This window comes from Abramis brama (genome assembly GCF_963993115.1).
Source record: "Abramis brama genome assembly, chromosome: 15".
Classification (NCBI taxonomy): Eukaryota; Metazoa; Chordata; class Actinopteri; order Cypriniformes; family Leuciscidae; genus Abramis; species Abramis brama.
In genome coordinates this window covers 21,629,441-21,917,798 of record NC_139977.1, presented here as the reverse complement: position 1 = coordinate 21,917,798, position 288,358 = coordinate 21,629,441, and the positions used below count along the sequence as shown (strand labels likewise).

The window sequence follows — 288,358 nt, the reverse complement described above, 5'->3', positions numbered from 1 at the left end:
TAATTATTTTCCCTCATTTGTCCAAAGAAAGGGAGAACTCAAAACTGACTGTTGCATTTACATAAAACCAGGCTGGCAGAAGTGTAATATTTGACATTGCTTTATGTTTCCCATTACATTTGGCCTGCTGTTATTAGTAATTTTGTTGGCATTGTCTCTGCACTTTTGATTTATGAGTCCCTCTTTTACACATAAAGTTTTTACATTTATTTACTTGGCAAACAGTTTAGAAAAAGTCCTGTTTATTACCTGTTAAATAAACTCAGCCCTCACCATTAGAGTTGCAGGTTTCAAATTAATGCATTTAGGGTCAAGCAAAAAAATCAAAAGGAGGAAAAAAAGTGAAGTCTTAAATATCCAGTATGATTAAATATGAGCAGATGATACCACACAGGAGAAATAAACAGAGGGAATTATCAGGTCCATTGGACCACGCTCATAATTGAACATGCGAGACACCGCAAAAAACACTCTAACGTCTGAGATCTTGTTCAGCTGAGACCGCAAGCAGAAGTGGAGCTTGGATGTGATGTCTGTTGCAGAAACTCAAGAAGAAGAGAAGTCAAAGCAAGATGACTAATCTGTGGGCCCTGGATGTTTCTGTGCAAAGATAAATCAAGTGAAGCAACGTCAAGTCTCGTTAGTAAATGATGAATCAGGTCGAATATTTTGCAAATACAACCCAGAGTGGTTTCCTGGAAAGTCTTGACATCATTTACACAGCTGCTCATGTAAACGGATCATCCTGAGCCTTTATTACACTTGAGAGCCCTGCGGTGGAGTTTCCTACAAGTGGTCAGGCTTTACCTTAGGATCTGTCAGGGAGGTGAAGACCTCCCACTGGTGTCTGGGTAGAAACGGACCAAAGATAGACAGGACTAAATGTAAGGTGATGTTTTAATGGCATTTCTTAATGTTTTTAACTGCTATGCGTGTTTTTCTCATTAGAATTTAGACAAAGTATGTTTTATTTTACTATTAGACGTCTTAAATTCCACCGTGAGGTTTGTCCATTAGATCTTTCTCATTTGCAAAGTCTATTTGCTTAAGTCTAGAATGTTGACAAGTTGACAAAGAGAGAACTTGGATTAAAACAAGAATGTTTTTGAGCGATCCCAGAGCTCACCGTTGACTTATACCTTAACCTGACAACATATCTCTCTTAGAAAACTGATACGGATGACTCTTCTAACTCTTCTTGCATATTTCACACCCTTCCACTCCACAGCATTAGAGTGTCATGGTCACGACTGACATGGAAAACTTTGACTTTTAAACAATTAAATACCTTCTGAAGGAAGTGTCTAGCAGTGAAGTGATCTGGATGACAGTGGGCGCTACTGACGTCTCATTGTAGGTTATGGGAAGTGAGATAAGTCGAAGGGAAGAATATGGACTGAAGACTTCAAAGCAGAACATGCCCACTATGTCATTGTAAATGAGTATACGGACAAACTATGGGGTGAAGAAGATAATGCTTCAAAAGAATTTGAAAGTTGGAGATAAGGATCTCATCAGTGCCAAATAAATAACCTTCTGTGGTGTCTGTTCACAGTAAGATGTCACGGATGTAGCATGCAGCTTTGAAGCATTAAAACAAGAGAAGGGTATCACAGTTTACTTGGTTCAGATATCTAGCCCTGGTTTCACATAGAAGATTTAAGACTAGTCCCAGATTAAAATGCATGTTTGACTTAAAAGGAACTTGCACTGACATATTGTCTTAAAATATGTTAGCGCCATTGTTTTGTCTCAAGATGCACACCAGTAATGTTTTTTTTCTAAGGCACATTTATAAAAGCTATTAAATGTCCTAATTGAAATAAAGCCTAATCCTGGCTTAATCTAAGCCCTGTCTGTGAAACCAGGCCATAATGTCAGAAAATAATGACACTTTGTTTTACTTTCCTTATTTTCCTTATCCAGATTTCATTAATTTGAATATTTTTCCAAACTAATATGTAGCAGTGTAAAAGAAGTAAAATATGTTATTAATTATAATGGAATAAGAATGTAAAAAAAACAAAACAATAAAAACATGATATTTAGTTGTGTTCCCTTAGCAAAAATTTTGAAAACTTACATTTGATTTCAAAGGACTATACATGCATTTTTTGAAGTAATATGTATAAAATAACCTTATAATTTAAAATTATAATTTATATTGTATTTAACAAGGCAGTACATGTAGATACTGTATATATTAAGAGTAAAAAGTGTGCTAAAATTATGCTTTTTGTAAATACAAGTTCATTAATTTACAGTGAAAACAGGACATCCCTGTATAACACATTTAATTGTTATTTAAATACATGTATTTCATTTTTGTCCCTATCACTTATGCATATTGTGGTGGTTTATGTGACATTTTATGTTGTTTATAGTTCATGTTTATTAGGTCATGTTTAAGTCATGTGCATTGCCCTGGTGGTGTTTAGTAATTGTATGGGTAACACAAACTATTTACGTTCATTAGTCATAGGTCAAGGAAAGGCTAGTTTTGAAAAACTTTAAGTCATCGTTTGGCCTTCTTTTACCATTTATTTGTTTTATGGCTTCTAGGTTAGTAACATTATATAGGTTAATTAACTATCCCATAATGCCTGAAATATGGCCATATATAATGCAAATGTCCACTGCTTGCTGGGTTAGCTGTTATTTATTGGAATGATCTGTCTTACAGGCTGTGCTCAGTTAATGTTTTCTGACTGCACATCCAGACTGATGAAATCCAACCTTTATGGCTCTAAAATATTCATGCCGATGCTCAATGTCTTTCCACTCTGTAAGTATGACATGCTTTGTTCATCTTGTTCCAATTTCCTTTAGTGAACGGCCTGTCAGTTCTTAAGATAATCAGGCAGTTCGTCACTCCTTTCATGCTTTTGGACTATTGGTCATTTTTGTACTTTCAGCTCTGTCCAGGGGTTTGTAAATCATCACATTAAACTGTATTATCTGCTGATCAGTTTTTTTCCCCCTGTTACAAAATGATTACTGTCATTTTGAAATGAGTATCTGGTTGGACATCTGATTATGGAATTACCCACAATCAGGTGTCCAACCAAATACTTGTTTCAAAATGACAGTAATCTTGGTTTGTTCTTCACTGAGTGGGTTTGAGTTTGCTGGTTTCTTGTTTGTGTTTCTCACAGCATGCAGAAGAACCTCACTTTTACGGGGACAACATATTTATTGTGTGAGAAATCAACTTCACATGAGTGATGTGACATTTAGTTTAATTTGAAGCAACTGTTAGATTCCACATGTCAAACTGTTGCATATTAAGTTCACCCAAAAATTAGGATTCTTTAATTATTTACATACCCTCATGTTATTCCAAATAAACAGATTGAGATTTAAGTTGTTCACTGAATATCTTGGTGGAAGATATTCTTATTTTTTGGGTGAAATGTGTGTATATGTGACCCTGGATCACAAAACCAGTCACATGTCGCACTGGTATATTTGTGGCAGTAGCCAACAATACATTGTATGGGTCAAAATTATTGATTTTTCTTTTATGCCAAAAATCATTAGGATATTAAGTAAAGATCATGTTCCATGAGGATATTTTGTAAATTTCCTACCGTAAATATATAAAACATATATTTTTGTGATTGAATGCAGCACAATTGCGAACATAAATGGACAACTTTAAAGGCGATTTTCTCAATGTTTAGATTTTTTTGCACCCTCAGATTCCAGATTTTTTAGTTGTATCTCAGCCAAATACTATAGTACTATCCTAACAGACCATACATCAATGGGAAGCTTATCTATCTATCTATCTATCTATCTATCTATCTATCTATCTATCTATCTATCTATCTATCTATATATATAAATGGAATTGATAGGGACAAATGGAGCAAATTAAAAAAACTACAAATATGTCATAAACGCTTTAAACTGAGAATAAAGTCATTTTTTGTGAGAAATTATATAAATGACTATACATGTGGGGTTATTATATATTATGCTATTATAATATTTATTCATATTTTGAATTGCCTTTTTTATTTTAGTTATTTTAGTCATTTTGTTATGTGCTTTTGTCATTTTTCTTCTTTTTTTGTTGTTCTATTTCGGTTTTAGTTTGAGTAATTTTAGTACTTCAACTTTTTCATTTCAAATTTTTCAAATTTATTTCATAATTAATAAAGTTTTTCATAAAATATTTATATTTTATATTTATATCTTTTTTTTTTTCAATTAATTAAAAAATGTATTATTTTAATATGTTTAATAGATTAACAATCATTCATTAGTTAACATTGGTAAACTACATTAGATAACATGAACTAACAATGAACAATAATTCTGCAGTATTTATTAATCTTAGTTAATGTTCATTTTTAACATGTACTATTAGGCCTACATTATTAAAATCAAAATTTGTGTCTCTTGAGATTAGTTAATGCACCGCGTACTAACATGAACAAACAAATAAACAATTGTATTTTTATTAACAAAAGTTAAAAAAGATGAATAAATGATAACGACACCAGTGTAGTCGCCCACCAGAGAATCTGTGGGGATTTATGGAATTGATGGCTACAGGTCACAGGTCATGCTGTAGGCTCTTCTTTAACAGTACCAGGCAGAGAATGTCAACACTGGGGCAGGATGAGATTCAGGGAGCCTCTTTAGAGTAATGTTCACAGAGCTAGAGGAGTAGAGGCCTGTCTGGATGAGTAACAGTCCTGTCTGTCTGAAACAGTCCAGCAGTCCCTCTATCAACAGCCAGAATGCTGTTTTCTTCCAAAAATAAAGGTCTGTGCTTCACGGATTCTGTGTAGGTGAAAGCAGCTGGCACTCTCGCCATTTATAGGTCTGAAACCAGCTCTGGCTGTGGTTATGATTACTGATCTTTACAAGTGTGCTGTAATGTAGTTTGTCATAACATCAGACCTTCTCTGGTTTACTGTCAGTTCCTGTCCCATGGCTTTAGATCATGTACTCCAAGGGGGTGATTGAACATGAATGGGGGGGTGATTGAACATGAATGGGGGGAAAGTCTTTCTGGCTTGTTGGTTAAATAAAAGTGAGAGCACTCCACCACACTATGATTGGTTATTATTGGCTATGATTGGTTCATGCGATAAATCACACTTTTCACAGTTTTCATGCTTGGTTCGCAAATCAGTCTGAATGAACAAAATGATTGCATTCATGGGAAGACTAATTAAAAAGTACGTAAACAGCTCAGCCACTAATATCACCGCTTTATGCCTGAAAACATGTGTTTTTTTAGTGGCAAACAGCCCGGTGAAATTAAAGGTACATCTTTGTGTTTATGACCAGTGTGTACCAAGCATTACTGATGATCCGAAAATTAGTTGACTATTAAAAAGAACAACTGAACATCAGTTCACAAATAAAATAAAATATATTATAGAATTGTATTTGGTTTCTTTTTTCTTTTCTTTTCTTTTTTTTTTTTTTTTATGTAAAGTAATGTTTATTTAACCAGGAAAATGTGACAACAATAAGTGTAACTGGGACATGAATTTACATTTGATTTATGTATTTATTTCCAATAGAGGCCATTTACTTTTGATCTTACTATTGATCAAAGAATCCTAAAATATTAAGCTGCTGCTCTTATAATAGTATAATAGTGCTCTTTGATGAATAGAAAATAGATAGTATTTTTTATTATTATTAAATAAAACAAACTTTTGAACTGATATATTCCAATTGTGCAGCAATGCTTTAGACATATTAAAATAGAAAAAGAAAACCAAAGGTATATAGCAATACTACTACTACTAATAATAATAATAATATAGCAGGTATGTTTGGGGGATTTTCTGCTATTGGTTGTGATTATCTGGTACAGTTCTTGATCTATTTTTTGTTCATCACTATTTTCTACTAATGTTTTTTTATGTAGTGATGAATAACGGCAGACTTTTTTTCCACATATTTTATTATTACAAATATTTTTCATTAATATTTTGCGTGTAAAGGTGAACTTCGTGATCTAACTATTGTGAAAAATGCTTATGGAGAGTTTTTGCTTTTTATTATTCCAGACAAAAGCAAATCTCCTGAATGCACTGTAAAAGAAACACAGCAGGCATGAGAGGAATCCAGAACAATACTTTGAAATTAATGGTGTGACCAAAGCCAGGAGACATACCCGAGATGATTTCCTTCACTTCTGCTGAATCTGGGACAGGATTGTTGTAACATTGCATAGTTCACTCAAAAATGACACTTCTGTCACTGTCATGTCATTGCAAACTTGAATGATTTTCTTTCTAAAAATTAGAAATTTTGTAGACTTTGCAATTACAATACACAGACAGAATTTCCTCTTTTGTGTTTCTTGAAAGAACAAAGTCGTACAAGTTTGGAACAACTTGAGGCGTGAGTAATTGATGGCAGAATTTTCATTTTGGATATAGCTTGTTATACACTGTAGGTATTTATCTGAAATCTATGTGTAAGAGATTAGCTGTAAGAGTCACATGGTGTTGGAATCGTGCTGCACTCGGTGAGAATCATAAAACTTTACAGCTGCTTTCATCTTTGTTCACATTCTTTAAGAGTCAAGACATGCTTTGATTCTGGTGACCAGTAAATGCTTATTTCAGACTGTACTACCTGGATGAGAACATATGACTAAGACTAACCAAACCAAGACATGAGCAAACAGGTTAATTACAGTTTATTAGCAGAATAGTGAGTGTGCTTGCAAGCATTTCCCCGTTGGTTAGGAAGGTTTTTTTTGTGTTTGAGAAATCAGCAGGATGCCTCTTGACTCAAGTTTTTGATTTCAGTTGTCACAATCACTCATCGAAATCAATAGATGTGTAGCATCATAAACATCTGATATCAGATGTACTTGAGTCATTGCATAATTAGAGTCATGAGGAAGTTATAATGACAAATTAATTAGGAGTTTATGAACTTTATGACTTGGTCTTATTGTTTTTTTGGTGGCTTGGCAGGATCAACCCCCTTCCCACATTACAGATGAGGAACTTGCTTTAGTATTAACACGCGTTGATGTCTCCTTCACGCTCATTATGGTTTCATAGAACCGGCCCGCGTTCCCCTCTCAGCTTCAGCCCTGCATGGCTTGTGTCGGTTGGTTTATTCCATAGAAGAGTGACATGTGGCATACGCATGACCATCAAAGGATATTTGCGCCATATGGAGAGCTTGTCCTCTTCTTATCTCGCTCATCACGAGAAGATATATTTAGTGGATGATATGTGTGGTATGGTCTAAATCAATATCAAAATATAGCTGCAAGCGATAATCATTAAGGTCCAAACAGATTGGTAAAATCTGAAGCCACATTTCAATGCTGCAGTTGTTTTGATGGTAAATTTCAACTTCCTTGATTTCAGCTGCTTAGTTTTAAGGATACAATTATAGCATACAGCACTATATTTTTACACAAATGTCATGCAAATTTGATGAACAGGTTGAATGTTTTCCAGAATTTTCAAAATGACAGAATTTTGGGTAACACTTTATGGGGCTAAATGTAGAATTCAGAAACCCTTGTTATTAGCGATACCGGTGGCCGTTAAGTGAACTGCAGCCAGCAACGTACAATATATGTACATGTAACGTACAAGAGACTGTACATGATTCAAAACTCAAAGCATAGTTATTTTTAGTTCTTTGCTTAGAAGTAAAAAGAAGTTGGAAATACCTTTTTTTGCGATATACTGATAACAAACATCCTGACGCCATCCACGCTGCTGAGGGTGACGTTTATGAATAAGTAAATATGTGCTGCACGCTTTCCTCTCAATACCAAAATAGACACACCACAAAAATGTGAGAAAACAGCAGTTAAGTAAGCATCTGATCACATATAGATATGTTTGCACAAGCCCTGCAATTCACCAGCATCATGTCAACAAATAAGGTCATTGAAAGTACACTGTTATGTTTGATTATAAAGTAAGCGTCACATCCTTTCCATTTTCCTGGCAAAAAAATGACCAGTGTCCTTCACATTAAAATACATTTTTTAGTTGTTTTTTATTTTGATTTAACTTATTTTTATTTGAGTTTTAGTCATTTCAGTACTTCACCTTAAACCTATTTTATTTCAGTTAGTTGGCAAGGCAACATTTCTAATTTTTGTTTTTAAGTTATCTAATATTTATGTTTTAGTCAACAATAATGACACAGGTACACACACTCCGAACCACGGTCACCTGGACTCCTCAGCATTTAAGAGTAATTGAAAAAAGAATGCCATTGTAACAGAATATACAGAGTATTGCGTTTCACTTCGACCGCAGGGTAAACTGGACACACGTTTTCCCTCTGTTGTGCTCTCTGCATGATTACAATGTTCCAGAGCATCTTTCTCTTTCTTTTTGCCTCAATGGACACAGAAACTACTGGGAGACATGTGGTCTGTTCACATCATTGCAATGTAATTGCTGATCAAGAGGGGGTTGAGAGTTCAAATTGGTGCAACAGATGGATGGCACACTTTGATATATTAAGGGGGAAAAACTGAATATACGTGTATTTTATATATATTTATATATATATATATATATATATATATATATATATATATATATATATATATATATATATATATACACAGTGGGGAGAACAAGTATTTGATACACTGCCGATTTTGCAGGTTTTCCCACTTACAAAGCATGTAGAAGTCTGTAATTTTAATCATAGGTACTCTTCAACTGTGAGTCTAAAACAAAAATCCAGAAAATCACATTGTATGATTTTTAAGCAATTAATTAGCATTTTATTGCATGACATAAGTATTTGATACATCAGAAAAGCAGAACTTAATATTTGGTACAGAAACCTTTGTTTGCAATTACAGAGATCATACGTTTCCTGTAGTTCTTGACCAGGTTTGCACACACTGCAGCAGGGATTTTGGCCCACTCCTCCATACAGACCTTTTCCAGATCCTTCAGGTTTCGGGGCTGTCGCTGGGCAATATGGACTTTCAGCTCCCTCCAAAGATTTTCTATTGGGTTCAGGTCTGGAGACTGGCTAGGCCACTCCAGGACCTTGAGATGCTTCTTACGGAGCCACTCCTTAGTTGCCCTGGCTGTGTGTTTCGGGTTGTTGTCATGCTGGAAGACCCAGCCATGACCCATCTTCAATGCTCTTGCTGAGGGAAGGAGGTTGTTGGCCAAGATATTGCGATACATGGCCCCATCCATCCTCCCCTCAATACGGTGCAGTCGTCCTGTCCCCTTTGCAGAAAAGCATCCCCAAAGAATGATGTTTCCACCTCCATGCTTCACGTTGGGATGGTGTTCTTGGGGTTGTACTCATCCTCCTTCTTCCTCCAAACACGGCGAGTGGAGTTTAGACCAAAAAGCTCTATTTTTGTCTCATCAGACCACATGACCTTCTCCCATTCCTCCTCTGGATCATCCAGATGGTCATTGGCAAACTTCAGACGGGCCTGGACATACGCTGGCTTGAGCAGGGGGACCTTGCATGCGCTGCAGGATTTTAATCCATGACGGTGTAGTGTGTTACTAATGGTTTTCTTTGAGACTGTGGTCCCAGCTCTCTTCAGGTCATTGACCAGGTCCTGCCGTGTAGTTCTGGGCTGATCCCTCACCTTCCTCATGATCGTTGATGCCCCACGAGGTGAGATCTTGCATGGTGCCCCAGACCAAGGGAGATTGACCGTCATCTTGAACTTCTTCCATTTTCTAATAGTAGGTGATCAAATACTTTTGTCATGCAATAAAATGCAAATTAATTATTTAAAAATCATACAATGTGATTTTCTGGATTTTTGTTTTAGATTCCGTCTCTCACAGTTGAAGAGTACCTATGATAAAAATTACAGACCTCTACATGCTTTGTAAGTAGGAAAACCTGCAAAATCGGCAGTGTATCAAATACTTGTTCTCCCCACTGTGTATATATATATTGTTGGACTCGTCTGGTATGAAAACAGTGGAATGTCTGATATTTTGTATGTGGTTTCAGCAGGTGCTTTTGTGAGAGACTCATGTTTTAGGTCATGCAGTGTTATGGCAACTATTACTGCTTGAAAATGTCAAGATTAAAATGTACGTTTATGCATGTGGTAACTTATAGTGTATTTAAGGTAGGCATTTAACTGTGTGTTACTTGGGCATCAAACCCATGACCCAGAAAATAAAACTCATTGCCATTTCTAGTGCAGTTAACCAATTAAGTTATAATAGCTCAAAATTGAGAAAAGATAGTTGATTATACAGAGAGTAAATTTAAAGTGGTTTAATCAAAGCTTCTGGGAATTATTTGTTTTAGGAAAAAGAGGGAACCCTCACCCTCATTAAACTCATCTGTACATTGTTTATATTTTGGACATTTATAGATATTTAGAATAACAAGCTGAACAGGAAAAAGAACTGTGAACTTTATTACGTTTACGCCTCAATTGCTTTATTTTCTTAGGCGACTGACAACATTATATGAAAGCAAATTGACCAACAGTGTCTCTTGCATCTGCTCTGGTCCCTATTAATTTATTTTAATTTAATAATTTAATTTAAAACAATAGTAATAATAACTACAATATTTAATAATAAATATAATATTACATTTAAATTTAAAAATATATTATGAATAAAAAGAATAATAATAATAATAATATAATACAAATAAGATGTTTTACTTAATATGTATTTTCATATTTATTCATATTAATCAATATTTTCATTATTAATTCTATTATTCTTATTATTCATTGTCATTTTCAACACCTGATGCACAAGTTAAACTTAAGTTTTTTGTGTTTGGTTTAGTACAAGGGGTAGAACATATGTTTCTGTCTGTAGCAACGCTCAGTAACCTGAGGCAGTCATTGATAGAGTGATCCTGCACACACTGACTCCAGTTCAAGTGTGACATTCAACCTCCACCTCCTGCTTAGGGAGGGCAAAGGTACTTCTGGTGTCATCCTGTCGATTAGCCAGCCGTGTCATTAATTGGCTCTACTTTTTGTGACCTCTGGATGACTGTAGTTTGCTCACCGTCCTCCATACAACTCCTAACAGAATTTTATAAATATCGGTTTTAACTTTTATTCATTGGCTATACGTGCTAGAAGCAAAACACCCTTTGCAAGAATCTAAATTCACTTACACACTCTACTGAGTTTATCAGTCTCGGTTAGGTTTGACTGGAGGGAGATTGCTTTGTCCTAAAGGGCCTGGGAATGTTTTCGTCTCCAGTCTCCTCCCACTTAAAGCCACCTGGGCCTCATTTCCTCACTTCCTCTCCTTACACTTCATATCTTTCACTGAGAGTTAAAACACCTGATAAAACGCCCTGCTGACACCTGAGGCCAACTAAAAGATTCATTTCTGAATGATAAAAACCCTGGGGGGCTTTATGAGAGTATGACTTTTTTTGTTGTTTGTTCAAGAGAGATTATCATTTCAATCTTTATTACCTAATTCAGTAATTATTTGTTTACACTTTTTGGAAATAATAAGTTTTGTATGATCTGATTGAGCTAGAACACAACCACTGACCTGTGTTTCTTTTCTGTACTAATTTCAAATATTGTACATTCCTTTTTTCCTCAGCGCGACATTTTCTTAAACATTGCATTGTTCCGCATTGAGGAACTTACACCCATGAGCTGCCGCTTGACAGATCCAGTTAGATTGTGTTATCATTTATTCATTCCGCTTCGCTTTCCCTGAAACTAGAACTAATCTAACCAATGTATTATTTACCATTAGTGAATACTTACCTAATGCATATTTCAACACCAGGCAGCTGCGTCTTTGTCTTGGAGGTGCTGATCACTTAGTGTTATTGAATGAGCTTGGAGATTGTGACAGGTCAAAGGTTCAAATGACCAGAGGTCAATGTCACACACATATAAGCACAATGACAATTAAGGGTTTGTCTTGATCCACCCTGTTATAGCCTTTGCAGCAACTTTAACGGTCACTGACCTGGGTATTTTCTGGTTGGAAATTATACCAATATATATATATATATATATATATATATACTGACATTCAAATTAATGTATTATGTAAAACCAAATGCATACTGTTAAGAATAATAAATCTTACAGAGTCACTGGTTTAATCAAATCTGCTGCACATTTCTGATATGGATTCTGTGGCATAGCACCCAAAATATGTCTTGCTGCTTTTTGTTTTGAAACTGGGAAACGGTTAGGAAATTGGTGCAAATTACCCTCAAATTGAAGGTTGTCAGAGGTGTCAAACAGTTCACATTGTAGCGTCACTTGTGATAGATGTGAATTGCATGAACTGTGTTGCACAAATAGTGAATTTTTGTAGTGCACACTGTTTAGAAGCAATATACTGTATTAGCTTATTGGTACTAAGCTTAGGGGCCCAGTGCCATTCCTGCATAGAAATGCAGGAACGGTATTGGAGTTTCCTCTTAAATATTGTGGTTGGCTTGTAAATTAATCATTAAGAAAATCTTGGATTAAATGAGAGCAAGATAAATGTAGGCTTTGAAACTGGTCAGTATATTTACCCATATTTAGCTTTCAACATAGAACTTAGGAACAAACAGTCCTTTGGAAGTTCGCTGCCTGAAACCCTCTCTTTTAGCTTGCACAGTGACACACCTGAGAGAGAGAGCCCAGGCAAAGGTCCTCGCTGCAAGAAAGGTAGAATTTCACCCCCTTTGAAGTAACAGAGAAGGATTCAGGCCCCTTATTAGCCAGATAGAATCTACACTCAGACATGTAAGTTAGCGATTCAAATCTATTGGGACAGATTGAATTCCGTTAAATAGTGCTGTTTTTTAGTTTTCTCAGGCTCTCTTGGCTATCTCTTATGAGGCAGCAAACAATGAGAAACACTGCAGGACATTCAGTGGCAGAGGCTGGCTGGGAAAAATCCTCTGGCTGTCTCATATTCGCTCCTTTCACAAATCCCTCCATAGATAGGTTATCTGCGTAAATGGCAGTCTGTACCCCAGAGTACTTTAATATGATAATGATTATTTTTAAAGCTTTTTTTGGTCAGCAGAATTTTTTTTATCAAAATTTTTATTTTATTTTAGTTGGCCAATTAAAATAAGTGAAATATTCATGGAATAACTGTGAAAATGCACTTAAGCAGACAACATGCAAAAGTAATTGCTTTAAGCTTTTAAACTGTACTTGTTGTTCTAAATTGTCGTGAATTATCTAGGATTTATCCAGTGTTACATGCGCATATGTTCTCTCTCCTTTATTTCTGTTAAATATAAGTTTAATTAAATGTAATTGTTTCTCTATATATTTTTTTTTCCAAATAGGTTAAATCTAGTAAGAAGCACTGCTAAACGTGATTATTGAACATGATTTAATTTATTATTTATAAATGTACTGTATACTCTAAATAGGCAATGTATCCCAGGAGATACTTAACTGTTACATTTAAAATAAAGGCATTAGAAAAGTGTCAGAAAAGACATGAAAACGTTATTTCGGTGTAATAGAAAATAGCTAATAATGATAATTGTGGAAAATTAAAAGCATTCAAACCATTAAACAGGTTAATCGGCAAATATTAGAATTGGTCAAAAGTCGCAATGTCGTCCGTGCACTTTTATCTTCCATCGGCTAGGGTGGTCCAATATTCACTAGAAACCAAAAGAACATTCAGTTCCTCTTTAAAAATCAATTAAGTGTGTCGCAATAATCAGAGTTCTTTGAGTTCCCATTATTTTGATTGGTTCCTTGTCCTTAGTGTTGGCAGGAAATGTCTGACAGAGGAAGTGTGTGATAAGACCAAGGTGTTTGCAGGGAGATGTGAAATTAAGTGCTGGACCAACATTTCTGAGGACCCCGGCCACCGGCTTAGACAAGTAATAGGTAGATGGAGCTCTTGGGGGTTACGGGGAAAGGAAAGACACCTTTGATTGAAAACAGCCATTTATCCTCAAACATGAGCTTTTGAGAGGATTAGTCTAGGGTTTTGGGTTTTCTCCTGTTGTTAAAGTTTGTCTCACTAGAGGGACCCAGTGCCAGTACAGTTTTGTTTTAACTCCAGACTCAAGAACAAGAACAGCACCCCACATCTTTGCCATTTCAATGACAATATGCAGATAAGAATGCGAGAAATATTACTTTGAAATTTGTGCTATAGAAAATGATGACAATGATTTGCCGGGCAATGTGTTTTGCAAAACAATATGCTCTACTAAGTAAATGATGAATGAAATTGGCAAAGGTATATCTGCTTCTGTGAACACAATGGAAACATTAGTTAATAAAACTTTGTATCTGAAGATAACTAGACTTCTTGACATAATATTGATAGAAAATCATACTGTTTTATGAATGCTTTCAAATGCACTAGGCACAGTTTAGTTGTACTAACACGTGTTTCTTTTCTCTCTTTTTTTTTGCAGCCCTTCCCCCCACCTGTAATGAGTAAACGTCTCCCCCCGGTTAGTGGTTGTCTTCCTTGCTTCTTTGCGACTCCAACAGATCTTTTGGCACAATATAAGCCTGGAATGAATGTGAGATGATTATGCAACATGAGAATTTCAATTAAATTCCCCCTCACAGAAATGTCTAGAAACACACATAATCCCTTAAAGATCTTCTCACACCTTGTTTAGTTAAAGTACTAACTGACTTGGTTCTCAGCTGCGCTACAGGTTGGAATTTAAGACTGAAGTTGTGCCCAAATATGATATAAATGATATCTACTTGGCAGAAGTTGAATCTGGCTTGGTTTTTCCACAGAAAAACAGCAAGGGATGTCGAACAAGAGGAGAATAAGCGGAGATACGGATTCTGTTGGGCAATATGAAAAGGAAATTAAACCACACACAAACCAGATTTGAAATAAAGATTGTTTTCAGGGTGAGTTCTGTCCCACAACAGCATTGATGTCTCATTTTATTGTAGGAAATGCCCTTTTTAAATGTAGTTCAATGGCTAAGACTTTTATATCACTATAAAAGTTTCCAAAAGTGTATTCAAGGTACAAACAGTGCAGGTACATCCGAGTCTTGTTTTTTTTTTTGTAATGTAGGAGAGAAGACTGATGAGGATGGCGGTAAATGAGGTAAAAGCAGCAATCAGCTCCAGGTGTCTCTGATACGGCTCACATGCCACGGGGGGGGGGGGGCTGCAGCAGTTTGCCGGAGGAGACCTGTACGGGCCGATGCATGGGGCTCCCAGCCCAGATGGGAGGGAACGGGGTGGGAGGGGCAGTAAGAGAGAGGGAGACACTGAGAGTGGGTGAGGCAATTGGGAGAAACAGAGTGAGACAGATAGGAGAGGGGCGAGGAAAAATGCCCCTCGTCGCCTCTCATTCTGACGCACACATACAAGCAAAACATGCACGCGCACACGTGGATCTTCAAAGCCGACTGCTTTCACAGTCTCCCTATTAGCTAAAAGAGATTACATCTGGGGCCCTGAACCAAATAAATAAGGTGAGAGGAGTGTCAGAGCTCAGTCTGCTCCACCTCAGGATCCTCTCAGCACTTCAGTGGTGAGCAGAAAGGAAACACACTCTAAATCAGAGGGACATTGAGAGAGCTGGACACAGCAGGGATTACACTTTTTTTCCTACTGTGGATTCCTCTCGTTTCATCAAGAACAGATTCGCTGGTCTGTTGCATTCGGGCCGTTTTGCCGTTCTTCTCCAGAACATTTTCGTTGTCTCTTGCTGTCCTTGTTTTTCCCCGTCCGACAGGGGTTCTTCAGTGGATTGTACGTGGGAGAGCAGGAGGAGGTGAAGCAGTTCCCCACGGAGGTGTTTTGAGTTATGGATGTTGACACATTCCTTCTGGACACAAGGGGAACCGGATCCAGCCTGAGCAGCACAAGCAGACGCAACCGCCACGGACGTTTCACGGGGCTGCACCTCCTGGTATCACCCTTTCTCCCGTCCAGTTCTTCAGCATGTACCTTTCTGTGAGGCTCTTCCCAGTCTTCCGAGCTCCAAGACAATGTGCAAATGGAAAGTGACTAAGGGTGCCTCAGCCTGGTTCCGTCTGTCCTGCCTTTCCCTGCCGCTGCTGCTCCTGCTCCTGTGTTCGGCTTTGCCTGTGGCCTGCCATGACTCCCACAGGGCCGTACGCGCCCCGAGGGGCGCCAACTCCTCGTCGTCTGCCGTGGTGGGGCGGCATGTGCGCAGCTACAACCACCTCACGGGGGATGTGCGCAAGAGGAAACTCTTCTCCTACCAGAAGTTCTTTCTCAGGATCGATAAGAACGGAAAAGTCAATGGCACCAAAAGCAAGGATGATCCGTACAGTAAGTAATGACCATTTTTCTCCTCTTTCTTTTCACATGTGGGTCCCATAGAAGAAATGTCACTGTTTATTTCCTGCCTCCTTTGATTTCGGAGTCAAACATCCAGCACATAATATAAACCTTACTTGATGTTGGTGGGCGCGAGCTGCTGTGCGTGGAGCTGGGCTTCGCATGCGTTGCTAAGAGGTAGTCAGCCCTAATGTTGGACCTTAGGTTTCAGTGCCCAGATTTATTCATAGCCAGTTTCCTGGAACCAATTTGAAAATAACAGGGTAGTCTTTATTCTGTAAAATATGTAAAATTTTGGAAGTTACTCCTGAACATCACGCAGTACATCAGTTATCTTTATTAGTGCTCCAGTAACTCCCTTGTTGCTGCAATAAATGGCTTTTTATTCATTTAAAGCTTATGTCAGGCTGTTTTATACTTTTTTCTGTGTTAAAAGTGTAATCACGTTCAATCATAAATAATCTTTAAATAATCAGTAGAATTTCAACTTCATTTCACTGTTTGTGGCATGTCCAGACACCCGGCAAGGAGCTTGAAGCACCTGGCCACCACACTCCGAAAACTCCCACTGCACTTTTTCGTTAGTAGGTTGCGCACACATTGCCACTAATAAAAAAAGCTTTGACATATGGGTCCCATGTGCGTGCTGCTTGGCTTTTTTAGACAAGGGTGTGCTGGAACTCCGCAAGACATGGCTGTGGGTATTTCAATTAGCTGAAATGCCTCTTAAATGTGTTGCACAGAAAGTCTCTTAATAAATCCAAGCCCAAGCTTGAAGAGTTTTGGAAAGCTTTCAACTACCATCAAAGAGTTTGTCCAGAAAGCTGGACAGTGTTAGATGTCCAGTGTTGTAGATGTTGAACACTCACATGATTATATTTTTGAACATAATTATAATTATATGATATGATTGCCAGCTATTTATTTAAATTAAACATAATACATAATACATTACATGATTTTGTACTAATACCTATGCCAGTGATCTCTGTACAAAAATTCTTGCCACTTGCTTACCACATGTGAAAATTGCACTGTCCTCGTTAGCTCCCACAGTGACCCTTAGGCATGAAACATACTGGTAATAATGTTCCGGCCAGATGCACTGGTCGGGATTCACATCTCGTTTCAGTGCTGATATATCTGAAGTGTGGATATGGCCTGGAATGTCTGCGGGAGGCATAGCAAAGGGGAACCACTTGTTGGTGAATGGATCATTTCTCCAAAACAGATTGGACCTCTTCCATCCCTCTGCTTTCCCTGCATTTTTTTGCGGACGCTGTAATTGAATTTGAAGGGCCTCTGGTGCCCACAAGGTAGCAGCAGTGCTCCCCGTGTCCCTCGCTTTAAAACAGCGGCGCAGTGCAATGTTAGTGCGCGGCGTTTACAACAGGCTTGTTTGCTTGATTTATTCTGTAATCAGAGACCATTGTTGTTGCCGCAAATGCCCGTAAAAAGGGCAGAAATGAGTGGCTTGCTATGTTATGTATCATCATGCACTTGAAACATCAAAACATCCTCAAATGATTTTACTCCAGTTGGAGCCACTGGCATTTTAAAAGGAACCAGTCCCTTTGTGGTGTAATATTTCTCTCAAGTTAACAAAAAGAATATTCCCATGAACAGCACGGCATGTTATTGTATATAGTCTGACGTCATGTCGACAATAATCTTTGTGTTTGAAGGCCCGGTGTTTGAATAGAGCTAAACTTTACGAAGAGGGAAAAGTCTGTGCACAATATATCTGTGCCTGTCAAACTCGTTTTAAAAAATATATATTTTATACTTCAACATTCAATGTTTATGAAAAGCACACTTTGCATTCTGTTGAAAGTAAGTATTTTTTCTGCATGAGCATAACTTCAACCAGAGTTACAGAATATAAGAAGTATAACATGTTACCTATTTTGTTTACCAAATTCTGCAGTTTTAATGAGACATTAATAGAGTCTATTTACCAGCAATGCACATATAAAATGTCACATCTTGATGTGAAATTTACATTTACACCACCGTAAATACTCGCAGTAAATCAAAAGCCCGTATTTTATGAGAGGGCCAATATTTGTTTTGCATATTTGATGTGGAAAAATATTTGCAGAGAGCCTAAGTATGATAGATTGTTACATTTCCCAGATTCAAACTCCCAGTCAGAGAGTCTCTTTGTCCATGTTTGAGGTTCTCAAGTCCAGCCTTCTTTAGTTTTCAAGTCCACAAAAGACCTGTCTATGTGCAGCTTGAAATCCTATCCCACCCATATTGTTTGATTTTCTTTCAGAATCCATCAGCTCAGTATCACTTTTGTCACATTGTGTCTCCCCCAAGACATTTTTGGAAATGGCACCCCGTGCTGGAACTCGGAGCTGTCCTCGGTGTATTGAGCGAGCCTAACAACAAGCTCACTGTGATGCAAAAGCTCTCACAAGGACCGACCCGAGTTGAATCTTTCTTTTCCTGTTTTGATCTTGTTTGCCGTCTCTTTCCTCTGCGCAATTGTTTTGTGTTTATCACACGGTCCTCGTGCTGAAGAAAACGTCAGAATCAACGCAAGTGCAAAACCTCTGGTGTTGTAGTTCAGCGGCATTGGCATGGCCGGAGGAAATTGTTAATGAGGATCATTAGGCCTTGACAGCTTTGATTGAGGGGATGTGTTCGATCAGAGTTCAACTACTGGTTGAATCTTAAGGTCTAAAGTGCAGGGGTCTTTCAAATCATCGTGTCAGCTCTTGGGCAGCAGATCAAACAAGGGTCAGGCCAGCGGTCATTATATGTCTCACTTCATTTGGGGGCAGTTTAATCTAATAGGGCTCAATTAAGAATACAGATTATTGCTGGTCTAATGAGGTGTTTCCAGGCCAAACTCCATTAGCTTTGCTCAGAGTGGTACTCTTGTTTTTCTTCATGATAGAACATTTATATAAATTGCTAGTTTTAATTCAGGTGTTAAGGTTCAGCCACATGCATACAAAGCAGCTCAACAACAAACCTCTTACTGGATTAAATAGCTTGTTTGCTAAATGATAGTTAACGCTCATAACCTGTCTTTCCGCCTACATTCAATCAGCTTCTGTCGGTTTACCTCATATAAAAGCTGTTTTGTCATTTTAATGAGAGAGAAAGACGAATAAGCGTATTCTGCCAAGTGTTTCTCAGAAACTAGAGTGCAGGGACACTGGCCTGCTGGGTAGTGTTGCACTGCATTGTTGTTATGACTTCAGAGGACCTCTCGCTGAGGCTGGTGTGATGTTAAATGCTTCATCAGGAACAGTAACCAGATAACTGCATGCTAGTTGATGCTAGTTAACTCTTTCCCTGTCATTGACAGAGTTTTCTAGCTTTCCGTGTTTTCACTATTATACGGTGGTGGTGGTGGGGGGGGGGGCGCTATTATGCGTAACAGAGTAGAGAAACTCCGGATCAAAGACAGAAAAAGGAGCAGAAACAAGCGATAAAAGCATTGCTTATGCATGTTGTAGCCGTATTTGTTGCCTATAATGCAGAAATAGATTTCAGATCTGGAAGAGAGGAGTGCAAGTTTTTTGTGTTGGCTACATTCGTTTTTTTGTGCATAAGTTCGTTTTCTCTGTATCATATATACGCACATTTGAGAAATGATCTTGGACCAAATGTAGGAGGGTTTCTACACAGCATTTTATAAATGAGGCCCCTGGATTCATTCTCTTATATATTATTTGCATCTAGCAAATCCCAACAACAACAAAAAAACGAAATTACCCACTTTAATACTGAACCTTCTTTATGAGCATTAGGTGATATTTGTTCAGCATCATTCTGCCACCATGATCAGAATTGAAGTATCCTCATGTAACGTAAAGAGCTGTGCAGGTAAAACATCGCTCCCCTGGCCTCAAGAGGCGCACTTGCGACTGACGCTAGCGGCTGCGTTTTTAGTGCCCTTGTTAGCGTGCTGATTCAAATCCCGCTCTGAGTGGGTGCGAGTAGGTCCAGTTATACTGATAGGCCTATATACAAATTTAAAAGGCTTGGTTAATGCACACAATGTAAATAACAGTGATTTGGTCATAGTGCTCAACCACTCCAAAAAGCATGTTGCAAACAAAACATTTTGACACAATGATTAATTGTGCAACCTTACTAGTTAGTGATCATGTATGTTGTACTGTATGTTTATCATGACATCAGTATATTCAGTCAGCTCCTGCTTCATAGCTCAAATGTAGCTGTAAAATGACTCACTGGTGAAAATGAACATATGCAATGTGTAAATTTAAATTACATGTTGCCAGCCCTGACCACATGGATGGCACTCTTCAGAAGTGTGTATGTGCTCTCTGTGGTTAAGGTGCCCGTTTATAGCTCCCGTGGGAAATCCCAACCACACAAGTAATAAAAGTGACTTATGAGGATTGAGCTGATGTGCAAAAGGTTAGTGCCAGTGTTTCATTCTCTTTGACCTTGATGTCTTCATATACTTTCTCCTTTCTGATTCATAAATAACAGAGCTGTTTTTACAAGACATCTCTACAAGATGAAAAAAAATCCAACTTGCTGATAACTTTGACATGTTTCCTTATAAGTTGTCTACTGTTCCATTACATTTTTTCCATCTACTGTATACTAATGTTCAAAAGTTTGGGGTCAGTAAGATTTTTTTTCTTTAGAAAAAAGAAAATATTAGGCAACACAACTGTTTTCAACATTGATGATAATAATAAGAAATGTTTCTTGAGCACCGAATCAGCATATTACAGTAGAATGAATTCTGAAGGATCATGTGACACTAAAGACTGTTGATGATGTTGGAAATTCAGCTTTGCCATAAATTACTGTACATTTTAATATAGTTCAGAGTATATAGTTCTAAAACAATGATATTGTAATAAAAAAATATTAAAATAGAAAAGTTATTTTAAATTATAATATTTTTTATTACAATATCATTGTTTTTACTGTATTTTTTACCATGATATTGAAAATGTATGTGCCACAATTTGTATTGTATAGTTTTACTGTGTAAACTTAGATAAAAGTAAATGTTAAAGTCTATTAAACCTACAGCACATGTGTAAATTCTGTAGTAGCAGCTCAACATCTTCATCTAGTTAATGCATCCATTTTTCCCATGCTGAAAGTTCAACCTGGAGGAGTGGAAGACCAGATGTATGCCTAACCTTTGACCCCATTACCTAAAACAGAGTGCCATTTGTGCCAAGGGGTGTGCTGGGGAGAAACACCACTGTCTCTTTTCTGCTATGGTCTATCTGATTGCCAACAGACAGTGACCAAAAGCACACTTGTCGACCGCTGGGACAACATTTTTTTACTTTCAGGAAACAATCACAGTACAATACTACTGATCATTGAGCAATTTATGGTGTAACACTGAGATGTAACATGTTTTAAGCCAGGTACAGGGACTCTTGATAACTGAGATATCTACTGTACAAATGCCCATTGTTCTCTTTATATTTATCGAGCCTTTAGCTAGGAAAGGCTGAGGGAACAGGACTTTGCAATGTCTTTCAGTGTCCTATTAATCTGTTAAGTGTTTGACATGCTACAATACTGGACAAATGTATAGCTGAAAGCAGGGTGAAGTTTTCCTCAAACAGATCTTCTCACAAGCTCCAAGGGGAATTCCTAAGCGATGTGTGCTTGAACAGATGGCGGTGGTTGGGGCATCAAAGCACTGAAGTGAGACCAGGGACAGTGTGAGCAGAGATGCATCTGGCCAGTCAAAAAAGTGAGCAGGAAGTTTGAGTGGTCTTGCTTTGGTCCCCATTAAGATGGGTGTCTGCTAGGAGGAGGCTGGAATCTGTTTGCAGCCACAGAAGGTCGTCTTGGGTGTTTGGTTATCTTATGTGTGTGTTTGGGGATGGTGCATGCATGGTTTCATGTGCTTGTGAGCGCGCAAAGTGTTTCAGTGGTTTCATTGCCTTGGCAGTGCAAACATTGAACAGATTTGTCGGTCATCAAAAATTGGTTGAGCAGTTTACATGGTGGTTAACAAATGCCTGGAGAAAGACATGATACTTAATATACTCTGATGGCCTGGAATATATATATATATATCCTTACCACTTGTTTCAGTATAATAATAATGAAAGTGAATGAGGCAAAAGTGACAAAAAAAAGAAGTCACAGAAGTCATAAAATCATAAACAAACCTTTTAAATAAATATTTTGAATCAGATCTTTTCAATGAATCAGTTGTTCCAGTTCACAAAATGGGTCTGAATCACAAATCAGACAGGTTATCAATGATGCATGATGCTGACAGAATTTTCATTTTTGGGTGAACTAACCGTGCAACAAATTAAACAAACAAACACATTTTGTGCTAAATAATTATGAATTATATATATATATAATATTAATTCGAATACATATCATTTATCTCAGTTCATATAATAATCCCAGTCCTCTCCTAAATAATTCTTAAAACAACCCATTATGGGGCACTGAGTATATGGAGCCTATATGCAACTGGAAGAGAGAAAGAAGAATTGTACTCATTTTCTGACTTTCTATTCTTTATGTGCTGTTTCAATGAGTCACATTTTAGCAGATTTATAGCAGGAAAACAGCACTACTATTTTCACTACTGACCCATTACGTAACATGAAATAACTTCATGTAACTATTTATTGTGTATTAAGCTCAGACCAAGACATGCACATTCAAACTGTATGCCCCTGGGAAACAATGTTATCATGTAGTCAAATACACATCATCCGTATTTGGATCACACATCAAGTCACGGGTCAGTGGCAAGTCATGTGTTCCTTTTATGTTTTTCTTTAGGCCAAGCACACACTACAAGACTGAAGGTTGCCTGTGCACATTTAAAGATTCACATTTTCTTCTACGCACTGTCACAGATTTTCAATTGCACTTCTAAACCAAAATACAATATTTGACTTCTGTTTCCCACTCTCACCTTCCTTTTGCCTTCAGTCTTGTAGTGTGTGCTTGGCTTGGCAGGTCATTATTTTTCGGCACAAGGTATAGATCTAGAGCCCTAAAGAGAGAGATTTAGAGGCAGATGTGCCGTGGTGTTACGTGCTATGAGTTCTCGGAAGATAACTGTTGGATGAGAGGGAGAATGGATTGCCAATAGGTTTGCATTGCATAGCAGGTTTCAGTAGGAAAATCAGCAACTAAAGCCTGTTTATGAGGTGCTGAAAAAATGAAGGAAAAAAATCATCAATCATCACAAAAAGATTTTAAGCTCTCAAAAAGTCGTGTCTGTCTGCAGAGTCCACATATGCTTTCTGTAAACGATCTTGTGCACTGCAGAAAGGCTAATTTAAAAACGAACGAAAATCCAGATATGCAAGGTTCATCGATTTCATTTTTAACATGACAGAGGATGCACAGACATGACCGAGAACATCAGTTTATCGTCATCTGATCTGATGCGTGGCTATTAGCATGACATTTTTTTGCATTTCTCCATACAATCCAGCACACTCTGCTAATGAAAAAAGGTGACAAAATCCAACATATCTTATGGCAATTCGTAATTATTTTATGTTTTTGTGAATTGGTGGCTAATTCGTTTGAATTCATATGATCTCATTCATACGTTTTCGTACGATCTGCTTACGCCCAAGTGTCAGGTTTGTTTAGGGGTGGGTTGAGGAGTTGACCTTCATGCTTCCTTCAAAAAAATAAAATAATAAATTGTCTGTTTTTGTACGATTCACACAATACAAATGAATACGAAATCGCCACCTTGTAACATAGTTACGTTTTCCCGTAAGATCAGGTTGTAAAATCTTCAAAAGGTCTACATACAAACACATTCACAGTCCTCCCGGCCAGAGTTCATTCAAAGTCACTCTATTTCAGCAGAACCAGGAGAGTAGGATAATGAGACCGGCCCCCCAGACCCGTCCACTGATCTCCCCGAGCCCAGGAACCAGGGGCCCGCAGAGCCCAGATCAAAGGTGCAAGTCACTGTCATCAGAAGCCAATGACGGGTCAGCTGCAAAGATGCCTTTTAATGGGGACCCTTTTTCCTTTACGGTCTGTGGAAGGGGGTTTAATTGAAAAGATGTGCGCATCAGAGGCGTGGCAGTCCAGGGTTCCCAGGACAATTAAGCACCCTGGTGTAATATATGACTTTACTTATACAGACTTTGCACCGGTGTGGAGAGCTGACAAGCAGTTAAGGGTTCCCAAGTGCAAGTATGATTCTTATTTTGACGTCTGGAAACGATCCAATCTGGAAACTGCTAGGGAAAGGTCCGTCTGCCTGATAAAAATTGTTGTTTTCAAACATGTTTGAAGTGGATGGGGGTCTCTTTCACTCTCTTGCAAGCTTTGGTAGTGATGCAGGTTGCACGAGGCTACAAATATAAGGCTGCGGGGTTTTTGTAATTACCACAAGATGCGATAACCTGAGTTCTGTCACTCTGCCAAGAAAACACTGAACGCCGTTAAGCTGGAAGGGGGGCGGCCACCTACAGAGCCTGGGGCAGAAGCCAAGTCTACTGAGGGAAGATCACGCTAGGCTACGGGTGGGACTCTCTGGACCACCGTTGGGCCACGGGCAGTGTAATGTCACAGACACATGGCCGGGTATGGGTAAGGTGGGGCCGGGCTTGTTAAAACGCTAAGGCTTATAAGTCTTTGTAATCTGAGCCCTAATGGGGAGTAAAACAAGAATACTTGGAGGATTAGGTTGCACCACGAAAGAAAATTCTCTCACATTTTTTTAAAAGAATGTCTTGGCTAGTGCTTTGAATAATGCAGGCGGTGAAATCGTGTTTGTCAGAATACCGGAGCACCATGATATAGATGTAACAAAACATTGGGTGTGCCAGGAAAACTGTTTAATAGTAATCACGCTCTTATGAGTCAAGGAATTGCTGTCTGTAGAGCAACGGTTTTCAAACTGTCCTGTGTGAGGGATTCCAAGTGGTTGGCGAGTTTACTGGCTGGAATAAAAATGTAAAAAAAAAAAAAAATTATAAAATAATGGCCGGCAAGTTGACTAGCTGATAATAAAATAATAAATATATAAAATATTTATAATTGACAAAAAACACCAAAATTAATTCAAAATGAATTACAATAGTAAAAAAAACTATATTATTTTAAATTTGTTATGGGCTTCTGCTACTTTGATAATGTAACTGATAGTTATCAGTTATAGGCTATTTTAAACACGAAGGACAATCTGTATGCCATTTAAATCTGTAGGTAATTGTTTTTAAGTAGTTTGAAGTTTCCCTCAGACTTGGGTGTTAGGTGGTCTGCCGGTAATGTTAAAGTGGTCCACCATCTGATTAAGTTTGAGAACCACAGACTGTTGTAGAGGTTTGCTGAGTTTTAACTCTTACATGACTGCGCAGACGCACTTTAATGAGCCAAATAAAACTGTAACAGACTTGTTGCACGCACAGCTGTTGTTCTTGGTAATGTCTTAAAAATGTTGATTAGATAATATGTGCTTGCGAGCTTACTGCGCTTCAGACGCTGGCCTTAAAACGTTTCTCTGTACTTTTAGGTCAAATCTCACATTAAATAACTGGTACTTGACAGAAATCTGAAATGAAAGAAAGGCAGATCTTAAATGTTTATGGTGTGGAAGAAGAAAGCATGAAGCGAGACCTGTTGCTTAGATGCCTCAGAGATGTTTTGGTTTTGTAAATCCAGTCCTTTGTTGCAGACCTGCATTTCAGCTTCAATGCAGACAGGGGAAACACTCTTGGAACGCGTGAGGTAGTCGTATAAAAAAAAAAAAAAAATTGGCGTGTTTTGGTTTGACAAACCACATCAAATAGCCGAAAGCAAACAGGTGCTTTCTGCCAGAAGATTCAGGCTTTATTTTGACATTGAAAGCTTTAAAGAGCAGTCACCAAATTTACTGTAGACATGACATGTTGTTTGCACACATGACATCACTCACACTGTGTCTTCATGTGTACACACAAATGTATGTGTCTGTATAACAGATGTTTGTTATATGCTTGGGATTTCTCGTAAAAATGTATATGCGCGTGTCATTTTGGGCAGCCGTTCCATTGCTTTTGTCCACTCTATCGCTCTTTGATCATGGATTATTCCCCCTTAATCCTACCAAGTCTGTGATCCCATCTCTGAGCCCCCTCCTTTTATTCTGTGGCTCTTGTTCATGAACCTGAGGCGAGGGAGGAGAGAGGATAGGAGATGAGGTCTCCTTACATCTTCTCTTGGTGACTGCAACCTGAGCCCATGTCGAAGAACTGCCTTCAAATCCACTTAATCCTCCTGTTGTAACAGCGCTTGTGTCCCTGATCCACAGGTGTGGGTTCAATCCCTCTGCGTCACAAAACTCAGGGGGTTTTACATAGTTCTGAAATATGTAATATATTGACTGCAATATTGCTGCAATAGATCATCTGACTGGTGTATAAAGCAACCGACCACGTTTTTTTTTTTTTTTTTTTTGCAGTTTTAAACTACTAACAATTGTTTGGTTAACTGAAATAAAGCTGATTTAAAATATAAATTTTAGTTGAAAAGTTGAAAACTATAGAGCTATATATATATATATATATATATGGGGGCCGATCTCGATATATAGATGCTAAAACGATATATCGTGCAGCCCTAATTTTTATACTGTACAAACTATATATTCTATCCCCTAACCCCAACTGATGTATTTTAATAAAGGGATCTCATGAGTATTTGTATGTACAGTATCTTTTCTACCACACGTACATTTATTTACATTTGCATACATTGCATACTGACAACACTGTTTAGTTTTGGGGATAAGGTTAAGTGACCATATATATATATACCGTGTGTGTTGTTAACAAAGCATTAAAAAACATTATCAAATGTTAATGTGATATTACATATGTTAATTACAGTGACAATGAATGAAGAACTCACTATTTGCCATATAGCTTATTAACAATCTAGAGACAACAAAATATAAACTATGCATTAACTATAAATATACAGTACTTTATTACTGTATAATTATTATAAAGTGTTAGAATTATTTTTTTACATTGCTTTAATAAATTCAATTATTTTTATTGCTTATTTATTTACTTGCTTTTGAGGCTTGGTTTTATGGTTTTGATGTCTAGTAGTTCACTTAAGCAGTGAGGTAAACTGAACAGCTCGTGTTCGTCAAAGGCCAGAAGCTGCAGGCAAAAGCTCTTTTAACCCCATACACAAACAACATAGGATCATATAGCCCTGTTTGCTACTAGGACATGCTTTGGTCTGGGACTAATCCCATCTAAAGCGTGATGGCTTTATGGGTTTACATAATTGCCTTTTAAAAAGCAAAACCATAATGATTACCACAACTTGGATCCCTAATGGCTGCAAAGCTTTGCCAGTATGCCTTTCAGCTCTGAAAACAATAACAACAAAGACAGCAAAATATGACTTTTCTGCTTTTGAAGATAAGTACATTCATTTTGCCTGGGAAGATGGAGAATTTTTGATTCTAGCATTGGGTTTATGAAGTGGATTGTGGGTAAAGTTTAAGAAGGTCTATTTACAGTGCATGTTGATATTTGTAACCTGTTCTATCAAAGCACAAATGTGCCTTCTTTCTATGTTATTATGCAATTACATGTTTCATGCGATACCAGCGGTGCACCATAAATATTCACATAATTCCAAAACTCTAAAAACTGCAATGCTTTTATTTGGACGTTATGTAAATGACATGTTTATGTTTGTTTTGTAGGTACACTCGAAATCAAGTCTGTGGATGTGGGCATCGTTGCCATCAAGGGGATTCAAAGCAATTACTACCTTGCAATTAACAAGAAAGGGGTGGTCTACGGGGCGGTGAGCATCATTTTCTCTTCATTTCTCTTTTAATTATAGTTAATGACTGGACTCTACAACAAATAATGATAACGTCTCACGATCCCGTCCAAACCGAAGTCGTCCTTCTTATCGGGAATTTTTAAACAACATTCAGAATTTCTAAACTATTTATAGAAATTCAGCTCTTTACAAGCTTCCAGAAAGATCTGTCAGCCCTCGGGTCCCTCTCAGAGGCTTTGATGTCAGAGAGCCTGCTCTATTTCTCATGTCTCGGGGCACTTAAAAAGCCCGGGGTTGTTTTAAAGGACAGTTCCACTTCATTGCCTGTAAATAATCCCCCGGCAAAAGTCGGCTTGGGCAAAAGAGTTCTGTTATCTTTGAAAAAGTAAGCTGAGAAGGCCCTCTTCCTTACACTGTAGTCTCTCCTCCAATACTGCTCCATGCATGCGTTCTCCTCCATTCACAATCCAGCCATACAATCCCCAGCTCCCTCTTTGTTCCGAGTTCTCTCCAGCCCCATCGCCTTTCATTCATCTGCTCTCGAGAATGGCAAATGTTACCTGAAACAGGGAAAAATAGTGCCAATAGTTTTCCCAAAAGTGAAATCAGCTGAGAGGAAGGGGAAAGTCCTAAAATATAATCGCCTACGCCTCAGGACTTTGTCCTCACTGCGGAAGTATCGATCAATATAGTGACGTACGCCACAATTTTTTCTATTTACGCTCGGAAAAAGGACAGGGTGATGAAGACCCCGATGTAAAGCGGATAACAACCGGCTGGATGTACATTATCCCTTACATAATACATGATATACAGTATTATATTCTTTTTATTCAAAAAAAAAAATTTCGGACAAGTGGGACAATAATATTGATATGGTTTGCATTCCAATTATTACATTTTAAATAACTAAACAAATTGAAAAATAGACTTTTACCACATGACCAAAGATAATATCTAGAACTCACTCACAAATCTTCTTCTTTCAGAGGGATTTCGGCATTGACTGCAAGCTGATAGAGCGGATCGAGGAGAACAGGTACAACACCTACGCCTCGGCAGAGTGGAGGAACAAGAAGAAGCCCATGTTCGTGGGCTTGAGCGCCAACGGGAGGCCGATGAGAGCCAAAAAGACCCGGAGAAAAAACACAGCCACACACTTTCTCCCCATTCCTATCGTGTAGCTACAACCCCACCAAAGGGAACATTTAACTGCACTGAGGAAAGACTTGGAATTTTTCGACAGTAGGCCTATAAAAGGGAACCGTTTGGAGAAAAGGGCACTATGTAAAGGAACTAAGAGAACACCTTTTCACTGAGTCAGACTGTTATCACATATTTTTTTAAGTTATTGGCACCAGGGAAAATGTGGGACATTTTTTATGCCAAACCCTTTTCTAGCGAAGGAAAGGTTGGACCAAAACCGACGGAGAGGAATCGAACATTGCAACCTCCCAGAATGAACTGAAGAGACCTTTCACAGAGTGTATTGCTTGTGTGTATTTGTGTGTGTGACCTTTGGATGCAGTTATTTATGCTGTACTAACTCATACGAAACACTCTAACAGACTCTCAAACTCTGTGACTCAGTGGACTGAAAGTTATGCAAACACTTACTGGAAGCACTTGCTCAAGGTGCAAGACTGAGAGGCCGAGACGGAGACCCCGCTTCCTACCATCCGAATTTAGTCAAGCTAGCACCATAGCGTAAAGAACTCTTAATATTATTAACATGCAAAAGCCACTGTATTTGATATCTCCATTCTTTACCTGACTGCTTTGGAATAAATTATTTATTTTATGTAATATTTAAAGAAAAACAAAGACAAAAAAACATGGAATGGACATTTTTTATCATTTATGCTCCTCTTTTAAAAAGCTATTCTATCGGTTACACATGAATAAATAAATATATTTCTCTTTACCTAGCAGAAGTTGCGTCCATGATGCTGAGAAAAGCTCATTTTCTTCTTTTATTCACTTTTCAAATGTGAAATGTATCTGTAAAACAAAATGAATTTGCTGCACTTGGGTTTTTCGGTTAATATATTTTTTTTATTTTCTCAGTCCCACAATTGAAAAAAACACTCTATTGTTTCCCAAAAAGAAAGAAAAAGATCCCAGTGATAACTATGAGCTCATCTCCAAAAGCATTCAAGAACTCAAAACACATATCTTAGGCTACTGCCACACTTATTGTCCTAGTATCATCAGTCATGGAAGGGACGGTATTTTAAGCTGAGTTCACTTGTGCCCAAACTGAATTGAAAACATTCATACTTGTTTATATATTTCAGCAGTTAACGAAAACCACATATAAATCTATATCCACCCACAATGCCCTTAGCCTCATTTTCAACTTTAAGCACAACTTTCAATCATCAAACTGCTTTATTAGCCTGCTCACTTCAAAAGAGTCAATATGAAGGGCATGTGGTGTGTGTGTGTAAATATTGGCAGTAGATTATGGGCTGATTCTGATTATCTCTTCTGTAGGTCTAACGCTTTCTCTCCCTCTCAAACCTTAGGAGCAGTTCCAGCAATTACTAAGTTAAAACTTTGGGTTCAAGTCTCACCTTTTATCATATCCCCTCTTGCGTTTTTGAGTTCACTTGGAAACAGTGACGTTGACTCATGGACTTTCCCAGGCAGTTCCCATTATTTCAATTCAGAGAATTGATGTGTTTGTTTAGAAGTTCTAGGTGGTTCGTAAACAACTTTTCATGTGCAATTACACCGTAATGCTTGTAACCGAAAACCGGTTTAATTTTTTGAGGGGTAGGCTACGACGTTCGGTTCGTTAACACACTTTTACGAAGCACCGAACTAAAAATAGTTATTCAGCGGCACCGCAAATGAATCAGTATATCGCGAGACAGACAACATGACCATTTAGTCAGATATTCCTCTCTTTTTTTAGTAAATCAGAAACAGCAGCGCATGTAGGCCTACTTTGATTCCAGAATGAGTTGGGAATTGAGGGTGCTGGGGTTCACAGGATTGTAAATGTAACGCAAATTTTTTGTTCATTTACATTTAAATTCATTTTAAGCATTTAGTAATTTATTTGTAATAAACACTTTAAGTAGGCTATTTAAAAATTGTTAGGACTATTTATGTTAGATAAATAAACGCGCAGCGTGTGACGTCATATTGTTAGAGCAAAGAATTCGTCCGCAGCCGCTCAAAGAAAACAAAAAAACAAGTTAGGCTACTCTATACTCCTGAGCGCAAGTGTTGTGTAAGTAGGCACTAGGCATGTTTTTTTGTGTTTAAATTTTTTTCATTTCTATTTGCTGTTGATGTGCAGGCTCTTTTATTGTAGCCTAGCCTATATGACAAACAGCCCAATAACCCTATTATTTAAAGGCTTAATTTATGTTCCGTAGACAAATCCGTTGCTTTACGAATGAAAGCAGTATCCTATCAATAATGTCAAAAATGTGATGTGCAGTCAAGTTCGGGTTTGTGTATGCTGTTTAAATGAGTGTTCTCACTTTGTTGTGATTCGCGGAGTTTTGACGGGTTTTATAGACTTGATATTGTTTCCTTTATTCAAAAGTGGTGATCGATTTTAGTGAATCGTAAGCAGTGTAGTCCGCTTGAGTTGAAGGACTCAAGTTTTGTGAATCAATTATTCGAACGCATTTATGTGGCCTTTAAAAAAACTGTGAACAGTCACCGAATTTTTTATGTATTTTTTATTTAAACTCCTTATTTGGCACTGGATCCATGTTTATTTTTTCCAAATACTTATTAAAATACACTTACCATTCTCATTATTTATGTAGCCTAAATAGGGCATGATAATTAAAGTATATAGAAAAATGGGCCATATTTTATGCTCAGAAGTAGGCCTAGGCCTACGTATAGATTTTCCTAAGCCAATAAGCAAATTACATTTAGACATGAATAAAGAAGTAAACAAGGAAGATAAATACAAATACCTGTTGTATAAGGCTGTAATCCCCTGTTGACTCATGAAAGAGCCAGAGTCATTTGGCTCTCGCAGGGAGAAGCTGATTCAGATGCATCATACATATTCAGTGTGCAGCGCTGAAGGAATTCCCATTTGTTGGTTTTAGCTGAAATATATATTGTGACCTTCACAGCTTCACAACTTCACTCTTTCCCCAAAGGAATCTGTGGCTTGTTGACCAAACCACAGGAGCAGCTGTGAATATTTCATTCCAGAAAGGTTGCTTGGAGAGCAGCAATAGACAGGGCTGATTTTAACAGCCCCGAGGGTAGCGGCACCACTGCATATTTTTGGATCTAGATGTGGTGATATTGAGCCAAGCCCAAGGAGTTCCAGTAACAGAGGTGCTCTTCTATCATTAGTGATCAACAGGTCTCTGAAACACGCTAACCTCATGTCAGCTAACACAAAAGAGCAAAAGTGCTAAATATAGTGGCTTTTCAGACTGCACTTACAGCACGTGTTAAACACAAGGCCAGTTCAGACTGAGATTTGGATCTGTTATGATCTCTCGAGGTTTCCAATTTCTGTTCAGCAGGTGTGTCAAACATTTGCCTTGGCTTTGGCTGAGATGAAGCATGTGTTTATCAATTCAGCTCGAGTGAGTGAGAGAAACAGAGAGACCGAGTGCCTGCCAACTCCAGACAACTCCGACCCTTCAGGAGAACAGAGAACTGAATTTACAAATTAATACGAAGCCATATTCTGCATTTGAATGTAAGTTAATACAACGTAAGCGGCGGCGTATTTTTCTTGCTTTTTTCATCTGTACCTGGATAAGACCAACATTACTTGTCAAATGTGATTTGAAAACATGAAAGTATCCAATTGAGATGGCAAGATAGCTCAAGATCTTTCACAGACGGGCCTTTCTTACCCGAACTAAAGCATGTGTAATGTTCATGTAACTTGGGTTTGGCAAACATGCTGCTAATAAAGTTGGTGTTTATTCGGTCCGTCAACCACATTAAAGCATTTATCCAGTAACATTGTTTTCTAAAACAGCAAATGAACTTGATTAAAGACAACTGCGATCTGTTTTTAGGGTCTGCTTTAGGCTTGAAAAACATGAGGTTTTATAGCGGCTGAGGCTTAGTGGTTGTAAGTACATATTGACCATTTCATCTTCTTTCAATATAATCACATTGTTCTAAAGCAAAAAATACATAAAATAATCTTGTGTTTCAATTTTATCTCTTCTAAAGTGTTGTGGCCTATAGAGAATTGAGCAGAACTATTCATTGACCTGTGAATCTGAAGTCATCAAACTTTGCCACTGTATGATCAACAGTCGCTTCAGAACCACGGACAGCTCTGGTTTAGTCTTTATGGAAAGTTGGGCTGATTTGAATTGACAGCTACAGTATGTACAGTAGACATTCCCCATCCAGCAAAAACTCGTCGAAAAGACGACATTGGCAGACGTCTAAACAACGTTAAAATTTGGTTGAAAAGTGAAAGGTGAAAAGCCGTCTTTTTCAGGTCGCTGTCTATAAAAGGACGTCCCACTCGCATCTAAATTAGGTTGTAAAGTGAAGTTGAAAAGACGTCTTTTTCAGGCCTAATTTCAACCTTGAATTCATGATTATATTCATATTTAATATTCATAATTACTGTCAAAATAAGACAATTCACAAAAGTGTATCTAAACATTTATTGACACATAAAATACATATTTCATCTTAAGCCTGCCTTTGATCAAACTTACCCTAAAAACAGTAACATAAATATAAATAAAATTAACTTATAAATTTATAAAGAGATATACATTTAAATAGATAGTAAAGTGTAATTTAATTTGTATTTTCAGCATCATTACTCCAGTCTTCAGTGTCACATGATCCTTCAGAAATCATTCTAATATAATGATTTTATTCTCAAGAAACATTTATGATTATTATCAGTTGTACTACTTCATATATTTGTGGAAACTATGATACAGTATTCTTATTTCATATTTATAACATATAACATATTTCAGTATTCTTTGAAAAGAGCAGCATTTATTTGAAACATAATTTTTTTTAAACAATTTAAAAATCTTTACTGTGACTTATGATCAAGTTAATCCATCTTTCATCATTTTTCAAAACAATAAATCTTTAAAATATTCAAAATGTTTATAAAACAGACCACATTAGAAAACATTTAATGGATAGTTCACACAAAAATGTAAATTCTGTCATTAATTACTTACTCTCATGTCGCTCCAAACCCATAAGACTTTTGTGCAGAACACAACTGAAGATATTTTTAACAGATGCGTTGCGTGCGCAAAAAAACAACAACAAAAAAAAACAATTACGTCTTTATTAACAAATTATGTATCGCCGACGCATGTTGCACCATGGCCGGCTCTCACGCCAACATAACACTGCTGAATCGTGGTGCTCCTTGAACATGTGTCAGAGATGTATATGTATGTGAAAAAATATGCAATGTTTTTTATTTTTTTTATTTGTCATTTTGATTATTTTTACCTTTCTGAAGCTTGAAAGTGGTAGTCCCTCGGCCTCGTCCTGCTCGCAACATGACACATTTAACAAAATGAGCACAGAAATGTCTTTGCCTCACTGATTAGCAATTGATTTATCAAATCTAAATCGTCTTCAGATGGTTCAAAATGCAGCTGCCAGATTTCTGACTGGCACCCTGTAATTTGATCATATCTCCCCTGTATTATGCTCTTTGCATATCTTTGGCTGCCAGTCTGTTATAGAATTGAGTTTAAAATTGAACTGTCTGTTTTTAAATCTCTGAGTGGATCGGCTCCTAAATATCTCTGTGATCTTTTCAATCCAAATTCATCCATTAGATCTCGGAGGTCTACTGAGCAAAGATTGTTGATGGTCCCGAGGTCTAGATTAAAGTTGAGGGATTGAGGGGTTGAGGGACTTTTTCTGTAGTTGGGCCAAAAGTGTGGAATAGTCTTACGGCTTAAAATATTTTTACCTATAACTGTCCCTAGAGTATAAGAATCCATCACGGTTCAGTGTTTTGATACTCTCCTCCTTCTCATTTCATTGCGGTCTAAATTGTTATATTCATTTTTTTAGCGAGGTTTTGTACAGCACAGTGGTCAACTACTGTTGTTTTTATTGTGCTTTATAAATATACTTTGATTTGATAGCAATGCAACCCCTTTACGCTTAGATATAGAACACTTTACCCAAATGAAGCATTTGCATCAGTCTAGGCAAAGTAACCAAATCAAGACCTTCAAAATAAACAGCCTCACAGATGCAGACGAATTGAATTAAAAAAGCAGTATGGGAAAAGTTTGGCTGTCTGTATGATTTTGATAATGACGGCAAGTTCTTCACCCGCTGGATGAAATTATGTCAGGATCATGAACCCTTTCCATTCGTGGTGAGGAATAATGCATAAAATGTGTGAGGCGTGATAGTTCGTAGAAACCCTGAGCCCACCTGCCCGTTCCTCTCCTTCACCGTCTGAAGGCATCCAAAAACATGCAATTGGATCAAACATGTCAAGAAGTGTTTAACCGAACAGACAGAAGGAACACAAACAGATCTGTGGTGTTTTGACACAAACGCTTTTCCTTTTGAGTTTGTTCAAGGAAAGTGAAAGTATAACACATTTTCCTTGCAATTTGCTTGATTTGATTGGGTTTTGCTGAAAAAGAGAAAGCAACTGGATACCTTGCGTAACTATTTGCCATTTCCAAAAAATTTCAGCGCTCCGTCCACAGCATTCCATCCACATGCATTATTTTGTTTTCCTGTGGGTAATATCTGGGTGGGCTGGCGTGTTGTCACACATGGTGTGTGTGTGTGTGTGTGATGAGAAACCTCAGGGATTCTGCCTGCAAGCTTTGGAGGACTCTCAGCGGTGAGAGGTCTGGGAGCTCTCGTCTTCAAGGCCGCATTGCGTCATTACCTAACACTAGCATCTCGCTGGACATCTGGCCTTGACATGAAACTTCCCCTTTATCACCTGCTTATTGGACGGAAAAACAAGTCTGGTTCCTCTCAAAAGGACACATGTCTTACCTTACTTCTTACTATGTGGAAGACTTTTTTGTTGTTGTTTGTATAAAATCAGAGACTGACGCCTTTTGAAGCATTTCAACACCTGTCCTCCCTTATGATGGACTATTCGTGGAGCTAGAGGTAGAATTTCAAAGGAATCAGCTAGAGTGGATGTCGAAAGAAGGTTTGTGGTGTGCAAAATGAAAATGTTTTAGGGGATAGAGGATAGTTGGAGTTGTTAGGAATACCACAAGTGATGAAAAAAGAATGGAAAAGAATATGAATTCTTTACTTTTGTTGGATCAGTCACTCATCTTTGGTATTTTGGGACAAGCATATTGTCTTTAGACCGCAAAATGTGAGACATCGCCGATCATTTTTATGGAGAATTTCAGTAATAAAGTGTGTTTAAGCTCGTGTTTCACAGGACAAACGGAACCACAGTCACCCTGTTACAATAAAACTTCTGTCACCGTGACTTTTATTCAGAAATCCTGATGTTCTATCAGTCTGCCTACTGAGGCGGATATTGAACAGAGATTCATGTAATTTGAACTTATTCCTGGAGTCTTTCCAGAGCTGTATGAATAAGACCTGACCTCCCTCAGACTACACACCAAATGCTAATAATCATGGTTTTGAAATGTCACAGTCAATTTAGCGGGTTAATCTGTGATAGTTCAACAATATCAGTTGGACTCGCACAGTCCCGTATAGCGTGACAGCGCAATATCCCAATCCTACGAAATGAAAAATCATTTTAATGACTGTGTCTGGCAAACGCTCTGATGCGTTCAGTGAAAAATAAAGCAGGCCCTCCAAACTGGGCGCATCGCTTGATTTCCTTCGAATTGCAGCTCGGCTAAAGCATGGCCATTACAGGGTTAATATTTCATTTTCATTTTAGGTGGCGTGACTGCCAAACGCCTAAAAATCTGCACCATATGTTGAATGTCCAACAGTTGAGGCTGAACCTATTGAAATTATGAAAACTGTGAAGAAAAATGAAAAAAGTGGTTTTGCTAGTATTTGGCAACATCTTTTAAGGGCTGAGAAATGATGAGGTCCATTAATGCAGCTGGAACACTGTGAATTTTTCATCTATGCCTGATGTGTGGGAAGATCAAACATGCGCTCAGAAAAGCATTCATATCCCGTTCAAATAAGATTTAAATAGCGCAGATCAGTCTGTCTTATAGATAAATATAAATTTCAAAGAAGAAAAACAAAACAGCAGGTGCTGCCTTTGCGATTTCATACGGCTATACACAAATTTCACATTCTGTAACACATGTATATATAAAGTCTGCGCTCTGTTGAATGTTTGCACATTACATACCCCATATGACATGTAGTGACGCCTTTAATATAATATTATGGTATTTTTTCTGCTGACTTCGGTGTGACATTTTATAAAGCAATCGCACAACCAGCTGCACATCCAAAATACACAAAATTTGTGTCAGACTTCTTTAACCTCTTGTCCTGAGACACTTCAGTGGTAAAATTACCCAGAAAGTACACATTTTAAAAGCCTTTTTAGAAAATGTAAAACACATGCTTCCCACATATGCAATCAATAAACATCCTCTGGCCCTTTGTCCCCAATTTCAGCCAGCACAAGTCTAGATAGCTAGGAGTGTCCAAAACATTTTTATTGAACTTAATTTTATTTATATTATTATATATTTTATTTATTGAAAATAACGATATTGCCGTAAAAGATACCACATTATATATTATTATATTATATAATATTATATATGCATAACATTTTATATGGACATTATATTAAAAGAAATTGCCACTTTAAATAGGTTTAATGTTGCTATTACACATCTTCTGAAAGAGTACTGAATCTCCTGATCAAAACACAGGCGAAAAGAAACAAGCGATATCATATGTAATATGCATTTGTAAAATAACGTGATCAACATTAAACGGCATGTAAATCAAAAGTACCTAATCTTACTGAATGAAATGTCGATCCAGGATGAGTTTTGATCATCTTTCTGAATCCGATCTGGATGTAGTCTTTGACAAAAAAGTGATTTTCTCAGCTTTTTGCTCAAAATGTTGCTTTTTTTCTGAAACACTCAAGTGTTGATAAAAAATAATAATGCATAAAGCTAAAATAAAACGTTTTTTTTTTTTTAAAGCAGAGGGTCTTTTGATATATTTCATGTTCAGATATTCATACAACAAAATATTCTGGGGGCCATGCCATTTTTGTGAAAATGATCAAAAAACGTAAAAAAAAAAAAAAAAAAAAAACGTGGCGGGAAAAGAATTAAAAGTAGTAACATGTAGTGTAACTTTTTTCATAAGAATAAGCTTAAAACTGTAGCTCACCGAGCTACAAACTACTTATACAGTAAAGTAGTTAAAGTAAAAAAGAGAAATTTTCAAGCTATCAATGTGTTGTTCAGTATAGTATTATTATTTTAACCGTAGTATACTATGCTAAATAAAAGTAAGAGGCACACTTTTGGTAGAGCACACTACAAGTGTACCACATAATTGAGAAAGATTGCATACACTACATAACACTACATTACATACACTAAGGTTCACTTTTTATTTGTCAGGCCTATAGGTTTATGTCCTCAAATCAACTAAATTAGAACTAAATTTCCAAAAAAGGCCTTGTTTCCCTTGTATAAAAAGTTCCTAACCGCAGTGTCACTCCCTCAGTTGTTCACTAGCAGTAGCATTCGTTTTGTGTGGTCATTCTGTGGGAGCCATATTTCAAGTGGCACGTATTGATCTCTTACGAGCAACTGCAAGCTATAACTCTTTCTTGTCTAGAAGCTTAAAAGGGTGGGCCGAATGACACAGCTTACTCTTATTGTTTCAACATTTTGAAAATCAACCCATCAGAACTAATTGTAAAAATGTTTTGTTTTTCCTGTCCGTCAGTGGGGTGGGAGAAAGGACAGTTTGATGAAAGGGATGTTTCATAAAGGCCTCCTATAGCCTGCAACATGGGTTTGTTTTGAAAGAAAACAAGTGACATGAGACAGAGGAAAAGACCGCTAAGCCGGCTCAGGTCTCTCTCATTGAGTTCAATTTCCTTATCTCTTCTCCTCTGGTTTCTTTCCAATATCCTTCTTCCATTTTTTATGGTGCCTCTCATGCAGGACACAAGCCATTGCAACAAGCACTTTAAAAACTAGCATACTGTCTGGCCAAGGTAACAAATCCCATATGTCTCAGAATTGTAGTTTTTTTGTTTTTTTAGATTGATCAGTGCAATGTGTCGTCCTGTACTTTTAAGCCTAAATATTTTAGACCCTCCAGCCGTCCATACTGTACAGTTTAGGCCAATCACATCCATCATGTGTGTTTCATTAAACATATACCGTAACAAATGTTCTGCCATATTTCGACACAGGTGACATCAAATGTGGAGCGTACAGAACTAATCATGCACAACTTGTATCTCAATCACAAATGTAGTGTTTTGCATTATTACCTTTAGGCCTTGATTATAATAAAGTAAGTCTCTTTCCTGCCCTGATATGTGATATATTTATCAAAACTTTAAATCAGATTGCCCACTTTAATGTATGATCATAAAATTGGCACTGAACTCAATAAACTGACAAGATCTGTGTTTGTTGACTTAATGCACCAGGAAGGGGATTTGATCTTTTTGCTCTTTGTCAACCAGTCTTGCGGGGTAGCACACTACAAATGCCACATAAAATAAAATAAATTACATACAAATAAAAATGTACAGTATAATATCACAAAAAAGCGTCGGTAAACTTAATGTCTGACTTTTTAAATTAGAAAGTAACCATTAGTTTCTTTTTATAAGGGGTTACTCAATATTGTAACCCGTTACTTTAAAATGTAACATTCCCCAGCACTCTTGTTCTATCACAGACTTTAAAAGCGTCTTCTATAGCAGGCGGCCCCCCCTCCCTCATCTCCTTGTGAAATGTGGACCTGTGAGCTCTGCTGGTCTGTCTTTTCTCACCTCCACTCATTTGGGCCTTGATAAGAGCTCTCCAGCTGGGGCTCAGCAGGGCTGCGGCGCTTCATCACACAATGTCTTAGTGCGCTGTTCTCATTTACACACGCTCCTATTGGCCCACGGCATCATGCTTGGTTTTTTACAAGAAAGGCACTTTTAACCATATGTACACAATACAAATTAAGTTTACCTTGGCCAGCAAGGCTTAAAAGCCAGTGTCCTCAACCCTGCTTTAAAATAGCTAAATAACTGTGGAGGGTCTGACATCAAACAAGAGAGGAACCCAGGGGGAACGGGAAAGGGGGAACATCTGACCAGACTCGAGCCTTCAATCCGAAAGGAACAGAAGCTGGGTGCCATGTCATTTAATTAGCAAGAGCGTCTACTCTGTAGTTTCCTTGTGAGTTTCAGTCACGGAAGAATTGCATCTCCAGGATGTTTTTCATGGTGTTGTTTGCAACTATGGCCCTGCAGGTTGAAATTAAAAGGACATCATTTGCTTATGTTTGTCCATTTAAGGGGCATAATTACCTTCACGCTTCAAATAAACTAACTGACACAAACTAGGGACACGGTTGATGATGTTGTTGTTGTTGAAGTGAGGTTGATCTTGGTTTTTTCTTTCTTTTTAGTTTTGATGTTTTTAATGCCAGTGCTTCAATTAGTATGCTGACACCACCTCTACAGATGGAAATATGGAAATCTTTAGTTGTTGTATACAATTTAGCGGATTTTTCAAGATTTTGAGTCTCGACATGAGCCTCCAGACGACATTAAAAACATCCCAAATCCCTAACTTCTGTTGGACAAAGAATTAATCTTAGGTAAACACAACCAAACAAAAGCATTCAATCAAACCAGTTTAAATTTCCTGGAAATATATTCAGCCCAGGCTCTTGGAAACATAACATAGTATTGTGCAAGGAACTGTGTGAAAATACTTTTTTATTAATTGATAATCTGTGCCTGTAATCATAATTTGTGTGAAAAGGAATAAAGGTTGTTGGTGTCATTTCAGATGGAAACTGCAGTGAGTTGTATGTATAAGTACGTTTTTGAAGTTAAGGCACATTTTCCCAATATTCGAGGTTGATAATAATAGTTAGGGAGCCCACAGACTAACTGGTTTTGAAAAGATGCCAATTTTCACATGACCAACACAAACCCAAATGAGTCCTAACCATTCTTAACAGCAGTAGAATAAAGTTCAGTATAATTTTCTCCACCGGAAAACATTGATATCTCTAATATATGCACTTGAGGGATGATGAAGGCCTCAGCGGTAATGACATCTTGCCCCAGACTAAGAAATCATATGTATCGTCTAGCAAATAGGCTGTATAAAGACTGGCATGTGGCAAATGGGGTTAGCATCCACCGGTTTTCCCATCTGCCCCGGCTGTAACCTGTGTGTGTGGGGGGCGGATGGCTGGTTGGTTATGGCATACTGAGTCAGCTGTCAGCCCCCCATTTACCGCTGACCCAAAAGCACTACTCTCAGTCCCGCCACAGGTCCTCAGGCAGTGGGTTATCTGAACTGCAGCAACTCCTGATCTCTTGTTCCCTAAATTCCCTGGCATTCTATGAAGAGATGAAATCATAATGAGAAAGAAAGAAATGAAAACAGCCAATAACAACAATCTAACCACACAATTACTGGAATACTCATGTGCTGAGAGAAGAGTATTACATAATGCATGGATTAGCTATTATTAACTATTATTAATTATACGTTAAAGTAAGTTATGTACGTTTTTGAAACATATTGATGACTCAAGTTTTAGGGGTAAATCTGTTTTTGGAGTGAACGATGCACCATGTATATTATAACATGATGAAAAATAATTTGAAAATGTCACATGAACTGGCTCCTATAGATAACCTAAAATGTACTAAATAATATTTTTATTAAATAGAGAATATATATATATATATATATATATATATATATATATATATATATATATATATATATATATATATATATATATATACACAGTATACAGTAAGGTATTGCATTTTATATAACTTTTTATAATTTTAAATTTTATATAACTTATTATAACTTATAATCATTATCATTATAAATAATTAACTATATCCTAAATACAGAAAATAAACTACACAAAAATCATCAAAATCATTATGGCATTTTATTCACCCATAAAACAATTATGAGTCATCAAAATGTTTCAATGATAAAATGTGAAAAGAAATATTTTTCACCACATGCACTAAAAAAATATAGAACTTTGTTTAAAATATTCTGCAGATGTTGTGGAAAAGCCTGGCAAGAGTGACAGCCATCTGACAGCGAAATCCTGTGTGCGCTTAGCGCATGAATGACAGACCACCAAACCACTGCCTTCATTAAGATGTTTTATCAGCGGCCTAAAGGCTTATTTCTTGATGATGAGTCTCCCAGACCAGGACACGCAGAAGATAGAGCCAGGATGTTCCTTTAATGCCAGATCATAAATGCCAGCACAGTGGTGCTTCTGGTCTGTATCCATTCCCTAGGTAAACCCACAATGCCACAAGAATCCACATGGCTGGAAGAGTTTAACTAGAAACTGACAGAGTGAAAGGGGAAGTCAACATTGAGCTAAGCTGAACTGTGAACTGGCTGGGGAGGTGTGGAACTCAGCCATAATGTCCCGGGTCAGGTTAAGTGTGTTTTCAGAGGAGGGTTTGTTAATAGCACGTGTTTCAACTCCCACTTATAAATGAAAGTGTCATTTACAAGCGGGAATACGCCAAGTAAACCTATGCTTATTCTTGTGACCTTCTATGAAAATTTTATTTTATTTACATTAAACAGAAACATAAAACGTCCATAAGATGCATTACTATCTGCATGTCAACTGCAAAATAAGAATCTGGCAACTGATAAACTAATAAAAAGGATCAGTGTTAATGGCAGTTTATTTATAAAGCAAAATTAGAAGCAACGGAAAGTTGACCAAAGCGTACCAAGTGTTTCCTTTTCAGCGGCACTGCTCTTGCTCTGCTGAAATCATATTTTATGAGTTGCAAATGTGACATCGCAGTCTGCATTGCATTTGATGAAATTAAAAAAGACTGTGTCCCTTGAATGAATAGAAAGAAATGTCTTTCTATTGTCCTTGTGGGCTGCACTAAAAAACAGCATGGAGTATTCCAACTACCAATTAGTAACAAAAGACAGTGGTTACTGAATCAACATCCAGCTCACTTACTGAACAGCAAGTTGTTAATATAATGTATCATGTATCACAATATATGATTTCTATATCACTATATATATAAATATATAGTAAATAATGGATATGGGAAAATAAAATAATGTAGGAAACACTGTGCTGTACATAAAATAGATAAGCATAAATTATATAAAACAGAATTTGATTTGATGTTTCACAAGCTTGTAAAATGTCTTGGAAAGGCAAACCTGTTTGTAGTTACAGGGTTTGTTGTGCTCCTCTGTTTTGTAGGTCAACATGTCCTCCCCCCCATTAATTGGTGGCTCGGTGTATCACGCAAGGAGAGTCGCAGCTGCTTCACATTATACAGGGAGAAATGCTGGTGGAAGATGGTCATCTCTGCTCGGAACAGGTTCCCTATAATGTACCTCTAATGTAGATTGACTTACTGAGCCCCATCATGGGCTCCTCTAACTGAAAACCACTATACTTCACCAACTGTGACCAAAGTACAGGTTTTATGTCTATACAAGCAAACAAACACCCTCTAATTTGTATACACAATGAGGTTGGGTACAGTTTTGTATGCTACCTCAGTCGCATGAGCGCGTGGGACTCCAGTGCAGACACATCGGGATGTGGGACAGGTTAATACTGCAGTATAGCTGGCCTCACATGATGAGTGACCTACACGCATTTTCCCTTTAATGCCAGGTGCTTTAGGCATAACAAAGACTAGAGCATAAACAGCACAATTACTGCACTGACAGATGTGCATTAGTACAAAACATGTGCATTTTGATTATTAATAAAATCAGCAACTTCTAATGAGAAGCTGTGGTACATAAGCAGCATCAGGAGAAAGAGAGTTCCAAACAAAGTCACAGCAGAACTGTGCATTTTCACACATTTATTTAATTAATGATTCAATGGCTCAGTCATAAAGACAATCACATGTTTCGTTCTTGAATAAATCAGTGTGATTGATGTGTAATCATTATGTAATGATTCAGTGACTCATGAATTGCTTTGTTCCTGATTGAATCAGAGTTTTGAATAATTTGGTTGGGTGAATAATTCAATGACTCGCTCATAACAACAGTGGCTATATCACAATCGCATACTCTCTGAGTAGCTGGGTGTTTTTCAATAAGCAATTACTTCATAACCAATGTAGAATAAATGTGTTTACAGTAGTATAAATGTATCCCGGACGTACTAGATTTGCCAAGTTGTCATTGTCATGTGACCTACCAGCATCAGCTTCAGAATCTCGCCGGAAGTAGTAGGTCATCCGGGTACTTTTTGTCTGTTGTTTTATAAATACCGTGAATTCGGACATAGTACTCTTTTGTACTCTTTAAGATGCAGTCAATCACTTGCTTTGTTCCTGAATGAATCACCATTGATGATATTCGATGATTCGTGAAGATGGTCATTTGTCATTCATGAAGACGGTCGCCACCTACAATATAACCTGCAGAATGAGTCAGTTAAAATCCACACCAATAGTGCACTGACTGTCTGGAACACAGAAACACAGACAAGCAGAATGCTGCTTCAACAAATCTCAAAAAAAAAAAAAAAAAAAAAGAAGAGGTCTGGTTTAATGTTTTCTTATGCTTTCTCTTAGTAACAGATTGCTGAAATAACACACACATTGTTAAAATGGCAGGGAAGAATTTACTACTCGCCTTAAGGGACAGGCTGTTTGAGGTATCCAAATAGTGTGAATCAGTGCAAGATCACAGGCACATTAAAATCATTAAACAATATTATGCAATAATAGCCACACAATGCGTCTTCAATAAAGTACACAGCCATCATAGGCCACCTAATACGTACATGTGTAGATCAGTATGTTCGTCTGGTACTGTGGCCCTGGTACTGTGGCCCTAACAAGCAACAGAACTCAAGGAGAAAACAGATCCAACATCATGGAAGCATCTCCTTTTTTTGTTTTGTTTCTTGAAATAGCTTGTGATTGACCTCACCCTCTCAGCCACCTGATCTTCTCCTTGTCCTGGGCCTCATATTGAGATTTAGCAAACAGAGAATCTTAGTAAACCCCCTCCTTGCTAGTTCTATGCTTAACCTCGGCCACCTACACTGCCACAGGGCGACTCTGGGGGGACCTCGTTCTCAAAAAGGAAATGGGGCAAAACTATCAATTCAAGACACATGTTAGGGAGCATAGCCTTTTCCCTCAAAATAGAATAAACAATTACCAATGCAGGAGTGGAAAATCTGAGGTGAAAAGGGCCAAGGAGAATGATGTGTTGTTGTTTTTTTTCATTGAAATGTATTGCCAGCGACAGGCGTTTTCGGCTAACTGACCTCCTCAGCTGTTATCTTAGTTTGCAACCAAAACAAGTCAAAATATTGTAGTGTATTGTAATGAATCAGAAATATACTACACAGCCAAAAGGTTGTAGGGTAAACTAGACTATAAGGAGACTAAAGAGATTACATGGGTGTATTCTTGATTTTATGCACCTGCTAGTAATGTGGTGTAGTCCCAAACTCTTCACTGGCAACTATACTGAGCTGTGACATTTTAGGCAGCAGACAGAGAAAATAAAAGTCTATTTCATGTAGATCTAAAAAAAAAAAAAAAAAAAAAAGGTCACTGATGAAACATCTACAATAATATAATATAATATTTGTGATTTATGTAATACTTGTTAAAAAAAGAATAAGAAGTATACGTATATGTATAAGTATATATAGTCCATAGAATGGTGAAGTTACATCATCTACTGTTAAAGGCTAAGTTTACCATGCTATAAAAACCCAAACCATTTCTAGAAGAAAAAATAAATAAATAAATTGGCCACATAAACAAAAAGGAAATCACATATTATTAACAGTCTCACAATGGAACTGCTGACTAACCACAGTAGCATTTGGGGAGAATTTTTTATTAATTTCAAAATTAATTTCAATATACTTTCAGTGACACAAATGGTAATGGATACATACACAAAACCAGAGCACTGGAATCTTTGATAACCTTACAGAATAACTTTTGTAAAATCTAACATGAACAGATTGTATGCCAGGGTCATAGGAGCTTTGCTTTTTGCTGGAGTTTTTGAGGAGGAATGAGAAAAATGGCCTCCCACAAGGTTGAATTTACCCGTTTCACCACAAATTAGTAGCATAACCAACAGAGAAGAAAATTCAGCGCTAAATCAACATCTCCACAGAAAGGGCCAAAAACACAAAGATGGAAAAAAACAATCAAATTCTTCTCAAAGAACGAGTAGCAAAAACAATCCAAGTGAGTGATATGTTGACTATAAGGTACTTTTCACACAATGAGCTTTTATAATGATCTAAACATTCCTAGAAATAGAAAGCAGTGGGGATCTATCTGGCAAGACAACATATCAAGGTTGCACCTAGAAAAACTAATAATAATAAAACAAAAACACAGATTAAGCATTTAGTGCCAATTTCATGGTGTTAAACCGCAAACTTAGTTTTAGTACACCTTTTACATTCCTTTCTCCCACTTAATCTTGTAATTTTATACAGGTATTCGAATGTGGAGTGGGATATGAAAGTTGCAAGAAAAGCTAAATGAGCCAACGTCAACCACATACAATGGAATTCTCACAATGCTGCTTCCATTCCAGTAACCTCAGGGGCACAACTGACAGAAATCAGCCGAGAAGAGGAGACGTGACCGCTCTATGAGCACTTACAAACACATTGAGAAGTTCAGACGAGCAGATACTGTGGGCAATGAGTTGTGGCCTTTTCCCGCCAAGCGAAGGGGGGTATGGCGTGGTGGTCCTGCTTTCCTCTCATTAGGATTCCTAATTATGGTGACTTGTAGGAGTAGGGCGCTCTCCAAACGGCCAGTAACTGGTTATTAGAATATTATTACAAACATGAGAGGTTGGCCCTGGGCGGCTGATTGCCTGCTCACGTGGGAGGTGTAATTTGGCTGGAATGTTCAAGGCAGGGGGGACTTGGAATTGGTTGCCTAGTAATGAGAGCACCATGGCACATTCAGTAATTACCTGGACCAAAGGAAAATGAAGCAGGAGCTCAGATTTTATCCCGAATTTGTTTTGATTTCTGTCTCCAATAAGGCGGGGAGAAATTAGCCAAATCCTTAGCCTTAATTTATCCCTCTGATCGCCTTGGTCCTCTAAAATTGTCCACTGCCTCCCACTAGGTCGTAACCTGCTCCCTCAGCGCAGTCTATAGAATAAAATAGATTTAAAAAAAATGAAATCAAATCAAATCAAAATGAAATGGGACAAGAGGAATGTGAGTTTAAAAAACTATTTCTTCTGTAATTTTTCTTTTATTGACCAAATATGTAACATGGGCGTGTGGTGGCCATCTGAAAAGGGGAAGATTAGTATAATGTTATGTTATGTTATGTTATGTTATGTTATGTTATGTTATGTTATGTTATGTTATGTTATGTTATGTTATGTGCATATTTGATATAACACAATTTGATACAATTAACTGTGGTCATTTAACTTTAATTTCTGATTTACGGAAGCTTCGAACACAAATTCATGGGATGGATGGATGGATGGATGGATGAATACAGACTGAACGAACGAATGAACGAACGACAGACAGACAGACAGACAGACAGACAGACAGATAGATAGATAGATAGATAGATAGATAGATAGATAGATAGATAGATAGATAGATAGATAGATGCAATCAAAAATATCATTATTGTGCCACAAGTCCCTCATTGAACCATCCGGTCCAAATTGTACAACCGCATAGTCCCAAGATATTAAAATCTGTGCAGAAAACAGACAGACAGATTCAAGGCTTCTAGACTCTAATCTGACTTTAATTTGCTGTTGTTTGTACATTTGTGGAACGTGTAAATGATGAAGAAAGCAGGTGGCCCCAATCATCTGGTCAGCAGCTGTGTCTTTCTGACTTACTTCTTATTATACCTTGACCAAGCAGGAGAACACGAACACACACTTAGACACACATATGGCACAGAGCACAGGATGAAATTGACAGCTGCTTTCTCTGTCTCACTGTAAAAGTTCGGCAAAGGAGCACCGTCTACGAGATTCCTGTCCACTGAGATTTAGTTAAAAAAAGGCCAAAAAGGGATTCTCCTTTTTTTCTGCATTACTGGAATCCTATTCGCTGCCATTTCTGACAAGACATTGAGCAATTGTTTGACTCACTTACATGCGCTGCAGTTAAATTAATAACAGCTGCAACAAACAATGCTAATTTCACCCAGAAACTGCTAGATCTTAATCTATTATGCTGAACAATAAAAACAAACAGTGCCGCAAATCTTTTGAATTCCTCCTTAGATAACTGTAAAATAAGACCATAAATGCAAATGAAAGCTCTAGCCTCACAGACAGGCCCGTAGCTTGAATTCTTCAACTTTTTTATGGATGGGCCCACACCCATACAGTCTGCAATGTAAAGTTTAGAGGGCCGGGATAATGCCAAAAGATCCTGCACAACAAGTTCTGGAACTGGCATATGGCAGCATCCATTTTTCATGCACTTAATTCAAAAAGAAAAACAGCAATGACATGACTGGGACACCTGATCATTTGCCAGCAACGTTTGATATTCTTTTCTAGACTTTTCTACCCATCATCCATCATAATTAATAGTGGGAAAGTACAGATAGTTTAACAAAAGTTTGCTAAGCACCCAGGAATAAAGTGAAAATGAATGGAAAGTCCTGGCCGATTAGGAAAGGTTATTGGTGTCACTTTATCTGCTGTGTACTACAGATTTGAACGTTATGTCAGGAGTTAAGCCTACATTCATGGGAAGAACTGAGTTACAAAATAGACTAAAACTTAGAATTATAAAGTTTAAAACTTATAAAGTGTATATTTAAACATTTGCTTCTATTCATATTTTGTGTAAGGATTCCTGAACTACGAAAAAACTAACTCTGAGCAATAAAAATGTTCCTTATGTGCAAGAGCGAAAGAAAAAAAACCCATTTGTTTGTGAAACTAACAGCTAAGATAACGGCTGCTTCATGAGAATCTCATCGCTGTCATCATCTGAATGTTTCAGATATTGTGACAGTGTTTCCCAACTCTTTACTCTTTACGGGAAAAAGGGGGCGTCAATAAAATGCACTATTAATCTTCCTGTGATGTCACTTCTCAGCCTTGTGCCTCTTGTACACATTTTCCTGTGTTTTCACTTCTCTGGGGTCTCAGTCTGTTCCATTTTTTGTTTCGGCCCTTTAAATTTAATTGCACATAAATTCATTCACAGTTCAAATTGCCACTTGTTTAGATGAGGCAGAACTGGCAGTGCCCTCTCACCACACTGAATAAACCAACATTTAGACTACAAAGTGCCACCAAAACAAACGTTTGCAATCGAAAATGGGCCTAGTCTCAAGCGCACCACATGATGAGTTGTTACTGAACATTTTTTGGTTTAAGCAGTTTGTTATATTTTTCAATTCTGCCACTTTAGACCAGTCTTTTCAACCACAGTAATCCTTTTGAAATAGATCTGTGGTAAACTTTCAATACAATTACAGAAAAGGAAATTAGGTTGAAGTGTATCTGAAATTAAATGCACTCTTAAATGTCTTTGATTTAACTGTAGACATCATATTGGAACATTTGCAATGTCTTAAGCCTATATCAAAAGTTAGGATGGACAAACTTTGCAGTGTGGAGGATTTCACATTTATTTTTGTTAGAAATGAACAAAACACCATTATCAGACTGTGACTGTGGATTAAAACCATATTCTCATTTTACCCGCAGTCACTACGGTAAGCCTACAATAGTGATTTAAATGCAGAGCTGTCAGATTTTATATGGTGGGAAATTTGAAGCTTCCGTCATTCATTCTTAAGTGTTTGACATAAATGTTATCTTTAAACCAGAGATGTCGATAGAGAGCCCAGAATTAGTGTGTCTTTAAAAAAAATATTTCTATAAAAAGGTTTACCAGACTCTAGTCAAGCTTGGGCACTTAAACTTTATTAATTATAACTTATTTTAAGAAGTTAGGAAAAAGAAAAGGATTCCTATCATGATGGACATAAAGGGCTAGATAGAGAATTAGCTTAAAGGGCGTTAACCATAAAGTTCGAAATTGTTCTCAAACGTTTTTTGAAATTTGGATATTATCATACTGATCTCTACAATTTTATCGAACACGTGAAAAGCTTTACAGTGAAACAAACCAGCTAATAACACAAAAAAAAAGCTAATACTCACTGATGTTTGTGTTGTTGTTTTCCCACCAAAGTGATGTCACTTCCTGGAGGATGATGTAATTAAGGAACTGGCTTTTATAAAGGGATATTGCAAAAGACAGGATGAAAAGTGATACTGAATTTTGGGTGGAACTATAAATTGATTTCCAAGAAATTCCGACAAAAACAATATTTCCAAAATAACATGTTTTGAAACACACTGATTAGAGAATAAATATGTCTGGATATTTCTTAATAAAAATATTTAAAAAAAATCATTGTAAAAGTTGAGGACGTGGCAAAAACAGCAACAATCAGTTAAATCAAAATGTAAATGTTATTTACAATTCACACCTTTCCAATTAATGCTGGTATTGTGATAAAAGAAAAATTATAAATTGTGAGTTTAATATTGTATTCAATATATTGCATACAAAAAAAAAATACTGCATACTAGGCATGACTAGTCAACAGTTGCGATGGTTACTTCAGCACGATCTATTAAAACAGTCATTATTTGAGATACCAAAATCAAAACTTCAGCACCTCAGTGAGTTGATGTTCAACATCAGCAGTGCGGTTGAGCTGGTCTGCATTCACTCTCTGTATCGACATAACGCTCACAATGATCTCACTGCAGCCTTTCCTGTGGAATACACCAGTGCCATCCATCACAGGGATAAACACCCATTAATACGCCATATCACTGGCTCTGTGGAATGTTGTATAAGTGACACAGTTTGGAAGAACTAAGTTCATGGAGTCATGCAATTTCTGGCAGTTTAAATGTGTCTTTATTTTGGAACATGAAGAAAAGCTATGTTTATAACAAAGACTATTTCCATACCATTCAAAATGGGCACTTGCCCTGAAAACCTGATTTACCACTAAATGTTAGGGTTAAGGTCTGTGGGTATCTTTTTGCATGACAAGATGTGCTATATTACCTTAAATTATCTATATTATCACTAAGTGCAATAGAATACTCTAAGACTTTTGCTGTAGCAGTTGACGGTAGCCTAGTGCTGAAAGTCATAGCCAGTCTGCAGATTTTTGAGCAGTCTAACAGATTTTATTGAAACTTTTTTTTTCTTAAATTATTCTGCTCCAGACTGTGATTTCATCTAGTTGGTGAATATCAAACACATTGTTTTCATTTGAAATGCATCTTCTAGCAACGAGGCATGTTTCTATGTGAGCTTGTTGTTTTCTTAAATGACTTAAACGTCCGGTGATCCTCAGTTGTTTATGATGGCGTTTTTCTCTGTAACGCTTCACTAAGTTTTGCACAATGCATTTCAGCCACCAGTGGTGTCCCCTCGAAAAAAAAAAGAAAAAAGAAAATAGGTGCAGGACACCAGCAAGCTAACTGTTGACCTGATGAGGTCTATACATCAGTGCATGGCTTATTGGAGACTCTCCATTCACTCTCTCATGCTAGAGCGCTGTAAACATCACTGATGGGATGATCCAGTGTGATTGTGCTGTAAGCTCTTCATGCTGCCTTAAAGGGATAGTTCGCCCAAAAATGATATTTAAGCCATGATTTACTCACCCTCAAGCCGTTCGAGATGCATATTTCAATCTTTTTTCAGACGAACACATTTTCAGTTATTTTAGAAAATGTCTTAGATCTTTCAGTGGTTATAATGTGAAGCAATGGGGTCCAGCAGATTCAAGTCGCAAAATGTGCATGCATCCTTCACAAAAATAATCCATCCGGCTCCAGGGGGATAAACGAAGGCCTTCTGAGGGTAATCCGTGCAGTTTTGTCGTAAAAATATACATATTTAAAACTTTATAAACGAAAATAACTGGCTTCCAGTGGCGGTCGGCGCGCGTTCATGGAGATGTATGACGTTGTGACGTAGAGCGAACGTAGAGTTTTGTTTTGCTCTGCTCTCTGGCTGCGCTGTCACGCTCGGTCTACGTCACGACGCTTCCTGCGCTACGTCCTACGTCATATGCCAGCAACCATCTCCATGAACGCGCACCGACCGCCACCGGAAGCCAGTGATTTTCGTTTATAAAGTTTTAAATATGTATATTTTTACGACAAAACCGCACGGATTACCCTCAGAAGGCCTTCGTTTATCCCCCTGGAGCCGGATGGATTATTTTTGTGAAGGATGCATGCACATTTTGCGACTTGAATCTGCTGGACCCCATTGCTTCACATTATAACCACTGAAAGATCTAAGACATTTTCTAAAATAACTGAAAATGTGTTCGTCTGAAAAAAGATTGACATATGCATCTCGAACGGCTTGAGGGTGAGTAAATCATGGCTTAAATATCATTTTTGGGCGAACTATCCCTTTAAACACTCTGATGTCCTCAGAACCTTTTAACAGCCTCATTGCTTCTCATTTTATATCTTCCAAAACCTTTGATATCATATTATATGATTAATCTACCCATATAACAAACAGCATAGATAAAAACGTAAACGAAGCATGATCTAGCGGCTAACGTGGACTTGTTATGCGTTTTAAACTCTTTCTTCCCCCTCACGAGTAGTAATCTATTGCTGAAATGTTAACTCAATTTGTCAGTGTTATCTTCATGTCAACAGTTTCCCTTAAATATTTATAATAGACTCAGAGCTCTGAGAACCAGCAAGCACAGGATGAATTTGAGAATGTTAACATGCAGTGCATTTTTTCCACAGACTCTCAAACTTGGGAAATGTGAAATGTCTCAAGCAACCTGGTGAAGAGAAAGCATAATCCCGAAGGTGAATCCATCAAGCCCTCTCTCATTAGTGCCTTTCCCCATGACTCATCCTAGCTTTTCCTCCCTTCATTGCTCAAGTGAGAATTCACTTTTCCAGACGTGAGGATATTAGGATATTTAGGATCAGCCACAAAACTGTAAGCACTTTATAAACTTAAAACACCAATTTAGGGTTGGCATTAAAGCTCGTCTGGCACATGATGCCCAACCCAAGAAATCTGCCATCTTCACTTCATGGGCAATCAGCTCTGTTCTGTTAGCTGAGCTGTAAATGACTAATCGTCGAAAACACATCATACTGGCGTGGGTACCACATTTACAGTAATGAATTATGGCGTACTGTATGTTGCTTGCAATAATATATTTCATAATACAGACTCATTTTAAAGTGCCATCAATGGAGAAATACGCTTTTTGAACCTAATGATGTAGCTACCGTCATGCTAACCATGATCATCTTGGTTGTTTCCAATGCTTTAAGAACAGCACAACTGTTAAACAGGAGTAGCGCTATGATAATTTTCTGTTTTATTTAGAGATGTCAGGATGTTTATGTTAGCATGTGGACTGTGTATGATAGGAAGAGTTTTGCTTTACTTTGCACTTTTGCAGATTTTCACCACTCTGGAATTTGAAATAATGTGAACTACCTCAATAAGTCACCATGAAATCAAAATAGATAATATAGATAACTTCTCGTTTTTTACTTAAATCAAGTCCCACCTTGCATTTTTTCTTTTTCGAGAAACTGAAAAGAAATTTCGAGAAATTTCACTATATATGTCACAATAGAGAATAAAAGACTATCTCAACTTCTGTTTGTGCCTACTTTAATGTTAATGTTTGATTGTTTCATGCACATGTTGGGATGTAGTACTGAGTGTTTGTATACAAAGCACATACAGTAGGTGTATGAAAATATTCAATATATTCAATGTTCGGTTATGTTGTGAGACGCAAAGCAGAGATTTGAGTGACTAAGTTATTGATTTTATGTATAGTATGCTTATTTCAGAAACCTTGCACTGGTCTACTACCAATACTTAAGCAATGAGCAAATACAAGCTCATACTGTATATTCAGAAACCACCAAAAAAAAAAAAAAGATGGGGTGTCCCGACCCAAATCTACATCTATGATGTATGATAGATCTAATCGGACGACCCAAAACTGTCTAAACATTAAGAATTGTGTTACAAGTGACCAGCACTCACCTGTCATATAATAGTCCAGCAGGCTGTGTCAACAATGACTCTAAGCTGGTAATCCCCATAACACTGGTGTGGTGTCTCAATGTACCTCTAATGCATGTCAAATGTATCTTTTATCTGCGAAGACCTTGAGCAGTAGCAGACAGCCCCAAGCTTTGGCCCAAAGAAGCCAGACGTGTAAACACAGTAGTGTTCTACTGCGGCAGTACATTCGCCATCATCCTATGACTCACCTTCGAGACATCTGACATATAAACAATTATCGGAATGTTAAGTTTATTTGATGGTTCTTTCGTCAATCTATGGGCTGCTTGTTGGAGTTTGAACTCAAATTGTGTTTGTTTTGGAATTTGGCTTTGATGTGTCACAGGAATATGTATTGCTTAACCATTTTTGGAAATGTCAGGTTTCACTTTTTCTTGTTGTGACCTTTAAGTGCATTTCCTGAAAAAATAAAGATAGAGGACCTCATAAAAAGCAGAAAGTTTTATGACTCAGACTCAACAACATGCATATAATTATGATTTAGGTTACATAATGAAATGCATTCAAGAAAATTTGTAGCCCAGTGTGTAAATAGAAATGTCACCCAGTTCTATTCATTTTTTCTTTTCAGATATTATTTACAGAGGTGGACAGTAACAAAGTACATTTACTTGAGTACTGTACTTAAGTACACTTTTTGAGTATCTGTATATATCTGTATATATAAAAAATTTTACTTTAACTTCACTACATTTTAAAGACAAATATCGAACTTTTTACTCCACTACATTTCTGTCAAGGTCCTTGAGTAGAAAGTAGTAATGTCAGTCAGGGGATGATTTGGCGTCAGAACCCATGTCAGATTGATGTCAACATCCAACGTCGGAGAGACGTTGGATTTTGGTCGGAAATGAAAGTCGGGTTGACGTCAGAACACGACTGATGTTGGCTGACGACTGTTAAAAAAATTCATTTTTAACCACAATACAACGTCTGTTCAGTGTTGGAGATTGACGTCAATCTGACGTTGGAATTTGACATCAACCTGATTTTCATTTTCAGCGTCGGGTTTGGTCTTCTAAATGCGAATTTTGTCATTTTTTTGGAGCACACTAGCTTATAGATAACAGTAAGGCTAGCATATTCATACTAAAAGCCAAAAAACTTTTCATAGAGACTTTAAATAGGGCACTATTTGAGGGAACAGCCATTTTGGGTGTTGGTTTGAGTGCACTCTCACATTCAATCCCACTACTGGAACTGTGTTCTAGAAATACATTTGATATTGATATGAGAGTATAGGGGCGATTTCGGACACAACCAATATCTGATTAACGTGAATATTATTACTAGTCTTATCGACAAGATGTCATCCTTTTTTTTTTTTTTTTTTTTACCTTGTAGGATGCTAACGGGGTCACTGGATTTATCCTATTTTAAAAGAACACACAAAGCATATATTAACATTCTTTAAAATAATATAACAGCAACAATAACACTGTATAGCGTCCCTATACTAACACAAACAAACTTGTATAAAAGTATGTGCAAAAGTATAAGCATAATATGAATATTAGGGTTTTGAGGCACCGATACATGGACATTTCATACCAATCTGATTACAGCAACCTGGAGTTCAGTTTTAGTCGTTATTCAATCTTAGCCTTTAGATCCATTTATGTTACCTGCACTGCTAATCATCGCCTCATAGACTTGGATTGCATTTCAAAACAGGATCAGGGCTGGGGTCAGTTCAAGGTATGAGCTGCCCATATATGGTCAACACAATGAACAGAGACATAAAATGAGCAAGATAGTTAAACTGAAAGAAGAACGAGAAAATGAGAATAGGAAGGGTGGTGATTTGGAATGAAGCGAAGTAATCTGTCTTGTCTGTTACCTAAGGTCATGATCCTTTTAATAATGCAGTTGTATAATAAAAATCAGAGACTAAAATACGCAAAAGTGGCAGCATATGACTGATGCAGCATATCCATTTTCATCCTCACTTTTTACCTTTTATCATTGTATTATTTTCCCCTTAGAGCAAATGCCTCATTCGCATTTCACTTTAGAGTATCTTAATGACACTCTTGATAAATTACCCATTTGCCCAGATAAAATCCTTAATGTTGCACCACTTGATGAGAAATAGGATCAATTTCAAAGGTAGTCCAGGTCATTAGCTTCACCTATGAAAGGAGACCTTAAGAGCACCACATGTTGAAATACTAACTTGCAGCACAGTTTGCCTTTCGTTTGATATGTCTATTGTGTTGCATGACAGAAATTGCGCTTGTGAGTGACATTCATATCAATCATCTGTATCAGTACAGAGGGGCCGCCCGCACAAAAATGATACATTCTAATGATACAATACATTAAACATGTTATAAAAAGTGGTTTGGGTTAGTCTCTGGAGCATCTCCATAATTCATACTGCAATGACGCCTCAGCTGTTGCGTGTGAGAAAAACGGCTCGAACGATTAGCTTTGATTGGAAACGTGAAACTAATTTTGCAACATTTGTGTTTGATTGATTCAAACGATGTTTGTGTGATTGTGATTGGTGCTGGTATTTCTGCTCATGTTACACACATTTGATTCAGCGATTAATCAAACAGAAATTTTAGATCAGTACAGGCTTCCAAGACACTGACACAATTAGCGAGTGAATCAGGTTGTTTAAGTAATAGCCTCATTTGGGGTTACTTATACATTAAACAGATCACATTAATCAGTCATTCGGTGTTTAGCTACTTACGACTGACAACATTAGGTCACAAACCCTTTAACCGCTGTATTTCCTATGTGAAATTAGAGTTTGTTTAGTAATCTGCTATACTGTAAAAAAAGGAAAGAAATGGGCGGATTAGAAACGAAAACATCTGCACTTTGAGAGAACTGACGTCGAAATAAATTTTTGGGACAAGTGGCAAACATAAATCTTCAGTGTTTTTGGCCACTGATGTTTGATTTGACTCAGTGCCTGTGAATACGAATTCCAAACTGTATAATCTGTCAGTCGGTCTGATTTAGGTAAGATCATAGACAGATCGCTTTTTGTATAAAATGCATGATGTTTTTAGCAATTTGTGATGTTGGAATGGATCCTTGGTCCCCGCAGTCTCCTCCCACAGCACAGCTGAGGAATATCTAACACTGTCTCCAGCCGTCAGGAATGCCGACCCTCTCGGGTTATGACCTGTAATTAATTGTTTTGAGGGTCTGGCTCCATGTTCTTGGCGTTTGGAGTTGCAGTATGGGAAGGGTATAGCGTTCTCTCAAATATCCAAATTAGATTTTCACTGTTGTTCCAGCGGACATGGGCAAATTGAGAGAATCCCCCTCCAGCCTTGAAACCGGTCGATAACTTAACGAGACGTCTAGCTATGACACGCAAACATCTGACATGCTTTTCAAGTGAATGTAAAACACACTGTCTGATGGACAGCCCAGGCTCATGAGTGATAAAGCACAGGCCGGGGGTTTTGGAGTTGTGTTTTTCTATTTATTTTCAAAGGTGGGCAGCCAAGACAAATGTTCTAAATGCAATTCAATCTTAAAAATTCAAGGGAGCTTTTGCTTGGACCATCCGAAGCAAACCGTAGAAGCCTCGGGCCAAAATGTAAATCTCTCTCTGACAAATGTTCAGTGAGTCATCGTTTCTCAGCACATAGTTAGCGAAGGTTTTGATTGGCAAACACATAATTGTAGTCATTTAAATGTTTCCTACTAACAGAAGGTTGAGAATTTGGCTTTCTGATTTAGTTTTTCTAAACGAAGATGGATGCATTACATCCATATACACATATTCTCCTCTTAGATTAGCACTCAAAATTGCATAATTCTATTTTCAAATCATATTTTAGCCCTGTGTCTGACTTATATGCTGGTATGGCATGACTTTCAGCAGAAACTGTCTGATTAGCTCTTGTGTTGTGGTTACAATCAGCCATTTGCAACAGAGCATCGTAAACAAACAAATTAGACCTATTATGATTCCCATTGGCGTGCATATGTGTTGTGTATATGTGTGTCTATGTTAATCCAGTCTTGGATGAGGTGGAGATCTCATTCCTTTGTGCTGTGTTCATGAACCAAGCCTTGCATGCTCAGGGAGGGACCCAGAATCCTACACTCCTCTTCTCATGGCACGAAAGCCTATTGTCTGTCCCCCACCTCTGAAAGAGGCAGACAGATAACCTCCCCGCACACAAAAGACATGCGTGATGAGGGCAACACAAGGCCGCCGTGATTCCAAGCTTGCCTCTGGGCTGCTTCAGACACCCGCGAACACAAAGGCGGCTCAGCTGTGATAAAAGCGTTGAGAAGTGTTGTTTTGGTTTTGTTTTTTGGTGGCCACCCTTACTGATTCATCCTTGACCCTTGACTCACCAAAAAACGTCCCTTTCAATTAAAAGTGACACAAACGGATCCAATCACTCACTATAGTGGCCGTTTCAGAGAATACCATCAGTGAAAATTCCTCTAGTGGTGTTGCACCATGACCCGCATAAGGGGGCTGAGTTCTTTCACCGCCTGTGAACAAAACAGACGGAGAATGATGTTTTCCTTTTCATGCCCAGGCTCTGAAACCCCATCCCTCTTTTCTGGTGTCAGTCGTTCTTTTGTGTCGGCCAGCGGTGGCTCCCTTTGACACGGCGGAGGTTATCCTCTTGATACCTGATTCCAAAGAGAGTCTGCTCACTCGGCCATTTGTTCTCCCATCACCTTTACTCCAGCCTGTATGATAGCCAGGCTCAGTGACCCCCATCTGCCTGCCTGTTGGAAAAATCAAGGTTAAGCTGGTTGCTGCTGGTTCAACATGATTACTACCTGGTCAGATTTTGGTCATTAACTGGCTCAAGCTTCTCATTAGCTTTTCCACAATAGTTATTAACTTGTCAAATTTGATCATAAGCTGGTCAAACTTGACCAACAGTAAGTTTAGACATTCTACCAACTATAAGTAACTTTGCAACTACATGTTAACTAATTAGAGTATTAGAGCAGAACTCTCATTAGAAAATTAGTAGACTGTTAAGGTGGCACAGTGGTTCAGTGAGAGGTCTCTAGTTCGAGTCCCGGCTGGGCCAAGAGTCCTTACTGTGTGGAGTCTGCATGTTCTCCCTGTTTCTGCGTGGGTTTCCTCTGGGTGCTCACCCACGATACAATTATTTATTTATTTTAAATGCAGTATTGTAATGGGGAAAGACCTGGCAACCTACCCCGGTAAAATAATTGCCAAGAAAATTCATGGTCAGTCTCTCGCGTATGGCAAGAGATGACTGGAATGACAAGAGACGACTGGAATGGTCGAGAGTAGAGTAGGTTAGGGTTAGGTGTTTGGGTTCCGGTTACTTTGGGGCAAAGTTACTTATGGTTAGTAGAATGTCTAAAGTGGACCATCAAAATAAAGTGTTACCTAAGTTTGTAGGTCATTAACTGGTCCAATCTGGTTATTAACTTGTCCAATTTGGTTAATAGCTAGATCAAACTGGTCATTACCTTGTTCAGTAAGCTGTTTCATAATGGTTAATTTTTTCAGTTTGGTCATTACCTGGTTTAAGCTGGACCAAACTGGTTATTAACATGTTCATTCTGGTCCTTAGCTGGTTAGGGCTGGTCATTATCTGGTACTAATTATTAACTGGTTCAGTTTGGTCATTAGCCATTTAAAAATGGTTATTAATTTGTTCAATTTGGTCAGTTACGTGTCTAAAATTGTTCAATTTGGTCATTAGCTGGTCAAGCTGATTTTTCCAACACGGTGGCCGTTTTACCAGCTAATAACTCACTTGCACCACTTTTACACATTCGGACCATCTAATAACTATCTTGGACCAACTAATAACCAGCTTAGACCAGCTAATGATCACCTTTGACCGCTTAAAAGTCAGCTAATGGTCAGTTTAGACCAATTAATAACCAGTGTAAACCACTTAAAATCAGTTTGGACCAGTTAATGGCTACCTTGGACCAACCAATAACCAGACTGGAGCTCTTTAAAACCAACTTGGACCAGCTAGAAACCAGCTGTTCCAAAAGACATCTACAGTACAAGTTTAAGATAGATTTCCCAGATGTTCCAGAAGTAAAAACAAGAAAGAGTGTATTTGTTGTTTGTGTTCAAAGCTCTCACCAACAACAAGACAGAATGGAGATCACGTCATCTGTTCCACTTTATTCTTCAAATCCACCGTCTCACACAGACATACCTGAAGAACAGACACAAAGGGTGCTCCCCAGGCCTCCCAGATACAGGATACCTCTGGCAGATAAATCCTCTGGGATTTCGACTCCATTCCAAGGCTTCTTTTCAAGCATTTCTTAAGGGATTCTCACGGAAATCTTCTGAACTCGGCAGATAAGAGGCACCTCTCCTGACAATCCAAAGTGGCTGCCATGTCACGGAATGAGATAAGGACAGTGGAGATGTTGCTGAGGGACAGTGTTGAGTGATGGCATTGACTGGAAAGAGCTAAACACTTCACAACTCTTTAAACCACAAGACCAGCATTTCGACTGATTTTCACAATGAGCACATTGTCAAAGAATGTCTATCATAATTCATCTCTCACAATGTACAACAAGCAAACTTTCAAGAATGTCAAAATTTTATATAACAACAAAAATTAGGGATGTTACCTATTGAGTTTCTCTGGAATTATCTGGAGACTCTACTATTAAACAAATCATATAAAAGGTAATAAAATTACATATATCAACATCTAAACCCAACCTAAACAGGACAAGGGCATGATGGAATTTTAACAGTATGTTTAAGACACTGTTACACTCGATTCTAAATAAAGCCATTCTCTACAAGCTGTGAAGAAACTCTCAGTTTATCTTGACCACATCTGGAGCAAGATGCTATCACAATACCAATGCCATGACATTCCTACAATTCACTATTGTTATTTCTGTTAATTTAGTCTTTGAGGCAACAAATCAAGCTTGCCAATTCCCGAAAAGATCCATTAATCCTTAATACACTTTTCGTATGAGTTGTTTTACGGAGTCTGGAGCTGGTTCAAACAGCTGTGTGGTTAGCTACGGACCGTGTAAAACACCCTGGCCAGAGTCGATCAACTCCTCACTACTGTACAGATCCAAAAATACAGGCCTGAATGTAAGGAAACAAACAATGTACTAAGAAAAACGAAGCAGCTTATGTCTCCTCACATCTCAGCCACACTTCAAAAAAGCCTTCAAATGCTGGGATGTAAAGCTGTCTTCATGAATTACCCCATTTGTTTCCCTCATGATGTACATTAGCTTCTTGTCTTCAACAAAAAACAGAGGGGTTTAACTATTGTCGAAAGACATGGATGTGTGTGTTCGTTCTTTCAACACAGACATTGTTGGATTGCATCATTGACAGTGTATCTGCCATATAAGGCAGAATATTCAAAGTCCTTCACTTGAGTCCAATTCGATTTTGAAGTCAAATATGGATCTACAAGACTTCTCATATACAATTTAAGTAACATTCGTGACTGATGTTTGATTCAAGACACTGTAGGAAGTCAATTATTTCTCTGGAAATGTGACTTATTTAAGAAGGTACTGAAGAAATTCTTTATGATCTACAATCTTAGTACCTTTATTTGCCATCCAGAAACATCTATAAGGATCTTCTATAACCATGACTCCAGCTATTCAAGATGCATCTACAGTTTCAGGGCAAGAAAAACTAAAAAGTAACTTGTTATAAAGCCATAATCTCAACAACAACAAAAAACAAGAATAGCTAATAATAATAATATTAATAATAATAATAATAATAATAATGCAGCAATCTGATTTTGTTACTAATAGAGCAAAAGCATGTAAAGAGGTAAAAGACACTGTCAATGAAAAAGTCATCTGAGGAGAAAAAGTTACAGCTCAGAAACAGCACTGCCTACTGGTAAAGACTCAAAATAACCACTTGCCTGTTCTCACAAAAGTGAGATCGTAAATTTAGTGACATTATCCTGCTATTCTTCAGAACAAAAAAATGCACGCTTTTATGGTAATGTGGCATAGATGTGTCTGAGATTTGTGTGAAGGTCAGTCAGGGATGCTCTCTGCACTATAAATGTGGCTCCAAGTTTAGAACAACTCTAACCATATTGGTGTAAATATTTTGTCCCTGGCTAATACTGCACAAACACTTTCAAGTCCAGGAGATTTGTAGCCTCGACATTATAGTCCTGATCCAAACTCTACACACAACAAAACACTTCAGCTGTGAACATCCGGCTATATGTAGCTACATAAACACAGCTATATATAATACACTACCATTCTAAAGTTTGGGGTCAGTTTTTTTTTTTTAAAAGAAATTAATACTTTTATTCAGCAAGGAAGCATAAATTGATCAAAAGCTACAAGCAAAGACTTTTATATTTTATACAAAAAATGCTGTTCGTTTGAACTTCCTATTTATCAAAAAACAAAAAAAATCACAATTTCCGCAAAAATGTTGATAATGTTTCTTGACCACCAAATCAGCATATTAGAATAATTTCTGAAGGATCATGTGACACTGAAGACTGGAGAATTGATGCTGAAAATTCAGCTTTGCCATAAATGACATTTTAAAATAGTGACTTTATATTTTAATTTGTATTTCACAATATTACCGTGGGGGTTTTTTTGTTTTGTTTTTTCATTAAAAAAAAAAATATACATGAATTTATATTTGGTTTGCCCCTTTTTCAAGCTGCAAGCTTGCCCTGTGCATGAACTCCACAAGTTTGTTTAAAACCTGATGGTCACGTGGTCCAATTAAAGAGCATTTTGAGCGTCAATGGAAGCAAGAAAATCTGACCTTTTGTTTAAAGGAATTCACTTAAACAACTTTACAATTTTGCTTATTTGATTAGTGACCTAGAAATAGTGCAGAATCTTCAATATTTCATATTTTACAGTACATTTTTGTTTAAAAATTTTCAAAATCCTAAAACTCAAAATACATTTAGACTCCCAGATTTTCAACAGCCTGTGGCTTGAAATTCAACAGCACCAACTAACTAAGTGGGTTAGTTCAAAGAGACTGTCCTTATAGCACCTTTGCATTTGTTATCTTTAGCTTACATACATACAGTATGGGATAAGTACAAAGCGTTTACATCAATAAAACGGTCTACAATTAAATGACGATCTGCTATCAGACAACATGCACTCATAGTAACATGTAATATCCTCTCCACCTCTAATATACAAACTCACGTACACCCTATTGCTGATAACAGCGCTGCCAAATCCATGTGCGCTGTTTACTAAAAGCTCCCTCTGTACAGCAGGCCAGAACTCCTCTGCAAAACCTCAAAAGAATTTAATAAAAAAAGCTCTACATCTTTGACATTAACCGCTCCATTTTAACCAAAGCTTCACATTCAGGGAATTTAGACAATAAAAGTATCTTAAAAGGACACTTGAACTGTTTGTGTTTCTTAAATGTCAGGCCTAATAGCCAGGATATGGTCCGATGAGGATTGTGCCTTGTCAACATTTATCTTTATTTTAAGAATGATATGGCTTGGATGAATGCTTTTAAGAGCATCTGCGCAGCAGCTTAGAAGAGGACTTTGGAGATACTGTTTGTGCACAGTTATCCCCTGTGTTTTAAATCAGAGTAATGTTCAGCCGGCCGAATGATGAAAGGGATTTGCATTCGCTGCATCTGGTGCTCTGTGTACTTAAACTGTTAAAAGAGCTGAACAGGTGGAACAGGTGGGCACGATTCAGGACATACAGAGAGATTATCAACTGTTAGACATCCCTTTTATCTGCAGTCGCAGCTTCCTTTGGGGATTAAGATAAGATGCCACCATACAAACTAATAGATTGTGTGCAGGCATGAAACTTTTTAGTAGTGCTTGCCAAGACAAGTGTCACTAGTTACTGCTCATATTTTAGGCTAAAGTTTGGAACAAGTATCACCCCATACATGAACAATACCTTAAGTTATGTGGCTTGTTGAGAAGAGATGTGCTTTTAACTTCACAGCCAAATTAAAATCCAATAGACCAATATTGACTTTTTGATTAGTATTGATATTTTGTTTTTAATTCTCCAATGATTTGTCAATTTTTGGGGGGGCCCTACACACCAAATGGAAGTAAATGGAGCACAAAGTCTAGCGTGCACAGTAATCTGACGGAACTGGATCCGATTCTATCTGGAATAGAGATGTAGGTTCATGGAAAGGAGCATCACTGATGATCTCCAGGAATGTAGATTGAGTAACAGAGGGGGGGGGGGGGGAAGAAGCCACATCCTTTGACATCACTGAGACAAACCACACAGTAATTTTCACATTTGCGGTTAAGGAACACATTGTGCCTAGCTAGTTCCAGTCATATTTCTTCTGGTGTTGTTCAGCACTTTCAGCACTGGAGATAACTTTTAGGGTAATGAAACAGTCATGAAGGCCCATTTAAACTGCTTTCAGAAAGTTGCAGAGAACGAGCGAGGAGAAACATCAGGCCAGAACTCTTCTGCAAAACCTATTAGCGTGGCCACAAACATCTACAAGGGCCTCCAGGACATTAAAAAAGGGCTGGAATTAAGATAGATAAAGCACATAAAATGCTGAAACTGATAGATGGACCAGACATGGAGAACCAAAATAAAAATGAATGAACTAGTAATGGCTGGAATGTGTTTTGCCCCCATGTCACAAATGTCCCATACCTTGACTCTAAATAAATAAATAAAAGCTTGTTTGAAGCTTTTTATCCTTGACTCAAAATAAATAAATAAAAGCTTGTTTGAAGCTTTTATAACTCTTTAAAGCACTTTCCCAAAAATCCCTCACCTCTTAAGAGAGAATAGCATGGAGATACTATCATGTCTGAGTACCACTTGTTGCAAAGGTGAAATAACCCACATGGAACTGATATCAGAGCAACCATCTCAACCCTTAATTCTAGACATAAACGGGAGGAAAAACCTCAGGTAACCATGATACTGACAATGGGTAATCACTGTCACTTGTGCACAGATATTCACTCATCAGAAGATGCAAGTGGCTTCTTCAACAGCCCAATCTAGGCATTGTGGTGCCCGCAACATTGAAGACATGCGATAGTGAGAAATGAATGATCGTTCGTGCCATCGGTTCTCTTATCAGGATGTTTATTAAGAGGGATGTTCTGTGATACAGTGAAGAGAGAAAAAAACATTTCACAGTATGACATTATTTCCTCACCATGGCACAATGAAACATCTGAAGACTGTCTTCCCTCCCATGTATTGCGTCAAAGTAGATTTATCAAAGCATCCTTTCTACGCAAGAACCTGTCTACACAAACATTTCCTGAAGAGGTGGGAGGGAATGCTAAACTCTGTATTAACCCAAATGATGTTCGATAAATACTTCCTTTCCCTTGCAGCAATTGATTCCCTTAATTTTCACGTATTCATTCCTGAATCAGATGATATTCAGCATCTAAGCTGCAGCTTATTTGCAAAGAATGATGTACCTTCCTACATCCACAAAATCTACATCGAAGAACAAACTACGTGCCCAATGCAGCCCAGCTAGAGGTGAACATTAGCGGAGGAGTGTGAGATCGGGAAGGTGAGGGATTGTTTTGGTCGAGTTGAAACTGTGGAGAGGTAGGGTCGTTGTAATGGTCTGGTTCCTGTATCTCATAGGATCTGTTCCATTAAATCCCAGTAGATAAATTACAGTACATCTGTTCAAATCCCTGTCAAATACTGCAGAGGATTACTGCTGGGAACAAATTTGCGAGGACAACAGGGCAGATATACAGTAACTACTCATAATAACATCACCACTACAGTGACATTCACTTGAATTAAGAGTGGTTGGGGAATACAAATCATGTTATGGATGAGCCATAGGTGTTTGGGATTCTGTGAATACATTTTTAGTGGTATTAGCTAGGACTTTACTTCATCTCAGCAGCGATCCTTCAAAGATTTGTGCGGGGAAATGTTGGGAAATGGTCCTCTGAAGCTGCATCTAAAAAGGTTGATTGCTTGGTTGGAACACCACCATATACCACCAGCTGGTCACTTAATGCACATGGTAAGTTCACAAGATAAACAATTAAGCAAGAAAAAGGGAAAAAAGCATACAGTTTGGAGTAGTCTATGGCTTTCAAACAAATTACTGTATGCCAACACATATGCATGTATGTAACCCCTGTTTCTAAAAACTGATTGCTATGCTATATAAAAATTGAACTATAATACATACAAAACCAGATGAGAACTGGTTGGCTTTATTTATTAATGCTAATTAATGTGATGCTGCAATGCTTTTCCCCCCTTTAAACAATTTAAATAAAAAAAAAAAAAAAAAAGAGAGACATTTAATGAAAATAAAAATAAACAGAAGTTCTGTAAATACAGAATAAACTACACATCTACAGTTTAATAATGAAAATGGGCAAAGAGCTTGATTCTATTAGTGCTAATTTATATCTAAGGGTTTATTGGGTTTGTTCGATCTCCTCATCTCTGTGACTCATCTGGTGCAAAGCAAGGTCAGATCTTCTCTTTTCTCTCTAGCCCTCACGGACCTTGGCAGACAGAGCATCACAAGTCTTCTTGGCATCTCCCAAAAGCATGGATGTGTTTGGTTTGTAGAAGATGGGGTTGTCCACAGCGGCATAGCCAACTCCCAGAGATCTTTTCATCACGATGATCTGGAGGGATGAAAACAGAGGTTGATGCATTTTGTCTTATTGGGGAACAAAGAATGGTACATTATGGAACAAGCGAAATTTCACATTAAATAAAATCCTGTATGTCGCTTTTAAGATTATTAATGGCATTTTCCTAGCTAATAGAATCTGTTTCAACATTATATCTGTGAAAATATTGGATGCACCTGCACATGAAGTGGCAGGGAGAATGGCTTTAGGATTTGTACAAGAGGGCGCAAAAAGAGTCCAAGCTTCCAACATGTAATGGCTATTTAAGTATCTGCCATTTGCAAAATTAAGAGTCATTAGCGTTTCAAACACCAGTTTTTAGGCTGAGCCGTTTCTGGGAAAATCGTCGAGAGCAGTGCTTTGATTGGGAGCATCTGTTTGGGAAGGAGGAACACTTGGTAATTGAATAAGTAAAACCAGAGAGGAGAGCCCTTGCCGCTGGTCTAGCTTTAGTGTTATTCAATACACAAAGATATTTGGAACGAATTGACCCTCATCTTGAGACTTCAAAATCAGCAGGCGGATCCTTGTAATATCATCATCTGTCCCTCAAAAGCCCTGCAGATGTTCGATGCCAGGCAGGTGATCGGGATGGCGTTCAAACAAACCCAACCGCTCTTCTCAAAAGAGTCATGTGACCACTTTACCCAGGCTCAGCATCCCCCAGGACAGGACAACATCCTTTTGTTAAATTATTCATAGGGCAGCTGGTTTCATTTGGGAATGAGGTTACACATGAAGGTCTCTAACAAGGCTGGGAGCAATCAGCAGGGTTGGATGTTGCACGAGATTGAGTATAACAAAACCAACATAGACAATCGACAGGGAAACTTCATATTCTACTGCGCCATCATGTCATCAAGAGCGTCACTAGGTTCTAAGTTGGTCGAGTGCTCTTGTTGAGACTACACATCCAAGTACAAATAAGGAAGGCTTTAGTTCAAAGCTCTAGTGTTTGTAAATTCCATACGGAATTATGGAACAGGTTAACAAGCTACACGCAATTACTCGTGGGAGAAGATCTACGTATTTACACATTTGCAAACGTCAAGCCCCAGTACTCCAAGTGATTTCCCCAGAGAAGGTCTGGCTACAATGGGCCTGTCATGTGGTGAGGCACACCAGCCCAGCATTTTAGGGAAAGTATTGGTCGGATGCTCTGAAATGTCATCATTCCAGAAAGAGCGAGTCAGTGCTAATGAAAGCAGCGTGAGCCTGTCTTGCTGAAGATACACCTGGACTGTAGCGCGGTTACAGTGGGAACCAGCTGTGGGGATGGGATGGAAATTTTCATATCGCTCTGGGTGGGAAAATGAGGGATGGTCTATATTACAAAACCTGAGGGCAATTCCTGCAATCTTGGCTTTTATTCCAGCTAGGCCGTAAAAGTAAAGCCTGATACAAATGGAGTATGAAGTAGATCATGTACACTTAAATTATTTTTTAAAGTCTCTTATGCTCACCAAGGCTCCATTTATTTGAGCAAATGCAGTAAAAACAGTAATATTGTGAAACATTCTAATTTAAAATCATTTTTAAATGTAATTTATTCCTGTGATGACAAAGCTGACTTTTCAACAGCCATTACTCCAGTCTTCAGTCACATGATCCTTCAGAAAACATTCTAAAATTCTGATTTGGTGATCAAGAAACATTTCTAATTATTATCCGTGTTGAAACCAGTTGTGCTGTTTATTCTTTGGATTCTTTGATAAATCGAAAGTTAAAAAGAACAGCATTTATTTAAAATTATTTAACAAAACTGCAAATAAATTCAATGCACCCTTGCTGGATAAAAGTATTAATTTCTTTCATCCCCAGGCTTTTTAAAGGTAGTGTATATCGTGTGAAATCAGCAAAAAATTGCCAGATTTGAACAACTAATAATATGCTCACCTGCTTGGACTTCCAGACCTCCAAAACTGGCATGCCAGCAATGATAGAGTTGGGGTCCTCCTGGGCTGCTGAGTTAACCGTGTCATTGGCTCCAATTACCAAAACCAGATCAGTTTCTGAAAAATAGATAATGAAAAGCAAGATGAATTTTACATCCCATCCAAAAAAAGGGCAAAAACCACCAAAAATGGATATTATACCAGGGAAGTCTTCATTGATTTCCTCCATCTCCAGCACAATATCATATGGCACACCAGCTTCAGCCAGCAGTACGTTCAGTTGGCCCGGCATACGACCAGCCACAGGGTGGATTCCAAACCTGAACACACAACAAACTCACGATATAGATCATGTGACCTTTTGGATCGCCTGATACACATATGGCATCCAAATTAAGCACTTTCTGGCAGTGCAGGTCAGGATGACTTTTCATACACCATGAGCAGGAGTCTTTGAACACAATTAAGTAGACGTACTTTGGGGTCAGGCTGTTTGCAAGAGGTTAACAGAGAAGGAAATAAGCAGTGGCTGATGGTATCTTTTTTTATGCCAAGTAGTAAAGTGCATGAGCTCAGGGGAAATGGCTTGAGGAAGATGAGTGGACCCTCAGGGCACGTGGGCAGCTTTACAACTTCACTGTAAAAACAGATCACAGCCAACAGGCTTAGGAGAGAGACAGGAAGTGATGTCCCTGCATTTGTTCCTGCTTTTTTAACGGATGTAAATTTGTGCTCCATTTCTATCTGATGTTTACACTGCAGTTACACATGCTTTTAAACCAAAAAGAAACCAATACTACTATTTTCATGTTTAACTTTAACATAGCCAAGTTACCTCAAAATCCTTTTTTTATATAAATAACCTTTTCACTGTTTCCAAAAGAAACAATAGGGTATTTATCCAAACAGCTTTGGACAGCACAGGTATGGTTAAGAAGTAAAAAAAAAGAAAAAGAAAAAAAAGATCAACCTCCAGACCCAAGTCTTGGGAGATTTTCGCTTTTAAATCGCTTACAGTGGCGTGGAGCAGAGCGAGCATTTTCAGTTCTTTCCTATGTAAGTTTTGCTTCACGTTCATTAATTGAAAACACAAACTCTGCTCCGCGCCAGTGGACACGCACCGCTATGAATGACTGTGTGCATTTTACATACAAACATATACACACACATACACATACATATACATACATATATATATATATATATATATATATACATATACATACATATATATATATATATATATATATATATATATATATATATATATATATATATATATATATATATATATATAAAAACATTCTATATAGAGATTGGCGTAACATCATTTAAAGGCAAGCATATTAAAATAAAATAAAAACATTTAAACCATAAAGAGAAAACTTGGAAAACAAATAATGAATTACATTTCATTAAAAACAGCCACACAGATATCATTAACATATTCAATAATTTTATAAAAAAATTAAGTAAAAAAAATAAAGTAATTGACCATTTAAAACATAAAAAGGAGGCTCGGACAATTATATTTCTAAAATAATTTCTTTGATATAAAACAACCACATGGATTCCTTTAAATAACTAAATAGTAGAATCATCACAAGGGTAACGATCGCAAGAATGAATGTGCACCTTTAACCAATTTACCTCACCAGTCACTAAAACTAGCTCACTTCACTTCTGACCTTGTTCAAATTAACATGTCTGAGTTGTTTACTTTGTAATTAGTCAATTTCCAGAGCATTCAGGCCAATTTGCACGACATATTTACACACTATTTGATCTCATATTAGTTTTATTTTACACTATTGTCAATTATTTTCTCTTCGAAATTAAGCCAGCACTACCTCATTGCAGAAAATGTTACTAAAAAGTGGTCTTGTTCAGATGAAGCTGGCTATTTTTCCAATAAGATGTGCCGTGACCACTCGCAAAACAAAGACCACATCATTCTTGCAGTTGCTTTCCATCAAATCCGACATCTGTTCATCCGTTTCCTTCAAGTAAACGCATTTATCAAATAGGAAATGAGGAAAAAAGGTTCAATAATAAACCAAACAGAAATATAATTCAGTGGACAGGCCTCAAAACTTTCGAGACATGGGGTTTGTCCGTCAGCTCTGACACTGGCTTACATAAGCTGCAGCTGCAGTGTGCGCGCAAAACAGTCTGGGCGGACCATGAGTCCAAGCTCAGCTATCCCATCCAAACCAGCCCGATTGTCCTGCTATTCCGATCACCGTTACGCAGTGTTTCACCACGCTGAACCAACACATGCTCTGAAAATATCTGCGATAGCTTGCGGCCCAAAGGAAATTTAGACTGCTGTGCTTTCCTGCCCAAACTTACGACTACTTTCAACCAAATCTTTCCAACTCTACACTGCAGCAAAAACAAATGTAATGATATTTATGGAGAGATAGACAGACACATAATGGGAATGATAAGGAGACAGTTTACACAGTGTCAGTTCTACCCAAAGTCCTCTCAACAGGGCGACACCCATAGCCAATTATCCTGAAGAAAGCGAGGGGGAGAGCGGCGGGTGCGCTACCTAATCTGTCCACTATTTGGCCACCCATCTCCACTTCTAATCAACTGCAAATGCTCTAATTGGCAGCAGCTGTTGGGCTCTCAGATCAAACAAATGAACGAAAATTACACAAGCTTCCGGTCTGCATCTCTCCTCCACAATCACACAGTGCCCGCAGCTCTAGAGAGAGAGAAAACAGGAATCTAGCATTTGTGACAATCAGTCAAGTTGAAATTGTCAATCTGTTTCATTCAGATACCACCTTGTCAGATCTAAGTATCCCATGAACTGCAAAATGGCAAGGAACAATAATCTGATGCAGAACGCAACAGTCTCCATCAACGGCAATGCACTTTTGAGCAAAACTGAACTGCTGACCACTTTGTGACCAGTACTTCATCTTTTAAGTCTACAAGATGGGTTGGCAGCACACCATGACATTCTGGTTAAAACGCGTTTGTGCGTATGAGTCCCTTCGTCAAAAAACCTTTAAGTCACAGATGATGCCATAATTGGCTCCTCTCACTGCCAAGAGTGTGGTGAAACCAGGCTAGTGCTGACAACCACTATCTAGTGGGAACAGGGCAACAAAAGCATTGACACCATCTAGTGAGAGACAAATAGAGAGAGAGCCACAGTGGTTAGCTGTAGCCATACAAAGAGTACATTCAAATCAGATGCCCATTCATAAAGTATTGGCCACATCTCTAATTTGGCCGTTTTGCTGCTTTTATGGAGAGAAGAGAGAATAGGAGAACATGGGGACAGAAAAAAAGAATGGTTTTGTGAAATGTCACAAGCCAGATTTTGAACTTGTGTTGTCCGTATGAGAACTACAGTTCAATCTGTGTTACTATATTTTATACTACGGGGCTGTTGAATGCTTGATTCTGACTGGTTTGATAAACATATCACTTCACCAAATTATTTCAGTTATTTCAAAGGTTCTTACAGCCTACAACAGCAAAAGAACCAAAACATATACATATATGAGCCAAACATGATCACCTTCCTCCACATGCTGCCAAAGCGACGCCAATTCGCCAAGGCATTGACTCCATGAAGGTGTCCTGTGGTATCTGACACCAAGACATTAGCAGCCAGTTTTGGAGGTTGTGGGGTGAAGACGCTGTGGTTCGAACTTTTTTGGTCCAGCACATCCCACAGATGCTCAATTGGATTAGTATTTCATCATCTCAAGGGATATTCCAATCCGAAGAAGGTGTGTTTGTAGATATGAAGTGAATTTTGGACTGCACTTCTGTACCTGAAGCTGAATGTCTTTCCCATGCATTGCATCAGTCATGGTCCCACAGCAGCTAAACTGTATTTTCACAGTGATTTTGCGTATTTATGAATGAACGGCTCATTTTAAAATCTTCCCGGTCTACTGACATTTGTTAAGACATCTGCTTTAAACATTACAATCCTCATGATAACTTTCGTTAACTTTACATTAAGTAAATCCACTTCAAAAGCTAATTACTCCTGGACAGCAGCGCCATAGAAAGAATCAGAACGACCGCAAAAACGGAAGTTCAAAGACAATATTCTAAAGATGGCTGCGCCCTTGTTTCTCTGGCGCATAAGGTCTATAGGTTGAGCTGGAAAGTGATTGACGGATCTGAGCGGACCGAACTAAATACTTTGATGGAATGGTATACTAACAATAGGGAATGGACAATAAACTGGGTTAAGAGAATTTACTTTAACATAAAAAAAAAATAATAATAATAAAAAAAAAAACTTACATACTTCCCCTTCAAAAAAATAAAATTTCAAAATAAATAGCAAACTTTCATTATAGTATGTGTGTGTCTTACCAGGCTCTTAAAATTGTGACTTGATGTACTACCATTGAAAACAAAAGTAAAGATAATGGATCTCTCTCCAGGTATTACAGACCAACTTGGTGGCGCTTAAGTGCGTCCGACCAAGGTTCGAATCTGGCTTGGGCCACTCCCCCATCCCACTTCCCTTTCCACCAATAATGTCCGGTCACTTCTTTACAGTCCCATCTTAGAAAAAAAAAAACTTGGTGAAACATCCTAGGGTCAGGCTCAGTCTTTCCACGCCCTGCAACCTGAGAGGCATCATCGGGACTGTGGAAAGTATTACGTAGCCCGCACCTATCGCTCTGCTCTTCACCGGCTCTTTCACAGCACTGGGAGGCCTGGGGTACACTGCGCTCTCAGATCACAGGGCATTACACATACACTGGAGAGGCAACAAAAGCCCCAGACAATAGAGCAACTGAATGACGATATTCAAAAGCACTCTTTGAAATGGAGGAGTCCGACATGCAGAGAGAAGGCTGCCGTTCAGAGGTTTACCCGACTGACCTGCAACTAGTAGTGAGCCATTTAAACACTCATCCAGCCGTACTGACAAGACTCAGACCCCCTCAGAGAGACTAAAACTCACAGAAAACACACACACAATATTTTTGTCTTGACTTTGGACTTAAAGAGACCGGGTAGAAAAACATCCGACAGAAAGAACATTAATAGAACATAAAAGAACATTAATAAATAACTATTATTATGGTTTATAATATATAATAATGGCTTTAAAATCTTTTACAGATAACGTGTGTTATGGATTATAAGTAAAACAAAGTTTTAAAATAACACTTTAAAGTTCCTCTATGAAAAAAAGCCTGGGAGAGTGAGGATTTGGACAAAGAAAGGAGAGATTCCAAATGTCATCCAAGTTCAATAATTCATAGGACATTATTTACTAATAAGGGGTGTACAGCAACTGCCACTGAGATCAATGGGAAATGTTAACGGATAGCTTTCTCCTGGTATCACAGATCTCGTGGTGCACACATGGCTTAATCATGGTGTCAAATCACAGTTAAACAGTAAAGATTTGAAAACGACTGAAGATGCCTGAATGTTTCTTACCTGACTTTCTTGCCCTGCTCAGACAGTGACTTGACAAGATCAGCAATAGGATACTGAGCTTTCGCTGCACACAGACCGTAACCTGAAGTAAAAGACACACCAATTAAATAAGGAACACACCTAAACATGCATGCATACATAGAAAAAAAGAAAAAAAACAGCCGCTACTATTATTTGAAGGTAGGAAACTCCCACTGGAAAACTAATGAACTCTGCATGATCCCTACAAATCATTTTTATACTTTTAGTAATCATACCTCATCTTTCACAATATGTCATGTGAATTGATTTTGGCCTAATAAATAATCCCAATTTATAAACAAAAGGACAAATCTGTTTTGAAAGTAAAGCAAGCAAGGGACCTGCTCCATTCAAAGATAAAGTAATTAAAACTTGGATGACCTGCAGGATTATAAACAAACAGAAAAGAGAAAATTGCTTCATGTTGAAATGCATCTTTGATGAATCTACAGCACCAGAATTCATAATAATATTTCACAAGTGTTTATTTGTACACCTTAAGTGCACTTTGAAAGCAACACAGAATAAGTTGAACTGGGATCAGAAAGAGTAATGTGCACTATGCAACAATTTAAAAAAGACTAATCAATCTTTCATCAATAAACAATTTAGCACCACGTCGAGGAAAACGAATATAAATTCCACACGTCAGTCAGTTTTAAGCCTTCTGATAGGCTTGTTACAACAACCTTCAAATCCTCCCATTTAAACAAGCATGTCACAGTGCATGTTGACTAACCCTCCTCACTCCTAATGATTTTTTGCAGCTTTTTTTTATTATTTTTAAATGAAAGACATTTCACCCTGGGAAAACAGCCATGGTTGGCAAACTTCAAGCTTAAACAGAAAAGTCTTAAATGTTTTCACAGCTGTCAATCATCAAAAGTGATTATGACTACTTAAATTATACAAAAATGTGGAAATGGAAACAAGGCCATTGCTTACTCAGTGTAAGGACTGAGCAGTGAAGGAAACCCCACTCAAAATATACCAAAAAAAGACAACGCAATGACGGCTGATGGATGGATTTAGCGGTCAATGAGGGGAGAAAACTTAAGTGGGTTCAATTATATGTTATTTAGCAACCCAGGGCTCAATAATAAGGATGGTCTGATCGGCCAGGGCCAGTGTAAGAGTGTAGTGTAGCAGCTACCATATTTAATCATTTGGGAAGGGCTACACAATACTGGAAAAACCTGACATTGCGATATTTAATTTTTCTGTGATATGTAAACCATTTTACCAGATGACTTGAATAGCTCTATTTGGAAAGAATTAATCATTCAAGGATGATTGGGGTGATTATGCTGGTTTTTAAAGCTACAAAAATTATTTTGTGTTTGTATTTTGTTGTTTGATTAACATTAAATGACAGACGGCAGCAGGAATATATTAGGCTGCTCACGGATCCAATATAATGATAACCATCCATTTTCTCCCTCTATTTATGTTCACGTAAGCCATAAGCGACTGTTTACGAGGATACTCACAGAAACGGGCATTTTGACATAATTTTGCGTGCATGTGTCCATTCAAGCTCAAATAGACGCGGAAGAGAACGGAATTTGGTGTTCCCTTGCTGTCCGTGATGCTTTGTGTACGTGCGTCTTCTTGCTCTCAAGTAGTTTAAAATTGCTTGACACGACCTAAAACACATGCAAGTGATAAACTTTTGCTCTGCGATGGTTAAACTATACAATTAATCTAAGAATGCGTTTCAAACCGTGGTGCCAGGTCCGTACAGATCAAACGATCCCTATACTTGACATCCTACATACTGCGAGATGACTATCGTGGATGTGCACATCGCGATATCGATATCTCGTGAGGCCCTAATTGGGATCCTTACATTTTTTTCTAATTCCAGGGTTTTAAAAGTCAAGTTAACATTATCTAGCCAACCAGAATCACTTTTAATGGTCTTCACGGTGGCTAGGTCAGTGTTGTCCATGAGCACAGGGCTTTCTCAGACATCTTGGCAGTGACTTAACAGGCAATGGTCAAGAGGGGAAAATTTGGATGCCTCAGAGCCCATTGGACGGCCATTTGTTTTAAATAAAAGGGTCCGTCTCTGTTGTGCTTGGCCCTGCAGTCTTGTTTACTCTGGACTGCACTGTTTATTATCATTTCTCCTTTTCTTTCGGTTCATATTCCCACATCTAATCGCTCCTCTTTTCCACTGTCCTGTCGCCTCCAAGGTCTTGATGTTCTCGACCTGCTGTCAGACCATAAAACGTGACTATAAAACAGTCTGTTGCGAAGAACAAAGCAGCGTGAGAGTCGCTGCCATTGCTGGAGGCGATTACGGAGGCCCCTGCTAAGGAACCAGTCACAGAAAAATATTCACTTCAGATATACGAGTCCAACTAAATTATTTGCCAACTGAACTTGTATCAAAGGAAAACACAGTTAAAGTTCATCTGACACATCTTGCTTGATCAGGCATCTCTAGCTGGGCAAAAGAAACGTGCCATAAGAGATAAACCTGACATCACCCACCACAGCTCAGCTCACACGAACAATGCCACAGGAGGCCAACCGCGCCGTTCCACAACACACACCAGAGAGTCGAACCCAAATAGAAAGATAAAAACTGGCCCCCAAAAAAACATGTATGAATTCAAGACCACCTCAAAACAAGTCCCAGCATGCCTCAGGGCACTCTCTAGGGGGGTTATCCCGCACAGGAGGGGTCAGAAAATTACCAGTGATGTAATGGAGGTGAACCAAGGTTGCTTTAACAGACATAACATAAAGGATCGTTTGAAGTCATTGACAGGACACTCCAGATCTAGTTTAAACCAAGGAGTTTCAGATGTGCAAGGCAACAAAGGGCCTCCATTACCTGGAACAATGATGATATTATTAGCCTCCTTGATCATCTCCACCGTCTGATCCACGTTGACCTCCGTGTGGGTACCGATGATCTCCATGGGCTTGCCCGTGCCAGTGGATGAGGTGCCGTAACCACCCAGAATAACGTTTGCCAGGGAGCGGTTCATGGCCTAGCAAGGAAAACACACCCAGAGATTGCAGAGTATTAAGTCCGCTTCTCAGCGAAAAAAAAGAAGAAAGATTGTGTCAAGAAAATGTGTGTCCATATGACATTTAGACATTATTAACAGGATATTAAGCAAAATACAAAATATGATATTTTAAAGAATGTTGGTAGTCAATGTTGACGGTAGCCATTGACTTCCATAGTAGTAAAAAAACAAAACACTATGAAGTCAATGGCTACCATCAACTGTCTGGTTACCAACATCCTTTAAAATATCTTCTCTTGTGTTCAACAGAAGAAAGAAACTCACACAGGTTTAGAACAACTTAAGGGGGAGTAAATGACAAAACTTTTATTTTTGGGTGAACTATCCCTTTAAGCAAGGATGCATTAAATTGATCAAAAGTGACAGCAAATGCATTTATATTGTTACTAAAGTTATTTATATTAAATAAACACTTTTTCAGGATTCTTTTGAATAGAATGTAAAAAAAAAAGAAAAAAAAAAGAAGGGAATATCAGTTTCCACATTTCCAAATGTAAGCATTTAACTGTTTTCAACAAACAGTAAAAATAATACATGTTACTTGAGCACAAAATCATCATATTAGAATGATTTCTGAAGGATCATGTGACACTGAAGAAATTAAGTATATATATATATATATATATATATATATATATATATATATATATATATATATATATATATATTTACATTTAAAATAATACATAACTGTAATAGATCTATACATATTTAAACATTTATATACAAATATTTTGTATTTTAAATACTTTGTGGCAATGTTTTCTCCAGTCCACAAGCTCTGTCACTTTCCACGAATAACAACAACCACAATGTCCATTCTGACAATCACATTAAGCCACAAACTACTTCATTAAAGAGGTGTGAACAAAATCAGTGAACTGAACTTACCACACACATGATGTAGGACAGGATGGCTCCAGAAGAGCCAATGAGGGCACCCACAATGGTCAGCAAGTTGTTGTTGAGCAGGAATCCTTCAGCGCACAGGGCCCAGCCAGAATAGCTGTTTAGCACAGTGATCACCACGGGCATGTCGGCCCCTCCGATGGCGGCTGTCAGGGTCAGGCCCTACAAGAACAAGAAAAGAGGGGTCAGGGAGAGGAAAAAGGGTGGAGATCAAAGGTTACGGTGATGACAAGTGAGCAAAGCACAACAGTAACTCGATTCCATCGTTTAAAACAAAAAGGAAGTCCACCAAAAGAAAAACCACAAGCCCGAGGTATGAGCATTGTACACGCGGTTCGTTTCTATAAACCAAGTCTGTTCATTTACACACTGGGTGATGATGCAAATAGGAAATGCGATATAGATCACACCAGAGAAACATATTTCACACAGATTTGGTTGCAATGGGCTTCAATTAAGGCATGAGGTGTTTGTCAAAACACAGTATTAATTTCTCTCGTCTATGATATCGACCTGTATTATCAAACAATGTACTTTCCTCAGGGAACAGGCTTGAACAAAGCCAGCTACCACACATCATGTAAAAAATATATTCAAACAAGCAAAAAGATGGAGACCTAAAGAATGACGCTGTAAAAAGAGCCAGACACCATAATGCAGGTGATTGATTCTCTTTACAGAGGTAAAAGGAACTGTATAAAAATGTCAGCTTCCTAATTATTGACAAATGATGAAAGCCTCACGATAATTAATTGTAGCTGTCATAATATGGTGGTGTGCTCTTATGGATTATATAAAACAAATAAAACTAAAGCCAAAGGGAGATGGGTTTCATGAGCTGAGAGGTTTACGTATGGCCCACCGTTCTGAAGCGCTGAACATAAGTTGTATATAGTGTACTCACTCAAAATCTTAATCTCTACATCCTCATATCATGACTAACCAAATGAGCAATTTTATAAATGACTGTCCCTACTTAAGCCAGCAGAAGGCCAATATATTGGCCAAAACAGATCAGGTTATATTTGGGCATTTTAACAGACTGATTTTCAGAATTCCCCCTTGTGTCTTCCAAAACCGACCGAAGTCTTGTCAATGGACAGAGCATATTTTCTGTTGTTTAGTGAATTTAGAGTAAATACTGTTAATTACGCACTAAATTTTGTGTACATTTTACTGGATACCATTAAATAAAAGAATAAAGAAATAAATGACATACATATACATACTGTATACATATACATACATACATACATATACAAAAATAAAACAAAAACCAAACATCCACATCTGAACTGCCTAGCAACACTCAAGAAATTATATTATATTTTTTTATAAAAGACAATTGTATAAAAGACAACCTGGCAAAAAGATTTTAGAAAGCTGTGAATCCCTTACCATGACGGCAGAGAGTGCAGACACGGAGCCCAGGCAGGTCAGGCCAGTGGTGTAGCTGGGATCAAGCATGTAGGGGATCATGCCGCCCACACTGGCAGCCATGAGGGTGGCGTTCAGCGCATGACGACCAGGAAGCATAAGGGGAGCGGAGTTCAGAAGACCTGCACGAGGAGGAAGTGAAGTGAGAAGAGCAAAACAATTTGAGTCTCAGCAAAAAGTGGGTTAGACGATGGACTTGATGTGCTGTTTGGGAATGTGATGCTTGTTGAGTTGAGCTTTAAACAAAGGTACACAACTGCATGTCATGTTGTTAAGTGCACTTTAAGCATCTGCTAGCGCTCTGTAAACTATAATAATATGTGCGAGACATATCATCAGTGCAAGATTAAGTATGTGAATGCAGGAAAAACTCAGTAGGAGCCGAATAAATTACACTTACCGAATCAGTTACACACGTAACAAGTTAGCAATACAATTGGATTGGGCGATTATGTACAGCATTCTACCCCCCTTTTACACTGAAAGAAAAACTCACAAGGATAAAAATGAGACTTCTAATCGATTTTATCAGTGCAAGCCTGTAGGCTTCAGAGTGGTGGAGGAATGGGAAAGCTCCTGAATATAATGCGTCCCAGCTTTGAGGGACAAGTGGAAAATGACTGGGGGGGCGGAGGGACTAATTAGTGCCAAATTTTGAGAGGTTCCGCCTGGCCAAGCTTTAAACATGAGGCATGTGTGTTGCACCGGTGGGATGGTGAGTTAACAAACAAAGCCGCACCAGACAATAAGGACTTGGACCCATGACAGCACGATTAATAAAAATAAAATGGAATTTCTATATAGTTTAGGGCGATAATCAAATCACAAAGGCTCTGATTTAATTAAGCAGCATGTTAAAGAGTAAAGCGTGGCACGGTAAATGCGAGCAGCTTATGATTCGGTGTTTTCATTGTCTTGGTTCGTAGTAAATGATGCTTGAAGAGTTTGAGTCACTTATAATGTGCATTTGGGAAGGTACTTGTAATGAGAACCGCTTATAAACAATGTTTACTAAATTTATTTATTTTTTTACTTTTTTTTCTCTTTATTAAAAAATGAATAAATAAATAATAATAATAATTATTATTATTATTATTAAAATTATAAATAAAATATTGGGGGGGACAGAACAGAAACGGGTCACCCACAAATGAAAAATCGGTCATCATTTACTCCCCCTTATGTCGTTCCAAACCTGAATGACTTTCTTTGAAAATTTCTGTGTGTTTGTTTTGGACCCCACTGATTCTCATTGTATGGATAAAAACTGTTCTTCAAAATCTTTTTCCACAGAAGAAAGTCATTCAGGTTTTGAAGGACATGAGGGCATCTGAATTATGACAAAATTGGTCACTTTTGGGTGAACTATCCCTTTAAGTTATATTATCTAACCAAACAAGCAGGACCTTGAAGTTTGCCGTAAGCCACCAGAGATCCACTGAAGGTGACTCCTCCAATGTAGGTCCCCAGGTAGGCCACAATCTTGGTGAGGTTGGCTGCAGGGTCAGTTGCGAAGTGGGGGTACTCCACCATGTACTCGGCCACGCAGGTGAGCACGGCTGCCAGACCCACCAGACTGTGGAAAGCGGCCACGAGCTGCGGCAGGTCCGAGATCTGGATCTTCTTAGCGATGGTCAAACCTGTAAAGGTGGAGCAAACAAGAAAAGGGAATTCAGGCCTGCTGGTACGCGGGTCACATCCGAAGAAGTGGTGTGTGTGTTGATGTGAATCTGGAGTGCAGGTTGGGGGAAGGGTGTGTAGAGGGCATGTTTTGGGCGGGCTGAGACCTCAGGAAGGAAGCATCTGGAATCAAGCAGACTTCTGGTTTGAGCTGGGGCTGGTCGGGACGGTTTAAACTACGTTCCAGCAGGTTTCCAGGAATAATTAGCAATTTAGATTAGACATGACTGGCTACAAAGAATGATACCGTGCTGTGTGACTCACATGACCTGATGACCATTACCTGGGGTTGCGGGGAAAAATCACAAGGCCACTTCCAATTTACTTACACACACTAGGTTCAAAGGCTGCTGACTAAAGAAGAAATGCACAGACACGAGCACACACACATACTCACCAGCAGTGCCACCCACCGCCATGGCCGCACTCATTTGAGCCATGAGCTCAGGGGAAGGTTTCAACGCTCCGAAAGTAGCAGCAATGCCACCGGCCACTCCGATCATGCCCAGGGCGTTACCGAGACGGGCTGTGGATTGTTTAGACAGACCCGCCAGAGCCCCCACGCAGCACAAGCCGGAGCCCAAGTACATCATCTGCACACAAGAAGGTTCACAGGAAGTGAGGATTCATATCCTCCAGAATCCATTTCTCTTTTGCATTACTACAACACATGACTAGATTTTCACTATATTAAGTTGTTTTATGTGGTGGCCAGGAAGTTGCTATTGTGTTCTGAGCAGAAATTTAGCATGTTGTTTAGCATATTTCTATTTAGCTTTATTCAACTTTTTTTTAAGTTAGTTGCCAAAACAACATTTCTAAAGCTTTTAAAATTTAATTTAAGTTTTCATCTAATATTTACATTATGTAATTTATATGTTATTTCAATTGAAATAATTTTTAATAGTTTGAACGTTTTATGCAACTTTGATAAGATGGTCACTAGATTGTGTACCCTTCCTTCAACCATTGTTATTTTAGTACTATTTATATACTATTACAGTATTTATAAATATACTGAATTAGATTTCATTTTTATAGTATCAAATTTTCGTTTAAGTTTTAGCAATTTTCTTATGTGCTTTTGTCATCTTTTTAAAATTTTCATTTTATTTCAGTTTTACTTTTTAGTACTTAAAGCAACACTATGGAACTTTTCCTCTGTGGTCCCCCTACAGGTTGGAAGCGGAATTGTCCATTAACGCTGTCATAAATCATTTAGCCCAGGGGTCCCCAACCATTTGGTACCGGGCCGCACAGAAATAATAAATAACTTACCGTATTTTCCGAACTATAAGTCGCATCAGTCAAAAAATGCGCCATGAAGAAGAAAAAACATATAGCCTAAGTCGCACTGGACTATAAGTCGCATTTATTTAGAAATTTATTTCACAAAAAAAAAAACAATGTTACAGACGGGACAGTTCTCCGTTACTGACGTGAGCGCTCTGAAAGCGGCACTGAAAGACTGCTTTAAAACTTTCACAGAGACCTCAAACAGAAAGCACAAAGCCTGTCTTTAAACTTAATTTCGTTTTGTATTAACTGTATCTTAATTTTAATCAATGTTTCATCAACCAATTGTCTGGATTTAATAAATAAGAAGTAAATATATTAAAAAATAGATAAATCACGACACGGAGGCGCCGGCGCGTGAGCTGGAGCTGGTCTCATAAATTAAGCTTGAAATGTCTACTTTTCAGCTTTTAAACAGAACAATTCAAAACAAAAGAAAACAGACTGCTCTCTGCTTATGTAATCCGTGTGAAGTGTGCATTTCTCTCTGGCGCGTTCACTACATGTGAAGATCGCGAGTCAGCATCGTCAACTTCATCTTTCCAGCCGACACTGACATAACAAAAACTATTAAAAATTAAAAAAATTTAATTAAAATGTCTCCTGCTATATTTTACATATTCATAATCATTAATTTTGCCAGTTCGTTGTGACAGCTTTTAGGTGCTTTATTGGCAGCGTCACCCTTACATGTTACATGAACGCATCAGCACCGAAAACATGGAGATTTTTTTCTTTTGGGGGCATTTTGTTTGTGTTCAGGCTTTCTCAGTTGTCTTTAGGCGTGATGTTACGAGGACGCTGCTAATAAAGTTGCGAGTAGGCCTACACATTGGATTCACGTTTATTATTATATTTAAAAAATACCCCAGTTTTTATGCCGGTCGTATAATTTTATTTTGTTGTAGTTATCCGCCACACCTTAAAGGCTGGTCCGTGAAAGCATTGTCTGATATTAAACCGGTCCGTGGCGCAAAAAAGGTTGGGGACCGCTGATTTAGCCTACCACAGCCTACGATATCGCACACATGCCCACTGTTTATCCAGCACCGGCTTTGGAATAAACGATGTCCACAGACAAGGTAAAGTATGATATATTGCAACATCAGAAACGAAGAAAAACAAAATAATGACTATTGTAACGCTTGCCGTAAAGCAAGTAAAATTTGTAGTTTTCTCATGTCTCATTAGAACTACAGAAACGCGACCCGATCTGGCAATCTTACATAGTGTGGTTATAGCAGATAAAGGACCGCAAAGCGGAGGCATAAGTGCCTTTCACCCTGTTATGACTTGATGAACCACTGAAACAATTTTGGAAATATTATTTTAAGGTAAAAAATGTTACATAGTGTTGCTTTGAACAAAAATCAGATATGTTGCCAACTAACTAGAATGTGTTTAAGTTGAAGTTTTTCCATCATTTTACTTTAACTTTTTCAATTGACAAATTATGTATAATAATTTCAGTTTTAGTTAACAATGCCTTCAACACAGACGTTTTCATTTTTTATCATCTGCCATGTTGAAAAGTGTAAGTTTGAACCCAAGTAACTCAACTGAAACTCTTCAAATCATGCAGCTTGTTAACTTTAAACAATACAGTCTTACCTGTTCAACATTGTAGCCACTTTGAAGAGCCACCCCATAACCTCCAACAAAAAAACCAGCAGGAAGAAGATACAAGTAGTTGTACTCTGGGGGATCAGTGGGCCGCTTGAACATGTCCAACATCCTCTGAGTAACCAAGAAACCACCTGATCAAACAAACAGATAGTAAGAACACAGTATATACACTGTACACAATCTTGAGTTGACTTCATCCTAAGCATGCATATTTATTTTTGTATTAATGATATAATACATTATATTTAATACATCAAATTATATTATACCATTATATAAATTTAAATAATATAAAATTTCACATAAAAAAAAAAGTTCTAATTGAGTTGCAGAAGGATGCCACGAAGACTGACGGCAGTCACTCATCTGCTGCTCATTAGTGAAGTATTTTTAAACTGCCATGTGATTGCATTTACATTCATTTTCCTGGCTTACGCTGCCCTAGCAAAGCAACTTACTAGGACGATTACCAAACCAAAGCTTTTCATTTTAAACTCAGACGGATATCCAGTTTCACTCAAACCTTAGTGACCCGTTCCTCTGAGGATCCCGGTAAAATATTTAAAAAGTAAATGCACTCAGACGGTTGAACACAATGTATATACAGCATTAGAAAGAACGTTCCGTTTTCCCACAATTAAATGTGAAGGATATCCAGACATTACAGTCGGGGCCAAAGAATAAAATATGTTTTCATTCCTGTCATTAATGGAGCAGGTTCACCATAAATTCCTTGTCTTTTATTGAAATTAAATTGGAAAGGGCAATTGTTATTTTTTCCCTGCATGCACTTGTAACAATAAAAATGGTCGAAAAAACTAAGGGATAGGAAAAAGTGACCAGAATGTCCATATTTCTAACTTCCAAAGGTTTATGGTTAATGGGACTGCGGGACGAAACATGTATGAGGAATGGAAATAACAAAAAAACATCTTTCAACTGAAATTAAACACCTGCTTTCTGAGAAGATAAATATATAAATTCAGACACTTTATGTGCTGGAACACATATCAAAAGTTGTTATTGTAGCATGATGAAAAATGTCTGTAAAAGCCTAGTAGCATGCCATTAAATCACTAACACATCCTCTGACCTGGACTGGCGCCTTGGCCCACCATACCAAGACTCAGGATGAAGGGGTCACTGGATTCAGGATGGCATTTTGGCCACCTGCCCACTTCAAGACATTTTTTCCTTCTCCTCCTTAATGGCACTATTGGTTGCTTTTGAGCAGAGCCTGATTTATGACATGGCCGAGGCTCTTTGAAGCAAAACTGCCGCGCTGACATTTCCTGTTTCAGGTGTGAGGTTTGACGAACTAAACTATTCCACCTGGAAGGAATGGAATACGGCACTCTTCTCACGAACACAAGATGCAGGGCAGCCAGAGGGCAGCAGGCGGCCCGAGCGGAGAGCCCTCACCTGCTCGCATCTGTAATCTTACTCGACTTTCAGCCTCTGACATTTTAGCGATGTGTTGGTAGGTATGGTATCGTGTGTTCAGTGCACTCACCAGCGATGTTGACAGAGGAGATGAAAGCAGCCAGTACGGCCAGGGAATCGGCCGTGCTGCCAGGGAGATATCCACCACCCATGAGGGAGAGGCCACCAACAGCAGTCAAACCTAAAAACACAGCATCCATGTTATTTTTTGCAAACAAACAATTAAAAAAATTATTTAAACTGGAATAAATTGAATATTTTACTTAAAAATAAAACAAATATTTTAAAATAACATTTTCTTGAAGAAAAGCTTAATGTATTTTTTTTTTAAATAAATACACAAGTATTTAAATTAGTTAATTATATTTTAAATATTTTTTTATTTTTAAATAAAAAATAATAGAATAAAAAGATATCTTATTGAGTGCTGCTATTACACTAATTAACTATTAGCGACATGTTGTATGCAACACTAATTTCACTCATTGTGAAAGGCTAAAATAAATAATAAAACAAATGGATTAAATAAGTAATAAACAAAAAACAATTAATTTCTTTGGGCGCTGATAATAGCTACTACACTACAAAGAAATTAGTGACATGTTGATTGCAAAAATTAGCATTCCATCAGAATACGTCACTAATATTAAATGGCTATGAGGCAATTGAGAGATCTTTGAAGGCACCTATGCCGACTAATTATTGACAATTTGCCAGACTTAATGGAATTTTCTATGGTTTCCAGATTTGCTTCTAAATTGTGACTAGTTCAAGTGAGAAAAACAAGACAACTGTCCCAGCCATTTCCCCCCTCCACTAGAAGTCTTACATCATACGCCTGACACAGGCACAACACTCAAAACAAGCCGTTTGTAACTCATTTTGACCGGGAATTAACGAGGACAACACTGGCATCCCAGAAGGAAATCTGATAACCATCACCTCTTTAATCGTTTTCAAATGCTTCCACAGCATCAAATCGACTGACCAAACCTGAGGTGGCCCTGTTGGTTAGCGGTATCTCAAGTCAATGAAGTGTGTAACTGTTGGTAAGCATTTCCTCTCACTTTGTAATTCTGAAGTAACAATTGATCACAGACCAGCTTGCAGGCCAAGAGCACGATACCACAACACTGCAGGAAACGCAACAGACAATTTGTAAACCTAGACAGGCACGAACCGCCACACACGCACCCAGATATTCAGAGGTCTGGATATCTGTAAAATAAAACTCTTGGATGAAAATGAAAGATGTCAGAGCCAGCTTGAAAATCCACAAAAGGATTGCTCTTGTTCTGATGGCTGGATAATATTTCCGACTTTCTGTGATCACGGAGGATAAAGCGATGAGGTATTTGGAAAGAAGGGTTGTTTTAGGCAAATGACACATCCATTAGGTCACATCAGCAAAATGGACCCAAAACCAATATCTAGTTGACTACATTTGTCCGTAAAGATTCCTTGGATCAGGTGATGTTCAAACAGTCATATCAAGAGATGTGGAGTCATTCTGATTCACCAGTTTCAGGTAGATTAAAGAACGAGAGAGGAACTTTACTCCACCGGGAGCAAAAGAGTAACTTTATGCTTCTGGAAAAGTTCTCCCACACTTTCAATGAGAATGAGAAATTCCACATTAGTGGCTTAACGTCTCTGTCACTTTTGTGAAAGCTTCATTACTTTTGGCACTGAAATAAGCAAATTCCAACTCGCTCACGTTTCCAGACCTGTGAAAGACAGTCCAATAAGTGTCAAATATGTACCACCTAATACGCAAATGAGACAAAGAAAAGCAAGAGACTGTCTCTACAAGACTAATAAACTAATTCACAGGAAGTGTGGAGCAGGTCGAGGGAAACTAATTGCTTCAGATGATTCCCCACACTCTCGATGTGAAGTTTATAGCTTTCTTGACATAAAGGACTCTTTAATGCAGACCACCAAGGACTTGTTAAAAACAATGAAACGTTTCCTGGTTTCTCAGCCTGCTGAGAGAAATGAATAAAAGCTTAACGAAGCACAGAAGTATCCTTGATCTGCCTGGCTGATGATTACGTCTAGACTAATGAAGAGCCGAATTCGCCGCCTAATGGGGTGGGCTATGCCGGTCCATGACAGACACTAATTCAAGGGTGAAAAAAAAAAAATTAGGTGACATTCTGCCTATTAAAGTAGGTAATTCACACCCACTTGAGAGCCCCCGTAGCTAAAGGGCAAACTCAGATGAGGAAAATGGAACGCTTTGATGACCTGTGCATGAGAGAAATTTCAAATTTTAACTTGCCTCAGATCCATTTTCACAACCAGCTTTATATTTACAGGGCTTGACATTCACTTTTTTGCTCGCCAGCCACTGCGGATAGTAGTTTTCCAAAGTTACTAGCCACTCAGCATTTTCACTGGCAACAATTTTGACATTGATACCATGGGGGAAGCAGCAGGTTGATACCATTTGGCAGCAGGTATTAGGCTGCTGTCACTTTAAGACCTGACACACAGATCCACTATACTGTTACACATACGTTTCTTACGTTCACTTAAAGGGATAGTTCACCCAAAAATGAAAATTACCCCATGATTTAATCACCCTCAAGCCATCCTAGGTGTATATGACTTTCTTCTTTTAGACGAAAACAATCGGAGATAAATTAAATAATATCCTTGCTCTTCCAAGCTTTATAATGTCAGTGAATGGAGAAAGAAATTTTGATTTTCAAAAAAGCACATCCATCCATCCATCCATCATAAAAGTAATCCACATGGCTCCGGGAGTTAAAGGCCTTCTGAAGTGAAGCCATGCATTTGTGTAAGAAAAATATCCATATTTAGCTTCAGGCAGACGGCCTACGCAAGTCGACTGACGCCAAAAGAGTTACCCCCCTGACATGATGTATGGCGTCGGATGTAGGCACTGCGTAAGCTTTGACGCCTCTCGCGGTTCAAACAAATAGGGCTGGGCAACAAACTCAAGCTCCTCTTCACTTATATCGAAATCCTCCAACATTTCTCTTTAAAATTCTCGTTTTAGACTTATAATTCATGACCAGTGTTTTGTTTTGCTCTATCCTCTGTGCTTCAGCATTCGTCAATGCGTCATACATCGCGTCAGGCGTTACTCTTTTCGTCATAAATCGATGCATACGGCCGTCTGTCAGAAGCTAGTTATTTTAGCTTTTAAAGTTTTATATATGGATTTTTTATTACACAAAAGCATTGCTTCGCTTCAGAAGGCCTTTATTAACCCCCAGAGCCAAGTGGATATCTTTTATGATGGTGGATGCACTTTTTTGGGCTTCAAAATCTCATCCTCTATTCACTGCTATTATAAAGCTTGGAAGAGCCAGGGAATTTTTTAATATAACTCAGATTGTGTTCATCTGACAGTCACAGAAGAAAGTCATATACACCTAGGATGGCTTGAGGGTAGGGGTGGAATGGTACACAGAAGTCACGGTTCGGTTCATACATCACAGTTCAGTACGAGTTTGGTACAATGGAGGGAAAAGCAAAACAAAAATGCAGAAGGCTTGTGCATGTCTCAGGCTGTACCACCAAAGGAAAATAAATTACTTAAGCCTTGTATTTTTTAAATAAGTTTTATTAATAAAGTAAAGGCATAGAACCAGTTTATTTGTAGTGCACTGACAATAGTTTTATATAGTTAGTTTATTAATTAAATTAATAAAAAGACAAAAAGACCTTGAGATATGTTTGGTAATTGTACCTGAACGAATTGAAAATTAATTTGCTACATTTCAGATTAATATATTTGTTTTCCTTAAAATTTTAATTAACAGTGACTTAAACACTTTGCAGTTTGAATGATGTCCTGTATAAACAAAATGACGGAGTATGTTTTTATGTTTCCACAGTTCGATCGCGCCCGCGCGTCACACACACACACATATTCCAGCATTGCAATCTTCGCAGCCTGCTTCAGAGCTAAGGCGGGGCTACAGATTAGGTGTCCCTAAAGAACCCGTGTATCTAACAGTAGTTCCGCATTACATTAATTAATTTGCACGCGAGTTTTATTTTTATACCGTGCATTCTCCGTGTAAATTTATGCACCGAACCGTGACGCCCGTACCGTTTCGGTTCAATACATGTACTGTTCCACCCCTACTTGAGGGTGAGAAAATCATGGGGAAATTTTCATTTTTGGGTGAACTATCCCTTTAAAACATAACTGACTGTTTATGTGAATATGCGACAAGACCGGGATTTTGACATTATTTTGTGTATTTGACTGTTTAAACGCAATAAGCAGTGAAAAAGAACTAAATTAAGTACTGAGGTGGCTTTATGTGCACACACTTTGGATAAGCACAAAATCTGCGGGAATGAGTAAAATTATGAGCAATATGCATAATCCCAAGCAGAAATTCAAGCCCTGTAACATCAATAATATTCATCTGGAGCAAATGAAACAAGTGAGTGAGGGCAGATGGGTTTGTGCCACAACTCGCTGGTATAGTGCATCTATTCTGCAGAAAATGAGTATTGGAAGCGTTTCGGATATTTCAGTACACTAAATTGCACTTAATGTATAATTTCAGATGCCTTAAAGACTACAATTGAAAACTGTATATATTACATAAAATACAACCTGCCAAAGTGACTGCGTTACACGGCACTGCTGAAATCGACACACATTTGGCAGGTTAATGTTAATGTGTGTATTATATTTTTATATATACAAAAATTTCAGGTGTTGCTTTTTTTGTGCATTTAAAAAAAAAAAAAATATGGCAAAAGGAAAAACATTTCATTTAGCAATTACCAAGCAAATTATATCTTAAAATATATATACATTTTATTTACTAACTTACCAGAAATGGCATTTGTAACCGACATAAGTGGGGAGTGAAGAGCAGGACTGACGCCCCATACGGTGTGGTATCCCACGATTCCTGCCAGGCCAAAGGTTGTAACTATCTGAGTGAAAGCAGCATTGGGAGCTACCAGCCCAAGACCGATCACCGATGTCAGACCTAAGTAGAAAAAACAAGACGTAAAACATTTTGTTTTTCAGTAAGAATGTAAGTTTTGGTCATTTTGACTGTTCGACTATTTAACAGACAAATAAATCTAGTGCCAGCAATGTGTCCTGCTTATACATCCCATAATCCTCTCAAAACAGCAATATTGCTGTGGGTCATGTACACTTGACTCTTAATATTTGGTAGGCTCGCTGTCTGACTCAATTTTAAAACTTAATACACCATTTATTTTCAACTTTTTAGTTTGTAATTTGCTTTATAAGCATTCATAGTTTTATAAATAAATACATACATAAATAAAAAATAACAGTGGTATAAGCTTTTGTAGTTATAAATAAATAATAATAAATAATATTCATAATAATATTCCTCTTTAATATAATTATTAGTTATATTATTATTACACAGGTATTGACTGGCATTATGGTATTGCCAACTCAGACCAGCCATTGGCCATACGGGTAAGAAAATCTCTTCACCACAACAGACATACACAGCAGGAGGGCAGAACCCCACCCCCACCCCACCCCACCACCATTTTATCATCCTAGTTTCCTGGCATTCAGATGCTAGAAGGTGCCAAGGTGATGTGGAAAATAAAACAGCTTGTGTCGCAATTAGGGGACCAATCACAATTTCAAAAGGAAGTGATTTTGGCCTTCCGAGCAAGTCAGGATTCCCTGTACCTAGACTCATATAGATACAGCAAACCATGAAAGGGCAGGAAGATCTCATTTGCATGTTTGTTTATCAGTCAGTGTTTATTTACGTGCAAGTTTTTGTGGCTTGTCTGAGTGAGGAAGTGAGCGCTTTGATGTGAAGCCAACATTGCCTCTCCTCACACGAGTGTTCCTCGGGCGTCTGCAACCAATAGAATTCATTTGTGCGCAGTTTGGTTTAGCATGGCTTTGGAGTCTAATCACATCTTGGGACAAAAGCGGGAAAACAGGGGAGCTGCTATTTTTGGAATTTCTGAGCAATGCAGATTGCTAAAGTAGATTAAAGAAAGAAAATAAAAATCTGATTAATCTCAAAGGCTATAAAGTGGGGGCGTTTGAAATGTACACGACAGCCTTATTAACATAGTTCAGTGTCAGAGACCACCAATGCAGCGGTCTCTTCCTCTTAAAATGCATGGGGAGCTGCTTTCATATTAACCCCGGGGGACCCGCAGAGATCCGGTGGGAAGAGGGAGGCAGAGAGGGCAGCCGGACTGTGATTTACCTCCAGTGTAAAGCCCAGCCGTGTTGAGGGTGGCTCTGAAGGGCGAGATGGCAGATGCCCTTTCCTTCTCCAGCTCCTGGACACCCTTTTGTTTTGCAGGCGCTGCCACTGGGACGTTGTTAGGTTGTGGTGCAGGGAAAAGCACTTCTCCGTCCTGCAGACAGACAGACAGACAGACAGACAGACAGACAGACAGACAGACAGACAGACAGACAGACAGACAGACAAACAGACAGACAGACAGACACAGAGTGAAGCCAGAATTAAAATAACACCATCACTCAATTCCTTGAAAGCTAAATGAGCGCCAGAGTGATATTGAGTCTCTAATCAAATCAGTGGTCAGATTGGATAAAACGTCATCTTGTTCTGGCCAAATTTTGTTTTTGTTAAATCAGTGTATCCATGGAGAGTGAATGCAGAGAATCAACTGCTTATTTAATAAATGCTTATTTCACCATAACAAAATCACCCTTTACATTACCTACACTGACCAACATACAAAATTGATGATATTATTATTATTGTAACAATTTACAATAGGGTACCATTAGTTAAAGTTAGTAAATGCATTAACTTACATTAACAAAGATTAATTAAAACTTTTTTTTTTTTAAATGTCCTGCTCATTGTTAAACCTAAATTTAGGTTAGGTTAATACAATTGTTCATTGTTAGTTCACATTTGCTCAGGTCCATTTACTAATATATTATTAAAATCAAAAGTTGTATCTGTTAATATTATTTACTGTTTAAATTAACATCTACGAATGGCGCTTTTCCATTACCAGTACCAGCTCAACTCGACTCGACTCGGCTCGCTTTTCGCTCCGTTTTCCATTGCAGATAGTACCTCCACAATAGTACCTGGTCGTCATAGCGACGCCGCAGGAAACTGCCGTGACTTAATCTTTTACGCGAGACGCGCGAGACACACCTGCTACCCACACACACAGGACAATGGAGGAAATCGAGTGTATGCTGTTTTTGGATGTTTTTATTTTTGTTTTTGCTGTTTTTTTATTCAGGATACTCCGTCTGGCGCGTGCAATGATGACGCAGTGAATAGTGACGATTCTCTCTGACCAATCAGCAATCTGTCGTGTTTTCACATCACATTTTAGTATCGCCTCAGCTCGCCTCAGCCCGCTTAGAACCTCGCTGGAGGTGGTACGAAAAAAAGTACCTGGAAGCAGGTACAGGTACAACTTTTACACAGTGGAAAACCAAACAAAGCCGAGTCGAGTCGAGCCGAGGCGAGCTGGTACTGTGTAGTGGAAAAGCGCCATAAGATGATAAATGCTTTGGAAGTACTTTTCATTGTCATATCATGTTAACTAATGGTAAAGGAAAAGTCCACACAAAAATGTTGCGTGTAAATGAAAGATAGGTTCTACCACTTTAAGGTGCGAGCTGTAGCCTGCAACATAAAATAAAGGGTTTATCTGTCCTCCTGTAGCTAAGAACAATGTAGAAAAAAAGGTTTACCTTCATAACTACTGAACCTCGGATGACGTGGTCCATTGTGCCATAATCAAAGTCGTTTTTGACGTCAAAGTAAAAAACTTCCTTGTCCGGGCTGATGGCACGGAGGAGTTTGATGATGTTGTTGGAGTATAATGTGCTGGCCTGAGTCGGGAGGCGACTGGGAATGTCAGTATAGCCAACGTGGATCACACCCTATAGGAAAGTACACAAGCACATTTTATGAAAGAAGTTAATCTTCTCGACATCCAACTTTTGAATGGTTGGAAGAAAAACCAGAAAAAGAAAAAAAAGTTAAAACAGAAATATTGTGAAAAAACATTACCATTTGGCATTATGCTGCATTTACGCCATGTCATAATTACCCAAATTTCTAGATGACAACATGTGACTTTCTACTCTGAGCCATTTATTTAGTCCTCGGAATTATGTGCTTCTATGATAACACTAATGAATCTGCAGCATTCAGGTGGTAGAGCAATCACGCAGTACAAGTCGAAGCACTCCGAAAATTCCCAGTTTACAAGTTGTAATTACAAGTTCTAGTAGGGCGTGAGGGCACCTTTACTCAAGTCTTTACTGTCACACGATTATTCAGAAATCATTCTAATATGCAGATTTGGTGCTCAAGAAACATTTATTAGCCATATTGAAAACCGTTGTGCTGCTTAATATGTTTGTGGAAACCATGATACATTTTGTTCAGGATTCTTTGATGAACAAATATATTTAAAAAAAACCCCTAACATTTACATTTATTTGAAACAGAAATCTTTTGTAACATCATAAAAGTCTTTACAGTCATTTTTGATACATTTATTGCATCCTTGCTGAATAAAACTAATAATTTCTTGAAAAAAAAAAAAAAAAAAAAAAAAAACTCTTACTGACTCCAAGTGGTAGTGTACCTGAACCTTCCTGACAAACCCATGGAGCACATGTAAGCTGCAGTTGTAGTGTACTCACTTTGTGAACAGACAGTTCTCCAGGAACCGTGGTCTCGATGTTTCCCCCAGCCTCTGCGGCCAGATCCACCACCACTGAACCATCTTTCATGGTCTCCACCATTTCCTTAGTAATCAGCACAGGGGCCTTCCGACCTGCATAATAATTTCAGCACAGTGAGACTAGTAAACCAAAACCATGACTGATATGCAGTTAATAAGACTCCTCTGATGTGCCTTTTATCCATGCAACCTAATATACTGATAAGCTGCTTTGCGGCTTGTTGGTTTTAAAAGAAAAACACTATTCAGATAAAAGTGAAACAGATTGCATGCGTTTTACCAATCGGGGCGTGCTAAAAACAGCCAGGTATGCAGTTTGTTTAGGAATTAAGTTCTAAAAGTCCAACCGGTGGCTCCATAGCTTCAGGGATGGAAATAAAATAACATTGGAGTGACACCAGGAGTGTGCACGAGCATGCAAAAGTCACAGGAACTGACTTTGAGTGCCAGCGGTACTGAAAAAGCAACAGAGTGGAAAGACAACTCTCTGCCAACCTAAAGCAAGAGCGACCCAAAGCAACTCTTATGACACTTTGTAAACATTTTCTGTTATGGACCTGGCCTGATTTTTATTAGCTTTCAGTCATGGAGATTAGGACAACACATGCTTCAAATGAACACAAAGCACATCTGCAGCCACAGAGCTGTTAAATTGGTAATTGTGCTGTACATATTTAGCTTTGCTGGTTAATCCGTTTCTCTTTTCAAATGCCAGTAATAGTCATACGAGTATTAACTTAAGAATGATGAGTTAAGCCAGGATCAAAGTTAAAGGAATAGTTCATTTGGAAACTTAAAATTGACATTATTCCATGAACTGCAAAAAAAAAAGAAAAAAAAAAAAGAAATACGATTTTTTTCCCCCATAGAATCGTGACAGCTCATCGTGACCAGGGACAGACAAGCTCCAAAATCGACAAGAAAGCACTATAAATGCACCATAAAAGTAGTCCAAAAGATGTGTGCCCTATATTCAGAGTTTCTCAAATATAATAGATTAAAAGGAAGTCATTATGCAATGATAACATTCACCTTTTACTGCAGCTCTCAAATCAACTGTAGCGCCTATGATGCAGGTTGGACATCGATAAACAACATCAAGATGGCTTATTTTATTTAAGAGCCACAGTACAGTGAAGGAAATGTGTAAATAATGGCTTAAAATTGTAATTATAATTAAAATAACTGACTTAAAAGCTTTCATACAGCTTCAGAAGACTTATAACATAGTCCATATGACTCTATATCTGCCATTTCAGAAGACTTATAACATAGCAAATATAGAGTCATTCACTATTTTATGGTGCTTTTTGGGCCTTTGGAGCAAAGTGGACAGCCTGTGATCACTATGACAAAAATAATCTTTTATGCATGGAAAAATGTGTGCAAAAAATAAATAAAAAATGTGTGCATTTCACAGAAAAAAAAAATAACAGCAACAGGGTTTGTAATGACAAATAAAGAGTAAATAAAGAGAAAAACAATTTCTGGATGAACTATTACTTTTAAAGTCAAATGATGGAGAAATAAGTACATAGGCAAACAAGATAACTCATTATGTGCAAGAGTACATGCCATAGATGGAAAAGGGGAGATGGAAAGGGAGTAAATGTTGCAGGTGTGCGTACCGGGGATAAGCGCGGTAGTGATAATGATGTCAACATCCAAACACTGCTTGGCAAACAGCTTCATCTCGGCCTCGATGAACTCCTTGGACATCTCTTTAGCGTAACCGCCCTGGCCTTCTCCTGACTCCTTCACATCCAACACCTCTAAAGGTTCGGCACCCAGGGACTTAAACTGCTCCAGTGCAGCCGCTCTGGAAGAGGAGGACAAGACTCCATAACTAAAACAACACTGCCACCGAGAGGACACTTGCTGGAAATGAAGTTGATGGAACTTGGTGGAATCAGTCAAGCAGACCAAGTTTAAAGTCACCATGAAATAGAAATGGACAATTCCTGTTTTTAATGGAATATCGGGGTCTTAAATGACTTATTCGTGCACGTCTTTTTAAAATTTTAATTAAATTAAAACTAAATTAAAAATTATTTGTGCACGTCTTTTTTTAATTAATGTGCCCCATGTAATCTTTAAAGGGTTAGTTCACCCAAAAATGTCTGAATTAAAATTCTGTCATTAATAACTTACTTCCAAACCCATAAGACTTTCTTTATCCTTCGGAACACAAATAAAAGATCATTTTGATTAAATCTGAGAGCTTTCTATATCTCCATTGACAGCTACGCAACTAGCACTTTGACGCTTCAAAAAGTTCATAAAGAGATCGTAAAACTAATCCATTGGACAAAATCAAGTCCCACCCTATATTTATTCTTGTTAGAGAAGCAATTTCACTCAGATATACATCACAATGGGGAAGACTATCACAAACTTCCGTTTCATGCCGAATTAAGTTTTTTTGTTAGGGATGTCCTGGAGCCTTATCTCAAGGATTGGTATCAGGACAGATTAAGCTTCTTTTTTTTTTTTTTCTCAACCGATCCGTACCGGTACCACCATTAAAAGGAAAAGAAGCTCAAATGCGCGTGCGTAATGCACAAGAACCAACGAGGTCTGTTCTAGCGCATCACAAACGCACGTTCGAGCCTCCATATTTAGCATATTTGATGCACACCTTTGTAACGAATCACACGAAAGTCATTTACGGTTTATTTTTTATGGGTTGCACCTTGCTTCAGATTGCCAATCTGTCAGTCAAATCTGAAACCGCGAGCTTCAAGCTTTAATAAGTTAAATTTACTTGTAGTGTGCAATATACAATTATCGAATCAGGACTCAGTTTCGAAAGATATTTAATGACTCATAACGGATCGGGGGAAACGGAAACTTGATTATGACATCCCTATTTTATGTTTTGTTCCAAAGCACAGAAAGGATATGAATTCTAACTAAATACACTGAGCTTGGTTCTAAAGCTGTAAATTCACACTCATTAGTAAAATAAAGCTTTTTAAAATATGTACATTTCAAACCATTTTAGTAAGATTAGCAGTGACATTGCTTTTTTGCACAAGGCCTTTTTATGTTCTTGTTTTTGGGAAAGCGAAACAGATTAAAGAAACATCATAAATCCAAAGTAGAGTAGAAAGATACCTCAAAACTCAAATTTATAAATGCTGACAAGAATGGGAAATAACAGAGCATCTATCAAGATTTAAAAAAAGAGGGGGGGTTATAATTCACATTTGGCAAACTGTAAACTAACTTACATGCTAAATTTCATGTTAATTGGACAAAAGACCTACAGTAGGTTAGAGTCTGAAAAGTTTCTGAACAATCAAAAAGGCAGAAAAAGAAAATCCACTTGATTTTAAGAAAAAATTATTAAATAAAGGTCACCACATTTAATGTGTCATGTGGCGCTTTTCCACTGCATGGTACGGTACGGCTCGGTTCGGTACGGCACGCTTTGGCGCTTTTCCACTGCATGGTACGGTACGGTACGGCTCGCTTCAGCTCGCTTTAAATGGTACCACCTCTGTTGAGGTTCCAACCGTACCGTACCGATACTAAAATGTGACGTGAAAACACAGAGTATAAGCTTCAAAAAAAGAAATGGCTGAATCGTGGTCAGTGGACGAGGTGCAGACGTTCCTCTCGTTGGTTGCCGAGGAGTGGATGGGGAAACACGGAATGAAAAATTCGCATTTAATATGATGATGTCATGGCAGTAGAGACGGCAACTATAACGATCAGTCCCACCCACTTTGAAGCGGTACTAACTGCAGTGGAAAAGCAAACGAGCTAAAGCGAGCCGAGCCGTGCCGTACCAAGTCGAGTCGTACCGCGCAGTGGAAAAGCGAAGCGAGCCGAACCGTTCCGCGCCGAGTCGAACCGAGCCGTACCATGCAGTGGAAAAGCGCCAATGGAGATGTTGGTAAAACTTTGTATATTATAGCACCACCTAGTGTTTGATGGATGACTGTGCAATCTTGACAAAAATAAAACATTTGATCAAAAATACTGTAAAAACAGTAATATTGTAAAATATTATTATTAACTTAAAGTAAGTTTTCAATTTTAACATTTTAAAACAATTTATCTGATGGCAAAGCTACATTTTCAGCATCATTACTCCAGTCTTTCAGAAAATCTGATTTGGTAATCAAGAAACATTTTTTATAATCACAGATGTTGAAAACAGTTTTTTTAATTTTTGGAAACAGTGATACTTTTTTTTTTTTTTTAGGATTCTTTGATAAATATATAGTTCAAAAGAACAGAATTTGAAATAGAAATCTTTTGTAGCTGTCACTTTTGATCAATTTAATGGATACTTGGCAAAAAAATATATACATTTTTCCAAAATCAAACTATCAGTTTTAGGACTTTTTACCTGGTGTCAAACCCCCTGACAATGGCACCCATAGCACGGGCAGAGCCAGCAGCAGCCAAGCCAGCCACTCCACCTCCAATGATCAACACCTGCCAATAAGAACAGCCTTTGTAAAATTCAAACTCTGAAATAAACAGAAAAATCTAATTTGGGAAAGTATGAACAGCTAATATCTTCATCCAAGAACTAATGTGAGAAATGTACAGCAATGAATCAAGCAAACTCAAAATAAGCACTCAGGGCGTGTGTGCAGTCATGCCAGCACATACCTTAGCAGGAGGAACCTTCCCCGCGGCTGTGATCTGACCAGTGAAGAAGCGGCCAAAGTTGTTGGCTGCCAAGACCACGGCTTTATAACTGCCAAAAAATTATAAACGCACATAAGTCATGGCCACTGATGAAGCAGAAATCAAGACTTTTTAAAAAAAAAGGCAAGACACTGCAGGTGCACAGGGTAAAATCTTTAACTAGTAAACTTCACCATATTTCCTCAGTTAATTTAGACAAATTTTGCATTACAAGTTTCCTGCCATGTTATAACTCAATATACAAATGAGGCAATGACTAATAAAAAAAATCACTAATTTACATACATTTCCAGAACAGAAATCTTGACATATAAAACCAGGTTCAAACTTCATTTCATTTTGTTGATATATTAGATGAGGATTTTATTTTTATTATAAAATAAGATTAAATAATATAATAGAAAATATATAGGAATAAAACTACAAAGTTTGGTGTTCGTAAGTGCTACTGAAGTGGAGATTTATGGCTCAGTGCTTGTGAAAAAAACTTCTTTAAAAGGTATGTATAGTAATGGAAAACTACAGGCGCAAAATGATAATAAAGTAATAAAATAAACAGTTAAATGTGTATTTTGGAAGTTTTCTTTGCAAATGTCTGAAATAAAACATGTTATGGAAGCAAAATATGTGTGTGTGTGTGTGTGTGTGTGTGTGTGTGTGTGTGTGTGTGTGTGTGTGTGTGTGTGTATGTGTATATATATATATATATATAAGGGATAATGTAGAGCGAGGTGGTTGTTATAGCGAATACAACCGCCCTGCTCTACATTATCCCTTACATATATATACATACATACATTACCGGTCAAAAGTTTTACATCGGTAAGATTTTTAATGTTTTTAAAAGAAGTCTCTTCTGCTCACCAAGGCAGAATTTATTTGATTAAAAATACAAACAAAATTGTGTCATATTGTGAAATATTATTACAATTTAAAACAGCTGTTTTCTATGTGAATATACAGTAAAGTGTAATTTATTCCTGTGATCAAAGCTGAATTTTCAGCATCATTACTCCAGTCTTCAGTGTCACATGATCCTTCAGAAATCATTATAATATGCTGATTTGATGCTCAAGAAACATTTATGATTATTATCAGTGTTGAAAACAGTTTTTTACATTTTTATTTCATGATGCTATGATGAATAGAAAGTTCAAAAGAACAGCATTTATCTGAAATGGAAAGCTTTTGTAACATTAAACACTACCGTTCAAAAGTTTGGGGTCAGTGAGAATTTTTATTTTATTTTTGGGGGAAAGAAATAAAATAAATTAATACTTTTATTCATCAAGGATGAGTTAAACTGATCAAAAGTTACTGTAAAGACATTTATAATGTTAGAAAATATTCTATTTTAAATAAATTCTGTTCTTTTGAACTTTCTATTCACCAAAGAATTTTGGGAAAAAAAATTGTACACAACTGTTTTCAACACTGAAAATAATAATGAATGTTTTTTGAGCATCAAATCATCATATTAGAATGATTTCTAAAGGATCATGTGACACTGAAGACTGGAGTAATGATGCTGAAAATTCAGCTTTCATCTGAGGAATAAATTACATTTTAAAATATATTAAAATAGAAAACAGTCATTTTAAATTGTCATAATATTTCACAATGTTACTGTGTTTTTTAATTGTTTTTTTATCAAATAAATGCAGCCATGGTGAGCAGAAGATACTTCTTTTAAAAACATAAAAAAATCTTACCGATCTAAAACTTTTGACCAGTAGTGTATATACATATTTATTTATTATCTATATATATGTATATAGCCACATAGCAACGCTCTGTTTTTCATGGCAACAGTGTGTTATACCTAGCAGCAGTCTGTTATCAAGAAATAACAGACCGCATTCTACATTAGAATTCAACCAAGCCATGTAATTAATAAATATATATATACAATATATATACAAGCAATCATGCAAATACAAAATGCTGCCTAGTTTCCTGCATTTATCGTTTTAGATGGCCTTACCCAGCAATGTTGGCCATGGAGCTGAGGGCATCATAACCCTGAGCAATAGTAACGCGGGGCACCTGGTCCATGGCCAGGACGGTGGTTTTGCGCCGGGACAACTGGTCCATAAGCTCAGGGTTCTGAGCGGGATAGATGAAACTGACAAGGGTGGATCCTTCACTCATGAGTTCGGCCTCATGAACTCCCAGAGCAGAGTTTAAAATCGGGGCACGCACCTGTGGCGAAAAGGTGGAGAATGAAGCCTGGTTTATACTCGCCACGTCCGCATGAGCGTGAATGTGCGCGTGGCAAAAATTACGCCAGCCTGGTGGTGCGCAATAAGAGCGCAAGACCCCATTTTGTGTGCCTTTTTTTTGTAGTAGTTTAGTAGCGAGCGGATCGTCTCCCGAATATGCACAACTTTGAGGCTAGATAGTCTGTACCAGTACCCAGTTTACACTTGTCCAAATTAATTACTTACATTTACAAAATGAACCATCAATAGCAGAAATAAGCCTAATAAAAATCAAACAGTCAATGTAATGAAAACGTTTAATGAAATAAGAAAATATTTAAGAGAATGTTGTTTAATTTACTTGTATACATATGTTCTCATATCCATATATTTTCTTCTAATGTAAATGGTGAAGTGCACTAACAACAATCATCATCACGTGTGCTCTCCAAATTGACCAGTCAACCCAATCAGTTTATTCATAAAGAAATGTTAGCTTCCCCGACAGAGATAAATTGTTTAAATAGGACAATAATACGATCAGAGATTGTTCAATGAGCATTTTGGTACCTTTTATATAACAAGAGTAAATACAAAAAATAGGTTTAAGCTTTGTTTTACTACAAATGTTATTATGCTGACTTTTGCATGAATAAAAACATTTTAAAACACAAAAAAATAGGCACACAAAACAAGAAGAACTTAAGTGTTAATGAAGATTTAAGATTAATGAGTTTGAAGGCCTCTAACAGTACCTTAAGCAGAACATCAGATGAAAAGACATCTTTGACATCCCTGATGGTGGCTCCTGCCTTCGTATACATGTCATCGGAGAACTTGGCAGATTCCCCAGCGCCAGACTCCACCACCACATTAAAGCCCTGCTTGATGAGAGCTTCCACTCCGGCTGGAGAGATGGCCACTCGACGCTCATTCTGAAAGATTTCCTTGGGAATGCCGACAGTCAGCTGTTTGTATGGAATGCCTGCAGGAAATAACAGAATTACAGAATCAAGACAGGAAAATGAGATGTGCATATCAAATACAAATGTTCAACAGGTGGGCCCTGCGCCAGTAGCACTAGAGAATCTTTACATTGCATTTCTAATGCAATTATGTAAAAAAAAACTCTTTTTATTTAAAAAAAAAAGTACAGTAATAATAATAATAATTATTATTATTATTATTATTATATTACTTTGTATACTAGAAAAACATTTACATTATAATACAAAGTAAATGTTTATATTATATAAAGTTATCAAATAAAATTGCTTTTACTATTATTATAGTTGTATTCTAAATAAAAATAATAAAATAAAAATATATATTGTTTTACATGAAAATCTATAATTTTATTTTATATTTAGAATACATTTATTAATAATAATAATAATAATAATAATAATAATAATACAATTATTAAATACATTTTATCTAACTTTATATACTATAAAAAATAAGTTACATTGTATTATCATGTAAAATATATATTGTACACTTAAACTAAACTACTGAAATATAAAATCTGAAAATTTGTTTTCTTATTTTAAAAAGTACAACTTTAAATCATAGCCTACCAATATTGTGATCCCTTTTCAGCTACATAAAATTTATGAGTAAAACCTTAAATTATAGTTTTAGAGAACCCAACACCACAGAAACAAAGTGAAGTGTGAACAACTGATCTCACCTTACTCTCATAGCCAATATAATCTCTCAAGATCATTTCTAACCCGTCAGACTCTCTATTTTGAAGCCAATGAGAGGTCAAAGAGTAAAGCTGTACGATAAAGATAAGCACCATATACGGAAGCAGACATACAACTGGTGAAGGAGTTCATAAAGAGTGGTAAAAAGAAAAACCTTTGAGACCTTTGTGTTAGACTAGAGGTCCATGCAGTCTCCGTGTGACTTGTGGTTTTACAGCTACGTGCATTTTTACAGTAAGGCGAGACCGTGTGACTTTCCAACAGCTCTAATTCTGCAGTCATATTTTCAAAAATAAAACTGAGAATTTCAAGCTGTAAAACAGAGCATAGCCGGGTTTTGGCACGTGCAATAAAGTAAATCAAGTTGAATTTTTATGCACAGCTTCATTTTATGAGTTTTGGTCTGTAAAAGTTGTGCAAACAACATGTGGTCTAGACAGGCTGAATATGCATCAAGAAGTCATCCAAGTCATGTCGCTTGTGGAAAATTCCATCACAGGCATGATCTATAGATAACAACAACATAAGCTCATGTGAATCACAGACTTGAGCTGCCTAGAGGTGGTTAAATTGGGCCACAGACAGCAAAGACAACTCAAAAAGTGTTTGGACACTTCAGCCATATGTATAATCTATGAATGTCACTGCAATAGATATCAAACAACAAACCAAGAGACATTTATTACTGGTGTAAACAAAAACCTCTTTGGATAACTTAAGCCCAAAGTAATTTTTGTCATCAGGAGGGTCCACGGTCGTCTGCGCATACTGTCCAAATGAAGCCCAATTTGTGTCCGCGAGGACGGTACACGTACAACAGCGCATGTGCTAGTTACCTGAGCATTTGAAAACAAAGTCCACTAGATAGTGAGCACGTCCACGTCCAAAGGTGTATACTTTGAAAGTCTTGTGCGTGTGTGAGAGAGCGGAACGCAGAAAATAAAGTGTATCAGCGCCTTTAGAGCAGCTCTGCTTTCTAGCATATTCAAGGGCAATTCACTTTTTTTTTTTGTTGTTGTTGAGAATAGGTGACTGTGAGCATAATGCCAGTGCCAAATCTGACCAATCCGGATAATTATATATACTTTCCTCAGAACATAAAATTACACACTACCGCTCAAAAGTTTGGGGACAGCAAAAAAAAATTTACGATGCATTTACCTGCTCAAAAGTGACAGTAAAGACATTTATAATGTAACAAAATTCTCAACATTGATAGTAAGAAATGTTTAAGCAGCAAATCAGAATGATTTCTGAAGGATCATGTGACACTGAAGACTGGAGTAATGGGTGCTGAAAACTCAGATTTGCCATCACATGAATAAATTACATTTTAAAATAGAAAAGTTATTTTAATTTGTAATTTCACAATAATACTGTTCTTACCGTATTTTTAATCAAATAAATGTAGTCTTGTTTAGAATAAGAGACTTTCAAAAGAACTTAATCATACCGACAGTACTATAAATAAAGAAAAGGAAAGAATTTGCTAATTTTTTTTTTTTAGCATTTCCAGATGTAAATGGAAACAAAGTGAATATCTGAGGCCCACAAACTTCTTATAACTACACTGACTGCTGGCATTCACCATAGACATGTGTTTCTTTTCCCAGCAGGCATTCTCCTGCACAAGCTGTGCCACAGTTCTGGTTCCTCAGCTGATACAGTGCCAAAAATAACCCGCCCCAGCTGTCATTTCCCCTTTAAAAAGAAAAAAAAAGTCTGCCATTAATGGCAGGTCTCAAACACGCGCTGTATCCAGGCAGCCAGCACGCTACACAGGTCACTTACAGTACACTCATTCATTTCCTGGGACCTTCAACACAACTAATAGTGGCAGAACAAGCAGGGCAGGGACACAGTGACCTTGAGGGACATGGACTGCTACAGAAATATTAGGGCAAGAAGTTTGGGAATGTCTCAGTTGCTTTTGTCATACTTACAACAAAATCTGCTGAGGTAAAACAAATGATGTTTATATACAAGCATAAGTGAACCGTATTCAAAGTCTTTAAATCACCTCATTCATTCATTTACACTGAGGGAAAAATACCTCAACCAAACATGACCTCAGTCACCTCAAGTCGCCCGGTTACTAAAATCGAATGTCTGAAACAGAACTTGTTTTATAACAGTTGTAATATTCCAGTAACGTTACCTGGACTAGCGAGGCGAGAGAGGGCTTGATGGGTCCTAAAGAACCGCACACATGGTGTCTTCACCGACTGCACACTCTGAAGCTTAGCGCAGGCCAGCCCGGAGAACAGGGGGCTGGAACAGCTGGTGGCTACCACACGCAGAAGACTCGCCATCGGAGACACAAGGAGGAGCTGTGCAGTTGGAACAACCCTCCTCCTACATGTGAGGGAGCGAGAGAGAGAGAGGAAAAGAAGTGAGCTAGATGACCTATCCCACAATGCTCCACTCTGCCCCACTAACTGTTGCTCAGCTGTTTAACCACCTCCAAGGTGACACACATACGCTCATGGTTAACACAAGTGAACTGAGCATATCAAGTCACTATGTCCTCACACATTAAAGAAAACATCTTACAAACACAACAGAACACATTCAATTCTTTAAAGGAATTAAAGGGCTCAATGAATGAAAATATATCCAATACTGTTCAAAAGTTTGGGGTCAGTCTTTTTTTTAAAGAAATTAACGCTCTTATTCAAGCAAGGATGCATTGATCTGGTTGTTAAAATAGATAAAAATAGAAACGTTACTTTACAAATAAGTTTTTGCAATAATATTTCACAATATTATTGTTTTAATGTATTTTTGATCAAATACATGCAGCCTTTGTGAGAAAAGCCCCTGCATTTTTGACCGGCAACATATAGCCTACATGCATAAGCATACACAGATAAATATACATTAATTTAACACAATTTGTTTTTGCCACTATAACTCCAGTTTAATCCAGAGGGTAAAAAAGTCTAGGGGACGCAGAAGCAAACATGTGTAGTGAAGTGTGTTTGTTTAGGTAAGTACGGTCTCTTCAGGTGATAAGGGTTTGTCTCAGAAGGCCAGTGCAGGTCATACAGTAGCAGCTTACAGACAGGCCTTATTATACTGTAGGTCTATGACACCATAAACACTATCTGCATATATTCTGATCCACAGTATACTAATATAAAAGAAGAACAATAAAGGAAAACTTAAAAAAAAAAAATAAATAAAAAAAAAAATTGCATGTTGCAATGTTTTTAATTGCAATATAATTTTGAATACAATTTTGATGAATGATGTAATACTGAACATTATAACTCTATAATTAATTTTCTAAACATCATAATGGTGACGTACGTTTTTAAATGTTAGATACTGACATTGTGACCTCTCAGGTCGAAAAAGGTCATCACAACTTTAAAGGGTTATCAGACATTTTATGCATTTAAAACAAGCTACTTTTCATGCTAGGTACATTTTAAGTTAGACAAAGACTTTATGATACATAATAGGTCTCTTAACAAAATAAATAAAGGATTTGTGGTATATTATACACAGACGTCTAAGTAGTTTTCTTTCTTTAATTATACATGCATCCCACACATAAAAGCAGTGCAGTGGTTATGCGTGTATGAAGGCGTGGGAAACAATTAAATCACAAACGTGTGCAGAGCAGACAGACTATATTGGATTATCGTGAAAACTACAATCCAATTCCAGCCCCACGTCACCGGACCAGAGAAGTGACATAAGACTCTATCAGATGTGGGGCAACACTTACTGACCCGTACACGTTAACTTTAATTTATAAACAACAATGTTTTGAAAATTACAATATTCAACATATACGGTTAAGAGAAAACGAGTAAGTTAGCGCCAAAAAAACAAACAAAAAAAAACCTTGATCGTCCTCGTGTCTAGAGTTTGTTATTGGACAGTGCAGAAGTCATTCATTCAAACAGCTCAATGACACAAGGCACGCAGAACATTTTATATTTTCATTCATATCATGCGCCTCAAACACAACAGCCATATTCACTAAAACCCGTTATGCACCGCACTAATTCAAAAGCAAGAGTTTGCGGCTTTGGGATCGATAGAAGGCGGGCACAAGCGCTCATTTCCCCTTCTTTCCTTTCAGTAACACACACTAGCTTGATAGCTAAGCAGAAAGCAATAACTACATGCTGTCGTTTGCATAAGGAGATCAAATCAATGCATGCATTTCAATAATGCATTTCTTAGGATCAATTGATCGATAAAGAACAATTGAAATTCTCACCGAGAGGAGAAAGAGCATCAATGAGCGACCTTTGAATTGCGGGACGGAAAGCTTACAGCCGCCAGCAACCCGGAAGGACTCGCACTCGCGCTCACCTCTATCTTTTAGTGGCTTCATTCGACCGTCCATCAACATGTTACTCAGTCATGTGCTGTGGGCGTTTGTTAACTAGATTAAACACAGACTAGTTTAAGATATTTAGGTATATTTTAGGCTTAAAAAAAGATTTCGTAAAGAATATCAGCAAAAAAAAAAATAAAAAAAAATAATTCGATTTGTCACATCAAATCGTGTTGCTTTTGTATTATGGGAGATTAAACATTTTGATAAACTTATTATGGGAGTTGTAAAATTGTATCAAGGTAACCAAAGTTTTACGCATTTCTATTAATAGTAAAATTCAATCAAAAAAAAAAAAAATAATTGATTAAGGGTTGTTCAATTATTCAGTTAAAATATGTAAGGATTATTGCATTCAATTCGCTCCGGAGCAGGTTAGCCGTGTAGCGTAAGTATATATATATATTGAAATACATTAATACTACGGGTTGTTACGGGTTGTATTTTTAATCGTAACATTGTTTAACCAAAGTCTTTACGCATAGAGATTCACATGTCCAGCAGGGGGCGGACAAGGACAAGACTTCAACACTGTCTGAATGCAACTCATATTTCAAAGAATCTGAGAAATCTTGAGAAAGGTGCCCCAAATAACTAGGTTCTTGATTCTTGCTGCAATGTGCACAGTGCAATTACGATTATTCTGTTCAAAGCACATTCATACCATATAAAGCCCCCAAAATGTAACAATGTTTGTCCTGATGAACTGTTTTAGCCTATGACAATTTCTTTGTTTCTTGGCCCCTTGAAAAAAAGTACACTCCTGCTTTCCCAGACAAGGCTTAAACTAGTCCCAGACTGTTTGAGCTGTTTTAACTGAAAGCAATTAACTTGCACTGATATATCTTAAAATATGTAAGTGCCATTGTTTTGTCTCAAGATGCACATCAAAAAAACATTTTTTTCTAAGACATGTATATAAAAGCTACTTAAATGCCCTATTTTAACTAAGGCCTAATCCTGGCTTAATCTAAACCCTGTCTGTGAAACCAGGCCACAGAGTAATGGATTAGTGAGTGGAACTCAAGGTAGTTAAAGGAGCAATAAATAAAAATTAAACACTTGGCTAATAGTAGACATTTGTTAAACATTTAAATAAATAAAAAATAAAAATCCTTTCCTTCTGTTCCATTGGATGTGGTGCTTTTTTTTTTTTAGTTTTCCCTTGTCTCTCATATGTTTCTGTTCAACTAAATCCATTTGTGGAATGTCTGTGTACAATGGCTGTTAACCATTAACTCTTCTCCCAGATTGCTACAGACACTTCTCACAATTCTTCTCACACCAGGAAAAAAAGTTTTAGCTTTGCACTATATAACAAATTAAAATTAAAACGCATGGAAATAATACTTCCCCACCTTATTTATAGATCTCTTGTAATGTAATGTACATATTAAAATATTAATTAATATGAAAAAAGTTAAGGGCGAACATGTTTAACATGTTTTATTTTAGTGTGGATCACATTTAATACCACCCAGTGTATTCATAAGAAACAAATTTCAAAGTGTGTCATGGAAAGTTATTTTGAGAACAAGTATTTTCATGTCTAAAAAAAGGCAATCTAAAAAAATCATTTGACATTTTAGTCTGATACTGAAACAGACTAGTTTGTGTTCGTGAGAAACAAAGTGAGATTATCGGAGTTCTGTTAATAATCATAGTTTTGATGTCTGTTTTACAGATGCATGGATTGCGAGTGTCCAGAGACAATGGTGAATAAATGAAAAATGTCTGTTATTTTTGTTTAAACTTCAGAACACACATTAAAATTGTCAAGATATAATCTGCAATAATAATTATTCTCCAAAAGAAACGGCTAAAGCAAATTGACAACCAAATCACATTAAAGTTGTAAAGGGGTTGGGTTTCATCCTGCCCTTTCATTCTTCTCCTACAAAAGCTCATCCTCCATGCAGACACAAGTTATGAAGCACAAAAGGCTGCTCTGCATGCCTCAGAGCTCCATGTTGCTTTGAAGTTTAGAAATTCCAGGAGTTTCCTGTAACAAGGTCGAACTCTAATGTGAACCAGAAGCTGTTTTTCTCTCTCTGCCTCCTCACTCTTTTGGTTAGTGGAGAGTGTGAAGTCTCGATATGTCTCGTCTGTGGATCCTCCTGCTCCTGCTGGCACACTGGATCAACAGCCCAGTGCTTTCTGCAAAAGCAGGCAAGAAAAAACACCAAGGGAAGAATCAAAGTGACTCTGCAACTCCCAAGGAGGACGTTGGGTCAGATGTGGCTCGCGAAAGTCAGTCAGAGTCGGACTTCTTGGCTGATTTTTCCGGGAAACACCGCCTGTGGGTGATCACCGCGCCGTCGCATGGTGACAACTATCTGCGTATGATGGAGAAACAGATTCAGGAGTCTGAGGGACTAAACTGTCGCTTGGCAGAAAGAGACACGCTCGTTGTCACTATTATTCAGAATGCCATGATGGAAGGCAAAATCCAACGCACAACCTTGCACGGAGAAGCCACTGTGGAGGTCATGGACTCTGAAATGGTGAGCAAACTTCTCCATTACCTTGAGGTGGAGTACCATACATTCTCCATGTTGATTCTGAAGAAGAACATGAGGGTTAGTGAGAGATTTCCTTACCCGGTTCGTGTTGAGGCCATCCTTGAGGTCATTGATCAGCTGCCTGTGCGAAAGTTGGAGAAGATCGCCAGAAAGGGCTTACCAATTAAATGCAAGATCACAAAGAAGAGGTTAGTGATGAAAAAAACAGGTTCCAGCAAGCGTAGGACCTTCATCCCGCAGAGGCAAATGAACACAACGTCCATCCTTACACAGAAGATACGTCTAGACAAAAAGGCAACACTGAGAAACAAAGTCCAAGATATTTTGAGAGGACGCTCGCGATTCGTCATCCGTAAAACGACGGGCAGCTCAGGCAATGGCAAACCATCAACTAAAGCAGGTTCAGAATCTGGATATAAAGGAAATGAGAGGCTGAAGCACGACAACCAAAAGAAAACTCCTGATAGTGACAGAAACAGAGAGCCAATAACAGAAGTGAAAAAACATTCTGAAGCAGATCAAACGCAGACTAGCGCAAAATCTAATTTTGACACCCTCAATGAGGATTTCAATGGAGAACAAACCGTTGACCATTCAACCTCTAAAAAGAAAGGCAAAGGAAAGGATGGCAAGAAAAAGGGAAAAGGAGGGAGGAGGAAGTCGCAACGAGAAGCAGATGATAAGGAAAAGGCAGCTCTTAAAGAATTCATGCAAAACCTCAAAGGGAGAAGAAGACTTCTTGTAAGTTCTTGATTGAAATTGTCATACATATTTTCAGCTCTCCATGGAATGGTGTATCTGATTATGAGGTTTTCTTTTTGCGGTACAGGTGATTTCATCCCCAAGTGATGTCTCAAGTCAGTATATCAAACAGAGAGATGATAATGAGCTACGTAGCTGTGAGTTTTCCCAAAGAAAGGTCTCAGTGCTGTCCATAATGGGTTCAGATCACACTCTTACGCTACACATCCAACACTACCAAGGTAATTCAAATGTGTAAACACTGACATTAGTAAACCACTTGTAAAATCGGTTATACAGATTTGTACAGAAGAATAATCGAACTACTTGTTGTACTGTATGTTTTTGATTCACTAAAAAGAACCAAGTCATTTGTTTCAGGAATGCTCTATGTTTTTCATTCACTTTAAACAATCGGTTTAAAAGAGTCATTTGCTCATGAATTGAACCGCACTTGTTGCACTGTATGTGTTTGAGTCAATTAAAAGAACCGGCTCAAAAGAGTCATTTGTTTGTAAATCGAACCACACAGGTCTCTCTGTACTTTTTTGATTCACCAGATAAATCCAGCTCATAAGAGTCATTTATTTGTTTGTGAATCGAGCTGATCGATTTATATTTCTTTAGAAATGTAAAATGCTCAATGTTCTTTTTGAAACAGACTCTGAGCCACCACAAGCATCCTTGCCAGAAAAGTTCAGAAACCCAGAGTTAATCAGCGAGATCCGCAGGGAATATGGGCTGGACTCCAAAAACTTCTCAATGGTGTTGACTGACTATGACCTGAGGCCGAATGTAAGTACGCTTTATTTTCTCCTAATTCACAGTGACTTTGAATGACTGCTGAATCAAAGGCATACTTGTGGTTTTTAGCTTAACAGGGTTTTCAGCAAGCCAACAGCTCCTTCCGATTTACTGGATTACATTGACAGCTTTCCTTCACGTCAATCTGAGAAGGAAGAAGAGCGAAAAGCTCCATCACGCTGCTCTAAAGACGAAACGAACAATCAGGAGAACTCGCTTCTGAGGTAAACACAATGAGTTTCACCCTGCATTGAACTGATTACATTTTTTCTAATTATTCTGATTATCATAATTTTTAGGTTTATGTCCAAACGAAGACTTTTAATCATCTCAGCACCAACAGTAGATGACTACTCATTCCATCAGCAGCTTCAGGCACTCAATGGACAGGAGTGTCCAATGGGTATGCATCGTGTTTTCTGAGCTCTTTCTAGAGTGGATATTTCTTTAAAAATGATTGATTCACTATATATTTGGCAATCATTCAATCTTAATCCGCATGGACAGGTATCCGTCATTTTGCCTTGTTGAAGATTGTGGGTACTGGATCGACAGCTTCAGGAACAGTGGAGTTTTTTCCATTGAATGGTGAGATCATAAAACTCTTCCTTATTTCATGCAAGTAATACATAAAGCTTTAATAAATATTATGAAATGAGGATGGAATATTGATCATGCCCTACAGGAAAAAGTCAACCTGAGAAAGAGACGCTCTCGCGGGATGTGGTGGAGAGTCTCAGAAATCAGTTAAAGATAAACAGGGACTACTTCAGCATGCTGGTGGTGGGTAAGGACGGAGACGTAAAGGCCTGGTTCCCGTCTCCAATGTGGTCTTTGGGAAGCATCTACGACCTTGTGGACTCGATGGAATTGCGTCAACAGGAACAGAAACTGCAGCAAACACTTGGAATTCACTGTCCAGATGAGAATACTGGAACTTACCATGGTTACAGAGAAGAGACAGAGGACAGCTATTTGTACCACAGATCTGAGGACTAAAAGTCATCCAAACAAAGACATTGGACATGCATATAATGAACACGGCATGCATTTGTACATTTGTCATCCCCATATCATGTGATGCAAAAGTTATAATAAACAGATCTTGTATGAAATTCATACATTCACCTTACATGTTGTTGCTATGTCCTGTAAAATTTCATTTCCTGGCATCTAGTCCACATGCTACTAGCATAGCTCTTTTTTAAGTTTTTGATATTAAAGGGATAGTTCACTTTGAAATTAAATTTTGGTATGTTTTAGCTTACCTCAAGGGCATCCAAGATGTAGGTGTCTTTGTTTCCACAGTAGTTTCAATTTTGATAATTTTAGGTCAAACCGTTCTTGTCTGTCAGTTATATAATGCAGGTCTATGGTCACCACCTCAAAGAGCATGCACAGAGAAGTCCAAATTAAACAATTCCCCAGCCACGTCCAAGCAGACTAAGCCAGAACGCGCGCACACGTCACACACCAGGAAGCGTGTGCGCCCTCATTTCACTTGGATGTGGTTGTGTACAAGAGGTAAAAACTATATAAATACTGTTCGTTTTCTCACACAAACCACTCGTTTCGTGTCTTAGGCCATACTTACGATGGGGAATTGTTTAATTTGGACTTCTCTGTGCATGCTCTTTGAGGTGGTGACCATAGACCTGCATTATATGACTGACAGACAAGAACGGTTTGACCTAAAAATATCAAAATTGAAACTACTGTGGAAACAAAGACACCAACATCTTGGATGCCCTTGAGGTAAGCTAAAACATACCAAAATTTAATTTCAAAGTGAACTATCCCTTTAAAGTCTATTTTTTCAAAGCTGAAGAAAATGTCCTAACGTCTTTGTGAGTTACTATTCAAAAGTTTGAGGTTGGTAAGATTTTTTTGCAAGAAGTTTTCTTACGCTCACCAAGCCTGCATTTGTTTGATTAACAATACAGTAAAAAACATCAATATTGTGAAATATTACAATTTAAAATGACTGTTTTATATTTTAACATATTTCAAAATGTAATGTTCATGTGATGGTGTCGTAATACACAAACATGTAAAAAAAAAAAAAAAAAAAAAGAAAAAAGAATATTACTCTCTAAGACAAGTAAGACAGTAAAAATAAGCAAAATAATCAAAAGGCTTCAGTGTTCTTATATGTGTTCTTATAGTATTCCATCATGCACAGCAGGGAAGCATATTCGAGTATAGAAAGAGCAATTGTTCAGTATGGGATAGGCAAATAGATTTGATGAGGAGAGCGATAGGGCTTCCTGTGATGACAGTGCAGCGGGCTGCTAGTAGATAGGGGAAGTAGCCAGGAGTGGGCAGGCATTTACAGTCACAAATAAAGTGAAGCAAACAGAAACACGCTCATTAGTCTGGTCGAGAGCTACAAGTCCATGAGAAGATCTGGGAGAGGATCTTTTTTTTGGCTCGACCACCATGGTGAGTGTTCTTTCTGGTTTCATCCCTTAATTGTCATATTGTAATGGCCGGAATGTAACTTTATGACAGTTTTTAGAAATTAGTACAGATAAACTCACTGTATGAAATCAGATTGTGAACTTGTGATTGTGCAGGCGTTTTTTCTGTGCATAAATTGTCTTTTCTAGCACACTACGTTTATCTGACACTGTTTGTCTACTTATTAACTCGTTATGTTACTTTTTACGTAAAATATTTCTGTTGGTTTGTAAGTATTGCATGTAATTTCCATTATCATAGGCTTTGTTTGTTGGACATCAGTAAAAGATAAGACGCAAAAAAACTAAACTGCTATGAAATAAAATGTTGCTTTGTTACAAAATTTCACAGCAACTTCACATTTAAAAAAAGTTCATCTGGGGAATGGTTAGGGGATTGTATCATGTGTTTTTGTGTAAAAAAAAGATTGTGTAATGTTTGGCCAGTTTTTGCTTCACCAACACAACTTAGTTCCTCTTCGTCTAAACACACTTGAGTTTCTCTTGAATTCTTCTGCCATCTGGTTTTCTAGCTAGTTGTACCATACCGTCAATTAACCGCTCTTTTAAACCATAGACAAACTGTCACAAACCAGTTTAAATTTATATATGGTTCTGCCCTTTGTGGTCACAGCAACCCATTCTGCTTCAGCTTAATAATACCACATTATCAATGTGAAACTACGGTAGGACACCTGTTTCAGATTGCATCACAGTCACATTGTGGGATCTCCCAAATTCCCTTCTCATGGCCATTAAGCTTCTCCATAACCGTTTGAGAAATACACACGCAGACATCCATTGGTTCTTTGTTAACATGTGTTAATACGCGCAAGGTCTCATATTCAAAACACACATTACACAAATCATCCATCCAAAGAACAGAACTATGGACTTTTTGTGAGGCTGCTTTGCATGTCGGGAACCTTTAAAGGTACAGCTGTCGTTATAGTAACAGCCATAATAAATAAAAATGTATTCTTTGTATATCTTTTTAAAGCATAAAAAACTGAATACTGGAATAGCATTAGAAGACATCTTTCTGCTTATACATTTTAGGTAATTTTTTCAGACTTACTGTAGCCATTGTAACAAAATTATGATCCCAAAATTAGAATTCTGAATTCTGTCATCATTTAGGCTACTCACCCTCAAGTTGTTCCAAACATGTATGAATTTATTTCTTCTGTTGAACACAAAAGAAGATATTTTGAAGAATGTCGGTAACCAAACAGTTGTGGGAAAAATACTATGGAATTCAATGGTGTCTCACAACTGGTTACAAACATTCATCAAAATATCTTCTTTTATGCTCCACATAACAAAGAAGTTCATATGTTTGGAACACCTTGAGGGTGAGTAAATGATGACAGAATTCATGTTTGGGTGAACTATCCATTTAATTTTGCTTCGCAATATATCTATATATATATATATATAATCTATATATAGATTGCCCCGAGGAATACGAGTGTACTTTAAAACCCTATACAAACATACACATATTTTGACATGTATAAATTGCATTTACATCTGACTCTGGGTCTTTACTTCATTTGAGCACAGCTGATTTTTTTTATGAGAGCCGTTTGATGTCAGTTGCACTAAACCTGAGGCCATGCAGTCTGAGATTACACAGACATGCTCTTTTTGTGTGATCTCACTGCAGTTGATAACAAACGAAACGATCAATTTATGTGGCATCTGCAAACAAACAACGTCTCAAGGTTTTTTGATGCAAGAAATGATCCAGAAATTAAACATTTTAGCCCTATCTGGTCCCCACAAGATAGTATGCTGGTGTTACTAACAAGCTCAACCAGAAAATTAATCAGAAACACCATAACAATAACAATAAAAATTCAAAAACAATTACACCACCCTGCAATGAACAGGTAACAGGATAAAAAGAATAGTAAAATTATAAAATAAAAAAAATTATAAACAAAAAATAAAAACATTAAAAAAAGGATAAATAACATTTAAAAATTTACAATGTTAAAATATACAAACAAATCCACTTTCTCACAAAACTACAAACCCTGGAGCTTTCAAAGTTGAATTATTATTAGCTAAGTTGTCAACCTGTTACTATATGAATTTTCAGGTCAGAGTTCACTAAAACATGAACTTCCCACTGTCCCACTTTTATCCAATGGAGTAAAGTCTAATGTCGCCATACCTGTACATTTTGAACAGTTTATCTATTGTTTTACTCTTTAAAACCTAATAAATTTGTGTGTGCTGTCTTTTTAAGATAAAATTAGTAAAAATGTTAAAAACTGATAATTGGTTAAGTGTAAGTTACCTTACCATTTACCAAGGGCAACCATAAATAAGTTTTTTGAACATCATATTATATGTAATTTTACTGTAAAGTATGGTCAAATGTAAAGTTTTAGCAAGTTAAAACTATCTTCGATAATTACTGTACAATTTACAGTGAAAACAGTAAAAGGACATTCCCAAGTCTCTTCATGGCATATCACACATGATTATTTTTCTTTAAATAGTTTTGGGTTTAATTTTTGTGATCAGTAATATACATTAGGATGTTCTGTGTTACATTTTCTGTTATTTAGTTATAGCATTATTTACTTTATAATCATGTGCAGGGGTACAGCTGAGGTTTCTGGTCCCACTGGCTAACTTTTTCAGATCATTATGATTGGAGCACTAATTTCTCCGCAATGGACCATGTTTTATGGACAGACAACTTATGATAAACTCTGATTATTTTTCTGCTGAAAAATATACAGGCATCCTGTAATACCAGAAACATCTTCTCTTTTTTTTTTTTACCGTAAATTAATCAGGATATTTTTACATAAATACAAAGACGTGGCCTAAAATTTCCATTCAAAGTACTGTATGTGGTTTTAAAAAAAATGTCTACATTGCTGTTGTTTGTCAAGAGCGTAGTGATAGTGTAATTGGTTGGCCAATGTCAGTTCCTGTGTCTAACAGTTTCTCTTTTTCGCTAAGTGAGTCAAACAGCTCAGTGTGTACCTCTGGGTCAGGCCTGTCACATTAGAAACTTGTCCAAAGCTTATCAGCTCTTCCTTGTGAGAGGTCTGTCCTGATTCAAATGCTTGTTACCAAGGGTGCGTCACACTCTCATGTACGCCATTGTATCGCTAGACACGTAAAAAAAAAAGGCTAGAGCATAACTTTTCTGTGAAAACACAGAGCTGTAGTCCACAGCTTTGAGATTTCCGGGTAAATCAGCTCGATTTCACATTGGGGATACATCACAGACAAATAAATGACGTTTTTTCCAGAAAGAGATTTGCATCCAATTGCGCAACATTTGAATGGCAGGCAACTGACAAACTAGCATTAAAAGCTAATGCTATTTCATGGTTATTTTAGTTTTATTTTACAAAATTTTATATGTGAAAGTAGTGCATTTTACTGTGACCTTTGTGCACCTATCACAAATTAGACATATACTGGTAGAAATTTTTTTTTCTATTCATTCTTTTGTATACAAGTGCTATAGTAGTGATCGTAGTGACTTCCTGCTAGTTTGGTGTTAGTCCTGCTAGATAAATGCTCTCAGTTCCTGTGTGATCTCAGATACTCTAGGGTTCAGTGTAGTTGACTACAAACAGCTCTGATGGAAAAATCAGCTGTGCTAAACTGTAGCGGAGACCCCAGATCAGAGGTAAAGATGTTTTTATAGATATTTTTAATTTGCATTGTGACTTAAACGTAAAACATCTCTGCTGTTTATGTGTTCTATACTTAATTTATTAGACAGACTGTTCAGGTGGTTCATTTAGGGTATTGAACATACATTTGATAAATCTTTTATGGACAGTTCAATATAACACAAATCAGCTGTTTTAGACTACAAGAGAAGAAAAAAATACACTTGACATAACCTTAACCCTAATTTAAAAAATGTATATAGAATACACATTTAAGTTGGACAGACATTAAAAGTATGAGTTTTAGTATTTTATACTGCTTTAGTTTAGTTTGTAGTATTTCTTAATAGTATTATTCAAATTGCATGAATTTCCGTAATTTACTTTAAAATATACAACAAAAGGTTGGCAAACCTAGGCATGCATGTCAATGAACAATATGAGCAAGATAAAAGGATAAAGAGTTATGATACATGTTTCTTTCACTTACTTTGAGAGGTTTTTAAGAAATATTAAAGCCTGTGTGTCTGTATGCCAAATTAACTCTTAACGTATTCCTTTAACGTAGTCGCGTAGTTTTAGAGACCTATGGGAAGGAAAACCCTGAAAGAGTTTTACTAGGGATTACCAATATATCGGCCGATATATGATCATTTTTAATGTTATCATTATCGGCCCGATAAGAAAATTTGGTCGATATATTATAACCGATAAATAATGGATTATTTCCTTCAGCTGAGACACTTCAGATGCGTATACTGTTCACCATGATGGTTTTGAATTGCTTGAAATATTATTGGAATCCCTTCAAAAAAAGGAAAATACAGTTACAGCAACATGTGCAGCACAAGTCTGTCATATAGGCTACATAAAATAATAATGAGAACATTATAATTGTGTGCTTGGGACATGGCTTTTAATGATGAAACTTTTGTTTTTGTAATCAGGCTTTCAAAAATCATATAAAAATTTGGATTTAGATTTATCGGCCAATATATCGGTTATCGGCTTTCAAACATAAAGAATAATATGTTATCGGTATCGGCCAAAATGTTCATATCGGTGGATCCCTAAGTTTTACCAAACAGCGTCAACCAACTGAACCATGCAATTGCAATTGAGTTTCACGCTGATAACGCAGTGCAGACTAGTGGTCGAACCAAGAAAACTGCAAGATGAAATATAATTTTGGCCTAGTAAAGGGGCCTATCGCTCATCGCGGTACACTTTGCACTGCTTTTTTGTTGTGTTTTGCTCTCAAAACAATACTTTTTACAGAGCTAGCAATGCTATGGGTTTGATTCCCAGGAAATGCATGAACTGAAAAAACTGCTTATGTAATGCAAGTCACTTTGGATAAAAGTGTCATAAAATGCAAAAATGTTAATGTGATGTAGACTATGATGCATACTAAATCACACAGAAAAAAGCTTAAACAAACTGACAAGAGCACAAAAACAGATGTGTACACTCTGCCTAGGTTTGTCTCTGTTCCTTAAACTTTGACTTTCAATCTATGCTTGCAGGACAACAAGTCAGATGTGAAAGCTATCATGGCTCGTTTCCAAACAGGAGGTGCATCTATGGACGGGACTCCAGGTGTTCGTCCAAAACCACCTGTCCAACCCACATTGTCTTCAGGCCCAGCGGTGACTGCTAAGAAGCCTATTCTCGAAACTAGCCTCTCCGGTGGAGCTACTACTACCTCAACTGCCCCCAAACTAAACTTTGTAAAGAGCACAGTCAACACAGCTAGAAGCGCTCCAGACATGCATGATCCTCCGAAGCCAAAAGCTTTCGGGACTAGGTTTGAAAACACACAAGAGAACAACAGAGTCAATCGGTTTCCCATCAAACCTAAACCACCAGACTTGTGCCAGGATTCTGAGACTTCAAAGGCCCCATTCCCAAAGGGACCACTACAGAAGCATCCTTCAAGCATTATGGCGAACGAATCAAAGGTGTTAAGTCCAAAGCCACTGGCTACTACGCCAAAACCACCCTGGGTCAAAGAAATCCCAAAAGCTGAAGACAATAGCTCTAGCTCTAATCCCACCCTTCCAAAAATGCCATTAGCTCCCAAACCGAAAAGCACCATGGCTATGTTGCGCCAGCAGCCGGAGGAAAGTAGCACTATGGAGCCTGCAAGACCTTCCTCAATATCTCATCAGAAACCATCAAGTTTCCGTATTAAAAATAGCTTCAACAAACCAGAGGAAGTTGTTAAAGAGGGTGCTAAAGTACCAAGTGCTCTTGAGTCAGTCTCAAAGCCCGTAGCGCCTCATAAACCCAACTTTCCAAAAAAACCATCCGGGCCTCCTGTACAAACAGCGAACAATGACCCTTCAGCCCCCAAGAAGAAACCTTTAACCAATAGCTATGCCCTGGGCAGCGCCCCTGCCAAACCCAACAGACCTCCCAATGTCAACCTTGAGAAGTTCAAGAAGGGCTCAGAGAATACAACAGACAGTGAGTACTGCCCACCTGGAACAAACTGCACACGCTTTTTGTACAGAAGAATCTGATGTAACAAAACAATAGGCAATATGCACTTCACCAGTTATTTCAAAGCCACAAAAACTTTGTATGCAAAGCAGCCACTGCTTATAAGCACCGTAGAGTAGACTTTGGGCCAAAGTGGTTTCCGTGGTTTTACTTGTGACTGCTCTGCTTTCCACTGAGACGGTTAACAAGCATGCACAATAGAACAAACACCATAAAGTGATAAAAATGAGAAACTATGTAGATGCATATCTTAGTCAGTAATTTATGTCCAAATGAGGAACATCACATGACTATATCAAAATGTTAGATGCGGCTGATTCATGCACTTTGACACAGTGCAACATGCTTGTCTTTGCTCTTTAATACACTATTACAGCACAGCATGTGAATCGGCATCAGAGGTGCCATCATGAAATGAACATACAGGTGCATCTTGTATCAGAGAGCAATAACAACATATTGGAAATTCAAGATTTCCTGCATGCGCTGAGCTAACTTCCTCGTTTGAGTTTCTCTTTTCAGTTGAGAGCTGAAGTCAGTAAAAAAAAAAAAAGGGAAGCTAATTTAAAATGGGAACATAGTTTTAGAGATCACTTTCATTTTTAACTTGTGATAATGGTGAGATCCTATGTATGACTAGTGAGATCCTGTGTATGACTAGGTTTAGCTGGTCAAAATGAACAGTTTACCCATCATGTACCCCATCATGTAAACTGTTCATTTTAAAAGATAAGAGCTGGTCATTAGGTTAACTACTTCTTGCAGGTCCTGGACCAAAGAATGTAGCTCCCCCTCCTCCACCCGCCTCTCACCCCAGTAGTCAAGCACCTCCACCACTGCCCTCTCAGCCCTTACCTCCCAGCCTGCCCCCACGACCCTCAGGACCTTTGTGAGTACCACAGACATGCTATTCTTTGTACTGTGACTGAATTACTCATGTAATGACTATTCCTTCAGTGTGAATGTGATAATTCACACCCTTATTTTTGTCTGCAGGATTCAAGATGAGAATTATGACGATGTGGAGAGCTTGAGAGAGTCATCTAGGGGTAATATATATATATATATAAACAGACATATTTTCATTAAAGGCTACTTTCATTTTTGAAAGTAGCCTCTTGTGCTCACTAAGGCTTTTGATCAAAAATACAGTGAAAACGGTCATCTTATATACATTTATTATTATTATCAATGCTAAAAACAGTTATGATACTTAATATTTTTGTGGAACCCATGATACTTTTTTCAGGATTATTTGATAAACAGAAAGTTCTTAACAGTTTTAAACAGCATTTGAAATATAAATTTTTTGTAACATTATAAATGGCTTTACTGTCACTTTTGATCAATTTAATGCATCCTTGCTGAATAAAAATGTTTATATATATCTTAAAAACTACATATAAGTTTTAATAAATAAATGACATAAATATAAATACTTACAATACTATATAATTAATGGTACAATACAATATCTTTACAATATCTTTTCACATTTTATCACTACAGGCCAGAAAATGGAGGTAAGAATCTTAGCGAAGGCATACAAATACCTGGACGGTACACTAAAAGTTTGTTTGTGCAGTGTCTCATGTCTTACCTTTTTTAGGGAAGTGGAAGTGATGGTGAGATATATGAGGATCTCGATGACAGTCGGTAAGATGTTTTAAGCTCTATTGCTGCCACTGTCTGTGATACACTGCGGTTACCTTAGCCACCTGGAACAGAATGAAATTGTAATACCAACTGTTTTGCATGTTATGTAGTGTTTACTTGTGTTTTTGGCTAATAAATGGTGTATGGTCTGCTATATCACAGGTCTGCTGCAGAGGCATGTCAGCCTCAAAAGAAGCAAGACAAAGAACCTAAAAATCAGAAAGACCGTGAGAAAAAGGAGAAAGAAGCAATTAAGAAGTTTAAAGTAAGATGGGATTTTTATTTTAAAGCATATATTTAGATTTTAATACCAACCAGTTATTGAGATTTACTTTATTGGATCATGAGGATTATAAAGATTTTTTTTTTTTCTGATTTGTTCTTTCCACAGATAACACCACCCCTGCAGGTTATCCATCAGGTAAAAGCTAAAGCTGACTGCAAGGGTGGGAAACATGATCTCTCTATAAAGAAGGGCGAGTCAATTGATATTATTCGAATCACTGACAACCCAGAGGGTAAATGGCTGGGCCGGAGTGAAGATGGATCATGTAAGAGTTCACACTATAAAAAGTTTGACAATATGAACTGGTCATTGATCACCCCACATGAGTACTTTGACAAAACATCACTGAGAAAATACATTATTAGTTATTTCTCTATATTTCAGTCGGCTACGTTAAAACGGAAATGGTTGAGATCGACTTCAGCGTCTTGAAGAATCAAGGCCTGTCTTTGCCTCATAACTTGGAAAATGAGGAGGTGTACGATGACGTGGAATCTATGGACGATCAAGGGTAAGAATCTGTAACACTTAAAAACAAAAGTTAATTCTGCAGAATTCCACCGATTTTCCCTAATAATTAATAATAGGAAGATCTGAAAAAGCAGATTTGATCTTCACCTGGACATTTACTTGATGTCACATTCTTCTCTAGTATCTAGTCCAGAAACAGTCAAGAAACTTGCACAGCAAATACTACTGTTCTCATTCATGTGAGAATTTATATTTTTTTCATATTTCAGGAAAATGAATGGGCAGCGGGGTAAGTTTTAATATAACCAATCTTTTCTCTGACTAATTGGCTGTAAGGTCTAAGTTTAAAACTTGTATTAACTGTAATAATTTAAGTTTGAGGGGTGATACTTAAACAAGTCTGCCCTCTGCTGTTTATAGTTGTTTTACCTCCACCGCCAGATGATGATGTGTATGATGATATACCTGATTCCAATCCTAATCCAATCAGGTAAGAGTAATGTAATGTAATATAATATAAGATTTCCATACTTTGTTTATAAGTGTGTGCCTGTATTCCCACACTGCATTCCTCTGAAACCATAGCAGTGGAGATTCCAGGCCAGTCTTTAAATCGCGCCACTTCTTGGACATGCTCAAAAGTTCGGTTGACCGGAGAAAAAGCCAAGTCCACAATAATGAGTAATTTTTACATTAGTAAGCTGGAATCAGTCAATGTTACTTTTCTACATTTTAAATCCTTACCAATCACAATTGCATATGCAATTGCATCTATTTGCTCTTACAAAGCAAACTGAATAATTGTTCCTTTCACAATCAATCCAATCTGTGGAAAAAACGGCAAATAGCACCTTCAAGTTCATGTCTTCTGAGCCTCCTGTTATTTATGCTTTTCTAATCTTTTCTAACCATAACGTTTCTGGATATGGATGATTCACTAATGTTCTATTCCCAAGACTTCAACCTCCCTTGATTTTGCTTTTATCTACAGAAAACAATATAAACTCCAATTTAAGTCTGTTAATTGGCTTCTGCCCATAAAATGATCAAATAGCTTTATACTTCTTTTTCAGCATTCCTCCACCTCCACAATTTACACCTGAAGGAAATAAAGGTAAAAATCATTTTAGTCCTATATAACGCTTTCAAAGTAACTGTGAAACCAACTCTATGTTTCGTCTTCAAATGTCTTTACATCACAGACATTTGCCAAGACATATACGATGATGTTGATTCATTCCCTCCCGCTCCATCACCTTGCAGGTAAACAGATGTTTGCTATTAATGTTGTAAAATAATATGATGCCATACACAGAATTAAACTCTTAAAACATACTATATATTATATATATTAGCATGTGTCTGTCTTGATGATAATGATATTTTGCAGCCTTCCTCAAATGAAATCTAAGGCGACCAAAGTTCACGAGGACCCCAAAAAACAAAAGAAGTTTGAGAAAGAAGAAAAGGAATTCAGAAAGAAGTTTAAGGTGCGTATGAGATAACTTTGGGCACACTGTATGACACAAAGCTAAGTTCACATAAGAGTGCTTTCTTCATTGAATTAATAAGCAAACAATTTGGTATTTACTTTACCAGTACGATGGTGAGATTCAGGTACTTCATCAAGCAACAATTGCCACCAGCAAGAAGGGCAGTGGGAAAGAGCTGGCTGTACAGGCTGGGGAGACTGTGGACGTCATCAGCAAATCTGACCCTGACAAATTCATCTGTAGGAACAAGGAGGGCAAATGTAAGTGACATTAATTGTGACTCCAGATGAGATTAATCTATAAGATAAGCAATGGTAATAATGATGAAATTGTAAAATTGACTTTCAGTTGGATATGTCTCAGCGAGCAACATCCAACCAGAGTAAGTTACATTTTGTCAAAGTTTTTTTTTTTAAATGTTTTATCAATGTGTGAACATGCAAAACTAAAATTGTACATTTTGTTTACACAGTGAAGAGGTCTATGATGATATTGGAGATGGTACGTAGCAAATACATGCACCTGAACATTACATGAAAATATTAAAATGCAGTTATTCTACTGCAAATGTAATGTCATTTCAGATAAGAATTTAGACAATATCAATTAAAGAGATACATCCATTCACATCTTCAAAAAACTATGTCTTTACAGACTGTATCTATGACAACGACTGAAGATCTCACCATCATCATCTCATCTTCTGGTTCAGCTCATTATTTCTGGCCATATTGTCTTCTTGGTTGTTGATGTTAAGTGTATTTATTATATGGACACAATCATTTGGAGTTCACTACTTCTGTTGGAATAAACAGTCTAGTACCATTATAAAATCAGTTACCTTGACTCAGTGAAAATAAACGGCTTCTTGTCCAGATTGGCCACCAAAAATAGAGTTCTCCTGAGACTTTAACTTTCTTTTTACTGTCATGAGTTCTAAGTCACATTAATAATTCATCGCTGTAATCATGTTGCTGAGTGAAAGGCAGTATTTTGTAACTGGTCTTAATTTTCTCATTTACTTGTGCTTTTTTGTAAATATTACACAGCAAAAGACTAAACTGTTTTCATAACATGCTAATAAATGTATACATTTGCTTCACTTTTAAATTCAACATGTTAATTGCATTGATTTATTTAATACATCTGTTCACATGAATTATGTAGAACAGAACAACTTATGTGAGCAAAACTCTGCAGGACAGTGGCCTCCAAGACCCAGTTGCCCATCCCTGCATTCATACCTTCGCATTGTTTGGTTCACTGTGTTAATGTTTTACTAAAAGTGTGTACATTTTACACACTTTTAAGGGATTGTCCAGATGTCATCAGGCAATCAGGTGAATGTCTGTCAAACAAAAGGTAAGTTATAGATGTTCAGTCAGGGAGGTCCGTGTTGTCCGTTGACATTAGAACTGTTATTCGTTAGTTTATCCTTTTTTTTCAGCTGATATTATGTAATTTCGCACCGGTAGATCATCCCTTGGACAGAATATAACCAGTATCAATGTACGAAACAGGAATAGAGGCTGTTTTAAGTATCATCTTCACCCTCTTGTAGCGTTAAATCGTGTTAACTGGGGAATGCGCGTTCACGCAATTAATTTTACCTAGCTTTCCAACAGATGCAACAGATTCGTCGAATGCGATTTTCCACGGAACACAAATAAACAAAAATGTTTTTCACATTATTTGAAAATGATAGTATCATTATTGGACAGTGTCGTTTCCTCGGTAACTGTTCTCATGTATTTCGTGCAATAACAAGAAAACACAGAAAAAAGTAAACAACACTATGTGGAAACCAGCCTTTATATTTGGTGTTTTTGTGGCCCTACAATGAGAAAGAATACATTTTTTATAATTTAGAAAACAGTTTGTGGCATTTACATTGAGCACAGTAGCCATGCACAATGCACAGTAAATAATGTGGGATACTGGTGACAGCTTATTAGCTTACAAAAATAAAATATTACGTACAAAAGTTTATCGACTGTTCACAAAACATTACACGTATTGCAGATTTTCTCCTCAAAAAAATTTAAACAATACACAGTAGTTTTTAAGTATGAATCAATTCTTATAAAAACGTCTTGCTTCTTTGTTCTAGATAATGTGCACTTATTAGATAAATATGTACAATTTGATTCAGACACTGCTTTTACAATCAGTGAATTAAATATATATCAAATAACCTTACAGTTAAGCAGATATGCTTACACAATATTCTTCAAGCGTGAAAAGACATCCTTGGCTGAATTATTGTACTTGTACCATTTCTGTACATCCGTGACTGTACATCAGTATTTACTCATATGTATCCAAAACTGCATCTTATAGGAAAGATTGAACATGCAAGAAACAATGTGACAATCATGAAAATCTTGCAGATGGCTGATACTTGCTATGGAGTATGCTTAGCTGTATGAGCACTGAAGTGTATGTGGGTATAAAATGTAGGTATAGAAAGAAAGAAAGAAAGAAAGATAGAAAGATGCTTTTGTGTCAGTGGTTTAGGGAAACATTTTCACATCTTTGGCTGCACGCATCACTAAAATCCTTTGAAATGTCTCATCTTCTCCACCCAAAATAAGCAATGTGTATTTGAGCAGAAAACCAATAAATAGATCCTGAAGAATTATGCCCAAAAATTCTGTCTTTTCATGTTCAATACGACTAAACCTCTCAAGACGGTTGCGCTAGTGCATTTATAAGTTATTTTATAATCCTTTTAGTATTTCAAATGCATGCATTTAAAGTACAATATCACTTAAAGCGTCAATCTAACCTCACTAATTAATGTCTGTCTTGTGTCTGAGGAGAAACAAGTCCATTCTCTTCCATATTCTGTCAGCTGAACCACCTGCAGCAGCACAAGATGTGGGTTCAGTCCAAGAGATGCAACAACTGGGAATGTCCAAGAACTTGCTGAGGAACGGCTCATCTTAGACTGAACTGAAAAGCTCAAAGCGTCAAAGAAGGCTCAGGGTGATTGAAAATGCTTTAGGTGTAAATAGACAAAAACAGGATGTCAGTGTAAAAGTTTCTAATACTTTCAGTTCATCGTGTGTTGGCAGTCGGAGCTGAACACCTGAAAAAGAAGAGAACATGACTACAATGAGAAACAAAAAAATGGAGATCCAAAACATGATCCATCATTTTATATATAGCTTCAAAATATTATACCTGTAATTATGTCCTAATATGATGATCTCCCCATGACAAGCTTCCATTATAAACCTTCTTTGCACTTGTCGGGTATCCAGTGGTCCATCATCTCCCTCAGATGAGGAATGAAAGGTAGAGGCAACAGGAAAGTGGGGTGTACGCTTTAGCACACACAAACACATATACTTCTGTGTGTGTACACGTGTGCATATAAGATGTCGGGGAAAGAGGTGCAGCGGTCTGTCGAAGCCATTCACAGGCAGGTAAGTGTAGGAGAAGTCAGTGTCATTTATGACTGGGGCTAACCACAGTCGGGGTTGGAGGGTAAACTAGTGCCACGTTGACCCGCTCCGAGCCGTTCTTGGGGCAGATGATCTCAGTAAGTCCTTCAGGTCGGGGCTGACTTAACAGCTCACCTATAATGTCAAGAAAAAGACAAAATAGTTTTTGTTTAATTCACAATCTGCGATTTTACAGGGGTCCACAACATAAATAAAATGACTTTTCTAGATCCCAGATTACAAAATCACTCAATAAATAATACTATAATAGGTCTGATAGACCTAACATTTACTCCACACACAGTAACAGTTCATTGTCTATTTCAAATCGTCGAATGTAATCAAAAATCGTGGTTCACTGACTGAGTGAGTCTGATTCAAAATGCTACCCTCAAGAGGGAGCTCAAGACTAACTGGCTCATTAAAAAAGAACCAGTTCATAAGAGTACATAGAGGAATTGTTTTGACGATATAATAAACCTTTAAATACAGACCTACTGCGAGTTATAACAGTGGAATTTCTGGTGAAAAACTACATTACCCATGAATCATGATTATGTAAAAAAAAAAAAAATCAAGGCCCGTCCACTCCAATGAAGCACTGCGAATTAGGTAGGCTAGTCAGTCTCCCTCCCTACATTCTCAAATATTGTATTAAATATCGTATGCATCTATAATTATGTATACTGTTTTATATATAAACAACATATTTAAATAAATAGTTATCCATAATTCTTTATTTGATTGTCATTCACGCTGCTTCATGGGATTGTAGTTCTTTCCCTCATTAAAGTTCGATTTCCAAATACTTTTTTGCTTCAAATCAACGTTTGTAATATTGTGATTCATCTTAGCTGGTTGGTTTGGCTCATAGCTAACAATTCTTTAACTAATACCTTAGTTAACATTAATACCTTAGCATACATTAATTCCTTAGCATAGGCCTACATTAATTCCTATTGGAAAAATGAATGGGAAAAATACTTCGAGAACCAAGGCCGATTAATTTTCTTTCTTTTTTTTAAAGCAGACAGGCACTGTTTCGCTCTGCTGCTTTCAGAAACAAAGGAAACAAAGTTGCACATTCAACGGAGATAAAAATAAAAATGCCAATGGCGACTAGATTACTGCGGTGCGTTTATTGTTTTTGTCGCATTTGAGACCAACACTGAAGCCCTCTTTATGACGTATATTATTTACATCGTCAAGTATTATTTTTCAAATATCAAATTTCAAAGAAATAGCGAAATATAAGTAACATTTTCTCAAAGGCTTTTCTAATGGACCTTTAAAATCTACCACAAGGCGGCGCTGTTTAACAAGCTTTTATCTGGCCATGAGCAAGAACTCTTGTGTCCAGTGAATCACCCTGCAAAAACACAATGGCTTAAAGATAGGGCTAAAGATATTAAAGCTTTTTGTATTCATAATTTAAAACTCATTGATCTTTTGAACAACTAGTACCAGTTCCCATAATACTTTAGAAGCGCATCTGTATGACTTTATGAGGTGGATTATGTCAGCTTATCTTCCGAAAGCAAACCCTGATGGTTTTGAGGTTCAACATCTTTTATTGTCTACTACACAAAAACAAGTGTGCTAAATTCAGCCTAAGCAGCCTGAATTGATAGAAGAGTCGTCCATGTCTATAAATAGAGACTCTAATGAAGGATTCCAGTGTGCTAGTCAGCAAGTCAATAAGCTAATGGCACACTTTGAGTACTTCAGGGGGATCAGACCAACAGCAGGAAGACAAAGCATTACATCATGTGTCAATCCAAGAGATTATAGACCACAGTCTTCTGTACAGACTGTACAGTGCTTCCGTGTGACTTTGAAAAGCAGCCAACATGTTCCTTATTTCATCAGATCTCAGTGCATCTCATTTCCATTTTTAAAACAAGTATTTAATGGCAACATGTTAATCTCTCAAATTAAAATGATTATTATATACTGGAAATGGGATTGATGTTACTTGTGTTGGGGGGGGGGGGGGGGGGGGGATACAATTTTATTATTTTATGTAAGAATAAAAGTTGTGAGAAAAAAAGCATAAGAATGATCCTTTTGTGGTCCATAAAAGATAGAAGGGCATATGGCATTAGAACAACACTAGGGTGAGTAAATCTGATGCGCATTAATGATATAATAATGCGCCAGCCACTAATATTGCCTTGATCTATCCTAACATCAGGTTTGATCTGGTTTTAACAATAGACTTGGCTTGAAAATGGCTTGCAGTGAAACGTCTCCCACACCATCAGGGATGTAAATTATGCCATGAAGCTGTTTAACGATGCAGCTTCCTGACAAGTAATGTGCAATTAGCTAAAAAGATTAGACAAATGTGAAAATTTCCTGTGAAAACTCCTAGTTATGTACTTTAACACGTCAAATAACTGCATGGCATTGCATTTTACATCCTCGGCACAGTGGCCTGACTGGTACACCACTTATGCCATTAGGCCTATTGATTTTCTGCTCTCCTTTGTTCTAAATAAAGGAGGAAATTCCACTCGACTGAACTTGGTCACTCAGCAGAAAGATGAAGGCCAAAGCAAGTCCAACAGATAGAAACCAGATTAACAAACAGTTAGCAGACAGTGATTGCCAAAGGTCTCATTGCTGGTTATACATGATGTGTTCACTGTAGACAGTGATTGAGAAATTAGTCAGAAGTCCCTTTAAGGGAATCATATGGAATAAAGGTGAGTGTTCTTGCTGATTCATGCACTAGTTATTATTATTACTTGCTCCTCCTCTAGTCTGGGTCATAGTGCTGCTAATATGGGTTGGAACGCAGTCATTTCTGGCATCAAAACTTAAGAAACTGCCTTCTTTCTTGACTTTTGCCCTGAATAACATTTCCAGGTGTGTTTTTGCACTCGGGTCTGTTTGTTCCTCTGCCAGACTCTACATTTCTGCATCACATACTTTTTGTTCTTGCTCTCTGAGGTGCATTATCAGGTCCATAAAAGGTATACTGCACTCCCCAGCCAAAGCTTCACGTCAATACCACCGTACAACAATCCCCAAGCAAGAATGGCTTGCAGGTTTATGGATAAAACACAAGAGCAATGAACCATGATGAGCTATCAAGGCCTGTGCGAAGAACAATGACTTTTACAGACAAGTCTTATTGTAGCTGTACGCTCACAGAGACAGAAAAAAAGAGGCTTCTTTATACTTCCTTAAAGTCAACAAGAAATTGAATCAAGAAATTAATATTTTTCTTAATCAAGAATTTTCCCAATGCAAATTCTTGCTCTTAGTGTGCAATGAATATATATATATACACACACACACATACATATATATACATATATATATATATATATAAACCTTTCCCATGTTAGCATGAATCTCTCCTTATAAACCAGCTAAATGATCCAATTAATTCACGATCCAATCAATAACCAATAAACAAACACCCTCAATTTTTCCCATATTACACTAGGAAATACATAAAATTGTGCAAAGTGAAATGGGTTGCAAATGTCAGTTTAACTAGACTAACTAAACTGGAATAAAAATATGAGAAAATATTTTATGCTTGAGAATATTCTCTTAAAAAAAAAAAAAAATGTTATCTCATTCTTTCTTATCGCTATTGAGCATGTCAGCAGCACACAATTTACATGAAATGTTTTAAAACATATCTAAATGATCAGCAGAAGTTCCTCTTCTTGATGAGAAGAGTTAATAAGTAATGAAAACAAGTCAGGTATATCAGTGGTCTTGGGAGTTTTGAAGCTTTCTAAACATGGTTTACAGGTCATGTATCTGGTTAGCTATTTGAAGTCTGATGATCGACTGAAGGAATTTTAAAGTCCAAACATACGGGGTGACAATGTTGTGACATGAAGTTCAGGTCAGATGACTCACTTCAGTCCACAATTATTACTTATTAATGAGAGCCAGGGTGCAGAATGACAGTAAATGGATTGATTCTACTTTCACTGCTTGAGAGAGAATGACACACGTGAAACTTGTTGAAACACCGTTTATCACTGCATCTAGCTATGGTTATAACAACCAATGAGATAGCTATGGAGGGTAATGTCAGCATACCACCCCGAAGGACGCACCACATCGAACAGGAGTAACTGTCGATGCAAGAGGAAGCTGTCAGAAAGGGATGTCCAGGTACTAACCCAGGCTGTATACTAAAAACATAAAACCACACCTGCCCAACTCACTGCAGAATTAAATGCGCACCTCGACTCTCCTGTTTCTAAATTTGATATTACATTGTGGGTGTAAATAGGCTTGGACTTGGTGCTGGTAAACCAATGTACAGGACAATGGTGACACCAGAATAAAAATATGACCATGATCCTGAAGCTGAAAATACAGAATTATTTTAGATGAATATACTTGCACTCGGTCACTGGCTAGATAACAATGTTGGTCACTTTTTACTGGTAACATAAGACATTTGACATTATCAGGACTCACAAATATTCCCCCATTGCATTATTATACATTATATTCAACATTATATATAGTAGCTTAATGTAGTACTGACACTAAAACTATGAAAACTTGATTTTTTTTTTTTCTTCCCCTCACACAGTAATTTTTATTTTGGGTGAACTACACACAATATATATTGTCACTATCCACGATGCATATTGTTGCATTTTTGCATTGCGATATATTGTGACACGATATATTGTTACGACCCCTAATATATATATACACACACACACACACACACACACACACACATATACATATATATATATATTTTTTTTATATATATATTTTTTTTATATATATATATATATATATATATATATATATATATATATATATATATATATATATATATATATATATATACACATATACATATATATATATATATATATATATATATATATATATATATATATATATATATATATATAAAATTAGCATTTTTGTCTCTACTTATTTGTCCACTACTGTCAGCTATCAATACAAACACATACCACTGCTGCTTCATTAACAGTAACAGGTGAAACAGCCACCCAACACCATAATGAAATTGAGACCCAATTCATTTACACACAATTCAAACAGTCATTAATGAGAGGTAAATCTGTCCCGCGCCTGGAGGCAGGGAGGACAAAAACTTGAACCTAGAGAGAATTAGTTACCTACACAACAAATCTCCAAACCCTGAATCTATAAACACATTTCCGTAAGGGCACACTGCAGTTTAAACATCCTGTACTCGCTGGGACAGGAAGCAGCAAAAAGAATGAAACAATGAGACACATCTCCATAACAAAGCCCACTGTTGCTACACTCACTCATGGCATGTCTAGCTTCCACTTCACTCCTACAGTCTATTGCTCATACTTAAGATCTTGCATTCCAATGACACATTTTCATCTTCTGTTTTCTGAGCACTAAATTTTCCAACAACAATCAGCTATAAACTAACTCTCAATAACTTAATGACATAAAATGTGACAATTTTTTTTTTAAATATTTGAGTCTGAAATTATGGTTTTTAAACCTATTTTGCACAATTAAAATGAATGTAATTATTTTTTGCTAAATCTGGCTGATACAGATAAGCTGGTAATTATTTTATTGTGTTATGGCAGAACCAATAAATGGCCAATTTTAAAACTCTATACTATTTTGTCTAAATAAATTACAAAGTCAAAATTTTAGGTTAAAATTGTGAAAGAAAGGTTGGAAGGGAGCATAAAGAGTCATTTTCACACATGAATTGGTACATCTTAAATTCAATGGAAGTCTTGAGGGTTGTGCTGGAGTAGACTTTACAGAGTGCTTGACTCTTGCATTGTCAATCAATACAAGATCTAGACCAAAAATGTATGCCCCTCTTGATTGAAATAATTGTGTATTGACAATGCAAGTCAAGCACTCTTAAAAGTCTCCTCCAGCACATCCCAATGACTTTCAATGAATTTAAAGTCTGGACTCAGAGGTGCCAATTCATGTGTGAAAAGTATTCTTCATGCTCCCTCCCAACCATTCTTTCACACTTTGAGCCTGATGAATCTTGACATTGCCATCCTGGAATATGGCCATGATGTGTCTTCCTACATGATTGTTTAAGAAATGAAAAGCTACAAACTCAATCAATTAGGGTTAGAAGAACTGTTGCCAAACATATAACATGCTAGAAACATAAAAAGCATTTGCCTTACAGCGACTTTTTAAATTAGGGCCCTATAAAAAAATTGTGTTTGATATAAAATTGTCCATTACCAATAGTATGGTAGCAATATATCATGTATCCCTTAAAAAATATAAATAAAGATGTAACTACTTTTATTAAGACCAAAGCGTCCAATAAGCTCTGTGCGTCTGTTATCTTGAATAAGACAGCATTCCACACACAAAACACACATACAAAAGACAAAGGCTCGTCTAGCCCTCCAGTCGCATTCCAGATATTTTCCCAAGCCGTTTTATCTTTAACGCATTCATGCTGTGACTCGCTCTGCGGCCCTTTGTGAAGTTTGAAATCTGGGTCAAAGACATCCTGCAATGCTTCATCTTTTTCCCGAGTGTCCAGACTAAGGATGTGGATTCATAAAGGTACTGCCAAAATAAACTGCCCCCGGAATTAACTGCGTGTAGCTGACATAGCGCTTGTCATGCAGAAGTTCAGCTTGATTTATAGAATCATTCACAACAAAACAGAACAAAACCACACTGTGAAATTCGTTTCTCACTGTTGGTAAACCGTGATCAGGCAAGACTGCAGCGTGAACAGCAGGATGAGACTTGAGCAGCCACACAAGGCCAGCGACTTGGGCGGAGGATTATCGCTCTGAGTGATAAAGCACAAAGCACGTCAGCGAGTGAATCAGGGTCATCCCCATGCACACGCATGTACACACAGCTTATGCTGACACAGAAATAGACTTAAGTGATACTTAAAGGGATCATGACATGAGAAATCAAATTTGCCTTTATCGTCTGACATATAGGAGGTCTTTGAACCTTTAAAACATCCTGCAAGTTTCATAGCTTAAAATGCCCTCTTTGTTATGAACAAAGCATTTATTAAACCAAGCTCCAAAAACCGCTCATTTTGACATTGGGTGACCTGTGCAAAAACATTTGCATATGACTGCCTCCCGAGCAAGACATCGACGAACAGTTCTTTGGCATCAATTCGCTTAACAGTTGACATTTGCCTACACCGGATGTAAGTGTTGCATCGCGTTAAAAGCAAATAGAACCCATTATTATCACGAACGTTGTCTACACTGGATACAGTATACAGGTGCAGGATCATTTTCTGACATACACCACACACTTGAGCCTGTCGTCAACAGGACAAATGGAAGAGTGAAGGACTCGTCCAGTTTACACAGCTCTTTTGCATCTCTGTACAGACTTTAGAACGATCCCAGGGTCAGAAACAAGTGGATGGTTTGTTTAAATGGCGCCTGGAAACGCAGCGGAGGATTCTGTGTTTGTTTGGAGCATTTTATTTTGTAAATGAGGTACAGTGTAATGGAGAGTTCAACTGTATTGGATCTGACAGCAGCTGCATCATAATGCTTTGTCTGTAAATGACGGTTTTATGAGGAATGCTTTCAGAACACTTATTTGCGTGCAATAGCGAGTGGGCGTTGATACCGTTTCCTATGCAATGACGTTAGCCAGTGGCTGTTTACTGACAAGCCGCCCATTTAAAACGGATCATTTCAGATAGAGTTTTAGAATGAAGGTGGCAAATAATAGTTTGTGTTAATAATATGTTTTAGAAATAATAATAATAATATGTTTTTTTTACATTATGAGTGAACCTCATGGAACATATTAAAATAACTTATTACATGGATTTTTTTTAATGATCCCTTTAAGAACATGAAATCAAAATGAACAAAATCATCAGAGCACAAAAGGAAGTTTCATCAAAACTTTATCTGAAACTACTTTTCTGCTGATGTAATCAAGGCCTTGTGGGCAGGGACAAATTATTAAATTGCCCAATAAATAACAAATAAATAAATTTACATTTATAAATTCAAACAGAAAGATTTATATTAAAATTTAAACGCATTGAAGTGTTTTTAAACAATTATATTACAGCCTACTTTTTATGGCCAAATCCTGATGGATAAAAATCAAGTCCTGCATTAGTTTTTGCTGAATACTCTGGGATGAATTGTGTCCGCTGAAGATAGTGGTTATTTGATAGGTTTTGGATACATTGATATATGCATGGTTATAATGCTCTTCATCATTTGATGAATATCTATACTATACTACAGTAATAGAATACAACAATACACATTGATGTAAACGCGTCATGCATTCATCGACACGTGGCCAGAGCTTAACAGTCGTCTGGATTCAGATGTCTCAGTCAGTGCTGTGTGTCCTGATGAGATTTCCATGCTCTGCTAAAAAAGCCAAACGGCTGAGGTTAGAAGTGAATCCCTTTTAAACACATGCTCAATGCTTTTAAGAAATCTGTCACTGAAGAGCCCTGAAATCAAAGGTCTGCTCATGAACATGAAGAATCCAATGAATCTCTATTCTTCATATCTCTAAGAAGAACGACAGAGATTTATTATTAAGTCAACAGATGAAACAGCAGGCATAACCAGTTAGACACAATCATTAACTATAGGGTGATCACTTTGGCTATACATTTCTGACTTGCACTCAACAACAAACACAAGTTAAAGGGATAGTTCAACCTTCATGTCATTTCAAACACAAAGGCCAGGTTTAGACTGCAGGCAAAAGTGGCACAAATCAGATTTTTTTCCATATTTGGTGCTAAATCTGATACATTTTTTACAATGTCTGACCTCAGTCTGAATAGTCATATCAGAATTCGTGAGACTTTTGCATCACTCTTGTCACAATTCTGGGCTGACGAAAGTCACTTCAAAGATTTTACATACCAGTAGTTCTTTGGTCATTTGGGTAATATGAAAGACAACCATGATGGTAGTCAGTGGAAGGACAACGAGGTCTTAAGTATCACGGTGACAGCTCTATACAAGCAAAACTTAAGGGAAAACAGAGAAAAAATAAGCTCTCTTTCTCCTCATCCTCTTCTTCATCCTCCTTATCTTCTGTGCACAAAGGCACATCAGCTTGAGCTTATAAATAAACATGTAAACACTGACGTCAGTATCCTCCATACTTAAGCCCATATGACTGCGCGCTTTTTGTTTTTGTTCTTTTGCGTATGCGGGTCTGATCTGATTTGTTTAACAAAACCACTATGAATGATTCAACTCACTGACTTTTTCATTCTGTGTTTCATGGAAAAAAGAAAATCAACATGAGGGTGAGCAAATCATGACCTTAACATTTAAAACACTCTTTGTCAATGTCAATGTCAATGTCACTTTTATTTGTATAGCACCATTCAAACAACACATGTTGACCAATGTGCTTTACACCATCTCAATAAAACAATACAACAATATTCAAACAAAATGTCTTTAAATGCCATTATTTCTAAAACTGTATTAGATTCATCCACAAAATCAGGAAATAACATCTGCTGGAACCAAGGACCCAAATTGCTGACTGAAGCATAAAAACAACTATTACTGACATGGGAGACGCATCAAAATGACTCAAAATCAGCACCAATCAGACTTCATTGCAGACAATGAAGGGAAATCAACAGGGGAACTGACCATGACAAATCCATTTCGCTCTTTCTCAGTAACATTACAAAAACCTGATTATAACACAACTGATTATTCACAGATCCGACCGAGTGAGTACTAAGGAATTTGTAAACTTTTCTTGAGTTTTCTTGAATTCATCTATTCTCTGCTTCAAACACAAATCTGGTGTCTTTTTCATTTCATTCCAGATGTTTCTAATTCCTCTCTTTTTATTGTCCGTTTGCTATTTGTGAACCCCAGACAGAGACGTCCATCAAAAGCTAACACAATGTCAAACAATATTGTAATCAAACATCGGGGCTTCATTTGTGCAGATCTCAATCAAGCCAGACGAAAATGAATAAACAGAACCAGATTTGTTCCCACTCTATTTCACACAATCCATCTAGGTTTCTAGTGCTCTGTGTTGGAGTCTTGACAGCTTGAGGTCTCACCGCCCACTTAGACAAGACGAGACCATGAGTGACATGTAATTCAAATGAACACGGTTTGTTTTACGTGCCATAAAATAAGTTTAAGTGGAAGTAAAATTACATGATTACAAAAATAAAACTGAAAATATAAAAATAAAAGCGAATTCCAATTATTAATAAATACTATAATATTATATAAATAATGCTAAAAGAACACTGGTCCCATTAAGGATGGTGCCATTAAGGATCCCAAATAGACTATACCACATAATAATATAACCCCGATTTTATTTTATTATTAACGACAAGAAAAAACACATACTGTTTACTTCACAGACAACTAAAAAATAAAGTGGAATATATGGTTTTATACAGCAAACAGTTTTCCATAACGTGAATCTGGGATTGTGAGACTGTCTTTTGGGTCCTCAAACAGGATGGTATGCCAGTAGAACCTGCTAAACTAGAGATTCACTTATAACTCTTAACTTTGACTGAGAGTGGATTTGAATTAAACACCGGAAGAGAGCAAACAAACACGCATATCTGCTGCACAAAGCAAAGAGGCCTGCCTAAAGGTCAAGCAATCTGCAACAATGACACTTTTCAAAGCAGTGACTGTAGAAGCCATATGGGAAGTACCTAGCATTCAAGACAGCTGAAGAACATTATCTTCATATGAGTAAAATATTTTTTGGGGAAAAACACTTTAACCTAGCTAGCACTGATCTATCTGTATGTAGTACATAAACAGCTGTTGTAAGTTTGATCTGTCATCTGACCGGCTCGTGACAGATGTTCACATCTGGTCTGAAATGAGATCACTGCCGACATGTATCGTGGCCATCCACCAAGCCACCATCATTTTCCGCTAGCTTAGGCTGACACGTTATGCCAATTATGCTCAATTGAATTTGTATTGATTTTAGAGCTGCAGGAAGCCCACAGAGAGAGAACCAGAGATCTCTAAATTCAACGGCAGCGTAAGGGAGGATGACAATTCTTTGTGAACGAACTGAAATGAACAATTCACAGCCAAAAACCTTCATTTTGTCTTTTGTCATTCATTTGATCTTTTTATCTTCAACATTCATTTAAAATGTAAAAAAAAAATATATATTTTTTTTAAAAATCTTCAGTTACTTTTATATTTATTTAATTACACCATAATATCTGACTTTTTTTTTACACCACCATTCAAGAGTTTGCCATTTTAATATATCTTAAAATGTAATTTATTCCTGTGATGGCAAAGCTGAATTTTCAGTGTCACATGATCCATCAGAAATCATTCTAATATGCTGATTTGCTGCACAAGAAACATTTATTGTTATTATCAATTTTAAAAACATTTTTTGTGGAAATCATGATACATTTTATTCTGGAATATATGATAAAAAAAAAAGGAAATTTATTTTAAATATAAATCTTTTGTAACATTATAGATTTCTTTAGTCACTTTTAATGAATTGCATGCATCTTTGCTGAAATAAAATATCTTACTGATCTCAAACCTTTAAACAGTTTATTTAATTTATTTACATTCTGAACTTACACTAAAATATCTGAGGTGCTTTTTTATTTATTTAAATAATGCATATTACTTTCATATTTATCCCCCTTTCCCACTCCATTAAAATGACTCAGAATGGAAAAAAAGCATCACCATTCTCAAAGACAGGGTCTGAGCCAAATAAAAGTACGTTATTTATTCGTTAAATTTAAGGCAAATCTTCTGTTTGTCTTATAGGTTTACTTCACAGCGCATGAGTAATCAAGTATGCTGAACACACTCAAGTGAAAGTGTGATGTGTTCATAAATTTAACCCAGTATGCAGTGATGCAAAATGATTAAACGTATTTATAAACACAGTATCAATTATTTCACCAAAGCAGACGTAAACATTCACTCAGTACCCTGTCTATTTTATGAGAATGTAACGTTTGTCCTAACTTGAAATTCTCAAGTCGCACAAGACTTTTCTTGGCCACAGAGCAGTCTCAAACACTGGTTTCCAGGAATAGCAGCATCTCTCCCTTTGGAGGAAGTTCACGCTGCTTTTATTGCCAAAGGTCAAGGCTGGAGCACTTCATCCGTATGGATAGATCTGTCCACTTACAACACGCTGCAGCTGGCAGTACAGCAGTTATACAATCAACAAATGAAGCGTGCAACATTAATACCACGTGAAAAACTAATCAATGTTCTCCAGCTACGCACAACTGCACAAATCAATAAGACACGAGTCACAATAAATACTCTTTCTTTTACTAGAACACACTTAAAAGATATATTCTATGGTGAAGTATGCAGTTTGCAATGCTATTTCAGCAGATGCAGAGCAGAATCTGATGAGGCCTACAGGCAGAGATCCGATCTGGGCTAAAATAAGCTGAGGCTAAAAGAAACATGTAAATATCTGACTAGCAAAGAGCTGATGCAACACAGAAACAGAGATGGAAACGGGACAAGGTGAGAGCTGCTATATCTAATCCTGCTGACACAGTGAGAACGCTGATAGCACATTTACACATATTTAATATCCCGTCAAGGCTTTCGGCACTGCCACCATGCTATGCTGATTTGCACCAAGCAACACGAAAACAACTTTAGAAAAATGATGGAGATCTGGGATGGAAGGTTCTGCACGTCTGTTTTATCTCTAAACATGAGAAACATGATCATTCATCATTCATTTTTAACCAAAGAGGCTTAATAAACTTTTCAAACTATTTCATACTACAACCCTAATGTCTAACGTGGATAAATCTGCTGATGTGATGACAACATTGAAAAAGACGGCACATGCATTACAAACCCTTCTATCCAGCCCTGTACAGGTCACATGGATAATTCTGCAGGCTTACAATGTAGACCTTGAGGGAACGTAGTGACATAACAGGATTGACAGCATCAGATTATTCCGGTGCTCGGGAATACAAGGTTTCAGGCTGAAACATGCAAAGCAGACATGAAATCATACAGATGGGTGTGAAAGTTTACAGACTCTTCTAGAGCAAGAACGGCAGTCTGGAATTGTCGTAACGCATGATTTGAAACAAAATCACAGCAATATAGCCATGAAACAGAAATTTGATATCATTAGCACAAACATGCAATAAGAGACATATCACTCTCACTCTCACGTGAGACAGACATTTGAGCCAATTAATACAGAACCACCCCAAGGTTTCCTGTTCCACTTTTAGATATGATAGCCATCTTTCCTGCCTATACAAGGAATAAATAAACAATTAAAAGTTGTAGAATAATGATTCAAATGTAATTTTACATTGAGTCCTCCAAGACAATCCAACACATGCTCTAAACTTCCAGTGATCATTAGAGATAAAACTGTCTTTGTGACACAGCCAAAGTCATCATCATCTGATGAGACCAGATAAAAATCAATGAAACACAAAGAAAGCACAGCTGACCATTACGAATCTCAAAATTAGCATACTTTCACAGAATTCTGACAGTGGAATGTTTTCACAAGGAGAATTTCTGAAGGTCCAGTGCAATAATAGAGGGAAGCAGGTTTTTACATATCGGAAATACTTGCAAATATACAAAACTCCTGTTGACCCTGACTGATCACACCACACACATTCAATTGGCAACGTCTGGATCGTCCATCTCATAAATTACGTCTCATCTTGAGGTTTTTATGACATACATTATTCCGTCTTGTTCTAAAGCCATAGGCTAATGTTTTATCTTGGTACAAGTTCAGACATGTTTACACCAATGAGGTAAATCCCCATCTCTCATCCTGAGGGCAGTTCCTTAAAAAGACAATATAATGCCATATAAACTCGCTGAGGACTCCATATCACCAAAGATTGTGTGAGAATTAGTTGTTACAGTTCGTCAGGCTATGATTACATAACCAACTCTGCCTTGACTTAATTGCCAGTCTTTAAGGTTCCCTTTCACTCACGGGGTAATCCTGTTAAATCCATTAAGGGGATAACAGGAGGAATCAAACTGACCCTACATACCCCAACTGACATGGTATGTCATAAATGTCTGAAAGCAGAGCTAATGTAAAGAAGAAGAAGAAAAATCAACCATATGGGTATACTATATACATCTTGAGGTTTCCTTAACAAGGCCAACAACTGAACAAAGTCCCTCAAAATGTAATTCTTATTTACAGTTTTAAAAGATTAATCAATTAACTTTATTTAAAAGATTAAAGTTATATCTAAAAGGTTAAAGGTTAATCTTTAAAACACTAAAAATATATAATTTAGCAAATCTTAAAAATAGATTTATTAATGTAAAGTTGCTCCTAATTACAATAAAAAGATTATATCTAAAGTTATAAACGTTGTATCTAAAACGTTAGTAGGTAACACTTCACAGTAAAGTCATATCTAAAAAGTTAGATTTAAACAAATAATTTAATGATATTGTTACACAATCTTTAGCAAACCTTAAAAACAGATTTATCTAAATTTAGTTCTTATTTACAATAAAAAGCTTATATCTAAAGTTATATCTAAAAAGATAGGTAACACTTCACAATAAGGTCCATTATTTAACGTAAATTAATAACTAACATCAACTTACAATGCCATAAATTTGTTACAGTACTAGTCTTTGTTAAATTTAGTTAATAAAAATACAACTGTTAATTGTTAGCTCACGTTAGCTCAGGTCCATTAAATAATATTAACAGATACAACTTTTGATTTTAATAATGTATTAGTAAATGTTGAAATTAACATGAACTTAGATTAATAAATGCTTTAGAAGTATTTTCCCATTTCATTAAATGATTATTCATTTTTTTCAGACTGTTCATTATAATGTAAATGTTGTGATGCCTAAATTCACTTAAAACAGAATATTTGAGTGTTTTTGTAATAATTTAGACAAAATAGTATTAAGAATGCAATATTAAAATAAATAGTAAATCTAATCAGCCATTTATCGGTTAGCATTGTATTAACCAGAATTTTAATATCCGTGATCTTCTCATTCAAACCATCAAATCTGGGAGAGTGAAATATTCCACCTATAGTTCAAACAATATTGAAAACCCTGTCATTTAAACTGCCCTGTGGAGAAACGCCATCATTAGTCTGTCAAAAGCCATGAACGGTGGCGTCCAAAATATCTCAAAATACCAGTAAGGTTCCCAAAAAGCTGAGGTCAATTGGCAAGATGATGGACAGTGCATGCTAAGAAAAGCTGCTAAAAAGACTTGCTGCCCTGACCGCCGCCAGGATGGACACTTTCTGGCACCAGTGACACACTCCACCAACAACATATGCTCAAATACGCACGTTAATGGCAATCGATACAGGCAAAAAGTACAGTGCGCTGACAGTGCAGGTGCTTCGGCCAGCTCTGATGTGACTGAATTTAGCTCAGGGTAACGAGAGGGCTCTTATTTCTAACACCCAGTCCAAAGCCAAAAGACTAAATATCAGTTGACTGAGTTTCTAAATGGGTCAGACAAGTTACTGTACCAACTGCCATCTCAATTTTGACCATCCCGGGTTCATCAGCAAACAGGTTATGCCAGTATTTTCCTTATTTTCAAACCCTGTCTGAAGATGCCAAATGGATGTAACAAGCATGCAAGCCAACTGTCAAAAGTAATTCACTGCCAAACTTTGTATACATTCTTTGTGCTTTAAAGGATGTGGAGGACAAATTCTACTTTGTCAAGAACTGGTTGTAATAATTAATAGGCAATTGGTTATCGGTTACACAGTAAGGTTGTTGTATTAATACTTGTATCCAAATGTGCAAACTTCTGTGTCACTAAATACAGAGTCAAGATCTAAGGAGGAAAGAGAACAGGTGTACGTTCAAATCAATAAGTTCGCATCACCTGCAAAACACGTCCACCAGCTTTACTTTCAGACTGTTGTTTTAAATGTTAAACAGTCTTACATAACACATGTACACCCAGACAAGCTCTCACACTCTAGAGGTAGAAATCCTTTTAAATTCCAGTCAAGGTCCTGAATTTGAACTACATTTAGGTGCAAACAGAATGCAGATTTGCATTGAATGTAATGTTAAAATTAAGTGACATTCATTTTAAACTGTCATTTTTAGATAGATAGATAGATAGATAGATAGAAAGCATTTAAAAGCAAGCATTTTTGGGGTCCCAGTACTCTTCTAAGTAAAGGAGAACTTTGTGACCATCACACTGTGTTTAGTGTTTCAGAGAGCTTCAACAGTAAATCAACATGCAAGTGGGCCAAAAAAATCATGCCTAAATTTGGTAGGATCAAAAAACCTTGCTGCTAAACTTGTTCTGTTTTTACTTCGGTCAGGAAACCTGTATATGGTAAAACAAAGAAACAGATCTGCACCCCATACCACAAATACAGCTTGCAGTCGATATCTATTATCATTAATGAATTCAACAAATCCAGCCTTGAATAATAATGGGTACTTAAAAGCTAATGCACTCATTAAGCTGGCCAAACAGGTCTTTACTCTTTGCCATGGCACAGGGCCTTTACATCTTGTGAGCTGTTGTTAGGAACTAATGTGAGTCAGGAATTGCCCCACCTGATCCTGTCTCATCATGTGACAGCAGGGAAAAAACAGTGAGACTTCAGGAAACAGAGCTGCCAAGTCTAAGAGGACATCCTGCCCAGCTATTTAAACATAACACTAATGTAATTCATTTGAACATTAAAACGCAACTGTAAAATGAATGAGCCATAGCGTCTGGTTTATTTTATAGTATGTAAAACATTATCACTGTGCAGAACAAAGACTTTAGGGACCAGAAGGCCATCGCATTGAAAACATGTTTTAAATCACAACTTTGGTCTTTTGGGAATACACACAGTGTAATGCACAAATGACAAGCATTGTATGCATCAATGAAAACACCCAAAACATACTACCGTCTGTGTGCATTGATAATTTTAAAAACAGTGGGCCCAAAACGTATTTAGACATTTATTTATAACAACAACAAAAAAAATCAAGTGGCATTTATTCACATAAATGTGTTAGGTTTTCAATTATCAAACAAAGATATAATTAAAAATGTAAAAGCAAAGATAGACTAAACATTTCAAAAATGGTTGAGAAATGTGGAATTAGTTCGGAGAACAGGTTTAGCCTCGTTTCTTTGAAACAAAAACAAAAACAAAGTCCAATTGGTTAGGTTTGTTTAGATTTAATTTAATGCAATGACATTCAGACATTTCAAGTGACTAAATACCAAATGACCAAATACTTTTGGGTTATTGTACTTTGTCATAGTGAAACACATTTCCTTTCCAGGATGGGTGAAACAAGTAGCATGCAATAACATATGAAGCTGGGCCTCATTACATAAGCTTGAGTAAACGCTGTCTTTGACTGTTATTTGGCAAAAATGGACATGGTGTGTTCAGTAAGGTATGTCTCTTACATAAACCAACCACTTTATCTTTAAAATAACACTCAAATTGTGCCTGTTCCAACACTGGATATAAATACAACAAATTACAACATACAAAACTATCACCCAATGAGTTCCTTAAAGCTAAGAATAACCACATAATTTGCCAGTAAAATAATTCACCCCCAGATTTTACTCTTTTAGAAACTAAGGGGGTGTGGGATGTCTTCATAAATGAAGTCTGTCAGAAGACAACAGGGCCGTGGTGAACCTAACCTAGTCTATGAGAGTGCAAAACTACAGAATACAAGACTCCCAAGAAAAGAAATGTGTACTATATTAACATAAATCAATTATTTATGATTTTTTTTAAATATACTGGAACCTAGTATTTAGGTTACTATGTCAGTGACTGGTGCACCTAGTCTGTATCCCATGAAGAAAGGCATTTGATGTTACCATGGCTACCCTCTCCACTGCTGTGGATGTGCGAGTGTGTTCGCAGCAGCACGGCAGACAGCCCAAGTTAATTTGTGTTTCTAGGTGTGGCTTCAAACCCACCGAGACTCCCCCCCCCCATCCCTCTTGTCATGGACAGCCATTCTCATTCTTTGTTTCGCCTAGATCCATCCTAAATGACTTAATTTCCTGCTGATTCACCCTTTATTGTGTCAGTGTTTACTTGGCAATAAACCCAGACATACACCTCCATAGTGACAGCACTGCAAAGATTACCTTATTCATCATTGAAGAATTAATTTTACTCTTTATTTGCTCTGGTATATGCCTGAGGGATAAACTAAAACAATGTAAGTCATTAACTGTAAACGTAAATGATTGAATGCATCTGGTTAACTTGTTTTCCATCATAAACATCATATTCAAAATATTAAAGCGAGAGTTCATTTAAAAAAACAAAACAAAAAACACTCTGTCATAATTGACTCACCCCCATGTATTTTCAAACCTGTATGCATTTCTTTATTCTATGACACACAAAGGAAGATAATATGAAAAATGTTTGGGATTTTTTTTTTTTTTACCATACAATAAAAGTGAATGGGTTCGAACATTTTTTGGATCCTGTTGACTTTAATTGTATGGCCAAAAACAATTAAAACATTTTTCAAAATATCTTTTGTGTTCTGCAGAAGAAAGAAAGTCATACAGGTTTGTAATAACAGGGTGAGTAAATGATGGATGAACTTTCATTGTTGGGTGAACTATCCCTTCAATAGCATAAAATCAATGGAAATGTATGTTGGCAAGAACAAATGATGGTCAGAAACACATGATATCAAACACATTTGTGAAGAAAATAGCAAAACACTAACCTGGAAAGGAATGTGGATAGAGGGACCCTTTCTTCAGGCACTTGGAACACAGGACATGCACAGAGTAGTGAAGGCCAGGCCATTCCTGCAGAAGAACGTTTAACTCTTCCACTAGGGGGATGATGGCTTGCCAAGCTGTCCAGATATTTGGCAAGGATGCATGGCTAGAGATGGAGAGGATCTCAGGCTGCAATCTGCTCCGAGAGGGCCGGTAACTCACCGTCACAGGCACTTTCCCCCGATAGGCAAAGATGTGATCCTTTCCGTCGGACCGTTGCACCACGTGGTTGTTGATTTGCACACTATACCGTGCAAAAAGTCCAAGAGGGGTGAGGAAAGGAAATCTGTATTCAATCTGCAGCTGCTCGACCGAGAAGAACTGACCAGGGACCGATGAGCTCCCACTGGCCGAGGCCTCAAGATGGGGCTCCTCGCTGCTGACTTGACTGGGAAACTTATACCAGACGGTGGCCCCATTAAGCGGCTTGCTGCGAGGTTTGTTGACACAGTAGCAGACGCCCATTTTTTCCAGCAGTTCCATGATCAGGTGTAAGTCCTGCTGTGTCTGCACCAGAGGTTTAAGCAGCAAGCGAATGACGTTTGATGGCAGCAGGCCATGCAACAGAAAACCCTCCACGTGACCATGCATCTGCGTAGACCTGGCGTTATCTCCGTCATCTCCTTCATCCTGTAGTTTCTCAAGCATTGCAGCGAGGTCCCTCTGGAAAAACACATTCAAGATGGCGATAAACCGGGGTAGATTGTGGAAGACGTATTCCTTTAACGTCATGCTGTCTTCAAAGTACAAAAGTTTACCGCTCTCGTGTAGGTAAGAGAGTGCGCTTTGTAGACGGTCCTCAGTCAGCCCGGCCTGAAGGCCCAACCGGGCCGAATCCCACCAGGAAAGCCATAAATCCTGTGGCTTAAAATGCAGTTCCTCAAGCATCTGCCATGACTTTGGCAGGACTCTGTGCAGATTGGGGAAAATCTCCCTGTGATCGGCGACAGACATGAGCTTCTCTTTCAAATGCTGGATGTTTCTCTGCACCTCCACGCAGCTGACACATATCACCGGAGAAAGGATTTGTAGTCGATTGTTGAGCATATATTGCAACTGGGACTTTTTACGCCTCAAATTTTTATCTGTGACCCCGTAAAAGAGAACATGAGGGCTCGAAGTCCGAACATCGTAACCTTGCTCAAGGGCTTCGTCAACCTGCAGGGCAAACACATGTAGGCATTCAGTGTCTGTTTTTTCCTGGAGCGAAATCTGTCTGTGAATATCCAGGCACTTTTCTTCAATCTCGACTTCTTCACACAAGTCGCTGTGGGTCCCTACAATGCAAACAACTGCATGTGGCACCTTGGCACTGAGCAGGTGGAGGAAACTGCCTACATGGGAGTAGAAGCTCTTTGATGTATATAATTTCAGATTCACCACCAAAACGTAAAGAGCTCCGGGAGAGAGGAAAAAGGGTTTGATAAGATCATAGTTCTGCTTACCGGATAAATCATATACAATGAACGTTAGACTGCGTTCTGCGTCCGCTACCCAGTTCGTCACATCAATACCCCTACATCCAATCGCCATCTTGGCGTCTGACGGTTTGTTGACGATGCACTGCCTGAGTGTGGTTTTCCCTGCATTTCTCTGGCCCATCAAAACCAGTTTAAGTCTGGGTTTTACAGCAGATTGGGAGTGTGCAAGCTCCTTCTGATAGGCAGCTATGTAGGGGATCCCCTTCATGCACACTTCATATGGAGGCTGAATGAGAGGATTATCTTTCACCTTCCAAATGTTGACTTTGGCAAGTTTTCCAAAATTGTCTGGGAGTATGGCGATTTGGTTACCCTGTAAAACCAGCTCCTCCAATTTCCCAAGGTCTACAATAGAGTCTGGGAGAAATGTTATGCTATTATTGTCCAACCACAAATTAGCAAGATTGCACAGCTGTCCTACCTCCTCAGGGAGGAACGACAGTTTATTCCGGCTTAAATACAACTCCTCCAAACTGGTGAGTTTGATAATAACCTGAGGAAAATCTTCAAATAAATTTGAGGAGAGATTGAGCATTTTCAGCTTCTGCAGTTTCCCAAATGATTGTGGCAGATTTGTGAGGAAATTATTATCGAGCATCAGGCTCTCCAAGTTCTGCAGCTCACAAAATGTTTCAGGCAAGAATAAGAGGTGGGTGCTGCTGAGCCACAAAATTTTAATGGATTGGAGCATCATGATGTTACCCGGAAGACCCTCTAGTTTGTTCCCAGAGCAGTCAAGCTCCTCCAGATCACAGAGGGCAAGGATTTCAGAGGGGAAACGCTGCAGCTTGTTATGATCCACATCAAGTGTTCGGAGCTTCCTGAGCTGTGAAAAAGACCTGGGGAAATCATGTAGCTCATTGAAGCTGATGTCAAGCTCCTCCAGACTTTGCAATGTCCCAATCTGAGATGGCAAGTATTGGATTTTGTTATGACTGATGCACAACTTTTTAAGCCCCTTGAGAAGATCAATATCTTCTGAAAAGTGGTTCAAGCAGTTGTGACTGATATCTAACTCAACCAGCTGACTAAGTTGAAATACTGCAGAGGGAACAGTGGCAAAGTTGTTCCTGCGAAGGACAAGGATGCGGAGCCTGGTGAGGGTTGAACCTAGTCCATCTGGAAGCTCTTGAAGTGAGTTGTTGCCCAGATTGAGGACCTCAATCTCCTTTATGTCCTCTGGTAATGTAATTTTCTGGCTGTTTTTGGTGCTGAGAGTCAGCTGTCGCAGATTGCTCCTCAGCTTCCTGGAGCGCAAAGCAGCATCCCTCCATAATCTAGCAGTCTTCAGGTTATTCTCCTCAGCCATCGTATCGAAGCTGTGCTCCTCCTTGTTTTCATTGGGCACAGTGATCAATCACCTAGGCAGCATGGTGCCGCTTTCACTTGCTTCATCGATTCTGGTTCTCCGCACAACAATCCAGATGAAACCAACATTTAGACCTTGCCGATTTCATCTTCATCCGAAAATATGTGGATCCGTTCAATCGCATTCAAGAAAACAGGGCTGGGCTGCGTTCTTTCACGCATCCTCGATCACAGGGTAAAACCAACACGCGCGCATTAAATGTCACAAATATTAAGCCTAGATCATGTGGCTGGCGCTTCCGCCAGCGCGTCCTTTGATACCACATGAGAAAAAACCCAAGACATATCCACTATGCAGTGAGTTAGAATGAAAGAAGGGCAGTGGTGGTTGCTGTGGTCTTCCCCTGTGTCTCCGCCTATTCTCTGCGCATGCAGCCAGCAGTGAATGCTCACAGGAGCAGCACTGCGTCAGAGCCCCACCTTCTCTACGCCGCCTGCGACGCGACGCGATGCTCGCGTAAACAAAGGCTTTGATTGGTCTGGTGGTGACGAAGGACGCGTCGCGTATTAACAGCGGTTTTGATAACAAGCAGTAGCAGTAAACTGCTGTGAAGGTCATTTTGTGTCGGTCGTTTTGGTTTAACTATCAGAAAATCCAATCATGTTTATAAGACCGTGCAAATAATAGCTTGCTTCTAAAACATGTAATATTAAGAGATGTATCTGGATCCTGTTTGCCTAACATATGAATGGAACTTTAATTTCTGTTCAAACACACTGGGAAGAAAATCAAAATACTATAATAGACTAGGAGAAACTCAAGCCATAATCATGCAAATAAGCCCGACTGGACCTTGTTGACATTAATGATGGTGAGCTGTGTTGTTTACGATTACAAAGAAATGTTATTTGACGCCATCTAGTGGATATGGTGCGCACTGCGCAGATGTATTAATTTTGATAAATTAAAAATTTCTAGTATGGTTATTGCATGGCCTTGGAAAATTAGATAATGGTGGCCAGAAACCATGTGAACTTTTCTGTTGACAAATCGTTGCATAACCACAACATATCTAAACTTTGAGTAGACTATAAGGGTTAAAGTACACAAGATTAAGCAACAACAATGTAGTACACCTGCAAATCAGATCTCAGGCAAACGGATAAAAAAAGAATATTGTATAAATGATCTCTTATCATAATAATATTGTACAGTGTCAGCATAAAAAAATGTTTTATTGGCAATAGAATACAAATTGAGCTTTTCAGTTTTTCAACTGATGTGCAACAAAGATGAATAAAAGCAATGCAGCTTCTGTTTCAGTTCCTCAAGCAAGTTTCAAAATACAGTACATAAACCCAATTAGCTGTAAAGGTGAAGCACAGCCTCACCCCACTGATCTGCTATGATGTAAGCTTTTGCAGCAAAGAAATCACACACATTACTGGAACAATTTAAGTAAACCTAGATTAGTTTGTCCCAATGACGTAATGACAGGTTTTCATGTTTGTCCACATTAAGCAATGTTAGTTTTGGGAAAGAGTCTTTTTAGTCTCTTTTCTTGGGCATTTGAGGTGCTAGGGCTCCTTCAATAGGGGCAGAGATGGGCACGCTCCGTGGTTCTCCTGAATGCATGCACTCGTTCACCCGCAGCTGACAGCCGTCCTTCAGCATGTGGATGGCAATTCTGGCAATGTTGCGGGAGTCATCTAGACCACAGTGAGGACGTCCGTCATACTGCATACCGAGATTCTCCAACATGCAGATTAGTTTCGTCTGAGTACGAGCAACCTGAGAGAGACAGGATGAGATGCATGAAAACCTCCAATTTTTTTTAAATGTAATACTCAAAAGCCAACTTATATACAATTTAGATATCCTTCTATGGCTGTGTAAGGAATCATGAGGAAAATGAATATGAAAACAAACCTTATAAAAGTTTCCATAAGACTTTCTGATATTGATCCATTTTCTGGCAAATTGTGGGAATCTGATTTGACTCAGTTTGCATTGGGTATGGAGAAATTTTCCCATGTCCCATGACCTAAACAAACAAGATAGTGAGCTGTACAATATATTTTGCTCTGCAACAGGGGCAGTTCTAGAACCTTTTTAAGGGGGCTTCATCCCACCGGTCTGTCTTCTCAGCCTCCCGAAAGTCACCTATCTGAATGATCGGGCCAGTGCTGCTTACTCAAGAAAGTTGATCTTTTTAAGTCTTGTCAGTTTCAACATTCAAGCCATTCAAGCACAAGGCGCCACGAAAGAGAACTCAATGTGTTCCGTGCGCACCGTGATAGACATTTCACACCTGAAGCTTGCATACAATAAGCCGCCTCTCAGACAGCACTTCTTGAGCAAATACACAAAATTGTCAAAATGCCCATCTTGACAAGTACCCACGTAAACACAGTTGGTTATGTCTTAGTGAAGGTAAACTAATAAGAAAATATTGGATGCGTGTCAATGTAACGGATCCGTGCATTATGACTTCTTAATAACTTAAAGGGCACCTATTATGACTCTTTTCACAAGATGTCAAATAAGTCTCTGATGTCCCCAGAGTATGTATGTGAAGTTTTAGCTCAAAATACCCAACAAATAATTTTTTACAGCATGTTTAAATTAAAAAATTTTGGGGCTCAGAAAAACGCGCTGTTTTAGTGTGTGCCCTTTAAATGCAAATTAACTGCTGCTGCACGGCACAGGGGGCGGAGCCTCACGAGCTCGCGCTTCAGTCAGGACAATCTCATCTGATAATATCAGAACAGAAACTCTCAGTTGCGGTGTTCATTTCGACTCGGAGTCGGACAATGCCCACAGAGCCAGAGAATATATGCTGTATGGACATAGAACAGGTATAGTTTAGTTTAATTATGGTTATAACTTATTTGTCATCTGCTTTTATCCACTAATACAAGCCTGCTGTAGCAAACCCCGTCCGAATGATGACCAAAATATACTGATGAGTTCAGTGAAGTTTATTGTACATCACACAAAAGATGAGCGTTAGTTTTATTCCAGAGAATCTCTGTAAGAGCTGAATAAACATAGTATAAGAAGTGCGCATTAAAGTCTTATCCATAAACTCTCTCTCCCTTTCATTATCAACAACATACACAGCGAAGTACACAAAACACTCATTACAACTAACAGTAAACAAATATACACACCTTCTCAGTGGGTGCTAAATAAACTGGTAAAACTTATATCCGTAAAATGACTCGAAGAGCTGTCATAAAGAGCGCGCTCGCACTTTCATTTCTTCCGTGTCCAGTCACATTAGGCCTGTTGCTCCGGAGACTGTAAGCTGGATCACGAACAGTACACATCCATCCTTGAGTAACAACGGGAGTAAATGAAGACTGCTATGTTCATTCTTACATCCATCAACAACACACCTCAATCGCTTAGGAGACATTCTTGTCTACAGCTGCTCAAGCGTCGAACAATGGCGGACTCTGTGTCCAGCTCACTCAGGGCGGGTCTGGGCTCAAACTGAAGTGTCAATCAAGGAGTCGTGGGAGGGGCCTGCTCAATTCTACGTCACATTGCACCGAATCTGAGAACAGCTCATTCTGAGACAGTGCTTATGATTTATTGAGATAAAAAAAAACACTGGGTGGATTTTTATCATTCTATGGTGGTTTTGCTCACACACTGCCAACACACATTTATGTTCAAACACCATGTAAAAGTGAATTTTGCATAATAGGTGCCCTTTAACTTGTTTCCTACTTTGATGATGTTAATCAAACAACAAAAGAAAAAGAGATAATCGCTGCTCTTAACTAAATAACTTCCTTATTTTATTATTGACTGTTTAATTGTCTTTAATGTTTGAACTTTATATTGGTTAGGCTAATACGCCATTCGTTTTTGCTGTGATCGTAAATCGAGAATTTTAAAATTTCACTGATATTTAAATCTTGGTATTGTAAGGTTAGGTCAAAAACAATGAAAGCAATAACTTTATTTATTTTTTAGGCAGGACCAGTGAATGTTTTGGCAGGGCAAGTAAATATCTGATAAACTGGTCCAACCAATCCTTAATGTTTTAGCTAGTTAACAGTTATACTTAATTATAATAATGATATGATGGCAATTTTCTGTTAGTCGAACAGTAGCCTACACGAGTACCGATTTGAACTGGACTGCAGAAAGACTGGTATCATTATATCACCCATAAAAATGTTGTATTGACTTGGTACCAATTTAAGTGCTGGTAGGCTACCTTTGACTTACTATAATGGTAATAATAGTGGTGTCGATTTACAAAGAGGCACCTCTTAGGAAATGGTGTTTTGCTACACATTCTCACTGAGGGCGAAGCCATCCTGAGGACGAAATCCTAGAACAGCCCCTGCACTGCACAAAGACATTTTAAGCATGACTTTAATAACATTCAGTTTCATCCTTACCCATCTGTCAAAAATGTATATTTGTACTTTGTTCCAAGTTCTTTTTCCTGTAGCCAAGAAACTGCTCGCTTTAGAACTTGATTGAATGTTTTCGCCTCATCCACCATTTTCTGGAAAAAAAATGTTGAAAATCAAATATAAGTTTGAGCAATTGCTTAATATTATATTAGACTAAAGACAGAACTATATAGATGGCATGACATTTGCCGTTAAAATACCATTTCTATTTTAATATATTTTAAAATATAATTGAATCCTTTTCAGCATCATTACTCCAGCTTTAGTGTCACATGATCCTTCAGAAATCATTCTAATATGCTGATTTGGTGCTCAAGTAAGATTTCTTCTTATTATCAATGTTGAAAACAATTGAACAGTAGAAATAGAAATCTTTTATAAATATCTTATTTGTCACTTTTGATAAATATAATGCATTCTTAATAAAAAATATTTCTTTCTTTCAAAAAAACAAACAAACATACTGACCATAAACTTTTAATTGTATTGCAAATAACTCAAATGGTTATTTCATTCAGTTAGCAGTTTGTTAAATCTTGCCTGTGTGATTCCGGTAAGTTTCACACAAAACTCGGAGAGCTCGGGGTTCACCACTGGCTTCACATACTCCTGAAATGAGTCTACCTGTAATGACAGTAATGGGATTACAAACATTAACTAGTAAATCAATCCTACAACATTTCACTAAACTCGTTGTATGGTATCATGTTTGCCTGGCAAGAATGAAGCACGCGTTTGCCAGACTGTTCCCTCACCAACTCACAATCTCCAATGTGCGCGTGTCGATCAAAACAATGGGGAACTCGATGATTTCATGGAGGTAGTCAGGTGGGTTACTCTCTTCACATGTTGCTTCAAAATCCACCACACAGATGTAGTCAAAGTATGCATGACTGTTTCCAACTGCAGCATTTGAATGCATCAGCTTTTGCCTTTTGTAGTAACTTTTGAGGCGCTTCCTCAGGACATCCTTAACACCACTGAAAAGACCATAAAGAAATGAATAGTACGAGTGAATTTGAAGTAAATAGCAGGTTAAATAACCATAAAAAAAATTCTCAATACCGTGGGTCAAGCTTCAGCTCGACACATTTCGCACGCATCTCATCTCTGTTCATTCGGTTGATGGCGCCGTTTGCCATTGCGATCTCTTTATATACTGGATCACTGAAATCTCCCTGTTTTGGGGATGGAGGGTCCTGCTCCTCATTTTTTTCACAGGAAGCCTAAATGTAAGACAAAGGAATGCAACATAGCAATGAAATGCATATTTCTACTAAATATTAGTTTAAAAAAAGAACACCTAAAATAAGCATACTCTCTTCAGTGTTTCACAGTATTAATCTAGGTGGGAGAAATATGTTACTGCTTACAGACTAAAAACTTTAGTAATTAATTTACCAAGTAATTATTTGACCATACTATAAATGTTTAGTAATTGAAAAATGATTAAAACCCACCCAAAAATAACATCAAATGTTAGGAATGCATTAAAAAAAAATTGATCTCTTTCATTATTTAGCAATCTGCCAAAATTCACAAACATGTTACTGTCATTAATTTTACTAAACCGAGACTGTCAGTGTTTATATACTCACATTTGGGCCGCATTGCTCCTCCTGATCTCCCCCAGACGTTGAAGTCTTATTTGCAGGTTGACTGGTTTCTTTCAGCGACTCCATCAGTTGACAGTCTAACGTTAGTTCATTTCAGAAACACACATCTGGTTTCGCGCGTTCACGCTCCGTCTCTTTTAACCTAACGTCAATCCACTCCTTTTCAAAATTGTACAACCCTAGCTGCTAAATGCTTGTCTCAATGTCTCGTTTACTTTGAAAACATTTTAGTTAGGATTAGCGACTGTAGCTGAAGAATTAAACTTCTCTCTGCTTACCTAGTGTCTTAAATGTGAGGCGAGCCAGGCAACTGACGTCGCAGGGCGCACAGGAAACCGTCATTGAAAAGTCGAACAATTACAAAATAAAAGCCCCTCCTCTCAAACTTTTCTTTATTTTTGTAAAAATGGTTTATTCATGGTTATTATTTTGTTAATGTAGACCTACTAGTTTTTCAAAGAAATAATAAATATAAACCACCCTCAGATCATTTCCAAAAATAAAAACAAGTAATTTGTGTAACATTATCCTATCAGAAGTTAATACACAGACTTAACTAAATTTGCTTGATAATGCTAGTATATTATACATCATATTTAAAATAAAGTGCATTACTTTAGGCATTCAAACTGTAGGCATTCAAACATGTAAAATGCATACATTTACCAACAGGTATTGACATGACAGTTCATGATAAACATCTTATCACGACTGATGTCATCCTACTTCTACAGGTAGGACAAGTCAAATAAGTTGTTTGCTTTCATATGACAATATTTTATTTGAAGTTTTCAGTGACTATGAACATTTAAAACTTTGCATTAAAATGCACATAATGAACATACCTACTACCATGAACATACCTGATACCATCAAGAGAACTTTACAACATCTTTAAAGTGGTTCTGACAAACTTTATATTCACATTAAAACAATGCAATTTAAAATAGGTGACAAGAAATTAAACACTGCAACATAATAAAGTGCATACATTAGAGAAGAAAAAAAAAAGACAATACACATGAACTTCCATCACTAATATCATAATCATGTTGTGCTGTCAATTACAGTGAGAATTAGTCAGTCAATTAAAATACAGAAATACAAACATTTAGAGTCTTACATTAAAAAAAATTAGCTGTTCGGGAAAGAACAAAAAACGACAAATTTGCATACATGCATCTAGTCCATCTCGGATTTCACATTTCTGGGAAAAACACTTTCTTTTTGAGTCATTCTGTCTTTGCTCTTGACTCAAGAAAAGAAAAAAAGAATGCTAACAATTTTTCCTCAAAGAAATAATTACTTGTGAACAAAACTTTATGGTCATGATTTACAGTTTAGCAAATATCCTGGCCTGCAGATTCACTTATACTTCAATTAATTTACACTGTATTATTTTATAAAGGTCCATGCAAATCCATACAAAACCAAAAGAACATTCACACAACCCTGCACAGAAACTAGCATCAATGCAACTGACAAAGAATTGGAAAATAAACAGAAACTTACCCTTGTTATTACATTCGCATTGCACCATGAACAATATACGTTTTAAAAATTGACTTGCATTTTTGGACCACATAATCTATTTTTTATCATAAATATGTCATGTGTCCTCAGAGCTTTACAATCTGACAAGTACTTGAACAAGAGGCCAAAGAACAACAAGTTGCTGTGTTTTTTTAAAGTAGCACTTTAAAGAGGCATTTATCACAATGTCTAATGGATATGTGTACAGGATAAACTGCCCCAAAAGTAGATTCTTAGTAATACGGACCAATGTCTTCATATCCAGCATAGCTTGGCCAATTGGGAAAAATTCCCCGAGAGCATCTGGGGCTGCCAAAGCGGTCAAAATGACCGTCCCAATCATTCATGCCATATCGCTGATGGCCATCGCTTGAGTCATTTGAACTCTTCTTCAGTGCTGAATGAATGATTCTGTAATTCTGTCCTTGGTTGTTATCCCAGAGCGTGACGCCATTGACCTCGTAGCAAATGGCAAACTCAACATGTTCATGTGGCGGCATCTGATCAGGCAAACTAGCTTCGAACGAAAAGGTGTCGCGGTTTGAGCCGGTGTAAGTGTCCTTTATGTACTGGCATTTTAAGTCTGTGTGGCTCTTCCAAGTGTCAAAGGTAATGCGAAGCTGAACAGACTTCTCGAAGGAAAGGTTTTTAACTTTAACCGTTCCCGCTATAGATTTTTCCTTAAGCATGCAGTGTTCGAGGCAAACATGATCATTCTCTATACGTTGACGAAACTTCAAGTAATCTGCAGACGGCTGCTCAAAGTCGAGAGTTAACTTGTCCTTCCTTTCTGATAAAGTCAGAGAAGGGCTAAAGAACTGCTCGATATTGGTTGGGATGTCAATGGGGTCATCAAATTCAGAAAAGATCTTCACCACCGTCAGGGCGAGGCCCTTGTGATCAGCAAAAGATACTTGTTTTTTGGCCCTGCTAGGTTTTGCCAAGGGTGAGCTGATGCCATTCAACTCTGATTGCTCCCTAGAAGATCTAAAACTTAGTTTGTTACTTTGACACGGGTGTAGACATGGCTGCAAGGGCCTGCTGTATTTTGATGCCCTTGGGTTCAAGTACTCTTCATTTGTCAGATAAATCGGCATGGCCAGCTCGATTGGCATGGTGGATTTGTTGGGAGGGCAGCCACGTGCACTGAAAACACAGAAAAGTGTATTAATAACCACATTAAGAGAGTGAGAAAGGTCTATCCAGATCTGTGAAGGTTGGTTGAAAGCTGATGAATTTTTTTGAATACATGACTCATTTCACACTTTTACTTTAATGTAGCACAGCATGAAGTCCTTGATATAAAATCAGTATGATATAATTAAAACATTATGCACAGCGCGCACAGCTTAATATAGACTCCGAGTGAAATAATTAAGCATTATGCAAAAGATTGCAGTAAATGGGTCAAACAAGTTTATCTTATCTAGAGGCCGGAGAGGGGGCATGGACTTGGACTGCAAGAGGATATTGAGCTCCCTCTAGTGTTCATAATTTATAATACATTTTATTCAAAATGATTAAAAGACAGAAATCTTGATGTTTACAACAAAATGCCTAATTTTCTGAGGAGATATTATCTAAGGCCCATTGTTTAGAAAATGCATTTTCAGACTGGGGAGTGTTCAGATTAGAAATGAACTATTAAACATGAGCAGTACCCTCCTGTGGTGTCAGTAGATGTTTAAAAGAGTATTAACAGGACAAAATACAATTGATATGTAACATTCACAAGATTTTCATCCACATTAAAATCTACTAATGCCATGACTGTATACACTAATCTATACAGTATTTGCCACAACTGAGAGTAACTAATCCATACACACTGTATGTTGGTCCATTTTGTGCCTTTTTATATTTGTTCAGAACGTAGGCTCACTATTGGCCGACGCTGATCATGTGTGTGATGCTGGCCAATAGTGAGCCTACGTTCTGACGTACAACACAGAAGCACTGCGCTGTTACACTATGTGAACTCAGAGGCTCACACAGAAGAAAATGAAGTTGAATAAAGTCGTTTTTTTGTGTGTTTTTTTTGCACAAAAAGTACTCTCGTCACTTGATAAACTTATGGTTGAGCCACTGTAGTCACTTGGACTATTTTAAACATTGTCTTTACTAACTTTCTGGGCCGGCAAGTTTCGATCCCATAGAAGCCTATGGAGGAGTGAGACAGCTCTCAGATTTAATAAAAATATCTTAATTTGTGTTCCGAAGATGAACGAAAGTCTTAAGGGGTTGGAACAACATGAGGGTGAGTAGGCTACTTACTGACAGAATTTTCATTTTGGGGTGAACTAACCCTTTAAGGCCTACCGTAATAAAATTAAAATCTGAAGAAAGTCTGCAATGTCTACATTTACTACATTTAGTGTCTAATAGGCCCATGTAATATGACCAAAATATGTGTGGGCTGGACTTGATTTCGTCCATCGTAAATTGATTGGATCATTTGTTACAGATGATTTCTTCCCGCCCTCGCGGAAGTACAAACGTCATCAGAGAAGATTACAAGGGCACATGAAAAAAAATAAAAAATAATAATAATAATAATAATAATAAGAGTGACCATGGAAAATTCATGTATAACAAATACTACAATATTCCATAAAAAAACCCCCACAATAATTTACCATTTTGATTGAGTATTAACTACAATCCAGTAGAGGGTAGGTTGCAACAGTGGCACTCAAAGTTTAGAGTAATTTACACTAAGTAATAATAAGTAACAGGTTTAAAAACAAACAACTTTAATTTGTAGCAGGCAAATCTGGGAATACAATTTCAAAGTTTGCGACAAATTGAATTAAAAAGTGTTACAAAACGCCCAGGTCTCACCTAGGCTACTAGCTTGTATCCATATACGGTCAGGAACAACGAAACATTGTTCCGGACTGTCTTGGCAAAGCGCGAGATAAACTTTAAAACAAATAGTGCATTGAAATAACAGGCAATGACAAGTACATTTTGAAATAAACAGTGCGATTCACACCTGTTGGAGCTCATTTGCAGTTGCAACTTTCGCCCGGGTCCAAAATATCATATTACTGCTGCTACACCGTAGCCGTTTATTATTTTTTTTAAAGTGTTAAGCCTTTGCGTCCTCTGTTGTTTTGCGTGCATGCTCTTCCTGGTTTGTAGTGAGCACGGCCGTGTTTAATAAGTTTCATAGCTCCCTTAGATAAAAAAAAAACAACAACAAAAAAGCCCTACATGCTGCAACACGAATCAATGCATGCATTTGTAATTCCTCGCGTACGCTTTAAAAGTATCACTAGGAAGCAAACTGTGACCATAAGTTAATGCATACCTGTGTTACGACATTTGAATTAGGTCGAACTTCTTCCTCAAGCTCAGTGTCTGCGTCTTGTTCACGAGAGTAATATGCTCGTGCTGATGTGTGTGCGGCATGAGTGAGCTACTGAACTTTACCGGCACCAAAATTACTTACATTTCTGCCGACGATCAGGCCGTGTTCACGTGAACTATCTGTTTGGACCAATCACAACAGGCTACAGGGGCATGCAAGCACCCCATGCTGATCAATGTCATGTCACGTGACTGAAAGGACTGGTGGTCAGTAGGCCACCATGTCTGAAGGTTACTAACCCTGTAAAAAAAAAAAAAAAAAAAAAAAAATTTTATATATATATATATATATATATATATATATATGCACCACTCTTCCTACCATGAACATAAACCCACAAACTTCATCATACTTTAGCCTTCTATGACCAGTGTAGATCTTTTTTTTTTTTTTTTCTCCTGTTCATTGTATTCTGGAAATTATTGAAGAGCTGTGTTTAAAATATGTTGCCATTGAGGCTGGTGAGAATCGTAAAGCAAAGGGAAGCTGTTGTCTCAGGGACAGTTGCTCATGTAACTGATTTCTTTTCCACACCCAAAGTTTTGTCTAGTTGTTTCTGCCTTTCACATAAATCAATCTAAAATGAGTGTCCAACATGCCAATCACTTGTAGATGAAGTCAAAGGAACATGCAAAGCCTGGAAAGAAAAATACACAAGGAATGCATGTTGGTCAGTTGTGTGCATCACGTCTGTTAAGCAGAGTTTTTGTTCAAACATCCTTTCTATTCTCCCCTGAGACATGTGGATCATTTAGTCCAGTCAACAGAGTATAGGCCTCTACAATGTCTCTCAAAAGCTCAGTTATCAGTCTCTTTGCTATTTGTTATCTTAATGTACATCTAAATCATACAATTACAATCACTGCGCCCAAGGGCGTAGATTTGGTTTGAACATTGGGGGGGTTGAAGTTTGGGTATGCCTCCTGATGCCTCCTTTTCATGTGATCATGGTATAAATATTGGGGGGGTTGTAATGCATAGATTTAAATATTGGGGGGTTATCTCCCCCCCAACCCCCCCACAACGCCCCTGACTGCGCCCGAAATCAAATACTTATAGTACGCGAAAACAGTACGGCAACAAACTAGTATGTTCGAAAAACAGGTGAAAAGATGACGTACTACTTCTGGCGAGATTCTGAAGTGTGCATTCGATGGGCACTTTACTATCCCATGAGGCCACGGGAAAGGATTTTTGAATGGCAGTGAAGCAACGCAACTGACGCTGGTAGGTCACGTGACAGTAACAATATGGCGGATGTAGTATGTCCGAATTTCATTCATACAACTCATATTCATACTATATAAAAAGTACTTTTTAACGGTTGTGAAGTACTTACTCATTTCAGATGCAAAGTTTGTTTTGGGGTCAAGTAGAGGAACTTTACTCACTTTTTTGCCACAGAATGGAAAATGAGAAGTTATTTATCAAGGAACTTAGTAAAATGTTTTTTTTTATCTTTCTACATTTCAGGCTAATTAGTGGACTCAATTAAGACTATATTATTTGTCTCTCAAAGGACTGTGCATCCTGTTGGGACATTGGGACATATCTTGCTGCCACAACTGATGTACAGATAGTGCGGAAAGTCCATAGATAAATCCAGATCAAAGAAACCCAACATTTGTAACATTTTCTGCACAATCAGCAGAAAAGGCGAAGCTGTTTTAGCCACATGAGTTGTGAAATAGTGAGCTAAAACAGACTGTAGAGAAGGTTAACAGGAGAACAGCTGTTCAGGCTTGTTCATTCTGAATCAATATAGATCTAAAGGTGACAAAAAGAGTTCAAATGAGAGTCATGCTGCTTTTTGTGGAATATGTTTGATCATTCAGTATAACAAAACAAAATGTCTGAAAGAAAATATATTTCTGCATGGTATTGATTTGTGATTATGCACCCCAATATTTATTTCAGACAAAAACACAGAAATTGTCTTTAACATCCTGACAATGATTTGAATTCCAACAGCTGGAAGTTGTGCTTAGTTGGAAAAGTATTTTTAAACATGTGTACTGGACACTTAAGTCATATAATATCAGCTGTCATTTAAGTGTCCAGTGCACATGTCCTATGAAAAACGGCACCTCTGAATTTGTAAAGTGTCCACAGGAGGTCATTTATGAACCCCTGTGACTGACAGAACAGGGTGACAAAACCCATCAGGTGGACAGAAATGGAGCAGCTGTAACAGCATATTCCCCTTCTGTAACTTTGTCCTAATTGTTTGTATAGGCTAGTGAAAGTGGTTACCTCACTGTTGCACCCTGGGATGATGAGAGTTCTTTTTCTCAGCTGTTTGGAAATATTTGGTCGCCCAAGCTGAAACACTAGCCCGGGATGAACATTTGAAGTTCCTGTGCTTAGGCCTATCTAAGGTTCTGCTTGTTTGATGCCTGTTACATAATGACAATGTTTGCGTGAGATGCATGGCGCTCTTATCACACACACAGTCCAACATTACTGTTTACAAAGCTATTTGATTTTCTCCTCATGTTCAAGAGAGTCTAAAATATTGTCAAAATATCTATATGCACAGTCTGGTCCAAAAGACCAAATTGAAAATATAAGGTTGTAAATCTAATTTAAACCTAGAAATAAACAGAAAGTTTAGGATTTTGAACCATACAACACACATTCACACTGTATGTAGAACATACTTTTTAAATAGTTGTGGAGTAATTCAAAGTTCGATATTTCGGACACCAGATTCTAAATTTTGTTTTTAGTTTTTTAAGTTCAAATTTTCCTTAATTTGTTATGCTGATAACATGAAAAATGCATTAAATTGTTTTAAAACTATTATTTTAAATATAAAACGCTGTTTTGTTTTGTCAATATTGGATCAGTGATGGTTGAGTTGCCCAATAAGGGTCAAATAAATGAATAACAAGGATTTTTATGAACAGATGCTAATACATCCAAGACAGACTTTGAGCCATGTTTTTGGACTTGATATTGTAAACAGAAGTATGTTGATCTGTTATGGTTATGTGCAGGTTATGTGCTTGACGAATCATACAACTATTGTAGTCCTTCAACATCCACTTTGTTAAGACAATGTTAGCCACAGATCTTATTTTAAACATAAATCGAAAATCAATTTATAATGCACTAATCCCTGGTAAAATAAAAAGAAAAAGATTATTTGCTGGTTTTAGCTGCTCTGTCTCATTAGACAACTGGTTTTTAGAGGGGTTTAGGCACATTTTAACTGGTTAGGCACTGGGAAACCAGCTTACAGGGATAGTTCACTGGAAAAAAAAAGTTATTCTGTAATTAATTACTCCCTCATGTCGTTTCAAACCCATAAGACTTTCGTTCATCTTCAGAACACAAATGAATATATTTTTAGTGAAATCTGAGCGATTTCCTCCATTGACAGGTTCACAACTACCACTTTGACGCTTCAAATAGTTAATAAAGAGATCGTAAAACTAATCCATATGAATTGAGCAGTTTAGTCCAGTTTAGCAGTTTATAAGATGAACAGATTGAATTTGGGCTTTTATTCACATATAAACATTCATTACCTCACACAGTCATGGTAAATGGAAGCTCAAACATGTTCGCTTGACGTGCGAGAACTAATGAGGTTAATTCTCGTGTTACGCAGCACGTTTGAGCTTCAGCAAGAACCAATGAGATTCATTCTCGTGTGTTACGCAGCACGTTTGAGCTTCAGCAAGAACCAATGAGGTTCATTCTCGTGTGTTACACGTTTGAGATTCTGCAAGGACCAATGAGGTTCATTCTCGTGTTATGCAGCACGTTTGAGCTTCAGCAAGAACCAATGAGATTCATTCTCGTGTGTTACGCAGCACGTTTGAGCTTCAGCAAGAACCAATGAGATTCATTCTCGTGTGTTACGCAGCACGTTTGAGCTTCAGCAAGAACCAATGAGATTCATTCTCGTGTGTTACGCAGCACGTTTGAGCTTCAGCAAGAACCAATGAGATTCATTCTCGTGTGTTACGCAGCACGTTTGAGCTTCAGCAAGAACCAATGAGGTTCATTCTCGTGTGTTATGCAGCACGTTTCAGCTTCCGCAAGAACCAATGAGGTTCATTCTCGTGTTACGCAGCACGTTTGAGCTTCAGCAAGAACCAATGAGGTTCATTCTCGTGTGTTATGCAGCACGTTTGAGATTCTGCAAGGACCAATGAGGTTCATTCTCGTGTTATGCAGCACGTTTGAGCTTCTTTTGAGCTCTTCTTTTGAGTTCTTTTGAGCTTCTGTTTATGTTCGCTGATCGATGTTTATATGTGAATAAAAGCCTAAATTAAATCTGTTCATCATATAAAGTGATCAAATCTCAATTTGGACTAAACCGCTCTATTCACATGGATTACTTTTATGATCTATTTATGAACTTTTTGAACTGTCAAAGTGGTAGTTGTGTAGCTGTCAACAGAGAGACAGAAAGCTCTCAGATTTCATCAACCGATCTTCATGTGTTCCGAAGATGAACGAAAGTCTTACAGGTTTGGAATGACATGAGGGTGAGAAAATTTTCATTTTGGGGGGAACCATCCCTTATATTGTTTGTCTTTATCATTTAGGTATTTCCTTACATAGCCTAACAGTCTATTTTCATTCCACTTTGCAGAGCTTTATCATTTCTTTTAATTTTATTCTGCACAATATATTTCTGTCTGAATCTTTATTTGTTTCATTTTTATGTGGTTACCTTGGTAATAAGTCACAGAGCTCAAAATATTAATTTATCCTTTTTTTGTAATTTGAAAGCGGAAGTTTTATTCTGGCACTTCCCGGAAGTTCTCCCCGACTGTTTTCGCTGCCAGAGGGGGATCTGTGTGCGAAAATGGCGACGTCTCGTCGCACTACCCAGCAGCAACAACAACAAAACTTATCCTCCCCACCAAGACCCGACTCCAGTCCCCTCACGCCTCTGGAATCACCCACCGACACCGGCTGCCTTGCTGTTGGTGGGGAGCCGGAGAGCATCAGGGAACCGGAGATCACTGCTGATATTCCCGCTCCGCTCCTCAGCACCAGCAGCAGCAGCAGCTCCAGCTCGAGCAGCACTAGCTCGTCTACCACCGGCGGGGGCAGTAGTGCGGGCTCCACTCCCGACTCCGGTAGTGCCAGTCCTGGAGGCAGCGGCTGCGGGACGAGTGGGGCTTTCAGGGAGCTGTTTGAGGCCTGCAGGAATGGGGACGTGTCCCGGGTGAAGAAACTGGTGGATTCGGTCAATGTAAACGCTAAGGACATGGCTGGGCGCAAGTCCACCCCACTTCACTTCGCTGCAGGTAAATACAAATACAGAAATGTTTGCGATCAATCCTGACCTGGAAAGCAGACAGGTAGAAGGTTTAGGTAGCTAAATAAACGGTAAATGAAACTGGGACAAGGGTAACAAGGGAAAGGTTGTCCAATAGGGCAATCGTGTAAGTTAACATGTAGAAAGTTAACCATTCTGGGAGCTAGGCTATATTTGTCTGCTCGTGTTTGTTTTCGTGTGATGCGCTGCCCGAAAGTGAATAAAGTTCATCATACAGACTAAAGAAAACGTAATGCACCGGCAAATAATCTTTAAAAGTAATAAACATCGTAATAAAGTTACAATATGTACTCCAATGTCCAAAATAAATGTTCACTTTGATTCACACAATAGTACGACAAAGTGAAACCGGACCCTCGCACGTTACTTGAAAAATTCCAGAGCTGCCAAATCCCTTTTAACATAAATGTAGAAACGTTATTATTATTGTAATTTGTGTATGGGAAAATATATATTATATGCATCTAATTGTCATGTTATTATACCATTATTCAGTGTTGGAAATATAAACCTGGAAATTTTGCTTAAGTGAATTTCAAAACTATGTTTATCAAATTAATACAATTTTAACATGAAAATGTCTATATACATATTCATTGTTAATTTTATGCTCAGTTTGAAACTCTGCAGAATGATTTGAAAAAATCCTTATCCAGTAATCACAAATGGCTGGATATCTTCTTTAAAGACCCATGAAATCACAATAGGGGTTTTGTGGATTTTATTTCTTGTGTGCTTGTTTAGAGGCTATTTAAATACAAACAGAAGAGCCATTTGATATGTCCCGCCTCAACTTCCTGTTGCAGTAGGAAATATGTCCACACAGACAACTGCTCTTGTTAAGCCATTTCATGGGGTGATTCAGTTACACCAGGACATAAATAGTGTTATCTCCAAAATGTGTTTCCTCTATATGTGCTCAAATTAATATCTTGTGAGCACAGGCATATTATTAATGGAATCTTGCTTATATTGCATGTGTTTACTTAAAATGATAGAATAATCCTTGTACACCCATATTAATAAACCGGTTTATTTCTATCCTGTGGTATTCTCAGTTTTAACATGCCAAACCAAAATAAAGTTGTTGTTTTTTTCTGTTGAAACCGGCTTTTCTTGGTCGGCATGACTGATATGCATGTTACCTTGTAGAGATAAAAGAGCTTGATTAACCAATATTTTTGTTTCTCAGGTTTTGGAAGGAAAGATGTTGTGGAGCATCTCCTGCAGATGGGGGCGAACGTACACGCGCGAGACGATGGAGGCTTGATCCCGCTGCACAACGCCTGTTCCTTCGGTCACGCTGAGGTGGTCAGCTTGCTGCTTTGTCAGGGAGCCGATTCCAACTCCAGAGACAACTGGAATTACACTCCGCTCCATGAAGCTTCCATTAAAGGCAAAATTGACGTATGCATTGGTAAGTACCTCTTCTTGTGTCTCTTTGACTAAGGTGATGGTACACTGTTAAAAAGAAAGGTTGCGTATAAAAGTATTTGGCATCCATGGTTCCACGAAGAACCTTTAACATCCATGGAACCTTTCCATTTTACAAAAGGTGCTCTATAGTGGACAAAGTTTTTTTTCGATTTTTAAAATGTTCTTCGCACTAAGAAAAAAAAAAAGGTCACAGATACCCCTTTTCCACCAAGGCAGTGCTGGTGCTGGTTCGGAGCTGGTGCCTACTCGCAAACCAGTTCTTTGTGTTTCGACAGCCAAAGAACCGGTTCTCGGACAGGAAAATTGGTTCCAAAGCAGCACCAACTCTTTGCTGGACTAGAACCGTTCTTTTACCACGTCATGCTTACGTTGGAGGCGGGGTTATTGTCGAACTTCTTCTCGAACGTAACCTCCGTCTATAGTAATCCAGACGAGCAGCACAAATGTGTTCTAAACGTCTTCTTCTGACCCCAATATAGGATCGCAAAGCCAGGAGAAACATTTGCAGAAAGACGATGTAGTCCGCCATTGTAATTGTTATGCTTGAAGTTGGCGCAAGCGTTTCTGGGAAAGCTAAGACGTATGGCAACGTACACAGTGACGTAACGACGTCGTTCACTGGGCTCTCTAGTCAGTGGAAAAACAAACAGGTTCTGAGAAGGTTCGCAAGTTGAACCAACTTTGAACCAGCACCAGTTCCGAGCCAGTTCTTTTTTGGTGGACAAGGGGTATGAAAGGTTCTTTGGAGAACCAAAAATGGTTCTTCTATGCCGGTGCTGTGAAAACCCCCTTTTGTAACCTTTATTTTTAAAAGTGTATATTGTCCAAAAAGTTGGTTTGTGCAACCTCAAACGTGTTTTGCAAGTAGAGTGTTCTGGTTTGGTTTCAGTTGGAGGACATGTTAGCTCTGTAGATTGAGGAGACGAATGGAATAATCTCGCCTTAGTGAATTCTGAAGATGTATGACTTTAATTTTTCCTGTGTTTTGCCTGAGGAACAGTTCTCAATAAGGGTTAATCATGTGGCATTCTTCTTGATTAGCCGCGGTGACTGACGCTATTACACAGCGTTCACTCATTAATCAGATCTTTACTGCTTGGTATTCATGAGAAATTTAACATTGCATCTGAGGGGTGAAGAGGGCCAATATTGTGGCGATGGAATGTCGTTCAACGTTTTTCATTTTCTCTTTCCTGCATCACAATGGGCAGATCATGGAATAATCTGCTCAATGTGCTTCCCAGTCTTTGTTTTAAGTGATTAGGCTGTGGATTTGTGTCTAAGTTTGTTTCAAAAATGAAAAGGGTATTTTAATTTGTATTGTAGTTATGTTTTCTCCGATTTTGTTCCAAAAGTAGTCTACTGCTCGTGGCAGTTTTATCCAGAGTGCCCACTTGCTACATTTTTAGCATAATCCAATTAAATGGGACAAATTCCAATTGAAAAACTTTGTGATAAGAATTATCTGCGCAATCTCGGGGAGAATTCAGAGGCCTGAGGGCACATATGTAATTTCACATCTCTCAATCTGAAAAGATTGAAATAGATGTTCTCTGCCTTTTATCTTTTGTACTTCTTCATTTGGAAAAAAAATATTTTGGAGAGTTTTAGACCGGCTGAGTCATTTTTGTAGATCAGGTTAGGATCAGGACTCAGCTGGAAATAAAACTTCTGTCCTTGAGATATTTCAGATCACAACATTCTGCAAGATGAGCCATAAAAAGTAAAAAAGTTCAAATTGTAGTGATATGCTGTTGCAGGTAAAGCAGCTGGTTTGTTTTTGTTATTGTCTATCGTTTTATTGTGTAGTGTACTAGCATAGGCAACCTCTGTTCAATGTCTCGATTGATGCCGTCGTCTCTGGTTGACGCCCTAATTGTTCTTAATCCTCAGGCTTGGTTGGTTTTTGAGTAACTCAACTACCAAAATAAACATTTAGCATTACTAGGATGTTTGAACATACCTAAGTAGAAAATGTGTTTAATTCCAGACCGCATTATATGGCTAGTTTTGGCTTTGATTAGATTCTATATTACATAAAAGACTAGTTCACACAGGTTAGGTTTTTTGAATGTTTTTATATAAACTAAGTGATGTCAATTTTCTTAAATTCCCATGAGCGACCATTGTTTAAATAAACGATCAATTAATCGATTAATCGCTAGCCTTAAGAACGTGTACGCTCTTCATAGAACAACGTGCTAAAAACGTCTACTAAACCCAATGAATTCACAACGAATGTAATATGACAGTCCCAATCATTGTTGTTATGAGTCGTGCATTGCTGTTTGAGCTGCGTGCTGAATGAACACCGGTAAACTGGAGCACTTTGCTAGCGCGTTATTTAACTCAAAGAAACGCATCCTATATGAGATTAATCAGAAATATAGAAAATAAACATAATATTACAAATTATATGTAGTCATGATGGGGTGTAAAACTACTCACTGCTCCTAATGTTTGTGCACTAACTTGAATGGGTTAATGCAGAGGACAAATTCCGAGTATGGGTTGCCATACTTGGCCTTCACGTCATGTCAGTTTCACTAAAGAAATCTCACACACGACACGTATATATATTAAGGCTGTCAAAAATAACACATTAATTTATGTGATTAATTACATTTGCACTCATACATTTACACTCTACAGTTCAACATTTTGGGGTGGGTAAGGCTATATTTAATTAATCAAAATTGCAGTAAAAAAAATAGTAGTATTGTGTAATATTATTACAAACTGGTTTCTATTTTATTTTAAAATGTATTTTATTACTGTGATGGCAAAGATTAATTTTCAGCATCATTACTCCAGTCTTCAGTGTTTCATGACCCTTCAGAAATCATTCTAATATGCTGATTTGGTGCTCAAGAAACATTTCTTCTCATCAAAGTTGAAAATTGTCCTGCTGCTTAATAGTCTTGTGGAAACTGAGATTCATTTTTTCAGGATTATTTGATGAATAGAAAGTTTAAAAGAACAGCTTTTATTTGAAAACTTTTGTAACAATGTCTTTACTGTTATATTTGATGACATACACACACTGTATATATATTTGAGAAATGCAAATTATGAATTAAAAAATAAATTTCTGGTTACAGTCTGTATGATCCAGGTCAAATTGAAAGCCCTCACTGGATTCAATACAATTCTCCAAAAATCACAAAAAAACATACAATCAGGTATAAATAATTAACTTGGTTGTGATTACACATTTATACCTATAATATCTTAGTCTAAAACCTAAAGTAATCTTGACAAACTATATATCATTTGAAAGCTTTCAGACTCTAGTTTTCATATTTGGTGACTGTTTTTCAAAATAAATGAAAGACCAATAGAGAAATAGGGATAGATTCTTTATTTGTGATGCTGTGCCAAACTATAACGCAAGCCCTGGTTCTTTCCGTATGTTTTTTATGTGGGTTTTAGAGGTTGAATTCAAATCAAATATTAACATTACTGCCCAAACTACTTCTGAATAGGATGCCTACTTCATACATATTTAGAAAATTATGGAAATATAGGTATATGGTTCAGATCACTCAAACCATGGAAATCGGAGAGTCCTTAAAGGGACACTTCACCCATTTGCATTAAGCTTTGCATTGTTAGAAACCCAGTCATACTATTGAATGGTCGTGCAACACACTCTCATTTTCCCCTGATACGGGAGAAATCCGTTATTTACCTCTTACACTTCCTCCCACAATGACGCAAAAATCGTCATTTTGCGTCATTGTAGGAGGAAGTGTAAGAGGGGGGGATTTCTGTTGAGACTACAGACACGTTCCTCATCTTCCCAGGGGGCGGGACCCGCTCACACTACAGACCTATTACAGATCAGTGGGTGGGACTCTCTGAAACTGAAAGCAATATCCTCCATCTTGTTTGAAGCTAAGCTAACAGGCGCTGTGGAGACAGATGTAAAGTTATGACAATAGCGGAGGAGAGTGCTCAATATGATATAGAGGAAGAGGATTTCGGAAGTTGATGCTTGAATCAGGTGTTTGTGGCTACCTTTACAAGCCGCATTATAGCGAAGAGCAGCCGAGGCAGAAGACCTGCCTGCCGCGGACGAGGAGCCCGGACTGGCTCGAGTTAGGGCGGACTGGTGGCGCCGGTGATCTCACTATGCAACTACGAACCGCTACGAACACAGAGATAGAGTCCGTCTGCGGCAAAAAATTTCAACGATGACAATTTCTCCTGGACGAAATCTCTGAATCAGACGAGGACACGGACGTTTGTGTTGTTAACTATCCTAGTTTCGCACCGCATATGTTCTGACTGAACATCCAGGTACCATGCAATAATTCACCTTTTCGAAAGAAATACAAACGAGGAGTAATGCACTAATGAGTTCGCCAACTAACTAGACATTTTGTGTGAATGTGAAATGAATTTCAAGCTCTGGTGGTAGCTAGCCTTGTAGACGGAAGAGTGATTTCTCTTATAAGCAGATATGCGCTTTCTGGATTAGTGGGAGTGGCTTGCGGAGCTGTGCAATGTGGTGCATTGTGGGAGTTGTTGTCTTTCATACAAATGCGTCCTGAAGTTATTTTTTGTCTTTTCTCGGTCACAAAGGCACCAAATTCAAAATTTATTTTACATTTCGACTACATATATGACCCACTTTAAATAAAAAACAATATTCAAATGGGTGAAATGCCCCTTTAAATGCTGACCGGTGGAGTCTGGATGTCATCTAGTGCGAAAAGCTTATTACTGCACCCAAAACAAATCTTACTGAAAGTTTAAGAGATCTCAACCTTAAAATAGGCACATAACTTGTTCAGATATTTAGCTTTGATTTTCTTGAAATTTTAGAGTTGAACATGTTTTGTAAATTATATTTTTACATTGTAATTATTATTTTTTTTTACTTTACTTTTACAACTTTTCTTTACTTCTACAATAATCTGTGAAGAGCTCTGACATACAACAGAGAAATGTTTATTTTTTATTTTGGGACTGTACAGTTGCTTTTCAACAGCTGCGTATAATGGGTCAAATTGACCCACAAACAGCAAGATCACATACAATTTCTGTATGCAAATTTCACAACACATCTTTGAAACTTGAAACTTTGTATGCATGTTCATGACCCTAAATGAAAAAGTCACAAAATTTCAAGAAAAATAACAGGTTAGATAGTATTTCAGATAGCTTGAAAAAAGAAATGATAGCTCATTTTTACCATTTGTGGCTGACAAAATATTTTCCAGTATTGAAATAAGTGGGAAACAGCTCCTTCGCCAGGGTGGTTAAAAACCAAAATATAACCAAAATATTATTTTGGGTTGGTACAGTTGCCTTAGAACGTTAAAATATGCAGGTCAAATTGACCCATTCACAAACGTAACAGAAATTATGAGTGTATATGTCAAAACACATCAGCGTGTTGAAACTTTGCATGCATGTCCATGACCCTAAATGAGAAAATGTCACAAAATGTCAAGAAGAAAAAAAAACAAACAGGTTAACTGATATTTCCGACAACTCAAAAATCAAAATGGGTCAAATTGATCCGCAACATAACACAAGGGTTAGAGTTGATGCATTTATTTTTTATTTTTTTGCTTGCTTGCCTCACAAATAATAGATTAACAAAAATAATAAACAGCTCTAGGCTAGTTTGGTCCCTTTAGATTTTTCATGAATACAAGCTTTTTTCCTATCAGATCTTCATCCTTTCTGAACCCAACAAGTGTTGTCACCTCTGCCCTTTGCTCATAATGAATAAATAATTAGCATCCCCTCTGCTAATTAGGATTGCTGCTGGTCTCCACTCATTAAATGTTGTGCCCATCAGCCCAAAGCTACAGGGAGGCAGTTTGAAATTAGAGGTCGTGTCGTCATTCCTTGCCTCAAAGATGGATGGCGGTAATGGCGACAGCATGTTTCATTTTTTTTTCTCTACTTCTCCGCCTCACTCCTGACTTTTCTACTTAGTGAACAAGTTTAAACTCCACACTCTCATAGCCTTGAGCCGTAGCTGTCTCCACTCCTATTTTCCAGTGCAGTTAACCATTATTGTGCACGCTAGGGATGAAATTAAAGATCAATAAATCGATTAATCATGAACGAACGAGCACACCTTCAATCTCAGATAATATGTGTGCATGTTTGCGAGCCCCTCAAGTCGTTTCTTTCATTCCCATCTGGGGTTATCAAGTTGCTAATGATTTCACTTGGCACTAATGGGCATTTTCACCGTTGTCTAAGTATGTCGAGAAATTTAATGAACGCAGCTTGCAGAGATGGCTGTGTCTGATATGTGTGTATATCCGAACCTCTCTGAATCCTGTTAGAACAGTGGGGATTTGTACATGCTTATGCATTAACCCAAGCGCCCATGTTCTCTCTGAAGCTCTCAGTTAATCAGCCCTCTCAGTGTTCGGCCATAATTACTCTACTCTGATGATCACACTCCATCCACCAATTACTGCGCACGCGGCAGCCGCTGTTTATTCAGAAGGTCCTTATGACCAACTGTAGGTCTCAGCGTCTGTTTTAATGCTGTTGGTTCTGTGGCCCTTTCCTTTGTATTCTGAGCAGCATGCAGGTTTTTTTTTGCTGGTTTATTTCAGGGTCAGTGACAGTGAAGATTGTCCGTGATAAAGAAAAGAAAACAGTGTGTAATTTAAAGCAGACGTACCACATTTTTTAAAATGTACTTTTTGTATTACATGATTTTGAAAAACTTTTACACTTATGATGAAAAGTTTCAGTCTGCTGACTTTTGATATGTCATGTGATGGTTGTAGCGATCATATAAAAAGTAAAAAAAAAAAAAAAGTCATACATGTTCAAGTGTACACATCTTGATCATTTTTTTATTTTTCATGTTGAAAGTATTTTTTGTTATTTTTTACATATATCATTAATTATTAGGGCTGGGTATCAATACAGATGCCCTGATTCGATCTCAATTCGATTTGATTCTCGATTTTCAATTCGATTCAGTAAATTCAATGATTACATTTTCACTGGCCCCACCACAAAAGAAGTAATGAATGAATTAAGTAGTTATTGTTTTTGTTGTTTTTTACCCATGTATCCTTGTATTGTTATAAATAAGGTTATGACACCCAAATTTTTAGATACCAGTGAAATTTAACAATATTCGATTCCAATTTCGATACCACAGCTAAAACTACTTGCTAATATAAATTTCAAAGATTAGCCTAATAAAAACAAGTAAACAGTCATTAATAAAAAAGAACAAATAATTAAACCACAAGCATTAACACCAATAAATAAATACAATTGAACAAAGACACAAATGAAATAATCAGTGCTTTTAAGTTTTTTTTTAGGGACGTCTCACAGTAGACATTAAATAGCCTAAAGGTTCATCCTAAAGTTACAAAAACATTATTCAGTGAAGAGCAGGGAGTGATTTCTTTGTCTTTGTTGTTTGATTAACATTAAGAACACAGACCGCAGCAGGAATATTAGGCTGCTGTCACTTTAAGACTAATGCACAGATCCAATTTAATGATACACATGCGTTCTTCCTCTACTGTTTACTTAAAGTCCCTGTAAAGTCAAAATTAAGTATGTGTTCTGAGTTTATCACACCACAGAAAAATGTGTTATTAGCCACCCAGCCAAATTTGAATGATAAAAAAAGCCGGCAAGTACATAAAATAAGCTATCAAAATCTTGAAAAAATGAGCAGTAGTCTCTGCTCTCAAACGCTGGGGGCGTGTCCGCTGGCTGCGCTGAATCCACGCCCACTCGCGGGAAAGCTACCGTCGCCACACTCAACTGTCACCGCTACAGCCGGAATGGATGCTCCTAGCAGCTTAATTTGTTTTACAAAGCCATACATGTTCGAGCCTGGACTACCTACTATAATTATAACATAAGCACACAAGGCAACTTACACTCATTGGTGGGCACGCACTGCCGACGATGGCACCAGCTGTCGGCGCGACGGGAGGATGATCGCCGAGGCGGGAGATAGTCAGTTCGGCCCCATTCACCAGTAACAGTGGATTATCAGTGAATCCCAGTTGTCTCCGACGAAAGTTTATAAAATCCCGTGTAAAATTCTCACTACAGACGCGGGTTTTGGCGGTGATCCTCGACTCTCCATCAAGGTGGCTCTTCACAAAATTAATCCACCTCTTGTTGATATGATAGTTTTTCGGAAATTTAAATGAGGATACCGATCTGTTTTGTACGTGATCGCATCCAGGTAATACGCATTTCCGTGACGAAGGCATAGCTAGCTAGCAAACTGTAGGATGTAGTAACTAATAGTACTGACAGTAACTCGCGATCGGCAAACTGATGTGAATGTGCTATATTGTTAGGGGAGGGGCCAGCGTCAGGGGCTCCAGTGCGTCATCAAGTAGGGGCGTATCCAGGAGCTCAGGGGCTCCAGTGCGTCATCGAGCCCCCGTTTTAGCCCCGCCCAAAAAATCTGGAACACAGCAATGGTGAAAAACTGTTTAACGGTCTAACTCCACAATTCAGTACTTCACAGTTCACAGTCTTTGTAATATGATTTAGCAATACATTTCTAACATTTATAATGTGTTTAGAATTTTTTTTTAGAATTGCCTTTACAGGGACTTTAAGCCATACCTGACTATGTTTACTTGGATACTCGCAAAGGCGGGCATTTTGACCAGCCCTATTAATAATTATTAATTCATAAATATGTTTTTGGGAGTCGCACCAAATGACATTAAGTCATGAAGTCAAATGATCTTATATTTTAAGAGACAAAGTCTTATTAATCTTATTAAAGTCTTATTTATCTTGACACCAGGTCATGCAGGGTCTGGCAGGGGTCCTCTATCTCTCTCCATTTTTTCTTTTATGTTTCTGATTGTTAGTTGCACCACACAACAATTTAGTTTGATTAAAATTTTGCTAAGCTACTTAATCATGTTTCCTTTGCAGCAAAGCTCTTTTCTTTAATATATTTTTTTTACCTGAACATTTGTATCATGCTGACATGCCGTCACCCGAAAAATATCCAAATGAATTTTAATACTAAAATTAAAACATTGCAGTGTAGTTTTGAACAAACAAGTCTATCCAGGCAAAAAAACATTGTGTTATTGACTCTCCAAAAAGTATAAGCATGCTAACAACGTAGATGTGTCTCATAGGGAGGGGGACCGCCTGCAGAGCAGAGGTTACCGAAATGTCCCCTCGATGGCTGTCGCCTGATGGATAGGCTAGCTGTCATAAGCACGCCAGCGAATTTTAATCATCCCATCGCGTCACGCAGACACTTCCAACCCTTTGTGCCCACCAGCCCCACGGCAGCCCACCGCTCAAGTGCTTTCATGACACCAGTGTATGCAAATGTGGTCTCTGTGGGGCCTTTAGTGCATATTAATTTGACTGAGAGGGCTGATGGTAGCTGTATTTTCCCACTTAGCTAAACCTTTTTCCTCATCCCTTATTTTTCTGCATCAAACCCAGAGTCCTCCCTTTATGCAGTGGTGTATTTCACACACTGGTTTAATGCTTGTCAAAACTGTGTTTTTCTGATGAGAAATGGATGACCTATGAGTCACTGGCATAGCAATACAATCAGACTCGCGCAACACAAGATTGCTCTTCTTTTTTTAGTTCAAGCTTCTTTGCCAGAATTCCTTCTCTTGTTTCCTTCACAGGCTTTAAATATTGGACACTGTAGTGTTTTGAGAACAGCTTTCGTGTAAAACATATGCTTTAGTCGGTCCCAACATGATGGCCATCATCAACAACAAAAGTTTGAGGTTGGTCAGATTTATTTTGACCAAAAATACAGTAAAAACAGTAATATTGTGAAAATAACTGAATTTTCAGCATCATTACTCCAGTCTTTAGTGTCACATGATCCTTCAGAAATCCTTTGAATATGCTTATCTGATGCTCAAGAAACATTTCATATTATTATCAATTTGTAAAACAGTTGTGCTGCTTAATATTTTTGCGGGACATTGTGATCCATTTTTTCAGTATTATTTGATGAATAGGAAGTTCAAAATAACAGCATTTATTTGAAATATTAATCTTTTGTAAGATTATAATATAAATAAATGTTGTCTTCTCTCTGGTGGAGAATGTGAATAATGGTACCTAACTAATCATCAAACAACCGATAAGACAATTAGTGTGATTTAGTGTTTTTTTTCTAGTTTTAAAAAATGAATGAATGAAATAAAATGATACATCACAATTTTTAGCAGAAGTGCTTCAGTGTTGAATCTGCTCTGAGAAATGGTCTATTCTGTTGGCCATCAAATTGATTAGTGTGATTTTTTTGTTTTTTTGTTGATTGTTTTATGTTTTTAGTGGCTGTGCTGTAATTAGCTTGCAGTTATTTAGAATCTTTTTTTTTTTTTTTAGGGCTGGGGAGTACATTGAGTTTGTACAATATATCAATATATTTTTTTATAAACAATGTAGGAAGAGGCACTACCTTTTATATTGATGGACAGTAGTTGAGCGCATCTGAAAAATAGTGAAGGACACAGAGTGAGCTGCTGCGTGCAAAGTGTATAATCCCATTTTGTCCTAAAAATGAGATATGCTTTATATTAAGGATTCAAAATAACTACAGATAAAGCCTATATAGTAAAATAGATATAGTAAACCTGCATAGTTTAAATCTGCTTGCCTTGTCAGATGCTCTTACAGATAGCCTACATGTGCAGACAGATACTTGCGCTGTTTAATGTGTTTGAGATGTGGTGTTTGCCTCAGTGTTATCTTACGTTTTACAGGTATATTCTCCATCTGTAAATGTTAGCAAATCTTGCTGTCAGGAGTGGAGCCTTATGCAAGCGAGTCTATGCTAAACTTCACAGACTTCAGTGAACGAGCATCGCCGTCAAACAAATGGAGCGCAATAGAATAGGAGCACTAAAATATAGCTACATTTTGTAAAATATTTATTGTTGTACGTTAAATGTGCCATATTTAGAATTTTAAACCTACAAGTAAGTGTGTTTTTATGATAGCAGTAACTATAAAGCGATTATTGTAATGGGTTAATCAAATGTAGGCTGAAATAATTACTAAGCTCAGATGAGTGAATGTGGGTTTCTCTTGCCAATTAACATTTAGCCTGTACTTTTGTTTTGATTTATTAGTGAATTTAACTTTTGTTAAACTTCTGTTTTTGGATTGTAATGTTGTTACAATGTTAGAATGTTCAGAATGTTAGAATGCACATAATATATGGCACAGCCTACATGGTCACTGTATTTGTTTTCATAGCCTTCAATATGAACATTGTTGCACAACATTGGGCAAGATGTGAAATCATTTTTTGTAAATAAATAAATACAGATTTATTTATCCAAATAGAAAGTAGAAAATAACTATTTTTTGGCCATATCGGCCAGACCTACAATGTATAATACTTTTTTAAAATTTTTGTTTATATATTTAATATTTTGAGAAATATTATTCAATGTAGTGTTTTCTTCAAACAATAGAAGTCACCAAAACGGAAATGCGTCAAAGTACAGTGAATTGTCCCTGCACAAATAAATCAATAATTTGATCCAGGTGAACCCAAATCATATTATGCAAGTCTTCCTGAAGACTGATTAGTCGACTGGTTGATTTTGAAATCATTAGTATCAAGCTCCTGGACATTCCCTTTGATTTGAAGCAATGGAAATGCCCATTTTTACGAAGTATTCTCTGTAATTCCTCTCTGATGCCACGGATCTGTGTGATGAATTGTAGGCAGCGCGAGATGTGTGGAAGTGTTACTGAGGAGGGTAGTGAATTGGACAGGGAGGGCAGAGGGAGGGGACGTGTACGTTAGCCTGTGTACAAGCGTATGTTGTTGTACAGAGAGAGAGAGAGAGAAGAGAATTGGAGAGAGTTGATAGACGCTACTCGCTCTAGGTGCTCTGCGTTACTTGGGTATCAATAGCAGAGCGCCGGTGAACGGCTCTCGTCGTCTTTCTTTCTCTCAGGGGGCCGCGGAGAGGATCGAAAGACATGCTTTGATATTCCACTCTCATACCCGAGTTCCCGTCACATGCCTGGAGTCGGACTCTCTCAGTGTAACATGGGCTTTTTCCCCCCGTCTCACTGCAGTGTGTGTTTTTCCGTGCGGGCTGTTTTCGCTGCTGCTCCTGGTGCGCTGGTGCGCGATGTGTGTTTATGTCTGCACCATGCCGAGGCAAGCGCTCCCAGTCAGCGGTGCGAGCGGTCCCAGCAGCAGCCTCTGTCTGCCTGAGTTACGATACTGCTTGTGTTTCCCCTGCACAGTTCTGCTCCAGCACGGCGCCGATCCCAACATCCGCAACACCGACGGCAAGTCTGCCCTGGACCTGGCTGACCCGTCCGCTAAAGCTGTTCTCACCGGTGAGTGCAGCAACCTCATGTTCTCCATTCCCAGTCTTTCTGTCTCTCTTTTTCTTTCTTTTATCAGTGTTTTCATCTTGGAATGTCTGCAGTTTGTTCCTGTCTGATACTCTGATACTATGTCTACACAGCTTTGAAATGGAGCAGCATTGTTATGCATCTGTATCTTCACGTACTAAACGTGAAGATACAGATGTTTGTGTAAAGTGGGACTGTTGTTGTCCTTGAGCGCTTCTCTGCCTGCGTCCTCTCTGTAGGGATGGGTGACTATTGAACATTATGGATATGTTTGTAATGATTTTCAAGTTAAGCTACATCGTGAGGATTTTAATGTGCTGTGCTTGGCCATTAAAGTGTAACTTCGCTGATTTTGAACCTGCTTTGTATTGTTACAATGTTGGTAGTGTATGTAATTGAACAATGTTTACTCATTCTCCTTGATACATTTATGTCACCAAATCACTTCATCTGGCGGACTTTTGACAACTTCAGGGCTTTTATAGCTGCATTTCCATTACCTTTTAAATTGCACAAATTGAAAATTTGAAAATACACCCGATGGAAACTTTATCAATTTAGCAAACAATTTAGCAAAAACTCGCATGTGGTGATTTTCCAGGCAATTCGAAAAAGGAATAGGCTATATCGCTAAACTGCAATGGAACGTTTTTTTGCATTTACATCTTTAAAGAATGATCGACTTTTACGAATGCCAGTTGACCTACTGGCATTCGTAAAAGTCGGTCATTCTTTAAAGATGTAAATGCAAAAAAACGTTACTCTGATACAGTGACGTCTCCTTCGACTCTCAGTGACGTCTCCTTCGATTAAAAATAATAGCTGGTGGCTGCGATACACATAAACCTACCAACATCAGTTGCCATGATTTTTGGAATGATTTATCACGAGAGGATAAAATTACGTTTTAGACGCATAACATCGGTTAATGGAAATGCTGTCATTTCGCAATAATGTGTTATTGACATTTAGTAAATATCACAACAGTTTTGGGCAAATCTGTAATGGAAACCAGGCTCAATATTAGGGTTGCACAATTAATCGAAATGAAACCACACGCGATTTGGCAAAGGCTGCGATTATTTTATGTCAGTGCAGCGCAGCTGATCGGTAGTAAATGCTGCTTCATCTGAAAGCCAGAGGGCGCTCTCACGCCGACACGCCAAATTCGCCCCGCCACAGAAGTAGACAGCCACAGAAGTAGACAACAACACTCGTCATTCCAGGAAATCCCTATGGGCATCATACTATCCTAGCTGAATAAACAGAAGATTGAAATGCTTTGATTGATTTATTAAATGTTGTCTTTTGTTTGACAAGAGGTTCATAAATGCTTCTCATGTTTGGAAAGATGTTTGACAGGTGTTGCTTTTTCAAATGCAGTGCTTTCAGTTGGAGCAGCATTTACTACGGATCACAGAGCCGTACGTCACTGACAAGCTGCGCATAAAAAATCGGTTAATACTCCAAATCGTTTAAGCGCGATTTCCATGTTAATTGTGATTAATCATGCAGCCCTACTTAATATGAAATCTAAAGATTATGCCTCCACATTTTTTTCCCTTGTCCACAGACCATTGGATCGACAGAGTTATTGACAAGTAACAACAGTTATTGTAAGAGTAGGTTTATTCTCTGAAAATTGTATCATACTATGTCTACACTTTAAACAGCATAATGGTAAAAATATTGAAATGGCTTTCAGTTTCTTTTAGTGTTCCCCTCCTTTTGGCCTAAATCACTGTGTTCGTTGCCATCCAGTTTGAAGTGTTAATTACAAACACAGAGGTTTTTCAGATTGTCTGTCGCAGTGTTCTCTCCAATATCAGGGGTTTAAATTAGAATTAAATTAAATTAGAATGAAGAAGTGTCTGTGACCCATCAAAAATGTTTTTTCCCCCAGGGGTTTAGATTTAATTGCGCAAATAGCAGCATAAACAACATGAACATGGATTCACACATCGTCACATCACACACCTGCAGCGCTTCTGTGAACGGAATAAAAGGAATAAAATAATAATATATAAAAGGAAAAAATAGATCTATTTGCAAAATATATTTCCATTTATTAAATGATTAAATAAATCTTTGGGAAGACAAAGATTCATTATGACAGCGGCCAAAATATTTTCAATGCAGGAAAAAAACCTGCATGTTTATGCTTCTTTGTATCCTTTAGCCATTGCCTACACCGTGCTGTATTCTTCACTGGAAACTAAAAGTAACTCACTCCCACCAAATTTTTGCTCTTTGAATCCTTGCGCCTGGGAAAAATACAAGTCTACACCAGTATGACTAAAAGTTTGCCAAGAAGTATTTCCTACTAAAGGAAGGCAGTGTTTGACTCTGGTAAGTGTATCCATAGCAGACTGGTGGGAGTGGCCTTGGACCACAACATGCTTAGTGCATTATGAGTTGTCCAACCTTTTTGACAAAAGCCTTTTTTCTTTGTTTTTGTTTTTTCTAGTCAGGTAGCACCAATTTCAATTTGTTTTCGATTTTCTACTGGACAGGCAGCCAAGTTTTATTGAAAGCCTATTTTGCCAGCTTTGCCAAAGTAATTCACCACTTTTAAGTTGTAACTCTGTTTAGTAATAGTTTGCACCGTTCTAGTGTCACGACTTTCGAGCTTCAGGGCATGAATATGGACATGTCATTTGTTGATCATTTCTGTGTCATGAATTGATTCAAAACTCTGATTCAACGATTTGTTCATCCATCTATATTAGTTTATATAAATTTGATTGTTTATTAGTGACAGGCAGATGGTCGGATGGGTAGGTGTTAGTGGCCGGTGGTCTGGAGCCTTAAGTCTGCTTGACTGGAGTTGTAGCTGGAGTCAAGCTGGAAGTTTGACCGGGTGTATCTCGGGAGCCAAGCCAAGTTGGGGCTCCATACCCTGGGCTTAGGGGGGCCTCCTAGTCGGCCCCCCACGCCGGGAGTATGCAGCCTTAAGTCGGCTTAGCTCCCGAGTTATGCCTGGTCAAAGGTGGAAGTTTGACAGGAGCGCGTAGCAGGAGCAGAGGCAGCAGTGCCGCGATCGTTTCGGCGCAGAGTCTATTTTTGCTGCGCCGCTTACGCTGAATTAAAGTGATATGCATTGATCATGGCCAAAATACACCGCAGTTTTATCCAAAAAGTGCATTGATGATATCTATTGTGTTTTAAACAGTCGATCAAATGACCAACATCAATTTAAAAAGAAAACAAATGTCCAAAAACAAACTTGTTGCCAGAACAATAAAAACAAAGATGAACCAAAAGTTATATTTATGAAATTATTAATAAAATAAGCTTCTTGACAAGTATTTTCTTTTAAATGTATTTGAAAACGAAATAAAGCAATGCCAACTTATCCATTATAGAGTACTCTGTCTGTACACAACCCGCGGTTCAGCCGTCCGTGACAAACGCTGCCAGTGTGAAAGCAAAACGCGGGTGTCCTGCTTCTGCTCACCATACGCACTGCTCCTGCGCTGCTTACGCTCTAACGTGTGCAGTGTGAAACCGGCGTAACTCTGTGCCACCGCATAACTATAGATGTGTTAAATAATAATGAGAATATATATACATATATATCCGAGTCCTGATCGGGAGGTAACGTCCGATTCCGATTGAGTCTGAAACCACGTGATCGGGCCCGATTTCCGATCACGTGACTGGTGGAAACCTTGTGAAAACCTTGGCTTTGGATTATCACAGTCTTGAATTTGTCAATGATTAGCAGCAACATTATATTTGGTGCATTTTTATTTTTTGTGCCATGTCAGATTTAAAAAAAAAATCACACATAGCGTGTTAAGGACAAATTTGATCCTATTTAAACCCATTAAAATATCCATTTTTGAACCCATTGTCATAATATCATAAAATCATAATTTCTATTCAAATACCCTGTCATTACCAAGCCTTGGGGTAAAATATTTACTTTTTACTGTTTTCCACCAGTTGGTACCATTTTTCATATAATTGACATACTGCAAACATCTGCAGTATTGCAAACATTTTCCTGATTTCTACTAGGTGACTATAACCTGTGCCTGTCTCCCTATACATCAAAATTTGCTCTAGAAACAAAGCAAAACTACAAGATCACCATGAACATGAATTTTTATTTTTCTAAATTCTATAAACATATCAAACATATCAAAAACTTCAAAACAAACAATACGAAATTGGCTCGTATGCGAGTGCCTGGTGGTCGGGCCTCCCCCCATGGGGTCCGGCCGGCTCAGCCCGAAGGAGCGACTCGGGGCCACCCTCCCGTGGACCCACCACCTGCAGGAGAGACCGTAAGGGGCTGGTGCTTTTCTGGAAACACACTCCTTGAGAGAGGATGGACTCTTCACCACTCTGGAGTTGCCCATGGTGAGAGGCGGCGGGCTGGTGTGGGTTTGCTTATAGCCCCCCAGCTCAGCCGCCATGTGTTGGAGTTCACCCCGGTGAACGAGAGGGTCGCTTCCCTCTCGTTCATCTTCTCATTTTTGATCATGTTCAAGCATAAGGGTGTCCATCAGTGCACGTGGCACCAGGACACCCTAGGCCGGAGGTCGATGATCGACTTTGTGGTTGTTTCATCTAACCTCCGGCCGTATGTCTTGGACAGTCGGGTGAAGAGAGGGGCGGAGCAGTCAACTGATCACCACCTGGTCGTGAGTTGGATCCGATGGCGGGGGAGGAAGCTGGACAGACTCGGCAGACCTAAACGTACTGTGAGGGTCTGTTGGGAATGTTTGGCCGAATCCCCTGTCAGAGAGATCTTCAACTTCCACCTCCGGCAGAGCTTTGACCGGATCCCTGGAGATATTGAGTCCGAGTGGACCATGTTCTCCACCTTCATTGTCAACGCGGCCACTCAGAGCTGTGGCCGTAAGGTCTCCGGTGCCTGTCGAGGCGGCAATCCCCAAACCCGGTGGTGGACACTGGAAGTAAGGGATGCCGTAAAGCTGAAGGAGGAGTCCTTTCGGGCCTGGCTGGCTTGTGGGACTCCTGAGGCAGCTGACGGATACTGACAGGCCAAGCGGACTGCAGCCCGGGTGGTTGTGGAGGCAAAAAATCGGGCTTGGGAGGAGTTCAGTGAGGCCATGGAGAAGGACTACCGGTCGGCCTTGAAGAGATTCTGGCAAACCGTCCGGCGCGAGAGGGAGGAGACCCCGGGGAAGACCTAGGACACGCTGGAGGGACTATGTCTCCCGGCTGGCCTGGGAACGCCTCGGTGTCCCCCCGGAAGAGCTGGAGGAAGTGTCGAGGGTAGTTATCAGTCAAATTAATTTTTACTTTGTTTATATAGTTTTTCTTTTTTACCCAACAAACATAAGGATACTGATAAACACAAGGCACATGCATTTTTACTTCTTGCGTACACAATCTATGGCAAATTTTTGTGAAGGAAGACAAGCATGTGAAGTTTATCTGGTTTTAAAATGAAGCCAAACACTGTCTGAAGGTTTCCTGAAGAACTGAAAAGCTCTTAAACCTATTGCCAATAAAGTCATGCAGATAGCAGATTTGAACAAAAAAATCAAGTGCAAATACAAATACAAAAATAAGATGAGTAAAGAAAACAGGGTTCTTAATTTTAATAATCACCCTTTATTAAATATATGAACACAGAAACCCCCTGTTAACAGTTAATGTCACGTTTCCCATTCCATGACTAGTAAAATAATTTACGTGTCGCGTCTATGACAACTCGAGGTACCGCACACCGGACGCGCACTTTCTCAGTTTATGGCCAGCAATATCATTATGTTTAAGGACATTATGGAATTGAGATAATGTCTGTACTATGTTATGATTATACTGTACAATTAAATACAATAGTTGCTGAGTCTGTCATCTGAACACTTTACCTCAGAGCGTCCGTTAACTGAATGCATTGAGAATATCACCTGAAAATCCGATAACATCAGCAATTTTCATTCAAGCAGGTGATTTCTGTAAATAAATGTAAAATTAAATGTATATTGCAGCACAGGGTGAAATCATTTAGGATGATTTGAGACAAATATAATGTAAATTTAATATAAAACGATGTAAGTGGCGCTCTGTGTCGCGGCAGGATTTTGAACAAGGTCCTGAGCCGTTGCTGGGTGCCGCCGGTGTGTGTACACCATAGACTGTAAAAGGTGTACATTCATACAGAATGTGTTCTAATTTTAAATACGTGGCGCTGCGCTTCTCGTCCGGTGTGCGACCATCTTTAATGTGCTGTTTTCTTTGATGAAGTCGAAGAACTCTTTTCTTATTACTGGCGAGCTTACTTTTTTCGGTTGTGGACAGAGTGTTTCACTCTAGCTACACGAGCGCGGACGAGCACTCTAAATTAACACGATGTCGATATTTCATGCTTTGAATATCACGATTATCGTCAACACCGGTATATTGCGACACCCCTAAATGCAAATATAATGCTTTTGCTTCAAAATGAAAGGTTGTTTCAACATAAGTCATGATTCATGTATTAATGACGGCCCCGGCTTTAAACAACGTTTTAATGGGTTTCAATGGGCCATTTTTGGTCATTATGGTGCTAGATGTTGCTATTTGATCTACACAGTGTGTGTTATACATATTATGCAACATGGGATCCAAATTTTAAAATTTATCCAAAAAGTCACAATTTTGCCAAATTACATACCATTTGCATTTAAACAGACAAAATGGTCAAAGAAATTAAACTGAAAATGACCAAAAATGTCCCTAATGCAGCACAAGGGTTAAAAATGTAAGATATGTTTACAAATATATGCATGGAGCTTAAATATACTGTGGACTAAGTATCATAGCAATTTTCATTATGCCTACATTGAGAAATGTTAAGTTTTTTTCATTCAAGGTTAGCTTGTGTTGGCTATATTTTGCATGCATTTTGTGGCACTGTACCATTTAAGCCCATCTTTAAAAAAAGTTAATTTATGAAAATAATCTTCTCTACAAAACAATTTATGATGTATTTATTTGTAAATTAATGTAAACATTTATTGTTTGCCTTTCTGTAAGGCTAATGGTTTGACCTAGAGATTAGCTTTGAACGCAAGCTAATAAAACTCATATTTCCATTTAAAGGGAAATTATATAAAATGATAAAGTACTATTTATTCATACACAAAAAAGTAATACATTTATCTCTTATTTGACATAATATCAATGTAGTTACCAAAGAAATGGCTGGAAATTGCAGAAATATGTTGATTTCTGAGGGGTGACTTTGTGTGAGGTCCACATGAGTGAGGCTAACTCAACTTTTCCAAATGTGATTGGTATGCAATAAAAAATGCCAGGGAAGTAACAAATCACTGGATTGGTTAAAATAATGAGCAGCATAAAATATAATTTTCTCTTTTTTTTTATTTGACTCCAGGCTTAATGGGTACACTTACCCTAAATATTGTGTAAAACTCAACATCAGTCATTGAAAAAGCCATATTGGATTGTTCAGGGATCAGGGATTGTTATATTAGTGCATATAAAATGAAAATGATTTGTCCTTGTGTTTCAGTAAAAAACAGTTTGAAAAACTTTTATTTTATTTCTTGATTTAAACATTACATTTAATTTGCTGCTATTGCTGTTCGGTTGAAATTATTGTTCACCCTAATTTCAGTCAAAGAAATAATATATAATTTTGTGAAATATTTTCTGTATTTTAAAGTGGTATATTATTGCATTACACCATGTTTTTTTCATGTAAATATCGAAGTAGTCTTGTCCGCTGATAGGCATGTGAAAATATATGCACCATGACTTGGTAAAATCTAAATTACATTTTATAACACATCGCTTGGCCCTGATCTTTGTATTGTTTGGAGGCAGAGATTTGTGTATTATCAGGCTGTACAGATTTTTTTTACATGGTCCTCTTAGACACATTTCAATTGTGTTTACACTTAATTGCATCATTTCCTGTTTGGTAAATACATCAGTTGCACAAGAGATGTAGAAAGCCTTTCGTCAGCGGGGTAATTCTCCGAACTGACAATACATTTTGCTGCCAAGAAATATCGTAGTAAAATTTCACTCTTCATCTCTCACAGAAAAACAGCAACTGTGATGCGTTATAAAACAATTCTCATTCTGAACTCAATATAAGCTTTATTAAAAGACATTAGACTTCATTGATACAACAGCTGGCAGCATTAAAATATTGATAATTTCTCACATGATGTAAACTGAAATGTATTCTGTAATGAAATGTACATCAGATGCAAAATCATATGAATCAGAAGGTCATTTCTCAGGTCTCAAAAACGATTAAGCACATTTAATCAAGTGGAGAGATGCATATGATCTTATAGAACTACTCGATATGCAGAGCAACTGCAGCAGCCATTAGAAATTATATGTAAATGAAGCATCTGTTTTTCCATCCACTTCTAGCAAATCAGAAATAAGGTATAAATGGCAGCTCCTGGTGTGAGTGACAGAGTTGATGTGTTTGGTTTTGTGAGTATAAATAGAGCAGGAGGCAGAGCATCAGTCTCTAGATTATCACAGATAATTGTTATAGATCCACTTTTCCTGCCTAGCTGCCTGACCCTGCCTGTCGAGCCTCCCATCATCTGTCTAGAAATATTGAAGAACAGCATTCATTTTATTGGTAATCAGGGTTGGCTAGCTATATCGTACCAGACTACACACAACATACAGCTTTTTCATTTATCTGCAACCTAACCCCTAATTACTAACTGAAGTATTCACATATAAGCTGAGCAATGTGAACTGAGTTATTCATGTTGTTGTTTATTTGCCCGAGGTGAGTTTATCTCCTCTCACTTTTGATAATTTGAATGTTGCTTGCACCAATTACATTGAGAATTAGCCGTTTCGCATCACAGTTGCCAGAAGGCTTTACTTTAGAGGTCTAATGCCATCCAACCATCTGTAAGCATAGCTGCATTTTCTTCAAACAGCTTCAGAATAAACCTCCGGGTCATCAAGTCTGTTTTTGTTGTTACAGCTTAATGATTGCGCATATTAACATGTCTAGGTCAGTTCAGCTGTACGAATGGCTATTTATTGCACTTTTTGAAAGAGTTTGGTGCCTTGAAGCTGTGTATCAGCTGCTTAAATTGATCGAGCATCCTGTTTGTTTGTTTTTTTGGATGGAAGCTTTCCAGTAAACAGTCTGTTGAGTGTAATTTGAAAATGGAGTCTGCCAGATTAAGCCAAGTGTTTTTGTTGTTTATTGCAAGGAATTTTGAAAAACAGCACAAACCGTGGCTAGTAAACCAGTTTTTGGAGTTGCTTGTATTGTGGCAAAAGTTATTGCACAGTTGCCAAACATGATAGTTACGATTTATTTTTTTCAATTATTGATGAGGAAAGGAATCATTTGATGTAAACATTTCTCGGCTTTGAGTTTGTGTTGTGGGTCTGGGTAATGATGAGGCAGGCATGACACAGACTTTCAAGCAATTGATAAAAGTGCAATTGATAAAATATATATATTTTTTAATTAATTGAAAAGAGAATGCTTGGTCGTTACTTGCTGTGGTGTTCAACAAAAGTTTGGAGTCAGTGAAATTTTTATTAAATAAAAATGATATACTTTTAAGGATGCTTTAAATTGACCAAAAGTGATAGTAAATTTTAGATTTCTGTTTACATTTTTTTTTTTATTACAGTTTCTACAAAAATATTAAGCAGTACAACTGTTTTCAACATTGATGATAATAATAAGAAATGTTTCCAGCACCAAATCAGCATATTAGATTGATTTCTGAAGGATCATGTGACACTGAAGACTGGAGTAATGATGCTGGAAATTCACAAATATATTACATTTTAAATCTATTAAAACAGAAAACTTTATATATTACTTTTAACTTTTTTCATTGCATATATCCTGTATATATATTGTAATATAATGTCTTAAGACTTTTTTTTATTTTTATCCTTTATAAACCAAAAATCTAGATTTTCCTGGCAACACCTAATGACTTTTATTAGGGCCATTGCAATGATTGTGTTATGTAATGGTTAACATTATTAGTTATTATTCATTCAGATAGTTAGAAATGCCATTAGTATTCATTGCTTCGTATGTCTTCTTCACAGATCCCTGGTTGAAAATGCTGGCTTTCAGCGAACACCAGAGTAGACAGTTTGATTCATGCCTATATTTGACACATAAATAACACCCATGTGGAGCCATTGCCTCTATGGAATGGCAGATTTTGAAGGACCTTGAGCTTGACTTTGATCATGTGGTAATGCCTCTGCCATCATATGATGTCCTTACAAAGACAAAATGTTCCTTTAAGTTGCATTACACACACTTGCACTATAGCTTTTTGTGAAATGATCAATTACTGCTGAATGCTGCGTTCCACACTGATTCATTTTGTGTTTTTGCAATTATCTTTTTTTATTTATTTAAAGGCTAATAGTTTTATATGAGTAATGAGGCATTTAATTCTTGCTAGACCACTGATGGTTCAGATAGGGAAGTTATTAGCTTAATTTTGTATGTGGATGTCTAATTTTATAATGTATTTGCCACACAGTTTGGCTGAGGATTTTAAGAAAAGTCTGTGGTTTCTGGTGGCTAGTGTAAAACAAAGTGCAATAATTGGACAAAAAGTGCCAGTGCAGAACTGAACATATTCCTGGCAGAACACTACTGTTGTAAGTGGTATTAAATATATGTAATGTTTAGGAAAATTGCCCGTGTTCTGCACCATTTTCATTTGAGCGACTTCCAGATAGTGATTAGAAGGGAGTTTAGATGTGAGCTTTATGATTAATATGACTCTACCTCTAATATGAGACACAGAAAAGGCAAATGTGAGACTTGATTGAAAAATTGTAGACATTGTTAAGGCTTGTTTTGTAAAGTATACATTTAGGTTTGATCTAAAAAGATGATGCATGAGATTGCAGTTGTTTGTTAACTAAATAAGTTTTGTTTGGCCATTCTCAAATGTCAGAGTTCACCTCGCCCCTGGTGCTGTATTGTAATCAGATGTGAGTAAATTTCTCTATTGTTACAGGCTTGATAAATCCAATTTGTTCGGCTTGTTTGTTTTGCAGAGATTAGTTCATAACACTTCAGAATGGAACAATCAAATAGCCGCTGGCATATCATCCTCTTGCCACGCTGTTCATTTAGTTTTGCTTGATAGACTTTCAAGAAGTACTATTCATTAGGGCCCACTTCCCATGATAAAACAAAGATATTTTGAGTCAATACAAGTTCAATTTCACAGACAAACAAAAAACCTTGTCCTTTAAAAGAGCGAATCCCAGGGTGAGGCGTCTGAATGATGACTCTGACATTTATGTGTGTTATGGAAAGATGTTTGAAGTCCGGATACCCTCCAGCACAAAAACAGTGCAAGAAAGCAGAGTACATGTTCTTATGAGATATAGACCTGAATTAGTAAGGTAGTGGACTGCTGCATGGCTTCAAAAAGAGCCCTTTTAACCATTATTTCTTGCATGCTTGCAGAACGTTTTTCTCAAGGGCTAGAACCTCTGAGCTTTTGTATTGCCCACTTTTTTGGGTTCTTTTTTCTGTGTCTGTTCCTTACCATCTATAAATGGATTTATGTTGGTCATATTACTCTGAGAACTATAGAGTCTAAACTGGAAAATGTCAAGGGGAATACAAAGTCACTGATGGTCTTGGATGATGTTTTCTCTGGAACTGCGGGGTGGGGGGGTAGAAGTATGGAAAGAAACAAAGTTTGTTGATGCAAACTTCAACTTTCACTTTGTAATGTCATTGAATCATATAACAGTAAGAGAGAATAATAGAGCAGAACTTTTAATTTAAATAAACAAAAACATTTAAATAGTTAAGTGATGCTTTGGATGAACACTATATAAAGCACCTTACAGCTTTTGACAGTGCCTCACGAGCTCAGCTTCTTGTTGGTCTTCTTACCGGAACGCGCACAGCAGCGGAGTGAGGCGTTCACAATAGCAGCTTGTGATTCGCCCATTGCACATAGAAAAGCTATTCTATGGCGAGCAACTTCTATGTTGGGCTTGTTCCAACGGTCTGAAGAAGAACGATTCAGTGTAATTGCCGTTCGTTGCCGCTTTATAAAGGCAGAGCTCTAACCGCTATTCACGCACTTGAATGCCGTAGTAACGCAACAGCTGTTTTTTTTCCTTTCGTTTTTTTCTGCTCATCTCCTGCGCCCCCCTTGCAGTAACCTTGGTGCCCCACACTTTGAGAACCACTGCCCTAGACAATCTCTTAAAACCCAGAGTCAACAATAGCGGAAAACACAGACCTACTCCCTTGTGTGTCATTTTTTAGTATTTTTGGACTAAGGAAGGAGTAGGATATTTGCTAGCTGAACAAAGTATGTTTTACTTGTTTACTTTCTTAATCCAATAGAAAAATAATTAATTTGATATTCTTGCCAAATTCTTTCCCAGATGAGTTTAAACCAACCAATAGTGCATATCTTTCAGTCTAATTTGAATGACCGCAGAGATTTTGTTCACGTGTTTTACGCTAGGTGAATATGTGGGTGTGCATACATTTAAATAAATCAGCATGCTTAAGCTATGACAGATCCAACTGTTTGTCTCTTTTTATTGTTTCATAATGCCCCACCTGTTTTTAGAGATATTTTTTAAAAAAATCACTAGTTTTCCATCTGTCATAGTCTATAGGATTACACAGAATCAGTTGTGCAAATGTAGTCTGCTTAAATCCTCAAGGGATCATGAAACTAATGCATCTGACCTTCAACACCAAGAAAGTGAGGTTAAATCGCATTATAGGAAGTTTAATGAAGTGCCGATAGTCTCAGATCAGTTGGGCTATTGATGCATCCAGGCCCAGAGTGGCCATCAGGAGAATCGGGAGAATTCCCGGTGGGCTGCTCATAATTTGGGCTGGTAGTACCACTTCGACACGAAGGCGGTTTTCACATGGGATCCGTGCACAAGTCTCTAGTTCATTTTCAATGAGAGACACACTGAAAGCAGCAAATCATTGGCTCTAGTGGCAAAGACAGTGTGCAAGCGGTGCTCATACACCCGAAATCCTGTCACTTGCATGTGCACAGCTCTTCGTAGAGGTTATAGATATTATTATATGCCATATGTAAATATTACACACTGTAAGGCGAGCCTCATAACTTCCCCTCCCCCACTTTCTCTCTATACTTTACACACATGCGGAAGATGCATGTGGATTACATTTGTGTGACTGATAATTGAAGTAACGCGCACGCACGCACGCACGCACGCACGCACGCACGCTCATATCCAGGGAGAAAGACCTACAAACCTATCTACCATATACAGAACAGATAATAGTTGTAAAATAAAAGTTTAGGTGCTAGGTTTATATATGTCCTTTTTTGTTTGTTGTTTTTTCAGTCAAAATAATGGTACATATTTTGAACTATCCATCTGTGTTTTTAAGAACTCAGTAAATGTGAACATTTTTGTAAGGCAATTCATCCTAATAATAAATAAATTAATAATAAAAAAATCTGTTAAACTAAAGTTGTGGCTATCTCATAACCCCTCACACAAGCACTTGTCAATGCCGGCGTGTAACTGTGTGTTCGTCTCCGCCGGCGAGAGCATCGAAATTCGCTCTGGCTGCCCGGCCAACAACACTGTAGAAAGATTCGTGGACGCTCTGACGTAGATCAGATGCTTGGTCTTTTTTTAAAACTTTTACATTTATTTAAAGGGGCCGCAAAGCAAACAAGCATGTTGATCGGTATTTGTGCAGACTGATCACAAGTAGGGTATAAGTTAACCTCATGAAATCTTTTAAATGTGAAATTAATAAATTGATTGATGGAAAGAACTTAACAATTATAGTTATATGTTTGCTAACGAAATATACCAATTAAAAGCCATTTGTGTGGTGTGGCTTATGTGTTCATGGTTAAGTGCTAGTCTAATTTCAACACGCAGCTTATAGGAGACATTTGCTAGCCTTGGTCTTTAATTAACATTAACATTCATTTGTGTGTAGCCTACATCACAATAACTGCTGCTTGAAGCGTAGCCTTAATGCAATTGGTCAAATCGGTGTTGTTTTGTGCAAATGAATTGCATTCCCGCTGAAAAACAAGCATTCTAGAGCGAAAGTGTTGAACAGTAGTGTAGATATGGGTAAAAAAAAGTAATATACACTAGATAAAGGAAAATGATTGGACCTTGAATTCTGAGGCTTGTCTTTAATTTTCTTTTCTTCCTTCCCCTTTACCTGTTAATTTAAATGGTACTGTACTGTGAAAATAATTTTGTAAAAAAATATGTAATGTAAGCTTTCAAATAATAGTAGGTCATAAAGTCTGCATGATTTAATTACAAAATGCTGTTGTATATCATGTCACACTGCAGTGTTTGTCAGCTTCCCAGAAGTATTTCATGTCAGTTCCCCTCCCTGTACAACAGAGGGATAGATGCTCTGTCACATAATTATCCGTCCACCTATCTCACAGCAGACAGCTTGACTGCTCATTACTCAGAATCCGGAGTAAGAATACAGAACACAATAAACCACTGCTTTTTGTCTTTGAGAACCTTCTGGTTCTTTGCATGATGTCTTGACGTCCAGCCTGGTCTCCACTCGGAGAGGACAGATGGCTAGACCTGAACTGCTGCTTGACATCAGGTAAACAGCCTCAGCCATTTTTACAGCTTGTCAGGACATCATCTTTGGTCCACTGCTCTCAGGTGAGGTTCACCAGGTAGGGCTGAGTGGTATGACGATGGAGCATTGCAATCGCGGATTTTTTTTTAAACGTTTTTTTTATGACAGGTCATTCAAACATTTTTCAAATGTATTTGTCTTCTGTTTTTAACTTGTGTTATATAATATGAAGCTGTTATGTACTGATGCCAGACTTATTATTCTTTTTTTTTTTTATAAATAATCGTACCTTTTGGTATGCAATATGCATCCAAGTTCCAAAATAATACAGCTGCAGAAATAGGAATTACCACTTGATTATGTAATATATAATACAATTCCTACAAAATAGCTATATTGTGATTCATATATGCTGTTTTGGTCATATCACCCAACTTTACTTTTTTCCCCGTTGAAAATACGAACATGAAGTGTGTGAGAACATCAGTTATTTCTTTGCTTTTCAAGAGAGAACAGAACAAATCCCCATGTTTATTTTCTCACCAATGTTCTTTGAACTCCATCCAGCTCTCTTCAATTCCATTTTTAAAATCCAAGGTAAATCCTGTTTGATTGTTTTTCTTTTATATATTGCCACCCTTTTTTCTAGACTTTAAGTTTTGGGGCTGCTCTTTTGCCTTTGCTAGCATGTTATTATGAACATATTTTCCCAATTTGAATCGAAAATGCCTCAAGCTGTTTTAAGAGCCCTGTGATGCATTGCAACACAAAAATCTGTAATGCAAACATCTTCAAGTGCTCTTAGCACCAACATAAAGAGGGGTTGTTTGTTTAATCTATTCAGCATAATATCTTGCCTCTCCCCGCCAGGATTTAAGCAGGAAAATAAAACTGGCTACAGTTTTATTTATAAGATTTACCTTTTGGTTGCAGGCAGGCAGTCTCTTCCCAGTCAATTAGATCTAGCAATTGATCCATAGCCTGTGCCCTGCTGGGTGGGTCAGATAATCCTTTTTATCCCCCATGAACGTCTGACGCAAAGACCTTTCAGGTTGTGTTTTTTGTTACAGCATATTAAAAACTGTAAATCGTGACCAAACTCGGTCCTGCAGAGTTTAGCTCCAGCTTGCCTCAACACACCTGCCTGGACGTTTCCAGTATGCCTAGTAAGACCTTGATTTGGCCCTCAAGGAGCAGGATTGGACACCCCTGCTCTAGCCTACTTCTAAACTGTAATCTGTCTATCCATCTTTCTTTCTTTCTTATAATTTGTAAAATGTTTATATTATAAATTTGAAATGTATTTGTTCCTTGCTTCCTTCTGTAGCTTGTTACCGATGAGTATTTTAGTATGTTTGTCTATATTGGCAGAAGAATTCCCCTTCATTTATTTTCGTTAGCGGACATGAACCGTTCTGAATGGTTTGAAATGGTTCTGGAACCCTAGGCTCTGGTGACTAGACCCATAAACTGAGAAAGTTCCTTCATCTGAAATGTTTGTAACTTGGGAATTTGGTGTGTGTCTCAGACTGAGACATATTTCATTGATCTGAGGCCATTTTTACCCATGAGCTCAAGGACCAGCGTGAGATCTTTTTTCAGCCCACCTGTGGAGCTTCAGATCAAGGGAGTCTCTGTTTATCTCTGAATAATTAATGCTCTCCTGAAATTATCCGCTCCTGTCTGCAGTGTACAGAGCACCCAGAAGCCCAGCCACTAAGCTCCTCACATGGACTGAAATCCAAATGTAATTTATTATTTTTCTTGTGTACCTTTTTTCCCTTCAGTGCTCTTAATGCAATGCAAAGACCTTGTTTTGTATGCAGCTTACAGCCACCTCGCTTTCATTATGCTTTGATGCTTTGTGCAAAGACCTGAACATTTCATTGATCTGAATTTTATTCAACCTCTAGTGATGATCTTAGCTAAAAGCAGAATTGTATAGCTTTGTGTTTTCCAGCTCAACAGGTAGAGCAAGGTGCTGGCAACACTCAGGTTTGATTAAGGTTAAGGATTGACTCCCAGGAACCGCATCTACTAATAAAACGTATACTTTGAATGCACTTTAAGACGCTTTGGATAAAAGCTGGATGTAACGAGAGAATGCATGTCAGTAGTGTTTAGCATGATGTTCTCGCTGCTCAATCCCTGCTGTCTCAGTTCTCTTCTACTCTGATCATGTCTAAATATACTATCCCAGCTCCATTTATACAATTTGTTTTTTTTTCCTCTAGTGTTTTACAGCTATTAGATTTTCTTTGATAAAAAACACATTTCCTGTGGCTCTCTTTGGGGGAAAAAAAGAGGAGAACTCATTAATTTTTGCTGATAAAGCACCCAGACGAGCTTCGATAATGGGAGTTCACAGAGCCATTTTACAAAGAGGAATATCTGAGGCAACATTAACTTCAATTAATTACTTAGCTTAATGGTCAGAGCTTGCTTGTGGGTGTGTAAAGCTGATCAATCCTCTTCACTGGACACTGGGCTGTTAAATCAGTGTAATCAGCCCCTCTGTCTGTCTTACTGGGCCAGACTGGTGTGTAATGAGTCTCTGAGTTGCAATTTTCCTATTCCTATTAAGATTTTATCATCAAGCAGGCAAAGATTTGTTCATTGTCTATCTTTATATTTCTAGCTGAAGTCTAAAACAGCACAATGACATCTTTTCTGCATTTGGAGAAAAGGTAATACACTGAGCTAATCCAAATATGTAAAATAATAAATAAAAAATCGGATTATTTACATAGCCATGTCTAATGCTTGGTTATTATTAGGGATGCACTGAAATTTCGGCCCCTCAGTGTTCAGCGCTCAGGTTTCAGTCTCGCTCTAACAGTTATCACTGTGCAGTTTGACGCTCCTCTCAATATTCTGCTCTATGCACGTGCAGCGATCAGCGGTTCACGGCCCATGCCAACGCTCCACTCATGTACCGCTCATGCTAGCAAAGCAAAGTCCACTCAAAAAAACGTGCCAATAGGAGATGTAGTAGTATTGTTGCTGTGTGTATAGCCATGCTGGGCAACACTGGTTAAATGACGCTACCCTCTCGTTCACTGATCCGCTCCAATATGCTCTGCAATAGCTTTGTAGGACTATACTTTATTTGGATAATTGGTCAAAAATAAATCTGTTAAATCTGATTCTGTTGCATAGAATTGATTAAAGAATAATATATTAATTTTAATATTAATACATTTTCTGTCCAATTTTAGTATTACTTTCAAAAAAGTGTTTATTATATTTGCTCCATTATAATGATTGAATTTCATTAAAATACTAATACAATTATACAAAAAAAAAGCCCATTTTTGTTTTTTGGAAGTGCATTCAAAATTTTCGGTTTTGGCCTAGAATTGTATTTCGGTGCATCCCTAGTTATTATAATGGTTAATTTTGTTTGTGGGTGTTTCTTTAACTTTAAACACTTTTGGACCTGTAAACTTTTTAGACTCCTAATTCTTTTTAAACATAATTAAACTTTTCTCACTGAATAGTTTGATTAATTTGTCTACTAACATGCCCAACGGTCAATAAGAATAAAAAAGAAAATGAATACTTTTTTATACAGATCAGATGCATTAAAATATTACATTCATAACCATTTTCATCATTGATAACAATAACAAATGTTTTGTATTATTCATCAAATCACTTCTGAAGGATCATATGACACTTCAGCTTTGTCATCACATAAGTAAATTACATTTTAAAATATATTAAAATAGAAGACGGTATAGACTATTCGTATATATGATCTAATGATCATTGCCATCACATAAAATGTATAAATATTCATTGTATTTCATATTTATTAGTATTCTGTATTCTATGATGGAAATTACGTTGTTTAAAAAAATTGCTGACTTATCTTTTATGTATCCTAAATATAGACAAAATATCTTTGCACATTAAGCATCGCTTTAGAAAATTGCTTGATTATGCATGAAAAACATTGATCACATTTACTCTTTTTTTTCCACTATTTTTGTTGCATTAATTTTTTTGGTAATTCATATTTTTTGTGATTTACTTTTTTTTATAGTTGAAAATGGAAATTCTTAGTCTGGGACACTGCACAATAATCAATCTTAACATACATACAAATATTGAGTAAAAAAGAACAATGAAGGTATATTAAAATGTTTCCAAGACCTTTATATAACAAATGCTTGAAATTTGGTAAGTCAGTGCCGACATAGTATTTCAGTACAGATTTTATGCAGAACCACCTCTGTGCTGTTGCTGGAAAAATTCACATGTCTTGAGGTGCTTAATGTTTTCCACATATCCTATTTGGTTCTATACCTGGATTTTTTGTACTGCAGTCTTTTATCTTCCTCTTCTTGTAGATTCCTGCTAGATTAGCCCACTTCAGGCTTATATACGTGCAAAGTCTTATTGATCCTGACAGTACATGCTTGTGTTGCGCAGATCTCATTTGACGTCCAGATTAGCCAAGGTCAGATATAGATCCACGAGGATATCATTAACGTAAAGAGCCCAGGCTGACAGTTCACATTACCTCAACCAACCAATATACTGCAGTGTTTCTTAGCTTGCAAAAGGAAAGCAAAGTTTAATGTCTGACTGTGATGTTACATAGACTTTGATTTTTTTTATTTGAAAGTCTTTCCAAGTTCTAGCAGCAGCAGCTAATTACCCAGTGATCTGAAATCAGGTTCTTGTGGTGTTTACAGAAGGAACCAGTGGGAATGCTGTGTGTTTGTATGTTTTTGCCCGCTTGTGTCTAAGTAAAATGAGAGATTCAAAGAGCATTAGTGTGGCAGAGACGTGTGTCATGGGACTCACACTGCCCCCCTGTGGGTGAGTCTCAGCGTGAGCTTTTGGACAAATATCAGGCTGACAAAACAAAAAGCTTAGACATCATGCTCACAAATTGTATCCTACTGGTTCCTATCAGTTTGCTTTCATTAGTCCTTTTTTCAGTAGCCTAAGTTCTATTAGGAAGGTGTCAGAATAGAGGCTACAGATATAATGACGACGCTCAGATGTTTAGACCGTAATTCGCCACCTTGCTTGTGTGTAATTCAATGATTTAGTCCTTGAATGCAAAGCCTTAAATGAGATGTCTGTAGTCCTGCATACAAATGGCATCTCTTAAGGAAGTCATAGACCAGTAAGTGTTCACATTGTTATTATGATTAGCTCCCAGAGGGAGGTGCTGGTTCAGTCTCTTCAGCCTATGCTTGCCTCAGACACTCACATAACAGAGTCTGCGGCAGGAGCCACAGCGTATTTAAGGGTGCCGGACACGTTTTGGTTTTTCTGGGAAAGCTGCCTGTTTCCGGGCAGGTGCTGTTGGCTTCCCTGACAGTTCTTAGGAGCAACGAACAGATTAGCAAGCAGCGTAGCGCGTATAGTTGAGCTAGGGTTATGCAGTGAGGCTCCTTAAAGCCAGAAATGTTAAATAGGCCCTCTGTGCCCACAGCTCAGGATGCCTGCGGTGTCAGGGCCAGATCACCTTCGTATACCGGCACACAAAGCAGTCAGCAGTAAACAAGCTAAAACGCGCCAGAAGAAGCGGGGGCCGCACAAACGAAGAGAAAGTCTGAGAGAGTCGGATCTGAATGGAATTGGCAGCAAAGGGGTTTAAGCTGAAAAGGTCATAGCTCACTTTTCCTTTCAGAACGTCTCCGAAAAATTATCTTTGAAGTCGTTTGCGCATTTGTTCATGGAAATCAATTGAAATGCAATGACAACGTCAAAGTGTTGGTGTGATGGGTTTTTTTTTATGACCCATTTTATTAAGAAAGATTTTCTGCACCTTCCTTCCGCCCTCCCCTATTGCTTTATTCCTCATTTGGTGGGTTTTTCACTAAGTCCTTTCTTATACCGAGTATGAGGAGGATAAACCTCTTATTGCGGCAGGAACATAATCCCTTTTGCATGCCCACAGCGAAAGTATATTACACACCAGAAGTGGAGCAGATACATCTGTGACTGTGTATGGCACCAGGAACCTCCCACATCCCATGATCATAGTAAAAAAAGAAGAAGCCTGAAACACTTTATTTGATATTCAACCCACTATCATGAGGTTTAACAGGGTTTCAGAACCAGAAATGCATAAAATCCAATATTGCAGATAATTCAGGGTTTTATTCAGGGTCTTGGATGCTCAATCACAAAACTATTTGTTTGTCTATTTCGTAAAATAAAAGAAAAGGGAAAAAAAGGTTCTGACCTGTTGTGCACTGCAGTGGTTATTGTTTAGCCTTGCTGCTCAAGTTGAAGAGGCAGGTTCAAGTCCGGCATGCGTTGTGTCTGATTCAATGTCTCCTCTTTCTGTTTGACAGTTTTTTATAAATTTGAAATTTTACTGTCTAATAAGAGGCTTAATAATATAGTTCACTCAAAATGAAACATCTGTCATTTACTCACCCAAACCCAAGTCTCTCGTTCATCTTCGGAGCACATATGAACCATCCAACCAATGAAAGTCCATATTTGTAAAGACATTTGTAAAAGTACTACATATGAATTAAGCGTTTTAATCCAAGTGTTTTGAAGAGTGTTTTTTATTTGGTGAACTATCCCTTTAAAGCCCTTCCACCATAAGAAAAGAGTAGCATTCCCAGTAAGTGTAATGTTTTGGCCATAGTTCGATTAGTTTTAACTTGTGTGAAAGTGTCATTTGAAAGAGCCTGAAAATAAACTGGCTAATGGACTTTCCAATTGGATATATTTTAAGGGCCACCCATTTTCACTGTTAGATGCTCATGGCCCGTCACTTTGTTCTCCACTCTGTGACAAGCCTGCCCTCCATCCCTGACAGCTCATTGATTACCGTGGTGTGCTGCCTTTCGATCGGCTCCCTGATGAATTCTCTCAACCCTGAGATCCTCCCTCCCAAGTTTTCATTTGTCTTTATCTATCAGAGCATTTCTCAGGAGGGTTACCATGAGAACATGCAAATTCCGTTCTACTCCGTTGGCTGTCACCTTTCCCTTTCTTTTGTGGCATAAACACTCAGTGATGGGTGCAACTATTTTGCAGCGTCTTTCCTGAAATGACAAATCAGAAAGCCTGACAATGGAAATCATTGGGAGATCAGACACCTTGCCAATTGGCCTAGCTGATGTTTTCCTCTTCCATGACGGAGAAGAAAGCGATTCATCTTCCCAGGCTATCTGTTGCCCTTGGTTGCTATTATCACTGAGCTGTAATTGCCTGGTTTTACACATGGCTGAGTGGCTTCCCGGCCTGCCTGTAATAAAACTGTAGGCAGGAATACAGAAGACATGGGGAGAAGAGAAACCGAAATAATGAGCTTAGTTATCCAACTCTCCAGATGCAGGATAAAACAACTGGAGAAGAGTGGGGGTCGCAGCACGTCCTGATTTACTCTGTTGTTTGATGATCTCTGGAGAGGTTTAAATTCTTATGATTGGCCGGGTTGAGTCTTTGGCAGTGATGCAATGGCAAAACCATAGAGAATTTTTTGTTTTTTTTTGTTTTGCCAGGGTAGACAGCTATCTCTAATTGTTGTCTTGCTGTGAAATGGCAGTTCTTGCTGTGGGTGACCAGCAGTGATAGAGCAATATTGTCTAATTAACAGGCGTGTTAGCTCTCCCTTGTGCCCGTTCCAAAATCTGCCAACAGCCTTGTCGATGTATCCTGCACAATGCACATATTCTAGTGTTGAACATTTGTAGTGTATTTAGAGTAAATACTTTAAATACTGTTGTGTTAAAATCATATAATTTTAGGTAAGATTTTTTTTAATGTTTTTGAAAATAAGTCTACAATTTCTCACCTAGTCTGCATTTATTTGATCAAAAATACTGCAATTTAAAATAACTGCTTTCTATTTTAATATATTTTAATTTTTAATGTAATTTATTCCTGTGACGGCGGAGCTGAATTTTCAGCAGTCGTTACTCCAGTCATCTGAGTCACATCTGAAATCATTCTTATTATAATCAATGTTGAAAACAGTTGTGGTGCTTAATCATTTTGTGGAAACTGTGAAACTTTTAATCAAAAGAACAGCATTTATTTGACATAGATAAGGGTGTTTCCAAGGTGGCCGCCAAGTAAACTGACTTGCCCTAATTGGACTTCAGGACACCTCAGTTGTTATGCATTGAACAACATCAACATAATTGCTTGGGAATCCACACAGGTAACAATTGATATCCCAATATGGGGAAAAACTATTTAAGATTCTATCCAAGCTGTGCATGTCCCAGTAAAATCCTTTAGGGCTCTTGATGTCTGAGAAACACACTTTCTGTGGTTAGCTTATTAGCTTATGTGCTGCTTATTTACTTAATAAAGCCATAGGCTACCATAGAAGCAATATTTGGAATTATGGTTTTATTTATTTTCTGGTATTGAGGACGTGAAATTGATGTCCTGACTGAATGGGAGTGATACCTTATGGCTCAAACCCTAAAACATTTTTCTCTTTAATGGCTCATTCAGGGTATGCCAAGGTTTTGATTGACAGCTAAATTCTCTGGTGTAGCCAGAGGAGAGAGGCAAGGGCTCAGCTGGATTGTTTTCCGTGGCTTAGGTTCCAATTCCCAGCTCTCCGTTTGGCAGAAGGGATCCACTTTGCCGTCAGTAAACTGTGACCGTGTCTCAGGGCTCTGATCTTTTAATACCTAGTCCCAAGAACTTTCCATTTGGAGTCACTGATCCAAAACCAAAAGGGGGTTTTCACCGTGTTTATATAAATTGCAGCCAACAAAGCAATAATTTGAGTTGCAGGTCTTGTCAGAGGCATCATCAGTCTTTTGCTTTCAGCTGTGTGGTAGTGCACTTGGGTCTCTCTTGCCTAGAGTTGTGAGTCATGAGTTATATTAACAGAAGGTGAATATTGTTGTTCTTCTCAATATGGTTTATTTCCTCAATAAGCATTGGGACTGAGCTGCACATATGCCAGATAATTGGAAGAATGAAGGAGTTTGCTGGTTAGTGCAAAGCTGTGGCTGCTTATCACGCCATATAGTGTAGATATATACTCATGGAAAGGAATAAAGGATAATATTATTGCTATATATTTAGATTGTTTGTTATAAATGAGATTTATTTAGTTAATTGTGCTTTGTAAGATATCTTTTTCCAGTCTCTCTCTCTTTCCCTTCAGCTGAAATGAAGCATGAAGCCCTTTAATGGGTTGCAGAGTGCCACAAACTTTACCCATAAGGCTCTTCCTGCTGAATATCAGCTACTTTGTAAAAATACAGCTCAAAAGCTTGTTAGAATGAGATGAATGGAGAAAAAAATCCATGCAATGCAAATTTTGAGCAGGGAGAAGAAAAAAAAAACATTGAAGGGAAATTTTTATATCACAGCCGCATCTTTGTCTGACAATATGTTTATACAAATGTGTTAGATAGTTCAGTGTTGCTTTTGAATAATTAAGTGGGCGGAATTCATTTCATGGATTAATGCAGCAGAAATGGATATAGCTTAGCCTATATTTATGGTTGCAAATTTGTTAGAAATGTGGTTGCTTTTTAGATAACTGAATATGGCATGTCTAGACTGAATCTCGTTGCAAAGTTTCATGCGGACGCTAAACATGTCTTAAAGACTCCATGAAGAGGGGTGTATTTTTTGAATACTATAACAGCTAAAAATATGACAGAAGCATTCAGAAAATCATTTAAGATTGAAATGAGGTTTTAAGACTCCTCAGTGTTATGAAACACGTGTGCTGCTGACAAACACGGTGTAGGAAGCGGAAATTAAGCTAATCTCCCAATGTTTATTTTGGCTCCAGAAAGGAAATTGTGTGGTGCAGCAAACAGGATTTGCCCTCCGTTTCCCATCATATCTCAGCAGGAGTGTGTCTGTTAAGCAGCCCTAGAATTACGTGGAGAACACCTTTACGATGCAACACCACCTACCCGTCCTGTTCAACCCTTCTTTCTCTGAGCCGGCTGGACAGGGGTCCAGTCGCCCTGACCACACGTGCCGGTTCCCTCTAACCTTTCCTCACTCACAGTTGTGCGCCACACAAACAACTCTCTTCACAGCAAGAGACTGAAGTGCACTCTATCAGTTTGCCAAGTGCACTTTATCAGTGTGTCGGCCCGAAAATCAAAGGCAGGTCATTTTTCCTCAGGCTGCGCATGTTTACTTTGAGTTGTTGCTCTCACACCCACCCACACAAAATATATACTGAAATTCAAGCAACCGATGTACTCACGGTTCAGTCGGAGAGGCGATTAGGCCTTGCTTCAGTGGTGGTGTTTGAAGAGGGAGGAAATAATCATTTGTGCACGTCCTGAAGGGATAGACTGGCAGAGATTAAAAAAACAACAACAACAGATATATCCTTCAATGAATTTGACCATTTTGTGTTTGTCGTTGCAATACTTTAGGCTTTTTAAATATATATATATATTTTTTTTATATATATATATATATATATATATATATATAAAAAAGCTTGTTAGAATGAGATGAATGGATAAAAAAAATCAATGCAATGCAAATTTTGAGCAGGGGAATTTTTTTATTTATATATATGTTTTTATTATATATATATATATATATATATATATATATATATATATATATATATAATTTTTTTATTTATTTAATCAATTAACAGTTTGTTGTTAAACTATACATTAATGTCAAGTATTAGGTTGATTGGGGTCAGCGAGAACATTTTTGAAAAAATAAGTATCTTGCTCACCGATGCTGAATTTATTTAATCAAAAATACATTAAAACCAGTAATATTATGAAATATTATGACTATTTAAAATAGCTGTTTTCTATTTTAATACATTTAAAATGTAATTTAGTCCTGTGGTGGCAAAGCTTAATTTTTAGTAGCCATTACTCCAGTCCTAAGTGTCTCATGGTCCTGCAGAAATCATTCCAAAATGCTGATTTGGTGCTCAAGAAACATTTATTATTATAATCAATGTTGAAAGCAGTCCTGCTATTGAATATTTTTGTGGAAACTGTGATCAGGATTCTTTGATCAATAGAAAAGTCAAAAGAACAGAATTTATTTTAAATAGAATGTTTTTAACAATGTAAACTGACAATTAATTTAACGGATTCCTGCTGAATAAAAGTATTAATTTCTTTCTTTCAATAATAATAAAAAAAAATCTTGCTGCCCCTAAACTTTTGTATGTTTTGAGCTCTCACATTTCTGAGTGGTAAAGCGGAGGCATAGCATTTTTAATAATGTTTGCCTACTGGGATTTGATTAGATCAGAGGAACATCACAGAAATTACTCCTATTATTATTTACTTGTATATCAGTGGGCATCATACTCGCATGTACTTTAGAATAATGTATAAATCAATCTAGATATTTTTTTCCTTTTAGCTTTTGGGTAAATATGCATCCTTTTCATGCAGAGAGAGCATCTGACTGCAACAGTTCGACTAGACTAATAGTGCCTCTGATGCTGTTATGAAAGATTGCTAAACTTGGCAGGCAGCTCGTTAATAGTCTCTGAAGTCGTGATATTTTTTGCCTTACCATCTGTGGTCTTTTCTTTTCTTTTCTTTTCTTTTCCCTCTCTTTTTCTTAAAGCTCTCCTTCCTGTCAATAATGTCGTTTAGCGCTCTGAAAGTGATTTGTCCAGGGGACATTCAGTGGTTTAATACTGACTAAGCAAGAAAAACTCAGTACCAGACCAGGACGTGACAAGATTTCACTCCCGGATCATTTTGCCATCGTCAAGCATTGTTGTCTCCATCTCTCATGCCATGCTTTAGATTGTAACAAAGTGAAATTTATGATATCCATTAAACGCGCTCTATAACTCGGGTCATTTAGTCTTTCTCCGGGGTTGGGATTGATTTGCGCCAGTCAACAGTCAGACACCAAAAGGGCATTTAGAAGTGTTTTTCTGGGGTGACTAGCCACCTTCTCCTCTACGCAGGGTCCAGAATTAACACTTGCCAAACACTAAATACAAATTCCTAAATAAAAGATGCACTTTAGTGATAGATAATTTTAATAGGAAATGGAATATTACAAGGTTTAAGTCGGCCTATTAAAATGATAATTACTCCTTGCTGGTTTAAAATGTTCTTTTTGTTGTGGTATTGTGAACTAGCAATTAACCCATTAATTACCCATTAATATAAATGTATACAACTTGAAATGTATAATTGTGGAAAGAACATTTAACATATTAATATTTTAAAAGTGTTGTTTATAAGTTGATGTATTTAAGTATCATGAATTAACAAAGTAATCAAATTTAACCTTACAGTTTAATGTTGACTGTGGTTCAAATAAAAGGCTTAGAGTCTACTAAAGAAAACATTTGACATGGCTTGTTTGTACCATATTTTTCCCCAATTGTTTTTACTTTACTATTTTTTCTCCAAATTTTCTTTGTGACACCAGTGTGGAATATTCCTCATTTAACCACAAAAACAAATGTATGAGGAACAAAATCCTAATCTATCATTGTGTTTTCATCACAGTTTTACAGAGTGACAGTATATAATCTATAAATTGAAAAACATTTTTTTAGTTTAGAGGTTATGTGTGAGCAGGATCCATGATCAAAATGCTAACACATCCGTTTGTCATTAATATACAAGGGAAACTCTTTAATAGTTCCACTGTTGTGGATAGAAATATATATTGTTTATAAAAACTATGCAAAATACAGTTTCATGCACAGTAAGAATATTTATGGCCTACCATTGGCAAAATCATAATTGTCGACTCTATGAGTGTTTGTTTTTGTGTTTTGTGCGCTGCGCGCCATTAGGATCTCTCTGTAGGGGGGACGTCAGGCTTGGAGGTTGGCCGCCCTCTCGGTGAGAATGCAACTGATGGCCTGCCGAGCACATGAAGCTTCCAGGCATGCCTTTTTCGGTTTTATTACCATCCTTCCCTTTTGTATGCGACTGCCACAAAACGCCAAACAAGCCCTACTCAAAGCATTTTGTTTTAGTCATTTTGTTGTTCAGCCCATATGTCATGATATCCATCTCTCCACAACATTTTCACATGCCTTTCTGCTGCTTTTTCTGCTCCCTCCCTCTTTCGCCCTGTCTTTTTGCATCCTCCCCCCCTTATTCCTCTCTTCTCTTGTCTCCACAAGCCTCGGTGTAGAGAGCTAGAGAGCAAGAGCAAGCACATGTGGGGGTGGGGAGGAATCACAGCTGAATTAGTTGGTTCTCTCCGATTGGTTGAGAGGCTGGGTATTGTGGGTAGGGGGGAGAGAGCGGGGCGGGCGACATTTGTTTATTACATATTTCCCCCCTTCTCTTATCTTGTGTTATCACGGCAACAGCTCCTCCTATACAAACATAAAATTGACAGTGGAGGGGAAGTATCGGGCTCACTGTATACAAGGGGAGGGGTGTGTGTGTGTTTGTATATATGCGTGCGTGTGTGTGTGCTGTCTGTCTGCCTGAGAAAGAGAGCCATTTAATTTGTGGAGTGAGCAGGGATATGCGTCAGTTCGTCCACCGTATCCTAGACACTGCCGATGCCGTGTCCACCAACTGCTCAACGTCACGGTTTCATCAGGCAAGAGGGGTTGGCGCTCGGCAACGCCACCACCAGAAGAGAGAGACAGGCAGAGAACGAGAGAAAAGCAAGGCAGCATTGGTGCACTGATGCCTGTGCGCGTGTGTGTTTGAGTTGTCTGTGTGGGGCTGCCGGCGGTCCGCTGCTCCTTAGTTACTCTGGCTTCTTGCTGCTGCTGTACGTCCTTCATTCTGTTTGCCTCTGACACCATGATTTTTTGTAATCACTTAGGTGAATACAAGAAGGACGAACTCTTGGAAGCTGCGAGGTGAGTACATGCCTTCTCAACCTTTCCTCATGTCATTTCCCACTCTCTCATGATTCCGTTCTCTTCCTCCCTCCCTTGCTTTTTCCATAGACGCTATTTTTCTTTTGTCTGTGCACATGGATATGAATTAAGGCATGTGTCGGAGAAGGTGCCGTCAGGACCAGGAATGTCTCACTCAATGGATGCATTTAATACGTACATGTGATGGCCTGGAGGAGCCCACTTCCTACACAGAGGACAGCCTGAGAGTTTCCATTTAGCTGCATGCCATGGGCAGAATGCTTTATTCCATGTGGTGAATTCTGTTTTAATTGGTTTCCGAGTGCTGCAGGTGAAACCAGAGGAGAAGGATGCGAAAGAGACAACTTCACATCCTACCTGTTGTCTGGGGAAACTCCATTTCACCAAACACCTGATTGTCACCATAGGACACCTAGCCATGGAAAAACAAGACTGCCTTTTGAAACACGTGACACGTAGGCAATCCCAGCAGTCACCACCTTTTCGTTACAGAGAAAAGATGTTCCTTTTCATACTCTGGTCTACATCTCCATTGGCCTTACCCCCCTTTTTATACCCCTGCCTTCAGGCACAGCCCAGAGCATGGATACGAATCAGGACTCTTGTTTTTTTAATGATCAAGAGAGAAAGGAACTACAAAGACCTTGTAATTCTCTCCAACATTAGGAAGAAAGATTGATAGGAACACGTGATCACAGGGGGCTTCATTGTTGTGGAATTAGGCTGATCTCTGCCCCACCCCTTTAAGGATGGCACGAGTAACGCTATAAATTGAGAATCATTTTTAGAGACTTGCAGAATGGAAGGTGGGCGATGCAGATAGACAACTATTTGCAAGAAAGTCGGGTTTGACTTATGGCCTGTGCTCTTCTTAGTAGTAATCTCCCGAAGACCAGGATGCATCTGCAAACGCATCAAGAAGATTGATGACACCCTCCCATTCCTCAGCCTCTCTTCCCAATTGTAATCTCACAGCCAGCCCTTTTTTGCCATGTTGGTGGTGGGGTGTGCATTTAAATGAAGGAACTTATGTTGTTGTTCATTTAAGCCAGTTATCTGCAGTTATTGGCAGGAGTATCCCAGAGTAACTGGGGAGAAACAAACTCTTATTATGCAAGGTTCTGGCAAGGCTTGTCCTGTAGTAAAGTCTCGGACTCAAGTCTGCTATTGTCATAGAGTAGTTTTTGCATGCCTGCAAGACCCTGACAGTTTCCAAAGATGGAACACTCGACGTCGACATGTTCCAGCACAGGAGCACGACCACATTGTTTGGCAGCTAATATATCTCCTTGCCATTGTTCATCTTTTGATTAGAGTGGGATCAGGCCCATCTCTAGCCACAGATGGCATGAGGTTTTGGTCATAGCCGTGGCAGGCCTATCAAATTCAGCACTGTGTTGTAGCTCGTGGTGCTGGCGAAACATAAATGTCGTTGGCAGGTGCTGATGATTCAAACATCTCCAGGCCACGGCTCACTCCAGTTACAGCAGGAACTTTATAGGATATCCGCAAGTGCCACTCCTATGCATATGATACATTTAAATTGAAGGTACCCTGTCGGTCTCTTCTTTATGTTCCATAAAGTAAATTACCAATAGTAATAGTAATGTTTGTCTTACATCCTCCTTTCTTGACTTTTATTCCCCCATCTCTCCTTTTATCCTTTACTCCTTCACTCCTTATCTTCTCTTTGAAATTCACTGTTAGCTTATTCTTTTATACTGTTCCCCAATGTTCTTTAAAAACTGCTGCTTTGCTTCAGGAGCGGAAATGAAGAGAAGCTCATGGCCCTGCTTACGCCGTTAAACGTCAACTGCCACGCCAGCGATGGTCGTAAGGTAAGAACATTCACTGCATCATTAACGTTTGACCACTGTTTGTGAATACTCCATAGAACTGTTAATATTCTCCTTCCAACAAACTTCCAAAACTGAGCCAAGGTCGATGCCATATTTTATTTTACATGAATGAAAACAAGCTGATTTTTTTAAGCTGATTTCATTCATAAGCATCAGGAAAGTCGGTTCACACACAATGTCTCTCAGCAGAGTTAACTAGTCTCAGTCAACTTCTGTCCATGGTTATTATAGTTTTCAAATCTTAATTTAGTTTTGTTATTTTGTTCAGCATTCACTCATTGTTAGATTTTTTCCCCCTAGTTTCACTATTTTAGGTTTAGTTTATATAGTCTAAAAAGAACACCTAAGAATACTTTCTGTAAGTAGTCATTTTGCAGTCATGAAAATTTATTTTAGTTAAGATGGAGTTTTTCGAGTTATATTAGTTTATATATTTTATTTCTGTTAACAAAATCGTTTTTAGATTTTGTTGTATTTTCACTAGTGACACTAACACTGCTTCCATCCTATTGGAAATAATAGTTCCAACCAAAATACAATTGTTTCAAGTCGACTGGTTAGACATTGCCTTCATATGAATATTTAATTACATATGGTGTCTTCCATGACTAAGCTTCATTGTGAAAATGCAGCATATTTCACACTTTACCTTGCATTCATTGGGTTAATTTTGCAGTTGAAAATAAGTTTTATCATCAAATTAAAAGTAAAAGTGAATGCTGAGGGTTGGGTTTAAAGCTGAAGCCAAGAAGCATCACTCTTATTTAATTGGTTCATATATAATCAAGTAGATAACTCAAGTAATTTATGTGGAACTGCCATTTAATTAGACTAGTTTTTGCTGCTGTTGTTGTGCATGAGTGTTGCATTGGTTTCAAGATTAAAGCAAACCCTCAGGTTTTTACGAAGATGTACTGCAGTTTACTTTCAAGAGTACTAGCCTGCAGTTCACTCTTTGTGTGTAACATGAGCTTTAAATTGAGTTTTTGGGAACACTTTATTTTACAGTGTCCTTGTTTCCATAGTAATAACTATAAATTATGCATAATTACAAGCAATTAAACCTAAACCAAACCCTCATCCTAACCCTTACCCTTTAGTAAATACATGTAGTTAATTATTTTTACTCAGTGCTTAAATGTATTACACTGTATAGCACGGATGCCTTAAAATGGATATCTATTTTTTAGATAGTCTTATATATCTATTTAAACAATACTTGACTGTGTACAACGACTTCTCCATCAATATTTGTCACTAAGGACATGATCGGAGCAGTGAAATGGTTGTAGAAGTGTCCTAATCTCTCAGTGAGATCAAGGGCTTGATTTAGAGGAATTACTCTCAGCCGCTTCTGCATGTAGTCCTCATGCGTATTTATTGAATATTGACTGATTTCCCAAGCGTGCTACCCAAAATGTTTTTTTCCCTGCTTTGGTAAACATTTTAAGAAGAGTCTGGCTGCAGACATGAACTCTCAGCTCATTTCCACTGTCTGTGACATCATTTCTGAAAACTGTTTTACAAAGATTTATGATTTATCACATAATGAGTCTTCTAATTCAACTCTTTGCTGTCTATTTTGAATGTGACAATAATAATTTTAGATTGCTGATGCAGCTTATAAATGCATTCTGAAGGATGCTGTGATGATTTTCCAGTTTTTTTTTTGTTTTTTTTCTCGGGGCTGGTCAGGATTAACCAATCATAGTTACTTGTGATTACAGGCTAAGACATTTTATTAAATCATTTTAAAGAAATTGCTTCATTAATTTCCTTTTGTATGTCAGGTACTAATCCTTTAAAGCATCAACATGTGATTTTAATGAAAAATTGTATGTATTTATTTATTTTACGTCTGTAATGCTTAAAAATAATACAATATAGTCTCAAGCATAATTCTAAATAGACCAACTACGGTTACATACATGATTATATATGACAGTATATGTTGTGTTTACTGACACGTATATATTGCGTTTCATCATGAACATCTCATTTGAGATATTACTTTTTCCCAGTTCCACTGTAAAGAATGCAATTGATGTCCAGACATTTCCCGACTCGTGAACATTTTAATGCAGTGCAAAATGGATATCCCAGTGCGGCTTACTGCCGTTTATTTTGCAAAATTTATGGCACAACATACATTTTCTCCTTTTGATCAGAACGTCGGCCATTTCACACTGGACTAAACATCCTTCGGTTTTTTAAACTCCTTAGATTGAAATTCATCCCTGAGCTTGTTTAACAAGGTTTCTATTCATCTTAAAACAGGTGAGTGGAGTAAAGGCTCACTGAGCATGTGCCTGAGATTGGCTTTTATCGACCCAAGGACCCATATCTTGCGCCTCTGTGTTAGCAGACCTCTAACAAAGTCTGATGCTCGATACACTATTTGAGAGAGTGTTTCTATGCGAGATGCCGTCATTAGTAAAGGGATTATAGTATTTAGATGCATCTTGAATGAATCTCAGATGATTCAACCCACAATAGATTGGCATTGCATTTCATGTTTAACTGATTTTGGTTCATGATTTGGAAGAATTTTACAATCACCATGATAATGCTTATTCAAGCACAAAGAGCTGGCGTTTGCATTATGCCGGGATAATCTTTAGCTCTTTTGGTCTTAATGAAAAAATGCACTTTCTGGGTCCATCTGCTTTAGTTGGCTGTTTTGCTCTCCCATGCAGCTTTATGGGTGTATGAAGATTAGTCTAAGGTAATGTTTATAGCAGCTTCTGCCTGAATCGCGAAGATGCCACTCTCCTGCCTTTTGTTGCTTTCTTTGCCAACCCTCTGGTGCACTTGCTACTTTATTAGAAATAGAAAGACACCACAGGAAGAATAGAGCATAGCAGGTTGTCAAAGCCTAAATACTTTGTTTGATTTAATCAGAGGATACCTTCTTATGTAGATCCTACTCTGTAGACAGAGTTTTCCCTATTGTCTGGTTACCTCGTTTTATTCTTTATCTTCTCTGCTGTACAGTGAAGAGAGTCCTTGAGAGATTCTCGGAAGTGAGCTCTGTCCCTTTAATTTCATAGCCAATTTCTTCCACCTGATACTCCAGTCTCAACCATGAAAAGTTATTTGACTTACAGTGACTGCCAGCACTGTTTAGAGACACAGCCTTCCTCCACAAAACTCATTCCATCCTGTAACTCTGAGCATATTTTGGCTGGACCTCCGCCAAACCCCCATATGGTTGAATTATGTATTCTGTGTTCAGACAGAAAAGCACTTCCTTGGTCTTCTGTCCACACGTCTCTGCGCCAAACAGTGTTTTGTGGTTATACTCCATATTCTGTAATAACTGTGGGTGTATCGATTTAGATTTGCACGGTTTGGTTTGTATCACTGTTTCGATCGATAAATACTTCATATGTTTCAGCTAAGGGTGTAGCGGTTCAGGTCAATTTAAAGCTGTTCACTTTATAAACTTGATATTTTATCACACCCAATACTGCCATGATTGTCCACATTGTAAATAACAGTAAATAACAGTCAAATTATTACATCTCAATATTGAAAGTGAAGGCTTTTTTCAGCAAATTAATTTTTTGTCATATTTATGCACGAAATTAACAACATTAAACTGCAGTAATTCCCTACATAGTTTTTTTCATATATGTGGCTTGTGTCATCAACAAAATAATTCTGAATATTTCAGTTACTTTTATTATTTTCTCTCTATAGGCTTATATACAAAAAGTGATTCAGCAATCCAGAGAATTATGGTAAATGCTTTTAAGAATGGACACCTCGCAATTCATATACATTTAGTATTTGTATTTTCAGAGGTGGTGTCAGACATGAGAGGAACTCTTGTTCTAATATAATATTAGGCAGCCTTTACTGCTATTTATTGCCTTTTCTCTTCCTACTACCCAACGCATAAATGTTTACAGCGAACACAAGATTTAGTAAATGCTTTGTCCACCTCTCGTTTCCAAAAGTGTGGGATGTTTGTGTTGATAACGCCGTCCTCAGCACTACATTTTCGTTTTATAGAGCTTTTGTCACAGTTCCTTTAAGCTGCCCAACCAACCGAGCAGGTTTGATTCGTTTTTTTTCTTTGACTGAGGATAGAATCATGGCCCTTGTGTTGTCTGTAAGCGAAAACGCCATATGCTGGTGGGTAAGGTCCACCAGGTCCGCTGCAGCATATTGTCCGTTCTTACACTACATGGTGCTTCACCACGGTTGTCTTTGTCATGCATAATGCTTTGATATTCTGACTGGAGCATGAGAATACAGTAGACATCCTTCCCACTGAGCTTTAATTAGCCAATATATCTCCATTCAACATTAAATCTTCCGCTCTACTCTGTTGCCAAATATGAGCAACTTTGTATTGATGACAATGGTGTGATTCACTTTCACCCGCTCTCCCTTACAAGTGAACCACTTTTCATTTGGTAATTATATATTTGCCTCAGTGGCCATCACGCTCTCAGCCCTGGATCATGTAACAGATGGCCTTGGGTCCTCAATTTATTGCTTGCTGTTTTCCACACACTTCACCTCTCTTGGGATTTTTGGTTATACAGGACATATCATTCATAAAATAATATTGAATTTGTTGTTGTGTTTTTCCCTTCCCATGTTCCCAAGTAGAAAGCACACACATCTTGTATTGTATGGAATAAGATTGCCACGACAGCAACATTTCATTAGTCGATACAAATACATCTGATTTTCTCGAAATGCCAATTTCGAGACGACACAGCAATGTTCAATAGTGACTATTATAAAAATATGCACTGCTTTATTAAGTTATTACAGTTAAATATAGGGATGTCCCGATACCACTTTTTGCCGAACGAGTCCGATACCGATACTTTCATTTTTGGTACTCGCCGATACCGATACCGTAACCGATACCTGAATTTTCACTGCATTTGTAATTTTTAAATGTATTAGTAGATAAACCAAAATAATATAAATCATATTAGTTGGCTTAATTTGTTCATCAAATATATATTTCTTTCAGTTATTTTCATGTTTAATTAAGCCTGCTAAAATGCATCGTATGAGCTTCTGTTACTGTCATTGTTCATTCTATTGCTCTATCATATTGTATCTTTCATTTAATAGCACAGCACATATTTAGAGCAGCTCCAGCAGGGCTCAGTGCTGAGGATTGGGTCAGTGGTTCAGATGTTTGTCAAAACCAGTGAAATATCAATTATTTAATCCAATTTTGATACTACAACAAAAACTACCTGCCTAATTAATGTGAATTTAAAAGAAGTAAGCAGTCAGTAACAAAATAAGAACAAACAATCGAATTACAAATAGGACAAATAAATACAATAGAACAAAGAAAGACTACAAATTAAATAAACAGTGTTTTTAGAGTTTTTCAGGTAGATCTAACAGGTACAGAAATTTGAATAAAGTAATCAAATGTGAAAAAAGCATATTCATTACTGTATAAATTATATATAGATGGATATTTTTGTAAAGTTGAAAAGGGTAGCCTATTTAGTCAAGAGCAGTGAGTATTTCTTTGTCCTTTGTTTGATTAACATTAAAACACAGAAGCAGGATTATTAAACTGCTGCCCCTTTAAGACCGAACGCACGGACCGCATTTAAACATGCTACGTTCATTTGAGATATAACCGACTTTGTTTAGGCTACTATAGGATACTCGCCAAGACGGGCGTTTTTACATAATTTTGTGTGAATTCGTCCGTACAAGCGCAAGACGTGAAAGACAATAATTCAGTAGCCTATTCGCGCGCTGAGACGCTGGTTTGCGGGGCGCGCGCTTTGGATGTTTGCGTTCATGGAACTTCTTGACCTGCACACGTCCTGTAATAATGTAGGGAACCACTCGTTATACTTAAATCAGGTAACAGTTCATGTTTTACTTTACTTACATATACGATTTAGTTTTCAACCAAATAACATGTGCTGAGTGAACGATCAGCAATCAAGAGCATTCAACTCGCGCTTTCTCTCTCTCTCTCTCTCTCACTCTCTCTCTCTCTCTCTCACTCACTCTCGTCAGTTAACGTTAATAATAAGCTACATGCCTCGTTTTATTTTCTTTGCCATTGACATCCGACTGAACAAACTTTCCACTGTTGTCTGTTTAAAGGGATGTGCTCGACCAGCTCGCGCGTCTATGCCTCAGTTCACTTCGACAAAGCACTCGCGGCGGCCAGTTTCGTTTCGCAAAATGTACGTGGTATCGGCGAATTTTTATGAGTACGAGTACGAGTAGGCTATATGAGGACAGTATCGGCCCGATGCCAGTATCGGTATCGGGCCATCCCTAGTTAAATATGTAAACTTGCTTCATGTAATTATTCAAGTAAATATACAGCTCTCGTGTTTTTTTTTTGCATTTCTTTTTTTTGCATTTCACTAAATTCAAATCATATTTTTAGCAATTAACTTTAGCAATTCATATCAGAATCTTTATATATATATATATATATATATATATATATATATATATACATATACATATACATATCTCTTAATTTAAATCTGCCAAGCATTTGACCATTCACTTGTTTTAAAATTCATATTAATACCAAACTTTTGACATCCCTAAGGCCGTGTGTCCACCAAAGTGTTTTTAGCCAGCTGAAAAAGCAAGGTGCTCTGCTGAAAGCGCCTTGCTGTGGGCGCTTGAGAGGGCTTTGGCATCAAAGCATTTTCTATTTTTATTTTTTTCAGTTGAGATGCTTTGCTTGCTATGATACAAAATATCCGCGTATATGTTACTAGTATCTCATTTCACAGATAGTTTGTTTCTGTATAGTTTCTATACAAAAATGTCGATACAATGTCAAGTATTTGCTCTGGCTTTTGTTTTACATTTTTTTGTTCCGTTAGTTAACGTTTGTTGTTGGTGGTTGGTTGGTGTGGTAGGCTATTTCTCCCGCCCCTCCTCCACTGTGATTGGAACGCTGGGTCAAAAGTGACAGTGATGAGAGCTACATTTTACCCAAAGTTGAACATTCTTCAACTCTCGGGACCGGTAAAAATGCTGAGCGTTCAGTGTGAAATAGACACGAAGCGCCTCATCATGCTGCTGCCGTTTTAAACGCGGCGCTCCCATTGAAAACAATTGGAAAAATACGCTAGCCTGGGGAAAAAACGCTTTGGTTGGCCTAATTATAAAGTAAAACTTAACAGGCAAATCTGAAACCTAATTGTAATGGGCTCTGCTTGGTTATTCTACCACATCTATTAAGTATAACAACATTAACCTAGAGGCTTCTACCATTTCCAACATCTATTCTAATGAGAGGTGCTAGCCTCTCCACTGGTTCAATCTCATTTCAGCCTTAAAAGACTGACATCTCTCTCAGCATCCTGCAAATTACCTCACATTCATCTTTCTCATGTATTGTTAGTTTTTTGATGTTGACCAATTTTAGAAGCTACAAAGTTGTACCAACAGTGATATATTGAAAGCTCGTTTCTGGTCCCATGCTGTGAAAATTAGGGCTTCCTGTTTTTTTATTTGAAGGGCTGTCTCATGTGCTGTGATTTCTTTTGCACTGCTAAATATATGCAGTACTGTGTGTTTGTTGTGCTTCACTGAATCAAGATCACTGCAAAATCAATGATTTTGGCAAATGTGAAAGCCAGCCTCATATCAGTGAGATTTAGTTGCAATCTGACTGGTCTGTCCAGAGGGGATGTCAGTACATACACTGAAAAAAAAAAAAAAATAGCCCTTGTAATTTATGAGAAATTTACAGTAACATTCAAATAACAGCACGAACCTAGAGGCTTCTTCTGCTGTTTATTCAATTCAAATAAAAGAAACACTGAAATTGTATTTTCTTGTAAAACGTATTCCCATAAACTTTTTTTTACAGTGAAGTAATTTTATTTAAAACCATTAATAAGAACTCATCCTCATAGGTTTAATTTTGTATTGTCTCTCTTCTGTATTTTTTGTTTAATCTTTGTTGGTTTGAGTGTAATACAAACCATATAGAATAAGGCTTATTTTTAAAGCTGTACTCTTTATTTCTCTGGATTTTTTTACCACTCGTCTCTGCTTACTATGTGCAGATTTCTTCAGAGTGTTCTATTTTCAGTTTTTCCACAATGTCTTGTTGCGTAGGAGGTTAAGGTCTTGACAGTTCTGTTCTTCAATTTATTGCAGATTAAATAGGTCTCTCAAAATGGCAATTATCTAGTGTGTAGTAAGATTTGCTGCCTCAATCCACTGTCTCTTGCTCATGTGTTGTTTATTGTTTATTTAAATTAGAGCTTAAAACAGATTAAAATAATTAATTTTAATTAAAGTCTTATCTTTAAATCTTATTAATGTAATTTATTTAATATTTTTGGTGTTATTAGTTACATTAATCCACAGCAATGCATCAGTGGCTTGCTTGCTTGCTTGTGATAGACATATTTTATTAATCTCTGTGTGTAATATTATATATTGGTAATATATTTAAAGGCAAAAATTAAAATTGTCATCATCTACAAACCTTAATGTGATGCAAAACCCATATTATTTCTTTTATATCATCACTGTCGGGTGGAAACCTCATATCTCCAAAAAACATTACTTTTCAAAAAAAAAAATTTTTTTTTATATAAATAAACAGAGTGTTGTTAAAGTTGATACTTTGGTTTTATATATGGTCAGATACCAGCATGTGTAATTATTTTATTGGAGTTTAAAGGTTTTTGACATGAGAATTTCTGAGATTTTCCAACATACATGTTTTGTCCATTGTTAGAATGGCTGCATCTGAAGCAGTAAGTGCATTGCATTTTGTTTTCTTCAACTTACAAGTTACAAAGTTTATTGTAGCTCAGTTTTTTCTTTAATTTGGCAATAATATCATGTTATTAAGACAAAGTGCCATGCAAAGGCAATTTAAGACAGTACTGGCTAGAACTTGACAACAAATGCACTCTTCTCAGCTCCGCAAATACTTAAATGATTAGCCTTTATGTATATAGTGTAGTGTTTCTTGAACCAATTCTGCGTTTACCCTTGGATTGCAAACAAGCAGATACAGTCAAAACTGGATGCAGCACTTCATTCACGATAGAGGTGGGGTGGAGTTATGAAGTTTTACTGACAGTTTGAAGGGTCCAATGGAGATAAGAGGTTCTGTCACAAGCTCTTTAGTATATTTCATTGGTTAAATATTAGCAAAACATTTATGGAAAAATATAAAAATGACAGAGATACGAGGTTTCCGCCTGACAGCGACGAAATGGAAGTATTTTGCAGAATGTCCAAGCTGCTTTTTTTTTTTTTTTTTTTAATGGAAGGTAATTAAAAAAAAATTAGGCACCATAAATGTACTATAATAATCCATTTAGTACTTAGTGCACTATATTTTATGTCTTCCTTCATGTTCCTTTTCTGTACAGTGAGAGAAAATTATGTACTGTAGGTTTAAACGTCAAAGGTGAGTAAATGTTGAGTATATTTAGGTGAAATATACCTTTGTTTTTCTTTGTGGCACTCTGGAGAAGAGAAGTGCACTGCACTACAACAAATACTTGTCCTATATCTCCCTTTTTGAAAAATGTGGATTGATACACATTTTAAAATATATATTTTTTTATGTTGGGATTTTCTTTTGGTATTTGTAAGACTCCCTCAGATATCTACATCTTGTAACACCGCATTTTATTCTCTTCTGTCATATTTTCTGGCTGGCCGTGTTGTCTCAGCATTTCATGGCAGCTGTGACCCTGGAGGAGCTCCTGCTCAGTGAAGCGTTTGCGTGTTAAATGTACCCCCTTGAACTGCTTTGTATTCAGGTTGGGCCTCTGCCTGCCTCTCTCTTGCCTGCATGTGAGAAGCCGGCACGTGGTTGGCACTCTTATATTGCAATTTACCACAACCTGCGAGGATTCAATGCCCTGCAGAGTCATGATGATTTGAGGAAAGAAAACTGGCTGTCCTGTGATTTAAAGACTTGAGAATGGAAATAGTGATTACCAGTTTTACTAGAGACTGTAGTATTTAGTAAAATTGAATTGAAACATTGGTGTCCTAAAGATCCATTGTACTTTAAACCCTGTATGTAGAAGAAAAATGACCTAATAAGACTGCGGACAGCAGGTGCAAGAGTTAGTAGGTGATAGTTAACTAGATGCGTGATTTAAACGCTTGAAGCCTATTGAAACCAGAAGACAGTGTGAGCCCTACTGATTTGTCCATTACACTTTGAGACTCTCATCATTAGTCCTGAACCTCTCAATGCTGCAAGCATCTCTCTCTCACAGCGTGGCAGGGCCCAGAACAGTTCCCTGCTTCCTGTCAAGATCAGTCATCACGCTTTGACCAGGGGCACTGATGAAGAGGTCCGATCCCCATGGAGCAGCTGCTCTCCGCAACCAAAGATGTCATTTGCAACCATTAGAAGTCACACCAGTAACAGGGACAGTGTGGGTCTCCCCCATAGGCGTCTGGTGGTGGGTCAGGCATGGAAGCACATCTCATTCCCCTTCAGGGACACGTATAATCTCCTTATCACTTATCAACCATCCAGGGTGACTTGAGGGTGCAGAGATGGTTGGTGTCTTGTGGCTTCTTTAAAGGGCTCATTTACTGGGCTGTGAAGGGGGTTAAGTCGCTTAAGGCAACAGTGGTTTGGCCCGGGGAGACAGAGAGGGAGTGTCGATGTGTGAAAGGAAGGAGTGCTTCACCGTAGTTGTAGCTGTCTGAACGATGGAAAAAGCAGAGTCATTAGTCTCCTGTCTGGAGAAGAGGTTGTCAGTGAAGACAGAGACACTGCTCATCACGATACGTTTAAGGGCACACTAAAAGCTGAGCTCCATCTTTGCTGAAAAAGCCCTTTTTGCGGTGGCACTTATTCATGACAAGGGCACTGAGTGGACAGGCCTTTCATCAAAATGTGAGAGAACATTCACACATTTAGCAGAATGACTGCTCAAATAAAAATTGAAAAATCAAGACCCCGTGGCACATTTTGAAGTTAATTTTTGATCTAATTTGTTTAAATTAATTAAAGCTAGATTTTAGGAGGTAGCACTTTTGTTGAATTTTCCACATACTACGTTGTCATTTTCACACTTGATACAGTCGATCATAATTTGATTGTCTCTAATTCTCATCTGCTTTCACACTTAGTTGTTGTTCAACAGTATGTTTTTGCTATCATTGTGAGTACCTATGGAAGTGTGAAACGCTGCAAAATACAACAATTATTTGTTCACTTCTCAATTTAGTTCACTTTAGCCTCAAACTGAACTGGTTCACACTGATTTTAGGAAGAGTGAAAGTACTTTTGATATTCTACAAAGTATTTTGTATTTCTTAGAATCCAGCTTTGTAGTTTGAAAAGAAGGTTGTCTGGAATGAAGTGTGAATCACTTCAGTTTCTGGTTAATGTGAACCCAAACAAGAAGTGAATTGCTGACTGTTGTGTACAGCAATATGCAGCTTCTTGGGGTACTCAAATATATAGTATAATACAACATACCGCACAGACCAAGTTTGGGTCATTTTAAAGAGAGAGTTCACCAAAATGAAAATCCTGTCATCAATTGGAACACAAAAGAAGATTTTTTGAAATACTGTTTTTGTCCATACAATCAAAGTCAATGGGGTCATAACCATATTGGACCATCTTGACTTTCATTGTAAGGTCAAAAGACGACTATGAAAAGATTAAAATTTTTGGATAAACTACCCTTTTAGCAAAACTATCAAGTGAGAAAGCTACATAGACTCTGAACAGATAGTAGGTGGTATAGTTAGTAGAGTTTATGTTGTATTTTTTTACACTTGATACATTTAAGCCTACAGTTAGATGTTCTTGTCTCGATTTGCGTTCACTATAACCACAAACCAAAGTGGTTAAAACTTCAGACTCCCTGTCTGAGCTAAATGGTCAGTTGAGTTTGGTTCCACACCAAATCTTCTAGGTGATGTCAGTTGGAAAAATGGTCTTGATTGGCTCCATTACCTGCTTGCGTTCTTTAATTTGCTTGTGTTCTCCTTTGACCTCTGAGAAATCAGTGTGAAATCAAACCAGAGATGAATGACTTGCCCTCACTCTTTTTCTTGAAGTGGAAAAGAATTTATCAGTGCCATGCTAGCTTTAGAGGATGACTCAGAACATGGATTGAAAGCTATGCTTGTGTGTGTGTGTGTTAGGGAATAGAAAGCGTACTCCAGAGTGTGTGATTTGCAACGGTCCAGGTTTGAAAATGATGGAGTTCTCTGAAGTGCAGGACGTTATTAACACAGCACACTGGAGCACATTATCAAGATGCCTTCTACAGGAGCTCAGGGAAAAACAATCACTTACCGCACGCCTACCGCATATCCCATCAATCATGTCACAGTTGTTCCATGGTGAACAATTGACTTTTTCATTTTCTTTCTGCGTTTTACTCTTTCTCGCTGCTGCTTTTTTCTCAGATTAGGTTTGAGCTGGGCTCAGTTTTATGTTAAATATACACTGTAGTCAGTTCCACTTAACCTGTCTGAACCTTTAACCACATTACTAAACTTGAACAGTAAGCTTTTTTCCTTCCTTACTTGTGCTGTTGTTATTTTGCATTTATCTGATCTTCTTTCCCCAAATGACCCATATAATTCCAGAACATTTTCATTTTGTGGAATTGCTAACTGGCATTTAAAGGATAGTTCAAATGAAAATTAAAAACTTTCATGCATTACTCACTCCCATGTCTTTCCAAACCTTACTGATTGAAAAGAAATCTCAAAAAAAAAAAAAATTAAAGGACAATTCCAGTGAAAAATGAACCTAGGGGTATTTAACACATGGTTACCGAGTCGATCGTTCCCTGCGATGCGTTTTCATGAAAATCGAATGTATAGAGTTTTATCTTTAAAAACAGTATAGCTCATAGCAGTAGTATATGGGGCATAGAGTAAGTAAAATTAAATCGCTAGTTAATACCACTAACAAGGCTCAAAATAGCCTCACACTAACACGGTAACATAATGAGGGTAACTAATCGAGCCACGAACGCCGTCGATAGGATAGCTGGTCGATAGGAGTTACGTTTGTGAAATCTAACGTAGCACGGCGTTCGTGGCTCGATTAGTCGAGACTGTTTTCCAAGATGGATCCTGGATGTAAACGCGTAATGTACTGTCTTTATAAAGTATCTTCTTATTAAACTGTCTGTACACTTACAAAGTTCTCAATGCTTCGGTTTGTATGTAAGGACCCTCATTATGCTACCGTGTTAGTGTGAGGCTATTTTGAGCCTTGTTAGTGGTATTAACTAGCGATTTAATTTTACTTACTCTATGCCCCATATACTACTGCTATGAGCTATACTGTTTTTAAAGATAAAACTCTATACATTCGATTTTCATGAAAACGCATCGCAGGGAACGATCGACTCGGTAACCATGTGTTAAATACCCCTAGGTTCATTTTTCACTGGAATTGTCCTTTAAATAAAAGTCAGTGGTGTCCAGTGTGGTTTTCGACCCCATGCATTGTGTGGACCAAAAAATATCTTCATGTTCCACAGAAGAACATCATTCTTAAAGGTTTGGAAAGACATGAGTTAATAGTGACAGAATTTTGTATTCATTAACAAGCCAACCATATTTCATAATCAAGTATCTTTTAGCTTTTGATGTCTTTTAGCTAAACGACACTATAAATGGCTTTAAGAACGTATGATGAAGACATTCTCATCCATATCAGCACATTGGAAGCCATTGTTCCACTGAATGCCTTATCATTACTCTGGAAAGGATTGTGAAACAGAGCTGTTTATATTGTGTGATAACGTTTGCCTTAACATATTGCAGGCTTTAGCTTAAAGATTATGTGTACTGGAGGAGAATGATGTGGTAAAAGGCTTGGGAAGGAATTAGCACAGACAGATTTGCTTTGCACCAAGTCTCAGCGCTCTGGATCCAGCGTTCCTCAAGACAGCTCTCTTGTTGGCTTTGGTTTGCAAAAGCACAGTCTACTTGCAAAATCACAGAGGTAGGAGATTCACAGCACAATGAATAACAAGTGGATATATCAGTGGAACGCTGATAGATATCAAAGACCCAGCTCATCATTGAAACCCTAATATACGTTTGAATTTTTTACACATTTTTTAATGCAATTTTGCAAAAGAATGTGATCTTGTCTATGCCAGTAAAGGTATTTACATGCCAAGTGAAATTGAGGCAAAAAATGGTTTTGGTTTCCCTGAAACAGTTTGACCATTATCCAGTAAAAGAAAACCGTTTACATGACCTTACATGTCATCAGGTTAAGTATAATCAGTGTAAGTACTCTACTGTTGGAAAGTTTGAGGTTAGTATGTTTTTTTGTTTTTGTTTTTGGGGAAACAAATGTCTCTTATGCTCACCAAGGCTGCATTTATTGGATAAAAAAGAAACCTTAACAGTAATATTGTGAAAATTATTACAATTTAAAAACAACTCTTTTCTATTTTAACATATTTTGAATTATAACTCAATTTAAATTCTTGTGATTGCAAAGCTGAAATTTCAGCAGCCATTTCTCCAGTGTTAGGTGATTCTTCAGAAATCATTGTAATATGCCGATTTGGTGCTCAAGACACATTTATCAATGTTTAAGTTTTTTATTTATTTTTTTGGAAACTGTGATGCATTTTTTCAGGATTCTTTGATGAATAGACTCCAAACCTTTGAACAGTAATGTATGCATGACAAAAAAAACAAAAAAACAAAAAATCTAAGCTATTGTATTATAGAGTGTATGCAAAATGCATTCAGAAGATGTCTCAATAGTGTTGTCTTTAGTTTGCACATCAGGTGAAGCTTGCTGTGCTTTGCCGTCTTTGATAAAGTATCAAGTTGAGTCAGCCTCGCTGCACAGGCTGAGATAAAAACAAGCGGCGTGCGATCTGTGCAGTGGTTGCTAGTGAGAATAAATTAATTCAGTTGCAACTTTGTGGTTTCATTTCCATAATTCTGAGGATTAACAAATATTTTGTCTATTCGAGCGTCTGTTCCTGGCCCTCATTACACAGTGATGCACCCCCATAGAAACGTAGGTGGATGGAAGAAACAGAGCAGCTGCATATGTGTAGCACTTGTAGTGTTTCCCCGTCTGCCTTCATCTCTTTACTCTCTCGTTCTCTCTCACACACAGACTTTATTGCAGTTAATTATCACACAGGACTATTTGTCTCTGCTTTCCAGCAATAGACCCCTGGGAAAACTTGAACCCTTGACGGCACATGATTTGAAATAACATCCCATTGGTTGCACTGGTCATTAAAGCCTTCAGTGCTTTAATAGGGAGGGGGGTGCTGGTGTTGTGATTAGGTTGGAGGAACCAGGCGCCGCCCCCCTTTGGGCGCTTAGCTCCTTTATTAAAGAACCTAATATGCAGTAAGAAGCCCCAATAGATTGTATTTTTCCCTTTTTGCAGACCGGGAAGAAGGGGTAATGTCTTATTGATCCTGTCAGCGCGTAGCTGGCATTAGTGTGCTCGGTAGCCCTTTCCTGCTGTTTGCTTCCAGCTAGTAAGACGCCTCTCTCTGGACCTGGTGTTTACTTTAGACTTGCACAGGGACGAAAGAGACCCTTTCCCCTTTTCTCTACACTCTCATAAGTAAATCAGCACTAACGAAGTTGCACTAAAGGGTTACTTAGCCTAGCAACACATTGTTTTCAAAGGCTCCATCCGTGTTGATTTCATGCTAGTTATAGCATGTACCGCAGCCATGGCAACAGCTATGGAGAAGCACTCACCGTTGGCATGGATACAGGTCACTAGTCCTCCATGGCAAGACAAGAGGAAGCCTTGGACAATGGGATATTTCTACTCTGAGGAAAAACAGGGGAGTTGTTGTTTTCTAGGCACTAAAATTAGGTAAAATTAATGCTCCTAATGTTTAAGGGATGTCTGATTTAAGGTAGACTGTGTTTTGCTGCATGTATGACTGATTTACCGGTATATAATTTAAGTATCTTACACATACCAAAGCTGAATTTATTTGATTAAATTCAGTTATAAGAGTTATATTGTGAAATACTATCGCAATTCAAAAAAACATTTTATTTTTTTAATATCTTTTACAATGGTCAATAATTTGTGGAAATCTTTTTTTTCTTTTAGGATTTTTTTATGAAAAGAAAGCATTTATTTGAAATAGAAATATTTTATAACAGTGTAAAAGTTTTTTTTTTGTTTTTTTTTTCCTCACTTTATTTATAAATTTCTCCACATATTACAAAATTCCAACCATTCCAGAACACAGTTATACAATTTAACGTATGTAAAGAAAAGGTGTAAAAAAAAGGGTAATATCAGAAAATAAGCAGGGGTCCAGGACAAACCTAATATAAAGGGAACAATTATTAACCCCAAATAAGAATGTTCAAAGAAACCCAATACATTATCAAATATGCAAAAATTACCCCTCAACCACCCCCACCCAAAAAAACAAACAAAAAAAACAAAAAAAACAACAACAGTGTAAAAGTTTTAATGCATCATTGTCAAATAAAAGTATTAGTTTCTTTTAAATGTTAATTTTATTTCAATAATTTCTCTCAACCTCTGTTGTCTCAATTCTTTGAAATACAGTTTATTTATATAAGTGGAGTTGTATTTTCGGTGCCTGCTTTGGTCATTGTTTAGATTTGTGCTCAGACTTTCTAATGTTGATTAAGACAGGACCAGCAGCACAGATTTCTTCTGTGAGGAGCATAGAAACATTTCACAATCTCTTTAATCCTTTCCAGAGATTTTTTTTAATTTTGTTTGCTTGCATTTTCTCACAAGTTCACACTGTTTCTCTCTTTTTCACAAATGCCCTCCCACCTTAAATTGAAGTGTGAATTTGTGTAAAGTATATTACTAATAATTCATGAAATACTTGCAGCTCCATGTTTTTGCAGCAGAGGCCAGCTTCAGTGTGCAGTGCTTTGTCTTATTGGCAGCATGTGTTTGAATGAGCAGAATAACTCAAACACTCTCATTTGAATGACCTGCACTGTCATGCTTCAGGGTCTGCTGGCAAAAGGTCAACCCTGCCACATAGCTTTACTGTCGCTTTCTGTTTGAAGCCATCTGAATGGACACAGATCTCCGCTCTAGTTCACCTGTCTGATCTTTCTGCTAGTACCAGAAAGCTGTTTTGTGACAGAGCCAAATGCAATAAGGATTAGCGGTGGGAGTCTTCTGGTACCTCACGATTCGATTCAAATATATTCTTTAGGTCACGATTTGATTAAAAATCTCGATTCTCGATTTTGAATCCAATTTCGATTTGATATCACAGATTTGATTCTAGTTTACTGTTTTGTGTTACTTTTCCTATTTGACTGTGGTAGACAGTTTAATAGGTCTTGAAGAAAAAAATCCTACTGAATTAAATGTGAACCTTCCCATTTTAGTCAACCCAATTTTATAATAAATGCAATTAAGCTGACTGTAATTATGACTACCAGTCTTCTGTAATAAAGCAAGGCAGGTAATATTATTTTATTTTTTATATTAAAAATAGGAACAAAGAAGCAAATTACAAACAATAGGACTAATAAAAATAAAAATATATACAAATTAAATAAACTAAGTTTTCGTCTTCACTGTATGAATTAAATATAAATTGATACATATTAAAGTGATTCAGTCAAAGGCAGAACGCGAGAAGTGCATTCATAACACTAACGTTTCGACTAATCGACTAAAATCGTTTTTTGAAATTTGTGATTCGATGCGAATCGGTTGAAGATAGATTCACAATTAAAGGAGCCGTATGTAAGATTGTGGCCAAAACTGGTACTGCAATCACTTTCAAATTACTGTAGAGCGGTGTATCCCCTCCCCCTCCCCCTGACTCGAGGTTGCCAGATAGGCTGCAGGATCCAGCAGGAACGTTTGTAGCTGCAGCTGTGGTAACTAGAGCTGAGCTGGCAACCCGGATGCCGAAACACTACTGATTTCGTGATTGGTAGATAGGTGGAGGGTGGCGCTTCAGGCCAAAACACAAGATGACAACATCAACATCAGTTGAGGGCTGCAACTTCACTTTTTAAATGACAATATCCTGGCCGTACTACTGTTGTCAGTGATATAAGTATTTGAAATGAACATGATTTCTTAATGTCTATAGTGACATATCAGGGCCATTTTATGATTAATTGAAATACATTTCTTACATACAGCTCCTTTAATATGTGAATCGATCCCCCCACCCCTACCGAGGATGCTCAAAAGTTTCATTATTTGCCAATTCTGTATCCCTAAAGCAAAGCAAGAGCGCATTTTAGCATTCTGCTCATTTTAAACAGTGTCAGGATGTTGCGATTTGGAGTGTGTGGGAGTAGAATATTTCCAGCTGTACATCTTTAGGCAATACATTCATCTTAAGTGATTCAATAGGAACAGCTCTCGAGTGAGACGGCAATTCTGCTGGTGTGTCGGGCTCTTAAAGAAATTGATGGAGGATCTGTGCAAGAAGCAGATATAATAGCCTATGGTTAAGCTGCCATTACATTTAGTCTTTTACTTTATGTTTTGCAGAGAGCACAAGAGAGCGTGTGTGTTTTCTGCAGGATGTCTCTTTCCTGTTAGCCCTGTTTGCTTTCTGGACAGATTGGCAGGAGGGGCCAAAGTGATTGAGGGTAGCCATGGCTACTGTATGAGTGTGTCGCCATGGTGATCCAGCCTCTTGAATGCAAGATTCAGGTTGCTCAGAATATCCTCAAATGAATATTTCCCACCTGGTAAAATAACAAGGTGTTCCCCAAGGGTCAGTCTTTTTATTTACGGTTACTGTTAAAAATAATAAATTGTAAAATGACAACAAAAATGGATGCACGTTTACATTTATCAATATTTAAAATGGGTCAAATGTGCATTTTAGGCATTAGGCAAATACTCTTCATTCTAATTTAATTTAATTTATTTAATTCTATTCATTACGACTTAAAGTGTTTTTGTTTACAGAAGTGTTGCTGTAGTTAACGTGGCAATAATACAATTCTTAATGGTTATCTGCTAGGAATAGAAGCACGAATAATACTTCTATTTGATACTAATAAAGTTGAAGATAAAACAGTTTTACTATTAATAAAATAATGGAATTTTTTTCTTCTGTTTTGTTCCAGTGAACAAGCCTTTTTTTTTTTTTTTTGGACCAATAATACAAATTCAGTGAAAGATCTAAACACGTCAGCAGACCAGTGTTCAGCAATAGGACGAATCATATAAACTAGCAGCACAAGTGCGTTCTCGCGGTCACAGCCGCCTGGAATGATTTTTGGTTGAGTGCTATTAAATCAGTAACAGCTCTTCTGTCAAGTCAGCCCAAATTCCCTCGAAAAGTAAAAAGAAGGATGGACTCCTTGCTCTGTTCGCATATCCTCTTTGTGTTGAAATCATGTCCAGTGTTAGGCATGTTACTTAAAAAAAGTAATTGGTTATAGTTACTAGTTACTTCTCACAAATAGTAACTGAGTTACATCATTATAAATGTAACTAATTATCAGGGAAAGTAACTATTGCGTTACTAAATATGTCTAATAACTAAATGCCCCCAATATTAAATATGTTAAATGAATGAAATGGGCACTAAATAGAATAAATTATTATTATAAAACATTGTACACTAATCTACATTATTTTAATGTTGCTGTGGGACAATGTGAGAGACACCTATTTAATTCAGTATATTATTTTAAATATTATCATTACTGTAGTAGAACAATAAAACACAATATATGGTTTAGAACCATAATATTTAATAATGCACAGTAGGGGTGTCCATGGTTAACCGATTAACCGATTAACCGTTAAAAATTGCGTAACCGAGTGAAACATTTTGCTCGGTTAAGTGGCGTCAATGGCGTGCACTGAATTTAGTTGTAATACATTTTTGCACCACCAGAGACCGCTAGACCAGTTTTCTAATATGAAGCGGGCAAAGAAAGCGCGCGTCCGAGAGTGAAGGCTGTGCGAGAGTGAAGGCTGTGCGCGAGCGTGCGCGAGCCAGAAACAAACATATCAGTATCCGCGCCACTGATGGCAGCACAATAATATCTGTCTGCAGAGCCGCAGAGCCACAGCTTTACCCCAGCAGTTTTACCTCGAGCATGCGCAATTTCATCACAACAGTTTTACCCGCAGAGTCCGTTTACCGTTACATTAACCCATACAATTTGTATTATGCATTTCCTAAACATGTACTTGCTAATCAAACACTTTATCTGAACAAACTACTAATCTATAAAACACAATCGGTCTTCCGACCTTTTACTATTGTGTTGATATGCGCGAGGGAGAGAGAGCAATACAGCGCTCGTGTTGTTTGAAGGCGGTGAGAGTGCGCGCGCGCGGCCGGGGCTCTCTCACTGTTTGTTCTTATGTTCCCTGTCCACTGATCTAAATAATTAGTTGTTACGACGACTTATTTGTTCCCTCGTTTTAATAAATCGTGGACACGTTGAACAAATTCCCTCCCTCATTTTGATTTAACGAATTACAACGTGGCCAAAAACAGTTTGATACTATTAATTAGTGAATGCTAAAGACCTATTTTTTTGTGAATTGGTGAATATTCAGGTGAATTATTTCGTGGCCACGAATTAATAATAATTATTAAACTGTTTTTCTTACCTGTGAAGATAGCTCTTCAGTGAAGGCCGACTATTCTCGTACAGCTTTTTATTCCTTTTTTTGGTGTGTGTGTGTGAACGGGTGAATATTCAGGTGAATTGTTTCGTGGCCACGAATTAATAATACCTCCGCACGTTTTACAAGACCCTTCTCGATCGCAGCGGCAACGAGCACTTTGATCACTTGATTTAAAAAACAAAACATTTCAGCGCTAGATCGCCAAAAAAAAAAAAAAAACCGAACGAAATGAATGCTCTGCTAGTTAACTGGAGATGTTTTGTTTATTTGTATTGGTATTCCTGCCGCGAGATGTTTCAAAAGTGGTGGGGACAATACAATATCGACCTTAGAAAATAGTGGTGGGGTCGTGGGGATATGTCTCACCCGCAAATTACGCCTATCTCGGGGTTGCGGCGCGCACACTATGGTTAACCGAGTATTAACCGCTAAGGGCCTCGGTTAACGGTTAATGAAAAACTTGAAAACGTGCAGCCCTAATGCACAGACCACAACTGGCCAACAAATAATGATAATGAAATAAAAATAAATGCTGCTTCTTAAGAAATGTACCAAAAAATATATATATATATATACATACACTCTTTGTAGTGCAAATTAAAATGATAAAACTGTCACACACCTTCACAACTGGTAGACATACTGTAGCCTACTTGAAGTATTTTCTTCCTCACAAAAGTAAACAGTTTAACAAGAAGTGCTCTCAATATAATACTGAACAATGTACCAAAAATAAATAATAATAATAAAATAATATTTTTAGGTTTTATTTTTATAACCTACAGAAAACGTCATCGTCAGAGGTTATTTAAGCCAAATTCTAGGCGTTTGCCGCACGTGTTCACAACCGGTCAAACAATGTTTTCTGGGAACGTTCCCTGCAGGTCATTTTCGGGTTTTATTTTATAACCTAAAGAGAACGTTCCCTGTTATTTTTAGGTTTTATTTTTATAACCATGTAAATTAATTAAAACGTTGCAAATGATACCACTAGGCTACAAAGATTATTCTAATGCTGAAATTTGTCATTTATTTATAAACAAACTATATAATGCTCGGACACCCTCGGTCTCTCTCGCACATTGTCGAGCGAGCGTGCTCGCGGCGTTCGTTCATTTTTGTCCAGTCCGGCGCCTCATAAACACACACACACACACACACACACACACACACACACACACACACACACACACACACACACACACACACACACACACACAAAAAAAACACTTTGCCGGTCCTATGGCTGAGAGAGGGCCTACTCGGATGAAAACCGCTATCAATTATCAATTATCGTAACGCCGCATTTTATTGTCAGTAACGGTAACAGAACAGTAATTTGTTTGATTACTCGTTACTGAAAAAGATAACGCTCTTAGTAACGCCGTTTATTTATAACGCCGTTATTCCCATCACTGATCATGTCATTTCAGTCTGTCACAATGCGGTCCTGCGCTTTGTTACATTGAGCTTGTACCAATGTCCAAAGTTACAGTGCAAAAGACAAGGAAATGTTACAGGATGTGCCAGAATTACATAATGCTATCATTGTCATTATTTGTTTTTGTTTGTTTTTGTTCTCTTTTGATTTTATTTGTCATTCTGGCGACATTGTCTATCAGTCGACATCTCAAAAAATGCTGGTAAGTTTATTTATTTTTTATAAAAGTACTGAGCCTGATTGCACTCATTTTATTCTCTGTTGGTTTTATTATTTTTATAATTATATTCATCTCTTTGATTGCCACATTGTGGCCATTTTGGTTCTTTATTGACACACTGCTGCTTTGTGAATGCAATGGATTGGGGTGAAGGTGTTAGAGGGAAACACTGGTGTGAAACCTCTGTCTTAAAGAGGAGGCTTAGTGAACAATCTGCTCGATAAGTGAGCTTTAATATACCTCCTCTACCGCTATAGCTTTCCACTCCACCAATCACACTTTCACTCGTTTTTTTTTTCCTTGTCTTTTACAACCTCCAACACCCTGGTGTGCATGCCTTTGAGAGTTTGTCACTGCGTATTGCTGTTATCATTATTTTGCAATTGAAAGGCACAATTCAAAGTTTTTCAATTTCATCTAGATTGATTTTTCATTGTTTCGTGCATTTTCAGTTGTATGGTGAATGATCCATGCTTACCGCAGGAGGCGGTGCGGGAACACATGGAGTTTGCGCATTGTGCTTCGCTCGCATAAATACATTGCTGTGATGGTTTATGACTGTGTGCCTTGACGCATTTCATTGGAGACTTAAATGGGGATTTGATTTTGTTTGTGCCACCTGATCCTCATTTTGTTTGATTGTTTTCGATTGTCTTGTCGATTTTCTTTTTGTTTTTGTTCTTGAATGCCAAATGCATGAATTACTTGACGCCTAAAAGTCAAAATTTTGATTAGCATCATTTTAACTAATGTTTAATGTTTGTGCCATCAGGCTGCCTTTTACTTAATCTTAATTTAAAACCCTTTTAATAAATACAAATCGTAAAACAATCATCAGTATACAGGTGATGGACGTTTTTGCTATGATCACACTGTGCTGTGGGAACCGTTGTAATATCCTGCTGTGTGCTGCGGTACACTGAATATATGGTGTTGAATACCTTAATTATTATGTTAGCCTGTACTTTGATACCCATGATCTATATCATTCTCAGTAGGACAGTACAGGGTTGGATTGTTAGGTGGGGTTACAAGCCACAGAGCTGCAATAAAGTGTGACGTCCTTACGGCAAAATTCAGTCATGAGCTCAGCTCTTTCTGTAGGAGAGGAACCCAAGTATGGACTTAATTCCTAACATGTTAAACAAACCAAGACCTCCCTTTCAGAAAAAAGGCTATGCTAATAATAATTTTTAAAGAAGCATAAAGAATAGAAAGTTCTTTTTTTTGTCATCACTTTATTTGATTTGCATGCACTACTGTTTAAACATTTGAGGTCAGTAATATGTTTTATATATAATACATGTATATATAATATATGTAATATTTAGAAAAATTATAGCAATTTAGAAAAAATCATTCGAATATAATGATTAAGGACTCAAGAAACATTTCTTATTATTATCAATGTTGAAAACAGTTGTGCTGCTTAATATTTTTGTGCAAACTTTGATAATTTTTTTCAGGATTCTTTGTTGAATATAAAGTTCAAAAGAACAGTGTTTACTGTTTATTTGAAATGAAAATCTTTTACAACATAAACTGTCACATCTTTACTGCCACATTTCATCAGTTTAATGTGCCCTTGTTGAATAAAAGGATTTATTTCTTAAGAGAATCATGCTGACCCTAAACTTTTGAACGGTATATCTTAGTTTTGTCATAATTCCATTTTCTCTTTTCTCTCCTGTAGTCCACTCCATTGCATCTGGCAGCCGGATACAACCGAGTTCGAATTGTTCAACTTCTCCTACAACATGGCGCTGATGTTCACGCTAAAGACAAAGGGTAGGTCTGCTTATGTCTCCATTTTTTTTCTCCTTACTTTACTTTTTTACTTTTAAATAAAGATTGTTTCCATTAGCTATTTTGCTATTTTCACACTGGTAAAAGCTTTGGTTCATTAGCCTTCCTTTGTCCATATATTTCTTAAAGTAAAAGCCCATTTTGTGCATAAATGATTTTTTGTGTGTGTGTGTGTGTTTTTCTGTTCTTGCAATCCTCAGTGGTCTTGTTCCTCTGCACAACGCCTGTTCATATGGACACTATGAGGTTACAGAGCTACTGCTGAAGGTAAGGACAAAAACCTGAGTGAGTATGTATGCATATATATTTGAGTGTGACCTGTATGGAAGACAAACAACACTGTTCCATTTGAGCAGCATGTACTGATGCACAATCCAATGAAGCAACATGTTAATCTGAGGTTTTGTCCTAACTAGTTGCAGCTGCAACTGTCAGTCACTTGGATTCTGTCTTGTCACAATGAATAGTCAGCCCACTATATCGTAACCCAGCCTCAGTATATCGCCCTTGTTCCAAAGTCCTGCTCCTCATATATCTTAAGCTAGTGCTATCGCGATGTACACACATTTGTTACACGCACATATTATATAAACACAAACTTTTATGTTAGAATCGATTAATTGCATTTAATTGATTTGGCAGCACTAATTTAAACAAAATAAGTTCCTATTGGTTGTATTTTTTCCATGTTCCATGTTTTCGCCATCACTTATTTTAGCATTATTTATAAACTATTATAGTTTCTAATTGTATTTTGAATCAGCTCATTCATTTGAATTTATATTAATTATATTAATAGTTTTAGTTTTTTAGTTTTTTTAGTTAGTAATTTTAGTGCTTCAACTTGACCTTATTTAAACATTTCTACTTTTCATTTAGTTAACATTTTTCATCTAATATATTTATATTTTATTTTATTCCAGCTTTATTTTAGTTAACAAAAACGTTTTAGAGTTTTAGTTTTTGTTAATGTTAATATCCCTGGCTTAGTTTACTTTATCTTCCAGCCCAATAAGAAAGTGACATCTTCAATGAATCTCCTTCATTTTTGCATATGCAGCTTCATTCTGCATGTCTTGTCAAAGTTCAGTTTGTTCAGTTTCTTTCCCTTGAGTCAGAATATTCACAGAGTATGGCCTTTAAGTCCGGCTCCCTTTATTTACAAAGCTGTTATATGGAACACTATGCTCACGGTGTGTTCTCCCATGCTTGCTGTGTCAACAGAGCCCTGTGGAGCAGCCAATCTGTCTCTAGAACAATGTTTGGAGTTTGATACACAGCAGAGCAGAGTATTCTCAGTCTCTTGAGAGCTTATCACAAAATCACTAGCTCCCCAGATCTCATTAAGCCCCCTCAATCATTAAATTAGATTAAATGTACCTTACAATGATCAGAATACTATTAAGAATCATTTTATTTTACGCAGATGCATTATTATGAACTATACCTGGCGTTATCTCAATGTTTCTGAGTTCCTCAGGAGCTTTTGTTTCACTCCTCACTTGCAGTTCAAGAAAAGAAAAAAAAAATAACTCTCTCCAGCTCAAGAAGTGTTTTAAAGGGATAATTCACCCAAAAATGATTTACTGACCCTCGTGTCATGAAACACAAGAAGATACATTTTTCAGCAGAATGTTTTCCATACAATGAGAGTGGACGGCGACCAGGGACCGTCAAACTCCAAATATGACAAAAGCACCTTCAAAGTAGTCCTTACAACTTTGTATTATATTCCAAGTCTTTTGAAGCCATCCAATATGTTTTTGTATGAAAAGACAGAAATTTAAGTCATTCACTGATAATCATCTCCACTGATCTCAAATCTCATTCATATTCACCTCTTTTCAAATATGGCCAATCAAAACGTGTCACACCTGATGTCATTGATTTTCATGTTTTAATGAGTTCCCAGAAGCCATTCACTTTCATTGTATGGCAAAGATCAGTGTGAACTTACTGTCTAACTTTTTATTTAGCATTTGATGGTAAAAATACTTTTTTCTTTTTAGAAGATCTATGCCATAGTTTTGTACTGTCTACCCCCTGCCTTTGAGTGCAAGTTGATGTCTCCCTCCTGGAAAAGTGCCATTTTCTAAAAATGTGTTCGATATTCTTTTCCCTCAGTGCTATTGACTTGGCTTCTGGGGCATTGAATGCTCCCTAATAGATATAAATTCATAATCTATGCTAAAACTGCTCTAACTAGTCAAGTGGAACCGCATCGTGTTCTCATCGTATTTGAAAATTAATCTGGGGCCTCTGAAATGGCACCATCCTTATAGTGTGATCTCACCATGAATGTTTTTCTGTAGCATGGGGCGTGCGTCAATGCCATGGACCTCTGGCAGTTCACCCCTTTGCACGAGGCTGCCTCCAAGAATCGCGTGGAGGTTTGTTCCCTGTTGCTGAGTCACGGAGCCGACCCCACGCTGGTCAACTGCCATGGGAAGAGCGCGGTGGACATGGCCCCGACCCCTGAACTCAAAGAGAGGCTCACATGTGAGTTTACCTTTTCTTTTAATTAAACTGACCCCACTCACTTTTGGGATCAGTACAATTTTTTATGTTTTTAAGAGAATATTCTTTGGTTCCCCAAGGCTGCATTTATCATGCCAAGACGAATTTTAAACAATTAAAATAAGTGTGACAATTTAAAATAATTTTTTTTTTTAGCTTAAGGCCATGTGTCCACCAAAGCATTTTTAGCAAGCTGAAAACGCCTTGCTGCGGGCGCTTGAACTATTCGGTGGCACAGCATTTTTTTTATCAGTTGAGACACTATATGTGCTTCGATATGGAATATGCACGTAACTGTTCCTAGTATCTGATTTTTAAATAGTTTGTTTCTGAATATAAAAAATTAAACACAACGTAACGTACTTGCTCTGGCTCTAGTTTTGGATGAAGAGATGTGCTTGTTGTCATTTGTTATTGCTTTACAAGCAGGATGTGGTGGTCGGTTGGAGTGGTATTTGTCTCGCCCCTCCTCCACTGTGATTGGACAGATGGGTAAAAAGTGAAAGTGATGAGCGCTGTATTTTACCCAAAGTTGAACATTCTTCAACTCTCGGTGACCGGGAAAAAACGCTGAGCGTTTGGTGCTAGTGATTGGAAAAATACGCTAGCCTCGGGGAAAAAAGCTTTGGTGGACACACGGCCGAACTGTCATGGAATGGAACGCACAGGATTGTGGGATATCACAGGCAGTGAAGGATACATCTTCAAAAATTGACCAGACGGAATATCTCAGGAGACAGGAAGTGTAGCTAGCATTTGATTCGGACATGCTTTTAAGCCTTCCTACCTTGGAATACATCCTCCGAAGGCAGCATTTTTAAGCTTTTAGACACAGCCATTATCTTTTGTAACTTCATAAATGTAATTTTGATTAATTTAATGTCTTTGCTGGATAAAAATATAAATTTTAAAAGTATCAAAAAAACTTACTAACATTTGAACCATATAAATATATGTAAATCAATGTTGTTGTTGTTTACCAAAACTAAAACAATTAAAAATGTATTGTTTTTATTAATTAAAATAAAGATAAAGTAAAATATAGATAGAAAAAAAACTAATTAAGTACTTGTTAAACTAAAACTAAAACTAAAATAAATTTAACCCTTGTGCATTGTTTAAATTTACAACCTTTCGTTATGTTTGTGGCTGAAAACAGCCACTACTTTAAACTGCTGTAAAAATGTATCAGATAAATATTTTTTTCAAATTTTTTTGCATAAATCTATTAATCAACCTCAGTCCTGCTCAAAAATACTAAATGTTTAAAAAAAAATCAGGATTTTAACTCTTTAATTGCCAAATTTGTAAATGATGTCACTGATTTGGAAAAAAACAAACACAAAATTACTAATTTTCAATATAAAATGTGATTGTAGACTGGATTTTTTTTAACCTTTTATCACAGTCTTGGACATGTCAAAGATTAGAAACAACATTGGTTTTGATGCATTGTTAGTTTTTGTGCAGCATCAGATTTTAACTTTTTCTCCCTCATTTACTGTTCGTGGCTGTTTTTGCCCCATTGACTTCCATTATAACCACATTTTTTGATTGCAAAGCCATGACACCATATAATCATGCATTTTTGATTGTTGGTGGTTTTCCCTGTTGGGAAGAGGTAAAATTTGTAATTTTTACTGTTGATAACCAGGTGGCACCATTAACCCTTTAGATAGGCCTGTGCAAAAAAAAGCTTAGTTTCTGGCTTTTACATGGAGTTATATGCAGTTTATATGGATTATAATAGCATAATAAAGTGTGTGTGTGTGTGTGTGTGTGTGTGTGTGTGTGTGTGTGTGTGTGTGTGTGTGTGTTTGTGTGAACTCACCTTGATGCGTCTGAGATGATCAAAATATGCACCTCAGCTCTCAGAACTACATGGAGTAAACAAAAACAAAGTAAGTGTATTTATGCATCTGCTGCCTTTTGATGGTGAGAAATGCAGACTAAACAAACACAAAGCATGTGGATTTAAATGCGTGCATGCAAGCCTGCTGGTCATTTGATGGTGAGAAGAGCAGCAAGCAACATGAGAAAGGGCTTGACTTGTAGTGAAGTTTCAGAGATGATTATGCAGCCTGACCCCTCCAGCAGGATGTATTGTCTTCTCCCTCTGACACCACAGACTCAGGAGAGTCAGATCCTGATTTGGATGTGGCACCCTCATCATCCTCTCTAGCTTCCACTGAAGGCGAGGAGGATTCGGAGGATCCTGGATCTGGGTGGATTGGGAGAAACGGCGAAGTGTGGTTTTCCACTAACGCGGAGACAACTCCCTTTCTTCAGCCTGCCAGAGGCGGGACTCCAGGGCCGACGCGCTATGTCATCACAAGGCATAGTCATACATGTTTGTATGACTGTACAAACATGTATGTGTTGACGCAAGTCATGCTGACAATGAGGTCAATCATCTCCTCCATAAAAAACAGATTGAACACGGAATCCATGTTCTGGACCCTTGTGATGGCATAGCGCGTCGGCCCTGGAGTCCCGCCTCTGGCAGGCTGAAGAAAGAGAGTTGTCTCCGCGTTAGTGGAAAACCACACTTCGCCGTTTCTCCCAATCCACCCAGATCCAGGATCCTCCGAATCCTCCTCGCCTTCAGTGGAAGCTAGAGAGGATGATGAGGGTGCCACATCCAAATCAGGATCTGACTCTCCTGAGTCTGTGGTGTCAGAGGGAGAAGACGATACATCATGCAGCTCGCTGGAGGGGTCAGGCTGCATAATCATCTCTGAAACTTCACTACAAGTCAAGCCCTTTCTCATGTTGCTTGCTGCTCTTCTCACCATCAAATGACCAGCAGGCTTGCATGCACGCATTTAAATCCACATGCTTTGTGTTTGTTTAGTCTGCATTTCTCACCATCAAAAGGCAGCAGATGCATAAATACACTTACTTTGTTTTTGTTTACTCCATGTAGTTCTGAGAGCTGAGGTGCATATTTTGATTATCTCAGACGCATCAAGGTGAGTACACACACACACACACACACACACACACACACACACACACACACACACAAACACACACACACTTTATTATGCTATTAGAATCCATATAAACTGCATATAACTCCATGTAAAAGCCAGAAACTAAGCTTTTTTTTGCACAGGCCTATCTAAAGGGTTAATGGTGCCACCTGGTTATCAACAGTAAAAATTACAAATTTTACCTCTTCCCAACAGGGAAAACCACCAACAATCAAAAATGCATGATTATATGGTGTCATGGCTTTGCAATCAAAAAATGTGGTTATAATGGAAGTCAATGGGGCAAAAACAGCCACGAACAGTAAATGAGGGAGAAAAAGTTAAAATCTGATGCTGCACAAAAACTAACAATGCATCAAAACCAATGTTGTTTCTAATCTTTGACATGTCCAAGACTGTGATAAAAGGTAAAAAGAAATCCAGTCCACAATCACATTTTATATTGAAAATGAGTCATTTTGTGTGTTTTTTTTTCCCAAATCAGTGACATCATTTACGAATTTGGCAATTAAAGAGTTAAAATCCTGATTTTTTTTTAAACATTTAGTATTTTTGAGCAGGACTGAGGCTGATTAATAGATTTATGCAAAAAAAATTTAAAAAAATATTTATCTGCTATATTTTTACAGCAGTTTAAAGTAGTGGCTGTTTTCAGCCACAAACATAACGAAAGGGTAGTAAATTTGCCCACAGTGTACTTTTGAGTTTTTGAAAAATTTCAAAGCATTTTCCCAAAATATGTGTAAAAATAAGATTTGTCACCAAAATTCATTCCATTTGCTGAAACACAGAGAAAGTTATGGCCAAATTTAGACTAAAAAATACCCCGTAGTGGATGAAAACATCCCCAACAGCACATAAGGGTTAAGCTAAATAGAAAAAAAAAATGACAAAAGCACACACAACAAAATTACATAAGATTCAGTTGCATTTTCAAAAAATAATAAATACATTATTTGAGGCTGGACTATATTGTGAGTTTAAGGCTCGACAGGCTTTGATGCAACTTCTTTTGTTGTCATTATATTCACAGTATAGCATATGTTGCCTTACAGCTAGAGCTGCATGATTAATCGTTAAAAGATTGCAATCTCGATTCAAACACCCACGCGATCTCAATCATAAGCCTCTGTGCACAAGCGTAGTAACGAACTTCCGCTGGCGCAAGTAGTCGGCATATCTGTTTCCGGTCTACTTGCGCGTCGCCCAAAATGTCTATTTCGTGCTGCGAAATTGAAGCTCAAATGGCTGTTAGTGACTTGAAGCAGAGCAAAGTGGCACACAGCAGTGCTCCTTATACGTACCCATGTTAACAGGTTAGAGCTTTCACGCGGTTGCAGTCCGTCGATCCAGCATACAGAAGTGCAGAGATCGTTTCCGCAGCGAGTCTATTTTTGCTGTGCTGCAAACGCTGAATTAAAGTGACAGCGCATGTTTCGTGGTCAAAATGAACAAAGATTGACCTGAAAATGTAGTAATTTCACTATGAATGCGTTTAATTAAATAAAATGTAGTAATCTCACCATAAATGCATTTAATTATATAGGCCTACTACTATTTTTCACAGTCATCTTTTTACTTTTAGAAGACCAGGGTAAAGCAAGGTAAACTACAGTTTACTTAAACAAGGCGACATAATGAACAACAACACTCGTCTCATTCGTGGAGGTGGAAAAAAAGTTCTGTGACATGCAAGATTTATTTTATTATAATTTAAATGGAAAAGAAAAGGCATAAGAGTCGGCTGTTCTTACAGTTAAATATTTGACCACTTGCTTGAGCAACTTAATATAAGTAATCATTGAAATGCATGTGGCAATGCCAATTGTCTGTTTAATACAATAAATATGTGAATATAGCTTTTATTTGAGAGGATTTTGATTTCATATGAAAAGATATGCGTGGATTGATGCTCTCGGTTTCATTAATTAGTGGTTAATTAGAAATAATAAAATGTGTATATACCTTTTAAAAAGAGGTCATCTTAATCTTTTTGGGCTTTTAATTACCTACACAGTGGTGTTTGAATTATGCAAATAGACCAAGGAATGAGGAAGTTATGATATTTTGAAGTGTTTGGTCAAGCAGAAGAGGTCACAGTTTTTCATTGTTTTATTGTTTTAATTAGGTACACAAATGACCCCCAATTTCCGAATTCCATAACTATCTTAATAATTATCCGATTTTAATCATTTAAAACCATTTTAAAAGTATTTTTATTATCTATCATATGGTTATAATTATATATGAATTTTCTAGTATTGATTTTTTTTTTGTCACATACCTAAGTAATGCATGGAATAATAGCCCTATGTTGTTTAAATTGTGTTTAAACGTGCATGCGTCCATTAAAGAGTGTGTACAAAGAGAATCGCAATGCTTACAAAACTTTTTTTTTAAAATAAAAGTTGCAGCGTAACTTCTGGATTTTAAATAAAAATAGTAAGTGTTTGTGGTACAGCCGTGAATCAGTTATTCACTGCAACGCATCATAGGCCTATGTGAAGCACTATAGCGCGTGCTGCTCCTGCACCGCACACACACTGCACACGGAGTATGTGTGAAATGGCCGTTAGATCCACCTACAGTTCTTAGAAACTCAGATGTGTCACGCACATAGTATCTCTTTATTTCGTACAACAGCAGCACTCATCTTGTTTGTTTATAGCGGATGCCGATGAAGACAGTCGTAAACCGGAAACTGATATGCCAACTTCTGACAATAGCGGAAGTTCATCGCGACGCTTGTGCACGTAGCCCATTAAACATTTGACAAAATCACACCAGAACATTCCGTACTAATCTGCGTTGGCGCCACTGTTTACCCAGAGAGAGCAGTTGTCACGTATATGTATGAGGCAGCTTCGCAAACATTGTTTTCAACCACACAGTATCGAAATTTCTGTGCTACAAATATTAAGTACTGGGATAAAAATGTATACAGTAGTCAGCATTTGAAGTGGATCAAAAAAGTTAATCAAAGTTGTCCTAAGACAAGAACGGGTATTGTTCAAAATTCATGTAAAACTTTGATGAAAGGTTTTGATCCATTTCAAATGTTGACTACTGTAGTTCAGATATAAACACTGATGTCTACGGTAGCGATCAAAATAGAGTAAATCACCTTTTGAAATTAACTTGGGGCGTTAAATAACAATTATAATGGATTACATCTTTACGCCACTAGGATGCGACAAGTGACTGTTAACAATATGTATTTGTTATTGAATCATTAATTAAAGAGATTCGTTCAAAAAATGCTAATTCATCCAGTAATAAAACAAGTGAAGTATTTATGAGTGAGTCGTTGAATCATTCATTCAAACCCATTGAAAATTCCAAAAAGAAGAAATTCTTTCAAATTAATTAAACATCTTTAAATAGACTGAAGCAGTTAACATTTTGTCAGAACTTCTAGTAAATTATATGCCATTTTGTTTAATTGTCTGTTCAGAATCGTAACACCTATGTGAAACAAAAAAATCGTGATTCTCAATTTATCCAGAATCCAGTTCTACTTACAGCTTTTACAAAACAACCTTGTTCCTTATTGCTTAAGCGTGAAGTGAAGACAACAGACCGGGATCTTTCACCGTTGCTCTGCATAAGTGGCATCAGATCCCAAAAAACTCATCGCACTTTTCCCTTACAAGTGTAAGTGAGCTAGACACAACTTTTTTCTGCCTCTTTGTTTCTGCCACATTCTCGCTGGCATTGAGACAGACGCATCAAGGTTTTGAGAAAGACGCCTTTAAACCTCCAATAGTCTCATTCTGCATTATTCAAGCGCAGTAGAGGCTGAGATGCAGTGTGCTGATGAGGTTGGCAGGCGACGTTGTTGTTTATTTTGCCTGTGAATTCTCCATCTGTCTTCTCCCAGTGTGGGGTGGAGTGATGTAGTTCTGACTGAAACTTTACACAATTTGCTGTGTAAAGATTTTCCTTTGTCGAATTTATGTTGAGTTTGAGCCTGTGCTGTGAGTATTTTAGGATGTTAAAAGGTATAGTACAATTTGCCAAAATCTGTATAATGTCACATGTAATTGTTCAAGCAGTGTTTCAACCGTGGAAAGGCGTCAATAAAACAGCTTGCAAAGAATGTCATATAATGTCTCATTTACCTCAGAAAAGCCATTCAATGTTCAAAAACTCATTAGTCAGCTAGAAAATGAACTTAGAGAGGAGCGTTTTGCTAAATATATGCAGTATATTGCATATTTATTGCATTTTTATCTGTTCTTAAATTAATGTATGTTTGAATAAATGCGTTTTAAAAAATCAGGTACATTTAGCAATATAGCGGGTGAATTATGTATATGATGTATATTACGATTATGATGAACTATATACCTTTCTCCACTGACGTTCTAAGTTGTTCAAAGTGTTTCTAAGGATGCTGATTTTTTGAAGGCAGCTGTGTGACTCTGAGATGGCGAACAGGAACGTGGTTCATGTAACATTAGCAACACATTATTAGCTGTTTGATAACATAGTTTAGCCAAAGGCTAATCATATCAATTACCGTAATGTGTCCGACGTTTTAGAGAGCGATGCATAAGACACATTACCATTCTGATACATCGACTTGTAAATGAGCCTGTTTGAGTGAGTTGAGGCGGGGCTTATTTGCATATTCATGGATCCGCAAATACTAAATGAAGTTACAGTTCAAGCTATTTTAAGGCATGAATAAAAAATGTTTGCTGGAAAAAAATTGAATATGCCATTTTGGAGATCAAAGATGAGTTTTAAGGAATACAATTACTGACTAAAGGGGGACTTTAATATTATAATGATGTACCAACTTGAGTTCCCTGTATAGTTTACAGCATTAGTTGAGAGATATTTTTTCTTTTAGGAAGTTAACCATGTACTGTACCTGATAGGCCCCAAATGAATAAATATAAAATTTTGAAGTGAATCGAATCGCAAGCTTGTGAATCGAAATCGAATCCAATTGTGATTTTTTTTATTTAAAAAAAAAATTTTTTTACTTGAAGCAAATATTGTCTTTTCCCTTTATTTTCTTGTTAGAGTGTACCAGAATACTTCATTTACATGTTAAAATCACAAAACAATTCTCCCAGACCCCCCAACAACAATATGTACATAATGTTATAATCAGACCTGCAAACTCAGAAGAGGTGAAAAAGGTGATGTTTACAAACTATGAAAATGGATATTAATTTAAGATTAACTGTTGCAAATGATGACAAAGGTAATTTAAATGTTGCTATTGCAATGTTTCGCTAAATATCAGCTCAGCTGTGATTACCTGTGGCCGAATCCCAGCTGTGCTCATAATCTGTAAAACAGCACTTTTGTAGGTGGAATAATGTTCCGTCTTTGCAGTTCTTATGAGCAGAAGCATAACAAATTGAATGCACAAAATTAATTCGATCAGGTCAAGATTCAGTCATACATTTTAGAAACCCTAACTTATATTTTTGCTGCCGTAAAGCCAGATTGCATTGTAGCTGTGAAGCTTCAATTACTTTTTTTTCACGCTTTGTCTTGATGAATTATGTCTACCACCGGCTTCTGTCAGAGCGTGTTGCATCATTTCTCTACATTTTCTCTTTTCCTCTGGTGCAGACGAGTTTAAGGGCCACTCTCTTCTTCAGGCGGCACGAGAAGCAGACATGACCAAGGTGAAGAAGACTCTAGCTTTGGAGATCATCAACTTCAAGCACCCACAGACGCACGAGACGGCACTGGTGAGCCCTTCCTCATTCACTTTTGAATCTCTCCAGCTGAGAAATCAGGTTGAAAGCAGATGTTAAAGAGATAGGTCACCCAAAAATGAAACTCCTGTCATCATTTACTCACCTTCATGTCTTTCCAAATTTATATGATTTGCTTTTTTGTTCCTTAAACCACTAGAGAACCTATTCAGGCAGGATTTTCACGGCTCTGCTTCATACAATAAAAGTGAATGGTTACCAAAATGGTGTCCAAGATTAAAAAAGACAAATAGCCCCATAAACGTTACCAAAAAGACTTCTGTGAAACTTACAAAGCCTCTATTCTGTGTTTCAGCACTGTACGGTCGCTTCCCCTCACCCGAAACGAAAACAGGTCACTGAACTGCTGCTACGGAAAGGAGCCAATGCCAATGAGAAGAACAAAGAGTGAGTGAATGTGCCTGTCATGTGTTGAAGACTGATGCTAATGTCTGTCTTTCTCATGATCTTCTCTGTTTAGGGGCTTTCGCACCGGGTAGTTCTAGGAACTTAGTTCTAGGATCTAGCCACCAGGGCGGATCCGCTAGAGCCTGAGCACACAGCGCCTATTCTCCATTAGTTTATTATCTGTCACAGTCCTGTCTAATACGTTATTAGATAGAACTGTTATACAAAGAAAGTAGACAGCATATGAAAAAGTATTTGCGTTTTCTGTGTGGTTGATGCCTAATGTCGCTAGCTGAGCAGAAGTACATAATCATGTTTTGCTTGCTCCAAAGTTGCGTTAGATTTCTGCTTAGTGTAAATGTTGAGAGGTCCATCTATCACTGTTTTCCATGTTCGCAGAGTTAGTTTGTGGAGTAGATATATAGGCTGTGTACACAGCTTTTTAAAAAAATGGCGGGTGCCGAAACAAAGGAATGTTTCGCTTTCCTTCGGCCAGTCAGCGTACACTTACGTCACTGGTAGTTCCTAAAGCGCTGGTTTAAACCCTACTCTGAAGTAGGAGCTAATTTAGTTCCCCCAAAAGGAGTTCATAGAGCTAAAATCATTCCTAGTTCCTACGGTGCGAACACGCCAAAATGCGAGTACTTCCGCCAATAGTTCTAGGAACTATAAAAAGGTTCCTCTGGTGTGAAAGCCCCTTTTGTTTCCATTATCTTCTCCTCCTCTCCTGTGCAGCTTCATGACGCCTCTCCATGTGGCAGCAGAACGGGCGCACAACGACATCATGGAGGTCCTGCAGAAACACGGGGCGAAGGTACACAGCTGGTCCTGCATCAGCAGCGCCACATCCCTACATGTGCTCTCGAGTGCCTACAGAGCTGAGACACACATATACACACATTTACACACCTGACACCTCACCATCCACCTCTCACGGCTCACAGTCTGCCTTAAAGGGATAGTTCACCAAAAAATTTCCAAGATTTATTCACGCTCATGTTGTTGCAAATCTGTATGCTGTTATTTTTTTGTGGGGAGAAAGAAGATTTTTTTTTGTGGGGGAAAAACTCTTTCCATCTAACTGGAGCTCAGGTCAGAGAGAGGGAGGAAATTTGTCATTTATAACTACGTGGACTGTTTTTGGTGCAAGACCCCTTTACTGACATTGTTAGAGGACCTTATGGGGGAAAAAACAGTATAAAAGTTTAGAATATGGCCCCTCTACAGAACCACAGCACGTTTTTTGTGTCTGTTCTCAGCCCGAGGAAAAATCAGTTCAGTGGAGCAGCGTTTTTGTCACTTCCACCTTTGTGTGCAGTTGAGTCATCACGTTCTTGCTGCATGAGGTGAAGAATGAAGAATGATCTTTGCTAGCATTGCACTTCTTTTTTTTGTGTCAGAGTAATTTGTCTGCTTATCAGTGGATGAGATAATTGGCTTTGAGATGGAAGTGCTCATCATCAGTATGGAAGTGTTTATATGCTAACATCTTCCTAATTAACTGCCAAACATTCATCACTTTGTTTACAAAGAGACTTTAACAGATTGATCTATTATTTGAAATCTGATCCTTAGTGTTGGAAATCAAGAACTATTTCTGATTCAGAACTAGTTTGTTTGTTTATTATCTTTAATATTGGAATCACTTATATTTTATGAAGTTATTTTCAGTTTTTTGTTACATTTGTATTCTTCCACCAAAGCAGATGAAACTGCTTCAAAATGCATAAATTACTCAATTTACGCATCAGAGCAAATTGGTAATTGGTTCATTTAGTTTTGTCAGCTGTGCACAAAAATGAACAACAAAATTCAGTAGCATGATTTATGGTTTCCCATTATTTATAATATGCCGCTTCTCTGCGTGGAGCGCCTTTTACATTTTTTCCGTAGGCCTGGCACATTTACATTCCTCGCAGACAAACTAAACTATCCAAACTATGGATTAGATAGATTAAATGAATTTGAGAACATGAAGTTATAAGCTATCTAGAATTTTGTTGCCTAAAACAATTCTGTGTTTGATTTGTTGTTCTGAAATGAATGCTGAACAGGCTGCTGAGGAAAGTAAAAGTATTCTAAATATTCATTACCGTTAAAAAGTTTGGGGTCAGTATGATTAAAAATAAAAAAAGCAGCAAGGATGCATTAAATAAATCAAAAGTGAGAGTATAGACATTTATGTCTCAAGTAAATGCTGTTCTTTTGAACTTTCTATTCATTAAAGAATCCTGAGAAAATAGCATCAAGGTTTCCACGAAAATAGGAAGCAGCACAACTGTTTTCAACTAATAATAAGAAATAATTCTTAAGCACCAAACCAGTATATTAGAATGATTTCTGAAGTATCATGTAACACTGAAAGTATCTGAAAAATCAGCTTTGCCACCACAGGAATAAATGACATTTTAAAATTATTATAAAACATTTATTTTTAAATGTAATAATATTTCCCACTGCTACTGTTTTTTCTGTATTTATCAAATGAATGCAGCTTCTTTGAGCATAATAGACTTTTCTATAGTAGTACACATTCCATATATATAAATTGCAATTTTATTGCCATCGCTACCATTTTGTTGGATGCAAAAACATGCTGTGTAGAACTTAAATCTCATTGTAAGTTTTTCATCCTGTGTGTTTTAAACACTGTGGTGGGCCAGTTCTGCCATTGTAATTCTTTTAAAAAGTTAAATCTTGCACATGAAAAGATAGTGCCAAACCTAAATAGGTAAACAGCCTGCTGCCTCGGTCTCACTGCTGGACTGTGTCAGAGAAACTGGAGGACGTTTACGAGCTACATCATTCATGTCATTACCTCTCCAGAGCAGAGAGGGGTAAAAGACTTCCAAATCAATGGAGCTCTTTCAGAGAGCCAAATCAGATAAGCATCGACTAACTGATCAGGCATTCAGCTACTGCCTTGGCTGAGAGCATCAGGGCTGATCAGCTATTCTTCAGCGGAGAGACCAGGGGAGCCGATACTCCTGTAAATAATCTCATCCACAGTCTGCCTTCTTTGTTCGAACCGAGAGTGTATCTAAAGGGGCTCCCTGCTCATCAAACTTGCGTGTCCTACTTTCACGCAAGGTTGTATTATCGGGAGGTCCTCTTCATTGATGCTGTGTGGCTCTTTTATGCTGCCTGGAGCAGCTTGATTTTCAAAGCCTCCCTTCCACTCGCATCCCAGCTCTCTTGCATGATAAATAAACGGAGGCTGACCCGCCACAACCCGAATTCCATCATTCAATCACCAGCGTCCATCTGTTTGAATACGAGCCCTCGGAAACGCATTCGATCGTTAACTGGTGTTGCGACCCAGCTCGCTGCCAAACTTCAGCGGCCAGACTTAAGTGACATTAATGGACTGGATAATTAGTCAGGCTGGAGGTTCAAAGGAGAGAGGCGAGTGTGTAGCAAGTGTGTGTTTACAGACCATGTGTGAACCAGTAAACAGATGGTGCAGAAGCATTGTGTTAATAAGAAGAGCAGGAAGCATGAAGAATAAAGCTGTCTAAAGTACACAGTTACTGAGAAAATCAGCTGACGATGGAAGCTGCTTATTAGCTGAAGATCTATATTGATATTATGGCTTTGTTCAAACAGGCAGGAAAGTATGTTTTGGCATATACTGAAATCTGTTCAGTAGTTTGTAGGTCTGGACAGCCTGAAATTCACAGACCTCCTTTGTAGACTACTATTCCACAGTTTGGGGAAAATTTCAATAAAGTCTCTTATGATCACCAAGGCTGTTTTTATTTGATCAAGAATACTTTTTTCTTTTTTAAAGGGGTGGTATAATGCCCTTTTCACAAGATGTAAAATAAGTCTCTGATGCCACTAGAGTGTGTGTGTGAAATTTTAGCTCAAAATACCCCACAGATATTTTTATAGATCATGTTAAAATTGTCACTTTTTGAGGGTGAGCAAAACACACAGTTTTTGTGTCTGTCCCTTTAAATGCAAATGAGCTGCTGCTCCCCGCACAGAGGGCGGAGCTCAACAGTTTGTGTCCTGAAAATTTCAAAAACTTTTAGCCTTTTATGTTCAAACCGGAGTCAGACAAAGATGGAGAGACTCAAGAAGACGTGACATGTAGACAACATTTCTGAATGTTTAGTTGATGAATTTATGTAGCTTATGTGTAATTGATTAGCATATTATGTCATGATAGTCTATAATCACGTTCTGAGGTGGGGTTTATGTAAATTTTAGGGTTATTTATGTCACTAACCCGGGAGGAATGTCTTGTAGTCCCTACCAGCCGTTTGTTGTAGTCCTTTAATTTCTTTAAAAGAAAAGATCTCCTTTTGCTTTGAACTTTGAGCATTGTAACTTTGCAGATGTTGTTTATGCTCAAACAGCAACATTACACTCTAACTAAAGTTAAAAAAGTGAAATCATAATCAACCACCCCTTTAACATATTTTAAAATGTGTTTTATTCCTGTGATGGCAAAGCTGAATTTTCAGCATCATTACTTCAGAAATCATAGTACTGCTTAATATTTTAGTGGAAAATAACAGCATTTATTTGAAATGGTCACTTTTTTAAAATTTTATGCATTTATTAATGCTAGTAGTATTAATGTAAAATCTTACTGACCCCAAATTTTTTAACGGTAGTGAATGTGGTATGAAACATTTGAAGTTTTTGTGTTTGTCATTCATATTGGATTTAATATTTTGGTCACACTTCACAATAAGGTAACTACATAACTAACAATGAACAATATTTCTAAAGCATTTATCAATCTCAGTTAATGTTAATCTCATAATTTACTTTTGTGTGATTAAAATCAAACGTTGTATCTGTTAACATTAGTTAATGAACCTGGACTAACATAAACAGACAATGAATAACATCTTGTTAACAGAGATTAAGTAGTACTGAATCAGATTGATTGCACATTGTTAGTTAATATTAGTTAATGCATTAACTAACCTTAACTAATGGAACCTTACTATAATGTTTTACCAATTTCCTTTATGTATATATCATTTGCAACTCTATATGTAATGGTATGTATAGTAGTAATGCACCAACAATTTGCCGTGGAACATTTTCGTCCAAAAATGCAATAATTCGCCTTTTTTGATGGAAAGAGCAAATTTGGGCAAAAAATATTAACAGAAACCAGAACTTTTAACTGATGTAAATGAGATTTGAAATTATGTTTGATTTGTAGAGGAAAAAATGCAAGGGTATATTATAAAGTCATGCAAGTGATGCATATAAATATACACACACACACACACACACACACACACACACACACACACACACATATATATATATACTTTTTTTTCTTTTTTTTTTTTTTACATTTCAACACACTCTGATGTAAGCATTCCCAATGATATTTCATTTTCTGTTTTATCTCAAAATTAGCCTTATGCATTACTATTGTTCAAACATTTATTTTATAAACAAATCATTTGCAGTTTGAACAAAGCCAGTGTGTGTTTGATGTAGAGGACTGCGTCATGTACGATTTGCACTTCTAGTAAAGAGTGATTTTGCTGAGAGTTAGAGTTTTAAAAAATAACAAGTTTGAGACAGAATAATGAACTGTAATTGTGCCATATGCTAAACCGCACACACACACAATTGTGCAGTAGGTCCCTTTCTTTCTTCAGTGTTCAGTGTTGATAGGCTTTGAAGGAGCATAGAAGTTTCCCAGGGGCTTGTCTGATTAATTCATATTTGTGTTCATTTCAAAAGAGGCCAAGTTTGCTTACAGCTCATTCTTGCTTTGTGGGCTGCATTCAGATGTGCACTTCACTGATCAGGGAGATTCCAGGCTGCTCACTTCCTTTCCATCTTTTTTGGTGTTTGTTTATAGATGAATGCTGTCGACACTCTGGGTCAGACGGCGTTGCACCGGGCGGCTCTGGCTGGACACTTGCAGACGTGTAGGATGCTGTTGAGTTATGGAGCTGACCCCACCATCGTCTCTCTGCAGGGCTTTACAGCTGCACAGATGGGCAATGAAGCTGTACAGCAGATCCTGAACGGTACAGTCTGAATCTGGGGTTTGGGATTGTTTATTTGGGCTTTGATGTTCTGTATCCTAATGAATTTACAGTTATGGAAATTCACGTTAATTTATGCTTGTGTCTGTTAGAAAACATTCCAGTGAGGAACTCAGATGTGGATTATAGACTCTTAGAAGCAGCAAAAGCAGGAGACTTGGACACTGTGAAGGTGAGAGATGCCTTAATTTGGTTTCAAATACAAATAGGCCGGATGGTCGACTAGTTGTCTAAGAGTCAAGGGTTAAAAAGGGGTTTGGAGGTGGGGGATCCTTAAAATCTGGTTGAACCAAGATATAACATGAAACTTTATGGGATAGAACTCTCTAGAAAGAGAAATTTGAGCTGTCATTTTTGCTTTTTGTAGTGAAAAACTTTGATCATTTGTTTGAGATACTTTGTAATAACCTTTACAATGGTTTTCATTAATATAGTCCTACAAAACAGCCCCAGGTTAGATGGGGATGGAAATACATATGCAGTTATGGATATTGAATTTTTTTTATAGACTTTTGTCTGTAATAAAACCCTGAATGGGTTTAGTTTCTTTATCCCAGACAATTAAACATTTCAAGGACACAGCTTGCAGCTCTTAAATGTATTTTGTTCTGTACTCATGACCTTGTACAGGGTAGATGTAAGAAGACCTCACCTTCGACTGTGTCTGTGTATGTGTGTGTATGGTAGAGAGAAAACGCTGAGCCAGCATACGCACAAACACAGCATCTTGTTACATACACTTCTGTCTACAGTTTAGACTTTTTTTCTATACACTAACTTTCACAGATTTTTTTGGAAAGAAAATTATTTTATTCAGTAAGGATGCATTAAGTATTATCATAATAATATTTCACAGTATTACTGTTTTTACAGTTTGTTCAAATAAATTAGAGACTTCTTTAAAAATATATATATATTTTTTTTTATCAATCCCAAACTTGAATGGTGGTATGTATATTAATATATTACTAATATTGCCAAATTGTTATTAATTAAAATAAAAGTTATTAAAATGATAAATAATTGTTAATGTAAGTACAATTTATATTCGTCTTCAAAACTAATTTCAATAATTTAAGCATAAGTCTTTTGATCAAAAGCTTCCTAACCTCAAACTTTTGATTGCTAATGTAAGCCTGAAGATAGTGATTTAGAAAGAGATGATAAAAATGTCTGTATGGATGGATGCCTTTGATGCAATCAGATCCTCATTATCTGAAAGCCTCATTATGTGTAAAGTAATTAGATCAGAGCACCAATTAGACTTTTGTCAGGCAATTAATCAGAATCTCTACTGACGCTTGCCATAATTCTGGCCTGCTACCCTATAAAAGCAGATCAAATGAAATTAATGCGTTTAACCGCTCATCACTAAAGTAAAGTTCTGTATTTGCAATATAAAAATTTGCATTCAGATTAATGCTGTTTGTTTCGGCTTGTGTAGCAACTTTGCTCCCCTCAGAATGTGAACTGTCGAGACCTGGAAGGTCGTCACTCCACACCGCTCCACTTTGCCGCTGGCTACAATCGCGTGGCCGTGGTCGAGTACCTTCTGCACCACGGCGCTGATGTCCACGCCAAAGACAAAGGGTGAGACTTCCTGCAGTTCTTCATCTGAAACTCTCCCTCAGTTGTGGAATGAACTTCATTAACAGTCAGTGCATGAGTTAGCAGCACTAGGAGATAAGCTATAATCTTCTTGTCACTATTTATCTCTCAACTTCCCTGTCTGCTGGCAGAGGTTTGGTGCCGCTGCATAATGCCTGCTCGTACGGCCATTACGAAGTGGCAGAGCTGCTGGTCAGACACGGAGCGTCGGTCAACGTGGCAGACCTGTGGAAGTTCACCCCGCTGCACGAGGCCGCGGCCAAGGGCAAATACGAGATCTGCAAACTGCTTCTGAAGGTACTGTCATCACTACTCCTGCTGGCTCAAGCACTGACCTCATCTCTTCAGTGATATCTCTTTCTCTAGACGTCTGACAGCCTGGAGTTGTTAATGTTTTTTATCTCTCTAAAGTTTTTAAATGCAGTTTGAACCGCTGCAGGGGCTTCAGAATAATTGGTGTTTGCCAGACGTCGGTTTTAATGCTGTCTGCTTTCATCGCGTCTCAGGTTACTGTCGCAGAGAGGTTCAGCTTCAGAGCTGTAAGGAATATGCACATTAGCCTTCAAACAAACGTGTCACTGTTTCCTAGAGTGGAACTGCTGAGGTTGAAGCTGCAGGAAAGAAATTCACATTTCACATTCACTGAATCTAAATCTCTAAGGGAAGTTGTAAAATGAATTTAGAGGTGTACTTTGTAAAAATGTCACGTCCTCTGAAAATAAGATGTGGTTTGAATGATTGAACTCTGAAAGATGAGGTTTTTAAACTGTGCTGTCAGCTTTTGGGCTTCTGTGTGTATTTGTACTCAATGTCCTTATCTCCTTCAGCATGGAGCAGACCCCACCAAGAAGAATCGGGATGGAAACACTCCATTGGACATGGTGAAGGAGGGAGACACGGATATCCAGGACTTGCTGAGAGGAGATGCAGCGCTTTTGGATGCCGCCAAGAAAGGCTGCCTGGCCCGGGTCCAGAAACTGTGCAGCTTGGAGAACATCAACTGCAGAGACACACAGGGACGCAACTCGACTCCGCTGCACCTGGCAGGTAATGAAAAATCTTTCTGCTTCCTTCTGAGCTGTCGCTTTCAACACAGAAACGAGAACACTTCTCTCTTTCAAATGGTACCATCATCCAGAGAATTGCATCTCTACAAAAGCTTTGAAGCAGTGTGTGAGATATCATCCCACCCCAGAGGCGAGGCGAGGCAAGGAAACCCAGAAGCAAAAAAGAATAAGGGGACATGTTGAATTAAATCTTGGCTCTCATCCCTTTCTGAGCACTGTGTAAGCTTGGCTTCCAGGCGGGGATTCAAAAGCTTCCTTGCCAAATATTAAATCTGTCTAAGGCTTCCACACTGTTCGTACCGTCACCGACATTTACATGCACAACAATATTCTCTGTATGGCTTGTGTCCCTGATAAAGTCTTATTCAGAATAATCTCTTTATGTGAGCCTTCCTTATATATACAGTGCGTGCTTAATTATTAGGCACGTTCATTTTCTGATCATATTTGACCAATTTTCAACCCCCATTAATCTTAACTACTATTTATTTTGTATTTAATCATTAATAAGTGATATATAATTGTTCGTGAAGACTGGAAATGAAAAACACCTTATATTCAGGTGTGCATAACTATTAGGCAATTTTTCTTTTTCAGATAAAATAAGCCAAAAAAGAGATTTAACTCAGACTGAAAAGTCAAAAATTATTAAATGCCCATGAGAAGGATGCAATACTAATGCAATACTAGAAATTGCAGTTAAGGCTTGACCATTGGACAGTGAAATGCTCACTGGGTCAGCAGGGCTAACTGCAAAAGAATTAAGAATGAAGGTGAAGAATTAAGTGTGAAACCATCAGGAACCCTTTAGTCTCCAGCACCACCAGTTTCCAGAACTGCAACCTACCTGGAGTCTCCAGAAGTGACTCCAGACTTTTTTTTTTTATAGGCTTTATAGACAGACAGATTGAGAGTGACTCTTGAAGGACCAGCACCACATCCTCTTGTACCACTATTTGAAGAATTCATCTTCCAGAATCTGGCAGTAAGTTTTGGGAGTTCATTTTTAGTCCATCTCTGCAAAACGGACTTCTGGGTAGGGTTGCACCAGCCGTTCGTAAGTTCTTTCTTAAATTGGAACATAAAGTCCACACTAGAGGCTTAGTAACTACTAGCTAGTTTGTAACTAACTCAGTACTTTATTCCGTTGCACCATTTGTTTGTAAGGCAGAACGTAGCTAGTAGGTCGTAAGCTCTCCGTAAAGTAATGCGTAGTCGCATAATATGACGTTTAGCCTCGATGATCCAATAGCAGCCTTCAAATACGTGAGCAGAAGTTGTGTTGAAATGCCGTGAATTTCAGTTTATCCTTCATTCTTTTGCCTCACGTTACTAGCGGTAAAAATAAGACATTAAATTCCATTAAATATGATACTTGATCATGAATAGCAAAAGTGTTTTTATATGTAAATAACATTCAGAAACTGTATTTATAATGATCAATAAATAAATACTGATACAAAAAACACAAGAAATTACGTTTATTGATTATGACTGATATTTGACATGCACAACATGGACCGATGCGCACGGTGGCGCGCTGTTTAGGACGGGTTCGTGTTAAAGAGCCGCTATCAAGGTAATCTTTTCACATAATGTTCTCTCTTAAAATGTAAGCGAGTGTAAATGTCAGCATTATCATATATGTCTAAAGAATTGAGTCTGTCAGGTAAAAGAAGAGCTTATTGATGCAGTTCAGTCTGTCTGATATTTTATTCCATCCGTTACTCCTGATCGGAGGCTGCCGTAAATATTTAGTTTATACGTAGAGTTACGCTTCAACTAAGTTTAATGGTGCAACGCAAAAATATTTAGAAGTGCGTAAATCGTAACTTAGTGTCCATTTACGTCAAAACTAGGCTAAGTTATAACTTGCGCACAGCTGGTGCAACCGGCCCCAGGGTAGGAGATGGACTGAAAATGAACTCCCAAAACTTACTGCCAGATTCTGGAAGATGAATGTGGTGCTGGTCCTTCAAGGTCCTTCTTCACCTGTTTTTGTCTGATCCTGCTGACCCAATGAGCATTTCACTGTCCAATGGTCAAGCCTTTACTGCAATTTCTAGTATTGCATTAGTATTGCATCCTTCTCATGGGCATTTAATAATTTTTGACTTTTCAGTCTGAGTTAAAACTCTTCTTTGGCTTATTTTATCTGTAAAAGAAAATGTGCCTAATAATTATGCACACCTGAATATAATGTGTTTTTCATTTCCAGCCTTCACGAACAATTAAATATCACTTATTTATGATTAAATACAAAATTAATAGTAGTTAAGATTCATGTGGTTTGGAACTGGTAAAATGTGCCTGGAAAAAAAAAATGACCAGAAAATGAACGTGCCTAATAATTCTGCACTCACTGTATGTATGTATAGACATACAGTGAGGAAAATAAGTATTTGAACACCCTGCTATTTTGCAAGTTCTCACACTTAGAAATCATGGAGGGGTCTGAAATTGTCATCGTAGGTGCATGTCCACTGTGAGAGACATAATCTAAAAAAAAAAAAATCCAGAAATCACAATGTATGATTTTTTAACTTTTTATTTGTATGATACAGCTGCAAATAAGTATTTGAACACCTGAGAAAATCAATGTTAATATTTGGTACAGTAGCCTTTGTTTGCAATTACAGAGGTCAAACGTTTCCTGTAGTTTTTCACCAAGTTTGCACACACTGCAGGAGGGATTTTGGCCCACTCCTCCACACAGATCTTCTCTAGATCAGTCAGGTTTCTGGGCTGTCGCTGAGAAACACGGAGTTTGAGCTCCCTCCAAAGATTCTCTATTGGGTTTAGGTCTGGAGACTGGCTAGGCCACGCCAGAACCTTGATATGCTTCTTACAGAGCCACTCCTTGGTTATCCTGGCTGTGTGCTTCGGGTCATTGTCATGTTGGAAGACCCAGCCTCGACCCATCTTCAATGCTCTAACTGAGGGAAGGAGGTTGTTCCCCAAAATCTCGCAATACATGGCCCCGGTCATCCTCTCCTTAATACAGTGCAGTCGCCCTGTCCCATGTGCAGAAAAACACCCCCAAAGCATGACGCTACCACCCCCATGCTTCACAGTAGGGATGGTGTTCTTGGGATGGTACTCATCATTCTTCTTCCTCCAAACACGTTTAGTGGAATTATGACCAAAAAGTTCTATTTTGGTCTCATCTGACCACATGACTTTCTCCCATGACTCCTCTGGATCATCCAAATGGTCATTGGCAAACTTAAGACGGGCCTTGACATGTGCTGGTTTAAGCAGGGGAACCTTCCGTGCGATGCATGATTTCAAACCATGACGTCTTAGTGTATTACCAACAGTAACCTTGGAAACGGTGGTCCCAGCTCTTTTCAGGTCATTGACCAGCTCCTCCCGTGTAGTTCTGGGCTGATTTCTCACCTTTCTTAGGATCATTGAGACCCCACGAAGTGAGATCTTGCATGGAGCCCCAGTCCGAGGGAGATTGACAGTCATGTTTAGCTTCTTCCATTTTCTAATGATTGCTCCAACAGTGGACCTTTTTTCACCAAGCTGCTTGGCAATTTCCCCGTAGCCCTTTCCAGCCTTGTGGAGGTGTACAATTTTGTCTCTAGTGTCTTTGGACAGCTCTTTGGTCTTGGCCATGTAAGTAGTTGGATTCTTACTGATTGTATGGGGTGGACAGGTGTCTTTATGCAGCTAACGACCTCAAACAGGTGCATCTAATTTAGGATAATAAATGGAGTGGAGGTGGACATTTTAAAGGCAGACTAACAGGTCTTTGAGGGTCAGAATTCTAGCTGATAGACAGGTGTTCAAATACTTATTTGCAGCTGTATCATACAAATAAATAGTTAAAAATCATATATTGTGATTTCTGGATTTTTTTTTTTTAGATTATGCCTCTCACAGTGGACATGCGCCTACGATGACAATTTCAGACCCCTCCATGATTTCCAAGTGGGAGAACTTGCAAAATAGCAGGGTGTTCAAATACTTATTTTCCTCACTGTATATATATACACACAACTGAATTAATAAAAATATACAATTGCAGCTGAATTTTTTACAAGCATGTGGCAATTCACTTATATATAATCAATTATACAATTATAATTCAGTTCATAATTAACAAAATAATAATAATAAAAATAATAGTGGGAATGATCATGTGTGAGAAAACAATCCTGCTACACTTGTACAGACTAAAAACCTTGACCCACAACAGATCTGAGTTCAAGGTAGGAGAGCACTGCTCAGGATCATCATTTGCACAAAACTACGCCATTCCAGTGACTCAGAGCAGGACTCACACTGTGTGCAGAACAGCACAGATCAGCAAATGTCACTGAACAGATGGAGTTAGCGCTCTGGTCAGTCCACTTATCTTGCTAGGCCAGGCCAGCAGCAGGTGGGTTACGGCCCTAACCATTAGGCAGAGATACAGACACATGAATTTACTCTAGCTAGCACACATTCCCTATTTCCATGGGTGCAGTGGGCTGTGACTAATGTGATGGTTGTGACCCTTACCTAGAGAACACACCACTCGACTGCCGTTTGCCCGCGGGGAGAATCGTAAGATGCATCTATTCGTTCTGGATAGTTGGATCTCGTGCATGAAAATCCTGAGGCTTTGTCTTGCAATTTTTTAACGATTGGCGAGTCATTTTAAGGCTGTTTTAGGGGGCCTGAGGTGAAAGCCAGGGGCTAAATATTTAGCAATGTCTGCCCATCAATCAAATTTATTAATGTAGTTATATTTGTAATTAATCTTTTTTGTGAAGGAATGAAAATTTTATGGATAAATTAAATGTCATTTTATTTTTTATGTAGTATTACTGTAATATATATATAAAAAAATGGCATTTTATTTATCCTTAAAAGTATGAAATATTTATGCCAATCCCCCCATTCAGAAATGCAGCATGTTTTCGCTCACTAGCATTGAGCTCATTTCACTGATCCGTCTACACTTTCTCTCATATATGGAAAATGACTGCTGACTTTTCACAACTTCATTACAACATGCTGACACCATATCCACACTGTAAATGTGTTTTTTTTTTACTCAAAATAATCCTAATGTTTATCATGGTGTTAATGAGAATAAATCTGCATTTTTGAAGATAAGAGGAAAAGAGAGCGGTACAGCCAAACAGATGTCATATTCAAGGGAAGGAAGTGAGAAACACTGCTAAAAATGCCTGCAGTTTTGGGAGAACCTGCAAGAAGCGTTTGATGAACACAGCACACGCGGTGGAGTGTGTACGCGTGAGACAGAGAGCATGTTCTCATTAGTGAGGTTCTCAAAGCTGGGTTTGTGCATTATTAGAGAGCTACAGCCTGTAATGATGAGGGCTTTAATAAGTAACTGTCCTGTAGGCAATCGTGTACGTCTGGAGCGAGAGTGAGAGGGAAAGGAAAAAGGAAGACAGTTAAACCTTAAAATAGTAGTGTCTGGTTGTTTTTGGTCTGCGTCAACTTGTTCAGTGCCAAAGGTTGGCTGACAGATTGAGTCTTCTAGCTTATCTGCAGCGACAGAAAACACTCTATCTCCACTTTGCACCGACTAATAAATATAATTGCTATCAGAAGGAGTCAGCGCATAAAGATTCCAATAACACTGCCTAAAGAGAGTTTAATTAATTGAGTTTAATTGAGTTTTGAAGATAGGAATAGAGTATATTTCAATGAGATGGTGATGGTGGGAATTCCAATAGACCTATGTAGAGGCTGTGGCAATGAGATATCAGCCAAGACAAACAATCTGAATTTGGGAACCATTAATAAATTGGCTAAAAGTCTGAGGAGGGGAAAAACTATGATCTATGAATATGGGCTGGAATAGTGTTATTTATATACTATTATAATATTTACTCATATTTTGAATTAGCTATTATTTTATATTTTAATTTTAGTCATTTTGTTATGTGCTTTTGTCATTTTTATATTTTTTATATTTCTGTTTTGCCTTATTGTAATTTCAATTTTAGTACTTATATACTATTATAATAATTATTCATATTTTGAATTAGCTTATATTTTTATATTTCCATTTTAGTTTTCGTAATGTTTTATTCAAGTTTTAGTAATTTTGTGCTTTTGTCATTTTTATTTCTTTTTTATATTTCTAGTTAGCTCTAGTTTTAGTCATTTTATTACTTTAGTCAAATATTTCAGTTAGTTGCTAAGGCAACATTTAAAAAAAAAAAATAAATTAAGTTTGTTTTTCATCTAATATATATATTTTTTTTAGTTTTATTTCAATGAATGAAAATGATTTTTAATATATTAAAGGTTTGTTTTAATCATCAATAACAACACTGGTGTATGAAGGTTTTAAAAACAATTACATTGTGATATGTGATAAACAGCCTAGTGAAGTTAAGTTTCTGAGCAATTTTTACCACTGAACTCTGTGGAAAATGTGCATTATAAACCTTTTTACCCACAGAGTAAAAAGCAGGTTGTAATGAAGCAAAAAAAAAAAAAATCAGTTCAGTAAATCTGACTGAAAACAGATGATTTAAGCAGTTTTTAGCTACAATTTGGGGTTTGGGTCCATGTGGATTAATTATCATTTAGATGTAAATGTGATCTTCATCCTCATGTAAATTTGATTTCACGGTGTTCAGGTTTGTAATAATTCTCAATGGCACACTCCTCTTAACCACTTTATAATTTATGGCCATTATTAAAGGACGTACTCAATATAAAACACAGTGGAAAAAAAAGTTTTCAAGTCTCAAAGTTTCAAAAACACTCTATACTATACTCTATACACTCTATCCATACATGTGATATGGATTGGTGACTTGAGTTTGATGATAACAGATGGTTCATGGGCAGATGGATTTACATTTCTTTGCATCTTTTTCTCCACAGCTGGCTATAACAATCTGGAGGTAGCAGAGTATTTACTTGAGCATGGGGCGGATGTCAACGCGCAGGACAAAGGTGGCCTTATCCCCCTCCACAACGCAGCCTCGTACGGGGTGAGTGCAATTGCTGATTAAAAAGAGTATTTCAGTGAGACTGGGACTACATACAGCCATCTGTTAAGCCGACACATGTCGTGCCTCCGGTCATGCCAGGTCTGGCAGGAAACTGTGCTGTGGGTACCTCAGATACACACAAACAGATGTAGATGCTGAATAATCCATGTATGTGCTCCTGAAAACTAAACACGAGGGCTTTTCCCCTCTCAGAACAAGTGCAAAGCTACACCTGAACCCCTCTGTGCTCTGATACAGCACTTTGTTTTCACTTCCTGTGACTGAGAAAATCAGTGTGTGGCTGTATGCAAAAAGTGTTTGGACATCTGTGTTTGCTCTGCCAACAGAACCTTGGCTTATGCACTTTTAATGAGTCACTGCGGCTCCTGATTCTTTCAGGTGGTTTCAGTTGCATTTCCACTCGCGAACAACCCAGATGCCGAGATGATGCCATTTGCGAGCCTTAATCCGCACTGCTCAGAACTCTTCTAATACGGGATTTCTGGAAATCAAATCAAGCGAATTCAGAGAAACTCATTTTAGGTGATGGTAGTTGAAGGTATTTGCCCTGTGGAGGTATAAAGGGATGTGATTAAACCATGCAGATGGATGGGAGCAGATTGCGGTTACATAAACATGCTGGATCAGAACTAGCCTGACTCCGGCCCTCGACCACACTCGTATACGCTGCTGTCCAAGAAACAGGACCTCTGTGACTGGAGCGGGGAGATTCTGATTGGCTGCAACCGGAGTGGCAGGTGGCCCAAGCTTTTCTGATTGGCTAGAGGAGAGCTGGCGGCCGGCCGATGCTGGCTGACCTTGAGTGCGCCTCCCTCTGTTCATATGCAGCCTGTTTGTGTAGAGGCTGTCAGCGCTCGGCAAACACAGGCAGCTGATCGCAGTTCCATACAGTCACTGCTGCTGATGGGAGGGCGGCTCAGGACAAGCTCAGCCACACACACTGCAAACCACAACTCTTGAGTTGGCCAAAACCCAAGCTTGTTTTGTTCTGTGCTTTCCATTGGTAGTGAGAATGTTTCTCATATGCCATTTAAAGGGATAGTCCACCCAAAAATTACAATTATTTAGTCATCCTCATGGTGTCAACCTCAGTGCTGTTATTGTTAACTACAACTAAAAGTATTTAAAAACAAAATAGTTATTTGAAATATGTAAAGTAAAATATAAATATTAGATAATAAGTTAAAGCGGAAGTGCTAATATTACTAACTGAAATAAAACTAAAACTGGAATAAAACACTGAATCAAAACAAAAACTGAAATTAAATAAAAAAATCCAAAAGTAATAAAAATAACAAAAGCACATACAAATTACTAAAATTAAAACTAAATTCAAAATGTAATAGTATTTAACTCTTTCCCCGCCATTGACAGATTTTTCCGGGAATCCATGTTTTCATTGTTATACAGTAGTGAGCGCTATTACGCATCTTCTGAAAGAGTACAGAATCTCCGGATCAAAAACACAGGTGAAGAAACAGAAACCAGCGATAGATGCATTACTTGCACACTTGTAAGCTAACGCGATCTTCAAACATTAAACACCATATAAATCAAAACTGCCTAACGTTACCGACTGAAATGTTGACTCAGTATGAGCTATAGGGCTGTGAAGCTTTGGGAGTGTTGATGGACTCGATCTACTGGATCTGTGTTTTCTGTTTTGAAAATCCATCGTTCTGAATCCAATCCGGATGCAGTCTTTGACAAAAACGTGAATTTTTCAGCTTTTTGTTCAAAATGTTGCTTTTTTTTTTTAAATAAAACTTACCCACATTAAAGTGTTGATAAAAAAAAAAGAATGCATTTTTTATATATTATATGTTCAGATATTCATACAACAAAATATTCTTGGGGCCATGAAAGTGATAATTTGTGAAAATGATAAAAAATGTTGGTACTGGGTGGTCTTTAAAAAAAAAAATGCTGGTGTGAAAAAGATCATTGTATGAAAAATGTTATCCTCCAGTCAGCTATTAACCACTACCACCTGATCACGAAATGATTTGAACACGAAAATTGTTTGTCTAATTCATGAACAAATCATTTTATACTGATTTTATCAACTGATTTATAAAAAAAGGGGTGAAAAAAGGATTCTTTGATTATTTTGAGTAAATCATATGATTGTTTTGAATCAATTGATTCACTCAAAAGAGTAATTAGATTCTCAAATGGAACATAGCTACTTTTCTCATTCACTTGCCAAGTAGCGCTAGGGAGGATGTCTATATTTTAAATCGATGACAGTTTACATTTCGGTTTGTTATTTACGCAAAGCTTTAGAAGAGTGGTATGGACCACTTTAAAAATACAACTTGGTGACAATCCAGTATATGAAGTCTAAAACCAGGCAAACTTTTACACCAAAGCAGATCTTCTATAGAAAGGTCTATGCTTATTTTTTTTAAATTAACATAAAGGCTTTAAAGATTATATATTGTACATTAATTTTGTTAATAAGCCTCTGTCTTCCCTTCCAGCATGTGGATATCGCGGCCCTGCTGATCAAATTCAACACCTGTGTAAATGCCACTGATAAATGGGCCTTCACGCCCCTCCACGAGGCTGCACAGAAGGGCCGTACGCAGCTCTGCGCTCTTCTGCTGGCTCATGGGGCCGACCCCACCATGAAGAACCAGGAGGGACAGACGCCGCTGGACTTAGCGACGGTAATGTCTTTAGAAGATACCTTTCACATGGACGTCAAAGCACATATTTATAAATTGCCATTCATTAAACAGAGCTACAGATTTGCATGTCAAAACATAGACCAGTTTAAACCCAACATCTATAAAAGTTTCATGCTCTGTAGGACTATTTGATCTGGCTGTAAGATCTCATATGGTTCAGGTGGCATAGACTATCCTGAGAAATTGGGACATTTATCTTCTAAACACATGAGCTGAGGTGTTTAAACCCATATCCCCTGTGTTCAGGCTTGTGCGAAGCAAATGGTAAATCTACCATAACCTTTACTAATTGGGCTCTTGTGGCTGTGCTCATGCCAGGTGCTAATGACACAGCTGTTCTCTTCTTTTATTGTCCAATTCTAGACCAAGAAGCCAAACTAATGCTATGTTACAACTACCGTCTAATTTATCCCTGCGCCCATGTGGCATGCTACTGTAACACGAATATTAGATGATTTTAGTTGTATTTAAAACTGACCAGACACAGATTTCTTATGGAGTTTTTTCCCTCTGATCTCTAGGCTGATGATATCCGGGCGCTGCTGATTGATGCCATGCCCCCTGAAGCGCTGCCTAGTTGTTTCAAGCCCCAGGCTACGGTGGTCAGTGCCTCTGTCATCTCTCCAGCATCCACACCTTCCTGCCTGTCCGCCGCCAGCAGCATAGACAATCTGGCCGGGCCCCTGGCAGAGCTGGCTGTACCTGGAGCCTCAGGCCCCGCTGATGGGGCTACTGGATCAGAGAGGAAGGAGGGAGAAAGTAAGTAGATCATGTGTAGGTCTGCAACTAATTAATGTCTGATAAAAATAAATAAAATAAAACATTTGTTGTTGGATATAAAATTTCAGTTTAAAATTAAGAAATTATGCTATATATAAGTTGAAATGCTAACAAAAGTAATAATATCTGATAAGAACAATAACTGTAATGGGATTATAACCAAGAGTCTCTTATGCTGGGTACACACCAAAAGATAATCGGGCTGATTTTGGGCCGATTTCCCCCCTTCCGACAATCCTAGCTATGTCCCGATTATCTTGATGGTTCAACAGATTATTTTATCAGATTTTCCCTTGGTGTGAGGTGTGTTAAGAGTGTCCGAACCTGCTCGGAAGAACGTCGGAGCCGCCCCGATCGCGAATCGTAAATATTCAACATGTTTAATATTTACGATCAGAAATCCTGATGTGTGGGGGGAACCCCGAGGACAAACGCGCGCACGTTCTGGAGATTATCACGTGAAACAAAACAATATCCAATCAGAAAGTGAGATGATGGGAAAACGGTCATTCTCACACACACACACACACGCACACATGCAGGAAGCTGAGTGTTATAAGGGTTGAGGGATTAAATAGGCTAACTTTTTCTAAAGAGACAATAAATACAATAAAGAATAAATAAAGACAATAAAGAATGAATATATTTCTGTATAAAAGGTTATGGTGGGTACAATGTTTTTTTTTTTATGTGAATTTTCTGTGAAAATCATTCCAAACACTATCATCATAATTTCTTCCTGCATATCATCTGACATGCTTATTCTGAAGTCTCGTGAGATTTTGCGAGATTTCCTATGTTCACAGTCGAGAATCTGGTTGAAAATCTGTTTGTGTGTGGTGTGCTGTCTTTCTCACATCATGGCACACCACACACTATAGGAGCAAAATGCTTAAATCTAGGATTTTTTGTCCTCATGTTTGTGGTCTATCACATTTTGAAAATCTTATAAGATGTAAAAAATCTTTTGGTGTGTACCCAGCATTAGTCTTACGTTTATTTAAAAAAAAAAATAATAATAATAAAAAAAAACCCAGAAATTATAGTAAGATTATCTGGGCAGAACTTTCTACCTGTTAGCAGTTAAAACTTAGTGAAATGCGTTATGAAATGTTTGTTTGTAATAATAATAATAATAATAATACATGGTGGAGTAATATATAATACTACATACCAGTGCTGTGCAATATACCAGGTCATCTGGTATACCGTTTTCAATTTTGTGTGCAATGTGTATTTTTCAAATACCGGCAGTAGCTGTAAAGATTCTGTGATCACACAGAATGAATAAATAAATAAATAAATATATATATATATAATATAATTCTAATAAGTATAATTAGAACATAGTATGTACATGGAACAGGACTATAAAATAAAGTGCTACCAAATTTTTAAATTTTGATTAATCGCATACTTATCGCAAAATTAAGCATACATCATTTATCTTGTTTAATACGTTCATTTTGTCATCATTTGCTATATCCAGCAAACCAAATGATATAACAGTCCATATCATTCACAAATATGTGCAAACCAAAGCACACATGGGAAAAAAAAAACATTACAGAACAAAACTTTTCAGAATACAATGTACAAGGCATTTTCCTAATGGGCTTTCTCTCATCAATCTAAAAACAATTGACATATTAACCCTCTGGTGTCCTTCATTTCAGAGTCACACTCAAGACCTTCGGGACCAAATGGTCCGGGAGGGTGGGAATAATATTTATTAAAAAAAATCATCATTTTTTTTTTTTTACTTGTTTTTTATAATATTTTTTCTTTTCTTTTTTGGTGTTTTGAGATAATTTTATGATTTATAATTAATATTTATGCAATAATTATGACCCATTTTTTCCCATTGAATATAATAGAAATTTTTTATATATATATAATTTTTATTTTATTTTTATTAAAGCTGTATTTCATTTTAGAGTCAAGCCTAGGCCTCATGAAAGCCATTTTTGAAATGAGATGGGCGCCACCTGGTGGACACACTGAGCATTTTTATCACGCAATAGCACATTTTTACCACTAGTGGATATACAGCTCTCTGTAGAAAGGCTTGCGTATTCTAGTGATTTTGGCCTGAACAGATTTAGTCTGTTTTGCACTCTTGATGTTTTAGAGATTCACCCCTTCACTGTTGAGTCCTTTTTTTCTGCATTCTGGCTGATTTGTAGATTGTATGCACAAAAAAACTCTGTGTTTTCATATTTTTGACAATTTCCCATTCATTTCCTATATGGGAGTCATTTTTGACCAAAGAGCAGAAGTGTGATGACCACTTAGCATGCTTGGATCATGACCTCAATATTTTTTGTGTGTTCACATACCTAATACCATAAAAGTCACCTAGTTTCGTAACATTCCGATGAAGCTGTGATTTTTAAAAATTCAAAACAGATTTTTGTAATCTGAATTTATTAGTGTTTATGTGTATAAAAGTGTGTTTGTGTGTGTGTGGATGTGTCTGTTTTGCACTCTTGATGTTTTAGAGATTCACCCCTTCACTGTTGAGTCCTTTTTTTCTGCATCCTGGCTGATTTGTAGATTGTATGCGCAAAAAAACCTCTGTGTTTTCATATTTTTGACAATTTCCCATTCATTTCCTATGGGGGTCATTTTTGACCAAAGAGCAGAAGTGTGATGACCACTTAGCATGCTTGGATCATGACCTCAATATTTTTTGTGTGTTCACATACCTAATACCATAAAAGTCACCTAGTTTCGTAACATTCCGATGAAGCTGTGATTTTTAAAAATTCAAAACAGATTTTTGTAATCTGAATTTATTTGTGTGTATGTGTATAAAAGTGTGTTTGTGTGTGTGTGTGTGTGTGTGGATGTGTCTGTTTTGCACTCTTGATGTTTTATAGATTCACCCCTTCACTGTTGTGTGCTTTTTTTCTGGATCGTGGCTGATTTGTATATTGTACGCACAAAAAAACTCTGTATTTTCACATTTTTGCCAATTTCCCATTCATTTCCTATGGCGGACCATTTGGTCCCGAAGACCTTGAGTGTGACTATTTTTTTTACAACCACTTAGACTATTCAAATCCTGTCGCCAATTTTTTTGGGTGTTCATATACCAAGTACCAACAAAGTCACCAAATTTCGGACCATTCCGATGAAGCTATGATTTTATACATTTTTTTATTTAAACATTTTGGGACCATTTGGTCCGAAGAACACCAGAGGGTTAATGAGTTTATGAAAGTTTTATATATATATATATATATATATATATATATATATATATATAGTAGTTATATGTGTAATTGTTGGTTAACCCTAAACCTAAATGTAATTAAGCCCTACATGTTTGATTATAGTTCTATGAGATATGATGTTTTTGTTTTTCTCTATAGTTACAATTCTGGATATGAACATCAATCAGTTCTTGAAGAGTTTGTGTTTGGAGCATTTGCGGGATATTTTTGAGCGGGAACAGGTAAGGTCACTTCCTAGGATCAAATCAATTTCAGTCATCTCAATCTCATCAGTTCCACTCGACACATTAAATTGCCAGCTGTCCCATGTAGAGAGGCCTGCTGTTGTTTCCTGAAGAGAACCCTAGGCCCTTCTCGTCAAAGTTATGTAAATGCGATGACATCTGTGGCCTCGTATTATCTCCTTTCAATATACTCTCTATCAGCACCTTGTCTTTATAATTTCCAGTCATCTCCTCTTCAGCCGGAAGCTGTGAGATTACTAGCGTCTCCCGATCTTTATAGTTGTGAGAGATCCTGGGTGATGGGTCTGACCTCTACGCCTCTTCTTTTGATTAATACAGTTGTGCCGCTCCCTCACACTGAGCTCAGGACTGTTGTTCCTCTGGCTTTTCTTCTTCTCGGCTTCGACTCAGTGAGGGTGAGCCGTGGGACGCGATTGGCACGCTGTGCCAGACCCGCCACTCATTTGCACATAGATGAACAGAAATGGTCTTGGCGGCCACCAGCTGGGAAGAGCGCTTGATGTGAGGGGCTGAAATCAGTTCTGATTGTGGCTTTAGTAAGACGCATTCATCTGTCTCACAGTGACTCACTCGTCTGCTCGCTCTCCATCTTATTCTGCCTCGCTGTGCTTATGGGAGATGGAGCATGAAGAGGCAACAGTTTTGCAGAGACGGTGCGACAGACTTGAGTGCAAATGAGATTGAGGACACGCTCTCAGATCTCATACGCGCACCAATGCCGTCATTAGACGCATCTGATATAAGCCTCGGCACAGTTTAGAGTTGTCTCCTCACTTTACTAGAGCCGTCTCCTCACTTTACTAGAGCCGTCAGAAGGGCAGCATGCAAATATTTGTCATTTTTAGATGTCTTCTGTATGTCTGCTGCATTACCATTTCCTTTTGAATAGAGATGCGTCATGCTGGTTGACCAGCTGACTAGTCCACTAATTGACTAGTAATTAATGAGGTTGTCTAGTTCATTCTTATGTTCTAATGTTTTACGTTTGATATTTTACTTTTTAATTATTAGTTTGCATGGTAAAACCATTTTGGACAGCTGTGTCTTTAAATTCATCTGTTTAAAAGCACTACTGTTAACGCCACACACATTCAAGTGGACATTTTGGTTGGGTTTTTTGAGCATCCCACCATGAACTTTGCTGTTCTTGCTTAACGCAAGAATTTGTCTAATGTAAACGCCACCTAATAAACTCATCCAATCAGGGACCGAAACAAAACCAGGTTAAAAACCATAGACCTTAATCGGGGTAGACGCCATATTGAATTTAACACTGATGAAAACAAGGCTGAGGGATAGACTTGCAGTCTTTACAGTGGCATGCACTGAATAAAGGTCCTAGATCACGTAATTTTCATAACTCGTGAAATGTTCATAACTCGTTTCATAACTTGTCTACTAACACCAACAAGGATAACTATAACTGTAAATGTATTTGCGTTCATACCCATGCACGATAAAGTTCTTTTTATTATAAGCGCTTATTATATTTAGAAGTTATTATAATTATAAGTTATGTTGTCTGCTGCTTTAAATGCTTAAACTCTACAAAGTCAGGAACATTTTTATTGGCTATCAATGTTTTTGTCGTTTATCAGCTGTTGTGTGTGTGTGTGTATATATATATATATATATATATATATATATATATATATATATATATATAGTTGTGAATGTGGACTTCCCTATTCTCATAGAATTAAAATGATGATTAAAACTTTCTAGTTATAGTTACTTTTATATTTATCGTCCTTGATTTAGTCGGTTAGTCGGTTTTTGAAGGTTTTGCACTAGTCTGTAGTAAATCTGCTGCAGTTCTTTTTCAGCTTTGGCACAAATGAAAACTTCACCAAAAGAATTAAAGAGAAATGGAATCTTTCCAGCTGTGACCATCACACCTTCACTGCTATAATGGCCAGTCCTGCGAGTCCTATCGATTGAAGTGAGAGAGAGAGAGAGAGAGAGAGAGAGAGAGGGGGCAGTTGGCAGCTCCTGGGCTAATGGCTTTTGACAGAGCTATCATAGATGTGATGCATTGCCAATAAGTGGGCCATTGGAACTGAGAGTGTGAGAGTTTGAGATTACACAGGCTGAGGCTGAGTCAAGGGTGATGAGGGCTCATTCACACTTTTTAAGTATGATTTTTTTGTATATTTTTGAAAGAAGTCTCTTATGCTCAAAATATATATCAGTTTGGCCATATTCATTGAAACCCAATATAATTTCACATGCTTAGTCCAGTGTGATTAAACCTTAATGCTCTCTGTAAGAGACACGCTGGCTCAACGGCTCCCTGCCTCAGTCTAGCATGCCCAAATCGCCATCTGCATGTTTGCTTTTGTCTGCTTTGTACCGTGTAGGAGGCATATTCGGCAATAATCATTCTTTGTGTTATGAGTCACATGCGATACTATCCATCCAAGCCTCCTGCGGCTATAAGAGTTTATCATCTCAGTAGGAGGAAGTTTCACATACCAACACGCTGAGAAAATGAAAAATTGCACTGTTGGCTGTTTTTGATGCAGTTGAAATTGGACTTGAAATGAGATGCTTAATGCCATTTTTAATTTACATTTACATTTATGCATTTGGCAGACACTTTTATCCAAAGCGACTTGCATTGCATTGCAAGGTGCACATTTACATTCTTATCAGGTCTTGCGTTCCCTGGGAATCGAACCCATTACCTTGGCGTTGCAAGCACCAACTCTCTACTGTTTGAGCTACAGGAAAGCTTTTAATTGCACCTTTATGTGATTGGTTGTGCCTGCAGACTACTTCACTTTCCCTTGTTCTGATTGGTGTTCACTTGTTGTATTAGATTTCGCTCGATGTGCTGGCTGACATGGGGCACGAGGAGCTCAAGGAGATCGGGATCAACGCATACGGGCACAGACACAAACTCATCAAAGGCATTGAGAGGCTGCTGGGTGGTCAACAAGGTCAGCTCAGAAGCGTTTAGCTCCAGCTTCTCTCTTAAACACCATCTGTTCATGACTAAGCAAACCACGGTGCACTGAGGTAACTTATAGTTTTATGTGTTGGTGTGCTTCCTAACAGGTGCCAACCCATACCTGACATTCCACTGTGCGAGTCAAGGCACGGTGCTGATCGACCTGGCACCTGATGACAAAGAGTTTCAGTCAGTAGAGGAGGAGGTGAGAGTGCACTCCAAATCAGCAGATCTAGGAGCCTTTTCCTTCCAAAGCATGTGAAATAATATTCCAGATTATAAAATGGATAGTTCTTGTACTAGATGCTGATTATGCTGATATTTTTAGGCTTTATTTATGTGTATATTTATTTTATTTATTTAGTGGTAATATGCAATTAAACATGTATTAACAACCTTCAACAACTAAATTAACTAAACTAAATATTTTTCTTGATCATACAGTTTTTTTGTGATGAATATGGTTTTAGTGGTGTTAGTGTGCAACAAGTTACAACTTATAGTCTTACAGTATATAACCTGTTTGTGGTCTTATTTTATCAATTTTACTTTGCAGTAAAAGTTATTACATATATATAGTCTTATATAACTTGCTTGTAGTCCTATTTTTTTTTTTTTTTAGTGTGCGACTAGTTAGTCTTTTATTTTAGTGTGTGATAAGTAACTTTTTAATAGTCATAACCTATTGTAATCTTATTTTATTTTTCTTTGGTGTGATATAACTGATTTTATTTTTTATTTTAGTGTATTTTATTTTATTAATTTTGTGTATTTTATAGTTATAGTTATTTTTTTTATTTTAGTGTGTAAGCTATTATTTTAATCTTGGATAACTTATTTAGCCTTAAGTTACTTAAGATAAGTTAGTTAGCTCTCATATATAACATTATTTAATATTTTATTTTACCCTATGAAGGGCTGCGTGGTCTTTAATAGATGTTTTTATGTAACATAGCATGTAACAAACAATTATGCTTTTGTTTACAGCTGCAAAGTACGATCAGAGAGCACAGGGATGGTGGCAATGCGGGGGGTGTCTTCAGCAGGTACAACATCCTGAAGGTGAGTGCATTTTTCGATTTTCTTTTCTATTCATTCTAGACGCGTTTGATTAGTTAGTTTATGGTTCAAATGTTTGATGAACATCTAAGCAACGATGTCAACTTTGTACAATGTCGGTACAGATTCAGAAGGTGGTGAACAAGAAGCTGAGGGAGCGATACTCACACAGGCAGAAGGAGATCGCAGACGAGAACCACAACCACCACAACGAGCGCATGCTCTTTCACGGTACTGCTCCAGCTCACGGTCACGAGATGAATGGCCTGTTTTAAAAAGCTATTTGGGAAAGTTCAAGCTACAAAAGAACCTTTTTTCTCCCATATCAGACTCAAAAGCTTCTTTCAAACAATGTTATCTCAGTTTTCCAGTTTTTACATAAGAATAATCAACTTCCTTTTTCTTCATCTACAAGGGTCACCATTCATCAACGCCATCATCCATAAAGGGTTTGATGAGAGGCACGCCTACATAGGGGGGATGTTTGGGGCAGGGATCTACTTTGCAGAGAACTCCTCGAAAAGCAACCAGTATGTGTACGGCATCGGAGGAGGGACGGGCTGCCCCACACATAAAGACCGCTCCTGTTACATCTGTCACAGGTACATGCACATCTGATTCTTCCCATTTTTTGAGTCTGATGGCGATATCCATTATCAGCTAGCAAGTAACTAGCTAGTAACTAAAAGAACTTCTAGCTAGTTCTTTTTATTGTTGCCATTTTATTTGATCTTAATATCCGGATGTTAGGGAGAAGAAGAAACATTTTTTTTTTTAGAAATTAATCTGTTTATGCATGGACACCGGTTATGTTCATTTTTGCTGGCTCCTATGAAGGTATCTTGAGTAAAACGGCTCTATATTTTACAAAGCACTTACAAACGACCTGAACTGGAAGCGATGCAACCTGTTTTACAGAACACGGAAGTTTGTTGCAAAAAATCTTAGATTAGCTCTCAATATGATTTGTTGTTTATCAATGATAAAACAGGAGTACTTACCCTAAATGACCAGCTGATGGTGCTGTCTATCCTGTAATCCAGTGCTTCTCAACAGGTTTAGTACAAGTGTTTATTGTACAGAAGTGTAAAGAAAATCAGACACTGTATATAATTACAATCATGAACACTGATTAAAATTCTAATTACTAAAATGAATTAATCTAAAACTATCCATGGATGTAGGCTACTACTATGTAATAATTTATTTACACATAAGCTTTCATACATGTCCTATTCAGTGTGCAGAAAGCTCAAAGGTTTCCAAAATTATTAGTGTATTGTAAATTATATTGTAATTATAAATATAAATCTGTATATATAACAAATGATATAATTATTATTATTTTTAAAATAATTGTATTAATTATATTATTTTTTTTTTTTTCAAATGCTGTTTTTATTTTAAATTATTTAATTAATATATGATGAATTATACTGTAATAATTATAATTTAAAAATTATAATTTATATTTATTATTATTATAATTTCATTAAAACATAATGTTATAGTTTTATTTATTGCAAATATAATTGTGCTGTTTGCAGGCAGATGCTGTTTTGCCGGGTGACTTTGGGTAAATCCTTCTTACAATTCAGTGCCATGAAGATGGCCCACGCTCCTCCAGGGCACCATTCCGTCATCGGCCGACCCAGCGTCAACGGCCTAGCCTACGCCGAATATGTCATCTACCGAGGAGAACAGGTGAGAGGGCTCAGATGTTTAACAACTGAAAATACAATCGCACAACATTAAAACAAATATTTAAGGTAGTAGATATTCAGTTTGTTTCCAATTTTGGTGTTTTTGCAGGCCTACCCAGAGTACCTCATCACATACCAGATCATCAAGCCAGACAGCACACCTCCTTCCCCAGCAGCGGCGGAGCAGAAGTCCTAGTCTACGCGGGTCCCAGATCAGCGGCCCTGCAAAACACTCAGACTGTTACCCAGACATTTCACACACATCCACAGACGCCTCCTCATGTTCACTCACCCGTAACCCTCTGCACTGCCTCTTTAATTTGCAGTTATGCTCCATTTCTGTCCTCGTGAGTGTTTACAAGAAAGAGTTGCCTTGGCTGGCCGCGTCTTGGACCTCCTCTTCAGGTCAAAGGTCAGGACATAGGCCACAGCGTTGCTTCAGGGCTCAGTGAAAGGACTGCTCCGTGAAAGACAACAAGTGACCTCTTCCCTGTCATTTTACGTGATCTAACACTGTTCAAGCATTAGCTTACTTTCTTTGAAACGGTTTTACTAGTACTGTGATTAATTACCCATTTTATTTTCATCAATGTGATTCACAATAACAGACCACGTCTCAAAGGATCTGACATTTCAGCAATCCTCCTTTCCATTATTGAAGTTCACTAAAGACCCAGAAAATCTCATTGTTGTGTTTTTTTTTTCTTTATGCATTGTTGTTTAAAAAAAGCCTTAGAGGGGTTTTAAAGCAAAAAGAATGTTGTTGCAGAGACCAGAACTATTCAAAAAGCCTTTGACCACAAAATAGCAAAATTATTATTATTTTTTTGTTTTGTTTTGTTTTTTGTTTTGTTTTTTTTACACATTTTTTACATATCTTTGCACAGGAACACTGGTCAGAATGTCCCATTCCATTGTCATAGCATAATCTGAAAATGAATCTTTTAAAAAAAATTGCACTTTTAAGCAGGACTTAAGTTATTCAAAATAAAAAAAGACATAGGTTAAAAAAAATTCCAGTAATGTACAGGTTGTGTAACGGACAATGCCTTTGTATAGCTTTTAATGTTGTTTACTGATTCAGAGTGGGGTTTTATTACTGTAGTACTGTAAAGGAAGTGGGAATTTTTGCTTTCAGATCTTTTCTTCAATATTTTCAGACGACCATGTGACTCCGCTTTGGAAGTCGTTCCTTTTGCTTTTGGCTTGTTTTGGATCACAACCACGGGAATTCCTAAATCTTGTTCATTCCAGTCCTGTTTCTCTGGGGTCAGAGAAACGTCCCCTCTTTTACGAGGGTGTCCGTAACATTTTAACTGTTACACACTACTGATATCAGCATTCATGTTACAGAATGAAATGAAGGACATGGCTCTACCTCTGGAAGTCTCATGGTTTGGTTGCTTTGCTCAGGTGTAGTTTGTTGTTCTGTACACGTGTACTGGAGGACATCTGCCTTACTCTTGGACTCTCTGTGTTCAATCCAGAGAGAGAGAGAGATAGAGAGAGCTTCTCCTCTTAGTAGTATGAGCACAGACATGGCCACTGCTCCCCTCAAGCCAACACGTGGGAGATTAACTCCTGAACTATTTCTCAATTCTCTGAACTGTGTTTTTATTTTATTTCCATCTTCCTGTGAAATTTAATCAGAAACGGCTTGTCTACCGTAAGCCATCTGCGGATTAATCAAACACTCAATCATGTAAAATGGTCTTAATAAAGTACGTCATAAATACTGTCTGCTCTCTCTTTTTTCACACTTGCTTGAACCCTTATTCAGTTTCCTTATCAATTATAGTATAGTAAATCAAATAATATTAGGTAATATTTTTATTATTAAATACTTACAGTTTACAGTACAATTGGATGGGGGGGGGGGGGTAAAAAAAACGTGCATCACAATAAGTGTAATTGTAACTAAACAGAATTTTAACAAAGTTTAGTGACAACATGTTACAATGTTTACATGGTACAATGACTTGTAGGCTACTGTTTTTATTATAGCTTGACACAAATTTCATGATTTCAATTCTTGTGATTTGATTCCGATCTTGATTCAATATTGACTCATTTGGATAAATAGGTAAAAATCTCACCTAAAGCTGTAAACAGAGAGCCCTGTGAGCTGGTATTATTAAAGGTTAAAAATAACAAATTTAATTAAATATAATGCGTTATTTTTTTTTACTTTTGACATAAGTAAAAATATAATAAATATATAATATAATGCACATATTTAGCTAAATGCTCTTCTATAGTTATTTTTTTTAAATGGCTTTCCTGAGGTATGCTAAATGTAATGTATGAGACAATTGTTCTCCTGCTGTTTTATTGACCTCTTTCGGTGGTTGAAAAACACTGATTGATCGATATTATGTATGAGGCATATATACTTGTACTATATCTTTCAACATAGCTGCTTTTGTTCATTCGTGTTTAACTAGTAGTAAAGAGTAAGATCGGTTTACGTGCCGCTTGAACTGAGGCGCTAGAGCGATCTGTCACGTCACATTTACAAGCGCCAAAACGGTATTTGTTGTTTGAATTTAATTGACAGAATCTGAGAGCTGAGAATTTTTTTTTCATATCAGAAGTAACCTGCTCAGTCTTGTCTGTCAGTTAGTGTCAGTGTCCTCTTTGCTTCGCGATTTTTCTCTGGGTAAGAAAATGGTTGTGTGGTGTGAGAGCGTGTGGAAAGTGTCGACTGCGTGTGAGAGTTGGCAGAGCCACACTTTACTGAACCCTTGTGAAGTAGGCCTACAGTGCAGCTGCATTCATGGAAAGTCATGGAAATATCAGGTAATTTTAAAATGGAAGTTACTAATATGCATGTTCTTATGCTCTGCTTTGAAATATTCAATCCTAATCGCTTTTGTGTAGAGTAGCATTGGTGTTCCATTTTGTTGTTCAGTCATGTCGGGTTTTTTTTTTTTTTTCAACTAATCATTTGAACGTCTTCATAAAATTGTCTGAATAATTCATTAGTGAATCCGTCTGAATTAAAAACCATAATTCAGCCATAAATGGCTGGAAAGGTCGTGAAATTAATATGGAGATTCATTGGTCAAACGCTGGCAAGTGGCAACCCTGTTTGTGTGATATGTTGCTATGGTACATTTCAGCTTCAACCTAATTTATCACATTTATTGAAATATTATCAGAGACACACTGAAGCAAAATTGCAATTACAAATTATTTTTTGCTTTAAACGTTTTACAGTTTAGCTACAGTGTGTCTGATGGTTAAGCGGAAAAATGATCATGGTTATTTAACGAGAAGTTCGCTGGTTTTCCAGCGAACTTCTCGTTAAATAAGTGGGAAGGATTGAGTCAGAATTGACCATGACGTGAATGCAGCTAACAGGACACACGTTAGAGGGCGCTGTGGCTCTTCAAGAATAACTTCTATTGAACCTATTCAAAATTCTACCCTCATTTATCAGATAAAAGCTAAATCACTTCTCCTGCATAATAGCGCGCTCTATTCTTTTATATCTTTTCTTAGTTCATGTAAGATATAATGAGATGGCTCATGTTCTATTCATTTTACAAAATTATTGCAATATTACTTACAGGCCTACTGCTATAGAGCAAAATATGATCCTGTAGATTTGTAGATCTGTAGATTTTGTTCTTCTATACAATTAAATCACGCCACACTTTCATTAGAGAACACAGTTTATATTTAACAATGACAATCGTGAGATAAATAAAATGTACATATAATACAACAGAACATGGTAGAGTTAAAAAAAAATCCTAACCCTCTGAATGATTATTGCCATGAGCGTTCAGACAATAACATTTCACAAGTACAGTAAAAATTATTGCATTCATCTCATCAGTGATTGACAGACAAACAGACCATGTAATATGGCAAAAAAACGATGCTTGGTTAAAACTTCAATTCCGGTTGCTAAACAAACCTCAAATAAATTTTGCATCACTTAAAAGTGCTATAAAAGGTGCCCACAATCTCATAAAAAAAGAAGTAGGACTCCCAACACACATACACATACCATCTGCTATATGGACTCTTCAAGTTTCCCTCACAGAGCTTCTCAGAGGGGAATAATAAAAAGCAAATTGACTCATAGGAAAGCGGCTTCCCAATAATCCCATTCCCAACTTCCAGTGTAAAAAGGTTCAGTGTACAACCCAGCATCATCCTGTCTATTAATGAGAACATTCCATGCGGAAGAACGCCACAGTCATTATTGGTAAGGCATACAGCAGAAATAACTCATAAGATATCCTCGGTACAAATTGGCAAAGAAAATCAGACGTTTAAAATCGTGATCATACAATATAACAAAAGAAAACAGAACATACAGTGCTTTGGTGGCGACTGGGAGGAAGGAGAATCAGGTTATTGCTCTGCTCTGTGACAGGAACGGATCTGTATTGCAGATTGAAATGCTTTGAATGTCTCGTTCGCGATCAGTCTGAAGGAAAGGTGAGTAAAAGTGTTTGTGTACCTTCTCTGTACAAGGCACTGACAAATGCTAAACAAACTTGATGAAAGACAGCAGTGTATCAGCAGCTTGGTGATGTTGTGATGGGACTCTGTAGGTACGTGAGGCTGCTGGGCTGGCTGTGCGTCACCACTGACACGGGGAAGCTGAAGATGAAGGGTGACGTGGGGGTGGAGGAAGACTTGGGGCCTAGAGTGGCGGAAGGGCTGGCGGCCTCTACAGAACAGGAAGTGGCCAGGACCTGCGACTCGAACTGCAGGAGCTGACCCATGAAGCTAAAGTTGGGGGAGATGATACTGCGCCGCTGTTTCACGAACTCGAAGGCCTCTTCCAGACGCACCCGCTTCTTCTTCATCAGGTACGCCAGGCAGATAGTGGCCGACCGCGAGATGCCGGCCTGACAGTGCACCAGAACACGGCCGTTGGAATCTTTGACAGAGTCTGAGGAAAGAGCAGAGAGTTTTGTTAAGCACAGATAAAGCTCAGATGAGTCATCTTACCGCATAAGCAGTGAAGCTGACGCCCGCAACTTTTTGAAATATCATTGAAAGCAATGAGGCATATGTTGATTCGAAACCCCCTCTGAAGGGTTCACTTGAGTTAATTCAGCAAACAATTAGTCAGACTGATTCGAAAAAGTGAACTTTGTGAATCTTTTAGAACTAGCTATTAATTAAATAAACCGACGCAGACAACTCAAGTTTTTGGGAATCAAACTATGCTGATCGTGGCATGGGTTACTTTTGGTTTTGCATGCAGCCCTCAAAAGGAACTCAAAACTAAATATTTTTCTTGCCAATATTTTATGTCTCATTACATTCAGTTCAGGCTGCAATCTCACAATCACTACTTGGATATAAAAAACTATTTGAAATTTGTGCTTGAAACATGTCTGGAGATTGAACAGTGAAAACTAGACCGACTATGAAGGTCAACCAAATTATTATTATTACACTGTATTAACTTAGAGTGAGAATGTAAAGTGTTTTTCAATTAACACTGGATTTAATTATCTCCTGTGCATCACTAGAATCAAAAAGCCTATCCAATCAGACAAGAGGGTTTCTGATTGACATGTAAAACAACCAATCAATAAAATATAAACGATTAGTAATTTATAAAAAGATACAAATAAAATAAATGAACAATTAAATCTAAAATAAAATGTTGCTACAATGAAATCATAAAATAATACAACATTTTCAAAACTATAATATCCCTGTTTGATATTAACTGTTTTTAATAACAGTTTGATATACACAATGATCCGTGTGTATTATTACCACTCAAAACACCCAAATAATAAGGACAATGCATTTCTAGAATACATGTATAACTGGTTATTACACATTCACCAAAAACTGATAGTTACAGTTGGACAAAAAACACTCAACACCCCGGCAAAATGGTCTGGGGTGGAATTCACACTCATAAACACAGACACCTCCTGCTATAACTAATAAGCTGCCAATTAACAAAAAAATGACGTGCGTGGAACAAAGAGAAAATAACCTCGGTATCAAAATATTAGTCAGATGTCTTTCTTCGTGTGCACTTGACTGTCTGCATATATGCCTTTGCACAGCCATACACACCCAGATCTGAGGTAACTCCAGTATCAAGGCACCCCTGAATGGAGGATGAGTCAGACTCTGGTCCCTAAGCTCTGCACTCTGACGCATACATACAAGCACACACACACACACACACACACACACACACACACACACACCTAGGACGGTGCGATCAAATGCGGCAAGCCTTCTTGTGGGCCTAGCTTTAGTGCAGAGGATGCTGAGCTGAAATTGGATATACAGGACCCCCACCCCCCCACCCCCCACAACCTCACTCAGTTGCGGAAAAACCCTTTTATAAGGAAGACCCACCCATACCGCAGCATTCCTCCCGTATTTTGCACCTTTGACGTGGGCCTTTCATTTTCATCATTGCATTTATCTATATATCAAAACACATTCAAACATATTCTTCAAGCTTCTTTATGCTACATGCACCAAGCTGAGCTATTGTAATGGGTGCTAGCCTAAAAAGGAGGGTGTAATTGTTGCAAAAGCTCTGCAATGCAGATCAACGTTTTAATTGCTGATTAAATGCATATCATTTGCAGTTAAAAGGACCTATAACAACCAAGACTAATTTACGGACCAACGGTTACACCTACCCTAACCATCCAAACCCCAATTTACATACATACATGCATACATGAAATAAATTAGGCTATATTTTTTATTAAAAATAAATTAAAAATCATCATACCTATAAATTCAATGGCTTCAATGAACCAAGAGCTGATGTCCTCCTTATGGTTGTCTTCCACCGGGATACACTTGTACTGGTAATCCCCTTCAAAATGGTTGGGGCAGTTTGAAGATACATTCAATAGAGCAGAAATGCCCATACGATCTAGCATGTCCTTTTTAGACGCATGGAGAGCACTGCCAAGAAATAAAAAGGGGAGGATTTCCACAGGCCCACCCTGTAATAAAAAAGGGACAACAACTTAATTAATAATATTACATATTTAATATATATTTTAATAATAATAATAAATGCATGTATTAATTAAAATCTAAATGGTTTTATTAATTTGTCCTTATATTCATCAAATTACAGGCCCTTCTCAATAAATGATGAAAAGCATTTATAACAGATTACACTTACACCTCTATTTGCTATAAAAAGGTCACTCTAAAAATGTCCAGTTTATTTATTCGGGAAATTCGTATTGATTTGGCCCGCTGTTATGTCATTGGTGGCCTGCTTAACAAGCTGTAGAGACAGGAAGTGATCGATGTGGGAATCAACACTGAAGCGTACTGGAGTGTCTGACACACTACACCCCCGTTACAGAGGAAGGCCGGACGAACGCACTCAAAAGTACTGCTATATCAGCCGGAAAGAGCAGCGGATGACAGCAGTCAACAGGACGTTTAATGTTACACAATGCTGCCCATTAGCTGACCTCAAAGTATCCAGCGCTGCTAATGTAGTTACCTGGTCATGCTGGGGAGTTGCGCAGAAGGTGCAGCTGGTCTCCACACTGGACTGAGGGCTGGATACGGGCAGTGTTTTGGTTTTCAAACAGTAATCGGGATACTGTGTGGAAAATCTGTCGTAGCCTCCTATAAAGTGAAGAAGGAAAAAAAAAACATGTTAATGCATTTGTCCAAATTGTATCCAGCTTAAATATCTAATATGAACTGTTGGCTGTTTAAAGGGGTTTTAGGACTAGCCAGGCCAGCTTGAATCATCTAACCGAATTTTATTTGCCCTTAATTGGTATTTGAATGGGATATTTTTTATTGTTTTGAGGTCAGACAGAATTTACACTTAAGAGACCACCTTAACACAATTTTCACATTTCAAGAACACAAAGATAATGCAGTAAATGACTGATCACTTGTAACATTTATTAACCATGATAATCTAAAAAAAATAAAATAACTAAGATCGGACATTTTAATTTAGGCCCACTCTTTTCAGGCAAGCCGTAAAACATTTTGAATAAAAATAGACAGTCTTAAATTATTATCAAGCCTCACAATTTAACACACTAAAAAGGGCATACATTTTTAAAATGAAGGAATCTCTATTTAAAAAAATGTGAGGCATATTTAATAGTTGGTTTGTGTCTATGAACAGGTGGGAATTATTGTCAAGGTGTGAATATTCTCCTCAGAATGTGGGGGCTGGTTTCTAAATGGTCAAACAGCTCAAGGTGGTCAAGCTGGAACATGTTACCTGGTCAGCCGGCAAATGACCAGCCTGGACCAGCTTAGACCAGCTACCATGTTCCAAAAACAGCTAGGCTACTATCTTAAGCTGGATTTTCCAGCAGGGAATAGCCTACATTACATCATTATCTTAGAGAGCAGACATGATGCTTAGATTTAACCACAGTCAAAACATCTATACAACAGATATTTCAGAGCATGCAGCTTTATTTCAAATAATACGGTTGCATCAAGAAATACAATAATACAATCATTTTTTTCCGTATAGTGTAGATTTGAATTTACCTTTTAGCAGATAGACTTCTGTCCTATATGTATCCCTACACAAAGCGTTATGCACGAGGGTGATTGTGCTGTCTTCTCTCATAGTGTTTGTATCGGAGGTCCGCTCATCGTACAAGATCACGGCGGAGTACAGCCCCGATTTAAGACGGGCTCTCGCTTCGTCGTCACCGGACAGAATCTGGTCCAAACTAACGGAGCCTTTTGCTCGCCTCCGAACTATTGTGTTACAGCGAATATTTACGGCACCGCGAAGGTGACCTGCGCTGAACGCTAGGAACGATCTGCAGTCCAAAAGAAGACTTTTCGCACTATCGTCCTTCATCAACCTCTTCAAAACGCTGCAATCCATTTCACTAAGTTCGTCCATTGTGACCATTTTCCTCCTCCGATGGGGACTGGTCACCGCCAAATTGTGGTTTAATGAAAAGAATACGTCAAATCCAACGTTGGCAGTGCGCAGTGTAATGTTGTGTTACCCTCCTGAGAGCTTTACTACCAGAGGCAGTTCTCTTTCCGTTTTATGAATGGGCTTCAGACGATCGCTCCATAAAAGGATCGCGACGTCACAATGGAGATGACGTCTGCTACGAGCTCCATTCACAGGCGCTCTTCATTCATGAGAGTCAGCGACGATCGATGCTGACCGCCGTCACCTTCTAAACCAGAATTCAGCCGTCGAATATTTCTTTTGAGATGACGAAACTGTTTGCTGAAATTAAATTTGAAGAAGGTCTAAAGTAAACAATATGTGAAAAGAATATCCATTAACATGGATGATACACCCACGGCAAAACGACGACCAAATAAAGCGCTTGTAGGCTAATCACGAATTCACTGTGTACACAATTTTATTTGAACAAGAATATAAAAATAGCATATACAATATGTTAATAAGTTAACTGTAAAATATGTAAATTTAATATATAGGCTATATATATATATATATATATATATATATATATATATATATATATATATATATATATACAGTGAGGAAAATAAGTATTTGAACACCCTGCTATTTTGCAAGTTCTCCCACTTAGAAATCATGGAGGGGTCTGAAATTGTCATCGTAGGTGCATGTCCACTGTGAGAGACATAATCTAAAAAAAAAAATCCAGAAATCACAATGTATGATTTTTTAACTATTTATTTGTATGATACAGCTGCAAATAAGTATTTGAACACCTGAGAAAATCAATGTTAATATTTGGTACAGTAGCCTTTGTTTGCAATTACAGAGGTCAAACGTTTCCTGTAGTTTTTCACCAGGTTTGCACACACTGCAGGAGGGATTTTGGCCCACTCCTCCACACAGATCTTCTCTAGATCAGTCAGGTTTCTGGGCTGTCGCTGAGAAACACGGAGTTTGAGCTCCCTCCAAAGATTCTCTATTGGGTTTAGGTCTGGAGACTGGCTAGGCCACGCCAGAACCTTGATATGCTTCTTACAGAGCCACTCCTTGGTTATCCTGGCTGTGTGCTTCGGGTCATTGTCATGTTGGAAGACCCAGCCTCGACCCATCTTCAATGCTCTAACTGAGGGAAGGAGGTTGTTCCCCAAAATCTTGCAATACATGGCCCCGGTCATCCTCTCCTTAATACAGTGCAGTCGCCCTGTCCCATGTGCAGAAAAACACCCCCAAAGTATGATGCTACCACCCCCATGCTTCACAGTAGGGATGGTGTTCTTGGGATGGTACTCATCATTCTTCTTCCTCCAAACACGTTTAGTGGAATTATGACCAAAAAGTTCTATTTTGGTCTCATCTGACCACATGACTTTCTCCCATGACTCCTCTGGATCATCCAAATGGTCATTGGCAAACTTAAGACGGGCCTTAACATGTGCTGGTTTAAGCAGGGGAACCTTCCGTGCCATGCATGATTTCAAACCATGACGTCTTAGTGTATTACCAACAGTAACCTTGGAAACGGTGGTCCCAGCTCTTTTCAGGTCATTGACCAGCTCCTCCCATGTAGTTCTGGGCTGATTTCTCACCTTTCTTAGGATCATTGAGACCCCACGAGGTGAGATCTTGCATGGAGCCCCAGTCCGAGGGAGATTGACAGTCATGTTTAGCTTCTTCCATTTTCTAATGATTGCTCCAACAGTGGACCTTTTTTCACCAAGCTGCTTGGCAATTTACCCGTAGCCCTTTCCAGCCTTGTGGAGGTGTACAATTTTGTCTCTAGTGTCTTTGGACAGCTCTTTGGTCTTGGCCATGTTAGTAGTTGGATTCTTACTGATTGTATGGGGTGGACAGGTGTCTTTATGCAGCTAACGACCTCAAACAGGTGCATCTAATTTAGGATAATAAATGGAGTGGAGGTGGACATTTTAAAGGCAGACTAACAGGTCTTTGAGGGTCAGAATTCTAGCTGATAGACAGGTGTTCAAATACTTATTTGCAGCTGTATCATACAAATAAATAGTTAAAAAATCATATATTGTGATTTCTGGATTTTTTTTTTTTAGATTATGTCTCTCACAGTGGACATGCACCTACGATGACAATTTCAGACCCCTCCATGATTTCCAAGTGGGAGAACTTGCAAAATAGCAGGGTGTTCAAATACTTATTTTCCTCACTGTATATATATATATATATATATATATATATATAAATATATATATTTGACATAATGTATTGTTTTCTGTAAGCGTTTAGAAGAAGCACATTATTAACTGTCATAATTTAAGGGAAAATTAGGCTAGGCTATTATATTTTTAAATACTTTTTTCAGGCTTTTTTATAAGTTAAAAGTGCAATTATTGAAAAAGGGGTGGTCCCATAATTCAATTCGCGAACCATCTCATTTGTTTATATATTGAAAACGGTGCGGTATTTTTTACAGTCTATGGGTAGGAGGCAGTTAGTTATTCTTTAGCAACCGCGCCCTGCGAACATTCTGTCTCAATAATTTGTTCCAAACTGCGTGGTAGGCTACTGTATATTGTACTGTATAGGCTATTATATGTCGTTTAAGTAATACATATCCACATATCCATTTTTATCCACAACCTGTGTAACAGGCCTAGGCCTACTGTGAATACGTTTTGTTTGTCGAATAGCCTAGATCATATAGGAGAGACTTTTTTTGATTATTTTTACACACATCGTGTGGTTTCCATTGTTGGTAAGTATGCTTTTAAAAAAATGTTAAGACTTTGAGTACCTTGATATTAAATTATTTTATAGCCTAATTAAATCAATGTAGGCCTACTATTAGGGACTGTAATCTGATCACTGTCCTATAATTCATATTATTCACGATAATGTTATGATAACTGGATATATTTTATGGTCTTGCTATGTGTAAAGAGTTAATTATTGCTGATTGATTATCATTTCCCTACAGGGGGTTTTAGGAACCTGTCTGCTTTGATGGAGGCATGTGGGTGAGTTCTTTATTGACTCATGGGATTAAGAAAGCCCCTAGTTAATTAGTTAACATGGTTATCAGTAAAGATAAGCCTTCAAATGCTGAGCTTCCTCTGGTGGGGGTTTACTTATTTCAGATGTCATCTGTAAAATGAAATAAACATTTGTTAAACAAACAAAAAATACAACACTTTATATGATTTTATTTGAAAGAAAATTCTGCCCTAATGGTGCTTATTTTGTATTAGTTTTATGTTTAAAACACATTATATCTAAAGTTTTCTTAATGAATTCAAACCAGTTAACACAACTTAAACATATAGGCCTACTTTTTTTTTTTTAATTGCTTCCATCTCTATGTGTGGATTTGCATTTTAAAGCATGCTGTGTTTTTCAGTTCCTCCGGATCTCGAATATAAAATATTTGCATGATTTAACACAAGCTTGTTCATGAGACGCCTGTATTTGCATAGTGCTTTGCCATCATTGCTTCAGTTGAGCATATAGATAGGAAGGTTCTCTATCCAATAGATGTGTTAACGTTATCATATGACACATCCTCCCTTCCCCCCTCTGCTCCAGCAAAGCTGTGAACGTGCATGACTTTGCATTCATTTGTGACTGAAAACAATTCATTAACACTTTCTAAATCAAATTGTAGAGTGTTAAAGAATTTTTACTGCTAAGTGATTTTAGTCTAGTCTATTTATTAATATGCCATTTATTTAGTGTGAAATCTTATATTTTCCTGCTGTGTCCATTTCATCAATTCTATACAGTTCAAATGTGTAGATATCTACACGTAGATAGCAGTTGTTTTGTTAGGATAATATATAGGCCTAGACCATAGACAGGTCTAGGCCTATAATTTATTTATCAAAATTAAATGATATGTGAAGCACATCTAGACCACCTTATAAGCAAGGTAATATTATCCAGAGAGTAATTTTCACAGTACAAAAGGGTTTTTATTTGTGTCATGACAACTTTCTGAGACTTTGGCATGGTAATGTATAACTATGTTGATGTGTTTGGTCTTTGCGGAATAGATCTGTTGCTGTTGGTTATTGCTGCTGCAGAGCAACAGGACTTGCTACTGGCAAGACATACATGACGCTGTTGTGAGCAAGTAAGAAATGCTGTGGCTGCACAATATAGCATACATGAATTACCTGTAGCAGATCTATACAGGTGGAGCTGGGGAAGGTGGAGGGTTCCTGAAATGTACTGTACTGCTATAGCAAATGCTGACCAAGTATTTAAAGGTTGAGCAGCAAGCTCAATGGCTGCTGATACAGCAGAAACCAAACAGATGTGCCCTAGAGAATGACGTGATTGCATGCTTGAGTTAAGGACCTATCAGCCTATCATATTTGGGGGACCGTGATATCAAAAGGTTTGAAAACCCCTTGCTCTAGACAATGTATAGAGATTTGAATGTCTCAGAGTGGAAAGGAGTTGGTGACGATTCCTGGTGAAGCCATGTTGCCTGTCGCCATGGCAGCTCAGTGCACGTGTGTAGTGCTCTGCGTTATCACGGGGGACCATGGGTAAATCATAGCTGTCATAGCAACGAAGCGATGGCTCATGAAGAAACTGCAAAAGGATGATGTGGTGACTCTGCCCAGGGGAGGAGCAGCCACTTTGAGCCGAGCGCTTGACGTCAAACTCACCACCACATCTGTGATGTGTGTTTATGTGTGAGGATTGATAGCGGGTTGGGACTGAGGCTGATTTCATTTTTATAGTATGGAGAGAAGGATGCTATAATCTGAGCATTAGGCTATAGCTATGCTTTTTCACATGTAGCCTACCATTTGTACTCATGTGGCAAACAGGAAGTGGTTTAGTCCTGGGGTATGGAACATGAGTCATTGGATACAACACGGTCGACCTCATTACACTGGTCCCACCCAAGAGTCATGTGCTCTCTCTCTTCAAATCATTCATTAAACATACATACCCCTGCGTATTCAACCCATTTAGCCATTTCCTGTGTGAACAACGGGAAGATGCTCCCTTGAGAATGTCCTGTCAGTTCAGAGACTGTCACTTGTGCCTGACTCTGCACGTTTTTTCTTTGTATGCATTGTTCGGTTCATGGTTTTCAAGGATTTGACTGGTCTAGAGCATGTGACAGATGATTTTAGGCCAAAATACTGAATAGTTTGAAATGAACAACAATTTATTCAGGAAGAGGATTATTTTCCCATTTAAAAGTTAATAGGTTAATAAGTTAATTTTGCTATCCAACTATATGATTATAAACTCTTAGAGGAAACGGTTTTATAGAATCTTAAAGGGTTTTGTCAGGTGCTTAATACCTTTTGGGCTTCCCATCATCATTTTATGAATTTAGTTTTAATGAATGAATTTTTATTTTTTATTACATTTTATGAATAAAACATACTTTATCACTAAATAAATAAATAAATTAACCCATTAAACATGAAAGCATAATGCAATCTTAAGACATTTCTCATTATATAGAGTGTTTTGGCACTCTAAAACTGAGTCAAGAACCCTAGGTTTCTATATAGAACTTTTTCTTTTAAGAGTAAATGTTTTATTTTCATAATTTCCCTGGCCGTACAGATAAAAATTTTTTATCTTTATCATCCATAGCTGAAATTTCAGCCATGACTAGTTCAATAGTGATATATGACAGCTACTATGCACTCAGTTGCATTTAAAGAGCATGCTAGTTTGTTATTGTTTTTTATAATGTTGTCATTGTTGCCAACATTCATTGGAAAATATTCATACCCAGCAAGCCCACTAAGTTCATTCCTTCATTCCTCATGTGCATTCCTGATTTCATGATGATTAGCTCTTTAACCATCTCTTGTGCAATACTTGAGTGTCAACAACATGAACGTCCATGCCTGAACGTTCTCCTGCATTGTTTAGCAAATGTGTCATCACCACCCCATTGCTATCCTAGAACATGATTC

General features: G+C 37.7%; 9 protein-coding genes across 14 annotated transcripts; 4 read left to right on the top strand and 5 right to left on the bottom strand.

The window, feature by feature from the left end:
* The first annotated feature begins 15,224 nt into the window (after positions 1-15,224).
* fgf10a (fibroblast growth factor 10a) lies at positions 15,225-29,953 on the top strand. The gene is made up of 3 exons (XM_084137619.1): positions 15,225-16,237; positions 27,939-28,042; positions 29,014-29,953. The coding sequence occupies exons 1-3, from the start codon at positions 15,931-15,933 to the stop codon at positions 29,206-29,208; spliced, it is 606 nt and encodes a 201-aa protein (XP_083993745.1). The 5' UTR covers positions 15,225-15,930; the 3' UTR covers positions 29,209-29,953.
* A 35,470-nt stretch (positions 29,954-65,423) lies between these two features.
* Positions 65,424-107,420, bottom strand: nnt (nicotinamide nucleotide transhydrogenase). Its single transcript, XM_084137177.1, has 22 exons — positions 107,326-107,420; positions 105,247-105,443; positions 102,132-102,361; positions 101,160-101,377; positions 99,137-99,224; positions 98,868-98,956; positions 96,136-96,326; positions 94,467-94,600; positions 93,504-93,695; positions 92,017-92,170; positions 90,622-90,783; positions 85,860-85,970; positions 84,332-84,477; positions 81,822-82,017; positions 81,151-81,384; positions 79,706-79,866; positions 78,290-78,469; positions 77,197-77,356; positions 74,331-74,412; positions 69,087-69,205; positions 68,887-69,002; positions 65,424-66,981 (listed from the first exon to the last, which is right to left on the bottom strand). The coding sequence occupies exons 2-22, from the start codon at positions 105,398-105,400 to the stop codon at positions 66,841-66,843; spliced, it is 3,258 nt and encodes a 1,085-aa protein (XP_083993303.1). The 5' UTR covers positions 105,401-105,443; positions 107,326-107,420; the 3' UTR covers positions 65,424-66,840.
* Positions 107,421-109,225: 1,805 nt separating this feature from the next.
* On the top strand, positions 109,226-112,643 carry ccdc80l2 (coiled-coil domain containing 80 like 2). The gene is made up of 7 exons (XM_084137603.1): positions 109,226-110,708; positions 110,797-110,950; positions 111,370-111,503; positions 111,582-111,736; positions 111,812-111,915; positions 112,020-112,100; positions 112,198-112,643. The coding sequence occupies exons 1-7, from the start codon at positions 109,542-109,544 to the stop codon at positions 112,509-112,511; spliced, it is 2,109 nt and encodes a 702-aa protein (XP_083993729.1). The 5' UTR covers positions 109,226-109,541; the 3' UTR covers positions 112,512-112,643.
* Positions 112,644-113,824: 1,181 nt separating this feature from the next.
* On the top strand, positions 113,825-125,150 carry fyb1b (FYN binding protein 1 b). Of its 3 annotated transcripts, none has more exons than XM_084137574.1 (19): positions 113,825-113,954; positions 119,151-120,093; positions 120,895-121,018; positions 121,126-121,178; positions 121,639-121,652; positions 121,739-121,785; positions 121,948-122,050; positions 122,177-122,336; positions 122,456-122,582; positions 122,812-122,831; positions 122,963-123,032; positions 123,128-123,223; positions 123,616-123,656; positions 123,745-123,805; positions 123,933-124,032; positions 124,142-124,295; positions 124,384-124,417; positions 124,508-124,536; positions 124,690-125,150. In XM_084137574.1, the coding sequence occupies exons 1-19, from the start codon at positions 113,952-113,954 to the stop codon at positions 124,710-124,712; spliced, it is 2,202 nt and encodes a 733-aa protein (XP_083993700.1). In that variant the 5' UTR covers positions 113,825-113,951; the 3' UTR covers positions 124,713-125,150. The 3 variants fall into 3 exon arrangements, with proteins under 3 accessions (XP_083993700.1, XP_083993699.1, XP_083993701.1); XM_084137573.1 differs by lacking the exon at positions 113,825-113,954 and adding an exon at positions 117,538-117,638; XM_084137575.1 differs by lacking the exons at positions 113,825-113,954; positions 123,128-123,223 and adding an exon at positions 117,538-117,638.
* A 681-nt stretch (positions 125,151-125,831) lies between these two features.
* Positions 125,832-149,585, bottom strand: mfhas1 (multifunctional ROCO family signaling regulator 1). Its single transcript, XM_084137572.1, has 3 exons — positions 146,252-149,585; positions 127,222-127,619; positions 125,832-127,126 (listed from the first exon to the last, which is right to left on the bottom strand). The coding sequence occupies exons 1-2, from the start codon at positions 149,097-149,099 to the stop codon at positions 127,489-127,491; spliced, it is 2,979 nt and encodes a 992-aa protein (XP_083993698.1). The 5' UTR covers positions 149,100-149,585; the 3' UTR covers positions 125,832-127,126; positions 127,222-127,488.
* Positions 149,586-150,315: 730 nt separating this feature from the next.
* eri1 (exoribonuclease 1) lies at positions 150,316-155,483 on the bottom strand. Its single transcript, XM_084136952.1, has 7 exons — positions 155,137-155,483; positions 154,604-154,764; positions 154,302-154,518; positions 154,079-154,162; positions 153,521-153,630; positions 151,029-151,143; positions 150,316-150,890 (listed from the first exon to the last, which is right to left on the bottom strand). Exons 1-7 carry the CDS (start codon positions 155,218-155,220, stop codon positions 150,648-150,650), a joined length of 1,014 nt encoding a protein of 337 aa, XP_083993078.1. The 5' UTR covers positions 155,221-155,483; the 3' UTR covers positions 150,316-150,647.
* Positions 155,484-155,913: 430 nt separating this feature from the next.
* ppp1r3b (protein phosphatase 1, regulatory subunit 3B) lies at positions 155,914-160,248 on the bottom strand. Of its 3 annotated transcripts, none has more exons than XM_084136406.1 (2): positions 160,142-160,248; positions 155,914-157,833 (listed from the first exon to the last, which is right to left on the bottom strand). In XM_084136406.1, the coding sequence occupies exon 2, from the start codon at positions 157,800-157,802 to the stop codon at positions 156,921-156,923; it is 882 nt and encodes a 293-aa protein (XP_083992532.1). In that variant the 5' UTR covers positions 157,803-157,833; positions 160,142-160,248; the 3' UTR covers positions 155,914-156,920. The 3 variants fall into 3 exon arrangements, with proteins under 3 accessions (XP_083992532.1, XP_083992531.1, XP_083992530.1); XM_084136405.1 differs by having other exon boundaries at positions 160,001-160,177; XM_084136404.1 differs by lacking the exon at positions 160,142-160,248 and adding an exon at positions 159,683-160,113.
* Positions 160,249-164,857: 4,609 nt separating this feature from the next.
* tnksa (tankyrase, TRF1-interacting ankyrin-related ADP-ribose polymerase a) lies at positions 164,858-275,246 on the top strand. Of its 2 annotated transcripts, XM_084136402.1 has the most exons (27): positions 164,858-165,333; positions 166,558-166,782; positions 179,052-179,147; positions 207,490-207,526; positions 209,310-209,385; positions 233,372-233,466; positions 233,685-233,751; positions 235,797-235,983; positions 244,593-244,714; positions 245,037-245,128; positions 245,864-245,942; positions 250,974-251,145; positions 251,256-251,335; positions 252,608-252,753; positions 252,903-253,068; positions 253,599-253,818; positions 260,706-260,815; positions 263,320-263,508; positions 264,051-264,288; positions 267,687-267,769; positions 270,615-270,735; positions 270,854-270,951; positions 271,734-271,808; positions 271,931-272,036; positions 272,221-272,407; positions 273,353-273,509; positions 273,618-275,246. In XM_084136402.1, the coding sequence occupies exons 1-27, from the start codon at positions 164,886-164,888 to the stop codon at positions 273,702-273,704; spliced, it is 3,759 nt and encodes a 1,252-aa protein (XP_083992528.1). In that variant the 5' UTR covers positions 164,858-164,885; the 3' UTR covers positions 273,705-275,246. The 2 variants fall into 2 exon arrangements, with proteins under 2 accessions (XP_083992528.1, XP_083992529.1); XM_084136403.1 differs by lacking the exon at positions 179,052-179,147.
* A 1,921-nt stretch (positions 275,247-277,167) lies between these two features.
* On the bottom strand, positions 277,168-282,529 carry dusp4 (dual specificity phosphatase 4). Its single transcript, XM_084137176.1, has 4 exons — positions 282,020-282,529; positions 280,995-281,122; positions 280,257-280,476; positions 277,168-278,423 (listed from the first exon to the last, which is right to left on the bottom strand). Exons 1-4 carry the CDS (start codon positions 282,393-282,395, stop codon positions 278,044-278,046), a joined length of 1,104 nt encoding a protein of 367 aa, XP_083993302.1. The 5' UTR covers positions 282,396-282,529; the 3' UTR covers positions 277,168-278,043.
* Positions 282,530-288,358: the final 5,829 nt, after the last annotated feature.

What these genes read in the sequence shown, in the direction of transcription:
- fgf10a (XM_084137619.1), top strand. Translation starts at nt 15,931, where the DNA reads ATGTGCAAATGGAAAGTGACTAAGGGTGCCTCAGCCTGGTTCCGTCTG. An exon ending in AAGCAAGGATGATCCGTACA is followed by an intron (nt 16,238 to 27,938) that starts GTAAGTAATGAC and finishes TTTGTTTTGTAG; the next exon opens with GTACACTCGAAATCAAGTCT. An exon ending in AAGGGGTGGTCTACGGGGCG is followed by an intron (nt 28,043 to 29,013) that starts GTGAGCATCATT and finishes TTCTTCTTTCAG; the next exon opens with AGGGATTTCGGCATTGACTG.
- nnt (XM_084137177.1), bottom strand. Translation starts at nt 105,400, where the DNA reads ATGGCGAGTCTTCTGCGTGTGGTAGCCACCAGCTGTTCCAGCCCCCTG. An exon ending in GGCGGTGGGTGGCACTGCTG is followed by an intron (nt 81,385 to 81,821) that starts GTGAGTATGTGT and finishes CCACCTTTACAG; the next exon opens with GTTTGACCATCGCTAAGAAG. An exon ending in GAGCAGGGCAAGAAAGTCAG is followed by an intron (nt 69,206 to 74,330) that starts GTAAGAAACATT and finishes TTGTGTGTTCAG; the next exon opens with GTTTGGAATCCACCCTGTGG.
- ccdc80l2 (XM_084137603.1), top strand. Translation starts at nt 109,542, where the DNA reads ATGTCTCGTCTGTGGATCCTCCTGCTCCTGCTGGCACACTGGATCAAC. An exon ending in TGGACAGGAGTGTCCAATGG is followed by an intron (nt 111,916 to 112,019) that starts GTATGCATCGTG and finishes CCGCATGGACAG; the next exon opens with GTATCCGTCATTTTGCCTTG. An exon ending in GGAGTTTTTTCCATTGAATG is followed by an intron (nt 112,101 to 112,197) that starts GTGAGATCATAA and finishes CATGCCCTACAG; the next exon opens with GAAAAAGTCAACCTGAGAAA.
- fyb1b (XM_084137573.1), top strand. Translation starts at nt 117,591, where the DNA reads ATGGAAAAATCAGCTGTGCTAAACTGTAGCGGAGACCCCAGATCAGAG. An exon ending in GCGGAGACCCCAGATCAGAG is followed by an intron (nt 117,639 to 119,150) that starts GTAAAGATGTTT and finishes CTATGCTTGCAG; the next exon opens with GACAACAAGTCAGATGTGAA. An exon ending in CTATGATGATATTGGAGATG is followed by an intron (nt 124,537 to 124,689) that starts GTACGTAGCAAA and finishes ATGTCTTTACAG; the next exon opens with ACTGTATCTATGACAACGAC.
- mfhas1 (XM_084137572.1), bottom strand. Translation starts at nt 149,099, where the DNA reads ATGGCTGAGGAGAATAACCTGAAGACTGCTAGATTATGGAGGGATGCT. An exon ending in CTATCCACATTCCTTTCCAG is followed by an intron (nt 127,620 to 146,251) that starts GTTAGTGTTTTG and finishes TTGACATTATAG; the next exon opens with GTGAGCTGTTAAGTCAGCCC.
- eri1 (XM_084136952.1), bottom strand. Translation starts at nt 155,220, where the DNA reads ATGGAGTCGCTGAAAGAAACCAGTCAACCTGCAAATAAGACTTCAACG. An exon ending in ACACGCGCACATTGGAGATT is followed by an intron (nt 154,163 to 154,301) that starts GTGAGTTGGTGA and finishes CTGTCATTACAG; the next exon opens with GTAGACTCATTTCAGGAGTA. An exon ending in CTTATGGAAACTTTTATAAG is followed by an intron (nt 150,891 to 151,028) that starts GTTTGTTTTCAT and finishes TGTCTCTCTCAG; the next exon opens with GTTGCTCGTACTCAGACGAA.
- tnksa (XM_084136402.1), top strand. Translation starts at nt 164,886, where the DNA reads ATGGCGACGTCTCGTCGCACTACCCAGCAGCAACAACAACAAAACTTA. An exon ending in TGTACAGCAGATCCTGAACG is followed by an intron (nt 251,146 to 251,255) that starts GTACAGTCTGAA and finishes TGTGTCTGTTAG; the next exon opens with AAAACATTCCAGTGAGGAAC. An exon ending in TCCTGTTACATCTGTCACAG is followed by an intron (nt 272,408 to 273,352) that starts GTACATGCACAT and finishes TGCTGTTTGCAG; the next exon opens with GCAGATGCTGTTTTGCCGGG.
- dusp4 (XM_084137176.1), bottom strand. Translation starts at nt 282,395, where the DNA reads ATGGTCACAATGGACGAACTTAGTGAAATGGATTGCAGCGTTTTGAAG. An exon ending in AGAAGTCTATCTGCTAAAAG is followed by an intron (nt 281,123 to 282,019) that starts GTAAATTCAAAT and finishes TTCACTTTATAG; the next exon opens with GAGGCTACGACAGATTTTCC. An exon ending in TGAAGCCATTGAATTTATAG is followed by an intron (nt 278,424 to 280,256) that starts GTATGATGATTT and finishes CTCTTTCCTCAG; the next exon opens with ACTCTGTCAAAGATTCCAAC.